We start from the raw sequence: 223396 nt of genomic DNA on the forward strand, positions 1-223396 counted from the left end.
AAGTTTTTCCAAATTTTTATAAGCATTCAGTATACGAAAATACGTAATAATAATAAAAAAATAAAATAAAAAGAAGAATGAAAGAAAATATTTTTTTCTTTTACCTTTACTTATTCAGATTAAACAAGCCAGAACAATTAAAGAAAGTAATTCAATGCCTTTAATCTTCCAACATATATTGTAAGAATGGTATTTTTTTTAAATAATTAAACCGGATAAAAACCTTGAGAGTAGTTAAAAATAAGATGCCATTCATAATTGAAGCAATTACAAAAAAAATGTAAGTAAATATAAATAAACATTGTTTTTTTTAAATAATATACTGGTGTTTATATTTTTAATGTTTCAAAACTGACAGAAGGGAAGGAAAAACTGATCCGTACAAACAGTAGATTAAAAATAAATAATGCGTGAACAGTAAGTAGGTTTATGTAAATAAAAATTATTGCATTTTAAAATAAATATATTTTCATAAAAAAAAAGTACAAGGAAAATTTTTTAACGTAAATTATTTACTCTGCTTAGATTAAACTCTCAAGGGAGGTCTTTACAGATAGCATACTGTTCACTAGCGCGCGCACACTATACAAATACACTCTCACATAGACAAACAATACGTATCATATAATAATAATATAATTAGTTATTTAAAATTTTTTTTTTGTTACGATGAATAAATAAATATTAATTCATTCGAAAGAATCAACCCATGTGACCTAAGGCCATACAATTGTGGCGATAATATTAGAATTTATGAGAACAAATAATTAGCCTAAAGCAACACATACGACAAAGTACACAGTAGCCGTTCATCCTTCAATGTAAGAGATCGGATGATATAAAAAGCAGAGCCATCGATTTTACTCTTACAGCCGTCATAGTGAGACAGTACCCAACGTTTCGTCTCAAATTCGACGCGACGCGTGTTGTGCGGTAAATTTTATTTTTTTATTTTTAATAGATTATTAATACCTCGATGAATTATGAAATGTTAATTATAAATTTAATTTAGCGGGAGTGTTCAGTGATATTATTATTTCGATCGATCGAAAAGTTATTTTAATAATATAATTAAAATGGAAAATAAAAATCGATACCAAGCGTCGTTGAAAAAAATCAGATCTTTGGCAGATATAGACACAGATAGTGAACGTGAATCTCTTCTTCGACCGGTATGCTCTTCAAGTGATAACGAACACAAATTATGGTAATATGTCATTCAAAAATATAATTATTGTAATATTTAATTTTAATTTTTTTTAAGAGTTAAATAATGATTTTTTGCGGACTAACCAACCGTATCGAAAAATAGTTTTTAAAAAATAGTTTCATTACTTACCGACATTGTGAAATAGCAGTTAAATAGTTAATTTTTTATCAGTGATCGAGATGGTAAATATGCACCTCTTGGTAAATTTTAACTCTTTTAAAAAAGTTTTTAATTTTTAAAGAAAAACTTATGAAATTTCATCCTGGAAGAGCTATTATTAAACATTGGTAAAAAGATAAAAAAATTAATTTTAATAAATAAATGAATTATTAATAAATGAAATATATATATATATATATATTTATTGTGTGCGTGCGCGCGCGCGCGCGCGCGTGTGTGTGTGTGTGTGTGTGTGTGTGTGTGTGTGTGTGTGTGTGTGTGTGTGTGTGTGTGTGTGTGTGTGTGTGTGTGTAATAAAAATAAATTATAAAAGGAACATTTCAGTTCGTGATTTAAAATTTTATCAGTATTATGAAAACATTGACTCAAGCTTCAAAACTCAGTCTAGCTTCTAATAATCAATGAAATATCTTTTTAAATTTCTTGATTGTACTGAAAAGGATGTTCATTATAATACCTTACAGAAAAAAATTTATTTATTTTTGTATAATGAGAATGTACAGAGAACCTACTTTAGAAGTATCCTTATTTTTTAATCCTTAAAGATAATTCCAAGGATTAGTCCACCGATTTCGATGACTATTTAAAAGATTTTTTTTTTAAATAAAAAGGAAATTCCTTTGATGGTATGATTGTTGTAAATCTTTTCTAGATAATTTATGATATTTATCTTTTTTACGTTATCGTTACTCGATGTTGAATTTTACTTTCCCAAGTATAGTATAGTATTTTCTATTTATATACCGCTTAAGCATTAACGGGAAACTATACAGAGCTTATTAAAAATAAGTTTTTTTTAAGTTTTGTCCCTTAAAGAAAGACGTTAAAAAAAATTTTAACAAAAAAATAAATTGTAGATAATCTGCGAAACATTTTTTTCCCGATGGTACAACATCCAAAAAATTTATTTTTGTCATACAGACGTTGGTGCATATCTACATACGTATGTATGTTGGCCTGTATTTGATCTATCACCCTGGACCCCGTTGACCGATTTTTTTCAAACTCGGTAGACAAGTATTACCTTCGGGGGGGGGGGGGGGGGGTAAGAATGTTTTACATTTATGCAAAAATTAGAAAAAGGAATAGGATATTTTGGTCGAAATAGAATTCCAAATCTTCATAGAGGTAATTGAACAAAATAATATTTCTTACTAAAGTTGAAGGTTTTTTTATCGATATAAAAAATTCCCAGAAATCTTTATTTAATATTCACTCCTCCAAAAAATTACTTGATTTAAAAAAAATCTTTTTAGCTATATCTTGTTTCAGAAAAGAAGTTAATGCAAGTTATTTTTATCTATATTCTACATCGATAGGCCATCGAAATACTACAAAAATCTTTTGCACGACCCACTCAGTGGTCAGTGGATTAAAAAATTTTTTTTTTTAATTTTTAAAAGATTCTTTAAAAATCTATTTTAAATTTAAATCGATCTCACAAGTTACCCACTGCATTTAGAATGTACAATTTTTAATCTTTTGATAGCTTACTCTTTAGTTTTCTTTACAAAAAAATTTGCCAAAAATTTTCTTTCCCTTCCCAGAAAATTACAACTTTGTTTATTTAAATTTTGACTGTATCTTTGCATTTTTTAAGCAGTTTAAAAAGATTATTTTTTAGATTTATTATCATCACTTATGGATTATTTTTTAAATTTATTTTACCCGATTGCTTCCCCTTGAGTAAAGCCCCCCAAAAAGAAATGTTTTCGTAATTTTAAATTTTTAATGCTGAAAACAAATTTTGTTAAATAATAAAGTAACTAAAATAACTACACATACCTCTCTTAATGGGGGAAGCTTTTTTCCCACATTAAAAAACTAGACCTTTGTTTTTGATTTCGATTTTAATTTATTTAAAATCAATTTTTTGTGAATATTTTTTTTAAAAAAGCCCCCTGATGTATGACTCCCCAAATAACTTAAAATAATTAAATTATTAAATTGATAGTTTCTGGCGTAACCAGAGATTCTTTTTAAAAATGAATTACCAAACTTGACCGGCGTAGCCGGTATTCATTCTGTTATTTAAAATATTTTGTATTATAACTGAAGAAAACTATCTGAAACAAAATCCCAGCATAAAAGAATAATAACACATTTACTCTATAACTAACTGCATTCCAGAGAACCTTAACTGACGCTCGGTTGTAGTCATTTAACATAATTGTTTTTTAACGCATTCCTTTTCGTATTTTTATCAAGACTGAACTTACTTGTTTTTATATGTTTATTACGAATGAATTGTTTTCATATGGATCTAATTAAGGATTAATGAGTTATTTTTCATTTATAGGTTTCTTCTACAAAAAAGTTTTTTTTAAATAAATAAATTATAAGATTTTTAAAAAATTAGGGGGAAAATGTATTTCATCTTTTTTTTTATATAAAATAAAAGGAAATTTTTACCATAAAACTAATAAGTCGTTAAATAACATGTGAGAATAAAGCGCACGTGAATTATAAAATATAATGAAATATATTAATATTATTGCATCATTTTAAAATATAATTAATCAAAAAACTTCTTGTAGTTAATTTAATTAAAAAAAAAAAAAAAAAAAAAAAAAAAAATGGAATCGTACAGGTCGGTTAACAGTTCACAATGATTAGAATTAAGTGTAGATATTTATAATTAATTATAGGCTATATATATATAGTCCAAACATCAATTTAAAATTTTCCAACAGATGGATAACGGTAATCCGTAATAAAAAAATTACAAATAGAAGAAATTATGTTATGGAAAAAAATAATAATAACACTGATCAACAATGATTTTGTTAAATGAGAGTAAATAGAATTTTTATGCTAATTTCAAATATGGAATTAGAATTCTTCTATCAGGATTACTTTTTGTAACTACCATTCTTATTTTCAGGTAGTATCATGCATGAACTTCAGAAGCATAGCATTTTGTGAAAGAATTTTATTAGATTATTTATCAAATAAATAGTTTTTGTTTATTTATAGAGTCCTTTAATTGTTGTACATTTATTTGTTACACATTAGTCATTATGTTTATTATTTACTCTATTCATCTCTAAGAAGATATCGCATAAACACATAGCAGACGAAAGGCGCTGCGGAACAGTATGCCTAAAAATATTACATACTAACAATTTTTTGTAATTCCTTACAAAATTTTATATTCACATCACACTTAATTTATTTATTTAACTATAATTATTATAATTTTAATTACTATTATAATTATTTATTTAATTTATATTCATGCTTAATTTTATACTAAACTTACAACTTTTTAATTCCTCACAAAATGTTTAATATTATAATAAAGCCTACGAAAACAGTAATATCCCGAACAATAACTACCATATTATTAAAAATAATTTAATAGGTAAAATATATAACTCGAATAAAACCTTACCGCTTCGAAACTTTAAGAAAATTTTTACTTTATTCTCTGTCAGTGTCCGACAAACACTGGATTCGTTCCATTATATCGATTCTTCTTCACTCCCGGAAGTTGGCGTCGACGATGAATCATCTCTAACATTAATTATTAGTTCATCAACCACAACATCGAGAAAATGATCTAAGTCTCATTTCTTTACTTCTTCTTTAACGTGCTTTACGCGTTGTTTCCATTTATCAGTTGATACCTTTCACGCCTTTTACAAGTAGGATTTTAACGTCTTTCATTTTATATGTATTATTATTTCGGGCAACATAGCCTTTTACTTGGCTCCACACTAACTCAATCGGATTAAGGTTACAGTGATAAGGGGGGAAGCCTTAAACACCGTATGACCTTTCGTGTTCTTTTGGAGTTTAGTTGTCTGACGAGTCAGTGTTTTGGATGATTTTTATTGACAAGATAAGTCTATTGACAATGTCGCTAGTGTTTTATTACTGGGAAGGAATAGTATGTTTTCCTTTTTTTTTATTTTTTGTTGTGGAAGGGGTTAATGACCACAGTAGTCGATGCCCCTAAAACATAAAAATATATATATATATTTGATGTATCATACATTCGTACTAATTTTCTTTGAATAAGTTATGAATGCTTGTAACAAACAGAAAATTGATCAGAACTTGAAAAACAGTAAACAGTTTTTCTGTTAGAAAGTATGCTAATTAGACTATCGGCAAGCGGCATTGGCAAATATAATAAAAAATTAAAAAAAAGATTTTGGGAGATGCAGTTATAAAATTATGAATTGACTTCACGTAAACCGCATTAATAAATCTTTTCATTGTTATATTACTATTTATACACAAGCCTAATTAAAAAAAATAGTCTAGATAGACAAAAAAAAAATAAAAATAAAAATGCAATAATTAAGAGTATTTTTTTTAAAATAAATAAAGCGTAACTATAAGGTTTTTTCTTTATACGCCGGTTTAAGATAAAAAGGTCTGTAACTTTCTCTTTTATTCGTAGTACAAATAATTGAAGAAATGACGTAGTCGCTAATAAATATGTTTACTTATCTATTTTGTTAAAAATAAATCGTGCGCGCGGGCCTGAATGTACATATATATATATATTCTTATAAATAAAATGTTCATGGGACATTGAAATATTATTACAATATAATTACCATATAATTTGTTTTAATTTGTCACGGTATTATGCAACAGATATTACACTAAATTATTAAAATTATTTTTTATTTATGTTGTAAAAAATGATTTCTTGTACATAATTATAATTATTTTTTGTTCTTAATTTAGGAGCACGCCACCATTACCATCGACATACATCTTCTACGATTCTGAAATAAGTGATATAGAATCTTCAAAATCAAATATTAATAATAATATAATGAAAAAAGAAGATTTAAATGAACGGCTTCATTTACTGAAAAATGGTGAAAACAATTATTCGTACAATATCAGGTAAATATAGTATATTAATTTTTGTTCATAAAACACTGATGTATTACCTTGAATTTATTACGATATAATTTCTGGTGTTTGTTAGAAGAAAAAAATATGTGATGTAGACATCACATGACTTCCTTGTACGCCTATTAAATTACATATATTTTTTATTACATTTTTTTTTTCATATTTTTGGTTTGTTATTATTGCATTATTTATCGCAAAACTTTTTTTACAATCAAAGGTTAATAATTATTAATAAATCAATATATTTAAATTAAAAAAAGGAAATGAAGTCGCATTCGAACCTATGCGCCTTCCCCTTGTAAGATCAAAATATTTCATTAATTACAATTTTATTGGGGTACAACTCCGGAACCAATGAAAATAAGTACCACTTATGATATATTGTTGAAAAGATCTCATTCAGGGCTTATTAATGCAGTTAACAAAAAGTTCAAAATCCAAATTTTTTGGGATTTTGGGCTTTTTTGGACACTTTTGGTTCAGTCGATTATAATCAAAAGGAGACATGTTACAGCAGCCCTAAATTCAAAATTTCAACATTCTACGGCTAATCGTTTTTGAGTTATGCGGGATACGTACAAACGTCACGCCGAAAACCCGCTGGGTTGATCAAGTGGTGAACGCGTCTTCCCAAATCAGCTGATTTGAAAGTCGAGAGTTCCAGCGTTCAAGTCTTAGTCAGTTATTTTTACACGGATTTGAATACTTGATCGTGGATACCGGTGTTCTTTAGCGGAATTTTCTTTTCTTTTCTTTTTCCTATTTAGTCTCCGGCAACTACCGTTAGATAATTCTTCAGAGGATGAATGAGGATGATATGTATGAGTGTAACTGAAGTGTAGTCTTGTACATTCTCAGTTCGACCATTCCTGAGATGTGTGGTTAATTGAAACCAAACCACCAAACAACACCGGTATCCACGATCTAGTATTCAAATCCATGTAAAAATATCTGGCTTTACTAGGACTTGAACGCTGGAACTCTCGACTTCCAAATCAGTTGATTTGGAAAGACCCGTTAACCACTAGACCAACCCGGTGGGTTGTTCTTTGGCGGTTGGGTTTCAATTAACCACATATCTCAGGAATGGTCGAACTGAGAATGTACAAGACTACACTTCATTTACACTCATATATATCATCCTCTGAAGTATTATATGAAAGGTAATTACCGGAGGCTAAACAGGAAAAAGAAAGGAAGACGTCACGTCGAAACTAATCAAAATGGATTCAGGGATGGTCAAAATGGATATTTCCATTGAAATCTGATACCGAAATTTTTCGCAATCACAATACTTTCTTCGGCTTTACTTCGTACAACGAAGTACAGCCGATAACAGTTTTTTTTTTGTTTTTTGTTTAACCTCCGGGACCACCATTAGGAACTAGTTCAGAGTCATTGTTTTAGTCGTACAAGTCTAGGACTTTACCGTCACGCGGCGGCTACTGAGGATGACCATGCTCTACAGTCTCACCCCCTTGGCCTTTTAAGTAGAAAATTTAATCAATGCCCGATATTTAGAAGTAATCCGATTAAGTTTGGTCAAAATCAGTCCGGTAGTTCTGGAAATATAAGGTGATTTAGAGGCCAACACCGAACACACACGTGTACGTACATACCTATATTAACGTCCGAAAACCTATCATACGGTTTTTTGAGTTCTTTAGGTGTCAAACGTCAAGGTCCGGTGAAAACCGCATATGCCCAAATTGTATTGATTACAATACTTTCCCTTATATAGTTACAGCTCTACTATAGCCCTAATCTAGACGGGAAGTAATCCTTTCTAAAAGTAATAATTGATCGAACAGAGTAAGGTGCTATTTTAACTTATCTTATATGATAACTTATCTTTTGTCACTTCGACTGTTTATAATGCGCTTACAGCCAAACATACTTTTCATTTTTTATAAAATCTTAACAGTAAACTTTTTTGCTGTTAGGTACGGTAGCAAACCCAACCGGGTTGGTCTAGTGGTGAACGCGTCTACCCAAATCAGCTAATTTGGAAGACGAGAGTTCCTGTTCAAGTCCTAGTAAAGTCAGTGGCTTTTATACGGATTTGAATACTAGATCGTGGATACCGGTGTTCTTTGGCGGTTGGATTTCAATTAACTACACATCTCAGGAATGGTCGAACTGAGGCTGTACAAGACTACACTTCACTTACACTCTTACATATCATCCTCATTCATTCTCTGACGTAATACCTGAACGGTAATTTCCGGAGGTTAAAAAGGAAAAAGAGAGGTAGAATAGCAAAGAAGCTATTTTTTTTTATTTGTTTGCAATTAAGCTATTATTTGCAGTACGCATATGATTCTGTAATGATTTAAAAAAAAAAAAATTATTCCGAAATGGGAGCGACTAAAATAATACCCAGTACAAGTTAAGGAATCTTCAGTCTATTAATCCTTACTCACTAAGTCTCCGCTTTGGAGATGACTTTGTACATATCATTTTAAAAATATTTCTTGTGTATTTATTGTATATATATATATATATATATATATATATAGGTAATTTAGAAAAAAAATTAAAAAATATCAAAATTATACAGATTAATAGCAAATTACGGGAACCCTTAAATAACATTTTTACAGTTATACGTCGAAAAATGAAATTTAATAAATACATCTACCTGGAAACGATTTATTTTCTGATAAGAGATCACTACACCCCAAATATCCAAGAGGAGCTCCATGGATGACCAAATCAAAATTTTTAAATGGAAAGGATAATATTGTGAAAAATAATTTTAAGAGCAATGAATAGAACAATTTTAAGTAAATAATTTTGGGTTACGACAATCCTAACTAAAATGGCGGTCATTTAATATTTTTCCTAGTTTCAAAAGTGGTGCACAATACCTCTTAAATAACTGCTTAAGAATGAAAGACTTAAAAAAAAAATAGCAAGAGGTTTCACCTAAAAATGATTTATTTTTCGGTATGGGACCACTACTTAGAGTGTAACTTACTGTAGCCACTTTTGAAGCTATGAAAAACAATTAAGTGAGCACCATACTGATTAGAATTATCTTAGTTTAATGGTTTTTACGTAGAAGGTTTTGTTTTTCAATTCCCTTTAAATTGATGTGTCACAATTTTACCCTTTCCATTTGAAGTTTTTGAGTTTCGCCTCCTGATTTGAGAAGGGGTAGGCCTCTTCAAGCCCTCTGTCCCCTAAGGGGCTTGCGTTACCCCCTAGATACCTAGGGGTACCTCCCTAGGCACCTCTAGGGACTTGGATTATGATGATGTAATGCCGAAAAGAATATCGTTCTGAGGTAGGAAAATTTGATAAATTTAATTTTCTTTTTATTTAACAGTTAAAAAGTTATTTAAGTGTTGCCGTACTTTGTTAACACTATATATAAGTATTTTAAAACATATTATGATATAAATGAAGTACCCTGCATTAGTGATATCCGGTATCGCTGGGTATAATGGTTTCGATACGGTTAATACAGCAAGTTACTTTTGGAATTTGTTAAATCCTAAATAGTCAATACCGATCGAAAATTCAGAGTTATATTTTACTTTAATATTCCTTTATTTAATTAAATTTCGTTTTAAATTTCAACTTATTAATTAAGTACAAAATAAGCCAGGTTTTTCTGTTTGCAGAAATGCTAGTTAAATATATCACAATTTGTTTTTCTTGTAATAATAACCCTTCATAAAGTAATAAAAATAAATCCTTCGGTAGGTCTCAAACTAAAGTTGTTATAGTTATATTATATTACATTCCTCATAATTCTGTGGATGGAAATAAGATTTATTTAAACAAACGCCTGAGAGTGTTCTCAGGTGTTCTAAAAAAAAATTATCTACCCACATAAAAAAAAAAAATCAACTGATAACCAACTTTACAAAACTACCAAAATTTTCAATCTATAATTTCCAAATACTTTTAAAATCAAAATTAAGACAGTTAAATGTTTAAATTTTTTTTACCTCCTTGTACGAAGTAAAGGAAGTATTGGAATCGCGAAAAATTTCGATTTTCAGATTTCAACGGAAATATCCATTTTGACCATCCTTGAATCCATTTTGACTAGTTTCGGTGTGAGGTGTGTATGTACGTACGTACGTATCTCGTATAACACAAAAACGATTAGCTGTAGGATGTTGAAATTTTGGATTTACGACTGTTATAACATCTAGTTACGCACCTCTATTTTTGATTGCACTCTAATGAACCAAAAGTGTGCAAAAAAAAGCCCAAAATCCCCAATAAATTGGATTTTGGTATTTTTATTTACTGGAGTAATAAGCCTCATTGAGAGCTTTTCAATGATATATAATAGGTGTTACTTATTTTCATCAGTTCCAGAGTTATAGTCAAATAAAATTTAATTAATGAAATATTTAGATTTTACCAGGAAAGGCACATCGGTTCGAATCAGACATCAGCTCCGTTTTTTTAAATTTATTTATTTTTTAATTTAAGTATATAGATTTATTAATAATCATTAACGCGCGATAGTAAAAAAATGTACAATAAGTAATAATTATTCAATAATAAAAAAAAAAATATGAAAAAATCAGAATATTAGAGAAATAAAACTTATGTACTTTTAATAGTGTGTATATGTAATTTAATAGGCATTTTTAAATATTAATTGAAAATTATTATTTAGAATCTAATTATTTTTGGACTTTCTAGTCTAATTTTATCTAATTATTCTGGAATTTCTGTTTAATTTTATCTACATTAACGTTAACTACAGAGTTACCGTAAAATAGACTCTCACAAGAACATCATATACTCTGAGGCATACATTCCCGATATTTAGTAAATTGCAAAAAATTTTTATCTTTTATTTCATTACTCCTCTTTTATTTTCGGACAATATTCTACCTAAGTGGAGTTATCACCATTTAATTTATATGTTGTTTGTTGCCAATCATTAAATCGCTCTTTGGTTTGATATAATTCTGATCTTAATTTGTGTACACGTTCTCTCGTATTTAAATTTTCTCTCTCTTCATATTGATTATCCTCTCTTAATCTTTTTATTCTTTCTTTGGTTTTAACATTTTCTTCCTCTTTATATTTATCATCTTTTCTTATTTTTTTTTATTCTTTTCTTGCTCTTAATATTTTCTTCCCTTCATATTCATCTTCTTGTTGTTTTTTGAGATATATTTATTTCTTCATGTTATCTTTCTTTTTGCTATATCATTGATCTCTTTCATTTTTGATTATTCACTAAATAATCTAATAATAAAAACTGAATATGTTACACCGTGAGGTAAAAATTAACATTCGTAACTAATATAAAGGAGTTCACTTAACGGAATTGTTTAATTATTATTAACTTTTATTTATAATAAGGATAAATAAGGAAAATAAAATAAAAATAAATTGTAATAAGGATAAAATCAAAACCTAAACCGACAACTCTTGTTAACGTCTATATGCCTACAAGCGCCCATGATGATGATGAGGTAGAGTGTGTATACGAAGAGATTGATGAAGCAATTAAACACGTAAAAGGAGATGAAAATTTAATAATAGTTGGAGATTGGAATGCAAGCATTGGAAAAGGCAAGGAAGGAAATATAGTGGGTGAATACGGGCTAGGCAAAAGGAATGAAAGAGGGGACCGACTTATAGAGTTTTGCACGAAGTATAATTTAGTAATTGCCAACACCCAATTTAAAAATCATAATAGAAGAATATACACTTGGAAAAAGCCAGGCGATACTGCAAGGTATCAGATATATTATATCATGGTTAAGCAAAGATTTAGGAATCAACTCGTTGACTGCAAAACTTACCCTGGAGCAGACATTGATAGCGACCATAATTTGGTGATAATGAAATGTAGATTGGGGTTTAAAAACCTGAAGAAAAGGTGTCAGATGAATCGATGGAATTTAGAGAAGCTTGAGGAAGAGGAGGTAAAGAAGTTTTTTGAGGAGGACATCGCAAGAGGTCTGAGTAAAAAAGATAAGGTAGAAAATGTAGAAGAAGAATGGGAGAATGTTAAAAAGGAAATTCTTAAATCAGCAGAAGCAAACTTAGGCGGAATAAAGAGAACTGGTAGAAAACCTTGGGTTTCAGACGATATATTGCAGCTGATGGATGAACGTAGAAAATATAAGAATGCTAGTGATGAAGAAAGTAAAAGGAACTATCGGCAATTAAGAAATGCTATAAACAGGAAGTGCAAACTGGCGAAAGAAGAGTGGATTAAAGAAAAGTGTTCAGAAGTGGAAAGAGAAATGAACATTGGTAAAATAGATGGAACATACAGGAAAGTTAAGGAAAATTTTGGGGTACATAAATTAAAATCTAATAATGTGTTAAACAAAGATGGTACACCAATATATAATACGAAAGGTAAAGTCGATAGATGGGTGGAATATATTGAAGAGTTATACGGAGGAAATGAATTAGAAAATGGTGTTATAGAGGAAGTTGAGGAGGATGAAATGGGAGAAACAATACTGAGATCTGAATTTAAGAGAGCATTAAAAGATTTAAATGGCAGAAAGGCTCCTGGAATAGACGGAATACCTGTAGAATTACTGCGCAGTGCAGGTGAGGAAACGATTGATAGATTATACAAACTGGTGTGTAATATTTATGAAAAAGGGGAATTTTTGTCAGACTTCAAAAAAAGTGTTATACTCATGATACCAAAGAAAGCAGGGGCAGATAAATGTGAAGAATACTGAACAATTAGTTTAACTAGTCATGCATCAAAAATCTTAACTAGAATTCTATACAGAAGAATTGAGAGGAGAGTGGAAGAAGTGTTAGGAGAAGACCAATTTGGTTTCAGGAAAATTATAGGGACAAGGGAAGCAATTTTAGGCCTCAGATTAATAGTAGAAGGAAGAATAAAGAAAAACAAACCAACATACTTGGCGTTTATAGACCTAGAAAAGGCATTCAATAACGTAGACTGGAATAAATGTTCAGCATTTTAAAAAAATTAGGGTTCAAATACAGAGAAAGAAGAACAATTGCTAACATGTACAGGAACCAAACAGCAACAGTAATAATTGAAGAACATAAGAAAGAAGCCGTAATAAGAAAGGGAGTCCGACAAGGATGTTCCCTATCTCCGTTACTTTTTAATCTTTACATGGGACTAGCAGTTAATGATGTTAAAGAACAATTTAGATTCGGAGTAACAGTACAAGGTGAAAAGATAAAGATGCTACGATTTGCTGATGATATAGTAATTCAAGCCGAGAGTAAAAAGGATTTAGAAGAAATTAATGAACGGCATAGATGAAGTCCTACGCAAGAACTACCGCATGAAAATAAACAAGAACAAAACAAAAGTAATGAAATGTAGTAGAAATAACAAAGATAGACCACTGAATGTGAAAATAGGAGGAGAAAAAATTATGGAGGTAGAAGAATTTTGTTATTTGGGAAGTAGAATTACTAAAGCTGGACGAAGCAGGAGTGATATAAAATGCAGAATAGCACAAGGTAAACGAGCCTTCAGTAAGAAATATAATTTGTTTACATCAAAAATTAATTTAAATGTCAGGAAAAGATTTTTGAAAGTATATGTTTGGAGTGTCGCTTTATATAGAAGTGAAACTTGGACAATCGGAGTATCTGAAAAGAAAAGATTAGAAGCTTTTGAAATGCGGTGTTATAGGAGAATGTTAAAAATCAGATGGGTGGATAAAGTGACAAATGAAGAGGTATTGCGGCAAATAGATAAAGAAAGAAGCATTTGGAAAAATATAGTTAAAAGAAGAGACAGACTTATAGGCCACATACTAAGGCATCCTGGAATAGTCGCTTTAATATTGGAAGGACAGGTAGAAGGAAAAAAATGTGTAGACAGGCCACGTTTGGAATATGTAAAACAAATTGTTAGGGATGTAGGTTGTAGAGGGTGTATTGAAATGAAACGACTAGCACTAGATAGGGAATCTTGGAGAGCCACATCAAACCAGTCAAATGACTGAAGACAAAAAAAAAAAAATTAATAGGCGTAAAAGGATTATGTGGTGCCCACATCAGATTTTTTTTTTTAATTTGGTGATATCTTCTAAACGTTGAACAAAAAAAAGAATTATAAAAATATATCTAATAATATTTTTTTTTTAAAGTTTGGTTGAAGTTTTTCCTTTTAAAGTTTATTTTATGATTTTTTTTGTTTTAATTGAACCGATTAAGTTGATCTAATGCAACATGAAGATCATATATATTGTCAAAATAGGGAATAGCACTGTTTTAAAGAAGATTATTCATACCGGTTCGTGTACCCTCTCAATTTTCTTCTCGAAAAAAGTAATAAATCATATTATTGAACTTATAATAGTATAAAGGTTACAAATTAACCCTTCCTCAAGATAAGTTAAAAGTTATTATACTCGACCTTATTAATTCTTTATCTACGGAAATGTTAATAATAAAATATATTTTATTGTCTTAATAAAATCACAACGTGATTTAATAATACCAAAAATCATAATAATAAATTTCCGATGAGATTTTGAAAAAATAATGATATAACATACATCCGTAAATCAGAATATAAAATTTAAAGAACTTTTATTTATCAAATTTAATTTGTAATATACGAGTATTACTGTCGGCGCAGAAATTATATCCATTCGAATTTGAAGCCTTTCTAAAAAATAAAATACCACCCGATTTCAAAACAAGTCACATTAATATTAATAAAGATCTAATCTGCATTTAGTGAAGTTGAATTTTTATATTTTAATATCTTTTTTAAAAATATGCTCTGGAGAACGGAAAAAGACCTTGTACTTCCTTGTACGAAGTATTGTTATAGTGAAAAATTTCGGTTTTCAGATTTCAAAGGAAATATTCATTTGACCATCCCTGAATCTATTTTGACTAATTTTGGCGTGATGTCTCTACGTACGTATATATCTCACATAACTCAAAAACCATTAGGCGTAGGATGTTGAAATTTTGGATTTAGGACTGTTGTAACATCTAGTTGTGTACCTCCCCTTTTGATTGTAATCGACTGAACCAAAAGTGTCCAAAAAAGCCCAAAATCCAAAAAAAAATGGATTTTGGATTTTCCCTTAATTGCAATAATAAGCTCTCATTCATAAATTTTTAACGGCATATCATAAGTGGTACTTATTTTCATCTGTTCCAGGTTATAGCTAAATAAAATTTTAATTAATGAAATATTTGGATCTTACAAGGGGAAGACACATCGGTTCGATTCAGACTTCCCATCTCCTTTTTTTTAAATTTAAATATATTGATTTATTAATAATTATTAACCTGTGATTGTAAAAAAGCTTTTACGATAAATAATAATAACAAAAAATATCAGAATTTATTAATAAAATAAAATTTTATGTACTTTTTTTTAAAAAAATGATGAGTATATGTAATTTAATAGGCGTACAAGGAAGTCATATGGTGTCCACATCAGACCTTTTGAATCTTCTGTCGTTTAGCTTGATTTTGATAGCTTATTATTAAAAGCCTACCCCACCAATCCCGATTAAACATTTATACAGCATAACCCATTCCAATAATTTATCTATTCTTATATTTCAGATCGATATTTTTAACTGTTTGTTAACAACTTTCAATTGTAAAACCATTTTATCTTGGTAACTGTACGATATAGAAACAGAGGTCCCAGCTCTGTGAGTCGTTCGAAATTGTTTTTTTTTCTTTCTGAATATCATATTTTATTAAAACTAATAATATTTTACTAAAGAATTTTTGTGCGAAAAAATAATTCCGTTAATTAACTGAGCTGCTCAATGAGGAAGAATTATAGGGAGAATGTCATTTCTCTCCCTCGGCTATTTGCATGTTATATGGTTGCCAAAATGTTACTTTTAAAAGTTTCATAAATTATATCGCTTCAAAGTAGTAGAGATTAGATTGTATTTCTCATTTTATTTACTTCCCTTTCTTTTAGTAATTCATTTACGTATAACATACTTTTCCGGATTGGTAGTTAATTATAGATAGAAAACTCAAAAAAATTATGTTTTTCCGTTATCACACCAAAAACATATAAAAAAAAATTATTACAAAATGAAAGTTCAACCTAACAAACAAAGAATAAAATTATGTAAATTTTGATGTGATTTGTTTTGAAATAGAATTGATAGTTTGTTTTTTATTAGGCGTCAAACTCCAGTGCACGTAATTTCTGCGTAGACAATAACAATATTTTACATTTTCCATTAGGCCTACATTATTGTACTCGCATATCTATTTTAGGTGTTTAGGAACAAGCAACTTGATTTTACAATTTTTATTATTATTATTATTATCTTCCATTAATTAGCAAGAGCAATTTATAAGACACCACTTACACCAGAACGCTTAGAATTTTTTCTTAGAAAACATTTTTTATTCTTCTTCTCTTAATTAAAATAAACTTGTAAAATTTAAGTGCATTGATACAGTGGGTTGAATGGGAAAAATTACTACATTAATTGTTCGATGGGATTGAAAAAATATATCGTATATTTTATTAATATATAAATGTATTAATACATTCGTAAATACGTCCGCCGTTACTTATGTAAATAAATTAGAATTACCGAATAATGGTTTATTTTTAATTATAAATTGAAAAGGTTAAAAAACCTCCAGATATTAAAAAATTGTAGATTTTTTAAATGTTAAAACACGATTACGATTTTATTCTAGTAGTAAAGAAATTTTTACTTTGGTGGACTGAGCCACATTCCTGTACCGTATTCTTATCCACTCGTTGACGCCGGAGTCGGTGCCATTTAAAAACTCATTCAAAGGACAAAAAAAAAAAAATGCGATCGGGGCTGTACGGTAGATGTGGCAACATCTTCCAAACCAACTTTTTTACTTCCATGTTCGAACTAAAGGAAGTATTATGATCGCGAAAAATTTCGGTTTTCAGATTTCAACTGAAATATCCATTTTGACCATCCCTGAAACCATTTTGACCAGTTTCGGCGTGACGTCTATACGTATCTCGTACAACTCAACAACGATTAGCGTAGAATGTTGAAATTTTGGATTTAGGACTGTTGTAACATCTAATTATGCACCTCCCCTTTTGATTGTAACTGACTGAACAAAGATTATCCAAAAAAAAACAAGATCCTAACAAATTTGATTTTGAACTTTGTTTAACTGCAGTAGTAAGCCCTCATTGAGAGCTTTTCAACGATATATAATAAGTGGTACTTATTTTCATCGGTTTCAGAGTTATAGCCAAATAGAATTTTAATTAATGAAATATTTGGATCTTATAAGGGGAAGGCACATCGGTTCAAATCCGACTTCATCTCCTTTTTTTAACTTTTTTTTAATTTAAATTTATTGATTTATTAATAATTATTAACCTCTAATTGTAATAAAAATTTTACAATAAATCACAATTCAATAAAATTTTGTTTAAAAAATACCAGAAGTTATTAATGAGATAAAATGTTATGTACTTTTCATTTTAATTAAATATGTATGTGTAATTTAATAGGCGTACAAGGAAGACATCTGATGTCCACATCAAATTTTTTTGTATACATATTAAATACGACGGTATAAATGATTATTTCCTATACATTTTACATCAATTTTCTCAAAATTAAATTATCTACAAGTTTTGTTAATAAATTTTAGTCGTTTATTAGTCAAGTCATTCAACAAAATTTTTGTATTACAGACGTAGAAAAGTATGTTTTTACGTAACAAATGTTTTTGTTTTACGTCGGATATTATGAAAACTACTAGTTATATGATTCTGAAACCTGCTTTATTTAATCTAAGAGATCCAAAACCATAAGAAACCATCAAATTTACCCCTTAATTTAGGTTCCTACAATTAAGTTTGGTTTTATTTCACTCTTTGCCCAGAACTTTTTCGTTAGCCGTAATTCGCTAACCGATGTTTATATGAAGCTTTTTCATTATTTTCGCTAGTAAAATGAACTCAGAAAGCGCCGGTAACACTATTTGAATCACTGTACTTCGAACCATTAAATCCTCTGCGGTATAAAATTGGAAGGGGGTGTTTCAAAATTCAAAAAATGGTGGATCGGTTGATTCAGTATCATTCATGAAATATATTCAAGTAGAATATTCCACTTATTAATTTTATAGTAATTACGTTGTGAAATATTAAAAGAGTTTAAGTATATTCTTTAGTACCGGGTAGAATCAAGTACGAATTAGGTAGCCGAATTCACTTTTCACACTATATACAGCATATTAAATAATAGAAATAATGTTTACCTACAATTGTCATTTTCAGGTAGGACATACAATTCAATTTTTTTTTTATTATGAGAGAGAAAGATGTATATGTATAGATTTTACCGGCGTTATTTAAATTTTTTGACGTTGAAAGTATATTCAGATTTGCTATTCTAATGTGATCGATTATTCAGAGTGAGGTTATCATGGCGTATACCGACTTCAGCTTAGTTTAATAAGAATATTTGGGATAGAAGTGAAGGACAACCCGGGTAAAGACGAGTTAGAATATTATAAAACACAATTAAAAATTAATAAAAAATTTTACATAAAAATTCAAATAAAAATTAATTAAAATCAAAATATTAGAATTTACTTTCTATTGCGGTATTAAAAATCTAATTCCCAATGCAATAACATTTCTTTTGGAAGAAATAAAAAAGTCGATAGTTTGGAAGTAAGTAAAAGATTAGGAAATTTATATGAATCAAAATTTAAAAAAAAAAAAATATCAAAATATCTTTTCTAGAATTTTTTTCAAATAATTTTTTCCAATATTTTCGAAGGTAAAAAATTTGTAAGAGAAATTTTCAATAATTAAATTTTTTAGACATAAGAATCTACGCTTGTGTTTTTAAATATATATATATATATATATATAATCCTGTACAGTTAATTATTCTAATAGATAAATTATTACATCAAATTTCAAGGTGGTAAGTTAAACAGCACTAGATAGGGAATCTTGGAGAGCTGCATCAAACCTTCGTACAAAGGTACAATCTTCGTACAAAGGTTGAAGAAAGCAAGGCATTAAAATCTGAGAATGAAGTCCATATGAGAGAACGTCCTTTTTTTTATTTTACCTGAAATTTTATGTTTCAGGAACTGTTTAACTTTTTTTTTCTTCTTTTATTTTTGTCTTCAGTCATTTTGACTTATCATTTTTGAGTTATGCGAGCTACATAAGTACATAATATGTACAGACATCACGCCGAAACTAGTCAAAATGGATTCAGGGATGATAAAATTGGATATTTCCGTTGAAATTTGAAAACCGAAATTTTTCGCGGTCAGAATTCTTCGTATAAGGACGTTATATGTAATAAAAGTTGTTTGTTTTATTTATCATTATGAAAATATTTTCATTATTTGAACTTTAAAAAATGACGGTTGTTATGTTTGTTTTATATACATATGTTATTTACAATGAAGAATTGCTTTTATTAGCTTGCATCATCGTGTCATAATACAAACGTATTACTATTATTATTATTAGTTATAAGGATAAAATTATATCATCATCATCATCATAAATAAGTCATTTATTTAGTAAACTGTTCAATAACAACATATAATAATAAAACTAATATACATCCAATTAACTGACTGTAATTGTACCCTATCTCTTTTTATTAAAGTTCTCTCTTTGTATACGATTTAAATGACACATTCGCGTTTTTTTACTCAAAGTTATTTCAGTATTAATTTTTTTTAAAATGTTCGTTAGGTACTGCTTTTAGTGTAAATAACTGAAAAGAAGGATTTCTGGTTGAGCGAAAACCTCAATTTATTTCATTGTTTAATTTTATTTTCTTTTAAAAAAAAGTAATTAACATTAAAATTAATACTTATTTTATTAATAATAGAAATAATTAGTTGAGGTAATCACTTCATCAACTAAAGTAATTTTAGTAACGATGATATTAATTTAAGATAATCGTATATAACTCATTTACATGCGATAACCTCGCACAGGGAACGATAATAACAGGTACGATGTCAATGAGCGAAGTATAAAAACATCATCCCAATTTGCTATACGCTGAACTGTCAACTAAAATCAAGATTGATCCCCCACCATAATTCATTATGACCAATCGGGTTAAACTGAATTCCGATTGGTCGGTTAATGGTAATCAGCGCATTGATAATATAACATGAAATATTCTGATTGGGTTAATTTATGTTCAACGATTAGCGACAACTGAGTATTGTGTTTAATTGTAACCGATTTCAGATAATGCCGTATAATTAAATTGTCAGTTAATCGTATATTTCTACACAAAAAAATGAAGGAAGTATGAAAAAAGTAGGTATAATTAAATTCCTAGCACTCGTATGTAAAATAATATATCGAAATATATTGCTTTATTTCAGGAGAACGCATTGCAAACAAAATCTAAATAGAAACTACCATAGTTGTTCAGAACATTTAAAATACGACCAGGTAAGTAATAAAATCTATCTACGTGTGTTTATGTGTGTGAGTGTGCTTGATTGTTAAATATTACGCGTATTTTATTTCCATATACATTTTATTAGCTTTTGCTTTCCTTCCGTAAAATTTTATTAAAATAATTACCATAATTTATAAAAAAGATCGTAAATTATTACATCCTATCGGAGGTTTAAAAGTAATGAAATATATAATTTCATACCTGAAAGAGATTCTATACGTAAATGTTTACCCACTGTTAACAAATTTCAACTAAGATATTGTTGTGTTATATTAAAGTACAATTTATGAAATTTAAAAAAAAATTAAATAATGATCTCATACGGTTTTTAAGTAAGGGTATTTTATAATGCGGTGATATTTTTATTCTATATTAATAAAAATAGAAGTCTGTCTATGTACTTGAGCATCACATCTCAACCGTTTAATCGAGTTTGATGAAACTTATAAGATAGATCTATCATCTTAACCCGGTTAGGTTTTTGACCATCAAAAATTCGAAAACTACTGAACCGATTGAGCTTATTTTTGGTATACCTAAGTCATTAGTTTAGACATTTGGAACCATAAAACCTCTGACCCGCAAAATTGGAGCGGATTTTTAAAATAAATTCAAGGACAACTGAATATTATGTGAGTGAAAAAGAGTGATATAAATGGTTACTTAGATTTTCTGATCGGTAAGGCATATTAAAATTTGCAGATCTTTTCTGTTTCTCCCCCACATTTTTTTTTTTTTATAAGAATAACACCTTAAACTCATTAAGAAAATAATAATTGTTATTTTTTAGTAACTTACCCTAATGTAATGTAGCTAGCGAGCGTAGGTTATGTTTGATTAGATCAAACGTCTCCAAACTTTTTAACCTAAGGGCCACACTGACTCCTCCACACTAGGAGGAAGTGTTTTTTAAGAGCCGTATATGTCACTCATATTAAGTCCTTTCAACAAAAAATTATTTTCTTTCAATCTAAATTGAATAAAAAATATTTCACGCTTTGTAATACGTGCCAAACATTTTTTCAGTAAACTGAGACTCCATTTCCGGTAGATTTCGCAGTTGAAACTTTGGGTGCGAAATTAAATTTTGCGTCTTGTTTTTCAGATTTTGATGCAATTGCAAACCATATCAAGATTATTCAAAATCATTTTAACGTCGATATAGAAACCTTTTCGCCACAACTTCTAAAGGAATTGAATGATTTGCAGTGTAGTGATATTTTTAAAGAAAAATATTTAAAGTCATCATTGCTGGTATTTTATAAGTCTTCCACTCACACAATTTGATCATTTACATAAATTTGCTTGTGGCTTTTTTCCGCTTTCGGCAATATTTATCTGTGTGAAAAAACCTTCTCCAAAGAAATATACAACAAATATTTACAGATCAAAATTAATTGATGAGCATTTGAAATAGCTATGGATAATTTGATAATTTCCAGTAGTAAATTAGAACCACAACTGCAAATAACTGTCAGTAGAACGTTACAGCGACATAAATGTCATTAATCGTAATTATAATGTTTAATTCCGTTATGTGAATTACCAATGTATGTCACGTATTGTAAGTTTTTAGGATAAATCTCATATCATAAATTATAGTCAAAATGTTCAATTTCATTATGTACATCAGTTATTGTGTTTAATAATCGTTCGTTAAATAAAAACATCTAATTTACGTGCATTGCAAATTTTACAATGTAATCAAAATGAACTACGGCGGACCGGATACCGGGCATGTCCACGGGCCGGATTAGTGGTACTCGCGAGCCGGTGTTGGCCTGCCGGTCGTAGTTTGGAAACTCCTGGATTAAATTATGTTGATTCCGTATAATGACGATCGTTTAACCTCTCTTTTACTGTTTAGTCTCTGGAACCACCGTAAGGTACTACTTCAGAGGATGAGTGAGGATGATATATATGAATCTAATGAAGTGTAGTCTTGTACAGTCTCAGTTCAACCATTCCTGATATGTGTGGTTAATTGAAACCCAACCACCAAAGAACACCGGTATCCACTATCTAGTATTCAAATCTGAATAAAAGTAACTGACTTTACTAGAGTCTGAACCTTAGAACTTTCGACTTTGAAATCAGCTTTGCGATGACGAGTTAACCACTTTGAGGCCAGGGGTCACACCTCCATTATTGACCTCGCAATTTTGGATAACAGATGGAGGAGCCAACAGTGGAACTGGGAGATCCTCCAGCAGGACATAGCAAGCGACCATTATGCCACGATGTTGATTCTAGAGGACATTAGTTTCAAGAGTAATGATCAAATTCCTGTACTTAGATTTTCCGTTGATCAAATAGACGTGATAACCAACAGAATGGCTGCCAGACTGTCAACGATGGAGAACTTTGCGCCAGAAGCATTGTCTAACATTATCTAGCAGGAAATGGACAGGGAGTCACGTAATGGAGTCTAAAAGCATATGGTTTATTGGTGGACAAGAGAGATAGCGTACCTGAGGCAGACGTTACAAGCTAAAAGACGCATCAAACAAAGACTCAGACTAGTAGGTGGGCAGAGGTATCAGGAAGCATCCATTAAATACATTGATGCTAGAAGAGCCCTTAATAGAACAATAAGGAGAGAAAAAAGAGAGCAATGGGCTAGGTTATGTGCTGATTTAGATAACGATCCATGGGCGATGGCCTACAAAATTATTACTAAAAGGTTTGGAAGATATCTCCCCGTTCTTACAAAAGAATGTGCCGAAGCACAAATACCCAGTATTTTTCCTCGCATGACGGTTGAGGAGAGTATCCCTACTGAGTGTGACAGTAGACGATTTGCCTTAAGTGAGCTGCAATGTGCTGGGGGCATGTTGGCCGTTAAGAAAAGTCCAGGACCGGACAAGATTCCAGCGGCAATCATCAAGAGCCTTATTAAAAAAGCGCCATGGGAAATGCTTGAGGTGGCCAGCCACGGGCTGATTAATAAATCTTTCCCGGAGTATTGGAAGGAGGCTAGGGTTGTCTTATTGCCCAAGAACACAGGTAATGGGGGACAACCGACCTTCAGACCTTTGAGCCTTCTCAACACGATGGGGAAGGTTGTCGAAAAAATGGTGGCTGACCGCATTGTGCAGGAGGTGGAGGAGGGTGCTGGAATTAGTGCAAATCAATACGGGTTTTGGAGAGGTAGATCCACCGTACATGCTATCAACAGAGTAGTGAACTGGGCGATGAAGCTAGAAGCGGCACTAGGCGGACGAGAAGTACTCCTTTACTTGTTTCTCTCGATGTGAAGAATGCGTTTGGATCCATCGCATGGAAACATATAAATAAAGCACTGGTAGAGAAAGGAATTAGTCCATACTTACGGAGACAGGTAGAGGAGTATCTCAGAGATCGAAGGTGTGCAGTCAGTGCACAAGAAGAAGAGGTAATTTTTAGCATGTGCGGTGGTGTGCCACAAGGCTCAGTGCTCGGTCCACTGTTATGGGTCCTGGCCTTTGATGGAGTCCTCCAGCAGAAATAGATTACCACGTCACACAGTTTTTAACTGGCCATGGGTGCTTTAACGAATACCTCCACAAAGTTGGCAAAAGAGATCAACCTACGTGCATGTATTGTAACGAACGTGACGATGTAGAGCATACTTTCCAAAATTGCCAAAAATGGCAAATGCTAAGATACAATGGTGGTATTGACGGAAAGACTCCGAGAGAGATAATAGATCATATGCTCAGTAGGGTAGAGAATTGGAGAAAGGTTGTAGAGTTCATAAGGTCAGTCCTTAAACAAAAAATTATAGATGAAAGGAATATGGGTTTTTAGATTGTAGTTTGGGTGGACAGCCTCAGCGATGAGAGCCAGCATGCTGAGGTGTGCTGGTTTCGATGAACCGCTGAGGACTCATTGGGTTGACTGTTAGGTTTTCTTAACTAAGTTAAAAAATCTCAAAAGAGCCAACCTGTAGACCTGACCTGCCATGCCGGTATATAGCCGGTAGGTGGGGAGGGCCTATTAGAGTAACGGACACTCCCCCGGGTGGCGTAATACCATCAAGTCGGTCCGGCCCAGGGGAGTAGAGAAGTTACAAAAAAAAACCTAACCAAACATAACCCGTCCGAAGGTCCCTGGTTCGAATCCCGGTCAAGCATGGCATTTTCACACACACTACAAATTATTCATCTTATCCTCTGAAGTAATACCTAACGTTGGTCCCGGAGATTAAATAACATCAACAAACCAAACATAACCTACGTTCTCTTCGCTCGCTAACTTGCTTTGTTAAAAACGTATTACATATAATTTTTAATGTCAATATGTAAGTAAGTTACTAAAACAATTATTATTTTCTTAATGAGTTTAAATAGTTATTTTAAAAAAAAAAACATTGTAAGGGAGAATCAGAAAAGACCCAAATTTGCTATTTTAATGTGACTGACGGTCCTAAATTAGAAGTTTATTATGACAGGTATCAACTTCAGCCCAGTTTAACAAGAATATTTTTATGAATTCACGGCAATATTTTGGGATAGAAGCGAGGAATAATACAGGTGAAACCAGACGCTCAGATAATTAAAGTAAAAATGAAATTCGTATTGAAAAGGTTTTTACTTAGAAAAAAAAGGACCAATAATGTAAACTACAGTCATATAAATTTGCTGAAAAGTACGCCAAAAATAACTTTCAGTTTTAATTTTAAACGTTTTAATCGTATAATTTCCTAACAAATTTTATGTTGATTTTTTAAAATCTGTTTTTATGAATTTTTCATAAAGAAGTGCATTTTCTTATAAAATTATATAATTTATGTTTACCTCATTCTCCAGAAAATTAACCTTTCTGCTACGTACATCAAAATAATGAAAAATACGTTACTGTAGAAAAAAAAAAAGTGTAAGAAATTTGAGGTTAAACAATTTTTTTAAAAGTTGCTGAAAGTTTTAAAAAAAACTTGAAAATTTCAAGTCGAAAACGACTTTCTTACTTAAAATTATTTTAAAGTGGAACCGTATATAAAATAAAAAAAATTTTTAATAACACCGATGCTGTATTTAAACATGATAACCTTATTTTAATATATCTAAACAAACTTTAGTTATAAATTTCTCACACCTGTCACAATAGTAATCCATTTCCTAAGATATTAAAAATGAAATCTGATAACAAAAATGTTTACGTCACTAATCATCAATAATTAATTATTGCAATTAAAATAGACGTCATTTTATTGGCATGCATTTCACCAACACACGGACAGAACAGTATACTGACGATTAGTAGTTAACTGATATGATTTAATTAATTTTTTCAATGACGTATCTTTATATATTTTAAGAAAAAAAGTGTTATATCAAAAATGGCATTGATTTACATACAGTATGTAATCTATGGGTTTTCTGATTAAATTTCCGTGCTACCTTAGTCCCAAGAAGTAAAAACATTACTGTGTAATCGTAAGTATTATATTTAATTATATATTATCATAAGATACTTCATTAGTCACATCAACATGAGTAAAAGGGGGATTTATAAAGTCTTACGTGTAGAAGGAAGGGTTTTAATTAATCTACGTAAGATTTCTGATAGAAATTTCAATATCATGTATCTTTTTTATAGGTAAAAATTGATTCAAATTAAAATAACTTATTAAAAATTTTATGTCAATTTCATCATTTTAATACAAAAAAAAATCCCACCCGAACTGAGACAAAAATGTCAACGTTTGTTAACAAACTATTTTCGATTCAATTTTTATCTACCGTTACGGATAACGCATTCATTTACTATCAAGGATGTACAACCTTGTTTCGGAGGTTAAAAATCAAAAAACAAATTTGCAATATTTAAAAGATTACAAAAACAGTAAACAGTTAAAAAAAATCAATTTTCTTATTGCTCTTTAATATTTAAACTTATGCTTCAACTAAATACTACTTAAAAAATGGTACCGGGAGTGGGAGAGATTTTTAAGATCTGATGGAACTTACTTAGAGATAGAGCAATGAGTCTATAAAGCCAGTTTTATACTTATATAAATTATGGATGACCCTTATTTATTTTCTTGCTTTAAAATAAAACAATAATAATTTATATATATATATTTTTTTTCTTTTTACTTCAAACTTCTGATTTGTTCTTCTTCATTCATTATACTAAGCGATACCTTAATTTCACAACATATATTTACTTCTTTTATTACTAAATATAAACACGTAACATAATTTCATTGTTTTATTAAGGGTAGGAGTAAATTAATTTGTAGTATCTATTTGACGTTTCTTATCAGCTCGCCGGGCTGGTCTAGTGGTTACTCGTCATCGTATATCAGTTGATTTCGAAGTCGATAATTCTAAGGTTCAAAGGTTCAAGGCAGTTAATTTAATACTGATTTGAATACTAGATCGTGGATACCGGTCGTTCCTGAATACTAGATCGTTCTTTGGTGATTTTCTTCCAATTAACCACACATCTCAGGAATGCTCGTCCTGAGACTGTACAAGGCTACACTTCATTTACATTCATATATATCATCCTTTGAAATTAATACCTTACGGTGGTTCCGGAGGCTAAACAGAAAAAGAGAGAGACCTTTCGTATCGCTTTGGTACAAGTGCAGGACTATAAGTATTATAGCCTCCGATTAGAGTGGTCTAACCTGAAAGTAAAGATGCTCATTTTACGTCCAATCCTTACGGTGAAAAAACGAAGATTTCATTTGCAGAGCTAAATATTGCCTGCTTTTTAATGGGTTAGACTTGAAGATGTTCAATTATATTTAATATTATACTAGATCGTTCTTTGGTGATTTGGTTTCAATTAACCACACATCTCAGGAATGGTGGTCCTGAGGCTGTACAAGACTACACTTCATTAAATTCATATATATAATCCTTTGAAATTAATACCTTACTACTTTCTTCAGCAAGCCTGGAATGTGAGGCTTATTTCATCGTAATTGATGCCTTATGTCAGACCGCTTATAAAGGTTTGGTTACGACATTTAACGGATAAACAATAAAATGTTTCACAACAGACTGTCCAAAACGTAGCCCTGGCCAGTGCAGGGTACTAAATTCGGGCGTATGTTCATTTTATGTCCTTGTATGGAAATTTTCCATTGTTTCTAATATTACGGGTTACTGTTAATCTCTAGTGACATAACATCAAAATGTTTACTGTAAACCGATTCAGGTTCGGATGTGTGTATCTCTTAATCTCAGGGTATGCAGGAATGTAGTAGAACTTTCAAAACAGGGACGGACCAGATCGTCTTGTAATTCAACCAGAAAATGTGAAACTTGCTCTACATCTTACACCTCTTGAGGACAGACCTGGATTTCCATAACGCATAATAGGAGGTCCCTGGCTGGGACAGTTTCCTATAGTCGGTTCCTTATCGGCGGAACAGTTTTGGCTGGAGTCGGTGTCTACTACACGGTACGGTTTGGACGTGCCCGTAGCCACTGGTGAACACGACGAGACCGGCCTTCGAAAAAATTCGTTGTTCTTGGCGTCCCGAATCCTATTCGAAGCGGATAGAATGGACTCATGCGTCCCTCGGGAGGGAATGCTTAGATGCATATTTGACTGGCAGTTGGAATCATTTTTGATGAATACCCTATTCTTTTTTCCAAAATTCACAGCAGAGAGTAACCAGAGACCCATCTAGAGTGACAGCTAACGCTAAATTTATCATGTTTGGTACTGTAGAATAGTGCCTTGGACATTCAAGATGTCCGGACAATGCCTACTGCGGAGGCAGTAAGCTGAGTTATTAAATCGGTGGCATCCCGACGAGGCCAGGCTTATTAGTATGAGATATAAAAAGTCAGAGGGCGATAGACGACTCCCGTTAAAGCCCAGCAGGGCAAGGAACGGAGGAGGTGTGGCGACCGGAACATCACTAGGCGGGTACCTTCCCCTACGGGGTTAGGATGTAGAATAGTGCCGGTAATCGTAATTGAAGGCAGGAAGGTGATTAATTTGCTGAAATTAAGATAAATCCATATGACAAAGCTTCCCCTTAGACCTAAATGCATGTTCATTGTATATATTCATTCTACTGTTCATCTACCGTATGGTGAAATTCGAAAAGTAAGCACTCTGTACTCATAACAATATGTAGACTAATAAAGGGTTATTACAAATGATCTTTCAGATTACAAACTTGAATGACATTTAATAACACTCAGTCGTATACATTAAAGTAGCATCAACTGAAAGGAAAATTCTAAGATTGTCAATGTTTGGTACAGCTGTCGGGTTGATATTGATGTCGTCGGTTGAGTAATAGGAGAGAAAATGGCTGCCAACGAAGAGGAATCCTTTTTGTGTGCTGGATTATCACGTCTGCTATTGCAACGATAGTTTAGAAGGAAGTTTGGTGAAGATGCCCCCAGGAATGAATCTGTAAGCGAAAGTCAACCGGTCGTCCACCAGTAAGAAAAACAATTGTAGAGCGTGTGTGTGTGAGAGAGAGAGCGTAAGAGACTTTCGTACAAAGTCCACAGAAATCCTCAACTAGATCAAAACATCCGAGGTTCATTTATTAACAGGATGGGGCAGCATCCCACTTCCGCTTAGATGTGAGACGTGAACTGAAAAGGCAACTACCAAAGAAACTGGCCTCCGTGGCGCGAGTGATAGCGTCTCGGCCTTTCATCCGGAGGTCCCGGGTTCAAATCCCTGTCAGGCATGGCATTTTCACACGTTACTTGTCATTCATGTCATCCTCTGAAGCAATACCTAACGGTGGTCTCGGAGGTTAAATAAAGAAAAAACCACCAAAGAAAGGATTGGGGTATAGTGGCCGTAATAGTGAACTTTTGCGTTGACCTCTGCGATCCCTCAACCTAACACCCTGTGACGTTTTTCTCTAGGGTTTTGTCAAGTGTATCGGCCACCTTTACCACCTATCACCCAAAATATTCTTGTTCACATCACAGAAACCATTACATTAGTGGATCTATACACACGCGGAATAAAAAAAAACTATCTTCCACCAGGACACCAGGGTCAGCACTGCGGGAGCGACAGTACTCTTCTCCCTCGCACTCTCATGTGCGCATGCGCACAACAACCAAACACTACACCGCTGGAACTATGAAGCGCACAAGTTCCATACAAACATTTTTGTATCTTTTTCATAAACTGGAGGATGACTACTGACATTAAGCTTTAGGATTATATATTGTACAAGTATAAAGAAAGAATTAAAGAAAAAAGGACTCATTTTATTAAATTTTATCGATAACATCAGGTGGAAATAAGGGTTGCTGCAGTTCCACAGTGCCTATACGCGAGGCGCCACTGATTAAATGTGAATTACTCAAGTTCGTCGGAAAGATTAGTTATAATAACTCTGTATATAATTTTGTATTATGAAAAATAAATAATGAGATACAAAATACATAACACACTCTTTAAAGAGAGGTAATAGGAAAAAGCTAACGCTACGGACAAAATTTGCAGGACCGAACTAACCCAAAAATTATAAAATTCGATGGAACTGACGTACCTGAGGAATTTCACATTATTGGTAAAAGAAATATTACTTTTATTACTGGATATAATGGTATGTAATTGCAATGGCTTTAACCAAATTTAATGTTAGATTTTATAGACGTATTAATTCATCTATAATAATTAACAAGTTGATTAATTATAATGATACATTAATTAAAATACAGTCAAAATTGACTTAATTCTCTATTTTATGAAATCTATTAAGATTAGTAACCAACAAATATACTATTTATGGTGAGTTGTGGTCTATATATATATATATATATATACACACACACACACACGAGTATATGATTGCTTATTTCAAAATGGATGAAGACATTCAGCTATTCAATTGCATCATTCTTTCAAGCATATTCATAATTTCGTCTATTTGTCACCCTTCTCTTTCTTTATAAAACTTCTCAAATATCCATAACGATACAATAATAATAACAAGAAAAAAAACAAACAATTTTACTATTATTATTATTACTATCAATATTCATTAAATCTAGCTATAACTAAACAACTCTAATTTTATCCCTCCTTAATTCAACTTCTCCAAAATGGTATGACCAATCACAGCTCTAAAATATAGCATACAGTCTGTAATTACAGAATTTACTATTATTATTATGTGCTATCATCGTCATCAGTGATTAATACCCATTTATTGTAACAATTAGGAGGATAAATAGAATTGTTTTTAAACATTTAGTTTGTTGCTTTAGTTTCTTTGATAATGTACGTACGTTGTAATTATTTTATTCATTGTATTTTTTAAAAGGATATTATTAATTAATTTCTACCACGATTATAAGTTGTAATAAGGTAATATATATATATTTTTAATAGAATTAATGTTAATAAGATAAAAAAAATTAACAAATCAAAGTTATTAGATTAAATCTTAAACAATAACAACTAAATATTGGTAAGCTGTAATTATAGACTTTTTTATTTTACATTATTTATAAGATAATTTTAAAATATATTTACGCAATTTTTTATTATAATTGTCTTCAATTATGTTGATATGGTGTACATTTAATTATTGTTTTTTAATAATTCTAAAAATGTTAAACTATGAAGTTTAGAAAAGAAAATATATATATATTTCTTGGTTTTTTGAAGTAGCATAAAAGTTATTAAAATATCAGTAATTTAAAAAAAAAAAATAAATAAATAAAAAACGGCCCTTTCCCGGTGCTGAGAAGCTTTTCCGAACGATTCAAGATTTTTTCTTATAGTTGTTTTTATTAAAATTATTATTTAAAGAAAATCAGTTAATAATCTACTTAGAGAAATATTAGTATATTTTATTTTAAAATAAAATAATTACAAGTTGATTTAAGTAATTTTAAAAATTTCACTTAAACTTATAACAAAATATTTTCGAATGATGGATCAAGTTTTTTTATGGACATACGTTTTTTTGAAATTTTTATAAAAATAAATAAATATAGAAGCGCCATGCTTCTTGATACGAACAATGTGTGTGTATATATATATATATTATTCCTTTCGCTTCATTATATTTCTGTCACCATGGCAACAGAAATGTAATTAAGTAAAATTACCACTCTTTTTTTTTCTTTAATGAACTGTAGAATACTTAATATTCTCACAAACGTCAGGATACGAACGGGCCGAGGGTCCAGGGAGCTCCGCGTCCCTGGCTAGAAGGTCGGGCGAGCAAATCGAGCCCTGACCGGCTAGTTAATATAAGAATAAATAACCAATGCCAGGAAAATATAATAACTTTGTTATCAGCTTATCAGACTATTCAATTAAATACATGCTTTTGACTAGATCGAAGTACGTTCATGTTACCTGTGTATTATACTTTTATAGTAACGGTTCAATTAACAGTTATATAATATGGTTTTTTTATTGACTAACTGAAATTTAACTTAAAGCTTTTTGTGAGGTAATACAATAGTGTATTGTATTTTAAAATAAATAAAAACAAATCACATTATCTTTTTTTTCTTTATAAATAATATTATTTGTAACTTAAAATTTCTAATAATATAAATATATGGGTAAAATAGGAAGCGTACCTGACTTCACGCGGAGGCTAAGTACTGCTACTACATCGCCTAATCCTAAAAGCAAAAGATTCCATATTATTTTCAAAAAATAATATCTTACCAAACAGATATAAAATATATACAATCTTTATTAGGTTATGTTACAGATAAAGGAAGGAAAATAACATTGTTCATTTTTTTTTTTAAGTTAGGAGCCATAACAAAAAAAAAGTTGTAGTTGACTTGATAAAAGTTATCTTATTCTTTAATAAGGATAAATAAGTTTTTTTTTTCGAAACAACAAACATATCTTAATTCGAGGTTACTATGGGCTAAGAAGAGAAGAGTAGTTTCTTGAACATATTGTCATACATTCATACATCAGCATCCCACGCTTAATTTGATGGGGTAAATTTCAGTGTACGTTTTCTTCATAAAACGGTCTTTTCACACCTTAATGTTAAAAAATATAAAATAATGTAAATAAACCCATCCGTAAATCATTTTATACTTTTTATATCGTATTTTGAAATTTATAAGGGGGTTTGTCCTTCCTTCCACTGCCCAGCAAAACAATTACGAGTAATTAACGCTTATGATCAGAATTCGTTTTTTAAAAAATTTCAGATTTAAAAAAATTATGAAACTAATAACTTACCCTACAGAGTAAAGGCAATGTACGAGTACATTAATAATGCCTAGTTTCTCGACAGAAGGGGAACATAAATTAATTGTTTTTTTCCACTTTATTACGAGTATTTTGTCTTTCTTATAGCTGTGATGTATATAGGGAATTTGTGATATATTTGTTTTCTCTGAAAGTAGAGCTGTTTACAATTCAACTAATTCCTGTGGTGGACAGATTGAAGAGGTCACTTCAACATTTCACCTCATACATTTCGATCGGATTGACAAATCGATGCGTATTATTATGTTCGAATCGGCAAAAAAGAAGCTGGAAACCAGATTACACCTCATTTATCCCAGTCAACCTTACTTGAGATGCTTGGAAATAGTTATACCAAAAAGAATAGTGAATTTTGTTTCATTCCACGTAGCCTGTAATTTTTTTTATTATGAAAATATAGACATTACGCTTGGAAAAATTCCTAGTAAACAAAAGTTTTGGAATTGGGTTTTAAGAAATTCATTAAAAATTATCGAAGAAAAATTAAAGATAATACTATTTGAATCGAGTGGATGTGTTTTAGTTTGGTATGATTATATTTTGTCTGTAATTTTTAATACCATTTATTTTATTATTTTTTTCAATATTCAACATTTAGTTAAAAATTTAAAAAAAATTCTTGAATTTTTCAATTTATTCGACGTTCAACATTATTTTTTTAATTTCGATGATTTTTATTATTGTATAGTTTTCATTATCGCGAGTTAACAAGACGTGATTTTATTGTTCAGCCGGGTTAGATGTAGTAGTTACTTTTATACGGATTTGAATACTAGATCGTGGATACCGGCGCTCTTTGGTGGTTGGGCTTTCAATTAACCACACATCTCAGGAACGGTCGACCTGAGACTGTACAAGACTATAATTCATTTACATTCATACGTATCATCTTCATTCATCCTCTGAAGTAATACCTAACGGTGTTTCCTGAGGTTAAAGAGCAAGAAAGAGAGAGAGAGAGAAAGAGAGAGAGAGAGAGTTAGATGTAGTGCTCGAATCCAAACTTTATATATTATTCTTCAAAATGTAAAATGTGTTGACGAGTAGGATGAGGATGATTGCTGAACTGCCAGAGACTTCTTGCTACCTACGTCGTATCGTACAACATTATGAAGCAGTGCCAACAATTCTTCAGACACTTCTGGTAGAACTACTCTCTTTTTCTGTTTAGCCTCCAGAATCACCGTAAGGTATTACTTCACAGGATGATATGTATGAATGTAAATGAAATGTAGCCTTGTACAGTCTCAGGCCGACCATTCCTGAGATGTGTGGTTTATTGAAACCCAACCACTAAAGAACAACGGTATCCACGATCTAGAATTCAAATCCGTATAAAAGTTACTGCCGTTACTTAGAACTCTCGACTTTGAAATCAGCTAATTTGGGATGACGAAGTTTACCACTAGACCAACCCGGTGGGTTCTTCAGACACTCTTACTAGTCCTACTCTGCGCATCTTCTACTTCTTCTTTTCTGTTATGAGTTTAGGCTTTCCCCTGTTACCTCATCCAACATTTTGAACTGATCATACCATATCTTCCTTGGGCATACCATGTCACTCGCTCCTATTGGAAGATGATTATAAAATCTTCTGGACATCTTAGATTTCGCCGTTCGCTGCACATGATCCAACCGCTGCTTCTGATATTCTTCAACTTTTTTATTCAGTTCATATATACCAAGTTCTCTTCAAATCTCTGAGTTTCTCCTTTTGTCAATTCGTGTACGACCTGCCGCTGATCTTAAGAAACGCATTTCTGCTGTTTGCAGTCTTGGTTTTTGTGCGGCCGTCATTGTCCACATTTCGCTTCCAAAAAGGGCAAGTGGGAACTGACATTACTCTAGAATTTTAGAAGCATATCCCTCCTCACTTTATTTCTCAATGTTACTTTATGACACCATTTAAATGATTAAAATTTTCAAATTTATCTATTTCTCCTAAATAGTATATCCTTAATCCTAATAAATTAATTATTCACTTGCTCAATGTTTCATTGTCCAAAACCATTTTAGACCTCAAAGGTCATTTCCCCTTAAAAACCATAACCTTGGATTTGTCGGAAGAGATAATTAAATTATATTTTTTTACTATTTTTGACAGTTCAAATAAAGCTTTCTTTGCTTATCCACAATTATAACTTGATCATCTGCGTATAGCATCGTCAGGATATTTTTGCTTCCCACATCATATCCATAAAAAGGTAAATGCGATATCCATTCTCTTAGACGTTCGTACATACGTACATTAAAGATGTAGGGGATATACTATAACCCCGGCTTGTATTTGCAGTCATACTTTTATTTCTTCTCATACATATTTTTGAATTATTATATAAATTCCTAACTATCCGTACTAAATGTATCGGAAGACCACGTTGTCTCAAAATATCAAAACGTGGCCGTCTACATACTTTATCAAAAGTTTACTTATAATCTATAAGTATAACGTGCGTTTCTCTATTATATTCTCTGTTTTCCTCAATCGGTTGTTTTAAACTAAAAATTTATCCGTGCAGGATATACCGATCCTTAAACTTGTTCCTCCACCGACACAGTATCAGCGGTAATTTTTATTGTAGCCGTAATTATTTTCGAGCAAAGTTTGTACACTGCATTTAGCAAACAGCGCGGTAATTATTACAATTCGATCGGTCTCTCTTAAATATCGGACGTAGTACAGCAAGTGCCAATCTATCTGTTACGATTTCTCTATTCCAGCAAAGGTTGAATAAGCAAAGTAGAAACCTTTTAACATCTTGACAAGCGTATTTAAACATTTCCGCTTTATAATTATTGCTTCCAAATCCCTTTCTGTTTTTCAATTTGTTCATTGCTTCTTGCAATTCCTTATATTCTATTTTATCACTCGAGTTCATAGAAAACATTTGATCGGCATAATTTTCATTTTGGTGTTCTTTTCCATTCCACAAAAATCTAAGAAAACTTTCATCAAAATAACCTTTAGAGTTGCTGTATCTCTATTATTCGACATAAATGTCGCAAAATCTTATAAGCTATTCTTTGTATGCCATGTATGTCCGACACATTCTTTTCCCAAACATCTTGTACCGTTCTCGTTTTTCTTTAAATATGTTATTCAAGCGTCTGTACTTTCTTTTGCTTTCATCTAATTTATCCACCAGACATCTTTATAAGATTGATTCTTAATCTTTATAGAATTTTTTTATTTCCTCATTCCAAATTTTAACCTTTCTACGTCTAGTATTTTTTTAGATTATTCCATTCTATTTCAATATTTTCGCTAAACCGGTATAATTTATTATACAAATTCATTCTCTTTTGATATAGATATTTAATTGAATCCTCCTGTAAAAGATATACTTTCCACGAGTAATTATAGGGTCTATCTCTGATCGTTGTTTTATTTTTCACCGACCTTTTCATCAAACGTCACATTTGCGGCCAGAAGGTAAAAGACCATTAGCTATGCCACACCCTCGAAAAACTAGTACATCTAATAAATTCCACGTCTTTTCGTTTGTTATAAAATAGTTTATTGTACTTGGTTAATCCTTGGAAGAGTGGCGGCTCGTAGTTAAAATTAGTGGAGGTGCTGCTCCAGAAAATATTTTCTGTGCCTTTTCAAGACCACGGTTAAAGTTTTCGATAAAATAAAAGAACCGTAAAAAATCAATCAAATAGAATAGTTGGAAGCCGGATAATAATATAATTTTACACTTTATCGCATTCAAGAATATGGTACACGTTTTTAAGCACATTGAGCTCAAAAACTGTATTCGGTTTAACCGAATAAATAATAAAACGTCAATACACATATAATAATAACTTAATAAAATGTCCGCTTAAAAACATTATAATCCAACGGTGCTTAATTTAAATTTCTATATACAGAGAAATAAATACATAATTAGTTTTTACTAATTACCTTCTCTGTCGCCTTTCCAGCGTTATTTTGGACAGAATTGGCGATCAAAGAGCCTTTGCTTTCCGCCATCTTCTGAGCACTACTGACAAAATAGCTAACCGCTTTCATATTCCTTCCACCGACTAAACTAGAAAAGGGAACGAACAAGGAATGTTCCATACACACGCGGAGTAAAAAAAAAAAACTACCACCAGCCCGCCAGGGTCGGCACTGCTGGAGCGACAGTGCTCTTCTTCCTCGCAGCCTCGCGTGCAGCTTCCTATATGCGTATGCGCACAACAGCCGAACACCACGCCGCTGGAATTTGTGAAGCGCACAGTTCCCGTACAAACATTTTTGTATCTTTTTCATAAACTGGGGGTTGGCTATTGATACTAAGCTTAAGGATTATACACAGTAAAAATATAAAGAAAGAATTGAAGAAAAAAGGACTCGTTGTATTAAATGTTATCGATTATAGGGGTGCTGCAGTTTCACAGTGCCCATACGCGATTCATTAATCTGTACTTATTAAACGAAGCCAAATTTCGTAGCATTTTTCCATTATTGTTTCATTATTCCATCTATAGCCACGTTTACCACTCTCGCATTTAAATCGTTACCAATTATCAAATCATCATTAATATTATTTGCTTCTTAATTTCTCGCAGTAGTTCATAAAACTCTTCTGTCTCCTCTTTCCTTCTTTCTTCCGGTGCATAAACATATTAATAATAAATATCCTTTTTCTATTTTGTATCTTACTGTGACTATTTTATGATATCCAACTACATGATCAAATTCTGTTTTTCTATTTCGTATTCAGTTAAACAACCGTACCAAATGATGCTCTCCTTTCTAAATCTACGCCACTGTAAATCACTGTATAATCGTCTTTGTCTTAGGAACCTTTCTGCTTATTTTTCGTTTCGGTTATCATTGGTATATGAACCTGTTTTTCTTTCGTAATATGTATTAGTTCTTCTCCTTAGTGCCCAGACATCGTACATATCTATAGTTTTTCCGACATCCCAAAATCTTTAAATTTTCCGTTTTGATACCAAATTCCCAGTCCGGGTTTCTTCTTTTGGATGGTTTTTAGTATTTGAAATTCCCTGAAAGGGTTACCGACCCGGTTGAAAGTAAAAAGCGACGTTGTTGCCATTTTGGAGCATCTGGACGCACCCTGGGTTTCCCTCGGAGATCCACCTTCCATGTTCTTCCATTCTCCACCGAACAGAAACTGCTCAGCATACGTGTTTGATACTACTGTCCGCTTATGGTCTGTAAATTCAGGTTCGTTCACCCTAAAAACATCGCTGGGAATAAACTCCTCCGTTGTTTATTTTACGTATCTTTATGTATTTATTATGTTTTCTAAACTCGGACAAAAATAGTTGCAGTGTGAAGGGAACAGACGATAAGTACAAGTAGGAGACGTATTAGTTAGTAGTACTCAATTACCAAATATTAATTGATTATTTGATTTTCTACCTTTCCTAGTATTGTTGCTCTCGAAGTACCTGTATTCTCAAACTTTTAGATTGGAGGTACTCCGCAACGCGTCAACTACGAATGTTAGAATGACAATACTGGAAAAAGCAGAAAATAACACCCAAATCAATTGCGATAATCGTAGCGGAAATATAAAATATTGTAAACATTTTTACTAAATATTACTCAAATTTTGAGCCGACTGAAACACTTCAGTCGGTTCAATAGTACATCTAATATAAATCAGCTCTAGTTAATAATTTTTTTTAAATGAATAATTAAAAATTTAAATAAGATTCGAACTTGTGCTTGGAAATATGAAATGAAAATTTAATTAAATTACTAAAGTATTTTTAATGAGAGAAGCGTCTTCAAAGATTGGATGTAGGAATCGTAATAACGCATTTCTACAGTTTAATTAATAGGCACATTTATAGCAGTCGGGGTCAGTGTTGCCAAATGTTGCTTGCTACACAGCAATTACTGAGTAGCAGTTGACCTTCAACGCTCAGTTACCACCCGTAGCTTCTTCTTTCTTCACGAAGGGAGAATCAAAACCCCTAGCATCAACAAAGATTCTTCCAACTTCTAATAGCTTGAAATCATCAGATAGTTAAATATCAAATGGTATTTACTGAAGAAGGTTATATAAACAATGGGATTTTTCGTTATTTTAAATTCATTATAAAGAGAATTCTTTAAAACATTTTTGTAGTGATACCTTATTTCTTTATATATTCTTGTTTTGTTGTTTTTCAATAAACTATTTTTTTTTTTAAATCTTCTCTCCTGCTTAAAAAAGAGATCATTCTGGAAAAAAAGAATTTTTAATTTTAAAAGGACTAAAATGAGTAGCTTAAATCCCACTTACTAGTGTAAGTGGGTTTTAGGATTTTATTTCATTAACACATTTAATTTTTAATATTTTTACACTTATCTACAATAAACACTGACTAAATGAATGAATAAAAATATCGTTAATTTTCAGTTATTAATTTCTTTGATAAATTCTATTACAATCTAATTTACGCCGTTTCAATTTTAATTCAATAAAATTGATTCAAGTATGTTTATAATGTTCAATAAAATTCAACCGTGAAAATTCGCTTTAAACGCTAATTATTTATTAGAATTAGTTGCCATAGTAACAAATAAACAACGTATGAACTGGCTATAGATAAAAATTCAGTTTTTTAAATACTACTTAAGAATAAGGATTTTTTTTTTTAGTTGAGATATTTGGTTTTTAAATTGAAACATAAAAAAGGAAACAAAAATCATTTGCATTAAATATTTTATCCACAAAAAATAATTATTTAGAGAACGTTATTAATTTTATGAAGATTTAAAATGTAATTATTATTCAACATTAAAAACATCTCATGCGGGACCATTACTTCTTTTTAATTTATTAAATGGCCGTTTAACAGAATTTTAGTGGAATTTAAATATAACAAAATTATGTAACATAATGCATTAAAAATAGTTATATAATTTTTTAAAATAAATTATTACTAGAATTAACTGTAAACATATTCTATGAAAATAAATTTTAATGTAATTGTGTAATAAATCAATAAAATCAGACTAAATGTTAATTTAAAACATATGATTTAAGCAGAAGAAAAAAGAATCAATTTTATAAATAAAAATGATTTGTGTGGCTTTTCTTTTACATAAAAATACTTTTTTAACTATTTTGATAAAATCGTTATAGCTTAATAAATTAAACTATGTAATGTCGTATTTTTTTGGTAGTATTTTTATTATTAATTTTAAACAAAGGCGAGAGTAAAATTAATAAAATTTCAAAGATAAATACAGTATTTATAAAAAAAACGAAAAAATTTGTAACTCGAATAACGTTTTTATAATTAATATAATAATCAAGAAATTTAATTAAATATACATTTTTTTTTTTTTTTAAAGATATCTTCGTCAGAGGTTAGTTTCCATCTGAACTTAATTCCAAACGGCAGCAACGCAGCTGGACTGTACTGTACAGCATCGATGTTAAACGAAGATGCCGCCCGGACACCATCGATCAAGGACAACGAAGCCGGTGGTATGATACCAAAAAAACAGAACAGTCTAGTCACTATGTAAGTAACTTATATTTTCTATATAAGTTTATATTTTATTCATATAACTCATATTCATTTTATAACATAAAATTATTTTAAATTATGCAATAATTACGCTTCTCTCATTAAAATGATTGAAAAAAAATCAACTGAATAATTAAAAATATCCTATAATTTTAAAGGATTGATTTTTAATCATAAAAAAATTCCTACAAGTTTTTTTATGTTGTTATATTACTGTATACCAATACAATAGTCCAATTACGATGATTTTTTATTTGTTTAATTTTGTTGAGATGTCCTTTGATGATTCTATTATCGTACTTTAACCAGGAAAGTACGATAATAGGGTTCAAATAACGGTCAAACATGGCATTTTAACAGATGCTAAAAAATTCATTTCATAAAAAAAGATACATCAAATTAGGAATCAGAAAATTGTAATTGCAAGCGTAAGTAGAGAATTATTTTTCTTAACGCACGAGTAATTTCTCTCATAATGAAACGAATATTTAAAGACTTATTTTAATTCAGTATTTATACAGAAGTATTTACACGTGTTTGTATAAAGACAATTATAATTAATAAGACTTAAATTTTTCAATATTGCAAATTAAAAAAAAAATGGACTGCAAATATGACATAATCAAATAGGTCACCATGATGGAATAATAGCGTCTATATTTTTATCCGGAAGGTTCTGAGTTTGAATTCCGGTCAGGCTTTACATTTTTCATATGCTATGAAAATTAATTTAATATCAAGAAAATGTAACTCTGGATTTATTGTTTCTGAAGTAAATAAATAAATAATTTAGTGAAAACACTGAAGAAAATGAGTCAAACCGAATTTTTAAAGTAGAGAAAGTAATAGTTGAAATAAAAAAGTTAATTAAAAAAAAATACAGAAAGAATTAAACAGAAGCTTTTAGTACATTATTCTAATCAACCTAAAAAGATATTTCAGTTATTAAAATCTTTTTTTTTATTTTTTTTTGTGACTGCTATATTTTAATACAAAGTTATTGTAAAGAAAATGATAAAATTCTTCCTCCTAAAAAATTGACGATAGCAATTTAAAATTTTATTTTAAATAAAATTTAATAACTTTTTGTTAAGATTAACAAGATAAATAATGATAAACATAAAGAGGAGTCTTATTTGGTTTTGAGAAAAATTTACTTGAACTTTTCAAATTTAACATTTATAAAACAAAGGCCAGAGTAAATCATTTTTTTTTTTTTGCTTAAAGGAAAATTTCTCTTTGTAGACAAATTATAAATACCTTTATTTATATTTTTGTTGCTATTATTTCATAGAATTAGATTGCTGTAGGTAATGGTATAAAACATGTTATTTTAATATTAACGTATTAATATTACAAAAAAAGTCGGGAAAATTAAGAGGAAAATTTAGATGATTATTTACTGAACAAAAAATACTTCCATATTACGAAAAATCTTTTCACACACACACACACACACACACACACACACACACACACACACACACACACACACACACACACACACACACACACACACACACACACACACACACACACACACACACACACACACACACACACACACTTCTTTTTAAATATAAAAGTAAAGCAGACTAAAAAGGCAGCCAAGCCAATCTCAGTGGCTTAGTGGTAGCGCCTGGGCCTATCATCCGAAGGTACACGGTCGGAATCAGGACCCAGGGTCCGGTCAGGCTTGGCATTTTTCATAGCTAAAAATGTCCATTTTCATATTCCCACGTATAAACTTCTTTGTAAGCTTCAGTGGTGAATTAATTCATCAGATAAAAAAAAAAGTCTGACCGAAAATTAAAGAAAAAAAATTAATACTATTTAATTCAATAAAATTTATTCTTCTCGGTAGGTTTGGTAAAAAAATTTTCTGTTTAGTTGCAAAAAAAAGAAAATAAAAAATGATGATTATAAATAAAATTTGTACAAAATTTAATTTTCAGTAAATTACTGTAAATAAAATCAATAAAATTAACACAATTTAAAAAAAAAAAATTTGATTCTTTATCTTAAGACTCCGTTAGGTACCACCGGGACCACCGTTAGGTATTGCTTCAGAGGATGAGTTCAATGATTTGTAGCGTGTGAAAAATGCCATGCCTGACTGGGATTCGAACCCGGGACCTCCGGATGAAAGGCCGAGACGCCACCGAGGCCGGCAATATTTAAAGATTATTCAAATATAAGCAAGAAGAAGAAGAAAGTATGCAGCCTATTTTTTAGATACATTGAGTTAAAGAAAGATCGCTGTCTAAAAAGGGTCTACGTGTAAAAGTAGGATAAGGCAATTTAATGTAGTCTTTCAGCCGGCCGCCGTGGTGCGAGTGGTAGCGTCTCGGCCTTTCATCTGGAGGTCCCCGGGTTCGAATCCCGGTCAGGGATGACATTTTTCACACGCTACAAATCATTGAACTCATCCTCTGAAGCAATACCTAACGGTGGTCCCGGAGGTTAAAAAAAAGTCTCAACGGATTTAAGAAAATAAATTAATTAAAATAATACAAATGAACCGCGTTGGTTATGAGAGATGTATATATCCATATTTATAAATTAAATTTATTAATTTATTTATAATATAAAGGAGATAAAAATTAACAATAAAGGAAAAAATTAAATGTAATATAATTATTGCGTAAATCTACTATGTAGTTTAAATACTGAATTTTCTCCAATATAATGGGTGCTCAATTTTTTCAAATACAAAAATTTTCTGTGATTATAAGGGCCGAAATAATACCCCCTCTCAAAAAAAAAAAAACTATTACGATCGTTATCCGATTTACCTACGGCCTACGAAATGAAATTATTACGTAGGTTAAATTTTACAGAAAATGTATTACCATTCTTCAAAAAACTTTTGTACTTCTGTGGAAATGAGGTTAAAAAAATTGATTTTCGTGATTTTTTCTACCGTAATATAAAAAAATAAATAAATAAAATTATGAAAAATATTTTACTCTGAATTATTAATTAATCGACTTGTAAAATTAAAAAAAAAATTAATCTATCTATAATTAAAATTATAAAAAAAAAACTTAGATACAGACTCAGATCACTCATACGCATTAGAAAGTAAAGTAATATTTATCTATACTATTATATAAAGAGGAAGAGGGTTTTTATTTATTCGGGATAAACAAAAAAACTACTTGATCAATCGCAATCAAATTTTTACACATGTTTCTTGGGATAATTGAAAAGGTTCTTAGATATATTTCATCTCGAAAAAAAAAATATATATATATATTATTTATATATGTAGTTGGAGATTTACCGGTTGAAGCACAAGCTTCAATGAATTGAATTACTGAACTGTGAACTGTGAGTCGTTATCACTCTGTGAGCTGGGTTTGTATTGAATGATTCGAATTAATAATATTACAAAAATAATAGAATTAAATTTACGTTAAATAAAATAATATTAAAAAAAATGTATTTAACAATAATGGGCTTCCCGTAGGGACTGCGTGTGAGGCTAGAGCGATGAGGTATGCGAACAACTCCTGGGAGGCTAGACCGATCATCACCGTCAACTGGTGACAAACGGAGTGCCCATGGGACACTGTTTAGAGAGGTGCAATGGGTTAAAATGATTTATCATCAGCTGATAACTCGAATACTAAATTAAAAAAAAAAAAAAACAACTAGAGGTAATCATCTTGTATAAAATCACGGGAGGACTGAAACGTTTTATGCTCTTCTGAGATTTTGTTATTGCAATGAAGAAGATTTTGTATCTAAATCATCTTCGATGTACAGTTCAATTCCCGAAGTAGTATTTCATTAATTCATTTAGTTTGATTTCATTAATTAAAAACTGAAATAAAAATAACAAATCAAATTCGATTTTATTTTATATTATAATTTTTTAAAGTTTTTTTGCCGATCTTTGTGCTGGACTGGTAGCATATCTGCCCTTTCATCTTGATTATTCAGGGTTCGAGTCGTGGATCAAGCATGTAATTTCTTCACTCGCTACGAAAAATTCATTTCATTATCATCTAATACTAAACTGTGAATGCCGGTATACTTAGTGGTTGAGGTTAAATGAACGATACATTTCAGAAATTATCGGCCTGAGTCGGTTCAAGGTTATACAGATTATTTGCCTGTCGTACATATCCTCATCTCATTGGGCCGTGAGGTTGATTATTGCCCACAACTTGAAAGATTACAACGTATACATAAGGTATAAAGAATTATAAAAAATATCCATGGATATGTGTTACAGGGTGCCAGCCAGGATAAAACAGAATAGATGTATAGAAAAAAAAGAGAAAGAGAGAATGAGAGAGAGGATGTAATTGCTGTTAGGCTTCCTCTTCTTCAAGTCAATTATAAACATTCAACACACATCTATTCATTGTTCCGAGCGAATAAGCTGTAGACATTTAATGGAGTAAAAGAAATTCAATTCTGGCAAACTTTGTTTATTATTTTTTAATCTGGCGCCTGTTTCAAAAAGTCAAAATTAAAAAAGAGAATTACTTTTAACTATTATTTTTATGGCATCACAGTTCAAGAACTGTGCTGCAGGAAGGAAAGTATGGTAATCAAACAAAAATGGGGTATGGGTTTTGCATTTCTTGACGTTTCATGATCCAGGAACCCCAAAAAACAAAATAAGTTACGATCGTACGTATATACGTCTGTTGGCCTGCTTGAAACTTAATAAATTTTGTTTGTATAAACCGATTTTGATGAAATTTTGTACAGAAGTTCGGGTATACGGGGCAATTTGTTGTCGCATGATGGGTATCTTCTTCCTCTGCGGGGTCAGGATGATAAAATTTGGGCTTAATATTTCCCGGAGGTGGGGGTGGGTTTTTATAAAATTTTGCTAAATTTTATAAAAATTTAGCAAATATAACCCCACTTTATATTAAGCTCACTACATGCTTATTTTACCATAAAAAAAAAAGTTGCCCCAAAATTTTCCCCCTTTCCAAAATTCTAGAAAAGCTGTCTTTTTATTTATTGTATATTTTTTAACCGATATTTTTTTATGTCTTTCTTGGAATAGTAGTAGTGCAAGTGACTCCAATAAATACTTCGGGGACAATATTGTGAGTGGAGGAACCGATCAAAGTTTAAAAATAACGATTGTTTGATTTTTTAAAACTTTATTGGTTTATTTTCATATCTTACTATTTTTCCACTATATAAGAATAAATAACCAATGCCAGGAAAGTATTACAACTTTGTTGTCAGCGTTTTTTCAGTAGGAAGGGGGGTCATTATTTATATTTTAAATTACGTCAAGATAAATCCATTATGAAAGTTTTGTAACTGTCATAAGTAAATAAACAAACTTAAAAATATGAAGGTAAATTGACCCATTTACTTGTTATGAATTAAAAGTTATCTGTATAACTTCCTTGTACACCTATTAAAAATTACATATACACTTTTTTTACAATCAGAGGTTAATAATTAATTATAAAACAATAAATTTAAATTTAAAAAAAAAAGGTAAAAAAAAAAAATAGTTAAAAAAGTTAAAAATAGTTTTTACAATCAGAGGCTAATAATAATGAATAAATCAATATATTTAAATTAAAAAAAAAAGTGAAAAAAGGAAATGAAGTCTGATTCGAACCGATGTGCCTTCCTCTTTTAAGATCCAAATATTTCATTAATTAAAATTTTATTTGGCTATAACTCTGGAACCGATGAAAATAAGTACTACTTTTATCGTTGAAAAGCTCTCAATGATGGCTGATTACTGCAATTAAGAAAAAGTCCAAAATCCAAAAACCTTTTTTTGATTTTGGACACTTTTGGTCCAGTCGGTTACAATCAAAAGGGGAGGTGCATAACTAGATATTACAACAGTCCTAAATCCAAAATTTCAACATCCTACGGCTAATTGTTTTTGGGTTATGCGAGATGTACGTACAGACGTCACGCCGAAACTAATATAAATGGATTCAGGGATGGTCAAAATGGATACTTCCGTTGAAATCTGAAAACCGAAATTTTTCGCGATCACAATACTTCCTTTACTTCGTACAAGGAAGTAATTAATTTATAATTTTTTCGTTAAATTTTATTTTATTATGACATAATCCTAAAAAAAATATATATATGTATATAATTTTCCATAATACTAATGCTTATTGGAAGATCATCGTATTTGAAATTTTTTTATCTATTATTAAAGGATGTGGTAGGCATATTGATCCCACTTTAGTCGAATCTTGCAATGAGACGAATGACCGGTGTCATTGACCTCTACTATTATCGGGAGCGGGGATCCCACTCATCCTATCTCTGCTCGTTCAGATGGAGTTCGGGTTTGGGTGGGTGAGGTGTGGTGGATTGTACGTTACGCTGGCGCGGTACGATCGGTGTGCGGCAAGCTGGGATATATATATATTTATGCATGTGTGCAACTGCTGAAGGTTGCCACCCGGTGACGCAGAATCACAACCCCCCTCCCACACCAGAATAAAATATCTAAAGTTCGCCGACCGCGCTACGGTTTCCGTAGACATTACCAGACAATCTGCCCTGCTGGGTTCACTGACCTTTCTCACTATAAAAAATAAAAAGATGCAGTTTCATTTAACTTTTCTTTCTCATAAAAAATTAAAACCGAACAATTTAAATTAACGGATCATCCGTTTCCAGAGATACTCGTTAATTTCGAAAGAGAATTGCTCACATAAAACAAACCTCGTATTCAGACGTGTTACTTTTTAAAAAGAAAAGAATGTGGCTGAATTTGTATAGTATCTGAGTATATATTAAAATATTCCACCTTCATCTTCAAGAGATGAAAATTATTTTTAGTCTTACAACCTTTCTTCTTTCTTATTCATATTTTAATAATCTGAGAGATAAAGCGCACTCTTTAATTTCGTCTAACCCATCCACTTTTTTTTTCATTTCCATTAGAATTCAAATTAACATAACAAATTTCATGATTTTGTAAATAAAGCTTTTCCTTTATAAATAAAGGAAGATACACCAGCACACGTACATATTAGAATTTTTTAAGCAATATTATAATTTTTTTTTAAATTTGCAATTCCAAAACGTCGGAAAAACAAATATAGGGGTGAGGGAAGGTAATAATTTTATTGAGAACAATAAATACAATTATAAATTTATCTTCTATATCTTAATTTATTGGCAGTAATGATGCATTATTGCTATTTATATTTATAAATATAATTAGTCCTATTGTGGTTTTGAATATATATATATATATATATATATATATATATATATATATATATATATATATATATATACATGAAGGATATCTATAAAGTAAAGACCGCTGGAAAATTTCTCTCCTTCACATTGCCAAACCTGTGTCGTTCATGGCCAAACTAGTAATGTAAACACATTAGTGTGCATAGTTTGCGACAGCTTACAGACAGCAATGCGGTGTATATCTGCATTGTAGTATCTTTAATTACGTGTGAGTTATTACGTTATAAAATGAATAGGAAAATTGATGTTGCCGCCGACTGCGAAATACGTGGAGTCATACGTTTTTTAAACCATCAAAACATTAAGCCGGCTGAAATTCATAGGAAGTTGGTTGCTGTGTGTGGTGATAATGCAATGAATAAAAGAAACGTCCGAAAATGGTGTGAAAGGTTTAGAAATAACAGAATTAATGTGCACGATGAAGAACGTTCGGGGAAGCCTTCGATAATCACCGAGGACCGGTTGATTCGCGTTGATGATGAAATCATCGATGAAGATCGTCGCTCAACGATTCCCGACCTGGCCCTTCTCTTTCTTGATGTTTCAAGAGCTGTTATCGGTCGCATTGTTCATGACCGTTTAGGCTTCAGAAAGGTTTGTGCACGTCTTAACGGAACGTCACAAAAAATCCGAATGGGATCTGCTTTGGAATTTTTTATGCGCTAAACAGAAAAAGGTGGTGAGTTCCTTAATTCAATTTTTACCGGCGATGAAACACGGATTTCGTGTTACACGCCAGAGAGAAAATGGCAGTCAAGTGAATGGCGTCATTCTCAATCATCAACCGGACCGACAAAGGTCAAACCGCAACAATTTGGACGCAAACTGATGACCACAATTTTTTGGGAACGGTTTGGCATACTGTTGATCGACTTCATACCACGTGGAACGACTATAAATGCAGAAGTATACTGCGAACCTCTACGTAAGTTACGGCGCGCCATTCAAAATCGGCGACGTGGGCGGCTGACCGACGGGTCGTCCTTCAGCACGATAATGCACGTCTACATGTTGCGGGTCCGACACGTGATTTACTGAGAACATTTGGATGGGAAATTTACGATCACCCTCCATACAATCCGGACTTAACTGCTTCTGATTTTCATTTGTTTGGGAAATTGAAAGAAGTTTTGAGCGGTAAGCAATTCGCGGGTGACGATGAACTTAAAAATGCTGTTAATCAGTGGCTAAATGGACTGGCGGCAGAAGAACACGACGAGGGTATATTAAAACACTGGTGTATCGCTACGATAAAAATCTTAATTTATGTGGCGATTATATAGAGAAGTAGTATATGGTATGTAGTTTAAGAGAAATAAAAAATATTTATAAAGTTTTCAGAATAGATTTTTTTTTACAATGAAACGGTCTTTACTTCAGAGATAACCTATAGTATATCATGAAGTTTTATAACGGGCGACTAGGTTAGACACATTAATGTTGTTTGAATAATTAATATTAATCCTAATGAAATTGGGTGTTTTAATATTGGTGATATGAGGGTGTTTATTAAAATTATCTATTCAATTGAAATTATCTATTTAAGTATTTTAATTTTTTACAAATTTATTTCTTTGGGTTCATAATTTGTAAAAAAATGTAAATAGTATACATAACGTCACGAGTAGATTGGTGATGTGAAATTTCATTAATAAATGAAAGAAATTACCCCAATATTTGCATGGAAGATTTAAAGGAAACCGTTTGAAAAACGTCGTCCATTATAACAAAATAAACAAAAAATAAACAACAAAAAAGTAAAATCTACAAAAATAATTATCGATGTAAATAGATGAAAATCAGTGTAGATTCAGATAAGGTATTGAAAAATGTGTTGAAAAAATTATGACAATAAAATGAATTTTAGATTGAATTTATAAAACAAATAGAAAAATAGAAAAACTCGTGGATTTCAGAACAGACGATTCTGTTAATCGGTAGATTTTATTTAAAGTTTTAAAAAATTATAAAAGTAATAAAAAAACTTTTAAAATTAATTAAAGAAATATTAACAAACATACTTTCAAGAGTAAAATTTACGGGAGAAATCTCAAAACCTTTCTGGATAAAAATCTGATAAAAACAATGAGATGGATTATTTTAATTTCTCTTTAACGCAGTTTTACATAAAAGTATGAAAATTTGACGATCAAAATTGAATGAAAGTAAATACATTTTTAAATTAGGGCTGAAAAATACAGTATTGATATCAATTTTGGCCTTTTCAGATGATCTTTTAGCAAAAAACGAAAATGAGATTAATATTTTAAAAGAAAATGAAGAGGAAACAGGATTAAAAATATCAAAAAAATTATATTCTTCAAAATAATTATAGGCATTCAACATATCGTGGGAACAGACTGTAGATATATAATTCTGTCAATAAATAAAAAAATGAGTTGTCCTTTAAATTTCGATTTTTTAGTATCAGCTCCAAATTAAGGTTTAGCAAATTGTGGTGGTTAGTTGTTTTTAATTTGACGCCCATTTCAAAACGTCGAAATTTAAAAAAAATATTGAAAGTTGATTTTATTTTATTATTAAAAATTTTTATTGCCGATCTCTATAATGGAATGATAGCGTATCTGCCTTTCATCCGTAGCTTCCTGGGTTTGAGTCCCAGTCAAACATGGAATTTTTCCATACGCTAAATAAAATTCATTTCATTATCATCCATCGTCAGCTGTTACAGGTTGGCAGCCAGAACAAAACGGAATATAGAGGAGTTAATTGCTGGTGTTGCTTTTTCTCCAAGTCAGTAGTTATAGTTTAACACATTTTTTCATTGTTCCGAGGGAACAGATTATAATGCGAAGTTATCTAGTATCTCTGTTTATACGAACGTATAATTTTTTGTTTTAAAATAAATTTTTTCTCAAGTTATTTGAGACAAAAATTTACTTAAACTATCTCTTTTTATTTCCTTGTACGAAGGAAAGGAAGTATTGTGATCGCGAAAAATTTCAGATTTCAACGGAAATATCTATTACTAACTTCTAATATTTTTTCGAACTTCTTTTTTTACTGTGATTTTTAAATTATTATTTATTGTAAATTTTTTTTACAGAGGTTAATAAGTATTAATAAATCAATACAATTAAATTTTTTAAAAAATATGTTAGAAATGAAGTCGGATTCGAACCGACGTGCCTTCCCCTTGTAAGATTCAAATATTTCATTAATTAAAATTTTATTTAGCTATAACTCTGGAACAGGTTTTTTTTTACCGAAGGCAATAATTTATTGTTGTCATACATTCTTAACTACAACAATGGTGTACGTAACAGGTTACTTTATCCTAAACTAGGATAAACATTAATATTTTGCTCCTTATTTATTATCAGTTGCCCTATTTTAAACTGGAAATGTTTATCTGTACCTATTTTTTGAGCGTAATTGCTTTATAACTTTAACATTTAAAATTTTTTACAATCATTGTTACAAATCATATAATAAAATTAAAAAAAAAGTTTAATCTGACTATCTAAAACGATCTGGTTCGTCTGGATACAAATCCTTATTTATTTTCTAAAAGGAACTTTGGTCAAAATAAAAAGAAAAAATATACATATATAAAATTTGGAAATTTTTCGAGTTAATTTTGTTTAATCTTTGTCTTTAAAACATTTTAGCTAAGTTTATTGCTACGGTTTACTAAAACTAGAGAGAGATTTTCAAGTGAAATAATTTTTGTTTAATGATTTATTCACAGAAATTACCTGTAGCAAATGAATTTTAAGGATCACCATTATGTCATATCTTCATAACCATCTGTCCTTAGGTCCCTTCAATTTCCGTCTCCATTCTGTTCTATTTCCGGAAGACTTTTGAGTTTTCACATTTTAATTGTTTAAACTTCTTTGATCGTTTTATTACTGCTGTAATCAATCCTTCCATTCTCATGATATGTCCCACCCAAATACCTTTTCTATTTTGACTTTGTTCTGATTCTCGTTCACTCTTCTTATAACCTTTTAATTTTTCTTTTCATCCGTTTAATTTTTACCTAACACTTAGATGAGTTGAATGTCTATAACTGACTTGAAGGAGAGAAATTCCAATAGTAATTAACTCCTCTATATTCCGTTTTATTCTGGCTGCCAACCTGTAACAGCTGACGATGGATGATAATGAAATGATTTTTTTTTGTAGCGTGTGAAAAAATGCCGTGCCTGTTGATCGAGACTAGAACCCAGAACTTCCGGATGAAAGGAGGAACACGTTATCACTGCACTATGAAGATCGGTAGTAAAAATTAAATAATAAAATAAAATCTACTTAAAAGCTCACAAATTAGGACTATAGTTCTGTACTTAATATTTTAACTTGTTACTGTTGGTGCCGACTTCTGAACATCAAAATTTAAATCGAATATTAGTTTCATTTAATCAAATTACGACTAACTGAATAAATGAATACTACTTCCGGGAATTGAACTCTAGACCGGCTAATTTAAAAAAAAATTTCCTGAATACTATAAAAAGTCTTAAAGAAGAGCATAAAACATTTAGTGATTTATCATCAACCAATCCTTCCGTTTTTTACGCAAGATTACTTCTACTTATTTTTTATACGACTACCCAAAAAGGAGTGTAATGCATTTAGGGTGTATTTATGTATGTTTATTCCACCTTAGCAGCTCAACGGCTGAACAGATTTAGATGTATACCTCGCATTGGAATCCTTACGTTACCGGGAGTGTCATAGGCTATATAAATATGTATATGTTTAAATAAATTTAAAAAAAATATATTATATAAAAAATTGCCACTCGCACGTTCTTTAATTATCTTATATTAGTAATTACTAATGTAGGATAATTAGTAAGTAATTAACTAACAAATAGATAGAAAATTAGACAACCTATGATGAAGAACAATGTTTTTCAGCTGTTTTTTGACAGTCGTGTTTCCTAATGTTTAACAAATCCAAAACTTGTTTTATTTATTATTCTAGTTATCAGCCGATTAAAAATAATTTAAAATTCTATAATTTTTAAAAGAACATACCAAATTAAAATAATATTTCTTTAATTAGTATATTTAAAAAAATACCTTTATTTATAATCGCATCAAAAATTAAAGCCATTAGCTATTTATCAGTGTAATGTAACTGTACCAGTAAATTTGTAGTCTTAAACAAACTCAGGTCGACTTTACCTGAGACGTGTGGTTAATTGAAAACCCAATCACCAAAAGAACACCGGTATCCACGATCTAGTATTCAAATCCGAATATAAAAGTAACTGTCTTTACTAGGACTTGAACGCTTGAACTCTCGACTATCAAATCAGCTGATTTGGGAAAACGCGTTCACCACTAGACCGACTCGGTGGGTTTAGTTCGTATAATCTATATATCGCTTCCTCACCTGCAAAGTAATTCTGCAGGTATTCCGTCTATTCCAGGAGCATTTATGCCATTCATATCTTTGAATGGCAGGAAGGTTTAAGGATTTGAACCTGAGAACATCGACTTCGAAATCAGTTGATTTACGACGACGAGTTTACCAAGAAACCAACATTAAATTATTGTTTGTAATTCGTAATAAGTTTATTTCATTGTTTTTTAAAAACAGTTTTAGCTAAAGAATTTAATATTATTTTAGCTAGTAATGCATATAAACGATACAGTCTATATGTTAAGTGTTGTCTTCAATTTTAATAATAGATTATTTCTTTTATTTACAGGCTGATAATTACTAATTCAGATTAAAATGTTTTTCATAATTTAGTTATTTATTTATTTTTTTAATATTACGGAAGAAAAAATTACAAAAATCATTTATTTTTAACCTTAATTTCATAGAAACCTTTTGTAGAATGGTGATATATTTTCTGTAAAATTTAATCTACGCAATAATTTCATTTCGTAGCCCATAGGTAAATCGGGTAACGATCGTAACACTTTTTTTGGGGGGGGGGATTATTTCGGATTATTTATTTTATATTCATTGAGTTTTTCTTATATCAACTAAAAAAAAATTATTTTTACCAAACCTAATGAGAAAATAGTAATTTTTATTGGACTTTCTGAGTTTTATAAATAACATAATTATACTATATAATTTTGGAGAAAATATTTCGACTTTCAAAACTTTTCACCTTCTTTTTTTTTGTTTAGCCTCCGGAACCACCGTAAGGTATTACTTCAGAGAATGATATGTATGAATGTAAATGAAGTGTAGTCTTATACAGTCTCAGGCTGACCATTCCTGAGATGTGTGGTTAATTGAAACCCAACCACCAAAGAACACCGGTATCCACGGATCTAGTATTCAATTCCGTATAAAAGTAATTGCCTTTACAAGGATTTGAACTTTAGAACTCTCGACTTCGAAATCAGCTGATTTTCGATGACGAGTTCACTGGAAAATAGTTCATTTACGGAGTCATATTTACAAGAAGTTTTTTTATTTAACCAGTAGAAACAATTCTACAAATATTCGTTTCCCGTATGAAAAATCTGTACAAGTAATACATAATTAAAATGTTCTAAGAAATTATTTTTAAATGCATAACGTTTATAATTAATTATAAAAATATAAGAAGAACTAGTTTATATAATTTTATCAGCCTAATGATTAGATTAACCTATTATTTATTACTATCAGCTTCAATACAAAGCCTAAGTAGAATTAAAAAATTGTACATGTCAATACTTACAGGACTTATGCGAATGAACTTAAAAAAATTTATAAAAAAATATTGGAGAAATATAAATAAAATTATACATTAAAGGACTTAAAATAAATAAAATTATACATTAAAGGACTTAAAATTAATTCTTAATTTAAGATTACTGTATGAAACCTTACCAGGAAGCGTTCAGGTTTGAATCCTAGTCATGTATACTCCTAACACAGCATAAAAATTTCTATGGGATACTACTTCTCAAATATTGGTGTCAGGAAGGGCATCTGACCGCAAATTTACTGAAAATTCCACGTGTCAAACTCCCAGGAAAAATTAAAAATGGTAGAAAAAATTAGGATATGAAACAGATTCGTTACCTTAAACCAAAATTCTAAATTAATACTCTTTTTTACACCATGGTGATTCTTAACAAACATACATATCAGTTTTTTATTCACGAATAATAAATTTTAATAAAACTTACTGAATAAACTGTATTACAATGTAGGCTGTCTTAAAATAAAAGAAAAAAATATATTCGTCAGTGAATCTACTACAGTTTTTCAATGAAATTCATTTTTCAACATTTATGTGAAAAACGAGAAAGATTAAATTGATTTGTTGAACTTTAAACAAAGTAGAATGCGGAAAGACAATACGTAATTTTTTCATAAAATTTAGTCCTAATAAAATGAGTTAGCGTTTTTTACTACGATCATATTATTCTACGAACTTCCACAAACTTGTCCCATTTCTCGTATTGTAAATTATTTCAGTCTAAATTAATTTATAACATTTAGAAGCCAAAATTGTTATTTTGTTAATAATAATGAAGGAAATCCTAATTAATTGTAAATCTTTAAAACTGCTGTGATTTATTTATTCATGTAACTGGAAGTTTGTAAAATCCATCCAAGAAACATAACCAAAAAAGAAATTGTCGAATTCGAAGACTATTATAAACTGATACAATAGTTATATAATATAAATAATTAATATTTTTAACTTTTTATAACATAAAAACTGAAAAAGGCAAAGAAAATAATCTAAATGCAGTACAACTGTCATAAAGTAAACTTGTCATTCCATAATAATCGTTTCAGTCTACAGGGTTATTTTGATTAAATAAAACATTTTTGTAATGTTTAATAACTATTTACTATACATAAACTGTACGTTTACTATACATAAACTGTTTACATAATGAATGATTTGTCGTTTAACGTCGTAACAGCTAAGTAAAAAATATAATTTAATTTAGTTATTCACATTCAACGCGCTCAAATAATAAAAATTTATACAGTTAAAATAAATTAGAAAAATAATAAATTACCTGCTAAATGGAAATCAAAGATAAGCAGTTCAATAAACGGCAACTGTCACGGCTTGCCACAGCCAGGTGTACGGCTGTTTGTGCAACTCGCAACTGAACTGAACATGAACAGCAGAAGAAAATGAGGGAGCTCAGGAGCGCATATAACTCTTACATACATACATACACACAGCCTCACACATACATAGCACGCGCGCACACACAAACATACACACAGTCAAAACAGTAATAGGTATACGGGGTGGGGCGTAAACTGACGACTTGAGGTCAATGACCTATCGTGGGCTTGCGTATTAACATTTTCAAAAGCATTCAATTCCGTAACTAAAATTCACGGCCCGTTTACAGCGGATAGTTTATTCCGTTAAAAAAATCTCTTAAAATTATTTTACAATAGTACTAAATTAATTTATTGAAAAAGTATTATTAATAAATTAAAAAAAGGATGTCTGTCAATAATAGATTAATTTTTTTAGCTCACAAATTCTTTTAAGATCGAGGATCGACACAAACGGCATCGACTGTCAACACAACACTGAATGAACTGAACAGCAAGCAAGGACATTGACCTCAGTTGCTATGACAACGGCTTCCCCACACCATTACGGTGCGCTTTGCTAAACTATACTGCGGTGAAGTAGTTTTAAGCCGATAGGCCATACACAATGGGTGCGATCTAAATTATTATTTGTAAAATGTTATATACATATATATTTTTTTTCAGATCTATTTATTTTATACAAAGTATAGGTTTCCCAGACTTATACCAATAATGCATTGATGATGTATTTACTCGTTCGTTGTTGGACAGTAACGGGAAAGAATAAAACCAAATCATAATCTGCCAATGAAATTAAAAAATTGTAAAGGATTCTTGAGAAACCCTTCATTGCGTAATTAGTACAATTTTATATAATCATGAGGACTCTTCATTTACAGAGGATTAGTATATGTATATTAAACAGAAGACAAAATCAAGTTGTAACTTTTTTTTCTTTTTTAAGCTTTCTTTTACTGTGTTTATTATATACAAATGGTTTTCATTATTTCTATACTTTTTTCAATCTTGTTTCTCTATAAATTAATTAAGATCCAATAAACTAATATGATTTATTAATTAACAGCTGTAGAAATAAATAAAAAAAAACGTGAAAAATAAATAAAAACTGCATAATTTCATACAGACAAAATCAAAATCATTAGTTAATGTATAACATCTCATAATATCTCTTATATTCTCTACTGAGTTTAGACAATGAATATATTACATTTTTTCTCGATAGAAAGGATACATTAATTTGTTTCTTACACTAACTGTTCTAGTCTTTCTTATGATCGAGATGTACGTTATACATCGTAAGTATAAGAGACATCAGTGAGTTTCTTTCACTGAGAGTAATGATGTTCATTATACAGAATAGAATGAAGATGTCACTTGTAGAAATGAATATCATCTGCATTTCAATGACCTTGACATGCTGATATATAAATATTTGACTCGATGAAGAAGGCAACGGAGCTCTAAATCACTCTTCACTTACTCTAGGTAGCCTGACACAGGATGCCTGTTATTCTTGAGGGAGTAACTTTTTATTTATGTCAGATTGCCTACAACCTTTATGAGTATGGTACTTAATATACGGTAGCTCTTATGAAAGGATACAAAACAAAGTCATCGACAAAATTAAGGTGTACACAGCATATAACCGATGACATATTGATAACCAACGTCTGTACTAAGTTAACTGTAAAAGAAACCATTAATATGTTACAACAATAAACGATGTTTAAAAAAGTATGTAATTAAAAAATATGAATGAAATAATAACCCAAAGACGTATCACCACATTAAAATAAAATATACGTCGCTTAATTTAATGACATCTTTTACTTCTTTACATTATTTTATACTTAAAATTCCTTATCTCTTCTATATTTTTGTGGAATCATTAGGTTGTAAGTGAATGTAGCTTACTAAACAAACAGATGAGTTTTAGTTTTTCCAGTGATTTATATTTTAGTTTTAACGGTAGTATAAATTACGTAATTTTTCTATTCTGTTTATCTGATGAATTAAATTCAGAAGAAATATTTTAAAATTTAATTAGTATATTGCACGAATGATCATTTATAAGTTATTTGTTAATTAATTTACATCCTTTGTCGTAAATTTATAACGTACTCGTAGATCAGTTTTACTCTAGGTACTGTTTATTTTTCATCCGGAGGTCCCGGGTTCGAATCCCGGTCAGGCATGGCATTTTCACACACGCTACAAATCATTCATCTCATCCTCTGAAGTGGTACTTAACGGTGGTCCCAGAGGTTAAACAAAAAAAAAGTTCTGTTTATTAGAATTGTAATAAGAAACTAACAATGAAAGGTATGAAAAAATCAAGTAACGGGTACCGTATCAGTATATATCGATTTGTACACTTTCCTCAACCAAAATCAAGGGCTTAATCGTTATGCTATCGCACAATGATTAAATAAATACACAAATCGGAAACAGAATATAAAATCTATTTCAAGAAGAAACGGAATAAATTTCAATATCTACAAATGAAAATAAACAATAAATTGCGTTTAAATATTGGTCTGGAATTATTTCGTTTTCGAGTTAAAGTTGGCGAAATATTTCATTCTACTCCCAAAAGTAAAATGAAATTTTTGGAATTTAGATTAATGGATAAATTTGATAGTTTCGATCGTTTTTTGATCTTAAAAATTAAATAAAACACCCATAAAATTTTGCATTTAATAATTTTTGAAGAAAAATATTATTAAACACAAAAACGGTGTGTTGTAACTATACAATTTCTTAGTTTTGAGTTCTGAAATGAAATAATTTCATTAATTTATTAGTAAAAAAAAATGTTAGAATAAAATTTCTAGAGAATTTAATTCTGAGAAAATTTTTCTAACGTTAACCGAACATAAAACATAATTTAATAAAATTTGAATTATATTAAAAACAAAACAGTTTAAAATCGGTGACTATCATTTTTTAAAAATCAGGGCGAAATCTTTCGCAAGCTATAATTTTAAAATATGTTAATGCGGATATTTATCTTTATTTTGATTTAAATAATATGTCCTGAAGTTGCTAATATGTTTTGAGACATTTTGTACGTAGAATTAAGTATTCCAGAATCTAAATAACGTGATTAACTTGACAAAATGTACTTTTATTTTTTTTTAAAGCTTTTCAATATGGAATACTATGGTGGGAACTTCATTACTGGCGATGCCATGGGGTATGGAGCGTTCAGGATTACCTGCAGGTTTTATTATAGCCGTAATTATGGGCGGTATATGTCTTTATACGGCTTACTGCAACATTGATGCGCATAAACAACACGGTAAGTAATATATAGAACCGATAAATCACGTCAATCTTTTAGGGAAGGGACGTATACAATGATATTATTAAATTTTTTTATGTAAAATAAAATGACAAAACAGGACATGTTAAATGTTTATTTCAGACATGGAACATGATTATCATCAGAAATATTTATTTAAAAAGAATACAAACTTAATTTTATTTATTTATTTTATTTCGTTTAGAGTATTTTTAAGGCGACTAAAAGATATAACAGAAAACTTCTATTGTAACATTCTTAGAATCCAACTAAAAATAACAACTAAACAAGAAAATTTTAATTAAGTTAAAAATATTTTAATGCGTATTACTATAGTAAATAATAATTGAAATAACAGCCTTTGCCTGTTGTTTGAACTGTTTATTTTTAGTTGGTACAATCCGTCTTGAAATATAGATTGTAATATGGTGGTGGTAGAGGGAGCGAGGAACTGCCTTCTTTCCTTCTGGTTTAATTCCGTTAAATAAAATATATAACTGTATATTAAAGAGTAATATCTACTCTTTAAGCCAAATACAATTCATCGTTTTAGATCACTCTTTAAAGGATTTTGATACTTGATTTTAAAGAATTATCATAAAAGCTATCTTGATGAAGTCGATTAAAATCGATAGAATTCTTGACTCAAAAACTACACGTATGGAGGCTCGCTCATTAGTTGAACTTAAAAAAATTACTACGTCTACACTGCGAAATTTTGATTTTATGATTCCAAAATTCTTCAATAATAATGTGCAATTTAAAATAAGAGAAAAATAATTGAATAAATCATTTAAATCTTTATTAAAGATTTACCTTTTAGATTTAAAATTTAAATTTGCGTCTTTCTTTGATATTATTAAATCTTTTTTACTTGGGAATGATAAACAAGTAATGCATTGATATGTACGGGAGGACTGCTTAGATAAATTAAATAACTGAAAGTTAAGTAAAAAAAATATTGAAATTTTATTTTTGAAAAATTGTTTAAATTTGTTTTAATTTGGAAATAGATAATTGAATTGTAATACATGTAAAATAACGAAAAAACTAAAAATTCGCAATCTCCAGATTTAAAAGAAATTAAAGCGATAATTAAATCTTTAAAGAATAATAAAACTTGTGGAGAGGATTGTTTAGTAGCAGAAGCTAAAATATGCGAGCGATGAATTTAGGCTCCAAATTTGAAACCATTCTAAAAGAAATTTGGGAAAAAGAGAAAATCCAGATTGAATGGAAAAACAGGTTAATACATCCGCTCCATAAAACAAGAAATAAAACAGATATTAATAATTACAGAGAAATCTCAATTTTACCGGTTCCGTGTAAAATTCTGTCCAAAGCCTTGCTAAACAGACTACAGCCGATAATAGAGAAAGAGATCGGCGAATACCGAGGAGGATTTAGACCCGGAAAAAGTTGCGTGGACCAAACATTTATTTTAAACAGATTTTACAGTACAAGAAAATTATAAACCCAAAATTAATTACGATATTTATAGATTTTCAAAAAGCCTACGATTCCACACATCGCGAGTTTTTATTTAAAATAGACACGAAAACGATTAACATTGTTAAAAAATCATTTACAAACACAAAATCCAAAGTTAAATTTCTTGGAGACCTTTCTGAACCGTTTGAAATAAAAACAGGCGTCAGACAAGGGGACGAACTTTCTCCGATCCTCTTTAACTTCATTCTAGAAAAAGTAATTAGAGAATGAAAAAAGAACTCGAAAAAGTAAATATTGTAGAAAGTGTTAGAGCGGGATGTAAAAACAAATATAAATACGAGGGTAAGTCGATTATTATCCGCGATTTATTTATATTTTTGTTTATGTTGGTAGTACTGTCGTGTTGCGTAGATGACGCATGCGTGGTTTAATTTTTGTTATTTTAGTGCAGGTTTGATACTGCTAGGTTAGTTCCATTATCGCCGCCCTGCCGTTAATCATGGCTGCTCCGTTTTCTGTTTGCACCAAAGAAGAGCAACATTCAGCGATCCGTTTTTTGTGGTCGGAAGGTGTATCGGCGGCCGAAATTCATCGAAGACTTTCGGTACAGTACGGGAACAGTGTGTTGCCGCAACGGAGTGTCAACGAATGAACTGAAAAATTCAAAAAAGGTCGCATAAGTTTTACGCACGACGAAGGAGCCGGACGACCGTTTACCGCCAGAAATGAGGAAAACATTGAGCGTGCACGTGACATGGTTTTCTCAGACAAACGAGTAACTATCGATGAAGTGGCACATCGTCTGCAAATTAGTCACGGTTCTGCCTACGAAATCATCCGCAACAGATTTGGGTTTCATAAAGTTTGTGTAAGATGGGTCCCAAACAACTCGCACGGTTGAATAAACAAACGCGCTTGGACATCTGCCAAAAACATTTGGATCGCTATATTAACGAACGGGACATCTTCTCAGACAGAATCGTCACCGGTGACGAAAGACGGATCCATCATTACGAGCCGGAGAGTAAACGGCAGAATATGGAATGGAAACATCCAAATTCGCCCTGCAAAAAAAATTCAAGATTCAACCAACCGCAGGAAAACTGATGCTTACGGTTTTTTGGGACTCACAAGATCCAGTACTGGAACATTATGAGGAAAGGGGACGACAATAAACAGTGCGCGTTACAGTGAGATGCTTACTGCCAAGCTGAAACCTGCAATTCGAAGCAAACGCCGAGGACTGCTGTCGAAAGGTGTTGTGTTGTCGCACGACAATGCACGTCCGCATACTGCTGCCCACACTGCTGAAACGCTCCAGAAACTCAACTTTGAAGTACCGGCTCGTCCTCCGTATAGTCTTGATCTTGCCCCTTCTTACTACTACTTGTTTGGACCAGTCAAAGAGGCATTAAGGGGCTGTCGATTTACCTCGGACGAAACAGTGAAAGAAGCGGTGCATTTCTGGCTCGCAGCTCAACCGAAAACGTCTTTTATGAGGGCATCAAGAAGCTTGTGCAACGATGGACCAATTGCGTTGAAATGCAAGGGGACTATGTTGACAAATGATGTACATGTAAGTTTCCTATTTGTATTCCAATAAAATTTATAACTACATTCCGGATAATAATTGAGTTACCCTCGTACAACCGTATAGCCTTCGTGATATCTGCAAAAGACATGGATGAGGCTCAAATTAAATTTCAGAAATTAAGCGAATGTGATAATAAAATAGGCTTACAAATTTCTTTCGAAAAACAAAATTGTTCTCAGACGATAAAAAATAAATTAATTAAAAACACTAAAAATTATCGAAAATCAGATAATTAGAGTATTAAAATTTAAATATTTTAGAGAAGCAATAATGCCAAACGTTCTAGAAAAGGAAGTGCTAAAAGAGCGAACGCAGAAAATGGGGTTAGCGTTTAACACGAAATTTATATAATAAAAATCGCTTTCACATAATGCTAAACTCCGATATTACAAAACAGTTATTCTTCCGGAGGCGTTATTTTGCGCTGTTTGCAAAAATTTTCGAATTAAGATCTTTTTAAAATAGAAAAAAAAAGTTAAGAAACATATACGGATCCGATTACCAGAACGGAATTTATAAACTAAAAAGTGAAACAAAATTTATAAAAATACAGAACAAATAAAATACAGCATCCTGACAAGATTACAATTTTATGGGTATGTATACAGAATGAGCGAAAACAGAATAACAAAACAAATATTTAACTTTTATAACAGCAGAATTATTAAAACTAGCCGGTTTAAAAAAATAGAAAACGATCTTAAAATTTTAAACATCCCAAAGAAACCTGCTTAAATAGACAGTAATTTAGAAAATTATTCACAGAATCTAAGTTTCCAGGGAAGGATAAGAGTATTGGAATTAAGTGGACCGAGGAAGAAATACAATAAAAATGTGGAAAAAAATATTGGGAAAACAAAAGAGGTTCCAAACTATTATACAGATATGATCCTTAGTGGTTCAGGCGAGCAAAAAAAAAAAAAAATAAATCTTTAATTCTGGTCAATACATAATAATATATAGAACACGTTAGGAATAGTCAGTTATGCTATCAAACAGTGGCGGCTTGCAGCTAAATTTAGTGGGGGTGCTGCCCTAGAAAATTTTTTTTTGGCTTTTTCAAGGCCATGGTTAAAGTTTTCTGTAAAATAAAAGAACTGAAAAAATGAAACAAATATAATAGCTGCAAACAGGATAATAATATAAATCTACACTTTATCATATTCAAGAAATGGTACACGGTCTTTTAAGCACATTGTGAGTAGTATAGAAACCTCAACTTCTGTTGTAATCACCCTCACTTTACAGTAGGAGTTGAGGTTTCTATTCACGAGCGCTGATTGGTCGAGAGCCTCAGGCCTCTTTTCACGACATCGACCGCCACGTTCCAGTTAAGTTCTCATCACCAAAGCGACTGTTTACTACAAAAATCCAAAAATTTAAAAAAGGGCGTTTCTCGAAATCGGTACGTCCTAACCCAATTCTAATGCCATTTTGAAGGGTACTTTCCAATTTTTTGAATCAATTGGCACTAGTTTCATCCACCATGAAGGCCGTTCTCGAGATATGCCCTTTTCACAACATTTTTTTTTAAATTGATGCTGAAATAAAATGAAAATATGCTCAGTTAACAGGTTTAATCACTTTTAAATTAACTTTAAAAAAAATCGGACATCATTACTTTCAGCGAAAGCAAAATATTAACATTTCTACTTATGAAGGTTGTTTAATTACTTTGCCGGTTAACGGTGAGTAAGCCACTACATTTTCATATAATACGAATAGAATATAGTTGAATAGAAACCTCAACTCCTACTGTAAAGTGGTGGGGGGTGATTACAGCCGGAGTTGAGGTTGTGGTGGGGGGAATCTTCTATAATGTATTGAATAATTTACTCGTATACGGGTGTAAAGTGGTGGGGGGAGAATCGATCAATCAGCGCTCGTGAATAGAAACCTCAACTCATACTGTAAAGTGGTGGGCTGTGATTACAGCCGGAGTTGAGGTTTCTATACTACTATTGTGCTTAAAAACTTTATTCGGTTTAACCGAATAAATAATAAAATGTCAATACAGATAATATTTTTTAGTATTAATAGATAACTTAATAAAATATCCGCCTAAAAACATTATAGTCCAACGGTGCCTAATCTAAATTTCTATGTATACGGAAACAAATACATAATTATTTTTTATTAACTACCTTCTCTTTCGCTCTTCCAAAGTGTTTTTGGACAGATTTGGCACTCAAATGCCTTTGGTTTCCGCCATCTTTTGAGCACTACTGAAAAATCAAATAAACCGCTTTCATATACCTTCCACCCACGAAACTAGAAAAGGGAACGAACAAGGAACGTTTCATACACACGCAAGTAAAAAAATAACTACCTTCCAGCAGCACGCCAGGGTCGGCACTGCGGGAGCGACAGTACTCTTCTGCCTCGCAGACTCATGTACGCATGCGCACAATAGCCAAACACCATGCCGCTGGAACTGTGAAGAGCACAGTTCCATACAAAGTTTTTTGTATCTTCTTCATAAACCGGGGGGATGGCTACTGACATTAAGCTTAAGGATTATATATTGTACAAGTATATAGAAATAATTGAAGGACTCATTATATTAAATGTTATCGATAATATCAAGTGGAAATAGGGAGTGCTGCAGTTCCACAGTGCCTGTACGCGAGCCATCACTGCTACCGACGGATAAAAAAAGTACAGCCCAGCATTTTGCTGGATGAATTAAGAGAAATTTTGGAAAAAACCTTGATCAGAAAAACATCACAAAATATACAGTTAAAAATTCTGCCTGTTCATGGAAATTCATATTAATCTAACCGACGTGTAATGGATTCTTTACATTTTATCCAGGCATATGGACAACGTTAAATTGATAAAACTACATAACTTTTAATTTTTTTTTTGTCTTCAGTCATTTGACTGGTTTGATGCAGCTCTCCAAGATTCCCTATCTAGTGCTAGTCATTTCATTTCAGTATACCCTCTACATTCTACATCCCTAACAATTTGTTTTACATATTCCAAACGTGGCCTGCCTACACAATTTTTTCCTTCTACCTGTCCTTCCAATATTAAAGCGACTATTCCAGGATGCCTTAGTATGTGGCCTATAAGTCTGTCTCTTCTTTTAACTATATTTTTCCAAATGCTTCTTTCTTCATCTATTTGTTGCAATACCTCTTCATTTGTCACTTTATCCACCCATCTGATTTTTAACATTTTCCTATAGCACCACATTTCAAAAGCTTCTAATCTTTTCTTCTCAGATACTCCGATTGTCCAAGTTTCACTTCCATATAAAGCGACACTCCAAACATATACTTTCAAAAATCTTTTCCTGACATTTAAATTAATTTTTGATGTATATTTGTTACTGAAGGCTCGTTTCGCTTGTGCTATTCGGCATTTTATATCGCTCCTGCTTCGTCCAGCTTTAGTAATTCTACTTCCCAAATAACAGAATTCTTCTACCTCCATAATTTTTTCTCCTCCTATTTTCACATTCAGTGGTCCATCTTTGTTATTTCTACTACATTTCATTACTTTTGTTTTCTTCTTGTTTATTTTCATGCGATAGTTCTTGCGTAGGACTTCATCTATGCCGTTCATTGTTTCTTCTAAATCCTTTTTATTCTCGGCTAGAATTACTGTATCATTAGCGTAGCATCTTTATCTTTTCACCTTGTATTGTTACTCCGAATCTAAATTGTTCTTTAACATCATTAACTGCTAGATCCATGTAAAGATTAAAAAGTAACGGAGATAACTTTTAAAACAACATAAAATGTGTCTATTTAATTAGTAAATTACCAGCGCTAAATACATACACCTAGTCATGCTCTGCTGGAAATTCATTTTTTTTAGTACATTTGAATCGTAATTCATGTAATAAGATCGTATTTATACTGTACTTAGTATAATGCAGTGGGACAGATGCCAACAAATGATTGATTCTACCTGCTTGAATTACGTAGTGATAACTACACAATAATTCTGGTATACTAGAATGCGTATACACTTCTTAAACGAATTTATGCGTATCAGAAGTGTGTAGTTTGTTAAATGTTATTGTAAATTTATTAATTTTAATCTAAATCAATTAATAAACAAATAAAACTTGGAAATAAAAAAAATAGGATGATTATAATTCTAAAAACGTTGTGAACCTAGTAAAATAAAAAATAAATTAATAAAATTAAAAAAGCTAACACAGTTGTAGGACTTTCCCGTCACGCGGCTAGCTGCGTTCCGCGAAAGTCTTACAACTGTAGATTATTTCTGATGCACGTTTTACACACACATACACGCAAAACTTAATTTTAAAAATCCATCATTTTATTTAAATATAATGTTTTTCGTTTATTTAATTTACGATTCTAACTAAAGTGCGCGCGCATTCCGTATTTAATTCGCGCTGATGTGGCGATGCCAGCGGCAACAGTCGGTTCTAACTAAACTAATGCTATTTCACAACTTTCATAGAACAAATTTCGCTTGTACCGTCGGCAGACTGGTGTAGCCGCGAGGCTTAACGCAACAGGTACCGAGTGAACCGGGTGATCGAGTTTGAGACTCAGCTAGACCACGTTACTTTTCTACAATTTAATTATTATTCATTTATTGTACTCAACCGCTCACCTGTGACGTCAAAACATAGCAGACTACAACAGCATTTTTTTGGGTGGAGGTGCAATTTTGTAAAAAAAAATTTTTTTGTCAAATATTGTTATTTTCTAATCGTTAAAAAATGTGCCTAAGAAAAATATGATATTAATTAGGCGAAATTTCGAGATACTAAGGGTGACCTTGCTCTACAGCCTTGACCTTTTAAGTTAAAAATTTAATGGCATCAATGCTTCATGTATAGAAAATCTGACCAAGTTTGGTCAAAATCGGTCCCGTAGTTCTACAGATATAAAGTGATTTAGAGGCCAACAACGAACACGTATATCCGGAAAATTTCCATCCGGTTTTTTGGGTTCCTTAGGTATCAGTATGTCAAGATCCGATGAAAACCGCAGATGCCCAATTTGGATCGATTACAACAGTTTACCTTCTAGAGCACTGATTCTCAAACCTTTTTCGCCCACTGCCCGCATTGAGAATCAAAAATTTTCTATCGTCCCCCAAAATTTGTAAATTTTTCTGTTAAAAATAATAATTTCAATTGTTGTTTTTAAGATGCACTCTTAAAAACAGCAATTGTAATTATTGTTTTTAAACGTGGCATATTCTGTTTGTGAGTTGAAACTTATATTTTAAATGAGAGCAATTTCTCACTATTTTTTATTTTTAATTTGATGATTTTTGAAGTCTGAAGTATACAGTCAAAAAGTAGAGTATTCAAGCTTTAATTTTTTTTTATCCGTCTCTCTAAGCCTCTTGGTTGTAAAATTAACGTAGTTTAAATAAAATAATTTTTTACCATAAAATATAGGTGTCCCTTTACTTTTTTGTACTAATGTAGTTGGTATTTAATTTTAGTTTGAAATATCAGGAAAACATTTTTTTTTGCCTTTTTTCTTTTAATCGGCCATCGCCTTTCTAGACCGTCTGAACGCCCCCAATTTTCCATCGGCCTTCTACCGTCCCCCCTAAAGGCCTCCAGCGCTCACAGGGGGCGTTATTACCCACTTTGAGAACGAATGTTCTAGAGCTATAGCGCTATTTAGACGGGAAAGTAAAAATAAAATGTATTATTTTTACTTAGTTGAAAAAAATATTCAGCATTTTTCACTTGTTATTAAAATATGATTAAAATAAACAAAAAGATATCTTACCTTCCAGGTGCCTAAGACAAAAAAAAAATGATTGTATCTTTTTTGAATGTAACTCTTCTTTTTTTTTTATTTACCTTTTTTGTGTATATTTACTGCCCCTCCATTACCTAACTCATTCTACATTTTAAATGTACTAACGTCATCTGTAGTAGGAAAAATATAACTTACGTAGATTGTTGCTTTTAAAATAATGAAGGAAAAATATCTTTCGTGAGATTAAAATAGGATGTAACTATTTAACATGACTGTAAGATATAAGTAAATTAAACCATTAAAATCTTTAATATCAGTCACTTCATAATTTAGATTTTGAATTCTATAATTTAGATTTTGAACTCCGTTCAACGTATACATAGATGTGTTCATAGTATTTTCGTTAACGCCTTTTGAATAATGACTGTCTTTATCTTTTTAATTATTTTATATACAGAGAGTGCTTCACGAAGAATGTAACAAACTTTCAGGATACGTTCTACTAGTGAAAATAAAGAAGAAAGTTCATATAAACACAGATTCTGAAACGCTTCGTTAGAGAGTGTTGACTGGTGAAAGATTTCGCCCTGATTTCTACGTCGTCGGTAGAATTAAGTCAGACTCTAATTCTTGGGACTCAAATTAAGGAGTAAATTTAGTATTTTTTTTATAAAATCTGATCTGAAAAATTAAAAAAAAATAGGCCCCAGAAGTATATTTTTAGTAGTTTTAGAAAAATCTGAAAGAGAAAAATTAGGGTCAAAAAACTCCCAAATGTTTATTTAAAACATTTTTATGTTTTAAACATAAATAACTTATTATCCAATAAGTTATTTTACACCAAACATAAAATAGGATATTTTTATTCTAATCTGTCATATTTTACCCCAAATTTCTGGATAATACTAAAAATACATTTCGTATCGCTTTTCCGATCCAGTGTGTGTTTTAGTTTCTAATTAAAGTTGAATTTCTCAAATTTGTGTTTAATTTTAATAAACGTTATTTACATCAATTTTCAAAACTAAATTCTCAACAAAGTTAACTAGAAATCTTTATTTGTTTATTGGTAAATTAATAAAGTTATTTTATTCCAGACCTAAAAACGTGTATTTTCCGACAAAACATTTTCGTGTTTTACTCTGTTTTTCTTGAAATCTAAATAATATAGAGGTCTGTTATATCACTTTTATTCAATTTCTTTGATCAAAAACAATAAGAAAGCAAACAATAAGGAAGCACCAAATTTACTGCAAGAATTTTAATACGGTTTAATTTCACAGAGGGAGCAGAAAGCAGGACTAAATGTATCGCGAGCCAAAACTCACTAACGAACCGTATATTGACCTACGTTTATATTCGTATGAACTTTTTTTTTCTTATTTTTGACTATAGAATCATCTCCCGATAGATTTCTGTGCAATTTGTAATAATTCTGTATACATATTGTTAAGTATTTCTTTCAATGATTTATAAGTAATAAAAAAAAAATTAATACACTCACTTCGATTGGTTTTAAATATTTTTCTTATTTTTCTAAATAAAATTTATCCCCGGTGGGGAATTATAAAAAATATATTTTCCATCAAGAGAAAACCTAAAAGGCGTTTATTTCTATTCCCTCTTATTTTTGGTCATTCATTGAATCATCTCCCCCCCCCTTCAAAATAGCTTCTGGATCCAACAATATGTAAATAAAGACATAACAGTTGAAGAAATCGTAGGTATATTAATAAAAAAAAACTTAATTTATATAAACAACGAAATGTTTCAAATTAAATTAAAAGAATCTAATTAAATTAAAATACTATTTACAATCATACTGTAAAACATTCTGAAAAAAAAATCAGTACACTTACTACTTTTGTTATCTGTAATGGACAGTAACACACTACAGAGCAAATCTGTTTCAGAATAGTTGTATCAAGATAATATATTAATATTTTCATTTTGTATAATATAGTTAAATTGCTTTTTCTTTTTTTATTGAGACTGTACTTTAATGATTACAGGAAGTGCAGATGATGAAGTGTTTCAACTGAACAATCAATTATTGGGTCCATGGGCAGAGAAAATAGCAAAAATATTTTCATATATTGTATTGTTGGGTGCTGTTATAATCTACTGGATTCTCATGTCAAACTTCTTCAATTTTTCAGTAGATTTTTTCTACTGTAAGTATAATAAAATTAGCAGTAATATTTATTATTTTAAACTTATTGCAGAAACAAAATACTGAGTTGTTCCTCCAGGAAAAGACTCTTAGAAGGTGATTCTAGAGCTAAAAATAAGAAAAAAGCCATATTCCATTTAATAATCATATTTTTTTCTTGAAATATATTTCAGAAAACATATAGGCCTGGAGATTCTTTGTTTTTTAATTATGGTTGCCAAAAGATTTCATCCTGACATTTGGTGTGTAGGTAATATAATAAAGTACTAACTTTTTCTGGAGATTGATTTGATAAACATAAATGTATTTTTATGTTTATAAATGTATTTTTATATTTTCCCTATAAATGATATTAAAAAAATGGTTCCCAGTTATGCATCTCTAATATTTTTTGAGAAAAGTTATATAGTACTGGAAAAATAAATAAGCACAATTTTTTAGATTTGGCGTTAAATGTAAAATATTTTTTATTAAATCGCCAATTAACAAATAAACCTGTAACATATTTTGTAGAAAATTTATATAAATAAAGTCAATAAAAAACAAATATTAAATTAAAAATTATAAATAAAATACAAATAACGATTCAAATAAAATCACTAATCATGAAAGTAATAATTCCAAAAATTAATAATTACTGGCGAGTGGATCGTCTGGGCTGTTGTTCAGCTTGGCAATAAAATAAAAGTCAAATTAACTAAAATTTAATAAATATAGATAATATTTATTGTAATATCCTTTTTACTATCGGAAAAAATGGATTCAGTACTTTTTACTAAAAAAGTTTGTTAATAAACAAAAAATATATTTTCCAGGTACGTAAGACAAAAATCACTGTATTTTATTTTATGTGCTAGTATTAGTTTTTAACTTCTTTGTACATATTTACTGTCACTTCCTCAACTAATTCATTCTCTACTTCCAATATATTACCATATGTCATCTGTATAGGGAAAATATAGCATCGATTGTTGCTTTCAAATAATAAGGGAAAAATGCCTTTCTCAAGCATATAGGAGTTTGTGATTACGTAAAAGAGTTAGATAAAAGTATAAACCATCAAAATCTGCCAGCCTCCATTGCACAAGTGGTAGCATCTCGGCCTTTCATCTGGAGGTCCCGGGTTTGAATCTCGGTCAGGCACGACATTTTCACATGCAACCAAAATTGGCATTCATCTCATCCTCTGAAGTAATACCTAACGATGGTCCCAGAGGTTAAAAAAAAGTAGAAAACAAAAACCATAAAAATCTTTAATGTCAGTTATTAAAGACCGAAGGTGACTTTTTAATTTAGGTTATGAAATCTCTTCACCTCCATTCAATCTGCACATAAATGTGCCCGAATTATTTTCATTAAAACCTTCTGAATTATGATGTATTATTTTTTAGTTATTTCACAAATTTATATTCAAGTATTTACTGTTTTATTATTTCATGCGTTTATAATTTAAAACAATTAACGTGGATTTTAATTACCATAAATCTTTATTTTATAATTAATTGTGTATTTTGTGAAGGTTGCTCTGATTAAGGTTTTACCATGGTTCTCCTTGATTCATTTAGGCGAATGTTGGAGTAGTTAATTTTTTATTATCCTTGGAGTAGCATTAACTACCCATTCCTGGCTTGAGGGGTCTATATACTATATTATTTTGCACTCAGAATAAAAGATTTATTTAATTGTGGGCAAACACTTTTTGCTTAATTACACAGCCATCTATAAAAAATGTTAGTGACAAATTATGATGGTACTAAAGTGACAGGCATTTCAATATCCCATCATACTACACAATAACAGAATTGAGTAACAATGGAGTTACAGTTCAATTAAAAAATTCATTCAAATTTTTCTTTTTATGCATCAAAGATTTGCTATGCGGGCTTTACTGGAAGTTATTATAATTTATTATTGGTAATCTTAAAATGACATGCAGTATTACCCAATGAGCTCAATTCTTGTAGCCTGAATCATGGTTTTAACAAGAATTGTTCTAGAAATAGTGAAAAAATTCAATTTGAAATTCAGCATGACTCGATGATTTTTTTTTTTTTTAATCATTCATTCAAAGTTGATGGTAATGATCTTTTAGTTGCTAATAGTGTTCTTCATCATGCAAATTTATTCTACTGATCTGAAGTATTTTACATCACTATTGTATATTGTACATTTCTTTCATTTATCACAGTAATACTATTCACAGCTAACCCATTGCCTATGAATATCATATTTTTTAGTCTAAAAAAATGTTTCACTGCTTGAATTTCACAGTCAAAATTGATTGTATTATTCATTTTAAAACTTAGTAACTTTCATTTCAATTTTAAGCGAACATTTGGAAGACTATAAAAAAAATATCAGCAAATTGGTAAACCTTAAGTAGTACAGGTTGCAAACTTCTACAAGAGAGATTATTGAATGGATGATACTTTCAAAGTAGCCCTTGGTAATTTGGGCGTAACCTGTTCAACAATGATGGCAACGTAGAAATTTTGAAATGCAAATTTATACTGATTATATTCTTATAAAAAATAAATTCATTTTAAGTAAAAATGTTAAACTTTCTCTTCATTAATGCAGCAGCCAAAAAAAAATCTGTTTAAAAAATTGAATGGTATAAAGAACTAAATTAATGGTGTATTATTGTTTGTTTCAGCATTAATATTTGGTCATCTTCAGTCAACAGACTCTCCAGTTTTTTTTGATGGAGGTAAATATACTGAAGTAATATATTTCTACATTTCATCTTTTTTTATTTTTGTTTTATTCTTGTACTGAATTGAAATAGTTTATGTAATGCATATTTTGATAGCAAAAAAGTGTAAATTAATTTAATGTTCAACATCTGAAGTATATGATACACTTATCAGATATTTTCTCTTTCTTTCAAGTTCATAATTCATTACCATAGTGAACTCCATAGTGAACAATGTGTTATTTGTAGTAATATATTTTTATAGACTTGGTATGCTGTTTTGTAACAGTATTTAGCTCAATGAAAAAAAACAAGTTGAAACCATTTCCCTCGTCACCTTTTTCTTGGAATAAAGAATGCAAACTCTTGTTATTATTAAGAATCTTTTATGCAATTTTTGGTGTGTCGTAACATGTAATGTATAATCATTGTTGTTGTGATATTCTAAAGCATTAATTTATTTGAATATCTTCTAGTTGTTACAATCATATAAGAAAGGTCCTCACTAAATTTAACATTTTTACAAGTTATTATTTTCACTTCATTAATGAAATTCTATTGAGTACAGGCAGTGAATATAATTTTTTTTCTTGATAAAAATGTAGATTTGTTGCTTTACAACATTTATCCTTGGTCTTTATTTTGTCTGCGGAGTATGTAAAGCACATGAAATACAAAAGGCATCACCAAGGATTTCTTTCTTCTTTAGTGCATACGATAAAACCAATTTGGTGAACTGAGTGCAGATGTTACTTGTCCTATTGAATATATTCAGCAGTACAAATTCCTGTTGTCTTCTTACTGATTAAGAAGATAACAGGAAACCACTTCATTCCTTATTTCCTGTCACCCTATCATAGAATGCATGGGGATCCTTAATGATAACCAAGCAGTTGCTCTTGCCAAATAGCCTATAACTTGTTCAGTTGTATTGTCTTTAATATATATTTAGTGAAATCAAAGATTAGAATCCTAATGCAGGTGGTATTATTTCATAAACTTTGATAAAATGAGTATATTACATTTTAGAAATCTTTTCCTAAATTTAAAAGTAAGTAATTAGTGTAAAACTGATACTGAGTGTTTAGTAACTTGATAGGGATTAAATTTTTATTATTACAAATCAGGACCATATGTCGGTTCATCAGAATTCTGGCATTCTTAATAAATTCTATTTTCTGTCTTGGCTTGGTTAAATTTTTTTAATGAATGAGAGTTCATGTTCTATTCTATGTTTTGTGAGTGCTATCACTTCCTTTTTTCTATATGTATGGGCTTCTATCTCTTTTTAAGGTATTGAGATGTTTGTCCAATGTACAACGCATTACAATCTTTACACGGAATACTGTATACTACGTTGGCTTGTTGATTTTTTGCTATCATTGATTTTAATTTAGGAAACATACTATTCAGATTGTTGTAATTTTGATGGGCTATTGTGAAATCCTTTTGTAGCAATTTTTTTAATCTTTTCTGACAGATCTACGACATATAGTAATGCAGCATAATTCTAACTCTTATTTTTTTTATTAGGATGGTTGGCTGATGTATTATTACAGTGTTTATGAATTGTATTTTTAAATATTTTATTTATGATATTTTCTGGATAATTATTATTTATTAATAGATCTTTTGCTTTTATATATATATATATATATATATATATATATTCTGGTCTATCTTCGGGGTTTATAAATTTTATTACTCTGTTTGCAAGTTTCTTGACTACTGATTTTTTATTTGATATTGGTTGTGTTGATAGGAAATTTAGGTATCTGCGTGAAGATGTTGGTTTTATATACCATTTTGATGATATTTTCTTTTCAAAATGAGTTATTGTTAAATCCAAAAAGTTTATGCTATTATTAATTTCAACTTCCTTTGTAAATTGTATATGTTCATTAAATAGGTTAAATTCTTTTAATATTAAATCAATATCCTGTTCATTTGCATATACTAAATGTCATCACATATCTTTTATAGAATGAAACCTTAGTATTTAATTTCTCTAATACTTTATTTTCTAAATATTCTATAGTTAGGTTTGCTAAGCAGGCTGAGATTGGTGACCCCATCACTAAACCATGGCATTGTTCATATAATTTAATTTAAATGTAAAATACTTATTATCTTTGCAAATATTTATACATTCTAAAATTATATTTTTTTTAATTTTAGTTATTTTTTCAATTTCATTCCATTTGCTTTCTATCGCTTCAATTACTAAATTCTTCAGAATGCTGGTATATAATGAAATTACATCCAAAGAAATTAATTTGTGGTGTGTGGGTTACTTATTAATAAATGTGTGGAATTCCCATGAATCTGATGTATTTATTTTTTCCAATCGTTTGTTGTAATATTTTAACCAAAAATCTGGATAGTTTGTACACCAGACTTTGTATGCAGTTTACTATAGGTTCTATAGAATAATCATTTTCATGTAATTTTAGTAAATCATAAATTCTTGGCGGTATCATGTTATTGATACTTATTAGTTTCACTTCTTCTTTTGTTATATACCCATGTGTAGACAACTTTTTGACTATTTTATTATTTTCTAGCTGTAATTTATTGGTTGGATCCCTTTTTATTTCTCTGTATGTGGTTTTGTTATTTAACATATTTTCTATTTTTGTTGAATAATCTTTATTGTTCATAATAACTGTTTTATTACCAGCATTATCAGCATTAAGTATTATTTTATCACTGTTACGCTGTATGAATTTTTTTGTTTTTGATGCATTTATAATTATATTTTTTATTATTTTTTTTTGTTTCTGCATTTATTATGTTGTTATTGTATATTCTCATTTTGATTTTATTATTACATGCCTTATTATTACTTTTATATATTTCTATTAGCCTTGCATGTATTATTACGTATTTTATTTTTCTTCCTCATTGTCAACACTTCTAATGGCGTTTTCAATATTTATAATAAAAGTTTTAGTTGGCAACAGTTTTTGTGTAACTGTGTCTCATTCGTGATTATTTAATGTTAGCGGGAACACAAATTTAGGTCCTAATGATAAACTTTTGATTACGTATTCAAGAATTGGTAATGTTGATAAATTTTTTATTCATTTTTTGTTGTATTCAATAAAATTAGATTTGCTGTACCTATTTCTTAAGCGGTTGAATTTTTTAATATTTTTTTCTTTGATAGTTCTGAAACTACACTTGTGATAGTTAAGAACACACTTGTGTTCTTCCCAAATTATAAAACTTTCAAATATTTGTGTAGGTAAACTATCCTTTAAGGTATTTATTTCTTTAAAAATATCCTTGTTAATATTCTTTACAATTTGCATTGTATCTTTTATTAGCAAATTTAGAACTTTTTTCTTAAAATTATATATGATATTATTGAATTCGTCTCCATTATCTTTGCTTCAGAATTCAATATGCTTGAAATTGAACTTCATAAATTTTGAAAATATGTTATTTAATCCAGCTTTAAGTAAAAATATTTTTCGATTTTTGTATTTTATCTGTTTGTTTTTTATTTTATTATAATTCTTCATTACTTTTGTTGTATTGTATCCATAATTCATAGTGATATCTTCGTAAAAACCCATTTTAACCAATAATTTCTTTCATGCATTTACATTAAATTCTTAAATTATGACACCTTTAACCCGCATACTAATATGAATATTTAGTTAAATGTAATTTATTTAGTTTATTAAGTTTTCCTCTTGATTGGATAGAATTAAATAAAATAAAAAGACATAGCTTACTTAAAAATATTACCTTTATTAATTTCTAGGATTAACCAATCAACTATACAAACTTATAAATTAAATACACAACGTTGTGTATTTGCTACAACATGGCTTCTGCAAAAGTTTATGGATGTTCAAATCGTGCAGATAATTTTTGATATATCTGGTAGATTTACACCTAAATCTCAAAGAAAACTATTTCGGAATTTATAAAGACAGCTTACAAATTTTATTCTGGTTGTGCACTCAGAGATCAACATAAAATATGGGTGCCTCATGTTATTTGCATATCGTGCTCAGTAACTCAATGGTTGAAGAGGCCACCCAAAAGGATTGGTCTAGTGGTGCACTCCTCATTGTAAATCAGCCAATTTCAAAGTCGAGAGTTCTAAGGTTCAAATCCTAGTAAAGGTAATTTACTTTTATACGGTATTTTACCGTATTTTATAAAGGCACTACACTTTTATACGGATTTGATAACTAGATCGTGGATATCAATGTTCTTTGGTGATTGGGTTTCAATTAGCCACACATCTCAGGAATGGTCAACCTGAGACTGTACAAGATTACACGTCATTCATGCACATCATCTTCTGAAGTTAATACCTTAAGGTGTTTCTGGAGGCTAACCAGAAAAATATAAAGAATGGTTGAAGGGGAAACGACGAGCCATGCCATTTGCTGTTCTGATGGTTTGGCGTGAACCTAAAGATCACTTCACCGACTGCTACTTTTGTATGACAAATATATTTGGCTTTTCATTCAAAAATAGAAAGTTCATAAAATATGCAGATGTATGAATTCTCAGCTCCATAGCCGGTATCTACACGGAGAGGTGTTTCCCGTACCTGTATCATCTAATCCGACATTGCTGGAAGAATAATCTGAAAATGAAGCAGATAATATAGAGGGTATATATATATATATATATATATATATATATCTTCCTGTATCTCAGGAGATTCTTCTTCTGAGAATGTAGATTCTTCCTGTATCTAATGAGAAATCTCCTCATTTAATTCAACATGAACTTAATGATTTAGTTTGCGATTTAAAGTTATCAAAGCAGCAAGCTGAACTTCTGGGGTCTAGACTGCAGCAGTGGTGTCTTTTAGCGGAAAAAACAACAGTTGCTACTTTTAGAACATGATATAAAACAATCTCAACTTATTTTAGTATGAAAAATTCATTGTAAGTTTATACTGATGTTGATGGCCTGATGAAAGAGCTTGGAATTCAGCATATTACTGAAGAATGGCATCTTTTTATTGACTTTTTAAAAATAGCATGAAAGCAGTTTTATTGCATAATGGTAACAGCCATCATTCCATTAGCTCATGCAGTTGACATGTAGAAACGTATGAAACGATGGCATCAATGTTAGAACCAATAAAATACAAACAGCATATGCGATAAGTTTGCAGTGATCTGAAGTTGTTGCATTACTTCTTGGTTTATAAGGTGGGTTTATGAAATATTGTTGCTTTCTTAGTGGGATAGTCATGATACAAAAAATCATTATCAGTAAAGAAATGGCCATTACGGCTGCACTTTGTGGTTGATGAAAAAAATGTAAAACATTTATCATCAATTGAGAGTGGTAAAATCATACTGCTGCTATTTCACATAAAACTCGAATCATGAAAACTTTTGTAAAGGCACTAAATAGACAAAGATGGACCAGGATCTAGTCATTTAAAAAAAAGTTTTCCTAAATTGAGTGATGGTAAGCTCAAGGAGATTATGTTAATCCATCCACAAATCAAAAAACCGCTTAAGGACTCAACTTTTGACAATAAACTTAGCGAATGTGAACTAGCTGCATGTAAATTCTTCAAAGTTGTTGTTGGTGGTTTTTTAGGCAACAAAAAATATGAAAATTATGGTTTTTTTTTGTTAATAAGCTGTTAGAAAACTACAAACGTTTAGGATGTAGGATGTCATTAAAAATTCATTTCCTACACTCCCACCTAGACATTTTTCCCGAAAATTTGGATTTTGTCAGGGATGAGGAAGGAAAGCGTTTCCATCAGGATATTCTGACCATGGAACATTGGTACCAAGGAAGCATCAATCCTGGTGTGATGGGTGACTATTGTTGGTTTTAGTTTAAAGAAATTGATCAAACATCATACAAGCAAAAATGTTTGCAACATAATTTAAAAGTTAAATAAAGGTAAGACAATTCTAATAATTTAATCTTTTAAAAACTGTTATTTTAAAGACATTTTCAATAATTTAAACTTTTATAAAGTGTTATTTTAAAATTGTATTAATGTAATTCAATTTATCTCCATTTGAATAAATAAAAATTTAGTTGATTTAAACAAATTTTAAATGAATACACATAAATAATAGTTTTTAAAAATATTGATTTCACAGTATTTGTGCATTTATTGGTAAATAAATCGTATGTATCTAATTCTGATAACAGTCTTGAATTCAGCACCCCAAAATTAGTTAAAATCACCATGTACGATTCCAGATACACGAAAAAACCTTTTTTCTTTGACTAGTGTAGTAGGTGGTGGTTCTTATTTCTCAAAAAGTCAACCGATTTCAAAGATTGTTTTTTAGTTTGGAAGGTGTTCCTCTAATGTTTCCTTCATACTTTTTTCCAGATAGCTTAAAAAGATTATTTATAAACAAAACATTCCATTTTATTTAGATAAATGGTTTTAATGTGTTTTTTTGCAATCTTTGGTTAGAAGTGGGTTGTTAAAGTGTAATGATGTATATACTGAACGTAAAATCATGTGAAATTCAAGAATAAAAATGGCTGAAAACAGGATAAAAAAAATAATAGAATTTTTCGTATTCCGGAGAGCATTAACTCACAGTTACTAACAAAACCTGTACATTCTTATCGATATCCCTTTTATCGTCTTTTTCAAGGTGAATGTTTTTGCCTTTGCTTTTCTTGCAAATGACTTATTTTTATACGAGTTGCGTCTTTTTAGACCTATCCATATTTTAATAGAAATAAGATTAAAAAATAAAAACGACTAAAAGTATCGTTCTGAAAAAACGTTTCCCACTGTTGTTGCATTTCAAGTTTTGAAATTAAAGGGTTATTGAGTTTTTAATTTGGTACCGAATTCTGAAAGTAGAAATTTAAAAAAGAATTGAATAAATAAATAGTTGTAAAGATAGGATCTGTAATGATACAGAATATAATTATGTACGATATGTACCACCTTTTATATCCTGTTTAGCCACTCTGGAACCACTGTAAGGTATTACTAAAGAGGATAAGCTAAAGGCAGTTACTTTTGTATTGATTTGAGTATGATATTGTGGATACCATTGTTCTTTGGTGGTAGGGTTTCAATTAACCACACTTCTCAGGAATGGTTGACCTGACCTGAGGACTGTACAAGACTACACTTCATTTACACTCATATATATCATCCTCTGAAGTAATACCTTATGCTGGTTCTGGAGGCTAAACAGAAAAAAAGAAGAAATACATTATTTACCAGCAAATTTTTAGATGTTCAACATGATATAAAAAATTTCTCTTTGTAACAGCCTCTATTTAATGAATAATTTACGTACGGTTATCTACTTGTATTAATAATTTTGATAATTTATTCTATTTTTAATTTGTTTTTTATTTTTATTCTGTTTCAGTATTGTGTCCTAGTCAAACAGGAAAGATGGTTTTGAATGTTACAAGTAAAACAGTGGAAAGTTTTACATCGAATATTACATCAGCAATACATAACGATAGCATAAATAAGGATACTATTAATTTTGCTGATCATTCAGACACATTTCATAGATACTGGAACCTGAAGACTGTTCCCATTTATCTAGCAGTAATTATTGGTCCTCTGCTTTCCTTCAGATCGCCAACATTTTTTACAAAGTTTAATTCATTAGGTAAGGAATTTTTTAAATAATATAAATAAGTTCTGTCCTATAATGTATTTATTTATTTTGTTTGTTCAATAAAGTGATGGCGACAACCATTGTTGTCATCAAGTTCTGGTTATTAACAGACCATAGCTATTTAAATGTTAATAATGACACTAAAGACAGAGTTCAATCCACTAAAGACAGAATTTTCAGACCACTAATTACTTGTCTTCTGATTTAAGGAAAAAATCGCCAGCAATAACTATAGTGTTATTATCTCAATACAACAATAAAAACTGTAATCGTAATTATATTATAATCGTAATTGAAAATATTTTAATGTAAATAAATAAATGTCCATTCAATTAAAATTTATTTTGATTCCTCATTAAAAATTACTTGTTTTGTGTGATTTTTAGCACCAAATATCACGCACAACAAAATTATCAAGGAAGGAAATTTATGTATTTAAATAAACATCTAAACATATGCCATTTATTTATAACATCATTTACCCATGTTTTATACAGTTACCTTGCAATACATTTCATTTTTCTTCTTAATTACTGCATGAGATTTGTGATTAAAAGAACTTGGATTTATGCCAAGGATGTAGGGACCTACAAAAGTAACTGTACTCTTAGTATGTGTGTGATTTTAAGTGGGAATAGTCCTTCCCATGGACCTTTTGGAGACTATAAAACCCCCCCATCTGGAAATTATGTGCTAACAATCTTATCAGTGTCTAATATATTAAATGGTACCATGTTTTATCCATCATAAATATTTAATATTACCTTTCATAGATCTTTTATTCAAATATCAACAAAAATTAACCAAAATTTGATGCGCTGTTGTGCATCTCTGAAAAGCTGCTGTGCAGCTCTGAAAAGATCTTTTTTCTTTCTCTCTTTGAGAAAGATCTTTTTTTCTTTCAGAGCTGCTATGGAGCTCTGAAAGAGCTGTGTAGATAGTACATAGTGACATAATCACTACTGTGTAGATAGTCTTTTGTCAGTGGGATATATTGTGAAGTAATTATAAACATTTTTATACTAAGCATCATCTAATTTGGTGGTTCAGCTTGCATTTTACTATAAAAAGAAAGGGCAGAACAAATTTTAATTTCACATTAGAATCATAAATATTTTCTGTGTAGAAAGTATAAAACAACAACACTAGCGTGCCCTTTTCCATTTTTCTTTTTTTGCCGTGAAAGCAGAAAAAACTGGTTTTTACAAAGTAAAATCTAGAAGGCTATAAAAAACAACTAACTGCGATAGACATGCAATATTTTAACAAAATGTTTATCTAACTCTATTTATCATCCTGTTGAGTATCGGTTCGATTAAACGATTTTTAAAACACTCATAATGGTTTTTTGTAAAAGAAGCACATTCTGGAGGATCTGATGACATTTTGTGAAGAATTTGTAACGTCGGAATCGTGTAAATTTGCGACATTACATTTAAATTTAAATATACTAATTAAATATTATCATGTATTATTAAAAATCAGTAAGAAAGAAAAATTCTATTTACTACTTTCAGCAGGATGTATGTTCAATCGAAACTGTATGTACTAGAATGAGAGTACTCCCACTTATTCATGAAATAATTTCAAACATACATTCATCACTCATCTCTATCACTTAATTTCAATTTCAAGTTGTTATAGTCAAATTCATATTGTGCTGATTACCAACTTTTTATTTTGATATTAATACAATATTTAATAAACTGGTGTTTGTTTTCAGGTACCATGTCAGTCATGTACTTAATGTTATTTGTGTTTATTAAATCAGCCAGATGGGGATTTTTGAATATTTCATTTGTAAATAAAGCAGACAAACATTATGCAGATATATTTAATAATAGTTTTGGAGCGATGTCTGGGATGCTGTCACTCTCTTATTTCATACACAACATAATCATATCTTTGGTAAAGAACAACAAACACCAAGAGAATAATGTAAGTATACTGCAGATATAATTTATAGATATATGACATTAGTTACTTTATCTTATGAAATTTATATACTGTAATCCAAATATCATTTCGTAGTGAGACAATACTATTAAATATGCTACACCCCTATTTATTCATCAGCAGATTAACCGTATCATTGATTAATTTCAATGACAAAAAATAATGTTTTACTATTTAACTTATTGCTTGACTTGTTTATTTTTAGAAAAAATCCTGTCTGATTTTAGAAAATAAATCACCAAAGAAATTATTGTACTTTTCAAATTAGCTGAAATCATAGGGAGTAATTATTGTATGACAGTGAAAGAAGTTTATGAGCAAAGTGTCTGTGACTAGAGAGAGAATATGACGCCTACAATTTATAAAAAGTTTCATTTAAATGTGTTATAAGTGAGTTATTGGCTGTTTTCAACTATAAGTTGTTTCATTAAAGATATTATATTGTTTTGGAAATTGGTAATGCAAGATACATACTGCAAAATCCTTTGATGTTTGATGCAACAGCCCATCTAGTGTTTCTCCCAGTGGGTCTCCCAAATAATTGCCATCCAACAGTTTTTCTTAAATTAGTATAACAGCACTGTGGCATTAATTTAAAATAGTATGCATGCTGGTGATACTTCAAATAATGATTTCGTTGAAATAAATAAACATTTTAAAGTGTGCGAGACTGATATTTACATTTTGGTATATTTTTCACTATTTTTTTCTCAATTTAACCGTGACAATTTAAGTGACATGGTCACTTAAATTATATATATGTATATAATTTGGCCATCGTCAAATAAGTAGCCATGTTATATATATATATATATATATAGTCCATGAACATTTGTCATAATGTCTTTTAAAATGTGTCATAGTCCTACCCTGTCTGTTTATATATGTATATATACATATACATATATATATATATATATATATATATATATATATACCCTGTCTGTTTATATATACATATATAAACAGAATGTTAACAAAGTATGGAAACCCTTAAATAACTTGTAAACATTATGCATGAAAAATAAAATTTAGTAAATACTCCTATCTTGAAACTATCTACTACTTTTTTTTATATAAGACCACCATTCCCCGAACTCCCACAGAGGGCAAGTCAAAAATTTTAAATGGAAATGGTAGAATTGTGGTGTACTGTTATAGATGATAATGAAAAACAACAATTGTAACAAAAACTTCAGGTTCTGAGAACCTTAACCGAAATGACAGCCATTTAATATTTTTGACAGCTAATTTTAAAAGTGGCTTATATACCGTGTAGCTTAAGTATGATCTTATATTAAAATATATTAAAATAGTAAAATAGGTGGTATTGAGGTAGAAATATTTGCCAATTTTTTTTCGTGTTTTACTACATACAGTCAAACAGCTATTTAAGAGATGTTGTAGACAGACGCCTTTTCAAACTAGTTATCAAAAATAATTTGGTTATAATTTTCATATCCCAATATTTGTTATTTCAATTTTTGTGTTTTTCAGTGTCTTTTAAAATGATCTGTCATAGTCCTACCCTGTCTATTTAACATTTCTGAGTTGCTCCCCTATGGGTGCCTGGGGTGTAGTGATCTCATACAAGAAAATAAGTTGTTTGAAGGTAAATTTCATTTTCTGTGTTTAATTGTTGAAAAGTTCTCATACTTTGTTCATACCTATACATATAGGTTCTCATACCTGTACATATATATATATTTATTTATTTATATATATAGAGTGTATTAGGTGTGATGAAAACTATATTGGACCAGTATTGTAGGTAACTTGACCTTTTGGCATTTAACCTGTTTCAAACATATTTATGGCCAAACATGATTTCCGATTGGTATGAAATTTTACAGTAAGATTCCTTACTATGAAGCAGAATGATGTATTCACATAAGTAACAATTTTTCATAAAATCTTCTACTTAAAAAATTGGCATTTGGTATAGTTACTGGGAAGAGAAACAACTTTGATGTTACTCAGTGAATACAGATGGCAGTGATCTTTGAACATATTACTCTGATAATATTAACTTTGTTATTTACTTACTGCATAACTATACAATTTTTTTTTAAAATACAAAAAATTATTTAAAACAAAAACATAATATATATATATATATATATATATATATATATATATATATATATATAAGTATAAATTAAAAAAAAAAACAAACAGGGTTATATGAAAATGGCTCAACACTCATCAGTAATGTTCAGTGTCCCTGAAAACAAAGTGCACAATACTTCTAGTAAAGTTTGATCATTTTTTCTGCTGGTTAAATCTTGTTTAATAATTATGATTTTCAATTCTGCTTTATAATGTTATATATTCACTTTAATTGTAGAGTACGATTTCTTAAATTCATTACAAAATGAAGAAGAAACTTACTCTTTGTAGAATTGCTAGTCATTACCATGCATAGATATCAATCTAACAGAAAAGAAGGTTTAAGCTTACTATTTTATGTAAATTTATGTGGCTATTCCAAGGGAAATTTTATTATGATTTGTTATAACACCTAAGAGCTTGATTCCTGTTAACTGATATATTATTATTACCTACTCTGAGATTGATATCATTATCCTGTTGTATTTAAAATATATTTTAAGTTTGTTATATTAAATTATTCTTATTAAAAAATTTCTTAAGTAGTTGTAATCAGACACATTTAAAAAAAATTATTAAACAATTATATTTGTAATACAAGAAATGAAGGTTTGTAATACAAGAAGTAGGTTTGTGGAAGTCTGTATGGAACAATATTATAAGAATATAAGTGTCAATTATTTGAATTCATAATATTTAGATGTTACTTGAGATTTTATTAAAACATGCGTGATAAACAATATATTTTACTGCTTTCTGTCATTATTGTTTTGTAACTTTTTTTCAGGTGAGAGATCTATCAATTGCATACATTCTTGTTATGTTAACATACACATTTATTGGAACAGCATTCTATGTGGCCTTTCCACTTGGAAAATCATGCATTGAAGATGTAAGTATTTTACAATAAAATTTAAACAGATTATTATAAAATAAAATAAATCACAGTTATTTTTATTGTGTACAGTAGAGAAATTGTTTGAGAAATGTAAAATATGCAGCAGAATCTTGTTTACAGATGAACTAGCTTAGTGAATCATATAATAGACGTTTCAAAAAAAGATGCAGTCCTTAGAATGAGAGTGTTATGACTTTGCATAGATAAATTATCATTAATCTATTTATAAGATTGTAATACTGCATCCAAGACAGGCTGCATTAGCTGTTGAAATTACTTATATAAATAATTTTGATGTATCTTATAATTTTAACATTTATTTCTTTGCGTTGTGTCAAGTACAATATTTTCCAGTATTTATTGTAGAGATTTATCTTGTATATCTTTCAAATAATGAGTGATAAATTCAAATACCTCCAATTTGCAATATTATTTTTTTCATATAGTTTGTAAGACTCTGGAGTCTATGGTTTGAAAAGAACACAGACCAAGTATCACTATTAAATGTTGATGTTCTTCAAGACATAAAATAGCATTTAATTTCTTTACTAAAAAATATCTTAAAACATTATCCTCACAGATTAGATTGTCAATAACTGCTGCTTTCAGGACTACAAAAAAAGATAAAAAATATCTATTGTATTGGTTTAGTTCATAAATTGAAAGAATGAACTATGAGAAACATTTATAGTATTGTCATGAGTAGGAATTTGGTGCCACATCATGTTTAACTTAATGATGAAGCCTAGTTGGCTATGTGAATAGTTTAATAATTGATTATGGAGTAATGAAATCCTTACATTTTTACATACATTTATTTCACACAAATTTAGTGTTTAGTATACAATTTTTTGTCATTGTATAACATATTTTCATTATTTTTGAAAAAATTGTGAGTGGATGTTTAACAGGACTTAATAAAATTGATATACCATTTGACTGTAGTATTAGAGAAAAACAAATGAGAATATTTGAGCGAGGTTATACTACTCGTCATGCTGCTAGTTAAACGATAGAAGTGTTTAAAAAATTTTTTGGTTTTCACCTTATCTCAAAAGACTCATGGCCACCAAGATCTCAAGATTTTTTCTTTTGAGAGTTTAAAAAGAGTAGTTTTTAACAACAATTCCCACAGATGTAATGAATTGAAAATTAATATTAAAATTGATACTTCACACATTTGAAAAGTGGCTGCAAATGTCATGAAATGAAACTGATAATAATCTGCATCCAGGAAAACTGATGGAAACAGTTTTAGATTTGTACATGACCTTGAATAAAGCAATTGGTTTCTTTGACTATTAATGTTCTTAATAATATATCGTTAATATATATTGTTATAATTTTTGAATATAAAAGACAAAAATTTACTAGAATTGTTTTAGTAAAAATGTTTATTCATGACTGATTTTCTATTTGACTAATGAGGCCTAATTACATGTTACTAAAAATACAATTGCAGTATAAACTCAAACATTTAAACAAAACAATGAGTCATTCCTCTGGATCAAATTTCCTTCAGCGTGACTTCAGATCTTAACTTTTTTTGTGGTAGGGTTTTATTATATATATTAGTCAGAGAATTGTAACTATTCATAATTGACATAATACTTTTTTGTGAGATGAAACTGCTTCACCCTGAAAATGGGAGGTGGGTATTACATATATTGTTGATGATTAGCATTTATGTATAGACTAATCAAAATAAAAAGCTTAAAGTTAGTGTTGTACATATGGTAATTTAAAAAAGTTTTTTTATACTGTAGATCATGCTGTGGGAATGAAGGAAACATATGTAATGTATGTCACTTATTTTGAAAGCTATTATAATGAATATATGTAGTGAATAAATTAACCTCTTCTTGAAATTTATTAACCTCTTCTTGGTCTGAAGGGTGGGTTTACAAAATATTGTTGTTTCTTGTATTTATGGGACAGTCGTACCAACAATCAACTTTAAAGACTGACTAAAAAATAATAATTTCACTCCAAGACAGCAAAGTATTACTCCTCCGATTGAGCCTCAGCCGAGGCTCACCTTTAAACATAAAATTATGACATGATGAATTTTGTAAAAGTACTAAGAAAGGATAGGGAAGCATTTAAATATTTAAGTCAGATTTTTCCAGATATTTTTTCAGAATATTCGTCAAGCCTAAGATCAGAAAATTAATATATGATCACACAAATACATAGAAATCTACAGTAACTAGAAAGTACATAGAAATCTAAGGAACTCGGTGTAAAATCATTCAAAGACGTTGTTCAATGTTTTATTTGAAAAATAAAGGTTGAGAATAATAATCTATTGTTTTGGATATCCTTTGTAAAGTGAACTATAAAATTTAGACTGCAGAATTGCACTGAAAATTCATTTTTTACATTTTCATTTTGACTTCTTTCCAAATTTATGCACTGTGAGTGATGAACGAGAAGAGAAATTTGATTAAGATATATTTCAAATAAAACAGAAAAATGGGATGACTGTGGTGACTGAATTTCAGATGATGAAAAAAAAGAAGTAATTTCTCATAATTTAAATAGATGCTAATTTCTGCAAAATAGAGGAAAAAGTTTTTATTTATTTTTGTCACTTCTGAAATAATATTTTTACAAAAAATTCTGCGATTCTGACAAAAAAATTCTATGATGTCTCAACTTGTATAGCATTGAGATTCTACAGTTAATATTTTGAAGGATCATAAATAAAAATCTTAAGGTGGAGAAAAACTGATTTGATTTTAAAGTTTAGATGTATGGTCACCCACTGTCATTCAGAAATTTAGAAAATGTTTCCCCTTTAAAGGTCTTAGTAAGTTTTCTTATTTATGAAATCCCATTGGTGGCTTACTTAAAATGAAAATTCTGTACAAGATACAATTATTTATTGATTTTTAATAAAAAATTTATTTATTTCTGTAAAAAAAGTCATATAATAAAATTATTGTATTTTTATTTGTTTCAGAATCTGTTAAATAATTTTAAAGTAACCGACACAATGACTGTTATTGCTAGGGTGTTCCTGTTTTTCCAGCTGATAACTGTATATCCTTTGATAGCATTTATGTTACGATCACAAATATTGTTAGAAGTAATGGGTACTTCAAATCCAAGTATTAGAAGTATTATGTGTTTTAATGTTATAATTGTTGTGATCTGCATATTATTTGCAATATTTATTCCACATATTGGAACTGTCATAAGGTAATTAGTTAAATTTATAATTAAACTAATATAAGAAATGTAAAGTCAACTTCTTTAGACTAAGTTAAATTGTACATCAAAAAGAGTAGACTTAATATTTTAAACTGATAATCTCTTAATCAAATGAATGATTAGAATTACCACTGATCAGTTGTTCTTTGATGCTACAGGACTTACATTCAAATCCAATTAATGGTATAGTTTCTTTTAATTGGCTTTGAATATTAATTTTACAAACATTTTTTTGTGGTTAGTTAAATCGCATAAAAAATACTTTATTCTATTTAGCATCTGTTGGACTCAGCGGTAGATAAAGAAGGGGAAGAATTCAATAAATGTTTGTAAAGAAGGAGGGACGAGCACATTTTTGAGGTTTCCGCTTCTTGATAGAAACTAGTTTTTTGGAATTAATTTACTCAGGATGGATTTTATAAAAAAATTAATAAGGCATGAGTAAGAACATAAAATTTGAATAACATTACATATTTTTAAATCTTTGATTGGGATAATTTTTTTAAGATTCTCACACCCAAGTTAAGCTTTAACAAAAAATTTTAAGGAAAATTATGTACCAGTTTGACTCTTTTTGTTTCCATTTTTTTGATTCGTTAAATAGTTTATCCATAAAAAGTATATTTTTGGCTAGGTGTTTGGGCTTAATACTACCAAAGTGCTCTCTATTTTTTTACCCCTGGATTATAGGATCTTTTATCTAGACCAAATGGTAATGATGCATTACTTTTTAATAATTAACATTGGTGTTATCATTATTAAGCATGACATAGGACTTTGGAACTGAAGGTGTATAGGATTACGTGATTCTAACTGTTGTGGTATAATACTTGGACAGCTTACCAGACAAAGGTATGAAGTTTAATTACTGAATGTTGTACTTCAGGAATGAAATAGTAGCAGTTTTCCTTTGTTGAGATATTATGGATATGGAAACGAATCAGTTTAATGGTTACTGGATGGTCCCATCTCCTCTGTCTGGAAAATAATAGTTGATGTTTTCAATAGTTGATTAGTTGGCTGAACTGATGACATACTACTACTGTGAGATCTTTTTGGGCGGCAGTATTGACATTACTAAAATGTCACTAGGCACGCGACTCCTTGAGACAGTAAGCAGCCAATTAGATGGTTGCTTGTGTAAACCTGAAACTAGTGTCTGGCTGTATGGTAGTTGCTTGGGAAGGTGTAAGTCCAATATTTATAGTTGGCAGTGATGAATGGAACAGAGAAAGCCCGAAATGTTTAGCATAAGGATTTATTGTTCATTTTGGAAGTAATTTCCTATCACTGAGAGGCCAATATAGAGTGGTGGCAAAGGAATGTCTTATTCAAAGATCTAATAATCGTTTTCATATCTGACTTGTAAGAGTCTGTTTTATTTTTGAAGATTAACAAACAAAATAGGCCAGGTGTGCAATGAAAACTGTTAGTGATAGATTTGTATACGAACTTGAATAAAGCAACTGGTTTCTTTGACTGTTGATGTTCTTAATTCTGTACACGTGATCAATTCCTATATATTCCTATGATTAAGAAATTGTTTTAGAGTTAACATCACTAAATATATCATCTGATATCTTTGCAATGTGTTGCATACATCCTGCTCAATTTTTTCTTCATTTTCCACTCCCTGTTCACTTTCTTCATTCGTACTGTCCAATGCCTCTAGACACATTATACTATTGTCCTTATGGTTACTACTTCAAATTTGAAGTAAAGAATGAGGTCTCAATTCTATTTTCATTTTTAACAATTCTTTGATTTCCTCTACTGATTTGGTCAGGGGCATAAACAGTCAATGTCTCAGGTAAATTCCTCACATTGGTTGGATGTTGTTTACTTCTGACCAATTCTTACGGTCTGGACATTTCTAATTTTAGCTTTTCATCTTTAACCCTTTTACTTGTTTTTACTTTGATATAAAATGTTAACGTTCAACCACTGTGTTATTAATGTTGACGTCACTTACGCATTAGCATTCACTGTTTCATTGATAATGCTAATCCTGTATGTTAGTGATGTTGAATTATTTTTTTTTGTTGGTCTAGGACCACTGTTAGGTATGCTTCAGAGGATGAGATGAATGATTTGTAGCGTGTGTGAAAATGCCATGCCTGACCGGGATTCGAACCCAGGACCTCCAGATGAAAGGCTGAGACGCTACCACTCACGTCATGGAGGCCGGTCTAGTGATGTTGAATACTACTGTTGTATTGGTACATTGATGCTGCTGAGAGGCTTAAGACCACCGATATTTGTGATAAAAAAATTAAAACCGATCTGACAATTGCTTCTGTTCAGCTCCCTACTTTTGTCTAAACCCTATGAGTAGGTTGTTGCTAGCTGGGGAGTATACAGCTTTGAAATCGTGAAACAACATATCCATATTATTTAAGGCTACAATCTGAATACAATATCTTTGTTTTCGATCCAGAAGTTGCAGCATTTACTCAACTCCAACATAGATTTAATTCTTCAGATTTCTATTAAATCTTTACATTATAGAGGCATATTAATATTAATTTATTCTTGTCAGAATAAATTAATTAAGTAGCAAAAGATAATTAAGAGGAATAGTGATTGATTCCACGTTTCTTTAGTAAAAATCTTGATTTCGGAATTATCTCTTTTCCATCATATGTGTGCATGTGCTTTTTCAATAAGGTAGTCAAGGTTTCTACCACTTAATTGGAAGTGTTTCATTTTAATGACACTGCAGATTAAAATTTAGAAAAGCAAGCTGTTATGGTAATTATGTACCTAAACTCATTGTTCATCGTGGAGTAAGGTATTATTTCTACTGATACAGGTCACTGATGCCTTTGAGCTCTATTTTGTGAGTTGGCTAATTACTATTGTGGTGCAGTTCTGCTATTTCATGTTTCTACATTGCTTCCACCCCTTCTCAGTTTTTATGTATTTGATGGTCTAATATTTTCTCTTTCCTTCTGTTAGATTTCAGTTTTATTGAAGAAAACCGTAAGAAATTCACTACTTTAGCAATACTAAAGCGTTCTGCATTCCGTAGAGTGAAACACATTTTCTCTGTAAGCCTACAGCCTTGTAAATCAATATACCTTCCATCTCATCTTTTAATTTACCGATATTGGCTTCGTTGTTATCTGTCAGAATGGTGTGTTAATCTGGATGTTCTGACATCCAGACTGAATAATTGAAAACCTTTTTCTTAAATCTGATTTCTTTTAATGTTCAGCCTTTGATTTAACTCAGGGCAGGAAGAATATGTATTGGTCATAACCAGATGTATTGGTATATTTTCTTTCTTGTAGTCAGATTAAGGTGTTTAAACATGATTAATTTGCTGTACTTTAATGCGATCCCAACACAATTTGATTTGTTTAATTTCACTGTATTTTATAGTATTATAATGCCAATAATGTTTTCATTATAAATGTGATAGGTGTTTGAGTCGCAAACACCTATGAAATTTTTTTGAGAAATTTTTTTTCTAAATGGAAATCAGTCTGGTTTTGAATATTCTCAATCATCTTTCTATACACATGGTTGATAAATAATTTGTACATTTTCTTTTCAGATTCAATATTTGTAAAATTGTTCTACCATAATCCTTTAATTACTGGGAATGATTAAATTAGCTACCCTCTGTGGATTTTCTTAAATACCATAACCATGTTTCTGCAGTAAATCAACTAAACCTTAATTAAAGGCGGACAACATAACATACAAACACACTGTACAATTGTATCTTACTGTAACATGATCATTAAATTTTAAGTTCCTGTGATTTGTCATTAGGTCTGGAAAATTATGAATGTTATTTTTAATATAAAAGAACAAAACTTAAAGGGAAGTTTCATTTTTATTTCTTTCTACTTTGCAACAGATACCCATAATCGACTACTACCTACTATTTTACTAATATATACTTGAAATATGTAAGATTAAAAAATTTTTTTTACCTTATATACTGTCTTATACTTATTACTGAAACAATTTCATAATATATACATCAGTAATAAACACATGTTAAATAAAGTATTAAGTTATTTTATATACATACTTTATACTTTTATATAACATGTATAGCTGCAGATAAACTTCAAATATACATCATAAAATTAAAAACAAAAGTAAAAGACAAATATTTAGTATTATCTAATAACTATATAAGTCATGAATTATTGAGTATTTTTACATTACTGTACTGTTCCTACTAATTAATGGAACAAGAAGATAAGTGAGTGGAAGTATATTCATAATTCTACTACTTGAATCATTGTGTTATATACATAAAATGATAGAGATGGTGTTTCAAAAATTGTACAGAATAATTGTAAAGTAACTTTCTTTTTTAAGTTACAATTATTGATTGATTTTTGTGAAACAAATATTTTAATATTAAAATGTGAGAAAAATTGCCAGCTACATTAAAAATTAACATGGATTTTCATTTTCCACGTACCTCAATAAATTTTTAGGAAAGACTGTTTGATTTCATCATGAACTGCAGATGTATATTGGTCAAAACATACCCAATTATCCAACATTTAAATACCAGTTTAAGATTTGGTGGCATGAACCTCCTCCTTCATCCAACTTTACAAGAAATCTTACAAGACATGGAAGTCAAGGCTCAGTGCAGATTATTCTTTTAGCTCATGAAAACCCAACCAAATTGCTATTCCGTACCATTTACAAATTTTCCTTTAATCTGGATGTCAAGGGATGGCCACTTCTGCCTATACTCATCAGCTTTAAATGACAAAGGTTCTTTTCTTTTGGATCTTAAGATCCAACAAAGCATAACATTTGTGAATACTCAACCATTATCACTGAATATGTGTACTACTTGCAGTGAAGACTAGGTGAGTTTGTTAATATGGTTTAGAGCATTGTTATGTCACACTTTTCATCTATTCACCTCACACACTGTAACAAACAAAATAATTTTGTACTAAAATTCAGCACTAAATATAAAAGTTATTAGAATTTAAAATTCGGAGTTCCTTTACAACCAGTCTGTATATATTTAATGTAGCTTTAAATATTGTAAAAATATCGTAATTAAAACCAATCCAGTAAAGTTACAATAATTTCTAATGCACTGTGTTCAATAAAAAAAAAACTAGATTTTTTTACATTATCCATTAATTACTGAACTGATTTTATTTAAAACGTTATTAAAAATAAATTATTTATCCATTCATGTTATTTTCTAAATTTATTTAAAAAAAAAATTAATTTCAACTAAATAAAAAAAATTAATAAATTGTACATAAATCATATGCTTACAACTTGGTGTTGATCACAGTAATTTGCATCATATTGCAAGTTTATCAATAATTAAACATTAATAGCATAAAAAAAACTAGATTAACACTTTTAATGATACTTCACTTGAGAAAATCATCATCCATCTAAAAGTAATATTCACAACAATTTATTTACAGATTTACTGGAGCAATAAGTGGGTTTATCCATGTGTTTACGCTTCCATGTTTATTGCGAATAGCATCACTGAAAAAAAGAGAAGAGCTAACAGTTTGGTCACTAGCATTAAATTTAGTGATACCAATATTAGGAGGAGTTAATATCTTATTGCAATTCTTCATAAGAGATAAATGAAGTATTTATTAGACAAAAGGTGAGCCAATCAGAACAGTTTAAATTTTACAAGTAATCTTTTTTTAATCATATTATAAGGACAATGTTATTGATAGTTTTTTGTTTTGCACTTTTTTATTCTTTTCTTTGAATTTTGTAAGTATAACCTTCTTTGGTGTACATATTGGGAACCCTAACTTACCCAAAATATAGGTTAGTGTCATTGAAAACCACTGGACAGTTTTATAGACAGAGCAACCTCTACCAAATCAATCAAACACCAAGTAACTCTACAGATCCCCAAATTCTTGGACCAGTAGGCATTGGCTGAAACCCTGAGAACATATTGAGAAAGAAAAAAAATCAATGATATTGGAGAAGGGTGGATAGTGTGAAAAGGCCTATTTACCCACAGAAAGATGAAACATGAATCAAATAATGAAAGTAGTGTTTCCAGGCTCCTCCTGCAAGCAAGTGCCCATAATTTATCAGATGAAAGTATCTTAACTATGTGGGATTTGCTGATTTATGATCAATAATTTTCCCTCATTCAGTTCAATATACGCTGTAACAAGTTGCCTTTCATAAAAAAACAACTAAATTAGTCATCTAAAAACAGGTTTAGGCTTCCTTATGGAAAATACTTATCTCCATAATGAGAATTGCTGGGGTATTGCAGTATGCAAATGAACTACAAACCAGCTGTATTCACTGTGGAGGGAAACCTCAGGATGGTCTACATTAAATAATCTTCTTTAGGATATTTAATCTGTTAGAAATGGTAATAGGATTTTTCAGAACTTCATTGTTTCCATATTTAATCATGAGTTATCAAGCACTCTTTCTGGGTAGTGAAATAAACTACAGATTGTATCATTATTATGGTTGCATATAAAAGTATAATCATGTTTTGACAACCATAAACAGCTTATTTAGTGCATAGTTCAAGCAATTACACATTGTGTTTCTATTATTTATTTCACTAATTAATATTAGAAAATCATTTTGAATTTGAGACAGCCATTATTGCATCATAGCAGATTGTTTAAAGCAGAACAACTCCAACAGTAGTTAATAAACTAACTACTGAATTTTATTGATCATCAGTATCAACATTAAGACACAATTTGTCGACTGTGAGATGTCTTTCAGTTGTTGACTTAAAATTTTTTATTGTAACTTAACACCCCAACATCACAGACTGGAGTCCGGAACAGAGCCCAGCAGAGATGCGTCCTGGAAGGCAGCCATACTAGAAGTGGATGAAGAAGCTTCTACACAACCCCTCCTTTTTAAAAAAAAAAAAACTTACAAGTCAGATAAAACAAACCAGCAATTGCGACTCCTCCGGAGTAGGGGTCGCATTGCTCCCTCCTTAAAAATAGTGCCCCGTTGTGGCGTATGCCTGCTAGCCTATTAAGCGTTAGCACCGAAAGGACTTCAGTGGACGGTCTGAAGGGGAATTACGTCGGGAGGACAGGCTTTATAAGCCTAGCCTTCCGCGGTCAGCCCATGAAATGGGTTCGATAACGTTGGTTCAACAACGGATTGGAATGCAATTAAATCTGTCTTAAAATACTAAATAATAATAAAGAAAACTTGAAAAATTAGACCCATCAATTAAAAATAAACCTTTTAAAAAACACGCCCGATAGAATCATCCAGCAGCAAGGGACTCTGTCCAGGTTCTGCGATAAGTAGGGAGAAATAAACTCCTGCCAACTTTGCATTCCATTCCATTCCCGTAACTTAACAAGTAGTCTCCATTTTTTAAATTATTAATTTTAAAATAGTAATAATAATATTAAATATAAAATATTCAAAAAAATAAAACTGTAATTGTTAGTCTTAGGTTTGAGAATGTAACATATCATACTTTTACATTATATCCAGCATTCCAGTATGAAATTTTTCTTAAATAAATGATCCAATTCATAAAACGTTTAGTGGTTCTTCCTTTAACATTTGAAGTTATGAGTATTTTATTTTTCTAATTGCTTTTATTTATTATTTTTATTAATAAAATAAAATTAAAACTACTCTGATCTCTGTAGTTTCTAGCTTCTGAACAATTGTATAGGGGAAAATCTACAAAAATAAAAATATCTTAGAATTATGAGTTGTATACACAAATGTTACCCAAAAATTAAGGTTCACAATTTTAAAAAAATGTTGGCTGCATTGGGAAAATGTAATTTATAACATGCTAATAAGGTATTTTTAATACACTTAAAAATTTAGGAAAAGTTCCCCATTTAAAGTTCTTCATAGCTTTTCTTGTATATGAAATTCCAATGATCACATACATAAAATGAACATCAGTATATAGAAAACAAAAGCGAATAAGAGGGGGAAAATGTTACTTTGCCTTTTTCAAGGAAAAAAACAATGTCTAAACAAACTCTGGTGACTCTTTAATACACTGGTACACAAGTAAAACTCAAAATTTGAATTACAATGAAATAAAAAAAAAAATTGTACGGCACTCCAATTTTAATAGTGTAATTAAATTGGTACACCTACATGTAGAATGCATGCATTGTAGAATGACAATAGTTAATTCCATGAATCTATAATTCATCAACAGAAACTTAAAAATAATTAAGATAAAAATAATATTAGAAGTATTAGAAAAATATTATACTTCATAATTTAAAAATATAAAATATTGAATCATCAAATTAAACGGTTTATAAACAGGAAAATTAAGATAATTTGTTTCTTTTATATTAATCGCATTGATTTATACGCTAAAGTGATTTTATTTTATTAAATAAATGTAAACCAGCCTATTATCAAATCAAATAATTATTCTATTTATTTGTTAATAAATTAATTACTCATTAATAATTAAAAGCAAAGATTCTTATAATATTTGCAAAAGCTACAGCTAGCAATTACAGTGAATATTTTCTTTCTGCTCCTAGCAACTTTCAACAAAATTTCTCACATGAGATTACCTGAAGAAATGTTTTTTACATGCTTGGCATAAATTACACTGAAACTCCCAATTTTTTTCACCTGAGATCATAATAAATAACTCAATTTGTCAACTAAATAATGAGATGTTTTTTTTTACAGCTATGTTGTATGGTTGTGGATGAAGCATTCTAATAAAAGTGACTGCATTATTAATTTCATTTATTCACCGAGATGAAAGTGACACATGTTGCTTTATATTAAAGGACTTATTGAAGATCAGAATAATAATAAGTTCTTAATGTTTGTTCAGTACTGAAATAAACATATATAAAATGAAAGTAATATTTCACACTTAATATAGCTCTACTACTTAATATTCAATGTGATTACAAATAATCACTATAATCAAGGAGAAGAGAAAAAATAAATTACTTCACTTAGCATTGAGCTCAGTGAGAATCAACAAATTAATTTTGCTAAGAAAACTTTTATATTTATTTATTTATTTTAATTAGGATAATTATTACATATAACTAATCATATAAATTTATAAATTAAATAAATAAAAAAAAGATTGTTAATTTTATAAAAAAAGCTTTTTTAATTCATTAACATGCAAATTGTGTCAAATCAGTATTAGCTGTTCAAATTACGACTGTTGTTCCCGAAACATCATCAGCAGCCAAACAGCTCAACATAGACTTATGCAAAAGTAACCACTACCACATTTCACCAAAGATTAATGCAGAACAGTTTTTCAAACTTTGCAGTTATGCTTGAGAGAATCGTAGGTAACAAAATTAAATCTTCTCATCCAAATGAACCAATAAAACCTACCAAAATATAGCTACCAGTAAATATAGTACACAAAAATATTAAGATATATTTGAAAAGGTCAAAAACACTCCTCCGACTAGTCGTAAGGTGAAAGAAGGTGTGACGAGGATGCAGAAGTCTTAGGTCTGATGTGATGCAGGTCGAAGTTCAGATGGAGAAGGCTCCTAAATCAGGGAAGTCAGAAGGATGATGAGATGTTGATTGTAGGTAGAGAGACTTTGAACATGTAGCTGTAGAGTGTCTGAATGCACAGAGAACTTCAAAAGGGAGGGTGAACATTTCAGCAGGGAGTGGCACCCAGTATAGATTTTGATGCAATACTATACTTCACTCCATCTGGGCCGGTGTCATTCGATACTGACCTTCTCCACCACCAAAGTGGTATTAGAGATGGATGAAGTTTCCATCTCCAAGGTCTGACACCTTGTCTTCAGAGGTGGGGCTGTCAGGGGGATGGAGAATTGAAATAAAAAAGGATGGTGTATGGGAAAACCTAGGTAATAAATGCATCTGATACATTTAATGTCAGGACTGATTTTTTTATGCTTTTTTTGTTTTCTAAGCAAATAATGAATTTATTTTAAGGATTTTTTGATAATTGCAGGCAAGGGCCCCCTATACATCCTGGTCATCTTGTGCTTTATATTCTATGTAAGTCTGTTTTCAGGATGATCTGTTTGACTTGGTTGCTATTTTTGATCAGCATGGGAAAGTTTTTGGCTGAGGGCAAGGAGTAGACAAAGAAGTTGATACCCGATATCCCAAAAAAGAAATTAGGATTTCAGACACATTCTAATACAATACAGATAATATAATTATAAATTCTACTCACACACATCAGATCAGGAATAGAGATTGAATTCAGGAACTCATAGATATTAAAAAGGAAATGATTCAAAAAGTTTCCCTGAAGTATCAAGGGAAACAATGAAAAAACCTTGATCAAAACAGCATTACAAAATTATAATTTAAAAAAAAGGAGTTTAATTATTAATAAATAAAACTGGTACAAAAGGGAACTATCGGGTGTTCAAAAGAAAACCTCACAGTTTTTAATTAAATTTACTTTATTACATTTAAAATTACAAATGTATGTTTTATTAATGAAAGTAATGTATGTTTAGTAATGAAAGTTTAGTTATTAATCTAAAGTTTTTTTACTTCTTAATGTAACTCACTATAAGCAGTGTTTACATACTTGCAGACATTAAACTGATAATCCATCTCATTCCACACTCTTGCAAGCATGTCTGTAGGAATCACTTCCATGACTGCTGTAGTGCAGGGATGGTGAAATGACTGAAATTTGATTGGTATATGATGTAGTCTTTTATGTACCCCCAAAAGAAGAAATCCATAGGTGTTAAATCAGAACTTGTTGACGTGATTGGAACTTCTCTGCCTATCCAGCCTTCTGGGAATCTGTTGTTGAGCACAGTCTACACAAATTCTAAATTATGTGGAGGGGCTCCATCCTGTTGGAAAATTAGGCCCTCCATATTTTACACAAAGCTCTCTAACATGTTCAAGTACATTGTGTCTGTAATAGTTTACTCACAGAAAAAAAAAATGGCCCAAAAGTTTAATTATGCATTATACCATGCCAGACAGTTGCAGATTTATTTCATCGATTCATCTGGATTTTCTGAGCCCCATACTCAACAGTTTTGGCAATTCACTACTCCAGGAATATGAAATTGTCAAAAAAACTTATAAACTGCACTGCAGGTAGTTTCCATCAGCAGAAATAAGTCAACACAGTCATTACAAATTAAATTCTTTATGGCTTATTGTTAGTTTTAATTTCATGGAGTAGCTGCAGTTTACTAGGACAAAGTTTCAATTACTTGCAAACATCATGAACAGGGCTTTAAGGAATGTTTAGTTGATGACTAACCACTACCAACTGAATGTTTTACACTTTTTCAGTCAGTAGAATTTTTTCTCTATTCACTCTACCTGGTGAGTTCCTTTCAAAATGCTTCCAGTTTCCAAAAACTGTTCACACCATCTTATTTATGCTTTTGTTATTTAAGAGATTTTCTATTATTGATGCATCTATAAATTCTTTATATGACAGTCACCATTTGTTTCTGCATGCACTGTGCAACAGTCTTACACAGGCGCTATCTGACGTAGAATGTGTAAATTAAATCTAAATAGTAGTCGTCGCTTTATTACATATAAAACAATAATGGTTACTGCAAAATAAAAACTATATTCATTCTTGAAACCTTGGAGTTATTTTCAGACACCTGGTATTTCAAAGATAAATGTTTGACTGCTAAATATTTGAATATATACTAAATGAAGTATTTAAAAAATTCAATTTATCAAATTGGTAGCTATTATTTAAAGATTTTTTAAATCTATAGACAATTTATTAAAAAAAGGAAACTAAAACATATTTTCTTCATGATAAACATATTGTGTTGTTATATTAAATAAAATAGTGTATTTTCTAGTTTTATACAATATTATACTTTTTATGAATAAAGAACTACTGTTTTCTTTACGAGAATTTTTATCATACTAAAAACCTGTTTACATTAATCATATTTACCAGCATAAATATATGTAATTATATTGGGGCTAGTGTAAAGGCCATAAACCAGCGTTTCTCAACCTTGCAGTATTTGTGACCCAATTTTCATCATGCCTCTCCCCCTCACACAATAATAATGTATTTTGACACTAAAGCTACACTATGACCTTAATTACAAACCTTATAAATTATCAAGAATAAGTAAATTTATTGATATTTGGCAACATCGGTCTGCTGCATTGACAAAACCAGAATCGATGCCTCTCTATTGCTCTCAGCCTTACTTCCACCATATCAGACATTCTCACAGTTTCAAGAGAAGTTCCGATTTGTCTCAAATATTCTGGAACATCGTGCAAATGTATATAAATGCTGCACCTCATACAATTCCAGCCAGTCTCAGTTGAATTGATCTTTCTATTGTTCTCGAAACTATTGTGAATGTGTATGTTGTAATTTGTGTGTTAATTGCAATTCACAGTATTAGATATTTCCAGCATAGATTTATACAGTATCATGGATAAATTTTTAAGTGGATGCAAGCATCATTAGAAGTGAAGTGTCAACAAGTGCACAGATGAGCATGGTTCTGAAAATAAAATCAAGAATACTTAAATTTTGGGTTTACAGTACTGAATTACAAATAAATGAAGAAGAAAGGTCTCTGTGTCATTTGTTCAAAAATTTTGGCAGTAGACAGCATGAAACCTAATAAACTTAAACAACATTTGGAAGTGCTTCATAGTGAGTATGTTAACAAACTACCTAGAATTCTTTGAATTAAAATTAAAATCATATGAAAAGCAAACATCATTTTTAAAAAAATTTATCTATGAATGAAAAACCTTTACTTGGCTCTTAAAAAGTATCACATAAAATAGCCAGATGTAAAATGTCTCACACCAGTGGTGACGAGTTTATTTTGCCATTCCAACCCCGTAGGGGGAAGACACCAACCTTGTGATGTTACCGGTCGCCACACCATTCCTTCCATTCCAAGCCCTGAGGGGCTTTAGCAGAGGTTGTGTTTAGACCCTCTAACTGATTACATCACACAGTCATCAGTCAGGCCTGGGTCGGGATGCCACCAATGTAAATGCCTTGGCAGACATTTGCATTAGTAAATAAATATCAAATTTCGCCTTCACGTAGGCCTCAAACGAACATCTTCACATCCAACCTAACATGATTCTCTCAAACTAACTACCCGAAACCGCGAACCCTGCGCCTAGTGCAGATTTGACAACACCGTTCTTGACTGTGAATGCCTCAGAAGACGAATGAGTTTAAAGTTAAATCAGTGCTAAATTCATACCAATCAAAATTGTGTTTTATGCAACATAGAGATTCAGACCTACACCCAAATAAGTCGACCATTTTAAGTCACCTAACAAGGGGAACGCAACCTCATTCCGGTCCGCGCAGGAGCCGGGGAAAACCCCGCACCACCACCCGGTCCAATCATAGTGTCTCTCGTGGCATTACCAAGTCACGATCAGGACCGCCACCGGCGGAGGGAAGCCACATTCCCGGTCGCAAGGGTACCATACCCCGGCAGCACAGCCACCCCCACCAGCGGGAACCCCAAATCGAATTACAAACAATACCAATATAACCGTGGCACGATGCCAATCCGTCTACCTCCAACCAATCCAATGCCTAAGCCGGAACTCTAGCCACCCGGGATCCTATTACGATCGAGTAGCTAGATTAAACTCCCTCTGCAGACCTACACACAGGAAGGGCGCGAAGAAAACCAACCACTATAGACCATCCTCGCGGATTATCCAGTTAATACGGAGATCCAGAAAGGAATGTATTCTCTCAAGATCCCTAACAGCTCGTGAACGTTCGACCTCGTATCGGGGATAGGCATAGAGGACGTAGTTCACTATATCATCAATCCCGCAATCCAGGCATTGACTAGAATCCACCAAACGAAACCTAGCCAAACTCGTTCGAAAGGTAGCATGCCTGGAGAGAAACTGTGTGATATATCGATTGTGGAGACTCAACTAATCGCACCTAAATTAGACACAATAGGAAATATACCATGCGTGTAGCGACCTGTGGGGGAATCGTCCCACCTGACCTGCCAAGACGCAAGGCCCCGGTCTTCAATCTCCTGCTTTCGTTATGATGTCAATAGGTTATTTTCCTTGGAAATGCAGCGTTCCTTACGGTCATTAGCCAGGATATCTATTGGTTTGACTCCGATTATAACACAGACTGTCTCCCGCAAGACTGTTTTGTAACCGCCAGCAAGAGGAGTCGCTGGACCCGCAGCAAAATGTCCGCGCAATACTAAAAGCCATGCGGTGAACCCAGAGAGGCGCAGCATACAGCATAATAGCTTCGCTGACACCTTTGTAAAGGATATGCATGGTACGGTAATTCAACCCCCAATCGGGATGAATGACTACGGATTTCATAAAAAGCGGCCTTTTTACAGATGTTCCTTAACCAAAAATTCTCATCAAGGATAACACCCAGGTATTTTTGAGTCGTAACGTACCGAATGGGGAGACCAGTCATTCGAACCCGGATTCGTTGGGAAGCAGCCAATCGGCCTTTAAGTAACATCATTGTTGTTTTCCCTGGGCTGAAGCGGACACGACAACCACATGGCAACCTTAAACGTAACATCGAATCGAATTCTATGATCCAAAGAAGGGGACTCAGAACACTGTCCTGAGGGTATCCTTTAGTTAAGGTCTTACGAACCTCCGAGCCGCCATCACGCAGGTAAACGGTCCGATGGCTGAAATAACTTGAGAGCACTTCTAGTTCATTTCGTGTACACTTACACTTCTGCATCTGAAACAGGGCAGAGCGCCACCGTAAGATGTTAAATGCCCCGGATATGTCAAGAAAAATCCCTAATACATATTTACATGAACTGGAGTAAGCTACATCCATCATCTTGCATCCTCAGTGCTCTTGCCCGGTCGGAAACTATACTGGTTGTCCATTAGGAAATGATCAGTGGCTAATGTAACATTAATACGCAAATATAGAACTTTCTCAAAAACCTTGCCAATCACGGGCAAGAGTGTTATTGGACGGTAAGAAGAACTAACAGTAGGATCTTTGTCGCCACCTTGGAACAAAAACACCAAGTCTCCACGCTTCCATCACGCCGGATAGTGGCCGGCGAAGAGCAACCTATTATACATTCTAGTTAGAGGACTAAAGACCACGCTCGAACGAGGAGTTCCAGCGTGATACATTCATATCCGGGGGCCTTGTGCCGTGCCACGCTACAGATCACCTGGCGCATTTCCGCCTCAGTAATCTCAGAAGATTTTATGTCGGTCTCGAAAATCACGTCTTCCCGCCTGACACGCTGGTGATATGAAATCTCACCTCCATAGTGTCATCCGGGAGCAAATCATTCAGCAAAATATTAAGGGCACGGTCCTTATCAATTACCACACCCTCGCGTGTTGACAAAGCTGACAGGAGGACATCTTTCCTGCGCTTATGTCCAAGGGCTCTATACACAACGCCCCAAGGGTCTCTATTCTCTTGCTCCTGAACGAAGGAGCGCCAGGAATTACGCTTGGAAGAACTAATGCTATGAAGGTACCTAGCCCTCGCTCTGCAGGCCGTCAAGGTCCCGAGAAAAATCTCCTGTCTGGACTCCAACAAAGAGGAGAATTTCAGCCAGTTCGCTTTCCTATGCAGGAAGCGCCCCCGGTGAACAGGAAAGTGTCCCTCATGGCCATCGAGCAGCTCATCCACTATTGAATAGTATCAATCGATGATGGCTAGAAAAGTCGTCGACCACAGACCAGTCAAGGACCCTGCCAGGAATGTCCTACCAATGGTGATGTGAGTATTTGTACCTGGAAAACCCCACTTCTTTCTTTCTTTTTCCTGTTTACCCTCCAGTAACTACCGTTTAGATAATACTTCAGAGGATGATGTGTACGAGTGTAAATGAAGTGTCGTCTTGTACATTCTCAGTTCGACCATACCTGAGATCTGTGGTTAATTGAAATCCAACCATCAAAGAACACCGGTATCCACGATCTAGTATTCAAGTCCATGTAAAAATAACTGGCTTTACTAGGACTTGAACGCTGGAACTCTCGACTTCCAAATCAGCTGATTTGGGAAGACACGTTCATCACTAGACCAACCCGGTGGGTACCTGGAAAAGCCCGTCGTTCGTTAACCGTACCGACGTAAGTCGCCAGCTGGTTTGCAACATTAAAGACCTCATAATTGTGCTGTGCGATGAAACTGTCAGTTAGGCCTTTGGCATGATCAGTGATCCAATTGTGCCAGAAATGCGACTTCGCATTAACATTGGCATCAATAAGTATTGGACCATTGCCCACAATACAAAGGATCCTACCCCATCTCGCTAGGTGTTCCTCAGTGGGATCCCTGTATTGAAAATATGAACTAACAACTGTAAGGTTTTGTCTGCAAGTCTGACCACAACATGATGCGCATCAGAAACCTGCCATATAAGAACACTATCAAGTGACTTCCTGCACAGAATAGCAGACATACAGGTATGCTCTACATAAAACTTTTTCCAGCAGTGAAAACCTGTCAGATCACCCCTAATTACATGTGGGTGCTGCAGAAGTACAACATCAAGGCTCCGTCTCTCTACAATCTCACCTAACTCAACCTGGACTACATAAGCTCCCTGGGCATTTAGTTGACTGAACCTAACCATCTAAGGAATTAAAGTACAGCGCAACGGCCCTTACATAACAACCACACTCCTTACTAACAACTGGGTGCTCATGATTCTTGTACAACCTCTTACAGTTAGCACAGGCCAGAGCCTCGGACCTGTGTGAGCAATCGTCACGTTTGTCGCCCTCCTTGCCACAATGGGCACACACAAAGGCAAACTTATAAAATTTAGCCCTGTGACTATATCTGCAGCACTTGAAACATCTTTGGACATCCACATACTCTTTTAGTCAGCAGGACCCTAAATCTATTGATTTAGGCAGACTATTGTCTGCCTGCGGATGTAAATTTTTGAAAGAGACCAGAACTTACCTCAAAGACTACATGATATTTCTGGGTATCACTCCTATCCGTTTTACAGACCAACCTGCAGTCCCATCGGAAGGTGGCTTCATCCAAATCAGTGTTCTGCTCCCTAATGAGGGACAAGACATCCTGGAGGTCTTTTTTCAGCTGACTGCTGGACACAGTTGAGCCCTCTGCCCTATTAACAATTGCAACCTCAGGTTTCTTAGAGGACTGGCTGGTGTCATGTCTGCCTCTGACCACCTCAGCATACCTACATGGTTGTATCGGGGCCAGGGTCGGTTTCTGTGCTACGGTAATTTCTTTAGGGCTTTGAGGCAAGATTTTCGAAGCCCTTGACGAGAGCTGTGAAAGCCGTTTGGAAGAATTCGAGTCGAGGCAATAATCTCTTCTTGGTAGCTGCACCAGTACATTTGGAGTTGGCTAAATAGGAAGACAAGCCATCAAGTTCCGCCAAAACATCATGGCCAATGGAGCAGAACATCTGTCATGTTCAAAGATGCCCTGACCTAATGGTATATGAACAAAATGCTCGCTGTATTCCTTCTATCACAGATATTGGGCACAAGCCCACAAGCATGACTACCTGCAGTGAGCCACAGGCAGCTGGAGACCTGTATTCTCCTGTCACTCTTTGCCACAACTGGATTAAATGTGAAATCAAAGATCAACACACAGTTACAGATTATGGTCCCCACTCTTATAGAGCGTGAGCAGGACTAAGAATATGCATCGAACTTCAATGTCTGGAAGTTCCAAAGTATACAAGCACTTGTGAAACAAAAATCTCCAGTGTGTCTGGACACATTGCGTGATCCACAGAGAAGCTCTGGTTTTCAGAGAAATGAATCCTGATGATGGTAGTAACTGTAGTAAATTATATAAATATGAGACCCCTAAAATCAAAAATCGTTTCTGCATTTTGTAAAGACACAAGTGCAGTACATTGTGTACTGCAATAGTAACAAGCGTTACTATTTTATTGCGTGGCAAGATGGTTATTACATCGGAAATTCTTGCAATGAGTTTATGAATTAAGAGATGAAATTGCCATTTTTCTAGAAGAGGAAAACTGACTAGAAGGCAAAAAGTTTTGAGATGGAATTGAGCTGCTTGGTTGACATATTTGAGAAATTAAATACCTTGAATCTTCAACTCCAAAGAACAAATACATATATGTTGGATATGAGTGATAAAGTTAATGCTTTTTGTAGAAAATGGGAATTGTGGAGCAGAAGTTTAAAGAAAAAAAACTATAAATGTTTGCAAATGTGGATGAATGTGTTAAAACTTATAAGGCTGAAGAGCAACATGTGAAAGTTGTTTTTGTAACTGTGGAAAATCATTTAGCCATACTGGCAAAGAATTTAAAAAAAGTATTTTCTTCCTGAAGACAACTTGGTAGCAAGTTGAGTGGGTTAGGGATCCATTTAAAAATATTCCCAAAGGGCTATCTACCGCCGAAGAAGAAATCTTCATAGACTTCATGGCAAGTGGTGAAATCAAAAGACAATTCAGTAATAAATCACATTGAATTTTGGGCAGGAGTGGATGATGAGTTTTCTGCACTGAAAACAATAGGATTTCATATACTATTACCATTTTCAACTTCCTATCTTTGTGAAACTGGATTTTCTGTGGTGGCTGCTTTAAAGACAAAATATAGATCTCGGCTAACTATAGAAAAAGAACTTGAGAGTGTCTATTTCTAATCTTAGACATTCCTTCAAAAAACTTTGCTCTGCAAAACAGGCCCTAATAATTATTAAACTTATTTTTAATTTAGTATTGATAAGTTAATTATATTAAATACATTGTGCAGTACTGATACAATTCTTTTTATAAGTGTATTATGTCAGTGTAAATGTGTATTTTATGCCAGAATCTATTTTGTTTTGCTTTCCTTTCAGTAAATCAATAATTTTTTTAATAATATTTTCTTTTCGATATGCTCGTGCCCCTCACTTAGTGTTAGCATGTCCCCTAGAGGAGCGCACCCCACCGGTTTAGAAACACTGCCCTGTAGACAGACAGTTTTCCCTTTGAATAAAGGATGTGACCTACTCAAGACCTTCACCAGGACTACAATTTTTTTCCAATTATTACAATATATAGGGGCTCAGTATTACTAACAGTCAATAAAATTACCTCAGATTGGTATTTTATATTTTTTGACATTTTAGTGTACCATAATTCTATAAATATGATGATCTGTACATTTGTGGTCACATTTAAAATTTAAAAAATGTTAATTTTTACGTACTGATGTAAGTATTCTGTTTGTTGTGTAAACAGAGTGAAGAACTAAATGAATGAATACTGCAGATTCCTAATATAAAGAAAAGCAAGATTAATGTAAAACTTATTTTACAACGAAACTAATAATCATTAATGTGTAACATTTATGGTTATTAATGATTAACGAAACTAATTTTTACAACGAATTCGCAAAATTATGTTTTACTAGGGAGTTTCTGTGTTATATCAGTGATATTAAAATTTAGAACTGTAATAAAGCAATCCTTTTAATGAATAATAAATATGCCAGAGATAAGAATTTGTATTTTTTATCTATGTATAACAACACATAAATAGAGATAACTGTTTTATTTGTTTACGGAAACTTAAATAATTTATTTTTTGTATCACTAAAAATAAAAGTGAATACATTAAAAATTAGTGACAACAAATAAAAATTTAATTACTATAGTTTGCAAAATGTTCATAACTAAGTTACAGAAAATTTCATTACTATTTAGAGTTGTGTGATACTTAGATACATTCGGTAATAACTTAATAATTTTTCTTTTATAATTTTATTTATTTACCTTTTAAACGCTTATTAATTTGGTAATAATCTCTGATAGCATAACATTAAGTAAAACTTATTACAAACTTTACCAGGACTACCAGATATAAGCCAGTAATTGTAATTTTATTAATTTCCCTTGAAATAGGTTATAACACACATTAATGGTTATTTCAGATTACCAGTTTATTAAATTAACTTTGTTGGAAAAAATTTATTTTTGATAGAATATGACAACTCTTTTTCATCCAATCTATTATTTCTATAAAGTATTGATGTTATAAAAAAATTATTCAAGCATAACAAATCTAATTAATATTCCTGTAATGTACGGTTTTTACAGGCTATCACCTATGGATCTGATTCTTCTAATATATTTTAAATTGAAGTTTGTTATTTAGATAGTCTAAATTCTGAAAAAGTGCCAAGAGTTTATGGGAAATATAGAATTTTTATCATTTAAAACTTTTGACTACATTATCATAGCTGTCTAAATATGACGGGGGGGGGGGTCGACAAGGTGGTCCATAACAATTAGAGTAATATGAATTCTTGTTGTTGTCAAGTCAATTATTTTGTTACTGATATGTGTGCTATGGGATTCAATCATATTTTGTATGTTAAAATTTTCTTTGGGAATTAGAACTTGAATAGGATATTTATACACTAATAAACTTGTATAGTTTATTTTTGTAGAAATTAGTTTGAAAACATTAATTCCTATTGGAGCTGTTAAATAAAATTTATTGTATGATATATTTTCCTGTTACTTTCTGAAGTTATCTTACCATCAAACAATGTGATCTGGATGGTGAAAACAGATAACAGAATAGATATTACAAAGGATTTAGCAAAGGTAATTGATGATATCATTACCTGAACAACAGGTATTACTGTCTCTAAAATCAGTGATTGACAGTTCTAGGGTTAAAGATGATACAGAATATCTATAATTTGCTGCAAGAAAGGCGTCAAATACAAAGTATTTTCAAAGTAATTCCAAGATTTTGAAAGAAACCAGAATCTTTCTACTCTTTAAGAAAGAGAAAAAAATTGTTAATAAATATTGCTTCTCATTGCAGTTGGGAATAACTAAGGCATAAGTTTTAAATTACATGTCACCAAAGCAACATATTTTTTTTTATATTGAACTCAATTTCTTAAAATTTTGCAAACATTCATCACAATTTTATTTCGATCGCATTATACTATTCACTGAATTGTTCTTTTTATACTTTATATAAATCATGTATCTTGTAGAAAAAGATATAAAATGTTCAATTTGAATATTTGCTCCACTATTCTCGTAACTTTAAAATCCACTATAAAACTTTCCAAAATGTTTGATGAAAATTCCACTACAGGTACACAAACTCATCAAAAGTTTATCAAGTTAAATTACTTTTGTTAACATTAGGTATGCAATAAAGCAGTTTTTATTACAGAAAAAAAAACAGTACAGAAGTTGTGTGATAAAGCAACTTCATCTCTAAAAAAAAATCATTTTTAAGACAAGTTGTTACATGAATACAATATTTATTCAATTATTATATGTTAACCTTCTTTTCTTTATATTTGGTAATGCATAAAATATGAGGCTTCAGATTTATATTTTCTATGAAAAAAATTATATCAAGTACTGTTATATTAAGAGCAGAATCGTGGATTCAGTAAGTTTAAATAAATTATAAACATACTTTTTTATTAATATTTATTCTATGACAATATTTATTAACATTAAAAAATAAGACATTACCATACTCAAAAATATGGTATAATAAAAATTAATCATAAAAATAACAAAGGTATAATAAAAATAACAAAACTCATAGTTATCTTAGTTTTTACAAATTATTTTTTAAATTCATTCTAATCATCTGGCATTGATTTCTTTTTCTTCTTCTTCTTTTTCTTTTCACTACTACTAATTAACTGTGAGGAATCACCTTGGCCATCGTCATCATCATCACCATCATCTAAACCTTCTGCCTCACTCTCTTTCCTTTTTTTTTTAACAGGAGCAGTATCTGCACAAAGCAAAAAACATAAATAAATAAAATGAGAGCAATACTATGTACAGCATATTTATAGATATCTGAACAAAATAAGTCATGATACTGCTCTGCAGGTGGTACCAATACTATTTTAAATTGTGGAATGGGTTTCAGCTGCATGAGCAACTATTCAGCGACACTAATGTAATGCGTCATGTAACTAATCTCAATGTGGAAGGTTCAGTGGGTTCTTTAGCGATTCAAAATTGAGTTAATGATGCTGTCGTTCGACATGTTTTTAATGAAGAGCACTGGAAAAGAATGTCTGTATTACAATTACCAGATTAAGGAAACAAACTATCAATTTTTTAAGATACAAAGTGATTCAGCAAGCCATTTTAATAAGAAATTAAACAAATTTTTTAAGAAATCACAAGATAGATTGACCAGAATCTGCGTTCAAGAACTAGGTCTTAAAAAAGCCACTGCTCACACAGTTCTGAAATAGTCTGTATAACTTCAGTTTATGTGTGCACGTATGCACACACACACACTCACATCAAATAATTGAGCCAAACGGTATGCTTTAGCTATGTACATGCTCAAGATAAAATAACAATGATGAATAATTTTTAAACAAAAGTGATCGGCGATAAGGATATTTCAGTCAAGTGTCGATCTATTCATTGAAATAATGAATAGAATAATGAACATTCATTGAAATAATAAACTTGTGCCATTACTGAACATGAACTTAACATAACAATCAAAAAATTACTGTATGGTGTGCTCTTACTGTTTATGTATGATGCAATTACCTGCAGTGCCCAAAACTGTGAATAAAAAATTGTACTTGATAACAAACAAATATCATTTTTGATTGTCTTAATAATAACATTATTGAAGTGCTAGGTAAGAAGAAGGTGCAGCTACCCTGACTGTCAGACTTATGACTTTATAATCTTTTACCTCGGAGTTACATTAAACAATATGCTGTTTACACATGATTCATTCAACAACTGAGAGATGTATGGGAGCAGCGGGAAAAATTATTAGACAGAATACACTTAAACTGTCTGATATTCAAAAGTTTGACAGTCCTGACAGAAAATATCACCTGTTTGAAAAGAATTTCCATTATTATAACTTCTTTTGTTTATTTCAAAATGTCAGCTGTGCTTGAAATGTCTATCATGGAAAAGAGAGGATCAAACAGTTTAAATCTGTCAGAACAAGCATCACTGATTTTCATTGGAAGGCTGTTGGAAACTTTAACTGACGCTTTGAAAAATCGGATTAATGATCTTATTTGTAAGGACAGATGTATAAATTTTAAGAATTGCTGATATTTGAAGTGCATTGTCACTGTCCATTCCATTAACCATGATAAGCTGAATTACTGCAAAATGTGTTCAAAATGGGTTCTAAAACAGTTGTCTTAAAATTGCAGACGCCTGAATTCACACTTATACAATTTTTAGCAGAAGGTAATGTTTTTTAAATCACATAACGTATGATGGAACTTGGATATAACATCATGAGACAGAATTCAACTGTCCAAGTATTGAATGGAAACATTCAAGTTTGCCCACCAAGAAAAATTTAAAACCTGTGTCAGCCAGCAGAAGTGATGTGATGCTAACAGTGTTCAATTAACTGTGAGTATTATTATGAAATGCTAGAAAATAAAGTGAAACCAACAATAAGGAGATATCCTAGTTCTCTCAACAACTGTAATTTATTGCATAACAAAATGCCAGTCCCATATCATGCGAAAGGTGGGTCAGGATGTTTTACCTCATCCACCATAGAATCCTGATCTTGTATCATCAATTTTTTTTTATTTGATCCTCACAAAGGGTTTTTATGTGTCAAGTTTGGCAACAATAAGCAAGTCAAAGATTGTGATATAAGAATGGCTTGGAAATCAAGATGAATGATTCTTTACAACTGGAATAAAAAAAACTCATAGAAAGATGGAGAAAGACCTATAAAGAGTTGCAGATTAAGTTGAAAAGTAGAGTTAGTTTCACTGTCACTGAATAAATAATTTATCTCTATTGGATGAACCTCACATAAACAATGAACAAATTTCAACAAGACATGGAGGCTGTTGAATTTGTCATACCCGAAGTCCTTTATCACGTGTGACAACAACAGGACTGTCATTTAGATATCTGTACAGGAACAAATGGAATCCATTAAAACCACTTAAAAGATGGAAAAAATCTCAGTCAATTGTTTTTTCATTTACCTTATATACATTTCAAGTATTCAGTAAAATTGAAAAAAAAAAAAATAAATAAATTCTTCAGAAACTTCACCATGATGATTCTACAGACGATATTTAAATATTCAGAAACAATTATCTTGACAATATTTTTAATATGGATTTAAATAGAAATTTAGTTTTTCTTTCTTCTCAACAAGGATAATCAACTGATTATACTTTTTCTAAAAGAGCATTTTTGTGTTTTACATAAAAATTAAGTAAATCTAGAGACATATGTAAAATGATTTTTAATAAAAACTCTCAGGAACTTAAATATAATTGTTTTGAATACATAATATTTCCTTAAAGTACTGTTAATGAATTCATGTTTGAAATTAACCAATATTAGTATCTAATACAATCAAAGAAATAAATAATATCTGCAAACATGAATAGTGTAATGTTAAATATCAATCAAATGTAGCTGAATTGAGGATATTTTAAAACTTAGTTGCATAAAAAAATGTATTTCAATATTTCACAATAACATTAACCTGAAATGAAATATTCATACATTAAAACAAACATAACTTATTTTTAATTGAAAATTAAATACATAAAGACACATCATGTAATAATAACTCTAAATTAATGAAAAACATGAATTTTATATGCCAAAAACCATAAAAAAATATAACATTCAAACATGAACTATCTACCATTGACAAATTTTTCTACAGCAAAGCAAATTTGTTGATAAAAATTAAAAAATACAAATATTCAAGATCACTCCTGTAAAAATATTTAATAAAATACTGATATAAAAAATTGTTTAGTCAAAAGGTAAGTAATTCATTTTACAAATAAACCTCGGTAATGGAGTAAAACTATAAAATGTTAAGATGATGATAATCACTCATCTGATCAAGAATTTGTAACTAGACTAATAAACCTTTAACAATGAGAAAATTTGATTTTAAAAATCTGACATTTTAACAAATAATTTTAGTTACCAAATGAATTACATAATAATTATTCTAACACTGTAACTTTAATTTAGCCATACAAAAATTACAGAGAAAGATCTTGTACTATAATTACAAATTAGTGACAACAATTTGATCATGAAATATAACGCATCTACATACTTTTAACACAACTACTGACATTTATATTTTTATTTACCTTGAGAATCTGGCTCTTCAATATCACCTTCTCCTTCTTTTGACTTTTTCTTCTTCTTCTTTTTCTTTGCTGGAGTATCAGCATCTAGAAAATAAATTCATTCTTTCAGAATTTTGTTCACAAATTTAATAAAAGGAAAAGCAGTACTGATAATATGGATTTCTCTGAGATGTATGTAATTTAAGTATTTGTTAATCTAAGCTAAAAATCTGAATTTTCAATGAAAAAAATATCTGTAGCTTAAAAAGAAAACCTATATATCATCCTGACGAGAATATCCATATACATATTTTAAGTCAAATGATGATAAATTATCTGTAACAAGTAATGATAAGTTCATCGTTTTCATTATATTTAAGACAAAAATTCATCATTTACATTTTGTTTAATTCAGTTTGGCCATTCTAAAATGATATGTATACAATGAAGAAATTTGATTGAGAAAGTTTGCCCTTGTTTTTTTTTTTGTGAAATAAAGATTCATGAACAAGAAAAAGATAAATTTTCAATATCTTGCACAAATCTACTCTTAAACTTTTATTCTAACAAATACACTCAGCATTGTAAATGATGTACATAACTAAACGATAAGAATTTATGGCAAAAAAAGTTTACCTTCTTCGGTTTTAATTTCTTGTTTCACTTCAACTTCTTCATAACCTCCTTCTTCAGTCTTTATTTTCTTCTTTTTCTTTTTTGGCTGTTCATCTATTATACAAATGAAATTATCATGTTGAAATAAACATGAAAAAAAATCTTTTAATCTAATGAATCATTATTATTGTTATATTACTATATCTATTTATTACTATAATAGTAATTTTCTTACACACATACAGATAAAGTAAAAAATATTAAACATTTCTGATGAAAAATAAGTAAAATGAAGTAACGATCTGTTCCTTGGATTCTAGCTAGTGGCTGGAATATATGATCAGTCATTCAGGCAACTGACTGTCATCACTCACATACAATCAATGATAATAAAAATAATTTTAAAAAATCATGTATATATGATTCATGTATGATTGACTCATGTATGATTGTATTACCAATCATTAAATATTTCATGTGATATTTTTAATTATTATGTTCTTGAAAACAAATGGAATTTCATTCACAGAAAATTGAGAATAAAAAAATGCTTAAAAAAAGGCCTCATAAGCTTTGTAACAAAAGGCAGAGTTAAATGATACAAATCTCACTGTAAAATGAAATACCATTTCAATTCTTTAAATTTTGATTTATATAAGTCGGCACAAAGTTAAAATTAACCAACATTAACTAAGTCTTAATTTGGTGGTGATTTCAAACAGTTGAAATTAAAAAAAAAAAAAAATTCCTTATAGAGAGTCTATTGTTAAAAATATGAATAGGTCTACAAAAAAATAATCATTCTAGGCTTATCTATGAAACAACTTGGTGCAGCACATGTTGCCCAAATTAAAATTCTGATAATTATATAGAAAGTATATATAAAAGATATATGTAGCAGAGTACTGTCAACTAAATTATAACCTCTTCTCATACTGTTGAAAATTACGTGAATGTAAAAATTGATTGGAATTATTAAGGAAATGAATTCCTCCAAAAGTAGAATTACACAGAACCTTATTGTTCCTCCTATACTGTATCAACTAATGATGAAAAATTAGGTATGTGTGTTAAGCGCAGATTCCACAATTCCACAATTTGGGTAAGTCTGCAAACTTGAGTTCTGTGTTGCTTTACATGTTTCTTCAACAATTTACTTTTCTCCCCTCCACACAAATATTTCACTGCAATCAAAAAACAGCAATATTTTATAAAATGGTTGTATGTGAAGGAACACAGAACTCAAACTATGTATACTTAACTAAATGTGTGGCATGTGGGAATCTGTACCCAACAAAAATATGGTGTATACATGTACGTGTACATACAGTGAGATTCATGCAGTGTTACCGGCACTTTCTGAGGTTGTTCTACTAGCAAAAATAATGAAAAAAGTTCATATCAACAAGGGGTTCAGAAATGCTCCATTATGGGTAGTGAAAGATTTCGACCTAATTCCTGGCAGAGTGAAATAAAACCACACTGAAATTGTATGAACACCAATTCAGGGGTAAACTTGATGGTTCCTTATGGTTTTTGACTGACTGAATAAAATAGATTCCAGAAACACGACTGGCTATCTATGTAAAAGGAAAGGTACAGGATGACTGAGGGGGGTCTGAAAAAGAATGTTAAGTGTCAAGGAGTCTCCTGCTTAGTTCTAAAAAAAAATCTGTTGGAAGGCTGGTCATGAACTAGAGACGCCGGTGATGATAGTGTGGAATGTTTTAAGGATACATTTACGTATGTGTCTGAACTCTTTACAGCAGTTACAGGCTTTGGAGACTACTGACTACGCTGTGTGTCAATTATGCGATTGAAATGTTGCAGCATGAAGATGAAGACTTTCTTAATTGTATCATATTTAGCAATGAGTCTATATTTCATCTTAGTAGAAAAGTTAATACAAGTCTGTATTTGGAGGTCACAAAATCAATCTACATGAACTCTTACAATGTAAATGGGGCTCCCCAAAATTAAATGTTTTTTGTGCAATATCTTGACAGCAAGTTTCTGGGCCATCCTTTTTCACTAGAAGCACAACAAGAGTTATTTGTTTGGATATCGTCTCTCTCTTTTTTTGTTTAGCCTCTGGAACCATGGTAAGGTATTACTTCAGAGGATGAATGACGATGATTTGTATGTATGTATGTGAATGAAGTGTAGTCTTGTACAGTCTCAGGTCGATCATTCCGGAGATGTGTCCAAACCCAAAACCAATCACCAAAAAACACCGGTATCGACGATCTAGTATTCAAATCCATATTAAGGCAATCTAGGATTTGAACCTTAAAACTGTCGACTTCAATGGATATGCTGCAAGGTAGCATCTTTCCTCAACTGCAAGACAGACCAAAGAATTTTATTTCAAGATGATGCGCCTCCTCACTGAAATAATTCTGCATGGGATCGGTTAAATAACATTTTCCCCGACAGATCGACTGGTTGGCATGGACCCGATGACACAGCTTTTTGTAGAGGACTCCAAGGTTACCAGATCTGACCCTGTGTGATTTTCCTTTAGAGTTTTATAAAGGATCTTGTGTATGCACCTCAGTACTGATCTACTGGATTTTAGGTACAGGATTGAAGCAGCTGTCCCTTCCATTAATGATAAGATATGCTGGTTAAAGTGAAGATTAAACTCTCCTTTCAGTTGGATATGTGCCGCATAATGGAAGGAGCTTATATTGAACACTTGTAGAGAAAAACTGTAAGTTTTTAAATTAATTTGTGATTCATTACTAGAAGTCAAAGTTAAAGAGATATTATTTAAAACTGTGAGATATTCTTTTTATACACTATTATATTAGTATTGTTGCTGCCTGCCGAGTAATTTATTATCATTTTCATCAATTCCACTAATTCTAGTGCTACATTTAACTAGACTTAATTCTCAGCCTTGGTTGACCTCTTAACTTTTACTTTCTCAATTATCATCAATCATTTGTTTTTAGTGAATTTTTATGTTTTACTTTTGTACAAAATATCCAGAATCCAGACATTACAAATAATTTTAACCATTAAAATTAATCTCAAGCATGTACTTCTTCATTACCAACTAACTGCAAATTAATATTGATGACAACTTATAAACATGTTCATCTATTGACATAAAAAATAAAAATTTCCTGCATTACTGGCCAGTACAGTAATAAATTTAGAGCTTAATCAACGAAACAACCCAACTACAATTTTTTAAGAAAAAATCTTCCTGTTAGTAGTTTATCTCTATCATATTTTTTGGCTGTATATGTAAATAGAACATTTTTCATAAATAAGAGACATTCCTCATTAGAACAGTTTTATTTCCAACAACAAACTGAAATCAACTTTACGGTTGATTTCAGATGTTGGATAATAATCAACATTGATTAATGTTTTATTTGAAATGTTTCAGACATGTTAAGTGATGTATTTCTTGCATTGCAATTTCTTTATTTTACAGTTTTTTTAAATTAATTCTCTTTTAAACAACTTGTATATTTTATAAACTAATCCTTACTGTTATGATGATAAAAATTGACAGTATAATTTTCTTATCCTAACCATCACTACTTTTATAGCTATTTTTCTTTTGCATTTTTAATATTGTGTAAAAACCATCGGTATTGTATTATGGGTACTTATTTTTTATATTCTATGAGGTCAAAATAAGTTAATGAACCGTACTTATAAATGAGTGAAATCTAGCAAATTAATGGTTCTTCTCAGAACTGTGTTCTTGGATGGTAAGAATTTGAGATTTTAGGAAAAGTCTGTTTATTCATACTTATAATTGCATAAAAGGAATCATATATGTAATGCTGTAAAAGATGTAGATCGGGTTTTAATGTAAAATTTTTACTGTTGGGAAATTAATCTTTAGTTTTAACTATATCATTTTTTCTAAAAAAAATAATTAATTTTTTATGTCAATCACATCGTATTATAAAAGAATGTTTGCAGTGTAGCATCAACATTTACTACAAGTACACAAACATGTGAATCTGGTTAAAAACAATGCAACAAAAAACAGGGAGAATTAAAAAAAATAAAAATATTATTAATGTGAAAAATTATAGAATTGACTCAATTTTAGCAAACCTGAAACAGAAGGTGTAATGTCTTCAATTAATGGTTTCTTATCATCATCAGGTTTGGAGAAGGCTTCTGAATATGATCTCTTACCAGGTACAATAGTGGAATCAGCAGCAACTGGATACTGTTTTACTTCACTAAAAAAAGAAAATAAAAAAAAAACATTGATAAGTTCAAAAATTTTCTTTACATACATATTTTCATAAATAAATAATATAAACGCTTGAATGATGATATTTAACAACGCTGGAGTGGGAAATAAATATATACAGTATGATTCAGGGGTGAAGGGAAATAATGTGGTGACTGATTCTAGAGCTTGAAATATGGAAAAATTTATCTCTTCATAATGAATTTGTAAATAAGACTGGAGAAGTCCTGTTGGCTGGTGTATTGCCAAGTATTTATTGAACTTCATTCTTAAACCTGTTTACATAGTACGGGTTGGATTCTAAGAACTTGCTTATATTGCTGCTGGAGCAGAACTATGTGGACAAAAGCTCAGGAAAATTGAATGAGGATTAGTTTTAAAAAATTGTATAAGCAGTAGAGCAGGAGACATGCAGAAGAGGTCATGACAGTAAGCAGGAGCTTAATACTGCTATTTATTCGATGCTTTCTAATCAGGAAGACAGTGCTAAAAGTAGTTTTGAAAATGGAAGTACTCTGAATCATGTCAACTATGAATGTTACAATAACAATGCTGGGAAGGGCAGAAAATAACAATCAAATCAATTACGATAATCCTAGCAGAAATATAAAAAAATATCCCTTTTTGGATGGTGTTACCTGCTGGCACTGGATCAAGGTAAAGTATAATATAAATATTTTTCTGGGCGTTTTGACCATGGTTAAAGTTTTCTGTAAAATAAAAAACCTAAAAAAAAGAAGAATCAAATAAAATAACTGGAAGCAAGGTAATAATTTAATTCTACACTATATCATATTCTATAATATGGTACATAGTTTTTAGGCACAACACATGCAGAGTAAAAAAAAACAGCACGCCAGGGTTGGCACTTGAGAGCAACAGTGCTATTTCTCCCTTGCAGCCAGCTTCCTATGTGCGCATGTGCACAACAGCAGCAAAACACCATGTCACTAGAACTGTAAAGTTCCATACAAAGATTTTTGTATCTTTTTCATAAACTGGGAGATTGCTACTGACATTAAGCTTAAGGATTATATATTGTACAAGTATAAAGAAAGAATTAAAGAAAAAAGGACTCATATTAAATTTTATCGATAATATCAAGTGGAAACACGGGGTACTACATTTCCACAGTGTCTATACGTGTGAAAAAAAAAAATATCTAAGAAAATAATCAATGAAATATGTAAGATAAAATGTTTTAAATTAGATTATCTAAAATGCACTGATATTAAACTGAAGCCCACTGGTTGTTTGAAAAAAATCCCATTTGTTAAAAAATAAGAAAAAAAATTCTATATATATATTTTCATCAAGAAAAAAAAAACACATCCATTACTGAAGAGATTGGAACCATGACACTTTTCCTGTCAGTGTGAAAAGTTTGAATAAGTTATAGGATTCGTAATTTAAAACAAAATTATAATTGCATAGATTAAAGCTACATATAATAAAAATTAGGAAAGTAAAATACAAAGACAAACACGAGATTGTGATCAGGGAGTTTTATTATTTAGATATTTAATATAGAACCAAAAAATGGAAATATAGGTGCATGAATAGTGTATGACAAGCAGTATATTATTACAAGTAACAAAACGAAAGAAATTATGGTCAGAATAAATTCAGAGAACAAGCCTATAACAAACAACAATGCAGATGCCAACCCCTTTACCAGAAGATTCAAAGATAGAAAGGATATAAGAAATAAAGGTCAAATCAAATGTAAAAGGAGATGACAACTTGATAGTAATGAAGAACATTGGAATGCCATAGTAAAAGAGAATCAAGAGCATGGGTTAGGACAAAAAAATGATAAGGAACTTAGGGTTTCAGAATTCTGTACTATTAATTAAGACAATGATGAGAACAGCAACAAAGGAACATTTCTAACTAGTGGATTGTATTCAATATCTGTAATCATGTTCAAAAAACAATATGTGATCTATTCCTAACCATACAAACACCTCATTACCAGATATGAGGGTAGGGTGAAACGTTTTGAGCCTGGATAAAAAAAACAAAATTTTTCTACTAAGATCTATACACTACATCCAGCATTCCGCAAGAACGCTTGTACCAGTTTGGTACATCAATTTATCCAACTCCTTAATATAATCATCATCTACATCAGCAATAACTTCATTATTGGAAAATTTCTTCCCAACAAGCCATTTTTTTTTTAGGTTAAAAACAAGTGATAGTAACTGGGAGCCACATCAGACACGTCAACTGTCACAAATCGATGTAAAAATTGCTCTGGTTTGTGTCGAAAGAGCTCGAGACAATCGCTTGAAATTTTTCAATACTATTTTTGGTTGGGTGTGAGCAAGTGCGGCACCCATCTAGTGCACAACTTGTTCATTCCAAATGTTCATGCAAAAGTTCAAGATGACAACTAGTTTTGAAGTAATGACTCTAATTTAATTCTCTTGATATTTCATTATATTCTTGATATTTCTTGAATACCTCCTCCAGTAGCACTTGTGATGCAATCTAAATTTTTTTTTGTGGGAAGATAAAAATACTAGCTTCAACTTCATAAGTCATAAATTTCAAAATATTTACAATTTACTTTCTTTGTTATTCAATGAATGCTTTTACTACCTAATCTAGACATAGGGTGAAAATTAAGCAACAAAACATAAAAAAAATATTATCTACTGCCGAACAAAAATTAATAAAAACACCAACACTAGAAGCACCAGTAAATGTAACAAAATCGAAAGCATTATGCATCCATACGATTATGGAAGCTGAAATAAGAACATTAATATTATTTCTATATTCAAATAAAAATAAATAACAGTAAGATTTTTTTGTAGTGTTATAAAGTAGGGAATTAATAATATTGTGCTGATAAAACTTAAATACAAGCTGGCAATGAATAAATTTATAATGGGTATTAAAAATTAACCTATTATAAAAAAAATTATTATATTATAAAAAAAAAATTTACTATACATTAAAGTTATATATACCTATATTACTTCTCGATATACTCCCTGCCCAAACCCACATATTTGTTTTATTGTGACATTAGCTTGTCTATTCCTACAAAGAACAGTGCTGCCAAAGTATTTATCCAAGTGTTCATTACTTTTGACGTGTGGAACAGTCAGCCGATTCTTTAATTTTGTGAACAGATGGAATTCAGATGGTGTCAAATCAGGGCTATAAGGGGGATGGTAAAAAAATCTGCCACTTGAACTTGTTTAGTACACCTTTAGGTTAGTGGCAGTGTGAGGCCAGGCACTGACTTGTAAAAAAAAACAATCCCCTTTATTAGCATCCTATTTATTCTGCATCATTCTTCTAAGCTTTGACAACATTTCACAATAAATATCTGCAATTATTGTTGTATCTGGTTTCACAAATATCATCAGCAAAATTCCTTAATAAAACACAACAATCATTTTTTTGTTTAAATTGTTTTTTTTTTATTTTTGGGCTTGTTCGGTAAGTAAGTAAGTATGCATATATGCATGTATCCACTGTTTAAACTATTCTTTTGCATCAATACTGATGAACTGAATCTAAGTCTCATCCCCAGTAACAATACTGTCAAGAAATTCACTTCGTTATTCTGGTATTGGTGAAGAAAAATCAATGCTGCTTCTATTCTCTTCGTTTTATAGGCAACTGTAAGTTGCTTCAGTATCCATTGTGCACAGCACTTACAAAAATCCATTCTATTTGTAATTATTACAAAGAGACTGGATCTTGAACTTCAAAGAAATTTTTCACTAAGTTCAGTAATTGTGAAGCAATGTTGTTTAATCGCAAATGCGTATTTAATTTTTCAACAAGTCCATCACTCACAATGGAATGGTACCTCTTACTTTCTCACTGCGCACATTAATTTTCCCTCCCCTAAATTTCCTGTACAGTTTCTCCCAGAACCATAACACATTATTATCGTACACTATGCACAGCTGATGGTGGATCTTGGCTGCAGCTGTTCTTTCTGTTGCGAAAAATGAATGATGCTATGTACCTTGCACAACTGGCATGAATCCAACAATCACTTCCATATTTAATCTTGTACTACTCGAATGGTACAGAATGAAATGGCAACTGACTATGTGATGATATTTATGCTTACTGCGCATTTGCTATCTTGCTATGCAAACCGTTTTGTTAGTAACACACGAGTGGAGGTTAATTTATAAATATGAACAGAGAATTTTGTTTCAATTGTTGTTGCTGAATACAGATGAGGAGATGAATGGTATAACATGTATGCAATCTGCTAGTTTGAAATGGATGAACTGTAGATATCACATATAAACTATACTAAAGGAGAAACTTTAAAACTAACATTGTAAGACATGTCTAGAGTCAGATATTATTCTGAACACAACTTAATGCCAGATTGAAGTTGATGAAAGTAAAGAAAGAAATCAAAATAAAAATGTGTGATAAAAGTCGGATTAAAAGAGAATATTAAGTTAAAATTTGAACAAATTGTAGGTATAGGCTAAGAAGTCATTACAAAAAAGTAGATTCAGATGAAAATGAATGAATAAAATAAAAAATAAAAATAATTAAGACATGAGAGAAGACTTAATGCAGAAAACCATGGCTGATGAGATATAATGGAACTCATGGATGAGCGAGGGGAAAAAATTAATAGAATGTACAGAACAGAATTAAGCTGAAGAAGGTGAGAAGTAGTGGGTGAGAAATACCTAACTGGATAGACACACCTTAAAAAAAAACCACCGGGTTGGTCTAGTGATGAACGCGGCTTCCCAAATCAGCTGATTTGGAAGTTGAGAGTTCCAGTGTTCAAGTCCTAGTAAAGCCAGTTATTTTTACACGGATTTGAATGCTAGATCGTGGATACTGGTGTTCTTTGGTGGTTGGGTTACAATTAACCACACATCTCAGGAATGGTCGAACTGAGAATGTACAAGACTACACTTCATTTACACTCATATATATCATCCTCATTCATTCCTCTGAAGAATTATCTAAACGGTAGTTACCGGAGGCTAAACAGGAAAAAGAAAGAAAGGATAGATACACCTTGCGTACAGATAAAAATATATGCCTATATTAATATATATCAGAGCTGCAGATAGGAAGCTATTGCTAAAGAGTAAAATTATCTGACATGATAGAGAAAAAAAAAACCAACTGATAATTTTAACTAATACTGTTGCAGATTCTGAATTGCATAGAGCTCTGAAAGGCTTAGACAGATTGAAGCATTAAAAATTAATAACAGGCTATTAGATTCCCTAGGATGTCTGTGAAAAGTAAAACCGAATAAGATTTACACAAAACACAAAATTCATGACAACGGGTAAGTACCAAAGATTTTTGAAATGATCAGTCAACAACTCATGTATTGAAAATACTAACTAGGTTGGTCACAGGCAAATAAAACATTCAACTTGAAAATAGAAAAAGCATTAGGGACTTCAGGAAAAATCTCACAAGAAATAACCACCCAAGGGGAAATAATAGATACGATTCACTAGTGACATTGCTGTTTTTAGCAGAAACCAAGGTGAGAAATTTACTTTAGAAATACATAAGACTAGATAATGAAGTATATTAAAATTGAGGTATTGAAGTAAACAGGAAGAATAATAATGAAATAAATTAACTATTTGAATACAGGAACACACTATACAAGAAATTGCTGATTTTGTTTTTTTAGTTAACAATACTGATTATTATTATTATTATTATTATTAAAATTACAAAGGATAATGGAAGTAAATGTAAAAATCAGTATGGCTTTAAGAACACAGCCCTGACAAAAATTGAAGTCTTTTAATATCATAAAAACTTTAGAAGTATATAACAAATTTGGATGGAATAAAGTGTTTTACAGCAAAGCATGACCAAGTAGAGAAAGGAAAAGAATAGAGATGTATGAAATACTATACATGGTGTTAAAAATCAGACTGACCGATAAAATTAACAATGAAGATGTCAAGACAAACATGAGTGGGAATAGATTTGAGGTAGGATCTTTTAAAGGCATATTAGTTAGATAGGCCATTTATTAAGACATTCAGATTTAGTTAATTTATAAAAAAGAGATGTGTCAGACAAGAAGGACAGGAGCATATTAAATCATAGAACTGAGCACAAAAAATGATGTATGTTGATGTTCCAGTAATATTTAATGTTACTCCATAAACATAGAATGAGTTTTTAAACAGTATGAACTACAGTAATTTATTTAAGTTTATAGAACACAAGTCTGTAATTGCTCATTTACATTACATATACTATTTCATTAATAATAATAATAATAATTTAAAATCAAGATAACCTAACGAATTATTTAATGATTTAAAAAAAAAATCAAGAATTTAAAATGAAGATAATATGATTACTGAAATGATGTGTCACCACTGTCAAATTCTGAGTAATTACTTTACATTATAATGTTTAATTTATGAATGTTAATATTATATATTAAAAGTCAGGCAATGAGCAAAATGTTTTTACACATTATAAATCAATAGGAATTAAAACTCACCTTACTCCATGGTATTTCTCAAATTGTTTTTTTGCTCTAGCTGTTCCAGAAATCCGTCTCAGATTTCCTTCCTCCAAAACCCTCAATCGTGCTTCTAACTTTGCCCGATGTTCTGTACCCAAGTCAATAGTCGGTGTGCCTTCACCTAAGGCATCGACTCTTGTAGCAAGCGATGCTTTTGCTGCAAGCATTCTCGACATCTGTAAAAAATAGTTCCTAAAAATTAATAACAAACTTCTTAAATTAATAGTGTAGTCATTAGTACACTATTTAAGTTTCATAAATACATTCATAAAATTAAATGATAAATTTATATTATTATTATTTATATTTATGTAAACTGATGTTAAAAGTGTTGATAAAAGTAAAATTTTAAATTTAATATCATACACTGCACATAATTTTTGTGATTTAAATGGAGTATAAGCTTAACTTAACATGATTTGAAATCAATAACTACAATAATTTACAGAATAGAATAAGAGATAGAAAATATACTAAATAAAGACAGATTTGATTTCTTAAAAACCACACCAACATGAAAAGTTATTTTAGTCATCAAATTAATTTTAAAAGATAGGGTGAAAAAAACAAGCTATGTACAAGGTGTTTGGTAGATCTTGAAAAAGAATTTGATAACAGTACAGAATAAAGAAAAATAGGATTGAAATATAGAAAAAGAAGAGTTATTTATAATTTGAACAGGAAAAAAACAGCTAATATAGAAATATAAAATATAAATAGATAATATTTATAATTGTAATATTATAGATTAATACATACAAGAGGCATATTCATAAAGTAAGGGCCGTTGGCTTAAATTTAAATATTAACAGGTCTGAACACAGTTTCACGCGCGCAGGGCCATCTATCGGCTATTTATGAAGCCCTGCAGTTATTGTTTAAATTCAATAGTTGTTTACCAGTTGGTGAACGCAGATAGCAATGTCTACAACAATTGTTTCTCTCACCAGTTGTAAAGTGCACACTGTGATTTGATTTTTCTGAGGACAAGGATTTTCAGCTGCTGAAATTTATTGGGAGTTGTGCCTAGTGTATGGACCTACAGAAATGAGTGAAGGAAACGTTAGATAATGGTATCAAGACTTAAAAAATGACCGCATAAATGTGCACAACATTGAGCAAAGTGGCAGGCCCAGTATTCAGATTGACAAAATTGTTGAGCAAGTGAGCCAAAAACTGCGATGTGATTGGCGGTTAGTGCTCTGGCTGATAAATTTCTGTAGTTGGATGCACCTCTATCTACACGATTATGACAGAAAAGCTCAAATTGTGTGGAAGGTGGATCCCGAAAATGCTCACCGACCAACACAAAGAGCAAAGAATGTGCAGTGGACGAGAGTTTTTGGACCGCTGTTGACAAGATGGAGATGGAGATGTTTTCCCACACTGTTACAGGGGACGAGATGTGGATATCCTACACTAAGACAGAATCAAAACAATAGTCAATGCAGTGACACCATTCAAGTTCACCAAAACCAAAAAAGTTTAAGCAATCTCCGTACTTAAATCAAAGAATGTTGGCTACTATTTTTTGGGATGAAAAGGGTGTTATTCTGGTTGATTTCATGGAACAAGGATCAACAATTACAGCTAATGTGTACTGTGAAACGCTCGCTAAACTGAGACATGCAATCCAAATTTGACAATGCAGGAAACCATTGTCTGGTGTAATCCTCCTTCATGACAATGCATGTCCTCAAACTGTTGCCTTAACCAAGAAGATTCAAGATTTTTTTTGGGAATCTTTTGACCACCCTCCATATAGTCCCGACCTTGCACCTATCGACTACTTCCTCTTCTTGCATTTGAAAAAGTGTCTCGATGGACAATGGTTTGAAAACTACAAGGAACTCCAGACTGCAGTTGTCAACTGGTTCACTTCCCAGTGGCTTCTATGCAGAGGGGTTAAAGAAACTGGTGCAGCATTATGAAAAGTGTTTTAGAACTGAATGGCGATTATGTGGAAAAGTGAGGTAGGTATGTAGTAAACTAAAACTGTAAGTAAAACTCTTTTCTCGCGAGCTAATTTTTTTTAATGACCAAATGGCCCTTACTTTATGAATATGCCTCGTTATATATATATATATATATATAATTTATTATTATTTATAATAACAGATAATATAGAATGCAAGGATAAGCAAGATTATGTACTACAGAAGAGTAAGAAAAGGATATAAGCCTATCTTTCAATGCTAGATTAAAAAAAATAATATTATAAATGTTAATGATATTTTATTTTTATTTTAGCTAAAATTAGCAATGTGTTACAAGTAATAAATAGCAAAAATTCTTTGTTAGGAACATTCAGCCTGAAAGTAAACAAGATAGTACAATTCTTTTGTGATTCTGATATACTGTGAACACAATATTTACATCCTACAAATTATCTAGCGCATTATGTTTGCCAAGTATTAAAAAACCTGTTTACCTGCTAAAACCTATTTAGAAAGTAATATGTAGAGAATAAAATCTATTCTTTGCCTAACTTGTAAAATAATTTTTACTTAGTTTTTTACTTTTAAAAAACCACCTTCCATAAAAACATCCGGGTGATGAAAATGTGAAAGCGTTCTTTGCCCCCTCCCAAAAAAAAAAATCTTACATAAAAGGTCACTTACACTACCATTATACTGAAGACAATGTGATAATATTGTCTTCTAAAATTATCTAATATTAATAATGTCTTGATAATTATCTATATGACAATAATCATTTAAAAAAAACTAATGCACTCATTAGAAAAATCAGGAGTAAGTAATCGTTTTTCTTTGTTTTTAGCAAAAATAAACAAAATTTATCAAATATTAAAAATCTGTACTCACTTTTCCCTTATTTTTAGTGCTTGCTTGACCAACTAACTGTGCGTGATAAATAAGACCATATTTTGGAGTATCTTTTCTCATTTTCAATGCACGAAATAAAGCTTTCTCTGCTCCAAGAATTTGTACAGTTGAAGCTGGATGTTTAGCAAGATTCAGAAGCGAACCTGCATGCGATATCAATCTTGCGCCAACCAATTCACCTAATAGTACAGTCAAATTAGGTGCAATCGCCATCATTCTAGCTTTTAAATAGTCATATAATTCTGATCTGTATGCTGATATTTCTGTTACCTTTAAAAAATATACATAAAACTGATTAAATTATTGCATTTAATAATTAAATTATTTTAATTTAAGTATATCAGTTTCTGGTGACCTCTATGATTGTGTGATTAGATAGTCTGTAGCTATTTGATGACAATATATGCATAAAAACGTATACGATGATTTTATACGTATTTGATGTACGTATAAAATGTTTTTGTCCACTCTACCGGATGCAAATCTTAACTGATTTTAATGAAACTTGGTGGGTGATGTAAACCTGTTGGGAAGAGACTGATTTTCAAAAAACTTGGTTCACAGGAGCAGGAGTTAAGAGACAAAAAAGGGGGTTTTGGGATACATTTTCAGCTTTTTTTGTTCTACTGGGAGCAATTTTTCTCCAATATTGAAGAAATTTGGTAGGATGACATAAACCTAGTAGAAATAGAACCCTATTGATTTTCAAGGAAATTGGTTCACAGGAATCCCAGTTGAGGCAAAAAACTGGGTTTTGGGTATGTTTCCAAATTAACTAAGCAGTACTTCTCTTGAGCAAAAGACAGATTTCTATCATACATTTTGAGGTCTATGAGTCCAAAAATAATAAAAATCTGGGGTTAAAAATTCTGTAAGCATGCAAGTATATTGGACCCCTACATGTTTTTTTAACCCACGTAAGGCAGTTTATGAAAGCAAAATTAATGCCATTATAATACATATATATATATATATATATATATATGTGTGTGTGTGTGTGTGTGTGTGTGTGCGCGTACGCATACAGAGTATTTTTTAATTAGTTATACAAACATAACATTTAATAATGAAAAAAGTAAATGACTTACAGAATTGTTCGATACATCACTGAATATCTTCAAGTTTCATTTCCGCCTAACATAGATAGTTCCTGAAATTCTCACTAGGTGGCACACATGACTAAGTAATTCCATCAGTCATCATATACTGGAACAGAGTATGCTCGCTCAGTATTATGGTTTCATGAGTCCAAATCGGCCACTACTGTTTGGAGACAATTCATCACTAAATATTGCAAGCAACCATCTCAAAAACAGTGTGTTATTGCATAGTACAATTGTTATAAATGATACAAATTACAACTGATGCAATCTTTGGGTGAAGGTGATAAAGAAAAACGAACTGAGTATTGTGTAGACATGTTAAACAAAACTGAGACTGAATTATCTTAATAAAATTGTGTTCAATGGCAAAGCAACCTTCCATACCAGCAATAAAGTGAATCAACATAAAGTTTGGTTATGTGGGGTAAGTAGAATCCAAGTACACAATCAAACATATACAGAACTTATGTTAGGTAAATGTTTTTAGTGCTGTAAGTTGATATAAAATTTGTCTTTCTTTTTTGCGGCGTCAACTGTAACTGGATAATATACCTAGACATGCTTGAACATTATCTAATACCAAAATTACATCAGGATATGGGCACAGAATTCATTTTCCACCAAGATGGCATGCCAACACATTATCATTGTGCATTTGTCGCGTATCTCAATAGCAAAGAGCCGACTTGAATTGAAAGTGGTGGAACTATTTCTTAACCACCACAATCACTTGATTTACCTACAATGGACTTCTCTGTATGGGGTTACGTTCAAGACAAGAGTGTCTCCACTTCCAGGAAATGTCAACAAGCTGCAGCAACAGCTAACAGAAACATCCTGATCCCAGATGGGGAAAACACCTGCCATGTGATGGTTACAGTCACTATGCCATCCATTCTGTTCCTAGTCCTGATGGGCTTTACCAGAGGTAACCTTCAAAACCCTGGCAAAAGGAATCTCTCAGCCTTGATCTTGCAATCACCAAGAATACCTCCCAAGAAATAGTGTGGTAACCTCCCATTACCATAAGAAGTATAATGTGTTCAGTCCCCTTAGTAATATATCACAATAGCTTTTGAATTTTGGCCTATCTGCCCAAATGGGCACTGCACAGCATAATTGCCTCGCAGATGCCCCTGAATAGGATACTTGTACCGGTCTTAAAATTAAGACTCAATCACAACTGACCACACGTCGAATACTAAAGAAGGCACTGAAGACCTTTTCCGTAACATATTGAAGATGCTTCTTAAATTGCAGATTCTCATCAAGAAACACCAAGTACTTCTGAAACTGAACATACCTAATATGTTGGTCTGATGTTCAAACACGGGTTTGAAGCCTCTCTGCCAAACGGCCTTTGAGGAGCATAATCGTGGTCTTATCTGGGCTGAATGTCATCTTATGTTGATGACCCCCCCACAGCTCAAGTATCCTGCATGATTGGGTGGCTCGGAACTCAACTTCCCCCCCGTGAACATCCTTCAACCAGCAGGAGCCCATTGTCAGCATAAGCCACGATGCAATACTCACTGGGCAATCTCAGCCGCAGAAAAAAATCAAGCTCCACCACCAACAAGGGACCCAACTCGCTGGCCTGGGGATAAACCTTGGACAGTGCCTTACAAACCTCATGGCCATCCTTGCAGAATAGCACATTTCAGTGACTGAAGTAACTTTGCAATACACGCAATTCACTCACAGTACAATCTCATTTCTGAAGTTGATAAATGGCAAAGGGCCACCACAGATTGTTGAAGGCTCCAGAAATGTCCAGGAAAACATCTGACATATTCTGCTGCACTCAAAGACACAGTACTCATTACTTTAGGCAAAGCATCCTTCTACCTTTTCTGGGTCGAAACCCGTGTTGATTTCTCATCAATAGACCACGAGAAATCAACCTCTCATTTATACAAAGATACAGAACCTTTTCAAACACCATACCAAGAACTGGCAGCAATGTCAAGGACCTGAAAAACAAACTAACAGTAGGATCCTTGTCATCACCCTTGTACAATAATCAATACACCAGGAAAAAGGGGATTTTATAATCCCCTTTCTTCCAACATATCGGGAAGTATCTTCCAAATAATAAGCGATTGAAAACTTGTGTGATGATCTTCACATACACCTCAAGGGAGAGAAGGAGCTTCACCGCTATTTTATCAAAACTAGGGTCCCTCCACGTGCTACAAATGGTCTGATTCACCTTAGCCTCAGCAACTTCCAATGACACTGCATCCCTGTGAAAGAGAACAACCTTACGTCAAACCTGAAGATGATACGGTTTCCCCAGCTTCGTTGTCATCAGGCAAGTCAGGTAAAAGTCTGTGTCAAATTTCTGTTTTATCTGAAATCACACCATGCTGGGTCAAGAGAGCAGACTGAAGAATGTCCTTTTTTTGTTTATGTTCCAGTACCCTGTAACTCCCCACAGGTCTTTGTTCCCTTGTTCATTCACAAAGAAACGCCATGAGTTCCGTTTTGCTGAATGAACCTCATGAAAGTAATAAGACCTTTGTTCTTTATACTCCGAAACAAGCAGTCTGCTGCTTGGATCACACTCACACTGAGAGGCTTTCTGTAAACAGCTGACAGCCTGTTTCAGGTCTGACAGTTCCCTATTCCACCATAGAGCTAGCTGCTTTCAACCAGAACTTCGGAGGATGGAATTCTCAGCAGCATCAATAAAAGCCGCCAACAACTTCTCTGCCAAGTCATCTTAATTCAAGATCTCCAAACTTCGACCTAATACTGGGAGCCTGGCTGACAAAAAAAAAAATCAACAAATTTTTTTCCAGTTCGCATGCCTGTACAGAAATTGACCCTGCTGAACAGGAACATTACATCAGCAGCCCTCACTTAAACCACCAACAATCAATTAATCGATGATCACTTGAGCAATCATTCATCACCTTCCAATCAAAAACATTGGTAAGAATAAACCTACCAATGGTGACACTGATGTTTGTTCCTCCAAATAGCTGTCACCCATTAACCATACCTGTATATGTGGGCAACTCACCAGAAATATTGAAGACTTTTCCAACCCAAACTGGGCTATGAAGACCAGTCTATTAACTCACCACCATTGTTAGCGAGACCACTATGCCACAAAGAAGACTTGGCATTAACATCCGCACTAATTATAATCGGACTTAGACCAGAGAATCTTAGGATCTTGTTCCATATCTCAAGATGACAATCAGCAAGGTCATAGTATGAATTTACACATAAAGATACAAGTTCTGAAAATCCACCCTAACAACAACATGATCATTTGAGAGCTGCCGAATGAAGGCACAATCTAGCTCTCTTCTGCAAAAGATAGCAGACAAAGTACTGGAACCATGAAGTCCTGGGAGATCCCCAGACACAACATACAGATGCTGCAGCAACACAAAATCCAGTCCATGTCTCAGGGTAACCTCACTGAATTCAAACTGGGCTATGTCAGCACCCTGGGCATTTAACTCTCCAAATCTAATCATGTATAGATTTAATATATAAATTGACAGCCCTCTGATAACATAAACAATCACTACTAATAGAGTGCTTATGGTCCGTTAGTGCATGTTTGCAATGTATACATGTAGGATTCTCCATCTTCTTAGGCCAGTCCTCGTGCTTGTGTTCTTTATTTCCACAATGTGTACAAGTGTCTGCTGTTTTGTCACAGAACTTTGCTCGTCTCTAAACCGACAACACTTGAAGCATCACTGTACATCAATAAATTCCCTTAATATATATATATTCATTCTCTAATCTAAAAATAATCTGCCCTCAGCAATAATGCACTTAAAGAGTGCCTGGCTCACTTCAAAAACCCCATGGTACTGCTGCCTTTCGCCTACCATTTTAAATAGCAGTCCTCGTCCATATACAAAACCAAAGATATTTTACTTTGGGGCCTTGAAGTTACATTTAGTAATAAGATGAAATACTTATTAATGGAATTTATACTAAAATTTTTGATAGGAATATGAAATTAAGTGGGTTATTAAGAGGAATAATTTTCAATGTTATAATCTGGGAAAGGATTAGATTACATCATAAGTTTTATAAAATGGCCACAAAGTAACAGATTTTTGGGTAATGTAATTTTACCATTTTCTAGTTACTTCATCTAACAAATAACTTTCATTTTTAGAACTGAAGGTGCTATATATTTTTTAATATTTACACAAATTAAGAAAGAAATACAATTTACTCTGTTACAGATATTATTAACTTAGGTCTTTACATGAAACAAAGAAAAATAAGTTGAGAAGGAAAATTAGTTTAAATAAATAATTCACTTAATTTTTTTTTTTAAACTGAAATTTCTCAAAATTATGACATTAAATATTCTTTATGAAAACCAATACATTTTATTAAAAGCATACCTGATCACAAAGTTCTTGTATATTTAAAATATCATCATCAGCAATTTCAGTCCCCATAGAAGTTTCAGCAGCTATTTTAACTTTTTCCTCAATTTCTTCTGGTAATATATCTGACAAGTCAGTTGAACTCACATTGTCTCTTGTACCTATAATTCACAATAAATAAATATTTGTCAATTTTCAATTAGAAACTACTTACCTTTTAAAATAGCATAATATGAAAAATTATTTTTTATGAAAGGTATATACATTTTTTTTCACTGATTTTTCTGGTGACAAATGTTTTAAATTCAAGATTCTTTATTTTCATTAACATAGTGCAGAAAGGTTTCTGACCTAGCCATTGGCGTAGCTTCCTCTTGAATTATATTATTATGCTTTTCTTATATCTAATGATTATTTGATCTTTTATTTATTTTTATACTTGTATTAGTAATTTTCCTTCTAAAATGAAAGTATGTACAGCAGACTGTTTCTTGACAGAAATACGAGTCTTTTTTTAGTCTGCGAGACCACTATTAAGTACTGCTTCAGAGAATGAGATGAAATGGCAATCTTGCAGCGCATGAAAATGTCATGCCTGACCGTTGGGTTTCAAACCTGGAACCTCCAGGTGGAAGGATGAGATGCTATCACTTGCATCTCATTTAGTCTATTGCTTTATACTATCTGTCCCAGCCTTTATTAAGGCTGTAATAAAAATAAGAGGCGTCAGTTACAGTAGTTAAATCAAATTGATCACCTTTAATAAACAGCCAGTCAAGAGGCACAGTAAAAGTGTCACTTGTAGAAATACATTTTGGTAGGTTTGGCATGCTTATATATACCAATATATTTTCCTCAGTAAAGACAATAGGGAAATCAGTTTTTTATTTCAATTTTTGCTAGTAAGCCATAAATGGGATGCTTGTTATTCATAAGAATAATTATGTTAGGGTATGACCTTTGTCATATATTTCTAATTTAATTTAATATTAAAAAATATTCAATTAAATTTTAATCTTAAAAAATTCTGTTACACATTTAAAATTACCTTAACTACTTTTTTGTCGTTTTTAATTCCTACTCAAATTCTTATTAGCCTTGTAAATATTGTTTAGTGAGTATCTACATTTAAACAATTAATTTTAAATGGAAAACAATCTAATTTATTGAAGTGAAACACATGCTTCGTGATGGGGAGTCAAATGAGATAAAAAGAAGGGCCATAAAAAAGTGTCATGCACTAGCTGATTCCCCCATTATGCCCACTGTGTGTGATTCAATACAGCTGACCACATGGTATAGAAACCATGTGCTCCAACTTATAATAATGATTAAACTTTAATGTTACGTTTAAATTTTTCAACGATTTAGTAAATAAATATTTTTTTATAATACATGCATTTCATTGTTAGTTCATATTTCTTATAAAGAAAAACATTTATAGTTTGTGTATATTGCTCATATGTTATTTTATGCCATTAATTCATATAATATTGTGTAAAAAACTTCGCTTCTGTTGTGTCCACGCACCAACAGCACTCATTTTAATTTTCTTTTTAAATAAACTTTTTTACTTAAAAAATTTACAACCAGCAAGAAATTCCCAGAATTGTTAATTTATTTTCGACTACATTATTATGTTACATGAAAACTTAAATTACAAGCAATTAGTTCGTAAAATTTATATTTTCAAAAAAAATATAAACATTTTTACAATGATGACTTTTATTAATAGATGATATATTTACACTGTTACCACTTCAGGGTCAGTTGAAACCTGTAATTTGACAAGCATCATGTAATCAAAACATGTACATAGTAATCTTCACTTTTTTTGCAAAATCAATGCCACACTAATTTATATAATATATATTCAAGGAAATAAAAAAAAAAAAATATGTGAAGAATTATTACAAAACCAAATATACTACACTGTTAAATATATTACAGATCTTCTGGGATGAAATGAGCATGGATAACCATCCTGAAACCACTGTGCAGAGAGAAAACTTATCTTTTATTGTTCTAAGATGAAAAAAGAATGACAAGTTTAAATAGTATACTTGCAAATTAATTTCATTGACAAGAATATGAAGATGTGTTAATGCTTTAATGATATAATTGTGAAGATTATAACGACTACACATTATTAATAGGTTCTGAGAAGTAATAACAAATTAGTTGAATTTAAAAAAATCAATTCATGAAATTTTACTTTATCTTTTATAATTCCAGATTAATCTTGTAGATGTAATAAACCCAAAACTAAAAGCCTTACCTAATGCATATAAAAATACAATTTTACTAAAATAATTATATTAAGTTTCTTACCTATTAGTCTGACTGTTTTCACGTAAGCAATGTTATCGGTAATAATTTTACCGAGTTCAGGAAAGTGCCAACCGTACCATTCTCGACATCTCATAACATAATTATTTAATTCTTTATCCAATTCATCTAATAAACAAATCGCTTGCACTATCATCGTATCAACTTTGTCAGGGCTAAACTTTAATTTATAACGTGATAAACTATGAGCAAGTCCAAGAGCCATAGCAGTCATATCTTTTTTGTTACAACCAGCCAAAAGAGCCTCTGTCTGTGATCTTATACACCTAATTAATTCATTGACAGCAGTGTTTGATAAGCATGGCAAATTTAATTTGTCTTTTATCGCATTACCGAGTTTAGCATCAGCTACTAATAATTGGTCTTGTACTTCACCGCTGAATTTCTTTAAAACCTTGAAACGTCAAAACAAAAACGATTAATTTAATGTATCAGATAACAGTATAAGAATTATGAACAAATACTATTCTAAAATAAATTAATAACTATCAGAAAATATTCTATTAGTACACATTGTTATTCTAAACGGTAAGCATGACAAAGATCAATTGCATTTGCATTTGATCTACTATCACAAAAGAAGTAAAATGGCTCTAATCTAGATAGCCACACAACTTGAGTATGTAGCATATGTTCTCTAGTCAAAATACTAAATATCATATCAATCGCTTTTCAAATATGAAATACAATCATTTATATTTTTTATTTGACTTTGCGACCTAAACCCACTGAGATTAAAGATGGTAAAGTTTATCACAGAGAAGATGGTGTGAAATACAATTAAAATCAGCCAGTCATACTATAAGCATGTTTTTAATATTGTTCTAAACTCCATATGACAATTCAGACAAGTTCTAACAAAAAGGTACTGAGACTGTTTAACTAACAGTGATTTCACCAATTTTATGGAATCTAATATATTTCCAGGGGTTATTAATGGCTTGATTGTTCAAGTAATAGCAATCAATAGTAACTGATTAAATTTTTTTAATAAAGAAGAATGAATAATCTACATGTCTATGGCTATGAGCAGAAGAAATGTCAATAGAACTAGTAAAGAGAACATTAAAAGAATGACAAATTTGATTTTAGTAGTTTATACAAAATGTTGGCTACATTATGATTCAAGCTGAAATTCTTGCTAGTTACTGGTACAATCAGTATTACCTGGTGCATGGCTGAAAATGTTAATTAAATTACATCTAAAATCTAATTTATGTTCTCAAAAATGAACACTTCATAAATATTTTAAGACATTACTAGGGAAGATTGAAGATTTTCTTGCAAGTTAATAATTAATGACAAATAAAATTTAATTTTTAAAGTTAGTTTTACTTTGAATTAAAATAATCTAAAACTAATCAATTAAAACATTTACTGTAACAGTTATAACTTGTATCCACTGTGCTGAAATGGTTTTGTAGTTTTGATAATTATTTTAATATTTACCTATAAATCAAAATGACTATATGTGTATGTATTATTGTTCAATTAATATTCATAAACTACTCTGCCAATCTGAATAATTTTTGTACCATTGTTTTTATTGAACTTTGAAAATGGTTTCAGATGTAAATTAATTCAAATGGGGGGGAACAGTATGTGTAAGTGTTTACATCATACCAAGTAATATAAAAACAGTAATATTTTCAGTATATTCAATAATATTATCATAAATATGGTTCCCACAAAGGTAATTAAAAAAAGAAAAAAGGAAACTTTATTTTGGTTTTTAATGTATCAAAATTGGGTAAGTTAATCACAAGATATCGACAATTACAAAGACTTCCAAGTGATCAAAATTAAATCAAATAGAATTGTAAATAATATTCACAGAAACTTATTGAAATGCAAAACAAAACCAGTTCTTTTTCCATCTTGCAGGGACAGTTTCTATAATTTACTTGCTGTGGATGAATGTTAGTAAATGATATTTTATGACATGAATTAAAGCAAATAAATTTTTTTCAAATATATATATATATATATATATAATTAGTCTGAAAGTTTTCTTCTGGATAATAAACAATACTTGGTTCTTGGGAGGAAACAGATCAGCTTATAGGCATATATTTCATCACTTGTAAAAATACTTTTATTGTGCTTGAAAAAATGAATTAAAAACACCTGCAGTTAATACCCTTTGCACGAGATTGTATGTAAGTCTACAGCAACTGTACTTGCATCAGGTTTCGCTAATCATTCCAGTAATTCCGATTTAAAAAAACATTGTATTTAATATAGTATTTAAAAAATAATTTAAAAACAAAATCCATAAAGTAAATTAAATTAAAGACAACTATTACATTAAAGACAAGTGATATTTTTTGAGAATCACTTTATAATCAACTCTATTTTAAACACATTTTATGTTAAATATGTTTTAAATATAAAATTTAAAAATGACAAAAAACACACGTAATTTCTATTGATAAGACACTAGTATCTATTTTTTATTACTCATTTGGATACACTTTATTAGAAAATAATAGGCTAATAAAAACAATTCTGATGCAGTAATAAGCCTCAAAAATAAAATCAATTTTTAGAAAGTTCTTGCCTTCATTTTAAAAATATTTCTTCACATGTTAGTTAATTAAATAATAATATTAATCTATGAGTTATTAATTCTAACATTTTTTAATAATCGTTACATTTATAAATACTATATGTATGTATGTGTATATATATATTTAAATATAAAATAATAGTTATTCTTTTTCATATCTTCATTCAACCACAAAAATCACACAATTTATCAGTTTCCATTGCTGATCATTTCATAATTTTGTAGAAAAAAAAATGAAAATCAAAAATTTCTATTTATAATAAATATTTTTGCATGAATAATTTTCAAATTTTTATAAAACATGTTTCAATTGATATATTACATTTCATTGCTGTTTCTCAGAATTTTTTTTTGTTGTAAAAGCAAAGAACTACATGAAATGGCCTTTAATTAGCAAAAGGAATAACAAAACTACAGTATCTGAAAGATGATGTCCTTTATTTGCACAATAAACAAATGAAGATATAAGTATGACTTTATTTCTTAACATCCAGCTATAGAGTCCATCCAATCATCAAAATATGGAGCTGGGTTGACAAAACACACCGTCCCAAGTGCAATTTCACATTGCCGAATAGAAAATTTGTTCTGTTCCACTAATCCAATTTTGAGATCTTAATATCAAATGAAATGTTCAACTATGTCAGAAAAAAAAATAACAAATTTCTGCTACAGAAATATTTTCTGTTTTTCTACACTGTAAATTTAGGTTAACATAAAAAGAACTAGTCACCATAATTTTATGTAAAATGTTTTTCACAATATATTTTGCAACTTAATCTAGAGCAACTGGAAAAACACTGTAACATAATTAATTACACATTTATACAGCCTAAACTATAATAATTTACAACTTATTTTTATAAGTTACCTTTTTCAATTTCTTTGATAATTTGCCTTCAACAGCAGCAGTAGTGGCAGCTAATGCTTCAGTAGTATTTGTAAACTTTTCAAAATGTTTTAGTTTTACACTGAAAATTAAAGATAATCAAAATAATTTCATACCATTAAAATAAAAAGCTGAAATAAAGATTCCTTTCTACCATTTTATATTTCATGAGATTTTAATAGATGCATCTACCATCCAATCTGCATGTAATGTTTAGTGCAAGAATAAAACTAAAATGTAAAGAGGAATGATGCTTTTTCTTCTAATAAATTTGATTATTTTAAAAATTTCTAACCAAATATTTTCTGATGTAACAAAAGCATTACTAACAGAATGCTTATGTTATATTAAATTTGAAGTTGTTACATTTATAAAATCTTTCTACAAATTCTAAAAATAAACAATACAAAGGGAAAATTTAGCTTAGCCTTTTATTTTTCCTGATTAGTAAGTTATTGTTATTTTCCTAATTTATACAGCAATATTATGGCAGTAATTATACATATATATGTGGGACATTCAATAATTAATGAGACAAATTGATGTAGAAAAAAAAAGTTTATTCAATTACAATGAAACTTTTTGAGGATCAAGTTGGCAACCTTGGGAACATATTTAATCAGCTGTTTGATCATAATTAATCTAAACATAACCTCTTTTGTTGATTTCAGAATGTCAGCTCTGTTTGAAACGTGTACGCTGGAAGAGCAACATTCAGCGATAAGATTTTTGCTATCAGAAGGTATGAAACCAGCAGACATTTACTTAAGAATGTTAAAACAGTATGGTGAAAAGTAGCAGTAATGTATATAAGTGGTGAAATTGTTTAGTTTGGGCAGAACAAGTGTGATTAATATCCATCGCTTTGAAAGACTAGTTGAAATTTTGACTACTGAGCCTCAAGATCGCATAAATGATCTTATTCTCAAAGACAGGCAAGTCAAAATTTCCCAAATTGCTAGCTTGTGTAGTAGTGTTGGAACCGCACATTCAATCATTTACGACGTGCTGAATCATCGCAAAACGTGCTCGAGAAGGGTTCCAAGACAGACTCAAGCCCATAGACACCCGGATTCGCATTTTTTCTGAGCTCAAAGAGCATGGGTAAAAAACAAACAAACAAACATGAGTAATCGGTGGTTCCCACCGAATACAAGTTTATCTAGCCTATGGACCAGAATGAAATTAAATGTCTCAAATTACACTGCCGTAGACTTTCAATGAAATTTCTGTTAACTGCTACTGATACGGCACGGTCAACTACCGACTGACTAAATCTCTATCAGTGCTCAACGCTATAATTTGGCTGTCAGAAGCATTTAAATGCGTGTCGGCAGAGGGTTCAACACTGCTCCCAAAAAACAAACTTTCAATTGCACGCGGCTACAGTAACGGGACTTACGACATTTGATTACCTGCAGGAAGAACTGAACAGGGCAATCTTACGAAAATATAATTGCAGATTTTGTTAACATGGACTACTAGTAGAGACCGAGACTAACATAGAGAATATAGATGAATTTATTAACCACCATCGAGAGAAAACTGACAAAGACAAAAGCGATCCGATGACGAGGACCGTAACAGTAACGAACGATACAAAAACTAGATATACAGTACAGCGTTATCTAACCTATTAGATCTTCAGGAACTTTCACTTACAGCAAATGATTCAGTGTTGTTTAACGTAAATTGCAAGGCCAGGATGTTGACAGAAAACAGAGTAGCAGAAAATAAAAGTTCAGTATAAAAAAAAATACATTTTTTTCGTACAATAAAGACTAAATTACGTAACGAACAGTAATAAAGTACAATTAAGTTAATTTAAATTATGTTTACTTTACCCGGGACTTTCATCCGGAGGTCCCAGGTTCGAATCCCGGTCAGGCATGGCATTTTCACACGCTACAAAAATTGTCAATCTCATCCTCTGAAGCAATTTACTTTTTCCTCCGGAAAAAGTAGGCAGTGAAGGACGGTTGTCTACATGCGTCTTCAGCAGGGGAATCTGCACGTTCATTATCCGGAATCCTCACGTGACTAGGGCTCCAGCAGAAACTCGCTTGTGTGTTGCGACGGTTCAACTCGGCGATTGCATTGTACATATCGGTGACGATGATAGGATGTCTGGAATAAAGATTTTCTAAGGCTTGGAGAGCATTACACGACTCGCTACAAATACGGATATGACTATACTTAGGGTTAATGATATTCGAAGCCTTATGTTAGCGTATAGTTCAACAGTAAAGGCACTCGTAGACCAAACATGTAGGCTCGGTCATGAAGAGTAAATGCGCATCCAACGGTATCGTACTGTTTCGATCCGTCTGTGCATACTACTGCGCGAGGGTTTGTTTGGAGAGAATATGGTGAAACATCTGCTGAAAGAAAATCGGTGGTGTTTGATTCTCTATTGTATATCGTGAGATCAAACATAAAATTAATAGGTTGATTCTACACGGAGGATACGAACACGGATAAATCGGAAAAATGGAAGGTGCGTCAACATTTATAAGATGCAGTAAACGCCGGGTACGAATACCCACAGGTGCAGTATAACGTGGATGGTCCTCATATCTTAAGATAAGGATTTCCAAGGACTGCGTCAAAAGCCGGGTGATTTGACCGTTATTTAAAACGGGTAAAATAAGATGCTAAAACCGGGTCTCGTCTATTCCAAAGTGATGGCTCACCGCAGTCAACAAGGATGCTTACGACAGGGTATATTAACTATATATATTAATATTAACTGATTTTTAAATAAAACAGAACTAAAATGCATTTTGACTTTTCTGGATTAGCTTGATCTTTTTGTTTATATTACATCAAATTCCTCAAATTAATATTTTTTTCTTTATACATTTTATTAAAATTCATTTTCTCAGAATTCAATTTTTTTACAATAGTTGTTAAAAATGTTATTTGTTAATCGAAAATTTAAGTTATTTTACCAAACCTAAAAAGTTATGGTTTTGATTTGAAATTTTTGAGCTTTACAAAAATTTTCCTAAAAAGATATTAGCTATAATTTTGGGGACCAACAAGTTAAATAAAATACAACTACATTAATTTCTTTTTTAGCAAAATTATATCATATTTTTTGTACTCCATTACATTATTGAAGGAGTAAAAATCAGGGAGTAAATATATGTTTATATTACTTTTTTCCATATTTTTAACTTTATAATCACCTCCCTAAATAGTGTCCTTTCCTGGTGGAACATTCTGTATATTAGACACCATCCCTTAAGTAAAAGGAATGTACATAATGTAGTTTTTCTTGACTAAAGGGATATATTAAGTTATGTTTTACAATATTTGTCCCTGGTATTTTTATGGCTGTGAAACATGTAAAGCAAGTAAAACAGAAGTACCACCAGTCAGAATTGATTTTCTGACAGTAATGATGTTCACTATACTTCCAGTTTCTGTGAAGAACAGAATAAAGATTAGGTAAATCTAACTTTTATGATTTGGTGCACTTGACATACTGATATAATATTATGTTTGCCTTAATGAAGAAGGCAACAGGAAACCACTTGACTCTTCAGTAAGACTGGCCTAGAATGCTTATTATCCTAGGAATGGGTATGCCAATTTCAGGGTGACTTGCTAGGTTGGCAGTAACATTTTTGGTTATGAGATCTTAAGATATGTGTGTAGCCAACCGATTACACTAATTGCCATATACTTCCATGGCATATCATATACAGATATATATGTATATATATATATATACTAGCTGGCCCGTCAGGGCCCAGATGAACCCAGGAGCCAATTCAGGGGTTTCTCGGGGCCTCCTGGGGCTCTCTTCGCTCACCATTACTGTGTAGGGGGATGGTTCCTTGGGCACCTGCAGAGCTTTCTTCAGTTGCCAATTCACATCTACCCAGAAGACTTCGCCACCTGGATCCCCAGCACTGTTCGTTATCCTCATGATTGTAAGAATAATACTGATAAACAACAATTACAGTATTCAGGTTTTATAGAAAGCTGAAAAAGAAACTGAATTACAAAAGACAGAATAATACTGGGTGCGGTAACTTAAGTACAAACACCTTTGAAGACGAAAAGTTCATAACTTATTTCTTTGTCACGCGGGCAGAAATATAACAATTAAGTTAAAAGATTAATCTTTTTCCCCCTTCATAAATATTTTAAATTTACAACTTCACCCTCCTTGGGGGTGAAGAAATAATGAATATTTTTAATATTTTAACCTTCAAGGGAGCTAGGGGACTGGGTCTGTGGCTTAAAACCTTTCATGGTAAAATACGAATATATCTAAAAAGCTTCTCCGTTATGCCAAGAAACATGGGAAAAAAAATTTGGTTGTGATTGATTGAGTAGTTTTTTTTTGTTTATCCTGTATAAACAAAAACATTCTTCATCTTTGTAACAGTAACTTATTAACAACAATAATAAATACTACTTACACTTGACTTGCACCCTCAGGAGTTTCAAAATCATTGTATAAATCTTCTGATTTTTGTATCTTGCTTTCATCTAGAAGCTAGAAAAGAAAAAAAATTAAAGACCATATGGATATATTTTCTGATCAACAAATCTGAAGATGAATGTACAGATTCTGAAACAATTTGTATATTATCAAACCGATGTAAGGGACTTGCATAATTTGAAATCTAGTTTTAAAACATACCAAATGATTTTGGGAAAATACTGAATAGAAATTTTAAGGAATGTTATTAAATATAACATATGCCTAATTAAAATTTATAATTTTATATATACTCCATTTGAAAATTATGTGCAAGATGAAAAAAGAATATTTATTTTTTAAAAAAGCTCCTGCGAAACCTTAAAATCAGTTCTTGTCAGTTCTAAGTAATGCCACTGCTAATAATAATAATAATAACAACGGTTAAGTGTTCTATTCAGTAAGGGGAAATAAATTAATTATGCGGATGAACAAAATTACATATCCACTATATCAGTCATCAAATTTTTTACATATTTTTGTATAATTAAATAAAAGAAACAAATTAGTTGAAATAACTACAACCTAAAAAAAAAAATATTTTTCACTTTTTTTTGGTTGACAAGAATTTCATCATATAAGGTCGAAGCTTATGCATGGGATTATGGAATGAAAAATTTTGCAGCATATGAAAAATGCCACTAGAATCTCAGAACAAAATATAAGCCAGCTCTTGTATTTCTAAGGAGTAGTATTTTCTTCTTTTTTTTTTCATTAAAAATTATTTTGAAAATGACACTTAAAAATTTAAGTAATTTTGCCACAAGGAGTTAACTTGAAGATCTCAATTTTCCTTATTACAATCTATTGTTACATCAAAATAAACAACAGAAAATTCAACATGGCCACATTTAAATTCATAATCATATACATTTTTTATAAAACGAGGTAATTATTTATATACAGTTACAGACTTGTCTCTGATGAAATTTGGAATGTACCTTATTTAGCCTCTAAGTTATTACAATTGAGATTATTTGGTGGAGACATCTCACTCGATTTGTCCCTTGCAAATTAATAGTACCCCACCAACATTTTGTAATTCAGCACTGTACAAGAGTAATATACATTATTCTTGAACTAAATAATTTTGTTTTAGTGAAATTAAATTAAGAATGATAAAATTCATTTAAGACTAAATTAAGTTCAGTTAAGCTTAAGGTTTGAGTTTGGGTTTTGGTAAATGTACAATATACATTATTTACAGAGTAAATAACTTAGTTTAAGTGAAATTTAATTGACTTTAGTTAGGTTTAGGTCAAGGTTAAGGTTTTTTTTAGATTGATTTATAAGTAATTTATAAATTTGAAAGAATTTACCGTCATTTTATCTGATGAAGCCACAATTCAAAATTTCTGCTACCATAATCTTCAGAAAATCTAACCTTTTCTCAACTAAATTTAACTGAAACAAAATCATTTAGTCGGCAAATAATGTATATTACACATGTACATGTCAAAATAATGAAATTTTGGGTAGGGATAATGCGTAACTTACAATGAACATAACTTGGGCGAAAGGTATTTCCAATGAATAATTTCTATTGTAATGAATAACTTAGGTCCTAAATAAGGTATATTCCAAATTTCATAAAAATCAGAGGTGAGTCCATAACTGAATAAAGAGTGAACCAAAAATATGGAAAACTCTCAACAACTTCAAAACTGTTCCAGTTAGAATACTGTAACTTTCACGATAAGGTGTCGGTCAGCTGCTTTACCTTTTGAAGACAAATAAAATTTCAACCCCTTCTTGGGGAGGGGGCAGCCCAGGGGTTGTAACTCAAACATTTTAAATGGTAATACTCTTTGTGTGATACATCGTATTAATGGTCTCTTGTAAGACAAGAAAAATAGTATAAATAAAAAGTTGGTATGATGTCTGTATCCAAAATGGCAGCAGGATGAAATTTGGATTTTGAAGATTACTAAATCTGGTAACTTCAAATAATAAAATTACATCAAAAGGAATTAAACTGAATTAAATTAAGATTTAATCTAATTTAATTAAAATTTATTTTAAAGTTAAAGTTAAGTTTAAATTTTTTTGTTCCAATTTAATCAGTAAATAAATAAAAATATTATCTAATCATGCAATCATTGATGGTCTCTTAACATTATTGCAAAAATGAAGCTTACTTCACTGTTGTGCAATATTTTATTGTTGAGTGTTTCATTACTACAGAATAGTTTCTTATGAGAATTTGTTGTGATAACTGGCTAATTGACTTTTGTTATTTACTTCTTTTTTACACAGTTAATTTCTTCTGTGCTACCTGCTAACATTGCTATCAACATATCACTTAATAAACAAGAGAGGGTCACAATTTTAATGGTGAGGAGCTTTGGTGATAGAGTTAGATCATATAAGGAAGTTAATGAACTGTTCAAGAAAACATTTAATAATCATAACCCTGTTTAAAAACGTACAAGGTCAAAAACCATCCAATGATTTGAAGAAACAGGGAGTATTAATTCTTCCCAATGTTGTATAAAAATAATAGTATAAAATTGCGCATAAATTTTTTCTGTAATGTCACTTTTATTTTGATTTATGTTATTAATTGTAAAGTATATGGAGATTTTATTGATGTGTTTTTTAATATATTTATACATTTCCTTTCTTATGTGAACATGAATAATGATAAAACCAATGCATTCAGAATCAGCTTTTTTGTTGTAAGAAATAAAGTATATACATTCTTAGAATTGAATTGTTTTGTTAGTTATTCTTATTATCTGTAGTTTACTGCTGAGTCATTTCCATGACTGAATTTTGGGTTTCTTTGTTACTCAATGGAATTTGCAAGTGTTGCGTTCAAAACAAACTGCTGCTGTCATTAATGTACTCCCTTGTTAGGTGACCTAAATTGGTCGACTTAATTGGGTGTAGGTCTAAATTCCTATATTGTGCCAAGCATAATTTTGATTGGTATGAGTGTAGCACTGATTTAACTTTAAACTCGTTCGTTTTCAGAAGCATTCACAGTCATGAACGGTGTTGTCAAATCTTTACTAGGCGCGGGGTTTGCATTTCTACAGTTTTGGTCAGTTTGAGGGAATCATGTTCGGTTGGATGCGAAGATGTCCGTTTGAGGCCTACGCGAAGGCAAAATTTGATTTGTATTTTACTGATGCAAATGTCTGCCAAGGCATTTACACTGGTGGCATCCCGATCGAGACCTGGCTGATGACTGTGAGGTGTTAGATCAGTTAGAGGGTCTACAGACGACCTCCGGTAAAGACGCTCGGGCTTGGAATGTAGGGAGTGGTGTGGCGACATAATGTTACAAGGTGGGTGTCTTTCCCTCTACAGGGTTGGGATGCCATTAACGTCCGTTACACTATGTTATATGCATCTTTTAATTTATTTACAGTATTTAGATTTTAGTGCGTGATAAATAGCCTTTTTCTTTTATAATATAAATTTAGTTAGTTTCTAATATGTAGTTCATATTTTCTGCGAACAATTAAACATAATTATTAGCATATATTGGTTGGTTTCAAAACTTTATGCATTGCTTCTACTGATAGTGATATCTTCAGGATTGAGCCACACGGTGGAAAAAATGATGAAATAAAGGTTAGCTGTTGGCTTGGTAAAAAGCCATCTGCAATTTGTTAAAAGTAATTAAAAATCATGCTTTTTTTCTTTGATAATGCTTTTAATACTTACAGTTTAGTAAGTAAACTGAATGAAAATTAATTCCCTAGTAGCTGGAATAAGTAGAGAAAACAGATTTCAAAATATTCCACTGACATCAGTGAAACCATTTATCAAAGCTCCAAAATGAAGTCAAAAATATGCTTTTGGTAAAGATTAAAGTATCTTTGTAGTTTGATGGTGAGATAATTCTGTAGTTACAGTAGTAACAAACTGTGGATCGGTAGAACCTATACTAAATATAAAAAGATATAACAGAAATATAAGAAAAAGGAAATGATATAAACGATTATAATCAATGTATAAGGGGAGTAGGTGCTCATGATAATGCTATTGCTAATTACAGCATCCAGGTAAGAGGTAAAAAATCATGGTGGATGTTAATTATAAATGACATCGACAGTTATATTGTAAATGCTTGGAAATTTTATATTTTATCAACAGGAAATAAAATTATACAGATAGAAATTAAATGGGAGTTAGTTTTTTTGTTACTTCGATCAGTGAAAATTGAAGAACCTGACATAAGTAACAGAAATTTACTGTTAGGACATTGCAGTAAAACGAGTTTACTAGACAATGTACGAAAAGGCAAAATTGATTGTACTATAGACAGAAATGAAATTAATGCAAGACAAAGATGTAATAATTAAACTGTTTAAATTAGTAAGAAATGCCACATGCTTTTACATGTGTAATGTTTTAAAAAATTTCACAAAGCAGATGAAAAGAAAAATGTTAAAGTAAAATTATAAATATTACTGAAAGTATTATTTATTAATAATAATATTTATTATTATCATTAATATTAATAAAATCATTTTATATAACTATCAGTCATATGTTTACTGTTTAAATCATTTACCAATGTTGTGTTAAAGTAATATCGCAACTTGCAGGGAACTCCCAACGTTGCGTGAATGCAACAGGTTGTAACTCAAAAACTGCAAATACAAATTATTTCATGTCTATTTTTTAAACTTCACAAAGCAGATGAAAAGAAAAATGTTAAAGTAAAATTATAAATATTACTGAAAGTATTATTTATTAATAATAATATTTATTATTATCATTAATATTAATAAAATCATTTTATATAATTATCAGTCATATGTTTACTGTTTAAATCATTTACCAATGTTGTGTTAATGTAATATCGCAACTTGCAGGGAACTCCCAACGTTGCGTGAATGCAACAGGTTGTAACTCAAAAACTGCAAATACAAATTATTTCATGTCTATTTTTTAAACTGGATAATAAAGATGTAGATGATAAAATGCAGAAAAAACCATGAACAATTTGGAAATTGTTCTTTTGGGAAGAAATTAATTATTAATAGGGGAAAACTACAGAGGCCTAAATCTACAACAAATCGTTAACGAGATTATGCAAGAATTTATGGAGAATCATCATTCCTTGACTCGAATGGCAGCATGAGAACATAACATTAGCAAAGTTCAATGATTTGAACATTAAAAAATGAAAATTTCAAACCCTTAAAAATTAATCAGAACTTAATGGAGATGACGATTGAAGGCTTGAGTTCTGTGAAATTATGCTGAACAACATTTGTGTTGATCCTAATTTATTAAACAACATAGTTTTTAGTTATGAGACCACATTTTTTTTTAAATGGAAAAGTAAATCGCCATAATTGTCGATACTGGACTAGTATTAATCCACACTCGTGTTGTGAGGCACATATACAGTATCCAGTCAATGTAAATGTAAGGGGCAGATATTGTTGGTGGGCGATTGATAGGGCCTATATTTATTGATCGAAATTTGAACACAGTGAAAAATTAGGCTTTGCTTCTTGACAATATCATTCCAAACATTCAAAACGTTGTTATCCAAACTTCCAAAACATTTAATTTGGATTCAACAAGATGGTGCTCCACCCCGTTTGGTTTTCATTTATGTAAAATAACTGAATAGACAAAAAAAAAAAATAACTGAAAGAAAACAGCTTTTAAACATAATCCATGCAAATTGGTTTTTGACTTACTGTAGTTGGTAAGAAAGCTTTTCAAAGATAATTAATCTTTTGCATGGGGCAGATATTTAATCTGTGGAAATTTCTAGCTAATTAAAACAGCTGAAGGTGGAAAAACATTTAATGCTTCAGAATATTACAAGATTTTTTAAAGAATGATCTAAAATTTACAATAGCTTGAAAACACTTGCAACATTCCAGATAATTTTGGACTATTGTAGAACTTTCTAGGCTGATCTGAAAAATCAATTTTCTAAAATGCTTTTGAAAACCCCATTCTACAAAACATAATAGAAAGTTTTGGAATACGCTGGAATAATAGTTTTGGAATAAGCTGGAAAACTCCATTCTCCAAAACATTTTAGAAATTTCTGGAAAATTCTATTTCTTCTAGAACATTCTATGGGTATTTTTTATTTTTGGGGAAACGAAATATAAGCATCAACCTTTTGTGAATTAACATGGTTGTTACTCACTAACAATAATTATAGAAATTGTTCACTAATCACTTGTGACATTTATTGTTACCTCCAACTGTGTTTTGAATTGTTTTAAAATGAGAAGTTCTTGGCCTCTGTCATTTTGGCAAGTCTGATGGTTCTAAATGACAACAAATCTTGAACGTTTAATTATGGAAAAGCTTTTTAGTTGCCTGTGAAAGAACTATCAGTAATGGACAAGGAACATTTATCTGGAATTAGCTTTAATTAAGATGCTGACATGTTCCTACCATAAAGCTGTTTGCTGACTAAGTTTGAATTCCTACAGAGGGAATGCTGTAATAAATTTGAAAAAGAGTCACACAAAGCCAGAAAAGGATTGTGGCCTATTGATACTGATTCTGCTGACAGACTAAAAAGCTTAACAAATTATGATTTCAAGGCAGGTTAAAAATTGTGCCCACGATCTAAGCAAGAATTGGCTCAAAGAGAGATTCAGCCAAAGGATGATCAACCAGAATTAGAATCTAATGATGTGTAAATCCTAGAGGCTTCTGGAAGAATGGATGCCTCACAGTCACCACTTGGAATATCTCTTTTGAAGCTTAAAAATGTCAGCAAACAGGATTGAAAAGGCTACCTGAAGTAGAAGGTAAGAAGAGCACAAGGTGCTGTTGCTATTATGGAAGCAGCTGCTGGTGGGTGTTATTGATGTACTGCGAACATTAAAGAGTAAGCAGTGTCAAGGTTACAAAGATCTGGATATCCTGATTGAAGAGCTCAAAGCCAAACTTTTGATCTCAGCTCACCAACAAGTTCAGATTTTAACATTGGTATCCAGTAGCTCGAGTATTGTGAAAACAGCTGATGAATTCCAGGTTTCAATGAGAATGGTGAAGCAGGCCAGGAAGCTCAAATTTGAAGTCTGTATTTTGGCGACACCAGAAAAAAAAGGAGGAAAAAATTGAAGGATGATATTGGACAATGGGTCCTCAAATTTTCTGAAGATGATGAATTTTCCCGACCGTCTGAAAAGAAAGATTTTATTTCAGTTAGGCTCAATGGTGAAAAAGTCCACACTTCAGAAACATCTACGTCTGTGAAATTTAAAAGAGATGTTCATAGCTTACTGCATACATTATGGCGGTGAAATTGGCTTCTCAAAATTTTGTGAACTTAGGCCAAAGTGGTGTATTACAGTTAGTGCTGGCACACATTCAGTTTGTACCAATCATCAAAATGCTAAGCTTATGATAGCTGCAATATCCATCAACGATGACTACAAGGTACTGACTGAGAAAAATGTCTGTAGCTTAGAATGTAAGAACTACATGCTACAACATTGTGAACAACATCCTTGAAAAACTGAATTGAAGTCCTATTTATTAGATGAGTTTAAAAACTACGACTTGGAGGAGCTAATAGAATACAAGCAGTGGTTTCATACAGAGACATATTGGAGACGCAACAAGCAACTACAGAAAGTTTTATTGAAGAGCTTTCTTTAAAGGTTTTTACCTGACTAGCCACAATTTTGTATCAAAACATCAAAGTTATTTAAAACAACTGAAGGAAAATTTAAGTGATAATCATACCATTATCCTGATCAATTTTGCTGAGAACTACTCATTTGTTGTGCAAGATGCTGTGCAGGGATTCCATTGGGAAAACAGCCAAGCTAGACTGCAACCATTCATGGTTTATTACAATAAAAACCAGCTTCAGAATCTCAGTATTTGCATGGCCAGTGACAATCTGGGCCATATCATTGCCATTCCTACATTTTTGATTGAACTGATCAAATAATTGGAAGACAGTAATTGAAATAAAGCATATACACTACTTCAGTGATGGTTCAGCTGCTCAATACAAGAATTTCATCAATTTGTGCCAGCATGAAGAAGACTTTGGGATAACAGCAAAATGGAACTTCTATGGTACTAATCGTAGACAATCACCTTGTGATGGAATTGGAGGTACTATGAAATGATTAGCAGCATGTGCCAGTCTTCAGCGACCTGTAGAAAACCAGACATTGATATCAAGAGACATTTGAATTTTGTAAAGAAAATATACCAGCAATCAGGTTCTTTTTTATTAAGAGAAGTTGAGAGAATCCGACCTGAACAAGTAAGCCGGTTAGGTTAAGTAATGGTCATACAATTGCTGGAGCAAGAGAGAACCTAGAGTTTAAGCAGTTAGCAAAGCTAAAATCCAAGTCAGCAGAGTCTCAAATGATATTTCAGTATTTGAAGCTGATGTTTATGAAACTGATAAACCTACTCAAGGGGCATATCACTTACCAGCTTGCAACCAGGACAATGAGCCCTTAAGTGGCTTGAATGTATAAAAATACTTGGTGGATTGGAAATGTAGGTGATATATCTTTTGAAGAACATGATGTCCTCATTAATTTTATGCACCCTCATGGTGCAGCTCCTTATCATTGGCTCCCTAGAAAGGCGCTTGCTGCTTTCCAGAACAGCACATTTTTGCTGCTCTTGAAGCACCATAAACGACATCATCAGGATGACAATATATGTACCCAGAAAACATCCAGTCTGATTCAGAAACAATTTAAGCTGAAGTGGAATTAAAAGCATTGTGCTAAAACGTTTCTGACTACTTTAGATATTTTTATTTTATTTTGAAGCTACTGTGTTCTATAATATTGTAATACTTTACTGCACTCTGTTATTACTATAATGACTACATTTCATTTTATTATTTTAGTATTTTTGTGCATATGTAATAAATATTTAAAAAAACTGTACTTGCCGGAACAGATATAATTAGTTGAAACTGTTTCTGCATTCAATAGGAGGCAAGGTACAGCTAATACAGTTAACAACTTTGTATAAGCAGGCAGCAAAACGGAAGATATTACTTAATAAAAAATTACTTTCTACAAGACAGTATTCATTTAATCCAAAAAATATTATGGAAAATTTGCTTCCTGTGTGAAAGATGCATTATCTTTCAACTGTTTTTTCTGCCACTTATAAACTGCGGGTAAAAAAACAAACTAAATGGATTTTGTAATTTAAAAGTTGCTCTTTCTAACTATTATAAAACCAACAAAATCTAAGAAGGTATACCTGAGATATAAGCTTTCAAAGGTAGATAAAAAATCGAGCTAAAACATTTTGATGATGAATATCTCCTGACATAAGTTTCCAGTTGTTTTGAAACTTTAGGATGTTACACACAATTATGGCCTTTTTCAGGTTACAAGGTCTTGTTATGATCGGATTACTAGATAAGGAATTATATAAGCTCCAACTTTGACTTAAAAATGTCACAACATTTTAGCTGAATTTCAGATGCTATATTTCAAAACCAGGTGCTAAAAGAAACTTGTGAATAACTATTTAAATTCGGCATAAAATGTTAACCGAAAGTATTAAAACTCAAACCTACAGCTTTATTATTATTGCCTTCAAAATTAGAATTTTTTGCATGTATGTGTGAACCACTAGTTTTTTCAAGAGATCACAGAAAAATAGCAATAGCTACAATTTGGTAAAATGGCATTTAAGACCACAATGAATGCACACGGAAAATTTTATGGTATTTGGAGATGGTCGATTGGGGATCCCTAGTCCACTTGACATGGAATGACCCAAGTATCTGTAGGAAATCATTGAATAATGCAGTATTATCCTTTTACAACAGACTGGCACTCTTTAAAATTTTCGAACAACAGAATGACATTTTGAACATTTATTAAAATGAAATATAAGAAAGTAAGCAAATGTATGCTTAATAGTTTTTTTTTTAATAAGTTTACTTGATAATATCCATTTAATCAAATTTTTATAAATTTATTTATTTGTGATAACAATTCCTTAAATTAGCAATGTAATTTTTTTTCATAATTCAAACTTTATTCTGCTGCTATTTTGGGTAGAGACATTGTACCAACTTTTTATTAATGACATTTTTCTTGCTTTGAAGATAAGTTTAAAATCATCACACAAAGGGTGTTACCATTTTAAAATGCATGAGTTAAAACTCCTGGGCCACCCTCCAAGAAGGGGTTGAAATTTTATTTCTTGTCAAAAGGTAAAAAAGTTGATCGTTAACTTATCCTGAAAGTTACAGTATTCTATCTGGAACGGTTTTAACATTGTTGCGGGGTTTCCATACTTTTGAGTCGCTCTATATAATAATTACATATTCAAAAACCAAGGTTTTGAAAAAAATGATAGTATGTTATATTTTTTAAATATAACTTTATATTTTGTAAAGTATATATTTTTTTAATGAAAGTATATTATTTTCATTTTATAAAACAAATATCAATAAAGGTAAACTTACTCAACTGGAATATCGCTAAGAAAAATATTCAAATTGTAATCAATTGATAAGAGTTATAAATTTAGTTAACTGGCAATTGTTGGTAAAACTATAGTGTAACTGCCTAAGAACTAATACATTTTTTGTATTGAAATATGTTACTGATATTTTAAGTATTATGTAAAATTAACAATTAAATGATGGAAGCATGTTTTTATCTCAGAAATTGGACTCCACATTTTCAGATGCCAACTTGTTTGAATCATGCTTAATTAATTGTATGTTGATAATGTACAGCTCGCTGATGATGTGCTGAAAATTGATTAACATGTGTTTTACACTCACTAAATTCTTTTTTAAAGTGGAACTTAACAAAATGACTACAGTAAAGATGTTTTGCATCACCATACTGTAAGATGTTAGCTTGCACTTTAGCCCAAGTGTGTTTTGCATTTTGGATGTTTCAGTGCTCACATCCATTAAGTTGTACAAGTAGTTGACCATAAAATGGTGGTAACCTTCAAATTGTTAGCAGTGATAAGTCTTCCAGCAAGAAGTGATGACAGTAGTGGCTGAAAAAAATCATTTCCTTATAATGGGAAGATTTCTGTGTTCCCTAGTTGCAGCAACAGGGATGATAAATAATTGTTTGGTATTTCTCTGGATACTACCAAATATCCAGTTACCTAGTTCTATGCCATCAATTACATATCTGATATTCAATTTTAGCTTTATCAATATCTACAACTTTACTCACTCCTCCTAGACAGGCTGTAAATTTCTGTAAAAAAAAGGGTGGAACCAATCTTTAATAACTACTTCAATTGAAAAGGGTATTAGAAGATAGGCTAGTTCATTTTCTAATATTCTTTCCTGCTTTGTTTCTATCAAGATCAAAAACCAACTAACCAACACACTGTCTGTATTAATAATTTGGTTTTATAAAACAGTGCCAAGAAACTGCCTTATCACAATCTGTACACTAAGTTATTTCTTATTTTTACTGATTATAGGAACGTATTTTCTTACACAGAATGAAATGATTTTTTTTCTTCTTTATCTAATCACATATAAGCTCCTCCTTATTTTCTAAGTTTAGAAAGAACAATGTGGATTGGAATTTATCTGAATTTTTCTCAGATTGTGAAAACTCAATAAAAGATTAACAGTGAATTCGCAATTGGTACATTATTATCAGAAAATATCATATACAACAAAACATACTGCAATTATAAAAAACAAACAGAAAACACATGGCTATTTATCATATTGGATGTTCCCTGCACACAGTTACAACTTGCAAAAGATAAATTGATATCTTTCAGATATCGATCTTCAATATCTAAATGTTAAAAACATATTTCAATTAAAAAAAAATATTGGCACTGAATAGTTTCATTATAGTTTTTCCTGGTTGTTTATAATGAGAATAAGATGAATTTCCACATTTAAAACTACTAGTGGCTGTAATCTAACGCAACAGCAAAACTATACTGAGGATTACTATTCAATTACTAATTACATAAGTACAGATAAGGACCAACACATTTCAGTTTTATGGCTTACTTATTGTAACTACAGAAGAAAGTAACCTATATTACCAATTCTGTTTTCTAAGACGTCCAGATCTTATCCGAAAGTAGAAATTATCACACCATGATGGAAACTTACATTTAAAAATATGCTTTGTAGCTTTTGGGACAGGTAGTTCTAGAAACTCTAGATAGAATATCTCCTCCCTAAAAAGTGTAATATCAAATGGACAATATTACATCCATTTAAATTATGTTTGTAACTGGTCTACACAAACAATCTATTGAGTTGCTTTGAATACTTTAAACAGGATTTACGAAAAAGAGTACTCAGCTTTTACTACTCTTACTGTGTCCTGGAGCTTAGCGGTAAGGATTAGTATATCAATATTATTAAATTACCTATGTATTATTACTGTTTATAAGTTGCTTATATTTATTTTTAATCACTGCTAACGCCTGATTTAGGCAGATGGTAATAAGACTGTCATCGCTGGTTTTCAGGTCTACAGTTTTGCTAACTCAATATTGTGCAGGAACAGCTTGCTTTCAACAGTTCCAAATGTGATATGAATAGTAACCAAGAAATTACTAAACATTGCGTATTCAGCATGAAAAAGTGGACTTTTTCAACCGACGCATCTCCTATCAAGTTCAGAGTATTCGTCTCACGAGTGCTATAAAAAAATCTTCCTCAGAATGGTAGCAAGTATAACAACTATCCTTAGACATCTTTTAACAAATATATGAAATATGTCATTTTTACTTAGATGTAATTTTTTAATTACAAATATATTTTAACAACACTTACATCTAAACGTAACTAAAATAACGAAACATTAATTTGACACCGGTAATAATTATAGGTTATTTAATGATAATTTCAGCTACCTTAAAGATTGCGTAACCCGCAGCTGTCTCAAAAAGTACAAGCATTTTCACAAATAAATATTATAAATAGCACCAAGTAAATGACAATACAACTTTATTTCATTGGCAACATTAAAACGTAAACACAACCACGCGGAATGCAACTCGCATACTCTAAGAGGAAACGCATAACGGTAATATTTAGTACCAACTTACAATTTAAAAAAACTCTATTATGGTGTATTTAAACAAAAATTACCTACCGTTACCAATAAATTAAAATAAAATTATACAGACTTTTATTATAAATAATAACACCAAATATAGAACTAATGTACGTGTAATATTAATATTAATATTATGTTTTTTTTATTTTATATTAATAAACTATTATTACTTATAGAACCATTAAATTTGTCTCAGATAATCTTGCATTTCAGTTTCAGGGTTGAAATTGTATTTTTAATTAACCAAACGTACTAGACGTTTCAAACATCTAGTTATTTTAAATTGAATGCTAGTTTTGTCATCGTATTTTTTAGGTTACAGGCATTTCTAAATAAATGCTCCGTACTTAAGCAAATGCAACTTTGATTTGTAACTCGGATAGGAAGTAGAATGTGTAGAGATGTTCTCTACATTTCTACCGTTTAGTTTATTGAATTTGTATTTACATTCTGCGAATATAATAGTGACGTAGTACGGAAATTTCTCAAGAACAATATTGTATCGATATTACTTCCAAGTTATCGCAATTACACAATGTTCAAAAGCGTTTAACAGGACAGTGCTTGCGTTGTTTGATTTTGAAATGGAATATGGCTGGATCAGCATTAAGAAGGTTGATGGCAGAATATAAACGTGAGTTTTTTTTTTTTAATATAAAACCTTGCATCCCCGTTCTGTTAGTAGAAGAATGTAACTTCTACTTAGAAGGGCGAAGAGCAATTCAAAAGTGGAATTGGAAGTTTGTTTAAAGATGTGATGTAAGTTTGACAATCTAGCCATTTTTCAGGTTGACTACATTATTCTTTTCGTTTTTTTAATATAATTATTTCTCATATTTTACGATTGTGAAAGTAGTTTTATTGAATTTAGCTTGCTTTTACAGTATATACTGTTTTGTTATTCTACAAATCAGTGGATGCATGTGCACTTATCTTGAGCATTGCAGAATGAGGGAATTAGAATTTCAATCTACAACTGAGTAAAGGTTTTAAGTCAAAGTATATTGTATTGTAGTATATTCTCTTTGAAATATATTCTTATTCTGTAGTACAATAAATATTCTGTTCTGATAAATAATACATAAAGCATTATGTAGAGCACATCATGAATAGGTAATTATGCTACTCCATGAATAAGAAAGGAAACCAGCATCACAAAATACACAATTAATTATAAAATAGATAAATATTAAATCCCTTATTATGTAAAATATAAACATTTGAAGTATGTTAAGGTCTGAATATATATAACAATTACAAATTAAATAACAAGGCCCTTTCTCACAAGCTGAAGTATTATTTTTAGTTGCATAAGAACAGTTAGTTCTATTATGGTGTTTAGCAGTAGATTTTTTTATAGGTAACAGTTGGCTACTACTTGTTCAACATCAAATGTTTTCTTATTGACGTATGATTATGTTAACAACAGAAAAAGTGAAGATTAATATTAATTAAATGTTGGAAATTTAAAATTAACCATAAACTAACCTTAATAGTCATCAGTCATCTGTTAAAGATGACTAACTGCCCTTTGTAAGATGATTGTCTGTTGTAAACGTGACTAATAGCATATAACATGTGGTGTCTCTTTTTGACCATATTTCCTACAATATGTATATAGTATTGCCATACCTTGGTACATTGGCCCTAACCTTTTTCCATAAAACTCTAACCTTATCTAACTACCCTTAATCTTACCCTAATTTCTCTTCACAAAACTTAATCTTAACTTTGACCTGAACTCTTACCTTAACCTCTCTCCATAGAATGTTGTTTTTTTTTTTTTTATACCCACCTACTCTGGAACGGATCTACAATCAAGTTTGACTCGCGCCAGAGGAGTGTCCTTTACTCTAGCTCGCCTCCCCGCTCGCCTGCTGTATGTCTGGCATGGCAGGTCAGTTCACCGGTTAGCTCTTTTATTTCGTAGGTGGAAATTCCACCTACGACAAGCCGTCATCAGCGAGCGGTTTCTTCTTGACGAGCTTCCTCATCTTTCTTCTTTATAACTGTGGTTATAAACGACGAGATCACATTAAAGTTATCCTCGTTAAGTAGCATTTTATCCACCACATTCTCCGTAGATAATGGCCCTATACGTCTTACACAGGATTGCCTGCTTTCAGTCCAACAGTTACATTCAAATACTACATGTTCAGGGGAATCATATGCCCCACAGTAAGGACAGTTGTTGTTATCTACCCTTAGTCTTGCACATAAATAGGACCTGAACGACCCATGCCCTGTAAAAAATTGCGTTATCCAGTAATTTATGTCCCTGAACTTCCTTTCTATCCATGGTCGGATCAAAGGTATCAAACGATGTGTCCATCGTCCCGTGTTGGCTACATCCCAACGATGTTGCCAGTTACGCAGCATCTCTTCATATGCTTCTTTAGAAGGTTGTCTACATGCTATACTCACTCGCATCTCCGCCAGTTGTTTAAGCGGAGGAACTCCTGCAATTATGAGTACTGCCTCGGTGGAGACTGAAGAATATGCGCATATCACTCTTAAGCCCATGCGCCGTTGAATTCCTTCAAGAGCTCTTCTGTTCTTGTCGGCACGCAGAGCTCTTTCCCAGACTTGTATACCATAAAGTAAGATGGAATTAACTACGTGAGCGTAAATCTTACGCTTCGCAGTTCTGGATCCTGTCATATTACCGAGTAATCTGCTAAGATTTTTGACCATGCATTCAGCTCGTTTACGTATTTCATTCACGTATGCCGTAAAACTCCTCCTCTTGTCAAGCCAGATCCCTAAATATTTGGCTGAAGTCTGTTGCTGGACAAGATTACCCCCTACTCGAATTAGGATGTCAGATATTCTCCTACGACCTGTCATGACTACGTATTTTGTTTTACCATGCGAAAGTTTTAAGCCTTTAGTGGACATCCAGACTTCTGCCATTCGTATCGCTACGTTTGCCTTCTCCGATACCTCTACTTCAGTTTTTCCAGTAACAACCAAGGCCAGGTCGTCAGCAAAAGCCACTGGGAAAACACCCAGAGGATAACTCAGCTTTAGAATTCCGTCAGAGACCAGATTCCAAAGGAGTGGCCCCAAGACAGAGCCTTGAGGCACTACACACGTCACTTTGAAGCAGGATCTACTCTGGTGACAAACAACAAACCTATCCTGCAGGTAATTCTGGATAATTCTTCTTAGGTATCCAGGAATATCCTTATCTCTCAACGCTTGTAGGATCGCATCCCATTTCAGCGAATTAAAAGCATTGCTCACATCAAGCAATATCACAATTGGTATCTTCCTGGTGCGCCAAGTACCCAATGCCGCTTAGTCCAACAGACGCATAACTGTCTTAACAGCACCCACCGTAGAACGCCCCTTACGGAAACCAAATTGTGCGTTAGAAAGGCCACCATGTTCTTCAATCGCATTTTTCAGCCGCAATTCCAACAATCTCTCTAGGAGTTTGCAGATGTTATTAATCATGCATGTAGGTCTATATGCTACTTGTAAGTCATCGGTCCCCGGTTTCTTGATAAGGGCCAACCTGGACTCTTTCCATTGCATTGGAATACAACCTTCTCTCAGGATCTTATTCATGATATTAAGAAGCTCTGCAGGCATCCTCTCTGCTAATATTCTGATTATCTCGGCTGGAATGCCATCTGGCCTGAGTTCCTTATGTAGCTTCAGTCTTTTCACCGCCATTAATAGCTCACTAGCGTCAAGAAGTTCAAAGTTATATTATCCACAATCTCTTCCCGAATAGGATCCGCTTGCTGAGGAAATAATTCCTTAACAACACGATGGATCTTATCGTCTGTTAAGGCAGGTAATCTCTTCCCTAACTTGTTGGTAACAATTTTAAAACCCCTGCCCCATGGATCAGCATCTATATCTTGACACAGTCGCTTCCAGCAACTGGCTTTAGCCCTTTTAATTGATGCATTATATGCATTCCTTGCTTCCACGTATACCTCACGCGCAGCATCCCTTAATCTAGCATTCTGCCTACCCGATCTTTGGTAGGCTCTTCTTGCTTTCCATGCATTTCCGTAGTTGTTCCAAATCAGGCAACCACCAGTAAGCATGTTGCTGCCTCCGGGGATAAACTAAGACCCCCGCTTTTCAGCATTCCTCTTGAACTTGTTCCACAAAGTCTTCGGGGGACATATCGCCAGCAAGTCTTAGGATTATTCTGTCCCTAAACCGTAAGCATCCTTTTTTGGAGACGATCAGCCTTCCCGACATTACACGAATTTCCCTGGATCGGGACTCAAATGCTATAAATGTAACTCTGGCATCTTTTCATTTCGCATAAATCTTTCTCCATAGAATGTTAGTTATTCATAACTTACAAAACTGATTACTAATTTAATAAAGTACCAATAACAGCGCAGAATTGGTCCTTGCACAGGCCACACCTGCTTTTCAACAAGATCTTGTTTTTCTTGATCCTAAGCATATCTACTATGATATGAAAAAAAATGAAGTTGATCAAGTAATTGCCCAGAATTACCTTCTTTTTTTAAGAATAAGTGACTTGTTATTTTGGCACATGGACAAAATAACATTTAAAAAAAATAAATATCAGTCAGATTCATATTTATGGATGCCAATGATGTGTGACAGACCATATCATTTATACAAAAACATATGAAATCAATTAAATAAAATAACTACTTATATAAATATGACAATTAAAAAATTTTTAATTAAAATTAAATTTTAAAACAAAATAAATAGAAAATTTATACTATGTAACCTGGTTAGCCATTGTTACATTACTGACTGGATTTGAATTAAATTATTTATAAACATTATTATTATATCTATTTTTATCTTAAAACACACTCCATCGGTTACTGCTTTTTTAAGAGTGTCATATGTCATTCTATGTAAAATTTGATCAGGTTGGAAATTCTTTTCTATTTATGTATATAAAATCTCTCCCAAAATTTCCAAACTTTTACTATTATTATTTAAATTATTAATTTATAATGAAATTATAAATTAATTATATTATAATAATATATATTAAAATAATAATAATATATATTCAATTATTTAATAATAATTGAAATATTTAAATAATAATAGTAAAAGTTTAGACATTTTAGAGAGATTTTTATTTATGTAAATACAAAAATACAACTTGATCAATTTTTAGACAGGATATGAAGATGAAATTCTTATAACAGCAGAAAAAGATGGCAGCACGTTTTTAAATAAAAGTAGATATAATCTAATGTGTATAAAGTAGCTTGAACTTCTATTTTATTCATTTTCAGAAAAATGTCAAAACTTGTTTGTTCACTTGATCATTGCAAACAAGCAATAAATGCATGCATCTGAAACTTCACAGCATGCCATCTAAAGGATCATGCTTGGCAGATATCATAGCTATTTGATCATGCTTGTGCTATCTCCATGTCAAGTCGAGAACTTTCTGCACATCCTTCATATTCAGAATTTTGATCAGTATGAGGGATTGTTTAATAAAATTAAGATTAAGAGCTAAAATTAACAAATAAAGAGCTTTCCAAAATAGTTATTGAAATAAATTTGGAAAAAAGATTCTGTTGAAACCTATTTACAAAAGTTTTACTTAAAATCTAAACCTAGGGGCCATTTTTAATGTTAGAACAATCATTGGTAGATACTGAGCAAATTATTAAAAAAATAAATAAAAAGTAATGATAAATGAACACTTAAAAAACATTGTAAAACAACTATTGTTAATGCAAGCAGTTGTTTCAGGCTATATCAACAGAAATTTAAATTTAATGTTAAAGAAGGATGTAAACCATATAAACTTTTAATTCAAAGGATAACCAAGACTTTATGTACCATAACTTTTACATGGGTTGGGTAGTTAAAACTTATCTCAAAAAAAAAGATTAAGTCAATCAATGAGATTTCTCCATCCGTGAACATAAATTTAAGGGAGGGAATTGTCATTTAATATTATGATTGAAAAGCCATATTAATAAATTAAAAGAACCATAACGCTATTTTGTATTGGTCCCCTATAGTTAAGCAATGAATTTAGATTGCTGTTGATAAAGTAAGTTTACCAGCTCTTCATTTGTGATTATTCTGCTGGTTTTTTAAAATTTCTGTTTTAAATGTTTGTGACCAGTTTTCAGACAGTGGTGGGTTGCAACCAATTTTTTGGGTCTGTTATGTTTGTTATGAAGTAAGTGCTCCTTTATTCTAGTTTTAATGTTTCTTTTGAGTTAGTCCTGCATATTCCTTTTTAATCATAATAACATTAAATGGTTGTTATCCTCTCCTTTAAATCTCTGTTTATGCGTAGGGATATTTTATTGATTAGCTTAAGATCAGTGACGTATTTATCTTTCTTAGGAAGTTGTATTCATGGTGGGAAATCTGAATTTGAGGTTTAAATGAAATTAACGGAATTAAGTTGAATGAAGTTAAAGAACGTTTTTAAGCTAAATTTACACTTTCTGTTGGGAGTGTTTGAAACTATAGTTGTTTTAGTGTTACATGTGTATCATTTTTTGTAATTTTTCTGTAGTGTCTACTGATTGTTTAACAATTGAAATGGTTATCTATGTTTATATGTTTAGAATTAAGTAAAATTTTTGTTAATAGTTTTTGAGTGATATCGTCTTTTATAAAATAAAAGTTGTTTATAATATTCGATTACTCAAATTATATTATTTTGTTTCTTTCAGAGCTAACATTAAATCCACCAGAAGGTATAATTGCTGGACCAATCAATGAAGAAAATTTTTTTGAATGGGAAGCACTAATCACGTAAGTATTATTGAATTATTATTATTATTATTAGATAATAATGAGGAACAGTTGAACCAGGACAAAATAAGTGAAAGCAGCAGTTGTATGAGAAGGCAAATCTAGGGACACCATCCTCAAGTAAAGCGGTAAGAAGTTTTGGGATGGATCAATTGTCTGTGAACGGAGGTTAGGTTTTTTAGTGGGTGGAAGTCCCACACACCAGGAAAGGCCTCTCAATTTTTCACCATGAGCCTTGTATTTTATCTGATTTTTTGTTTTCCAATGAGATAACCAGCCATCTGTTCCTTTAAATTTTATTAAACTTGCTAGCCAAATCTTCTGCCTTGTCTTAAAACACCTTGCGAAGTTACAGTGGTAAACCATTCATTAAGAGCTTCCTCAAGGTCCTTTCCATCACTTTTTTTCTGAGATGTTCCATGATCTTTTAAAGCCCATTCTTAGCCTTTTTTTAACTTCTTGGAGCGTGATACGAGCTATCTTACGTTTCGGTACACAGGTTAGTTCCGATAGTTTACACTGGCTTAAGTTAGGTGAATAAGTTTTTATTTTGCCAAGGAGCTTTATTTGTTCACTCAATGTCATCATTACGCTGCATTTTAATCCAAAATTTTGATTAACTGTTAACAGGTTGATTACAATAAAAACTGACACAATTGAAAGATGTTGATACAGGCCTACGCATAAAAATGTCAACAAAATGTGTGAAACAACTAGAAATAAAAAAATCAAAAACTATGACTTAGATAACAAAACAATATTGGACATTAACAAAAAGGTGTGTTACAGTACACCCTCATATATATGAAATAAAAAAACTAAAGAGAGCATGGAAATAGAAACATTCAATGTTTATATTATGAAAGACAAGTGACAACTAACCATACGTTGCAAAGTAGCTCGTGATTTCAGTAGACTCACTGAAATTCATTGAAACCATATTTTAGAATGGATTTGTTAAACATCGATCACATCGCAGGTGATGTCATGAGCTACATCAAACTCTTCCTTGTTATGATAATTATGTTTGTTATTATGATTAATGTTTGTTTATTATTTGTTAAGATAATGTACTGATGTCATTACTGCAGTTTATCTATTGGAATGTTTACTGCCTTTATCCCACACCGTTATCTAGCCACATTATTCTCAGAACCAAAAAGTTTGTTGTTCACCACTAGCCTGTATTCATTTTTAATAAGAAATATACATCGGATTTGGCCTGAATAAGTGGGATTATGGACCGAATAAACAAAGTACTTATCAGTGTAAAATCTTGTTTTTTTCTTTGTTCTTTAAAGAACTTTCCCAAAAAAAACCAGCTGCTGCAATTATCTGGAGTTTGGCTGTACCTTAATTATTCATCAGCATAATTCCCAAGACAATTTAAACTTTTATTACAGCATGATATTATTCTCAAAATTACTTCTACATAAAAATGTACATTCTTATGTCTTCTAGTGTGGATGGTTTAATTTTTACATTTTTTTTCAGATGGAAATCATTTTCCTGAAAGGGGAGAAACTTCCCAATTAAGTAGAATTTGATAGATGAGATGAAGTTGAAAATAGGGTACTTAAGATTGTTTCCCATTTGATCCTGACCTGTCATATATCTTGGAAATACTTAAAGCAATGTACTGATTAATGAATTTGTGCGTTTTCCTATTTTGAGGTACAAATTATGATGCTGGTTCAGTTCCTGTTAGATGGTTTCAGTAGTTGTAAAATTACACTTAAGAAATCCTTAAGTCTTAGAATTCCATTAAATTTAGTAAAATTACCTGTCTGTACAGATGATCTATTTCTGTATTTTAACTAAAACATTAATGTAGTAATATTAGCAATTTTAGTGAGATAAGTTAAAAATTAAGTTTATAGAGAATTGAAATTATCTAATGAAGAAAGTAGCATTAAGAGGAGATACTCTAGTAGGTTGTGTTCAGTTACTTTCGATTCCTACATATTGAAGCAGGATAAATATAGTTTTCTGAGAAATTTTTTAAGAAGAAATAGATATAAAAATATAATTTTGAATAACCTTTTCCACAGAAGTAATCCAATGGTCAAAATGAAAAAAGGTATTCATGTTTCAAACATTGCCCTTTAATTCATTTAAATTTTTGCTGCTAAAATGTGTCCTAAGAAAGTAAATCTTAAAAGAATTGTTTTGCAAAAAAAGTGGAGGGCCATGATTGAAATTTAAAAAAAAATGTTTCTACTTGTGTTACAACAAATTTTATGAGCCTAGTTTTTGCTTATTTAATTATTTAAATTTTTTTTGTATATTCTATCAGAATAAAGTTAAATTTTTCCTGCAAGTTTAAATACAGTTCATTTCCACTATGGTCAAATTATTATCAATAACAAATGTAAAGTTATGTGCTTGTTTATTGTATTTTTTAATGATTAGAAAATAAAATCTATTTAAGGAGCAGTGTGTGGGAAAAAAATTTACTGTTGTATAAATAGATTTCAATAAAACATAACTGTAATAATTAGTATATTTAATTTTATGTTGACCATAAAAGCCATTAGAATTTCAATAACTGAAGGGGTCTGGGGGCCCAAAGAGAGGACATACAATACTTGAACACTGTTGTGGCATTTGTGTGCCTAAAAAAAAAACTTTTGAGAAAGAATGGTTTTGTTGTTAGTTAATGCTAATTGAAGTCTTTTATTTTATTGAGATCAGTTGTATTTTATAAGCAATCAAGGAGTAGAGCAATGTGGTAAGTAAACAAAACGAAACTGTCCTGTTAGTTAAAAAAATTGAATTGATTTATAAGAAACATATAGTTAGCAATAAAGTAAATAAATATAATATGTATTAAAAAAATAACAATTTACTATTTAACAAAGTGAGGTGCATATTCAGAGAGTTTATGAAATATTGCTCTGTACAGTCACATTCCAGTGTTACTAGTAACGTAATTGCAACTTCTGCCATGAGATTAGGTTACTGTTTTAAACAACTTGAGAGAATACATTCCTTTCTGGATCTCTGTATTAACTGGTTGATCCACGTGGAGTGGTCTATAGTGGCTGGTTTTCTTCACGCCCTTGCGGTGTGTAGGTCTGCAGAGGGAGTTTAATTGAGGTACTCGATCATGGTAGGATCCCAGGTGGCTAGGGTTCTGGCTTGGACATTGGATTGGTAGGAGGTAAGCGCATGGCATCGTGCCACAGTTATATTGTATTGTTTGTGATTCGCTTTGGGTCTTCCGCTGGTGGGGAGTGGGGGTGTGGGGTTTGTCCCCGGCTCCTGTGTGGACCGGAATGAGGTTGCATTCCCCTTGTTAGGTGACCTAAATTGGTCGACTTAATTGGTAGGTTTGAATTTCTATGTTGCGTTAAACATAACTTTGATTGTTATGAGTGTAGCATTGATGTAACTTTAAACTCGTTTGTTTTCTGAGGCATTCATAGTCATGAATGGTGTTGTCAAATCTTTACTAGGTACGGGGGTTTGCACTTCTGCAGTTTCAGTCAGTTAGTTTGAGGGAATCATGTTAGGTTGGATGTGAAGATGTCCGTTTGAGGCCTACACAAAGGTGAAATTTGATTTGTATTGCTAATTCAAATGTCTGCTGAGGCATTTACATCGGTGGCATCCTGACCAAGGCCTGGCTGATTACTGTGAGATGTGATTAATTAGAGGGTGTAAAGATGGCCTCCGGTAAAGCTCCTCAGGGCTTTGAATGGAGGGGGTGGTGTGGCGACCAGTAACATCACAAGGTGGGTGTCTTCCCCCTACGGGATTGGGATGTTTTAAACATTATTGTCTGTATGTATGGATGCAGATGTATATCATGACAGTGTTACATAAAATTATATTATTTATTAGGTTTTATTTATATTAATGAATTAATTGATGTCATTTTAATTTCAATGATTAATAATAAAATATCAGTTTTTCTCGCTTAATTATGGCTATTTTTGTACAAATAATTTTATCTTTTGTCCTGTTATTTTGTAATAAGAGCAATTGTTTTTTTAATCAATGTACTTTAAAACACAAACATGATAAAAATGTATCACACTAAACAAGGTATATACAAGTAAATAAAATATAAATTTCTTAAATCAATTCTTTTGGTTTAAGTAGTGATATTATGGCAAACAGAGACACTTGAGTCCTAGAATTATGGTTTGAAGTCATAGAATTAAAAGTTTAAAACAGGCGTGTAGTTACAAATATTATGTTATTTGTAGACATGTTATTTCTAATAAAAACAAATATTCTCTCTTCTTTGCATTGGAAATGGCAACTTATTTTTGTCGCAAGGAATTGAATTTTACCACTAGTAGGGAACCACTAAGGAAAATGATAAAATCTATGGGTTTTCAGGAAGTGTAAAAACAGTAGACCGATTTGGTATGAACGAGATGATATAATCATGAAATGTGCATTTTTTCTTAGGTATTTGTGAAAGAATGCAACTTCTGAGGAAAAGAGACAGTCGTATACTTAGATGAAACTTGGGTGCACACACTTTATATGGTAAAAAAGTACTGGCAGAGTGATGATTACCAGGTGTTTTTGTTAGTGCCGGTGACCGTTTAATTGTGGCTCATGCAGGTGGGGACAGGTATTCATAGATGATGTTTTTTTAATGTATGATTCCAAGAGTAAAACAGATTATCATAAAGAGATGAACAATGAAAATTTTTTGAAGTATATTGAAAAGCAAGTTATCCCAGGACTACCGACAAGTTGTATTTTAGTCTTAGATAATGCACTCTACCATTATAAACAAAAAAAATAAACCTCTGTCATCCAATTCATTAAAAAAAGATATTCAAGAATGGCTCCAAAAAAAAATTAACTTTGACTCAGATTTAACAAAAAAAGAACTTTTAAAAATTGTCAAACTATACCGCTCAGAATCACTATGAATTAGACAAAATAATAAATAACAAAAGAATTACAGTGCTTAGATTGCCACCTTGGTCACCTAGATTTTAACCCAATTGATGAATTTATATTTGGAATCTTGTTAAAAAAAAAAATGAAACTGCATATGTCCTACATATCATTAACAGAACTGAGCCATTACATTAGATGCAATTTCATCAGTTACTATAGAAGATCAGTGTTGAAAGTTCAGGAGATAATAGATTCTTACTGGAAAATAGTTGGACTAATGGAAAATTCCATTGAAAGCATAATTGTAAATATAGGGATGGACAATGATGAAACATCAACATCAGGTAGTGAAGATGAATGGAAATTAATTCCTTTGGACGTGAAAGCTGAGTCAAGCTCAGAAATCGAGGGTTTGTTGGCTTCACAGAAGATGGAAACTGCATGTGAAACTGGTTAAGGACTGTATTAAGGTAGTATTGATCGTTTAATTATTTAGTAAATTAATATAAAAAATATTATTTTATTTTGATTCTGCACTATGTCCTATGTATGATTCTGTAGGCCTGTATGTCCAAATTATTATTATCAGCTTTGAATATAATGCTGTGAACTATGATACCGTTTTAATGAAAGTGTTTACTTATTTAAATTATTGTAATTAATTGCAGGTTAAATTTATTTCATTTATGAATACAGTAATGTAAATTAATATTTTCAATTATGTTATTACTGTAATCAGAAAGAACTGTAATTAGAGATTCCAGAAAATACAGTAACCTACTTTAAACGGACAACATTTCTTGTTTACAACAGATTGACAAGCTTATCACTTTGTTCGATAGGACTAAGCGCAGATGCATTGCGTTATATGACCATCTCTATAGCCAAACAAAGTAACAGTGCTGTGGTCCTCCACGAATATGAACTTTGCCTTGTCGACTTGTAGAAGATAATGTAAGTTATTTGAGCACATATTTTAAACATGTTGAATGAAAATTTATATATACAAGAATTGCATTATTTGGATGCTTTTTATATTGAGTTGGCTAGGGACCTTCATATACATCTATTGTGTAAAGGTGGTTAAATTTGGGGAGATAGATGGTTGATGAAGTTGCTTGTGTAATTAATTTATATCACTAGAAGAAGCATTTAAATCAATGAAGGAATTTTTAGGTTTGTTCAGTATTTTCCTAGATTACTCTGGCCAAACATCCAAATCTCATTTCTTACATCACTTATGATTAATAGAAAATTTTTTTCAAGAATGGTGGATTTTTTAAAGTTATACTTTAAGGTTTAATTTTAAAGTCTAGAATTCATGGGTTTTATTTCAGGTCCACTATGTCCATAATGTAAACTATTTCAGAATTATAGAGTTAAAAAAGTATTATATAACTTAGAAATTTGTTTGTGTTAGCCTGTGGGGAAATTTTTAATTTCGTATGTACCAAAAGGGTAGTAGGATATTATATCTACAATTGTTAATGAATTAGAGTAAGTTATGTTCTGTTAGTGCAGTTTTTAGTATTGACCAGTTATTATCTTTATTTTATAATTTTTAATATATGTTGTTATATTTTGCAATATTTATTTGAATAGAGGACCAGATGGTACTTGTTTTGAAGGAGGCGTATTTCCAGCTAAACTTATCTTCCCTCCTGATTATCCATTAAGTCCACCAAAAATGCAGTTCACCTGCGAAATGTTCCATCCAAACAGTAAGTATTACTATCTTTTTTTAAACTACTTTCTTAAGAATTTATTTTTATTTTTATAATCAATAAAAATAAAACCTTCAGTAGAAATAATTGGGATTCCCTGATTGAGAATATATACTTATGTGTTATAACACATTCTTAAGTGTTATTCTAGTCTTATACTCATTTATATAAGGTCATGTATAGATTACATTACAACCACTTCTTTTCAAGGATGTAATTAATACCAAACATGTATAAGGCAGCAACATCTTTAATAAAGCATGAGGATTTTTTTTAGCAAAAACCGACTTATTAGAGGTAGATACCAATATTAGAGGTAGATACTAATATCTTAAATGGCATTTTGAGTAATTTATTTAAAGGAATTCATCACTACTGCCATCTTAAAGTAAAATGTTGTTTTCGTTATTTGATTCTACCACCCAGCAAATATCATCTTCAGTTTGATTAATGTATTGCTAATGCAACATTTTTTTAATCCTTGTTTAATGTTATCTGCTCTTATTGAGTCCCACTTAATATCCATTCGTATAATAAGCTCACGGAAGGCTTCTTTATTCTTCCAGTGGGAATTAGCTGATAATTGTTGCTTCACATCTAACAATTTAAATTTTTTTTAACATTATCCTTAAAAGGCTTGTTCATTATTATATCCAGAACCTACAACTGTGAAGTCATAATACTAGGTATTATAACTAAAAAAAATTGCATTTAGTTTCTTTAATTCTGATTTTACATTTTTTATCAAATGACCCCTGAATATTATAACTAATAATATTAACATAATAATATATAATAATAATATCTTATAATAATAATATAATATTTATTATAAGTAATAATTTTAACATGGATTTCTGTCTTCTAAGACCTAAGTTTTTGGACCAGATCATTTTAAGTCAATTTTTTACTAAAGAATCTTAATTAGGTAATTTTATTAACAATAATAGGTAATAATAACTGAAGGTATTACTATAAATATAAACTGTAATATGTCCCCTGTCATAAATATATAAACAAAAATAAACTAGAAAACAACTTAAAAGTCCGGTCAAATCCAAATGCAAGTCAACCTGGCATATAGGTTTGTCCCCCATTTAATGGGAGAAAATGTAGGAAAAAACTTTACCTATATTCAGATAAATAAAGAGTTAGTTTTTCAAGAAAATTTATTTTGCTTAAAGTTACTATCATAAATTCATTGTATAGCTGTGTAAATCAAGTTACAAATTTTTCTTATGAAGGGCGTTAATGATTAAATCTAACATTAACTGGAAATATTTTTGAAATATGTATTCTGATATTTGAACTTTAATAAAGTTATCATAAATTAGTTTATAACATAAATTGATTTATGTTATAAATTGGTTTAGTATTCAAAAGCGCCTGTGGTGGAAGTTCTTTTGATGCTACCATATCTTTCGATTAATTTTTTAATTATTTTTTGTATCTTTTCATGTCTATGTTAATAATTACTACGTTTTATTAGAAATTTGCTATAAAGTTATTAATCGTTCATTTCCTATAGTTTATGCGGATGGTAGAGTGTGCATATCCATATTGCATGCACCTGGTGATGATCCTATGGGATATGAATCTAGTGCTGAACGATGGAGTCCTGTACAAAGTGTTGAAAAAATACTTCTGTCTGTAGTCAGCATGTTAGCAGGTATGTTACAGGAAATTATTTTTGTTTGGTGTTCAGTCATTGTGTATTGAATCAGTTTGTATTTATTTAATTCAACACTTTACCATATTCAGAGTTAGCAATTAAAACCAGCTTACTGCAAAAGAACCACCTCTACACAGCTACTCCATAGCAATATGTCAGTATCATCATCTTTTTATCTGAACTGAGGCAGGTCTCTTGCGCCATCTCCATCTCTATTTCTCCATTATTTCCTACTCCCTGATTAACTTTTCACCTGGTGATGAAAAACTTCTCTTAATTGAAGTCGTTAAAAAATTTCAATTTCCAACTTTTTATAAAGTAATCATTTTTTAAAGTAAATAAAAAAAACAATTAGACCTTGTGAAAATTTCACAATTTAAATTTTATAAAAATAAAAACAAATCATATTTAAGAAGCAATAATTTATTTCTACACAGAGAAAAAGTAAGTAAAATGGTTGAAATAATACAGTAACAAACTCTACAGAACATTAGAAAATAGGAGAAATAAGCTGCATCAAAACATTAGTATATATAGGTATATTCATTCAGCTATACAGTTATTGAAATGTACACATATACAGTGATTGAAATGTTACAGTAATAGACTGTTTAGCATACTAGAAAACTGTTTAGCATACTAGAAAACATGAAAAATATGGCTGCTACAAAACATTAATACTGATTCTGTTTGAATCACAGTGACCGGATGATAGTGCGTTAGTGGCAGTCAATGGCATCAATGGGCTAGTGAAACAAATTTTAATTTTAAGTAGCTTTTTTCCACTTTCATTTTCTTTTTTGTCTTAAATCTGTTTGATACATACCCAGAGGGGATAATTCCCTATCCAGCAAACCAAATTTATGGGGATATTTGTTTTGATGGTGTCTTATAAATGTTGCAAAACTGTAGGTCTTCTTTAGCATATATATAGAAAGATTATAACTTGAAAAGCTGATGTATTCAATTCAAGTATATAATATAACAATAATTCATAAAAACATAATAAATTATCTGCTCTGAGGTACTTCCTTGTACCATGTCTATTTCCATTCTTCTCCAGTCCAAACTAACTATTATACTAATTGATATGTTTAGATGAGTGTTGTTTAAATGGAAATGACTTAAAGTATTATTCTTTTTAAAAAAAAATTGCAATTAATTCAGCTGCAGGAAAAGAAAATGAAATGTTTACCTTTGATATCGCATATTGTTTTAACATTTCCATTTGTATTTATAAATAAGTTTACAGACTTTGACAATTAGTTGTGATTAATGATTTTTTATAATGTTCTGATTCATACAGAAATCTTTTCCTTTACTTTAAGTCTCCTATATCAATATTTTTATACTTTGTTATTATTGTAACTATCATATAGGCTGTAGCTGATCTTATACAAACTAATCCATTTTTTAACTGCTGTGGTCATGCGGTTCAGCAATACGTGGTTGGTCATGCGGAGTACTATTGTAATCCACAAGGATTTTTTTTAGTCTTAAATCTTTTTAAAATGAACTTTATCAGAGTTGGGGTTGTGTAAAACAGAGTAAAACACCAGTTTTAATATAACTTTCAACTATTTATATTGAAAATTATAATTATTATTATTAGCAAAAAGCAAAACTCATGGTGTTTAGAAAACAACTATACTTGTAAACTCCAAAATCAATTAACTATTTAGAACACAAAATAATACAATTTTCATATTTAGAACATAAAATAAATGACAAAAACTATTACATATTTACAGTAAAAAAACTGATCTTTTGACATATTTTATATAAGTTTAAAATATTTATATTGAAAATATTGTAATTATTACTAAAAACCAAAAGCAGGTATAATATTGAAACTAGGCATTCGTGATGTAGGTGGCACCTGAGGTTCTAAATACCAGCGGGTTGGTTCTGACTTTTTTTGCCTACCAATATAAAACTCAAACTATCTAGATAGACTCATGTCTATCTAGATGAGATTGAGGACTTTGCTCTTCTACAGGAGTACTTTCTTCTTCTGTTTCTATATTTTGAGCCACTTAATGAGCATTCTCAGTATCACTATCCTGAACTGTTTCTTCAACAAAATCTTCCTCAATTTCATCTGGGTCTTTGACACCGATTACACTTTCACTATCACTTTTGGCCTCTTCAAACCACTGACGTGTGTGTTCCTGATCACGTTCTGAGATTTCCAATATAAGTACAACACTATTTATACAAAAATAACAAAAAATTGAAAATAACTGATTTCTAAAACTAAGATTCTGTTATTACATAATTGGTTGCGCAGAGTATAATGATAATTCAAGGGCAAACAGAAACACCCAGTAATACACTATGTCAGCAAGAACACTGAGACTGCACTCACACTTTCAGTGGTTAGTGACAGAAAGGTAGATGACCGCTCAAGGTCATACATACTGCCAACTGTTCATGGCGACTAAAACAAAATGCATGGATTACAATAGTAATCCACACGGCCACTCAACATAGTCAGCTATTGCACTTTGCTAAAAACCAGATGCATCATAAAGTTTAGATATTCATTATAAATTTCACAACTGTTTCACATATTACACAGCAAGTTTATCGCTTACCACTGAAATGAGTTCAGCCCAGTAGAAGTGTTCATAAAAATGGATGGAAGCCAGTTAAGGGTGGGGTAAGGTAAACTGTAGTTAATGTTTATGATTATTTCTTAAAAACATATCCTCAGGTCAGTATTAGTTTTATAGTTGAGAAAACTTGTGAGACAACTAAATCTACCTGGGCTACTGTGTTTAGAATTCTGAATGAAAACAGGTTAATCTCACTGCAAAAAACAATTAAAAAAATTTTTCATAAAACTAGCTGTAAATTTAAGTACAATGACTTTATAATGATTGCCATAAGAAGGACACAATTATTTTATGGAAAACCAATCTCAAACTATTTCACAGGTTCTAGCAGCAATAAAAAATGATAATAATCTTCCTTACTTCAGTTTAAGGACTTTCTATTGATTATTAAAAAATATTGGATTTGTTTTCAGAAAAAAGTCAAATGTCTGTGATGATTGAATGTGTTGACATAATTTGGTGACGGCATTTGTATTTAAGAGATACTAAAAAACATACGAAAGAGGGAAGAAGAATAATATATTTGAATGAAACTTGGGTGGATGTTAGTCATACTTGTAATAAAGTTTGGCTAATGTCACAATTGAAACACTGAAAGATGCTTTTTTTAGCGGGATTATCGACTGGGCTGAAAGCTGTTTCCAAATGACCTCGGTTTGTTGTCCAAGTCAGAGGAAACGAAGGATTTCAAAGGAAAGAAGAGAAAGGTGGCAATCTAGTTTTCCTGGCCGAAAAAGTCAAGTACTGACTATGATAACAAAATGCAGAGCTCACATTTTTTTAAAAATGTGAGCTCTGCATTGTGCTATCATCCATTATGGCAGTGCTTGCTGAAGGAAGTATTATCATTATGGATAATGCCCATATCATTCAAAGAGAAAGAGATTTCCTATATACTGCTTCAAAGAAGGATTACATTAAGAAGTGGCTTATGTCAAAATGTGTCTGTTATATAGAAGATGCTCTGAAAAAAGAACTTCTTATTGAAGTAAACAAAGTTAAACATAAATTTCAAACTCGTGTCATTGATGAAATGACAAAGGAGAAAAAATGATTGTTCTTTTTTTACCACTATATTACTGCAAACTTAATCCTGTTGAGCTCATTTGGAGTCAGATTAAAAGATTTGTGGCTAAATATAATAACACGTTTAAAGTGGATGATGTATGAGCACTAATAACCAGGGCATTTGCTACAGTAGGTGTTTCACAATGGAAAAATTACTGTGATCATATGAAAGAAGTAGAAAATGAATTGTGTCAATCATACAATCTGCAAGATGATATATAGAACCTTTAATAATTCACCTGAACGACAAATGGTCTGGTCTGAGAGTCATGATGATGGTAATACAGATAGAGTGCTCAGGCATTATCTCATTACAATAAAAATTTAGTGAACAGTAAATATTTAGGATAATTAGTAAAACTGTGTTTAATATTTGTGTGCTAATGGAATATAAATGGGTAAAAAGTGAAAAAAATTCATCATGTATTAATACAGCATCTGAAACGTTGTTTTTAAAAATTAATTAAATCTAAATGAAAAAAGAATCAGGTAAGTCTCCGCTCAGTAATACCTTATATCTGTGATAAGTCTAACTTTGAACAAATTATTTGGCAATATCTGATATTTTATCCCATAACTGAAATTTGTTAACCATTTGAAAGTTGCTGTATATTATGTGTTATAAAAAACCATGTTGTTGAAATTATATTGATCTCTTAGAGGCAATGTTTTGATGAACTGCCAATAACTGGATAGAATGTTTTTATTGCGAATTGTAGTTATGCTACTCAGTCTCAACTAAATGTGTTATTGAGTTGTTCTATATTTTTTAATTTTTTCTGCCCTCTTCTTTTTGCATCTTTTACTTATCCTTCTAGTATTGTTTTAATCATCCCTCATCTTATATGTATATGTGTGAGTCGGTTTACTTTCCTATTCTGATTTATTTAGATTAACTCTTGTTTACTTTCCTCATTATTTTTTCATTTTGTCCATTTAATTTTCACTTCTGTCTGCATATATTCACATTCAAATCCCTCTATGTTTTCATTCTCATTTATCCTTATTCATGTTTTACATCCATCCAGAAGAACACTCTAAACACAAGATGTTTCTTCAAGTCTTTAATTCTGTTTTATTATAACAACTGTTTATTTTTATGAAATGCTTCCTTAACTATTATTATTCTTGTTACTTTTTTCAGCATGATTTCACTCAAACTTTTGTTTTAATGTTACTTATAAATGTGTTCTGTTTTACCTATTCATTTCTTTTCCTTTGAGCAGAATCATTGACTTATTGTCCTATATTATTATTAATTTAGTTTTATTAGTATTCATTTTCATGCCATATTCTGTCATACTGTCTTCTAGTTTTGAAATCATCTGTCAGATATCCTATGTGTCATCTAAAAAATACTACGTCATTAATAAACCGTGCATTTATTCATCTTTCTCTTACATTGATTACATGAAATAATCAGTGTAGATTACTTCTAGAGAATTTTTACCATATCTTCTGATAAACATAATTTTTGTTTCCTAGCATGCAATACATGATTTTAATCTGTTTTTTTGATGCTGAAAACAAATATGAACTCAGAATTTTTCTACCACCCTTTAAATTTTAATTAAAGGATTTTTTCATTTTTCAACATATAGTTAGCATTTTAAGCTCCTATATTGTATTTGGTTGACTCATTTTTTATTGTTTAATTTTGTTAACGTAATTTTTAAGCTATAAATAAACAATACTAGAAAAAGAATTAAATCATATCATAGTCATATATTATGACATCATATCTAATACTGAAGAGTGAGCCTTCATGGACATGATTAATCATCTCTATGCAGATCAAAACATGCAGCTGAAAACCAGCTGTGTTGTTTGTATTAAGCACTGGATTTAGGTATGAATTAATTTTGTTCAGTTTTATTGCTATTTTAAGTTTGTTAGTGCAGTGTCATAATGCTTCAAAATTGTGTAAATGATGTAAATGCCTTTTGTTATGTATGTGGTGAGTTTATTGTAAAATCAAATAGAAAAAAACATTACACCTTAAATTAAAAAAGCATATCACTTATACTTTCAATATAAAATAGGTGATCAGGGTAAGTCATCGGCCCCCTCATATAGTATGCACTAATTGTTCTGTATATTTAAGAGGATGACTGAAAGGTATGTGGAAGACTTTGCCATCTGATTTACCTATGGTTTGGCGTGAACCAAGGATCATGTAACCGATTGTTTATTTTTATTTAACAAGTGTGTCTGGAATTTCTAAAAAAAATCTTTCATTACAATCAGGCGTGTACCTCACAGTGAAATTATTCCAGTTCCTGAGCCACCTGTGAAAGTACGTTTCGAAAGCAGCGATAAAGAATTGGGCAGTACTGAAGAAGACAACAATGATTTTGATGTTGAATTATCTTCCAATAAGCCATGCCTTATATCGCAAGGTGAAATGACTTGGTTAGGGATTTAAATTTATCAAAAAATCAAGCTGAACTGTTAGGATCAAGACTGTAAGGTTGGAATTTACTTTAAAAAAATACAGAAATTTTGGCCTTTTGAAGCCGACAGAAAGAACTTTCTCAGTACTTTATTAATGAAAATAATCTGGTTTATTGCACAAATTTTGATGAGCTTATATTGCACTTAAGGTAAGTTCATCAATTGCAGTTTGAATAATTTTTAGTATGCTTCTTGTTTGAAGATTTCTTATAAAATTTATCGTTCAAGAAGGAAATAGGTAAAAATGACTTACGGACTTGTTGATCTCTGTGAAAGCCTCAGACACACTGGCCTATAATTACATGACATGTGACTTATTTTGTTGAAAGAAGTAATTTTCAATTTTTATTTATTTACAACTGGCACAAATTTTGAATTAAGGTCACGTCAGAATTAACAGATATAGAAAAAAGAATTAGCTTTGGGCTGTCAGTAATAGCACTACTTATCCTGATTTTATCATTATCACATGGTTTTTGATGCAACTGTGAGGGTTTGTGAATAAATTTACAAGCTGAATGTTGTTTTATTAAATATAATCAACTGCTGATGTGTTAAATTATGCTGGGGCCTGAAGTCAAGCTTACCATGTTCAAAATGGAAGATCTTAGGTCAATTTTTTGAAAGTACTTTTTATTTTTTTAGCTGTTTTCTTTTTTTTTAATTAAAGGATTGAAAAGTGCAAAGCAAAAAATAGGAAGAAACAAGTTTGCGTTTTAAAATTTTTTTACAGTTTTCATTGTTGATTTATGAGGAAGGGTCGCTCTGTTTTTTAAAAGGGATTGTTTAGTATACTATTCAAAATTGCATTTTGAAGAGTAGCCTATGAGAATTACGGATCTGATAACACACGTAATTTTGTTAGTTTTAATTGTCTATAAAATTATATGTGATCTGTACAATTTGTAATGCTTCAAGTGTATGTAAACAACATGGCAAACAAAATTAAAAATTCTTTCTTTGAAATAACATCAGCCACGAAAGTGGCAGTTCATAGGGTAATTTCTAATGAAAGGAACATTTTATTTGTAAAATTTGAATAGAGTATAACCCAAGAAATTAAAATTAAATCATGGATATTTACAAATCAGTTTTAAGCTGAATTAACAATTTCCAGTCATGCTAGAAGAAAAATATTAAGTGACAGGATCACTTGCGAATACAGACTTTTCCAAATTATTAGGAGAGTAAACATGATAGAAAAACTGTGCATATTTTTCCAACTGTTTACTTTAAAATCTCTGCTGCTTTTCACTTTCAAAATTACTATTAAAAAAACAACAGAGAACAATGCACAGAATGAAAAATGAGAAGAGAAAAGTTGATAAGTACTTAAAAAACAGACCCCTGGTGTTACAATTTAGTTCTTTTCTTCAACATTTATTTATTCTAATGCTGCATCTGGGAGAGAATATTACTACTATTGTTTCTAACAATTAAAATTTTTCATACAAATTCGTTAATATTTTTTTAATAAGTTAAATAAAAAACTATTATTGCAAATTACAAGAACTGTTCAAAAGTAGTACTTAAATAATTTATTATGTAAACCTGGTATTATCATTTTAATTATCCCTTTTTATTTCCTTGTACAAAGCAAAGGAAGTATGGAATGGGAGTAAGTTTGGTTTCTAGATTTCAATGGAAATATCCATTTTGACCATCTCTGAATGCATTTTGACTAGTTTTGGCATGACGTCTGTACGTACGCACATATGTATGTATCTCGCTTAACCCAAAAACAATTAGACATAAGATGTTGAAATTTTGAGTTTAGGCTTTGTAACATCTAGTTGTGCACCTCTCCTTTTGATTGCAATCGACAACCAAAAGTGTCCAAAATAAAAAAAAAATTAGGATTTTGGATTTTTTCTTAACTGCAGTAATAAGCCCTCATTGAAACTTTTGAACTATATATCATAAGTGGTCCTTTTTTTCAGTGGTTCCAAGTTATAGCCAAATAAAATTTTAATTAATGAAAGATTTGGATCTTACAAGGGGAAGGCACATCGATTTGAATCCGACTTAATTCCTTTTCTTTTTTTTAAATTTAAATATCACTTAATTAACCTCCGATTGGAAAAAAAATCAGCAGAAGTTATTAGTGAAATAAAATTTTATGTACTTTTGATTTTAATTCAAAAATTTTTACAGTGGTTAATATTTTATTAATAAATCAATATATTTAAATTAAAAAAAAAAAGTTAAAAATATATATTTGTATATGAAGTATTTGAATTGGTGTGTTCATGGTTGCAGATGTTACGTTCTTACTTATGTCACATAGCTAGTTCAGCGACGTGAAACTAAATATATAAACTAATATAAAATGCTGATATGAATTTTAGGGGAAGGCTCATTGGTTCAAATCAAACTTCATCTCTCTTCTTTTTTTTTAATATAAATATATTGATTTATTAATCAATAATCATGAATCTCTCATGGTAAAATAATTTTCATTATGAATAATTCAATAACAAAAAAAAAAAATTGAAAAAATATCAGAATATTTTAATGAAATAAAATTTTATGTTCTTTTCATTTTAAAATGTGTAAATGTAATTTAATAGGTGTATAAGGAAGTCGTGTGTTGTTCACATCAAATTTTTTACTTAAGTATTTGGTAATATTAAATGGTGTGTAAAATTGTTGACAATACAATATATATTTTGATTTTATTATCTGTTTTAGAACCAAATGATGAGAGTGGTGCAAACATAGATGCAGCAAAGATGTGGCGTGAAGATAGAGATGAATTCAATAGAATAGCTCAGAGAATTGTTAGAAAAACATTAGGCATTCCAACATAATAAATTATATCACATTTATTTATATAGTAAAAATATTGTACAGCATTCAGTAAATATTTATACATAATATTGTTATTACTATTAACAACTATTACTATTGTCAAAAATAAAATAAAGCTGAACTCTAAAGTGTTATTTAATATACAAATAACTAATTAGATTTATTAAAATTCAAAATAAGTTTTTTAATTATTATAATTATTTTGGAAATTATGCTGATTATTGTATTATTCTTCTGATTTTTATTATTTTCTCTTAAAGTATAATAATTCCAAGTGTGGGGTGTAATTTTAAAGTATTATTATTATTTTATGTTTATAATGTTCAGTTATGTTTCATGCTGTGTCATTTTTTATTACTGTAATAATAAAAAAAGATTTATCTTATTGAAATCATACTTTATAACCTTATATGATAGGTAGGTACAAGAGTATTATAGTAAGCAAATAAATTTCTAAAACATTGAAATTGTTACATGTAGTAGCAGATGAGCACCGGTTTATCCAAAAAAGAATTTTTTTGATGTACTACACATTTTAAAGCTACATCTGAGAAAAGAGAGTGGTGAAATCTTGCTGTATAGGTTATGACACCGATGATATAAAAAAAGTAATGGACATAATAGAACAGTTGTCTGTTTTAAATTCATTATCGTGTAACTTTGTTTTAAATTATTTTCTTGTGTACTTAGGGTACAGAGTTAGTTATTCTTTGTTTGTAATGCAGGTTAATAAAACAGAGAAAAGAGATATTAAAATGAATTTTTATGAACTTCTTGCCTAAATATGTCTTTCGAAAGCTTGTTATTCATAGAAAATTTTGATAATTCAGATGTTTGGGTAGTGTTTTTTCATTTGGTGTATAACAATATATTTCTGTTTGAATTAATGTCAGCGTAAAATGTTTATATACTGATTGTAAAATGTCAATGTAGCTTGTAGAAAATTGAATTTAAAGTAAAATTTGACTGAAATTGAGGGATTGATTTCAAAAACTAACTTTGTTCAAAAATGAACAGTAACATTAAAATAAAAATTGAAATGGTTATTTCAGTTTTCATTAACTTAAAAAATTTTATTAGATTCATTTTACGTAAATAAATGCCTGTTTAGAATAACAGTAAATGTCATCTAAAGAGCTGAACGAACAAAATTGTATATACTGGATTTTTCCCGGAAATTCACAAAAAAAAATTGAATTTTTAAGTATAGCATTTTAAGAATTCTGAAAAATAAACTACAAGAAACTTCTGTTATTACTTCTAATTTATTTTATTTACATCTTCATCAAAAATAAATATTACAATTAAAAAGTGATAAATAAATTTTCACTTCTTAATAGTACGTGTTATTTATAAAAAAGTATAAAATACAAGAAAAGCAATGTAATAATAATGATGGTAATTGTAATAATAATAGTAACTTGAAAATACTACCTAGATTTGCACTATTTATAAACTTACTTTACAAGATTAATAAAAAGAAGTACAATAACACTATATGATAATAGAAAATGAAAAATGTTACACTTAACATTTCTTAGTACATCATCAGGCATGTCAAAATCTTAAACATCATGCATGAATTTTTAATTAATGTCATCATAATTAATAATTTTAATAGTTCACTTTTTACAAGAAAGAGAATGTATGGATGTAATTGAGCTTTAAAGAATTTTAACGTACTTATTGATAATCATTGAAATAATAAACGGAAACTGATAATGAAATTTTTATTTTTTGAATAAAGTTTTTGATAGAACCCTCCAATTGAAAAATGAACAAATTATTTTTTTTAAATTTTGTATTGGTTTTCTGGGAATTATCATAGTTAATTATTCTAATTGTCTTTGTATAAGACACATATAATTTGACTGAAATCTTACTGTAATCTTAACTTAGAATAGTTTAAATTGACGCAAGTATAATGTTGGTGGTAATTAAAGTTATAATAAGTTCAAAATTATTTAGCCTTTTTTTTATGGAGAATAGTAAAGCGTAAGCCTTCACCTATCAGCTTAGTTGAGTTCTCTTTTGAAACTATAAAACATATCTTTCTAGGTGGGGGCATATTTATTCAATTTAATGTTTTAATAGAACCATTTAAGTGTAATGTAAACAAAAAGATGCTCTGTATTGTGTACATAACAGAATAAAATATGTTTTACTGAAGTGTGCTAATGAGTGATCTCTACATCTTAAAACTATTATTTTATTATAAATATGAATGCTTTCTTGTAAATAACTAATAAATTGTATTTATTTGTTTCATTTTTTTATCACAAGTTAATTAACTGATTTAATACATTTTGCATTCCTTTCTATACCATACTTGTACTTGATACATGTAACTCAGAATAATTTTAAAATTACAAGAGGAGTAAATATTTTTTTGTAATGAGACATGACCTTACTTGTCATGATTGTAGCTTATATATAACAAAAGTGTTAAGCACTTAATGAATGCTGGTTGCAGTTCGCTGATCGTATGTTGCTGGTTCACACAGTTGAGTGCACATAATAGAAGCTTGAATTATGTCAGTTGAACAAGATGAGTTCTAGTTCTGGTAGCAACAAAGATAATTTTTTTCCTTTGATTAGCATGTTTACCAAAAATTCATTGTTTATTAGAGAAGATTGAATTAAAAAAAAATAAAATAGGAAAATATACGGAGAGCATCATCTTTTCGTAAGAAAACCTGGCAAAGGTTTTTAATTACATGCATATGGAAATGTTTATTACAGTAAGTTCAAAATAGAACATCATATTAAAAAAACAATGATGCAAGTTTCATAAATAACTAATTTTGCCTGAAGAAAGACTAGTAATTGCTTTGAGATGTTGCATTTTTATTTACTTATGTTGTTAAATATTGATTCTTGTTATAAAGATATATCTTAATTGATGATAATAATAATAATAATACTACACACCCATTAAAAGGGTGTGTAATAAGGTTTAAATAAAATGAATAAACTTTCTTTTTTTTATACAGAAATGAATGTTATCTTACTCTTTTTTTTGGTTTAATTTATTTATTTTGATTAATAATGACCTAATATGTAATTTAAAAACAAATTATTGCATGCAAAACATATTTTATTCCACACACACACACACACACCACATGAACAATATTTACAGAACTTCAGTCGTACATTTATATAAAATATTTACGCAGTTTTATAATTTTAACTACACACATAAGATTTACATAATTATGAAATAATATATTGATATATAATTTTGTGATATAATGTGAAATATAGTGGTCACAGTCTGACTACACAGAACACTGTACATAACAACTTGCCTTTACAGCCGGGTCAGCTGATTATGATCAAATACCCATGAATATCCCTCACTTTACACTGTATTAAAACTAACAATTAGTGTTATAAATCATTGCAGAATACTAAAAAAAAAATTACATAAAATCGCAGAATATTATGACAGAAAACAAATTAAAACCAAACAGTAAATTGGTGTCCCGAGTATTCTGACAAAGGCTCTAAACATGCACATTGGAATATTCCATCAAAGACAAGTAACAGGTTAAAAGGTAATACAGATTAAAAGCTGCTGAATTATCACAATTATAAGTTATAACACTGGACATTAGAATATAAACAAGATTATTATAATCTGGGTTTTCATGTGAGGAAGTAGGACTTTCAACATAGTAAGAAATAGATGTTTACTTTTAAGTATTCTACTTCCTGCAAACTACTGCAGAACAACAATTTTTTGTAATCTATAATTTTTTTGTATGTGCTAGTAAACTTGACAAAATCTTAGTAGTCTTCTATATTTTCTTGTTTCTTTTTTTTTCATGCAAGATTTCTCTTTTCTGTTGCTCAATTTCTAACATTGAATCTTTTACCATATATTTTGCCTAGTTTTTAATTACTTCATATATGCCATTTGCCACCATAATTGCTCTTTGACTGTTAGTTGTATGCTGTGAATTACTTGTAACAGTACAATTGATGGCAGTAATGTTGTTATTGGGTGATGTGTCACGTTTATCTTCAACAGCTTCATCATAGTATAGGTAGTCCACATCATTCCCTAATTCTTTTGGTAAGAAAATGTACAGTGGAACCGAATCTATGGTTACATTGTTACTGTTTGTTAGATTTACAAAATTGCCAATGAGGTCAAGTTTATAATTTTAGAAAATATTTAAATAATATGAACAACACATGAATGCTTTTTACAAAAAATGAATATCTATCCAAAATTACTTTTTATTTTTCAGATATTTGGCCAGTGGATCATTGTTTAAGGGATTTAGTTTTATAATGTGATGCTATAGTGGAGTAAATAGTTAAAACAAATGTTTGTGAGAAGAATTATGTGCTGGGCATATGCCAGTATTGACAGAGTATGATTTTTTAAAAAAATTGCATAAAAATTTTTTGAAATGTGGAACATCCCAAATATACTTTGTGCATTAGATGAAAAGCAAGCGAGTATGAGGTGCCAAAAATACTCCAGATCCATGTATTTTTTAATTATGAAATTTTTCTATGGTTCTGCAAGGGCTGGTGAAAGTACATGACAGATTTATAACTATCAAAGTAGCAGGATATGAAAAACAAAGTAATCATGGAACATTTCATGCATCTCAATTGCACCAACTAATACAAAAAAATGAACTATCATTTCCTGAGAAAAGCCCTACCCAGCAGAAATTTTAAGGCGCCATTTGTTTTCGTTGGAGATTAAGCCTACCCATTTCTTCCTTATCTCCTTGTTGCTGATGCTGTTTTACCCCTTGAAAATGACTGTTTTATTAAAAGGTTACTGCTAGCTAGAAAGACCATTGAATGTACATTTTTAATTGGCAGTTATTTTCCAAATTTTATAGAAAGTATAGTGAATTGTATTTGTGTCTTCACAATGTCATAATAAGTTAAGAAGAAATTGACAATCTGCAAAACATAGATATAGAATCTTATGTTGTACAGGGAGTGATTAGAAGGCCTTTAAATGACTTGAAGTATTGTTGACAAACCTTTACCGTGTATTTTTCAAACAACAGGAAACTGCAAGTTCTCGGTAGAATACTCTGGTGCTTACAATTAAAATTTGACTAATTATAATTAGATTTTTAAAGAAGTTGATAAGTTTCCTAGAAATACAAAAAAATACTAACTTATATGTATACCATCTACTTTCATTATTTCTTTTCAGTAACATAGCGTTTTCCTTGATCTTTCAAACTCTTATCCCAGACAGCAGTTCATTCGAATTCTAAATATATTAATAGTTCAGTATCAACTGCATCACAATTCACCACTTCAAAGCAATATGTTAAGGAAAATACAATATTAACTTTACAGAACAATAAACTTGATGGCAAGCAGGGATAGACAAATCATCAAACCATGCTAGCTGGTTTGCATGAGGAGCTAGTGCACTGGTTCCTGCAACAATGTTAACTATTGCGAGTTCTGATTTAAATACAATGGGCACATTCCTGTTGGCAGGTAGTTGCTTGTCAGTAACCTACAGTCAGCATTCACTATGCACCTATCCTAACGCATAATGTTTTGACTAGCTTGGCAGACAAACCTACTGTAATCTTTTGTTAACATTGGTTTTTGATTAGTTTGGCCTTTCTCCTAACATTTGTTGAAAATTTCTACATGCTGAGTTATATATTAAAAGTAATTTTGAAGACCTTTTATATTGTTTATATTGCTTTTTTATTGTTTGTAAAAATATCTTTTATGTTGTTACATAATATAGATTTTTCAGAAAATTTGTTAACTACATATAAGTTAATGTTGTGCACAATTATGAATGTAGATTCTCTTTGTAGCCACATGTACACGAGAGGTAATGAAAGTAAGCTTAATAAAGATGCTGTTTAAGAAAAGCATAATAACAGTAACATAAGTGATGGGCATTATAATATAATGATGCGATTCAGTGACAAGCGCGGTTGGTGCTGTAATAGTGAAATACTTGTAGATCATTTTCAATTGATGAAGAAAATTTTCAAGTAGATAAACCTTCTGATTATGATGAAAAGCAATAGAAACATGTAACAAAAAAGAAAAAATCTGACAAAGAGTTGCACAACTAACCTTGCTTTGCCACTGACTGTTTTTATTTTAAATATCCATAGGGTTTTTAACTATTAATGACTTAATACAATAGTTAAAACACAACTTTGAAAATTATAAAATATCTGGGGTCTGATTCCCATTGATTTTTACCTTAAAAATTTTGCAGAATTAAAAACAATTTTATCTTTTCTATTTTTTAAATTTTGATGCTCTAACTCAATGTTTTAGTGCAGTTTGTCTTTATCTATTCAGATAAATACTAGAGCGATCCATTTTTTTTATTCATGAAGTAGCATACGTATACATTCCTGAAATGATTTCTATAATGTATTATGTGCCAATTGTAATGAAAGATTTATTTTAGTTAATTTAGACTTAGTGCCAATTTTGTTCAATTTGATGCTGGCTTTTTGAAATATTTTTAAAGTTATCTTATTTTAAATTAATAAAATTATTATTTTAAAATTTACAAAAATTTATTAAGTATATATTCTTTTTTTTTAATAGATTAAACATCAAAATTGAATATATCATTCACAATTGCAGAACTTTTTGATTGGTAATATTTTGGTAATTATTTTTTTCTGTTAATTTATATAAGTCAATAAAAAATTATACGCTTAAATGGATAGTTTTAATCATTTGTAATAAACACTAAAAGTTTAATACATTTAAAAAATTTTTTAAAAAGTTATTTATGGCTGTTACAAAACTGATATCCCAGCCATTATCTTCATAACACATTTTGCCCTGATGTGAAGGTGCATTTATACATTTTTATAGCCAAAAGTTTTCCCATAATATATGCAACAGGATAATGTTTTATTATATAATTTAATACACCATAAAACAATCAATTTGATCAAAATTGAATTTATTCTTTTTTAATAATTATAACATTTTGATAGCCAGAAAAGAAAAGTCTTTGTGATGGGGTCTACCTCCCTCTTCTCACCCCACCATTATTGTGGTTCAACCATGTTTATTACTTTTATTCTCTAGAAGTTAAACTACTTCTGTATAAATACCTTTTTATTATTTTATGTTACTTTCACTGTTTATTTTATAATTCCCGTTTTTCTGATTATACGTTTTTGCTCTTTAGCATTGATGATAGTATAGTAGATGAGATAGTGTACTGCAACAGATTAGTAGCAAGAAGCCAGCTGTTGGTGCAGCAATCTACTTTCACCTAGTAAGTCAACTCAGATTTCTGATCTGTGTAGAATAATACATACTAGAACTATATTATAATGACAATTGAAATAAACAAATTTTTTAATCATATCCTACAACTGTTCTCAAAGTGAAAATCAGCTGTACCAGTCAATGAAGGTAACTAAAAACGGACTGAAGCACTGTGATATTAATTTAAAAAAATAATGTTAAAATAAATTTGATTCAATTTATCAAAATAGAAGACAGCAAAGGGTTACATCATTTTTTAACTTTGCCCTTGACAGATTTTTATTTCAAATACAGCATAGGGTTTTAAATTTTGATTACTTATTAATATTTTAAGTAAAACTGCGAAAAAGTTTAGTAAAAACTGTGGGTCCGTTCTGATCCACTTGATCAAATGATGTTTTTACCTTAAAAATTATGTAGTACTAAAATGAGAAAAAATCAAAATTCTTAAAAAAATAATTTTTGTTCCATTTTAACTCCTAAGATTTATATGTATAGGTTGAAAGTGTGTTGAGCAAGGAATTAACCTGTGTATGATAGAACAATACTAATTTTAAAAACATTGTTTTGAGGTCAGATGGATGTACCAATCTAGACAGTTAAGAAAATCTTGTCAATTGTCTTAAGTCATTTTGTTATAATTTTTTTTACAGAAAGGACACAATGATGGAATAGGACAGTGACCATAGTACTTGAGGAAAACAAATTACAATCAAGCTATCAATCAATTCACCATCTAATTATATCGTGTCAATGCATATGATAAACAGTGCCTATACACTGTAAAAGAAGTTGATCATTCATCTTTAGACAAAAATCTAACCTTACATTGTTTAGACCAGGAAGAAAATTAGGTGACAAGAGCAATCTAAGTATGCTCCAGATGGTTAGGTATATTACTAGATTAATTTCAAAGGCGAGTGGAATATTCTTCCTTCAGAATATTAAAATTGAGTCCACCAGCTGAGTAAATCTTACATTGAAACGACATATGTGATTTTACATTATACAGTAAAAACTACCTTCAACAGACCCCTAATTAAAAAAATTAAACTTGTTAAATTCCTTCATTAAATGGAATTGTTACCCTTATAACAGACACCAAAATAAGCCTTTTATCATTGAATTTCAAACTCCAGAATGCAGCGTAGGTGAAATTTTTAGTGAGAAGACACTTCTAAACTTATTTTTGTTTTTGTTCAGCAGTAGTCATTATGACTTTGAAAACAAGGGTTGTGCTTATCTTAACAGAAAGTAAAAGTGATTTACGCTAATGAATGTAAAGCAGATCATGAGTTGTTCAATGTAGGTAAAACTCAAGTTTTGAGATTCTACAGAAAATGGAACTACGGTAATGAAAAAATAAAGAGAGAAATAAGTAAACTAAAAACTTGGGTAAGACTGAATTCAAAACATCTAATAGATGGTTGAAGAGTTTTCGCAAAAGACATCAGACAGTTTTTAAAAAACTTTGTGGTGAATCTAGTGAAACCATTGATAAATGGATTGCCAAGTTACCAGCCATTATTGAAGGAAATAAACCTGAAAACTTCAAATGGTGATGAGACAGGACTATTTTTACATGCGTTAGTGCATAAATGTTTTTGAAAGGTGAGAAATGATTGGGAGAAAAATTGTGGAAGGAAAGAATGGCTGTTTTTTTAAGTGGTTTTATGTCAGGTGAAATGGAGAACTCTTAGTTTTTGGTAAGGCTATTAAAACAATGCATCAAAACTTGAACCTATGTAAGCAGCCTGTTGATTGGAGCTCCAACAAACGTGTGGATGACATCACAGTTTTGGAAGAATGGTTAATGGCAGAATGAAGAGGCAAAACTGACATGATTTGCTTTTTTTTGAATAACGTAACATGTTACACTCTCAAACGTCCGACTTGCTTGGTTCCTCCACACCACATGTGTTTCTCAATCAACGGACTGCAGCATTATTCAAAATATTAAAGTACATTATTGTAAACCATTAATGCAATCTTTGCTTGCAAATTAATGAATTCTTTATTCGACTCTGAACTAATTAAAACCATCTCGGTTCTAGATGTGGTAATTTAGATAAGCTGTAACAAACTTATTACAGAAACAGAGATAGTGTTTAGAAAAATAGGATCTCCAACGGATAAAGTTATTGTTGGTGAGGAAAAGAAGTACGAACAGCAGGACTTATAAAAAAACTACAGCAATGAAACTACTTTTAATAATTTCAATGCTGTATACATAAACATACACCAAAATGTGCAAACTGAAACAGACATAATGATAACATAACATCCAAAACAGATGTAGATGCCTTAATTCTCCTTTATTACATAAAGTTGAAGAGGAAGAATATGGCATTGATTTGGAAGAACAGTGTAGGTTAGACTTATAAAGATGCTATCAAAAGTTTAAAGGAGCTGCAGTAAATTTGCCCTACAGTGAAATGAATGATATACTTGGTTTCTCAGGCTACAGTGTTTGTGGAAAGTCAAGCAGTGTGCAGAAACCTTACTTTATTATATGAAGAAATAAATAAAAGGTGCATGCAGTATTTTTTTCTATTCATTGTAATATTTGCGTGTATTAATTGGTAGTAGAAATGAATACAATCATTGAATAAGGTACATACAACATTTTATTTTACCTCATAACATTCACAATTTAAATTTTTTTACCATAGGCCTACCTTCGTTAACTGGAAACCTACCTGTAATGGAAATTTTTACAAGTATTCCACTAAAGCTGGTTTTAATGTATTTTATATTTGATTTTTTGTAAGTTTAAAACGTGTGCCGCTGTAGAAAGTTCCACCAGTTGTGCAATGAGATCTCTGACTGGATTTCTTTTAGCAAAAAACCACAAACCCTTGAGATTTATTGGTAACTAATAACTATTCACTGTTTATGGGAAGGATGTGAAGTTGCAGTGATGTATCATATTAAAAAACGGCTGCCCAAATGTTCACGATGAAAAATTATGTAGCAGGCCTAGTGTTCTGTCTGTACCAACTGATAGAGAAAGTTGATGAAAAAATTTAAATCTAATTGGTGCTTTACTGAAAGTTGGGTTACCATATACATTTTGTGCTCTATGGGTTCCAAAATTTCTTGCAGACACAAATTGCAGTGTACAGCATCTGCTTTGATTTTTCTTGAGGCCTTACAGCCTAGATCTGGCACCAAGTGATTGCCATTATTCCCTCACATGAAAGACTGGCTGGCAACTAAGCACTCTGACGGTGACAAGGGACTTCAGGAAGGTGTTACTTAATGGCTGAAAACCAGGTAAATCAGGCAGCCATTATTTTTTTATGAAGCAATACAAAAACTTATTCATAAATATGGCAAATGTCTCAATTTGGTCACTATGCTGAAAAGTAGTTTAAGAATGTATTTTCAAATCTTATGTAAAAACTTTTTTCCCCAACAGCTATTGTGTTTTTTTTTTACACCAAAACCTAAGTTACTTTCTGGACCGCCCTCTTATATAGGCATGGCATTCACAAATACAAAGAACATTTTTTTAAATTTAAATTTATTAATTATAACTGAAAATACACAATAACATTAAATCAGTATTGTTATTAATTTATAATAAATATTAAAAACTGTAATCCTATTTTCACTGAATAATACAGTAAGTACATAATGTATAATTCCATGTGATACAGTATAATGCATACATTCATCCTATAATAAAATATTAATACATTCAATAACCCACCAATTAACAATAAACTTGCAAGTGGACATACATTTACATAAAATAAGAGAAACACAATTGCACAACTTTGCACCTTTGACATCACAATAATAATTTTATTTTTATATGAACAAGTAAAAAATATCTTAATACTGACTTCCCTTTCTACTAATATTCTTAAAAATATATATTACACTTCAAGTGATAAATACTACCAATTTGTTTCAGTGTTTTACTAATCAATAAATACAAACAATTAATTACATTATTACTAAGTTTATCCTTTATAATAAAATTTGTGCTTTCATTAATGCAAAGTGTACACTTTACGTACCACTCATGAAAATATCAGTTTGAATGTGAAATTACCCTAAGACTTCATCAGTTTTGATTTATATAATTAAATTAATTTCCTTCAAAAAATTTTTTTTATAAACTCAAATTTTTTTTGGTTATAATAACCTATGTGGTGAGGATTATAATTAAACCAAAGATTACAGGACCAATAGTCAGTTCCTTTCTCAGTAGAAAAACAACCAAATAGAGATCATGAATATAAAATATTACTTACATCTACTGTATACCAAATTTTCCAGCGATACAAACATAATATAATGAAAACTGAAAACAAAGTTCACAAATCTGGATATTTTGTTTAAAATAAATCTTGAATATTCTAACCAAGCTCCATCATTTGTTTCATAATTTTTTTTTATTGCACTGCATACATTTAAAAGTAGAGGTAGATTAATGAAGAGCTTACAACTTGACTGATCAGTGCACATCAAGTAAAGGGTACAGTCAACTATTGCAATTAATATAGGCTGTAATAATATAAAATTTCTCATCATGAGTGAACATTAACAAGAAGAAAGCTCACATAATGTTTAATGAAAATGGGATGTCTGGATATTAAATAGAGACAGTCATATATGTATGAAAGGAAGGGAGATATTACAAAGTAGATATGCATAAGACCCGCTTCTTAGATAATTTAATTAGTCTGGAGACCATATGTAAACAATTTGAGTATAATTAAAAATAGCATGTTAAGATAAATTCGGTAGAACAATGCGTATGTTGGAAATAAAAGCTTGCTTGCATGAGGCAGACAGACGCTGTGCAGAGCATTATATTACTCTTTTCTCATAACATTAGCTCATTCAGAAACTGAGTATTCTGAAAAACAGTGTGTTTTAACTATTTTCATCACAATCGATAATGCACCATTCCACAATTCACTTCTAGAGAAGCCTCTAAATTCAAATGATAGGAAAGTGGCATGATTAATTAGTTAAAAAAGAACAATATTCCATTTAATAAAGCAATGTTAAAACCACAATTGTATAACGTAATTAAATCACATAGAAATTAAAAAATAAAATACCAGTTTGATGAACTATTAAAAAAAACATGGCTATCATCACATTCTGTTACTTCCACCTTACCATCCTGAAGAAATCTAATTGAGATTGGCTCTGAAAAGATATCTTGGTAGTAGTAACATTCTTAATGTCAGATATTAAAAAATAAGCTGAGGAATAAATGAGTGAAATGAGGATGACTGAAACCATATTACAAACAAGTAAAAAAAGTTGAAGGCGAGTTTAACAAGACTGAACCAATAATCAATGAAATGACAGATTTATAATATATCTAAACAGTGGTAGTGAAAGTTACTGTTCTGATGAAGACAGAAAAGATGGTGAACTTGCACAGAAACTAGACATATAAAGCAAATTTCAAATGTTAATAATAATAGTTGTAGAATCAACAAAGAAAACAATCTTACAAAAAAAAAAAATTGAAAATTCTAAATACTGTACAAAAGAGAATTGTAGATCTAGTTTAGTACCTACCTCTATCTATTGTACTACCTCTATGAATCATGAGACTTTGCCAATGGTGAGGGGGCTTGAGTGTTCAGTGACACAGAGTAGCTGGACCAAAGGTGTATATCAGAGGTATCTGTTGAGAGCCAGACTAAGGAATGATTCCTGAAAGAGGGCAGCAGCTGCTAAGAGCTACAAAAGAGCCAAGAGCTGATGTAGGTCAGGAGGACTTAAATGGCCATATTAACATCACTCAATCTTCTGAGTACTGCGCAGCTGATGAAAGCAATGGAAAACTACAGCTGCTTTTTTTCCAAGAAAATGTAACGCTGTGCATTTTCATCTAACAAAGACGGAGGCACCTTCCTTGCTAAAATATTCTAGAGGTAAACTAGTCCCCCGTTCGGATCTCTGGGTGAGGAGGAGTCACCAGAAAATGAAAAAATAACATTCTATGAGTCGAAGCGTGGAATGCTAGAAGTCTAAAAATGACTGGTGGTTAGAAAATTTAAAAAGGGAAATGGATATATTAAATGTAGATATAGTACAAATTAGTGAGGTTTGATGGGAACAGGATAATGACTTTGGTCATGTGATTTTAGAATAATTAATCCAGCTTCAAATAAAGGGCAGGCAGGAGTATGTTATGTAATGAACAAGAAGGTATGGAAGAGAGTATTTCAAAATGTATAGCAATAGAATCATTGTAATAAGGATAAAATCAAAACATAAGCCGACAACGATTGTTAACATCTATATGCCTACAAGTGCCTATGATGATGATGGTGTAGAGTGTGTATATGAAGAAATTGATGAAGCAATTAAACACAAAAGGGGATGAAATTTTAATAATAGGTGGAGATTGGAACGTAAACATTAGAAAAGGTAAGAAAGGAAATTTTGTGGGTGAATATGGGCTGGGCAAAAGGAATGAAAGAGAGGACCGATTTATGAAGTTTTGCATGAAGTATAATTTAGTAATTGCTAACACCCAGTTTAAAAATCATAATAGAAGAATATATACATGGAAAAGGCCAGGTGATACTGCAAGGTATCAGATAAATTACATCATGGTTAAGCAAAGATTTAGAAATCAACTTGTTGACTGCAAAGCTTACCCTGGAGCAGACATTGATAGCGACCATAATTTAGTGATAATGAAATGTAGATTGGGGTTAAAAAACCTGATGAATCGGTGGAATTTAGAGAGGCTTGAGGAAGAGGAGATAAAGAAGATTTTTGAGGAGGACATCACAACAGGTCTGAGTGAAAATGGTGAGGTACAAAATGTAGAATGTTAAAAAGGAAATTCTTAAATCAGCAGAAGTGAACTTAGGTGGAAAAAAGAGAACTGGTAGAAAACCTTGAATATCGGGGGATATATTGCAGCTGATGGATGTACGTATAAAATATAAGAATGCTAGTGATGAAGAAAGTAAAAGGAACTATAGACAATTAAGAACTACTATAAACAGGAAGTGCAAACTAGCAAAAGAAGAGTAGATTAAAGAAGTGGAAAGAGTAATGATCAATGGTAAAATAGACGAAGCATACAGGAAAGTTAAGAAAAATGTTGTGGTACATAAATTAAAATCTAATAATGTGTTAAACAAAGATGGTACACTGATTTATAATATAAAAGGAAAGGTCAATAGGTGGGTGGAATATATTGAAGAGTTATACAGAGGAAATAAATTAGAAACTGGTGTTATAGAGGAAGTTGAAGAGGATGAAAGGGGAGAAGCAATACTGAGATCCGAATTTAAAATAGCATTAAAAGATTTGAATGGCAGAAAGGTTCCTGGAATAGATGGAATACCTGCAGAATTATTGTGCAGTATTTTTAGTGAGGAAGCAATAGATAGATTATACAAACTGGTGTGTAATATTTATGAAAAAGGGGAAGTTCCATAGACTTCAAAAAGAGTGTTATAGTCATGGTACCAAAGAAAGCAGGAGCAGATAAATGTGAAGAATACAGAACAATTAGCTTAACTAGTCATGCATCAAAGAACTTAACTAGAGTTCTGTACAGAAGAATTGAGAGGAAAGTGGAAGAAATATTAGAAGACCAATTTGGTTTCAGGAGAACTATAGGGGCAAGGGGAGAAATCTTAGTGCTCAGATTATTAGTAGTAGGAAGATTAAAGAAAAACAAAACAACATACTTGGCATTTATAGACCTAGAAAAGGCATTTGATAACATAGACTGGAATAAAATGTTCAGAATTAAAAAAAAATTCAGGTTCACAAACAGAGATAGAACAACAATTGCTAACATTTACAGGAACCAAACACCAACAGTAATAATTGAAGAACATAAGAAAGAAGCTGTAATAAAAAAGGAGTCTGTCAAGGATGTTCCCTATCCCTGTTACTTTTTAATTCTTACACAGAACTAGTTAATGATGTTAAAGAACAATTTAGATCCGGAGTAACAGGACAAGGTGAAAAAATAAAGATGCTACGATTTATTGATGATATAGTAATTCCAGCTGAGAGTAAAAAGGATTTAGAAGGAACAATGAACAGCATGGATGAAGTCCTATGCAAGAACTACCGCATGAAAATAAACAAGAGCAAAATGAAAGTAATGAAATGTCACATATTAAGGCATCCTGAAATAGTCACTTTAATATTGGAGGGGCAGGTAGAAGGGAAAAGTTGTGCAGGCAGGCAACATTTGGAATATGTAAAACAAATTGTTAGAGATGTATAATTGGTATAGGGTATACCAAAATGAAATGACTGGCACTAGATGGGAATCTTGGAGAGCTGCATCAAATCTGTCAAATGAATGAAGAGAAAAAAAAGTTTAGTTTATTTACAGATACAATATACATTCAAGCACTAGTTAAGATTTCTTTAGTTTAAAAATTCACCTAAATTAGAATTCCTGTTTATCTTTATTTATTGAATTATTAATACTAATTATATAATGAATTATAACTAACATCACATGAAAACAGTAATAAATTAAATGTGTGTAAATAATACGATTATTATTGTTGTCCTATTAGATGGGTGTAAATGTTTTCAGGATTGGTAGTAATGCAGTCTCGATCTTCTCCAACACAAGCTTTTATTTTCATTATACACACTATACATAATTTTCATTGAAGTGTAAGGTTTAATAAAAGGTAATATAATGTGTAATGATAACATAGAATATGATTATATACATCCTGTTGACAACTGTTTCATTTTATCAGGAATGTTTAAAAAAAAAAATCATACCAGTTTGGAAGACTAGACTACGAGTCAATTCCTTAATACAACAAGTTTCACTATTTATTGTGAAAAATTTACATACCTACAGGTGTATGTGAATGAAAGATAAGTAATAGTGGGATGAGGCTAAAGAAGTATGTGAATTATTCACAGAAGAGAGAAGTGGGGTAATAGTCCAAGGTCTGGAAAATTTTGATGAAGCTCACAAAAATCAAAGGATGACCTACATACAATTTGGACTGAAGAAAGGCAGGGAAATAATTTTTTACAGATCGCGGTTGGAGGTGAAATGAGAATTTCTTATTACAATTTAGAGACAAAACAATCTATATAATTGTACCATTCAAGTTTCCAGTCAGCATGAAGATATCATGATCTATTTTTTGAGACCAAAATGTCTTTTTTGAGAATTTAAAAACCCGGAACATGAGCCATAGGAGTTCTTTGGAATGCTTTCAAAACAATTATGGCATTCGGAATCAATATTATGCGATTGATATTAATGCCAGGAATTAATCTCAATCAAGATGACAATGTGCTCCCATGCACTGCAGGCAGCAAAGTCATGAACATTCAACAAATTTTTTACATACTTTGTCCCCAATACAGTTCAAATATGATTTTCATCTAAAGAAGGGACATGGTACTTGAATTTTCAAAAGATAGTGAGGAATTGAAAATATTCCACCAGCTGCAACTGGTGAAAACTCCAAGTAAAGCACTATAAAAGTTTGTTTCTCATTACGGAAATGCATAGAAAGCAATCATAAATAATTATATAGAAAAAAAACTATATACACATTTGATTTGGTGATATACTTTTTCTTTTGTTGCTATTTTAGTTAACCTTTAATTTTTCTTTATATGAAAAAAAAGTATTACAAATCTTAAAAATTACACATAATGGATGATTAAAAAAATTAATACAGTGTTATTTCAGTTTGATAGATATCAGTAAATATAGCAATAAAATCCATTTATAAAGAGACTAGTGCATAATTAAATGCAATTCCTAATATTTATATCAATGGATATTTTTATCAAATATCAAATAGATGATATTTAATCCTCCTCCTTTAGTAAGACTGGGTCAGATTTGACCCAAGGCTTCATTTTTCTACTAATGTGCATGTATAAATTGCAGTAGCAACATGTGGTGGCAGGCATCCTAGCACACAGTAGCGCTGTTGCTACCTTCACATCAAGGCTGAACTTTTGAGTAAACAACTCATCTAATCTTTCATTTTTCTTCCTTGCAGTCACATTCAACTCACCTTACTTCTTGTATTACTTTTTTTTGTTTCGATTTTTTTATTTTTGTCTGCATTACTAAATACATGTAAACTTTCATAAATGATTTATTTTATTTTATAAATTAAATTTATTTGCTAAATCATACTCGAATTAACACAAGACTGCTTTTTTATTTTCGTAAAATTATTAAGTATTTCACTTTTTTATTTTCAAAAACAGTCGTATGCAATCTGCCTTATGTCACTACATCTAAATTATTCCTACATAGTAAACTATTCCAACTAATGAAAAAGTAATTTGGGCAGTTTTTTCTAGGGGATAATGGATAGAGAAACAAAATTTACACTGCAGAAAAAATATTGGCTGAGTCAGATTCTGATGGCTCAGAAATAGTATCAAAGAGGAATCAGAATATGAGATGAACTTCTCCCAAATGATCATGATGATGAATTTCAAACTAGATCTTTCAGACATGGAAGAAATAGAAAGCATCTGTGAGGAAGACAATTATAATAGAAAGTTTTTCCTGGGAAAAAATAACAAAACTGTGGACGGACAGCTGTTTATTTCAAAATATTCAGACTCCCACCAAAAACATAATTCTGCATCTGCCTGGTCCAAAAGGTAAAGCTAGAGGAAAAAAATCTGGAGAACTATTTTCCTTGCTAATTACTAATGAAATACTGGAAGGGATTGTAACAAATACATATTCAAAGAGTAAAAGTGAATTTCAAGTCCAACCCTGGGTTCATTTTGCCCACAGATACCATTTAAATAAAAACTCTACTTGGAGTCTTGTTGATGAGTGGTGTTATGTGAAATTCTGGGCTGAACACATCAGATATGTTTTCTCTCAAATTTGGACCCACATTTTTTTGTTGTACTATGACAAAACACTTTCTACTTCGAGTTTTATGATTTGATGATAAAGACAACATAACCATAAGCGATGATTTTGCACTCATTCATGACTTTTGGAACAACTTTTTAAATAATTTCCAAAAAGACTACACACCAAGGGAATATCTTATGGTTGGAGACATTGCTAAGTTTTAGAGGCAAATGTCTATTTAAGACATATATATATAGCAAACCTGATAATATGTATTACGGATTATATCCGTTTGTGACACCAAAATCTTTTATATTCCAAAAGCATCCCTTATCTAGGTAAAGAAAAAGAGTTGATCCACTCATTCAAGGGAGGTAATAGAAATATTACTCAAGATAATTAGTTCTCATCACTCCAACTCATTGAAGAACTAAATGAAATTGGACTAACTGCAGTGGGAATGCTCAGAAAGAATAAAACTGAAATATCACCTTCCATATTAGCCAAAAGCAATTTGCTAATACAATCTTGTTTCTTGTTCCAGCCTGACAAGAATAGTTTCTTACACTCCCAAAAAATAGAGAAAACATGCTCATCTTTTTTTTAATATGCACAATCAAAAAAAGTTGTTTTTTATAATATTATTATTATTATTATTATATTAAAAAATGTTTTGTAGCATCATTTCTTGTAACTAAACAATTTTTTTGTATGTTCATTAATTTGTTTAAAAACTTATATGAAAGGTGTAATTAATAGTGTTAGGTAATATACAACCCCACCTTACTACATATTTACCTTACTACTGAAGGAATGTTAATAAGCAAGTGCAGTCTGTTACTATGGTACAATTGACAGCAATGAATAATTTTTTCATCAACTTTTTTTTTCTTTTCAATTACTCATCAAAATATATAAATAAGAGGGTCATTCAGTAATTAAAGTAATAAACAATAGCACAAAAAACATTTAATAGAATTACTGAAACTCTCTAACATTCATATTAGCATGCCTGAGATAAGTATCAGCTATCTGAAAAGAATTTTCCTCATCATAATCCCTTTTGCTCATTTCAAAATGTAGGCTCAAATTGAAACATATACTGCGAACAACAGTGTGCTGAAAATTTCTATTTTCTGAAAGGGTAAAACTGACAAAAATTAATTTGTGGCTGTTAAACGGTGTGGTAAAAAGCATATTAACTGCAAAAATTTTATAAATGAATCAAACAGTTTACATCAGAAGCACAAGTGTTATTGATTTTTACTATAGTGAAAGACCAGTATAAGTTTTATCTGACACTTTTGCAAAGTTACATTAATGATATTCACAAGAACATTAAAATTTAAAGAATAAAAAGAAAAAAAAATAAGGGATAAGAAGAGCATTAAAATTTTGGAAATTGCTTATTTGTAATGCGAGTCCACTCAATTATCCATGATAAACTGAATTACTGTAAAATGTGTTTGAGGGTGGATTTTGACATAAAGACACTTGAATTCACATTTGTATGGTACTTAAAGGTTTTTAGCAGATGGTAAATGAATACTTTTTTAATTTTACATAATTTGTGATGAAACTTAGATTAATCATTTTGACCTGCAATCCAGATGTCAGAGTATGGAATAAAAACATCAGAGTTTGCTAGTCAGGAAAAAATTCAAACACCTACACATCATATATGTGCTGGTTATTTGAAAGTACACTGTATCATCAAAAATCATTTGTGTGGAACACTGTGTAATCATCATAAAAAACCGTTGTATAATCCAATACGAGTACTACTGCAACATTCTAAAGAATAAGATGAAACCTGCAATAAGGAGGAGATATCCTGGTCTCTCTGAAAAGATGTAATTCTTCTGCATGATAATCCCTGCCCTTGTACCACTCAAAAGGTGGGTTAGGCTGGTGGCTGTCATATAGCCACCTGACAATCCTGATCTAGCATCATCAGTTTTTTTTTTATTTGGTCCTCTCAGAGTTTTTAAGTGGCACTGAGTTCAGCAACAATGGTTCAGACACTAAAGTGAACAATTCTTTACTGGAATAAGAAAGTTCACAGAAAGATAGTCAAGTGTCTATGTGTAACCATGGGTTATTTTAAAAAAAATTATGTTAATTTCATTATCATAGAATAAATAAATTTTTCTAGTCATTTGTCTCTAATTATTGAAAGATCCTTATAGATAAATTGTTTAAATACTTTTGTACAATTGTTTATTAGTGTAAAAAAGTTGGCTTTGATACAAAACAGGGTGAAATACACGTCAATTATTTTTTAAAGACCAAGTATCATAAAAATAATTAAAAGTACTGAAATTTGACAAAGCTACAAATAAATATTTTTTAATGTATTTATTACGGTCATGAAGTTTAAAAATTGAATGTAACAGGAAAAACATAAAAATAATGGTTTTCTAAAAATACAAATGATGTTTCTTGTTATTTAAAGAATTCTTAATAGAATGACAAAAAAATTAATTTCATTTATATATAGTGAAATACACAATTATTATTTCAGAGAAAAATTTCCCCTTCTCAAGACTTCAGTCTGAATTAGAATTGAAATTAATGAAAAAAACAATGATGATTCTAATCTGTTCAGGGTGGAAAATAGCCAATAATTAACCTAACAAACGCTTGAAAGTATATCAATTATATGGTAAGCAGTTTAATAAAAAAAAAATCTTGACTTTGAGCAATTCCAATTTGTTTTAAGGCATATGAGAGTAAAAATAACAAATGAAACGTGATTTCTTGAAAATAAAGTAAAATAAGAAATCTATTTTGAGTTAATATTTTTAGTTTTTTCAATATTTAATAAATACAGTACTATTCTACCTAAGAAGTTTTATTTATTTAAAAAATATTTAACAATAAATATTAAATAAAATAAATCAGAATTAGTACTTTTTGTTACTTATAGTTACTTTAATTTAAATTAATATTCTAAACATTGTTTTGTTTGTCATATTTATTTATATAAATTTTGATTAAATATACAATAAATTTCAAAATTAATTTATCAAGATTTGGTTGGTATCTGTTTACGCCAATGCGTAAAGTAGCTTTAATCCAATAAATTCAAGGTCTTCTCGTAGTGTTAAATTCACCGTAATTTTCTATTTTGTCTGCTGTAGTTGTAATGATTCATAAAAACAATTCTTATTTAGCCAAATTAGTCATAACTGTTTTGTTCTCTCCAATTTTAATGTTGTCAAAGTTTCTAAAAGTCTAATTTCTTTATCTGCGATGATGTCATTCCTCAATTTGTTCGTATTCAGAAACTATCCTATTAGTCATACGTAATTCTCTTAATGGTCTGCTTGTTTATAAAAAAAAAAATCAGTGTTATGTTTATCGTTCCCAAATTCCCCACGTTTCTCTAATCGTTCCCAAACTTCCCGTTTATGCTGTTTCTTTCCCGCACTAACACTTGCACACCACCTGTTGTCGTCAACACACACTCTTCTGTCTACGGCCTAATTTGCTTCCCCTTCTTCTCATCAACACCGCCAATTTATTTTATATTTATACCGTTATTTCTTTTTATATAATGATTTGTTATAGTTAAATTACTTCTTTTTCTTAACTGTCACTCTTCTTAATTCTAACAATGTATTCTCTAGTGAATTAAAAATGTTATGGTTTCAGTCCATGTATGTTCATATTGAATTATTTGTGTTCTGTGTATACAGTATAATAATAATACTAAAGAATGAACGAATTATTAAAATATAAAATATTTTTTATGAATTCGTCACATCTATGGTCCGATGAGTTCAACATATTAAAGAGCAACTTTCGAGGTGTAAGTGGTTAATTGAATTCTAGACATTTGATCTCTGGTTAAGTGTGTTTGTGTTAAATTTCAAATTGTTCATTTTCATTGAGATTTTGTATTTATGTTGCGATTAATAATTTTGTCTCTTTCATAAGAAAGGAATCAAAACTCAAAAGAAAAAATTCATTACATTAAAACCAAATTATATACATAATAATTATTTCTTAAATGAAAAATGTTTTTCTTAAATTGATAACATAAAAATTAATTCAAAATGTTCTTTCAAACTTAGATGAAAATCTCTTAGTATGGTTACCAAATTAAGATATAATTCACGAAGTTTTTTAATAGTTTCCAAGAGACGGTGATCTTCCATACTATGTTTTTATTTGTATTCTTAAAGAAGAGATAATTTACAAGTAATTACCAGTTATAAAACTACTGTGGAAAATTTCCTGATATTTTGAAATGAAAAGAGAGTTGAACATTAAATATTACAGCTTTTACAGTCATTACCCATATTACAATATATATAATTTTGTTTTGTTGTATTTACATATTGGCATGCTCACATTAATATTTTATGCATTTTTAATTGTTTATGTTGTATTTAATGCGTAATGCAATTTACTTGTATAATTGTTTTTTAATATTAATTTTAACACGTGATATATACTATTATCATTATTATTATTATTATCCAATCATTATATTTACGATACTAATTAAATTTTTTGTCATTTTTTCTTGTTAATAAAGTCCAATACTTTGGCAAACGAGCTGTTTCATTTTTTGTTGTAATTTACCCAACAGTATCTCAACAATTAATTCAGTACTTTCTTTGTTCGGTTAATATACAAATTCCAATATGTGCTTTTGATAAGTTTTTTATAAGACTAAGTTTTAAAACATTTAATAAAAATATTTAGCTTCTGGGAATTACCATTCAGATATTACTTCAGAGGACGAATGAGGATGATATGTATGAGTGTTAAATTAAGTGTAATCTTGTACAGTTCAGTTCGACCATTGCTAAGATGTCTGGTTAATTGAAACCCAACCACCAAAGAACACCGGTATCCACGATCTAGTATTCAAATCCATATAAAAGTAGCTTTTACTAGAACTTGAACGCTGGTACTCTTGACTTCCAAATCAGCTGTTGGGAAGACGCATTCACCACTACACCAACCTGGTGGGGTTTAATAAAAATAGTTTTGTAAAATTAAAATCAATTAATACAATGAAATAGAGGAATACAATTAAACCTACAAGAGTGGCCATGTTGTAGAAATTGAAATCTTCATGTGGTGAGAACTAAGTCAGTCCAGAAAAATATTTCTTGGCTGCAATAAAGTTATAGTATTAACTATGAAAAAGTTGTTAACAGGATTAAAACTATACAATATTTTAAAACTTTTCAAAGTAGATGTAAATTATATTGGATCATCCTGACTCCATAGGGGAAGACCCCCCCTGCAAGTGATGGTTTTGGTTGCCATACCACCCCTCCTTACCTAACCCTACATACCTTCAAAACCTAGGCAAACGGCATCTCCCAGCCTTAATCTTGGCTCAGCCAGGATGCCACCAATGCAAATGCTACATGTGACATTTCCATCGGTGTACTACTACTTACTAGATAACTCTTTAAAAACAAAACAAAACAAAAGTTCAGTCTTTAACAAGACTGAGTAGACAACTAGAAGGAACTGAAATCACAACTAACCGAAAGTAGGAAAAAGCTGAGTTCTACATACAATGTTATTGCAAACCATAACATGAAAACAAGAAACAATAACAATACATAAAACCAAAAACAACAAAAACAGAAACCATAAGACAAAACAAAAATAAAAACGTAGAATAAGGCAAATTCAAATGGAATCCTAAACTCCTTTGACAATCCATTCCCTTGCCAAGTAAATGATGAAATTCTCAACAATCGCCCACTCAGCTCGGTTCCTCCAATTTAGAAGGAGATCTAATGCCGATTCAATAATATTGAGTCGGCAAATAGTCTGTGTGTTTTAGCTCATACTTAGGGCATACGTAAAGAACATGATAGGCATTGTCCAACTGTCCACATTGTGGACACATACTGCAGTCCACTAGGCTGAGTCTCTGTAATCTGTCTCTGAAAGCGCCATGCCCAGAAAGAAATTGTCACGTACTTGTTAGGGTGTACCCAAGAGGCACCCTGCAAACTAACATCTGGAAAGATATCATGTGTATAACGCCCACTCTGTTTCATCCCATTTGGCCTGCCATAAAGGATTGCCATATTTTTAACTTCCCACACTTTCTCTGAAGTCAACTCATCGGACTTCTTCGCAACATAATGCTGTTGCTTTTCAGACACAATCAATTCTACCAGTTTCATGCTTGCAATCGCCAAGATTGCCTCCTCAGAAATCGTATGGTAACCACATGTTACCATTAACAATACAAGGTGTTGAGCCCTCAATAATATATCCCGATAGCTTTTGAATTTTAGCATATCCACCCAAACAGGCGCCGCATACAGCATAATAGCCTCACATATGCCCTTATACAGGATACTCATGGTCTTGAAGTTAAGACCCCAATCAGGATTGACCACAAGTCGTATTCTAAAGGCACCATAGGACTTCTCCACGACGTATTGAAGATGCTTCTTAAATTGCAATCTCTCATCAAGGATCACCCTAAGGTATTTTTGAACCTGAACATACTTGATACGCTGGCCTGACATCAAAACGTGTACTTGCTGACTCACTGCCAAATGGCCTTTGAGTACTATCATTGTAATCTTCATCGGGCTTAATGTCATCTTAACAGGTTTTCATGTTAGTTGTATACTGTTTTAATCTGGGGGTACATGTATGTTTGTTAATTTATTGATTTATTTTTACATGTAAATCATATTTTATATTTTGTGAGACCAAAACAATGACAGAAACTATAGTGCTCAATATCAATCTTAGTAACAGAATGGTACTACTCTAGTTTTTTATTTAGAAGGTTCTCGGTTCAAATCCTGGTAAGGCTTGAAGTTTTTTATACACTACAAAATTTCCACATACCATTTTTTGTACAAGCTTCAAGCTTATAAGGATCACGAAATCAAAGTAAGTAAAATAAAAATTACTTTGTTAATAAATGTTAATAAACATTAAAACTTTTATTTATAAGTTTTAATGTTAATACTTTTGAAAAATTCCATAACAGTTTTAAGTTTTGTTTGATTATATTGTTTATGATTCATGGTCTAAATAAAAATAGACTATATATTAATAATTATGTGCTACATAACACCAAAACTCAAGAAAACATGAATACTAAAGAAAACATTTTCTCCATTTGTGTTAAGTTAAAATTATAAAAAAATATCTTTTCCTGTATACTTGGAGAGTTAAACAAGAGAATACAAATCTATTGCAGATTACTGCATTACAGGAAAAATAAATTAACCTTTATCCATCCTCAAATGGTTAAAAAAAATAGTTAAAAGAAATATACATAACTAAAAATACATTCTGATTTTTTTTTAATATGAAATTTACTTTTTCCTTTTTCAAGTGTAATCTCTTTCATTCACCAACTGATTGTACATATAATAAAATATATTATTAGATTACATTAAAAAATTGTAATATACAACAAACAACTTTGAATACAATGTAAAACAAACCTTTGTTTCTTTTACAATGTTAATATAAATTCAGTACACTTTATGATTTAATACAATAATAATAATATTGCCAAGTTAACCGTTATTAAATATTTTTATTACATTAATTTATAAACTAATTAATAATTAATTGAACATAGCTTTTTATAAGTCCATATTTTAATTATTTATTAAAAAATTTCTAAAACTAATATAAAATTACAATATAATATTATAAATTTAGTATAATAATTAATATCTGAGTATAATTATAATATTAGCTAATAAGCTCCGTTCACATATCACATTTATGATAATAGAAGTTTCATATAATAATAATATTAAAAAAAAAATATATATTAATTTAAAAACAATATTCACTTTTTATATATATATATATAATTGAGTTACCAAAACTTCCTATCCAAAAACAATAAGAAATAAATAAAATAAACATAAAAAAAGTGTTATTCATACTCTTACCATTCTAACACTAGTGTAAAAATAACAATAAAATGTAAAGAAAATTTTGATAAATTTAAATATTAATAATAATTAATAGTAAATATATTCAGTTTTCTTTTAAATACAGCAAATGCACATACACATACAGTATGATAATTTACTATTTTAACAAAATTTTCTAATAACTAAAAAATACATTGTTATACAAGTGATTTAAAAACTAATAATAATACAATTAATACTGTATGTTAAAATATATAAAATTTATACTTTTTCATACTGTTCACTAAATGGTAGGTACATTACTTTTCCATTTAATCTTCTTATAAACATCATTTAGAAAAATACCACTTACAGTTCATAATAGATGAAGAAAGTTTATGTATCTGATTGGAATCACAGATGGTTAGATCACAATTAATAACTTTTTGATTAAATGACCTTATCAACACATTTCTTTATTAAAAAGTGCTGACTGTGATAGAATTGTAATTTTTCTCATCCCAAAAAACTGTTACAACTTTGTTATTAATATGGTATTACTTCTAATGATATAAATTAAGAAAATGGGTTTCACTTTGTGATTGTAGTAATTTTTTTAAAAATTTTAACAATTGAAATACACAATTTAGTACAAAAACAGCATGTGTATCTTATTTCTTTAAGGAGTTAAAACAATTATGATTGTAAAAATCCCATTAGTTACTGAACTATTGGTGTTTTTGGAACCAGTTAAAAATGTCAGCTGATGTTTATAATAATTTGAGATTATGTTGAATTATGTATCATATTTTTTGGGGTGGTATTGTTTTTAACATTACAAAATCAAAATTTTACATCTATCATGAAAGCATTGCGTTTAAAGGCCCAGATGAAGTTGCCTTTATTCTGTGTGAATATATTAATAATGAAATCAGCTCTAATGTAAAAGAATTAATGTTATTCATGCAATAACTACTTTAGATGTAAAAATAATTTGTATGTGTTTAAAATGGACCACTTGAATTTGGGTGAAGAAATGACACAGTACTTCCTATAGGACGACATTCATTTTTGGCATGTGATAGGTTAATAGGTATAATTAAACAAAAGTTGAATAAAATTGATTGCATTTATACAATACAATATTGCATTGAAGTAATGTTTAATTTATCAGATTAAGTTTTCATTATAACCTATAATAAAGAAGATATTATATAGTTTAAAAATTGGTAGCCACAAAATTACAAACTAACTTGCTTGTCAGACTACTTTTATAGTAGTAATGTAAACAAATAATAAAAACTATGACTTCAAACATCAAACTATTTTGAGTTTAAACATCCCATATTGTTTCAGGGGAAAAGTTCATTGATGTTTTACTAAGTTTTTAGTTTAACACTGTTATAACAAAAGAAACAACATATTTCTACAACTTTTAAATTTCTATAAGACTTTTCTTCATACGATAATAAAATTACAATAAATTATAAAAAAGATGAATGATTTAAAGACATTAATGAGAGAGAAGGAAGGAGGTAGAAATAAAGGTACAGAGAGAAGGGGGTGAGAGAGAGAGAGAGAGATGTTGTTGACTAATTTTCAGAATGAATACAGTTTAAAATTAAATTTTACATATAAAAGAAAATATTAACTAATACAAATTTTGGTAAAAAAAATCAATATATTTATTTTATTGATCATTCTTTCATTCTGAAAAAAAAGTTGATCATAAAAAAATCACAAGTTCAAGCTCACTTTCTTTTTAACACTGGTTGATGAAATAGATAAAAATTAATGAGAAAGTAAAGTCAAAGACAGTTTTGATTTCAGAGAAAGATAAATTTAATTTTAACTAAAAGCAAAAGGTTTTTTAGAAAAATGTTTTTGTTTTCCACAAATTTGAAAAAAAAATGAATAGTGGGGTGTTTATAATCACTGATTCAAATAAGAAAAGTATAAGGTACAGTATACCTAATAGGTTTATTAAGAACACCCACACAGCTTAAGCATTGTTTTAAGAAGTATCAACTACCTAAATACTTCAATGGAGAAATTTCTTCAAACATGTTTTACCCTGCAAAAAAGAATGAATAGAATTGTTTAGAAAGAAAAATAGTAGATGAAATTATTAGGATGAGTGTCTAACATCTTAACTTGCATCTTGATTGGGATTAGTAGTTGGGGCGTAATAGTGAAATACTGTTTATAGCTTTGCAATTTTGGTTGCTCTAAAAATGAACAATAATCTGGTTATACAATAACATGAGTAGTAGTAATCCTCACCATGTTTCATTGAAAGATTTTAACTTTTCTATTCTACATGGAAGACAGTTATCTGCACATAGTTATATTTAGTCAGTTTTCAAAATGCCTTGTTTAAAAATAAAGATGCTAACAATGAAAAAAAAGCTGATTGAATGTAGAAATGCAAGCAATTATCAAAATTTTGAATGAAAAACCAAATAATTCAATATAAACTACACCAAAACAAAATCAAAAGCATATGATGATACTAATTTGTATACGTGTCTACAGTGATGAGAACATAAAAAGAGAACGTGTCTTACGTGAACTAAAAAGAGAAAAAACATAGGGTGAACAAGGGGGACGTTCGATGATGAAAATTATTGTTGTTTTAAAGAATTTTTTGCAAACTGATTCCTTCATTAAACTGAAAAATACCACATGCATAACCAAATCAATTAAAAATCTCATTTATTGATTTTTTTCATGAAACTAGGCTCAGGAAAAAATTTTAATAACTGGCTTAATGAATATAGTAAAAGATTAATATTGATGTAAAATTAACAGAATGGATCTTTTGTTGATACTAATGTTGTGTTGTGATACGTGATATGAACACAACATGAAATATAAATACACTATTCTATTAGTTGTACATTCACTGTTCATATTCAAGCCAATTCCTTACTGTGTTTATAATAATTAAATTTCACATTGTACATAAATTATTATTTGTTAATGAATTCCTGCTTAAGTAGAAAAAGTGAAATTATGCCTCGTTTATCTGTATTTATTTAACTGTCAATGCATCATCACATTAAAGAATATTAATGAACAGTAGAATATTTCTTAAATCTATTAATTCTTTCAAGATCTCCTTAACCTTAATTTATTTTAAATGTAAGTAAAAGCAAGCAACTAATCATACCTAAATGTATTTACCATGCGGTAAATATATATGTCTAGTGTATATATAAATATACATATACACTTTTAATTACAACTTATCAGTTTAATACACTTAATAGTGCTCACTAATTTTTTGTAAAATTTTTGTAAATTTCAGCCTTACTCAGTGCATACTAAAACTCCAATCTATCTCTGAAAGCAATTTCACTCCTTTTGTAGAAAAAAGTGTAAATTTAACAATGATATAATTTATCTTTCCCAGGTAATAAGGTGCTTTCACCTTATTACCTGGGAAAGGTAATGGGTCGGTACAGGCTCATCCAGATAGAAAAGGGAAAATATGTTAAATTTAAGCATTATATCTTAAAAAATAACTTCTTTTTCTAGCTTTGACATACAGCCCTTCAACATGGAAAGGCAAGTTCTCTATTTCTAAATACAAATTTAAGGTTTAATTAATATAAAGAACACATTAAATGGAAAAGTAGATATGTACCATTAACAAAGCTATTTCTCAATAAACACTTTCAATGTCTTTAAAAAAAAATACATAGAACTGCTATCTGTTTTTAATTTTTACTAATAACTTTATTTTTAAAACTATGACTAGATAAATAACCAGTTTAGCTTAGCTTAATTTATTATAAAACAGAGATAAATAAATAAATGATTAATGAACAACATATACAGTTGAAGTTAGTTAAGAAGAACTAAAGTTGAATAACCAAAACAGATCTGAATAGATTAGATTAGTTACTCAGCCTTGTTATAATTAATTATATAAAAAAGGAAAAAAAACTATAAAATAAAGTTTTAAAAAACATCATTAATAATAGCTATTCAATAATGAGTTTAGTGTAAAACTTAGGATACTAACAATGATTGGCAAAACTGTTATACTAAATTTGGATAATACAGATGGATTGAAATGGATACAGAAATATAACAAGAGCTTAAAGAATACATCTTCAATAAAAATAGAGCTGTGGTAATAATAATAAAAAATCCAATGTTATGTTTACCTTTGCATTTGCTTAGGTTTGCACACTTAACAGCCATATTAATTCACACGTTGAAACAATACAAAGGTCAATCAATACACACAATCACAAGAGATAAGAACATTTAAATTATTAAAATTAATAGCAGTAAAAACCTCAATTCTAAAAAAAAGTTTGTGATTCAAAACATCTAAGAAGCAACAATTAAAAAGCACAACAGTAAAGGAACACATACAGTTGAAATGTACAATCTTAAAATTTATAGTATAGTATTAAAAATGTTCAGAAAGATTTGATTATCATTTCTATATTTTGTAATTCAATGAAACAAAATTAACTTTTTTTAAAGTGAGACAAGTTAACACGTACCACATTCTGTATTGTGTTGATGTTGATTAGTTCTAAAGTGTATTCAAAATGGTACTGTGTACACTTGACTTTTCCAGTACCTGAAAATTCTAGGCTGGGGTCAATAGTTAGTCAAAAGAAAATCCTGTCAGTTACAGTATTATAATTATATAACTGTTGTTACAAGAGCTGTAGTTCTTTTCATTCAAAGAATGCTTTTTTGTTCATTGTTTTGTAATGAGATCCACAAGTTTTTTTGGGAAAATTCTAGAAATACCAATTCAGCACTGAAATGTAATTCATACGATTAAAAAAACCTATAAAAGATTTTGCTCCCAATGTTCAATGAAGTGGAAAATTGACTAAACTGAACTAACAGAAGCTGTTAAACATTTAAATATTAAGCAGAACTCTTATTAAAATCAATAAATAAGCTACCACATGACCAACAAAATTACAGTTAAAAATTTAAACAAAGCAGTCTGACAAAACTACAAATTAGGCTTCTATTATATTGAATAATGTTGATGCAAAAAATTCATGAAAAGAAATTGCATTACTGAAAATTTTTTTAAGTTTCATTCCAAAACATTATGAAGATTTGCTTGTTGTCAAATTCTGTGTAGATGAGGTTGGGTGAAGGCTGGGTTAGTTACCAGCAAGCACAATTTGGTTTTGAAAACTCTAGGGGTTTGTATAAATGGTTTTTATATGATGTAAAAATTGAAATGCGGACAGAATTTTCCAAGTCATTTACAAAAGGAGTGTAATCTTTTAAAGAGACAATTACAAGTGATTATCTTTTTTAAGTGAAATTTCATCTAACTTTATCAGTCTACTCACAGAAGTAGATTCATTATGCTTGGTTCTAATCAGATGGTGCTTGTTAATGTGCTAAACAAACATAACTAACAAATACGAGTCTTATATGGAATTTTTTGAGAATGATTATCTTGAGAGCTTGTGGCTTTCTTAATTACAGTTCCGAGTCTACTATATTAATTTTATGGACAGTAGCAAAGAAAACACAATATCACAATAGAATAGACCATACTCAACAAATCCTCAACTGCACAAATGTAGTAGGTGAACACTCTGACATCTTTATATAACTTTGTTATGTAATTTATATTATTTTTTAAATCTGAAAAGTCAAGCACACAGTAAGTTTAAAAAAACTGCAACACTGCATTACAACCTATATTATAAACATGTGCTCTATTCATTCTAGAAAAAATGTATATATTTACTTTTATCTATTGTCTTTAAGTTATGCACAGTATAAACAATATTTATCCTTTTACTAAGAATTAATTTTTGCATTAACAACATAAAATTATAACAAATTAGAGCTTCAACCTATTAGCCAATGAGGTAATAGTAAATATCAGCTGCTAACCCTGAATTAAGCTGCTGATATTCCACACATCCAGTATGATTAGAAAATAGTATTGTGCTATTTGAATCCACATATAAAAATTCCCTACATTGTTGCTTACTTATCATTTAAAAAACCTATAACAATATAACGAGAACTGTTCTTCTATATAATTATTTTAAACTTCAACTGACTGTTACTTAACTGCTTCTTAATAAAAGTGGCTTTTGAAAATTAGCTTCTATTATTAAAATGGTTAATTGTTACTTAAAAATGAGGCATGGCAAGAACCTATAGCCATTTAAAAGTTTTGCTCAAACGATGGTAAACAAATTTTTAAATTAGTTTTTATTAATTATAATGAATTCAAATTGAGTTTGAAATGCTAAAATTATAACTCAAAATATTTCGCCATCCAAAATATTAAGATCTTTTTGTGTTACTGGAATAAAACATCCTTAAACATTTATGGAGAGTAAACAAGTCATATTCATAAAATACATCGTAAAAGAGATATTATAAAAGAATAATGCGTTATGATATGCCAAACATTGGTTTTTATATGCCACACAAAAAAGAGTTATATTTTAGATTTTCATTTACTTTTCTCCCCAGAAAGCTATAGTCAAATTTCTTATAACCAGCCCATTAACAGTCCAGAGTAATTCTACTTTCAGGCAATTTATACAAGACTATACAGACAAATTTGTGATGTATTTAATTAAAAAAAAAAAATTATAAAATAATTTTTTTATGTGCACCACTGTTAATATTTCTATTTTCATAATTTAATCCAATTTTTAATTTTATGTTATCAAACATGGATACACATTTATTAAATCACATACAAAGATTAAAACAGTATAGTATGGAAAGGAAAGGATAAATATGAGAAGTAAAAAAAAAATTATATCTATATATATGATTAAGATAACAAACAAATTTTAAAATTAAGATAAAATAATTTAAACAAGCAGTGTACAATTACCATATGAATACCAAAGTTGAGTAATATCAGGCATGATAGGTAAATAGATATTAACTTCCAGTTATTGCCATACACTACTGGGATCTTCCAGATGTCAGGAAGAGCAACAAATTGAAAAAAATCCTATTTCAACCCAAAAATTTAGCAATAAAGTATCAAAAATTATTCAGTATCTACCATATAAAATGATTTTTTTTAATAATATATCATCAAACTAAATCCCATAATATGATTTTAAAATAAAACATTAACAAGCCAAACATGCACAATATTAAATTATGAATACAGGTAGAAAAAAAATATTCACAGCTTTATACATTTTAATAGACTCATGATCATAAAAATCCCATGATTATGCTAATAAAATAAATAAATAATTAAACATAACATTATGACTGAATCATAGGTTCATATTTCTTTGGTTTATAACCGTAGGAATAAAAGTAAACACATTAACAAACACATACTCACATACTTGTACATATATACATACATACATACACACTAAAAACACAAAATATCTAATAACGTAAAATTATAGTGTAAATGTTTATTTCCAGAAGAAATACTTTTAAAATATATATACATATATATTTTTTCTTTTCTTTAAAATATAATAAAAATCAGTAGTTTTATAACAGTTTTCAGACTTAATTTAAAAAAAATGATACACTCAAGGAATACAAACACACAAAGGTACATGATTGCACATGCACGTTAAAACCTGCTGTGGAGCAATGTCACTTTATACATATTAATGAAACAGTACAATTATAAAAGAAAGTCTTGACACAGGATTATTTCAAAATGTCTAAAAACATACAAAGATTTATAAAAACATTTAATTAATGGAGTACAGTAAACCTTTATAATTCATCACAATCTGTCCTCTAGACCGGTTTGTTTTGTTACTGATTTACTGATGAAATAAATATCCAATTTTGAAGATTAACAAAATTAAATACAACATAGAGTTATTAGGAAATTACAATCATTTGTTTCACAGATTACACTGTTTTAAATATCAATTATGAAACTATGCAATAGTTATAAACAAAACTGATACTGACAAGAATGAGTTATCCAGTCCTGCATAACCTATCATTATATCACATAAACATATAATGATTAAAAACATAGCATCAGCCACTTTCAAATATTTTTACAACAAATTATAATCAGTTTTCTATTTTAGGATACCTTAGTCTCAAGAATTGACCTTGACTCACTTCCAGTTACCTTCTTTTTAATAACAGTCACATAATTTGATGAATCTCCATACCTTTTTGTTGTGTATTCTAATTTTTATCTACTTCTATGATTTTATATATTGTATATTTCTTTGTGTTACCAATCTAACTAATCCTGGATTACTTAATATGGTTATGAATCAAATACTTTTAGCAAAAATTTGTCCCATTTTACGATTTATCATAAAATTTAATTTTAAAATTTGTCAATCCACATAATTTTTAAAATCCTTATTAATTTTATAACACAACACAGATCAAGCCTTTACCTTTACTTTCCTTTCCTTTTGTAAAGTTTTATATTCATACAATACTATAAGTAAATACAACTATTTTTAAAATCAATTTCTAAATTTGTGTTTGATACAAAATTAAAGAACCAAGTTTAAAAAGAATTGAGTCTCCTTAAACTGTTCCCTACTAAGCTCTGCTTAACTTCAACTTACGCATATATAAACTCTTAAGGTGGAGAATGAGTAAGAAAGCCACATAAGTATTTTCAGTTTTTGAAAATTCATGAAGAACTTAAATTATACAATTTCCACTAAAACAAGTTAATTATTCTGTAATTATTACTCAATACTGTAAGATTTTGTTATAATTACAGAATTAAGGCTAGTTACAGAACTCCAGGAGTTGGAACAGAGCTCTGCTAGTCATCATCAAAAAGCTGGGGTGCCCGAATGGCTTGACATTCTCATACAGGCCTTCTGTGTCTCTTGAATAGCTACAGCAAGCTCTTTGAGAGCTTAGCTATACAAGGCTAAAAGGAAGAACTGAACAGTCAAGGTGGATTTAGTGAGCATCAGTATGGCTTCAGGTCTGAGTATTCCACAGAACATGCAGTGTCTGAAGACATGCATATTGTAGATAAAGCTGCTGAGGGCTTAAGAGCTAGTAGAAGGATCCCTATGGTGGTTTTCCTGGACATCAGAAATGCCTTTTAACAGTTTACTGTGGCGGGTTGTCTTCCTACAACTTAAGACTTGGGGCATTGGCCCCTATCTCCGGCATATTATCCAAACCTATCTCAGTGACAGGTGGGCTGTCGGGATCACAGCCAAAGAGAAGGTCACTGTCCCTATGAGCTGTGGTGTCCCTCAAGGTTCAGTAATGGTGTCCCTTAAGGTTCCAGAGAGAGTAGGCCTTGGTGCCTACTCTCTCTGGAATTTGGTATACAATGATTTACTGAGGACTGACTTCTGACTTCCCAGAAGGGGTATGGCTAATTGCTTATACAAACAACCTAGCCTTGACAATAGTTGGAAGAGGTCATGGTGAAAGGCAACTTTGCAACAGAACTGGTCAGAACCTGGCTACAGTGGAATGGGCTTCAACTGGTGGCCGAGAAGACCCAGATAATAGTTCTTGCTGGGAGAAGAAGACTATTGCTGATCTGGATACAAGTGGATGACCTGCATTTCAGCATGACCAATGAGGTCAAATACCTGGTATTCGGCTGGGCAGTCATCACAGCTTCCAATGCCAACCTAAAAAAGCTGTTGTACATGCAGGTAGAGCAGAGGTAGCTGCCCATGATCGTGGCCTCAGGAATCCTGCTGCAAGTGGCTTGAAGGTTCAGCGAAATGGGGACCTGTAACACTGGCTCGGTGCGTCCAGCACTGTGAGTGAGAGGGGGAGGGATTTTAGTCAGTGGGAGCCTGACACTCTCATCTGCATGGGTGGATGGTGGCTGGAAGAACTTTCCCTCCTCCTCCAAAAAAAGGGTTAATTACAGAAAGGTGGGTAATTACATTAGGTTATTAATTACAGAAAGGTAGAGTTTTAAAGTTTGGTCAAAGAGCAACATTAAGCTGCCAACCCAGAAATTTTGTAAAATGCTTCAAAGATTATTTTCAGAGAACCTCAAAACAAAGGCCTGCTTTTGCTAGTACTCAACTAAGAGGGTTGTCAACATTCTTTAAATAATGACTGTAACAATACCATCTCAACTAAAAGTCATAACTACTGGGGAAATGCCTGGATAACAGCCCTAAAAATGAGATTATTAATAGTAATATTGTTTACGCCATTCTGGCATAAAGTTTTTCCGTTATTTCTACGAATTCCCAGCTAGGGTAGGTCCCGTTGTTTTGTTACAAGGAATGTTTGAATTCCACTTGGTTTCGTATTGCTGGGTCTGTAAAGTCCACCTGTCTCTATTATTGTTCTTGTGTTCGACCCTCCCCCCGTCATCCTTAGCGATCGCGCCTATTATTCTATCGAGTTATTTCTGACTACCCTTTTCATACACCCGTTATTTTTTCGTCCCCTCACTAATACAAACACACACTATCCTGTCCACTACCTGGATCTGGTTACCCCCGCCTTTTTTCGCCATCTTTTCGGCAGAGTACCTCCAACATCTCACCACTGCAGTCGCCTCGGGCAATACTCTCCTGCAAACTCTGTGGTAACATCCACGCTCAAGCAGAATTTCAAACTCATCACTACACATTTGAAATTCCACGCCTCATTCTACCACTAAACCACATCACGCCGCTGTATTCCTGATTCACCGTGCGGACTACGCCCAGGACTACATAGGTATTCTCCCGTACTTGCTGTTACGAGGTCATCTCTGGCAAATATTTGTGTGCTACAGGCAAGTTCAGTTTTTCATTACTCATTACGTTAAACCTTTATGTTATCATTCAAATTTGTGGAACATTCAGTTCATCCTACCTATGCCGTTCAAGTTTCAATTTCACTTTAGTACAGTCACGACAGGTCACTTACAGAAGGCTGTCATTTCAGCTGCAACCCATTTCATGTGCTCAATTAAGTTCAGTGTGATTATATTGTAATTAACTCTTTTGTACTGTAATATTATTGTGTATTTTTCTACGTCAAACTAGAATTACATTTTTACATTATTTAACGTTAAGTTTGTGGTTCATAAATCAGGATAGGCCAATGCCAATCAAGATTTACTTTAATTTATTTTTCTAAGTTTATGACATTTGTTCATTGCTAATTTTTCAATATCACAGCATTTGTCAGTAATGCAATAGTCTTCAGACATACTATGTTTGTTGATGTCATATTTTTCTAAAGTTATAATTAAAACTAAGGTGTTTCATGTTATCCTTCAGGCTTTGTCAAAAACGTATATTGTAAAAATCTGTATTTAGAAGCGTGTACTCATGTATTTTTTCAGTTAACTATCATTGTTCAGACGCTGATTTCAGCTGATGTATTAAGTAGTTTTTAAGGTTATAATAATTAACTTATATCAAGTTGTTCTCATTAAAGTCCAATTTCTTTTGGCAAATACTAGCTGTGTGTTTTTTTATTTTTTAACTTTACCCAACAAATATATTATTTCTAATACATTAATATAACAAACAGACACACACACACCCAAACAATTTTATTTTTAAATGAAAAAGGTTTAACCTTTTCAGATCATTTAGTCTTGGAACTGGTTATGTACGGCGTCAGTTTTAAAACGCTGTTACAAAATCATTTTATATTGCATCTAAGTCAGTTATTTTGTTTTATATTCACAAAGGAATCAGGTTTATTACACAATTTGAACGACGTTTATACGATGTAAAATGTTTTATTTAGACTAGAAAGAAAATGACCATTTTTTTCTCAGAAATGTGCTTGTGGGTGTGTGTATGACTTGTGTATTATAATTGCTATTACGATTATGGATTTATTTATTATTTACAAAAATAGCTTATCTTAGTAGCAACATATCGATGTATTGAAACACATAATAAATTATGATATACGGCACACACAGAAAAAAAGGAATTTGTGGTTATAAATATGTCACTTTTACTTGAGGTCTATAAATATCTTTTCTGACAAATGATATCGGTAAACATGTAACACATAATCTCTTTAATATACTGTAATTTTTTGAAATTTATGTCACAAGAGGGTATCATAAGACTATGAAGAGAGGCAATCAGATACCAACATATTTTTGCGGAGCGCTAATAAAGCACGGATCATTGTGATGGGAGAAGGTTAAAATCATACCTCTAATTACTACAGAAATAAAGCAATTTTGCATATTAAAAAAATGTTTTAGAAGAATATAAAAGATTAGTTTGTGAAGAAATGATGTCAATTGGTACTGTGTTACTGAGAGGTATTAAGAAAACTGACCACAAAGAGTATTTTCAGGTGAGACATGCATCATTTCTGGATGTGTACACAAGTTGTGAAATAATGATATACTGGAACTGTGAAGAAATGAACCTATGGAAAATGGCAGGAGATTAATTTATAAACAATGTAAGAACAAGTTACGGTTTTGTAGATAATGATATTTTATTTTTTTTAGTCTAGAATTAAGGCAAGGAAATCAACAAAGAAACATTTTAGAAATCAATTTGTCTCATTAGAGGATAAAATTCTGTTTGGATCTACAATTGTAACACAGTTATTGGTGAAGAGTAAAATTATACCATTTGATACAACAGGAAAAAAGACAAATTATTAAAAAAAATCATTTTGATTCAAAAGTTACAATTTGAGATTGTAAGATAAGTGTCACGTCGCCTTATTGTAACCTATTTGATGCAATAATTATATACTAAATCAATGTAAATGTTAATGTTATTAAAAAGCACAATAACTATCTTGAAGGATATAATACAACCACTTGGTTATTCAGACCAAGGACAACTCTACATAATTTTGCTTTTTAAGTTAGCTGAAAATCATAATTATAATTTAATAAAATATTTAAATGTAGATAAATATGCAGAAAAGTATGAAACTTAAAAAATTATTGTTAACAATTCATAATCTGTACTTCAATTCTGTTGTAGTAGTTCGCAATGTACAAACAAAAGCATCAATCAAAACATTACCCGAACCATCAAAATATTACCTTTCCAACCACCAGTGTCAACTGATAAGAACAGCTGTGATATATAATTATTCATGTAAATTTAATTATGAAACGTAATCACTACACGGATTGGTATGATATGAAAAAAAAAAATTATGAGACAGTCTTAAATGTTTTGCATACATGTTAAATTTCAATTCTGCCTGGAGTTCTTTAAATTGATCCTTTGTTTTATTTTTTAACATTGACTTTAACAATTAAAATCAATTCAACAAAGAAACACTTTTATTTCTATTTAGTTTGTTTGTTTCTCATAAGTACGAAATTATAGAAATTTTTACTAATTTACGAGTGATATATTTTTTTTACACTATAGTATCAAAATAATTATATACAACTGTAATAATCACTGTAATAATGAAGACTGTTTCGAAAAAGTCAAACATTCATATCTTTCTAAATCATTTATCCTTGCAATTTTATTGCTTAAAAAATGAATTCTTAAACTTCTTGTACGTCATGTTCTTTGATATTCAACATACTATTATCTTCCATTCCATTTTATTTCAATATTTTTGTTTTAATCTTATTTATTTTTAAATTAAATTTCTCTTATGTCAACAAATCCATACCATTTAAATATAATTCATTTTTAATTTCAAATAAAAGAACAAGTATTATAAAATAAATAATAATCGTGCATTAGTATTATTCCATTAATGATGTGTTGTAAACAGTTTTTCCTGATTAGTTCAATCAATGGCAAGATAGCAAAATTATCTTGATACGGCTAAATTCAAGTTAAGTCAAGTTTTCTTTTGCATACATTTTTATAAAACATACATAGTAATATGTAATCAAATATAATTACAATTACGTAAAAATAATAAAATTACCTTAACCGGCCATCTGAACATGCATGTTTATTACAATCTACAAAATTTCAATTTCATTTGTAACTAATCACTTTTTGAGTTCCAGGAAGGATGAATTATGAAGGTTCTATAATGTAAGATTGTATTAAATATATTTTTAATTAATAAAAATTTCAGATTATGATCTGATCTTACATTAATTTTGAATTTTTATTTTTATATACCTACATACAGTACAACCCATTTATACAAACTAATTTGAGAAGAACCTGTTCTCAAACAAAAGAAATTATTAATAACAGATGGATATAACAAAATAAAAAAAAATATTAAGAATTTAAAATTCTTTATAACTTGATTCGGTGCAAAATAAAGCAAAAGTTAATTGTGTATCCTAAAGATATTTTAAAAACTTTTTCTTGTAGTCAAATTTTTTGTTAATTTCTAACACCCTTCTTGCTTGTGTAGTAATTAAATACCTAAATAAATTAACATAATAAATAGTTAAATGTATTTATTGTTTCCGTTTAATTTTATTTTATTACTCAATTTCAATGAACAAATTAATTTAAAGTAAATAAAATTTCATTAATATATCACTTCTTTTTTCATTTAAATACATGTAGTTATTTTTTTAGGTTCACAGGTCAATTCTAGCTACCAATTATCTTTTTAACATAACATTTTTCTCTTAAAGATTACTATTAATTCTTAATAGTTAATAGAAATCTTATTCAACTGCACTTCTATTTAAAAAAAATGCATAAAACAGTTTTGGTTGGTCACTCAGACAAGCTGGCTTATGGATAACTAAATCGGGGTTATACTGTAATAACATCAATTTTAAAATTCAATAAAAAATGCAATATGTATAATAAAATAGAATAATAATAATTATTCAGAAGTAGTAATAATATAAAATTCACCTAAAGTTAAAAATACAAGTACACCATGCATTTCTTCACAATTAAAAAACATTTTATTGGTATTATCATAATATTAAAAAAATGAAGTATAACAACAGATAACAGTCTGAGATACTCTTTTACATATTAACATTAAATAAGATTGCAAACAAAAGTGTAATAACAGAAAAAATTAAGTGGTTCAGATGTAAATATTTAAGTAAAACCAAATTTTTAAAAACTTCATCTTAATGACCCAAGTCACAGTTGATAATTAATTTAATAAATTATATTGTGACTTTCTATATGGTATCTACTTATTTTTATTGTGTATCAGATATCTGGCAACATCTTCAGAAAATCACTAACTGGAGGCTGTCATTACATCAAGAAAAATTAAAAGCAAAAAACACAGTTATACGCACAAAGTTATAAAACAATCAACAACTCATAAAATCATGCACAAATGTGACTTGTGTACACACCATCGTCATGTAGAGTGGCTGAAGAACTCGTGCTGCAGCCACTGCTGCAGCCTGCCACCAGCTTCAGATTTTGAAAGCCCAGAATAATGCTATGATCCATGCTGATTTCCACCATCAATTCTCTCAAAAAATGGCAGCATACATACCTTTATTCACAGACGTATAACGGTTCCACTCGATGATATCGATATACAAAATGAGCTGATAACGGTTCCACTTGATGATATCGATATACAAAATGAGCTGAACACAGTTAAGCATATAGCCATAGCAAACGGTTAAAAAAAGCTAGACAGAATTCTCAGGTAACATATGAAAACTGGATAAAATCACAAAGTGAAAATTAAAAAAAAAAATCAGATTAACAGAATACGATGACATTCTATCTAAAAACGTAATTATGCCTAAAACCTAAAAACATAACACCTATACAGTTAATGTAAGGGATTTACAAGATGAAATGTAATGATTGTGAATATTTTTATGTAGGTCAGACAGGAAGACATTTTATAAAACTATTCAAAGAACATCTGCTTAACCACAATGTTGCTTCCAATAAATTTAACTACATGCACCACATTATGGATCACAGTCATTTAGATACTCTGATTTTGAAGCAATTTTGCTGCCACTGCATATAATATGTAAGAAGGGTATATACATCGATTTGCTTGAGGAATATGAGATTTATAAAGCACATAAAAATAATTCAATTCATGGAATGAAGATCATTTAAATTTCCAGTCCAATTTGATTTACAATATGGTGATAAAATCAGAGGATAGCAGCAGGCAATAACATTGGCTGCATTGCAAGAGTTCTTCAGTCGCTGTATGTAGATGACAGTATGCACACATCATGTTTGTGAGTGGTTTTATTGTAATAACAATAAAACATGTATCTGATTGTTTTTTTGTTTTTCAGTTTATCTTGATGTGATAATGATCTCCAGCAAGTGATTTTCTGAAGGTGGAGCAGAGTTCCGAATCATGTTAAAAGTAGATACCATATAGAAAATTTAATAGATGGGTATAATTTATTAAAACGATTTTTTTTTTAAGTAATGAATAAAATAATCATAAATAAATAGTATATACATAACATGCATGTAGCATTAATTTTGTATACATACTAAAAAAGTTAATTATATCTTCAATTAATAATAAAAAATTAATTAACATTTTGAAATATTTATTCATAAACTCTACCAAGTAATATTTTGCTGTACTAATTAAAGAAAATTAGCAAACTGCATTTAAAATTTTATTTTTCTCATCTGTATTCAAATTAACAAGAACTGGACTAATTTTGATGAAATTTGAGAAATAAATGCATTTTAATGGCTAAATTAAAAAAACCCTAAAAAACCAAATGCACTCTGAACTAAAAAATGACATCTTTTCAAGCCTTCTTTGAAAACCGACTGGTCAGTTTCAAACTAAAAATACCAGTTTCTGGTTCTTAATTGTGTTCCAACTAAACAAAGTCATAACATAAAAGAGCTGCTAACTAGAAGAAGACTAGAGTTCACACGGTTTAAATTCAACATAAAATTAATTATATTGTAAATAATTATTGTGCAATGTAAATTGATTTCAAATCGCAATTTACATGTAAAAACGATCATTTTTACATGTTCTTGAATATGGTTCATTACAATGTGATGAATGTCAGTATTTCTTTAATCCAAATCACAGTGTTAATATACATTACAAATTTTACT

At 30.6% G+C, this 223396-nt stretch overlaps 3 protein-coding genes across 3 annotated transcripts; 2 read left to right on the plus strand and 1 right to left on the minus strand.

Annotated features, from left to right (window-relative positions):
* The first annotated feature begins 771 nt into the window (after window positions 1–771).
* LOC142329017 (sodium-coupled neutral amino acid transporter 9 homolog) lies at window positions 772–100089 on the plus strand. The gene is made up of 13 exons (XM_075373262.1): window positions 772–1207; window positions 6095–6259; window positions 20615–20684; window positions 40199–40371; window positions 58785–58942; window positions 69721–69882; window positions 72538–72591; window positions 79938–80189; window positions 81922–82136; window positions 85051–85155; window positions 88127–88365; window positions 93813–94006; window positions 97048–100089. The coding sequence occupies exons 1-12, from the start codon at window positions 1077–1079 to the stop codon at window positions 93985–93987; spliced, it is 1899 nt and encodes a 632-aa protein (XP_075229377.1). The 5' UTR covers window positions 772–1076; the 3' UTR covers window positions 93988–94006; window positions 97048–100089.
* A 9709-nt stretch (window positions 100090–109798) lies between these two features.
* On the minus strand, window positions 109799–156465 carry nop5 (nop5 ribonucleoprotein). Its single transcript, XM_075372947.1, has 11 exons — window positions 156299–156465; window positions 143415–143491; window positions 138961–139060; window positions 135503–135914; window positions 133187–133332; window positions 127675–127965; window positions 124826–125025; window positions 118176–118306; window positions 114111–114203; window positions 113496–113579; window positions 109799–110131 (listed from the first exon to the last, which is right to left on the minus strand). Exons 1-11 carry the CDS (start codon window positions 156341–156343, stop codon window positions 109974–109976), a joined length of 1737 nt encoding a protein of 578 aa, XP_075229062.1. The 5' UTR covers window positions 156344–156465; the 3' UTR covers window positions 109799–109973.
* A 334-nt stretch (window positions 156466–156799) lies between these two features.
* On the plus strand, window positions 156800–182747 carry Ubc7 (ubiquitin conjugating enzyme 7). Its single transcript, XM_075374305.1, has 5 exons — window positions 156800–157138; window positions 163182–163263; window positions 169735–169853; window positions 171385–171525; window positions 180360–182747. Exons 1-5 carry the CDS (start codon window positions 157096–157098, stop codon window positions 180476–180478), a joined length of 504 nt encoding a protein of 167 aa, XP_075230420.1. The 5' UTR covers window positions 156800–157095; the 3' UTR covers window positions 180479–182747.
* Window positions 182748–223396: the final 40649 nt, after the last annotated feature.

Source organism: Lycorma delicatula, chromosome 8, assembly GCF_047948215.1.
Source record: "Lycorma delicatula isolate Av1 chromosome 8, ASM4794821v1, whole genome shotgun sequence".
Taxonomy (NCBI): domain Eukaryota; kingdom Metazoa; phylum Arthropoda; class Insecta; order Hemiptera; family Fulgoridae; genus Lycorma; species Lycorma delicatula.

Bases quoted from the DNA above. Each gene is read 5' to 3' on its own strand.
- LOC142329017 (XM_075373262.1), top strand. From the start codon at position 1,077: ATGGAAAATAAAAATCGATACCAAGCGTCGTTGAAAAAAATCAGATCT. The intron at 6,260-20,614 runs GTAAATATAGTA...GCTTTATTTCAG, and splicing joins AATTATTCGTACAATATCAG to GAGAACGCATTGCAAACAAA. The intron at 82,137-85,050 runs GTAAGTATACTG...ACTTTTTTTCAG, and splicing joins ACAAACACCAAGAGAATAAT to GTGAGAGATCTATCAATTGC.
- nop5 (XM_075372947.1), bottom strand. From the start codon at position 156,343: ATGCTTGTACTTTTTGAGACAGCTGCGGGTTACGCAATCTTTAAG. The intron at 125,026-127,674 runs GTGAGTACAGAT...TATTTTTTACAG, and splicing joins GCACTAAAAATAAGGGAAAA to ATGTCGAGAATGCTTGCAGC. The intron at 113,580-114,110 runs GTAAACTTTTTT...TTTATTTTCTAG, and splicing joins AGAAATTAAAACCGAAGAAG to ATGCTGATACTCCAGCAAAG.
- Ubc7 (XM_075374305.1), top strand. From the start codon at position 157,096: ATGGCTGGATCAGCATTAAGAAGGTTGATGGCAGAATATAAAC. The intron at 157,139-163,181 runs GTGAGTTTTTTT...TGTTTCTTTCAG, and splicing joins GTTGATGGCAGAATATAAAC to AGCTAACATTAAATCCACCA. The intron at 163,264-169,734 runs GTAAGTATTATT...TTATTTGAATAG, and splicing joins GAATGGGAAGCACTAATCAC to AGGACCAGATGGTACTTGTT.